Source organism: Phocoena sinus, chromosome 19 (assembly GCF_008692025.1).
Source record: "Phocoena sinus isolate mPhoSin1 chromosome 19, mPhoSin1.pri, whole genome shotgun sequence".
Taxonomy (NCBI): Eukaryota; Metazoa; Chordata; class Mammalia; order Artiodactyla; family Phocoenidae; genus Phocoena; species Phocoena sinus.
Genome location: NC_045781.1, coordinates 59,183,717 through 59,458,314, shown reverse-complemented (window position 1 = coordinate 59,458,314; position 274,598 = coordinate 59,183,717). Strand labels below are relative to the sequence as shown.

The 274,598-nt window shown below is 56.1% G+C and overlaps 14 protein-coding genes and 1 long non-coding RNA gene across 45 annotated transcripts in view; 7 read left to right on the top strand and 8 right to left on the bottom strand.

Moving 5' to 3' along the window:
• Positions 1-918, top strand: part of DBNDD1 (dysbindin domain containing 1) — an 8,918-nt gene extending 8,000 nt beyond the window's left edge. The window contains exon 4 of the mRNA XM_032614337.1: positions 1-918. This exon is cut by the window's left edge and continues 1,008 nt beyond it. The gene's annotated coding sequence lies outside the window, so the exon portion shown is untranslated.
• Positions 919-1,041: 123 nt separating this feature from the next.
• Positions 1,042-26,684, bottom strand: LOC116744507 (AFG3-like protein 1). Its single transcript, XM_032614338.1, is given in 17 exon segments — positions 1,042-2,088; positions 2,091-2,139; positions 2,141-2,248; positions 2,334-2,534; positions 2,616-2,756; positions 2,758-2,814; positions 3,236-3,351; positions 4,280-4,390; positions 13,143-13,268; positions 13,891-13,998; positions 15,310-15,339; positions 15,342-15,486; positions 15,673-15,810; positions 17,780-18,050; positions 18,734-18,858; positions 19,425-19,493; positions 26,458-26,684. Coding segments are annotated over 17 exon segments (2,055 nt in total). The 5' UTR covers positions 26,662-26,684; the 3' UTR covers positions 1,042-2,032.
• Positions 24,439-32,827, top strand: CENPBD1 (CENPB DNA-binding domain containing 1). Its single transcript, XM_032614331.1, has one exon. The coding sequence runs from the start codon at positions 27,290-27,292 to the stop codon at positions 28,919-28,921; it is 1,632 nt and encodes a 543-aa protein (XP_032470222.1). The 5' UTR covers positions 24,439-27,289; the 3' UTR covers positions 28,922-32,827.
• On the bottom strand, positions 29,243-49,017 carry DEF8 (differentially expressed in FDCP 8 homolog). 8 transcript variants are annotated; one of them, XR_004347068.1, is made up of 14 exons: positions 48,876-48,955; positions 43,252-43,385; positions 42,515-42,612; positions 41,001-41,150; positions 39,920-40,061; positions 38,458-38,622; positions 37,762-37,889; positions 37,506-37,619; positions 36,555-36,635; positions 35,860-36,000; positions 35,648-35,757; positions 33,297-34,556; positions 32,878-32,993; positions 29,243-32,434 (listed from the first exon to the last, which is right to left on the bottom strand). XR_004347068.1 is itself a non-coding variant. In XM_032614333.1 (12 exons), the coding sequence occupies exons 2-12, from the start codon at positions 43,373-43,375 to the stop codon at positions 34,454-34,456; spliced, it is 1,305 nt and encodes a 434-aa protein (XP_032470224.1). In that variant the 5' UTR covers positions 43,376-43,385; positions 48,876-49,017; the 3' UTR covers positions 29,243-34,453. The 8 variants fall into 8 exon arrangements, 4 of the variants coding, with proteins under 4 accessions (XP_032470224.1, XP_032470223.1, XP_032470225.1 ...); XR_004347066.1 differs by having other exon boundaries at positions 32,878-34,556; XR_004347067.1 differs by having other exon boundaries at positions 29,243-32,993.
• Positions 49,018-55,261: 6,244 nt separating this feature from the next.
• LOC116744780 lies at positions 55,262-67,744 on the bottom strand. The gene is made up of 7 exons (XM_032614850.1): positions 66,650-67,744; positions 64,079-64,203; positions 63,736-63,984; positions 63,522-63,649; positions 58,022-58,130; positions 57,372-57,482; positions 55,262-56,676 (listed from the first exon to the last, which is right to left on the bottom strand). Exons 1-7 carry the CDS (start codon positions 67,594-67,596, stop codon positions 55,601-55,603), a joined length of 2,745 nt encoding a protein of 914 aa, XP_032470741.1. The 5' UTR covers positions 67,597-67,744; the 3' UTR covers positions 55,262-55,600.
• A 3,649-nt stretch (positions 67,745-71,393) lies between these two features.
• On the bottom strand, positions 71,394-93,198 carry TCF25 (transcription factor 25). The gene is made up of 18 exons (XM_032614386.1): positions 92,858-93,198; positions 85,213-85,377; positions 84,251-84,325; positions 83,695-83,813; positions 83,167-83,232; positions 80,451-80,533; positions 79,363-79,493; positions 79,154-79,253; positions 78,398-78,491; positions 77,122-77,214; positions 76,908-77,013; positions 75,624-75,783; positions 74,470-74,557; positions 73,782-73,940; positions 73,581-73,671; positions 73,006-73,085; positions 71,810-71,882; positions 71,394-71,689 (listed from the first exon to the last, which is right to left on the bottom strand). Exons 1-18 carry the CDS (start codon positions 93,047-93,049, stop codon positions 71,534-71,536), a joined length of 2,031 nt encoding a protein of 676 aa, XP_032470277.1. The 5' UTR covers positions 93,050-93,198; the 3' UTR covers positions 71,394-71,533.
• A 223-nt stretch (positions 93,199-93,421) lies between these two features.
• On the top strand, positions 93,422-101,473 carry LOC116744537. Its single transcript, XR_004347082.1, has 3 exons — positions 93,422-94,596; positions 96,887-97,168; positions 101,413-101,473. It is a non-coding gene; the product is annotated as an uncharacterized LOC116744537 (long non-coding RNA).
• On the bottom strand, positions 95,644-114,100 carry SPIRE2 (spire type actin nucleation factor 2). 2 transcript variants are annotated; one of them, XM_032614387.1, is made up of 14 exons: positions 114,066-114,100; positions 109,424-109,783; positions 106,745-106,825; positions 106,494-106,658; positions 105,760-105,846; positions 105,453-105,629; positions 105,189-105,358; positions 104,397-104,574; positions 103,096-103,190; positions 101,793-101,927; positions 101,634-101,701; positions 97,639-97,666; positions 96,913-97,028; positions 95,644-96,684 (listed from the first exon to the last, which is right to left on the bottom strand). In XM_032614387.1, exons 2-14 carry the CDS (start codon positions 109,677-109,679, stop codon positions 96,462-96,464), a joined length of 1,779 nt encoding a protein of 592 aa, XP_032470278.1. In that variant the 5' UTR covers positions 109,680-109,783; positions 114,066-114,100; the 3' UTR covers positions 95,644-96,461. The 2 variants fall into 2 exon arrangements, with proteins under 2 accessions (XP_032470278.1, XP_032470280.1); XM_032614389.1 differs by having other exon boundaries at positions 105,462-105,629.
• Positions 114,101-135,359: 21,259 nt separating this feature from the next.
• FANCA (FA complementation group A) lies at positions 135,360-186,305 on the top strand. Its single transcript, XM_032611956.1, is given in 46 exon segments — positions 135,360-135,460; positions 136,315-136,424; positions 136,783-136,876; positions 142,778-142,920; positions 143,011-143,106; positions 144,376-144,449; positions 147,601-147,713; positions 149,005-149,087; positions 149,414-149,447; positions 149,890-149,956; positions 151,309-151,421; positions 152,149-152,225; positions 152,492-152,633; positions 152,944-153,077; positions 154,331-154,441; positions 155,189-155,284; positions 155,378-155,437; positions 156,217-156,305; positions 156,921-156,981; positions 157,072-157,121; positions 165,009-165,085; positions 166,620-166,733; positions 168,382-168,518; positions 168,855-168,925; positions 169,275-169,371; positions 169,800-169,987; positions 171,278-171,374; positions 172,297-172,473; positions 173,558-173,631; positions 174,975-175,103; positions 177,299-177,383; positions 178,642-178,805; positions 179,266-179,371; positions 180,256-180,312; positions 180,445-180,549; positions 181,207-181,218; positions 181,220-181,320; positions 182,044-182,092; positions 182,094-182,182; positions 182,760-182,764; positions 183,094-183,155; positions 183,452-183,554; positions 183,940-184,015; positions 184,153-184,306; positions 184,432-184,524; positions 184,708-186,305. Coding segments are annotated over 46 exon segments (4,356 nt in total). The 5' UTR covers positions 135,360-135,381; the 3' UTR covers positions 184,816-186,305.
• Positions 184,225-200,466, bottom strand: ZNF276 (zinc finger protein 276). Its single transcript, XM_032611936.1, is given in 12 exon segments — positions 184,225-185,388; positions 185,464-185,563; positions 186,729-186,846; positions 187,019-187,094; positions 187,175-187,285; positions 191,899-191,982; positions 193,178-193,256; positions 194,198-194,644; positions 194,737-194,783; positions 195,039-195,342; positions 199,862-199,928; positions 199,930-200,466. Coding segments are annotated over 12 exon segments (1,827 nt in total). The 5' UTR covers positions 200,083-200,466; the 3' UTR covers positions 184,225-185,147.
• On the top strand, positions 195,352-213,065 carry VPS9D1 (VPS9 domain containing 1). 8 transcript variants are annotated; one of them, XM_032611935.1, is made up of 17 exons: positions 200,930-200,994; positions 202,274-202,349; positions 203,480-203,621; positions 203,748-203,837; positions 204,290-204,452; positions 205,765-205,876; positions 205,951-206,013; positions 206,393-206,445; positions 206,549-206,637; positions 206,749-206,833; positions 207,262-207,773; positions 208,848-208,977; positions 209,166-209,374; positions 209,646-209,730; positions 211,016-211,120; positions 211,407-211,492; positions 212,653-213,065. In XM_032611935.1, exons 4-17 carry the CDS (start codon positions 203,780-203,782, stop codon positions 212,679-212,681), a joined length of 1,779 nt encoding a protein of 592 aa, XP_032467826.1. In that variant the 5' UTR covers positions 200,930-200,994; positions 202,274-202,349; positions 203,480-203,621; positions 203,748-203,779; the 3' UTR covers positions 212,682-213,065. The 8 variants fall into 8 exon arrangements, 7 of the variants coding, with proteins under 7 accessions (XP_032467825.1, XP_032467823.1, XP_032467822.1 ...); XM_032611933.1 differs by having other exon boundaries at positions 203,745-203,837; XM_032611934.1 differs by lacking the exons at positions 200,930-200,994; positions 203,480-203,621 and adding an exon at positions 195,352-199,647.
• Positions 213,066-213,210: 145 nt separating this feature from the next.
• Positions 213,211-219,489, top strand: SPATA2L (spermatogenesis associated 2 like). Of its 2 annotated transcripts, none has more exons than XM_032611937.1 (3): positions 213,211-215,283; positions 215,507-215,810; positions 217,663-219,489. In XM_032611937.1, exons 1-3 carry the CDS (start codon positions 214,784-214,786, stop codon positions 218,575-218,577), a joined length of 1,719 nt encoding a protein of 572 aa, XP_032467828.1. In that variant the 5' UTR covers positions 213,211-214,783; the 3' UTR covers positions 218,578-219,489. The 2 variants fall into 2 exon arrangements, with proteins under 2 accessions (XP_032467828.1, XP_032467830.1); XM_032611939.1 differs by having other exon boundaries at positions 215,132-215,272.
• Positions 219,490-219,495: 6 nt separating this feature from the next.
• CDK10 (cyclin dependent kinase 10) lies at positions 219,496-241,804 on the bottom strand. 13 transcript variants are annotated; one of them, XM_032611941.1, is made up of 13 exons: positions 227,709-227,870; positions 225,422-225,494; positions 224,732-224,803; positions 223,810-223,912; positions 223,591-223,672; positions 223,423-223,490; positions 222,285-222,337; positions 222,059-222,128; positions 221,414-221,473; positions 220,904-221,027; positions 220,683-220,822; positions 220,392-220,444; positions 219,496-220,191 (listed from the first exon to the last, which is right to left on the bottom strand). In XM_032611941.1, exons 1-13 carry the CDS (start codon positions 227,793-227,795, stop codon positions 220,085-220,087), a joined length of 1,092 nt encoding a protein of 363 aa, XP_032467832.1. In that variant the 5' UTR covers positions 227,796-227,870; the 3' UTR covers positions 219,496-220,084. The 13 variants fall into 13 exon arrangements, with proteins under 13 accessions (XP_032467832.1, XP_032467842.1, XP_032467843.1 ...); XM_032611951.1 differs by lacking the exon at positions 227,709-227,870 and adding an exon at positions 225,624-227,685; XM_032611952.1 differs by lacking the exon at positions 227,709-227,870 and adding an exon at positions 227,221-227,685.
• Positions 241,805-241,940: 136 nt separating this feature from the next.
• Positions 241,941-247,781, top strand: CHMP1A (charged multivesicular body protein 1A). Of its 2 annotated transcripts, XM_032611955.1 has the most exons (7): positions 241,941-242,227; positions 243,949-243,968; positions 244,523-244,600; positions 245,203-245,349; positions 245,606-245,734; positions 245,948-246,135; positions 246,390-247,781. In XM_032611955.1, the coding sequence occupies exons 1-7, from the start codon at positions 242,221-242,223 to the stop codon at positions 246,409-246,411; spliced, it is 591 nt and encodes a 196-aa protein (XP_032467846.1). In that variant the 5' UTR covers positions 241,941-242,220; the 3' UTR covers positions 246,412-247,781. The 2 variants fall into 2 exon arrangements, with proteins under 2 accessions (XP_032467846.1, XP_032467845.1); XM_032611954.1 differs by lacking the exons at positions 241,941-242,227; positions 243,949-243,968; positions 244,523-244,600 and having other exon boundaries at positions 244,620-245,349.
• Positions 247,782-250,307: 2,526 nt separating this feature from the next.
• Positions 250,308-264,029, bottom strand: DPEP1 (dipeptidase 1). Of its 2 annotated transcripts, XM_032613995.1 has the most exons (11): positions 263,897-264,029; positions 256,450-256,612; positions 252,614-252,746; positions 252,265-252,397; positions 251,957-252,107; positions 251,743-251,812; positions 251,247-251,423; positions 251,073-251,157; positions 250,924-250,999; positions 250,686-250,821; positions 250,308-250,608 (listed from the first exon to the last, which is right to left on the bottom strand). In XM_032613995.1, exons 2-11 carry the CDS (start codon positions 256,551-256,553, stop codon positions 250,441-250,443), a joined length of 1,233 nt encoding a protein of 410 aa, XP_032469886.1. In that variant the 5' UTR covers positions 256,554-256,612; positions 263,897-264,029; the 3' UTR covers positions 250,308-250,440. The 2 variants fall into 2 exon arrangements, with proteins under 2 accessions (XP_032469886.1, XP_032469887.1); XM_032613996.1 differs by lacking the exon at positions 251,247-251,423.
• Between the last annotated feature and the right edge of the window lie 10,569 nt (positions 264,030-274,598).

Genomic DNA, 274,598 nt, shown 5'->3' with positions numbered 1-274,598 from the left:
CGGGGCGTGGCTACAGCACATCCCGCCAGGAAAAGGGTCGCCCTATGGCGCCAGGAGGGGCACGTGAGGGGCAGCAACAGGGAGGTGTCTTCCAGACCACAACCAAGAATTTCACTTAAAAGGGATCCCGTGAGGGCAGCCGTGCCCCCCCGCCCCCCAGTCTTCCCCCGGGCCGAGTTCCCATCCTTCTCGCTACGGCTTCTGCAGATCTCATTTCAAACAGCAGGATTAAAACGGCACCCTGTCCTAAGTCTCGCCGACCACTCTCTTCCTTTCCAGCTGACGTGGGAGCTCAGGCGTGCGGGCCGGGGGTGGCTGCTCTAGGGGCCTCCAGGAGCTCCACGCTCTGGCCTTCCCCCAGCTAAAGCCACTGGGGGTTCCACTGTGACACGCCCTGGGTTCTTATTTGGGTCACATTTCAGGGCCAAGCGCCCTGGCTCTCGAGGCGTTAAAGAAGCGAAGACCCTGCCTCCACAAGCCCAGGCTGGAAGAGGCAGAGGTACTCCCCAGGAAGGGGCAGGTTCCTGGGGAGGCAGCCGCCAGGCAGGGTCCGCCTGTGAGCAGAAGACCAAGGATGAAGCCTAAACTCTGACCGTTTTAACCACCATGAGACGCAGGCCGCGTGCCCCGTGCCGGGCGGTTCCTCCTGCGGGGCTGAGCCTCCCTAACCCGAGATCCTTGGCCAAGCCTCAGCCCAGGTGGGGCGATGGCCCAGACAGGGTGCGAGGTGAAGGGGGCGCTGAGGAGACTGGAGGGGGTGCAGGCACGGGGCACGCAGGCAGGGGCGCTGTCCCCAGGGGCGTGCCCTGGACCCGGGGAGGGGCTGCACCCAGTCTCCCAAGGAACAGGCTCAGGACAACGTGGGTCCTTCCTGGGGTCAAGGAGAGCACCCCACCTCCACCAGAAAAAGCCCCAGGACAGGCCCCTGCAGGACGCCAAGCAGCTCAACACACGGAGACTGAGTGTCCAAGGCTGCATCACAGGGCGAACCCCGGAGATGGCAGAAATTCAGCAATACACATTTCACAAGCAACAAAGTTGAAAGTGTTTGTCCCAAGTTGGAAACTCTATTTTTGAGGCAAACATCCCAAACGATTTGGAAAATTTCATCCCTGAGGCCCAGCGTGTGGCCGTGGCTGGGACAGCAGCGGCGGGCACGTGGGGCGGTGCCCCTGCTCTCACAGTCAGCCCGCATCACCCACCGCAAGGCAGCAGCTGCTGCTACTGTCACAATTCTGACGACTCCGATGCCCTGGCCATGTTCTGGGGACCCGCGGGGCCACTTCCACTAACCCCGACTCCCCGGGGGCTGGGCCCTGGTCTCGCTCCAGGACCAACCGGGGAATGGAAGGCTCAGCCCTAGAGCTTAGCTACGGCCCCCGGTGGCTGTCCTACCACGTGGAGCAACCCAGAGCCCCCTGTCCTGGACCCTAACAACACGGGCCACGAGGAACACAGCTTCCCAGAGACGCAGGGTTGGCAAGGCCCCGACCCTGAGAACAGGGGTGGCTCCGCTGGGGCACCCCTCAGGCTCAGACCCCACAGACACCCCGCCTGTGGAAGTGGCGAGGCCCCTCCATAAGGACTAACTGGTCTTCCACCACCCTAACAGCTACGCGCTTGGCGCCTGGCTAGTATTCTCCTTTCCTCAATTCTGAACCTCACCAGACCTTGAGGATTTCTGAACTGGGCCAAAAGCCCCCTCTCCGTCTCTCCCCAGGGCAGGTGAGGTGACCAGCACCGATGTCCCTGCGCTGGGCAGCTGTCCCCGGCAAATGAGCCCACCAGCCACCTCGGGGGAGGCCCGGGGGGTCCTACACGCAGGCCCCCAGGGGGCAGGTGAGTTTCGGCCACTGCCCTCCACTGACTCGGGAACAGGGTCCCAGCCCCCGCCTCGGTGGAAGGGCACGTGCTGGGAGCTGGAATCCCCATGGGCTCAGAGGACCCTGACCTGAAAACACCCATTTGTGATTATCACGCGTTTTTAATTTGCTCTCTGGAGATTCCGGAGGCTGCTCTCCAGGCAGGGGCGCTAGGCTGGGCTCTCCTGCAGGGGGCACTCCGTGCCGCCCTCCTCCAGCCCCAGCACCAGCCCTTCAGCCCCTGGGGAAGGGACGTGTCCTCCAGGCCACCGGTGCCACTCCACGAGCTCCTCGTAGGCGGTCTTCTCCGCAAAGGGTCGGGGCCCAAGCAGCTCCACCATGTCGGCACACTCCAGCACCTCCTTCCCCAGCAGCCGCCTGCCCACCTGCACACCGGACCATGTCAGGCCGTCCGCTCGGCGCCCCGCAGAGCCCCCGCCCCGACCCTGGGGACGGGCCGGCCCCACTCGCCTCGTCCACCCGCTCCCGGGAGCGCGTCAACAGGTCCAGGGTGTGCGCGTGCGCGTGCGCAGAGCTGACCAGCCGCCAAGCCTCCTGGTCGATGAGCTGGGCCGCGGCCTCGCTGTACGGCTTCTCCACCAGCACCTCGCCAGGCCGGGGGAGGTCAAAGGACACCTGGCCCAGCTTCTCGCTCATCTCGAACTGCACAATCTGGGGCAGGCGAGGGGCGGGCGTGAGCCTGGCGGACGGTGCCCTGAGCCCCCTTCCCAGCCCCCGTGGACACCGCCTTACCTGGGCGTAGGCACTCTGGGTGACCTTCCTCAGGTCGTCCTGGGCCCCCGTGGTGATCTGCAAGAACAGCTGCTCGGCCACCCGGCCACCCAGCATGGCGCACATGTGGTCGAAGAGCTGCTCCCGCGTGTACAGGTACTGCCTCCCTGGGCAGGCACTGGGCGTACCCGAGCCCCTTGCCCCGGGGGATGATGGACACCTGCCAGATACGGCAGGCGCGCCCTGTCACCCCCAGGGTCCCCGGGTATCCCGAAGGAGGAGAGGAAGCCCTGGGCCCCAGCGCTGACAGGTCACCCCAAGGATGAACACAGAAACCCCCTCTGTCCCGCCATCCCAGGAAGCTGTGGAGGAGCCGTGCCGTCAGGGGAAAGTTTAGAGTGAGGTGAGTTTAACGTGGAACCTCCAGGTGTCAGATGGCCAGCATCCAGACCCCTCCTGGAACCAGCACCCCCCGCTCTCTGCCCACTCACCCCTCAGGGAATCGTGTAACAAATTCTAGACCATTACAGCCTCAAAGAGTGAGGAGGGCCGCCACCTGGAATGCACCGTGCCCACACAGCACCCCCGGGAGGGGAGTGGGCCCTGAACCACACCACAGATGCGCAGGGGGATGGGCCAACCTTGAGCAGGGCGTCTGCATGCTCCAGGAACCAGCCCACCACCGCGTGGCCAGCCTCACGGTAGGCTACCGTCATCTTCTCGCTGGGCTGTAGGACCTGCATCTTCTTCTCGAGACCTGCAAGTCAAGTTCACGGCAAGAGGCAGAGGACAAACGGACAGCTGAGAGGTGGGTGCCAAGGCCCCATTCTGCACCGCGGGCGTGTTGGGGGCTGCTCAGGGCCTCCGTCCGCCCAGGACAGGCCCGCAGCCTGTCCGCTCCACGCACACCGCTCAGGCCTGCTGGGCGCCTGTCCCTCCACACCAGACGCTACACTGTCTTCTGCCCCACCGTGCAAGCGGCAGGTGCCTTTGGGGGCCCGTTTGTAGCCAAGGGGGTTAGCTACTCTCCGTGACCTGACTGGCAGTGAGGCCGGACGCAGGGAGACCAGGAGCGCTCTCTGTGCCGCCTACACCCAGTTGCAGGCAGGGAACAGGGCACAGAGAAGGCACCACGACTCGCGTGAGCTCAGCTTCAGGGCTGGTCAGCTCAGCGGCGCCGCCAGGACAGCGTCGAGCAGCTGTGGCGACTGCCTTGGGTCACTGACACTTGTCTGTGCACGCCACACTTCAATAAAACGTGAAGCAAAGACAAAGCAGCCCTGCCAACCTGCTGTCGAGACGGGCTGGTTCTCACAGCTGTGGGGCGGGATCATGAAGGACAGCTGCTGACCACACGGACACCTCCCGGACCTCCGTTCCCGGGAGGGCACTCGGGAGACCTCTACCCCACGCTGAAGCTTCCCAGGGGAGCACGCAAAAAACCTGCCTCTCAGCCACGGGCAGCACCCGAACCTGGGTCTGGCGCAGCGCCCTGGAGGTTACATCTCTTTGAAATTATAAATGTTGCTCTAGTAAGAGCACGAAAGCTGCTGGCAGATCCCAAGTCCCAGATTTTGGTCTGGAAAACTGTCCACGACTGCAGCTCACTGAAGCGAAGCTGGGCCCCAGGGTGGGCCCGCTGTGGGTCAGAGCTGGAAACCGCCCCCCAGCACTGCCCGGCTCGCCTCCGACGACCCTCTCAACCGCCTGCTCCAAGCGCTTCTCCTGGACAAAAGGACTCAGGTGGCGGGTGGCGATCAGGGCCGCTTCGTTGCAAACATTAGAAATATCAGCACCTGACCCGGAAAAGGAGAAACAGTCCCATCAGTGCCCCAGGGTGGACTGTTAAGAGGAAAATCTCCAGCAGAGGGACCAGAGCTAAACTAGGTCAAGGACTGGAAGGAAACGGGACCTGCTCTGTCAGTCACCGTTGCTTTCAGCCAGTATTTTGGTTGAACAATTTACTGAGGTATGAGTTATTGAACATAAAATCTATCCGTTTTAAGTGTACCTTTCAAACACTTTTGGTAAGTTTATCAAGATGTGCGACCATTGCGCTGATCTCATTTCAGACGTTTCCGTCACCGATGTGACGTATGTGGCTAGGTCCTGTACACGTGCCCAGCCAACCACTAACCTACTTTCTATCTCTATGGATTTGCCTCTTCTGGACGTTTCACATAAATGGAATCACATGACAGGTGGTCTTCTGTGTGCTTCTTTCACTCGACACAGTGTTTTCACGCTCATCCACTATCGTAGCGTGTACTGGTTATTTCATTCCTTTTCACAGCTGAATGAGGTTCCATCACATGCACAGCCGCCCCGAGGCTTCCACAGGAGATAGCAAACTCCATGGACGCTCAAGCCCCTGATATAACATGGCCAGTACAGCTGGCCCTCTGTACCCACTCTACACACATCTATCCGGTCACGCACCGCTGGACACGGGTGGCCTCTACCTCTCGGCTATTATGAATTATGCTGCTGTGAACATCTGTGTAAAGCCTTTGTGTGAACAAATGTTTTCAATTCTCTTAGATACCGAGGAGTGGAACCGGGGTCATACGGTAACTGTCCTTCACTTCTGGAAGAACTGCCAGGTGGATCCCCGTGGCCACACGATCTTACATCCCCACCAGCACCGTGTGAGCACGGCCGCCTCCCTACAGCCCTGGCGACTCATGCATCTGCCTCTTACGGCCATCCTGGTGGGCGCGAGGCGGCACCACACTGTGGTTTTTTTTTTTTTTTTTTTTTTTTTTTTTTTTTTTTTTTTTGCGGTACGCGGGCCTCTCACTGTTGTGGTCTCTCCCGTTGCGGAGCACAGGCTCGGCGGCCATGGCTCACGGGCCCAGCCGCTCCGCGGCATGTGGGATCTTCCCAGACCGGGGCACGAACCCGTGTCCCCTGCATCGGCAGGCGGATTCTCAACCCCTGCGCCACCAGGGAAGCCCACACACTGTGGTTTTTTTTTTTTTTTTTTTTTAAACATCTTTATTGGGGTATAATTGCTTTACAATGGTGTGTTAGTTTCTGCTTTACAACAAAGTGAATCAGCTATACATATACATATGTTCCCATATGTCTTCCCTCTTGCGTCTCCCTCCCTCCCACTCTCCCCATCCCACCCTTCCAGGCTGTCACAAAGCACCGAGCTAATATCCCTGTGCCTTGCGGCTGCTTCCCCCCAGCTATCTACCTTACTACGTTTGTTAGTGTGTATATGTCCATGACTCTCTCTCGCCCTGTCAAAACTCACCCTTCCCCCTCCCCATATCCTTAAGTCCGTTCTCCAGTAGGTCTGCCTCTTTATTCCTATCTTACCCCTAGGTTCTTCATGACATTTTTTTCCCTTAAATTCCATATATATGTGTTAGCATACGGTATTTGTCTTTTTCTTTCTGACTTACTTCACTCTGTATGACAGATTCTAGGTCTATCCATCTCATTACAAATAGCTCAATTTCATTTCTTTTTAAGGCTGAGTAATATTCCATTGTGTATATGTGCCACATCTTCTTTATCCATTCATCCGATGATGGGCGCTTAGGTTGTTTCCATGTCCTGGCTATTGTAAATAGAGCTGCAATGAACATTTTGGTACATGACTCTCTTTGAATTTTGGTTTTCTCAGGGTATATGCCAAGTAGTGGGATTGCTGGGTCATATGGTAATTCTATTTGTAGTTTTTTAAGGAACCTCCATACTGTCCTCCACAGTGGCTGAACCAATTCACATTCCCACCAGCAGTGCAAGAGTGTCCCCTTTTCTCCACACCCTCTCCAGCATTTATTATTTCTTGATTTTTTGATGATGGCCATTCTGACTGGTGTGAGATGATATCTCATTGTAGTTTTGATTTGCATTTCTCTAATGATTAATGATGTTGAGCATTCTTTCATGTGTTTGTTGGCATTCTGTATATCTTCTTTGGAGAAATGTCTATTTAGGTCTTCTGCCCATTTTTGGATGGGGTTGTTTGTTTTTTTGTTATTGAGCTGCATGAGCTGCTTGTAAATTTTGGAGATTAATCCTTTGTCAGTTGCTTCATTTGCAAATGTTTTCTCCCATTCTGAGGGTTGTCTTTTGGTCTTGGTTATGGTCTCCTTTGCTGTGCAAAAGCTTTGAAGTTTCATTAGGTCCCATTTGTTTATTTTTGTTTTTATTTCCATTACTCTAGGAGGTGGGTCAGAAAGGATCTTGCTGTGATTTATGTCATAGAGTGTTCTTCCTATGTTTTCTTCTAAGAGTTTGATAGTTTCTGGCCTTACATTTAGGTCTTTAATCCATTTTGAGCTTATTTTTGTGTATGGTGTTAGGGAGTGATCTAATCTCATACTTTTACATGTACCTGTCCAGTTTTCCCAGCACCATTTATTGAAGAGGCTGTCCTTTCTCCACTGTACATTCCTGCCTCCTTTATCAAAGATAAGGTGTCCATATGTGCGTGGGTTTATCTCTGGGCTTTCTATCCTGTTCCACTGATCTATCTTTCTGTTTTTGTGCCAGTACCATACTGTCTTGATTACTGTTGCTTTGTAATATAGTCTGAAGTCAGGGAGCCTTATTCCTCCAGCTCCTTTTTTCGTTCTAAAGATTGCTTTGGCTATTCGGGGTCTTTTGTGTTTCCATACAAATTGCGAAATTTTTTGTTCTAATTCTGTGAAAAATGCCAGTGGTAGTTTGATAGGGATTGCATTGAATCTGTAGATTGCTTTGGGTAGTAGAGTCATTTTCACAATGTTGATTCTTCCCATCCAAGAACATGGTATATCTCTCCATCTATTTGTATCATCTTTAATTTCTTTCATCAGTGTCTTATAATTTTCTGCATACAGGTCTTTCGTATCCTTAGGTAGGTTTATTCCTAGATATTTTATTCTTTTTGTTGCAATGGTAAATGGGAGTGTTTTCTTGATTTCACTTTCAGATTTTTCATCATTAGTATATAGGAATGCCATAGATTTCTGTGCATTAATTTTGTATCCTGCTACTTTACCAAATTCATTGATTAGCTCTAGTAGTTTTCTGGTAGCATCTTTAGGATTCTCTATGTATAGTATCATGTCATCTGCAAACAGTGACAGCTTTACTTCTTCTTTTCCGATTTGGATTCCTTTTATTTCCTTTTCTTCTCTGATTGCTGTGGCTAAAACTTCCAAAACTATGTTGAATAAGAGTGGTGAGAGTGGGCAACCTTGTCTTGTTCCTGATCTTAGTGGAAATGCTTTCAGTTTTTCACCATTGAGGATGATGTTTGCTGTGGGCTTGTCATATATGGCTTTTATTATGTTTAGGAAAGTTCCCTCTATGCCTACTTTCTGGAGGGTTTTTATCATAAATGGGTGTTGAATTTTGTCGAAAGCTTTCTCTGCATCTATTGAGATGATCATATGGTTTTTCTCCTTCAATTTGTTAATATAGTTTATCACACTGATAGATTTGCGTATATTGAAGAATCCTTGCATTCCTGGAATAAACCCCACTTGATCATGGTGTATGATCCTTTTAATGTGCTGTTGGATTCTGTTTGCTAGTATTTTGTTGAGGATTTTTGCATCTATGTTCATCAGTGATATTGGCCTGTAGTTTTCTTTCTTTGTGACATCCTTGTCTGGTTTTGGTATCAAGATGATGGTGGCTTCGTAGAAGGAATTTGGGAGTGTTCCTCCCTCTGCTATATTTTGGAAGAGTTTGAGAAGGATAGGTGTTAGCTCTTCTCTAAACGTTTGATAGAATTCACCTGTGAAGCCATCTGGTCCTGGGCTTTTGTTTGTTGGAAGGTTTTTAATCACAGTTTCAATTTCAGTGCTTGTGATTGGTCTGTTCATATTTTCTATTTCTTCCTGATTCAGTCTTGGCAGGTTGTGCATTTCTAAGAATTTGTCCATTTCTTCCAGATTGTCCATTTTATTGGCATAGAGTTGCTTGTAGTAATCTCTCATGATTTTTTTTATTTCTGCAGTGTCAGTTGTTACTTCTCCTTTTTCATTTCTAATTCTATTGATTTGAGTCTTCTCCCTTTTTTTCTTGATGAGTCTGGCTAGTGGTTTATCTATTTTGTTTATCTTCTCAAAGAACCAGCTTTTAGTTTTATTGATCTTTGCTATTGTTTCCTTCATTTCTTTTTCATTTATTTCTGATCTGATTTTTATGATTTCTTTCCTTCTGCTAGCTTTGGGGTTTTTTTGTTCTTCTTTCTCTAATTGCTTGAGGTGCAAGGTTAGGTTGTTTATTCGAGATGTTTCCTGCTTCTTAAGGTGGGCTTGTATTGCTATAAACTTCCCCCTTAGAACTGCTTTTGCTGCATCCCATAGGTTTTGGGTCGTTGTGTCTCCATTGTCATTTGTTTCTAGGTATTTTTTTATTTCCTCTTTGATTTCTTCAGTGATCACTTCATTATTAAGTAGTGTATTGTTTAGCCTCCATGTGTTTGTATTTTTTACAGATATTTTCCTGTAATTGATATCTAGTCTCATGGCGTTGTGGTCGGAAAAGATACTTGATACAATTTCAGTTTTCTTAAATTTACCAAGGCTTGATTTGTGACCCAAGATATGATCTATCCTGGAGAATGTTCCATGAGCACTTGAGAAAAATGTGTATTCTGTTGTTTTTGGATGGAGTGTCCTATAAATATCAATTAAGTCCATCTTGTTTAATGTATCATTTAAAGCTTGTGTTTCCTTATTTATTTTCATTTTGGATGATCTGTCCATGGGTGAAAGTGGGGTGTTAAAGTCCCCTACTATGAATGTGTTACTGTTGATCTCCCCTTTTATGGTTGTTAGTATTTGCCTTATGTATTGAGGTGCTCCTATGTTGGGTGCATAAATATTTACAATTGTTATATCTTCTTCTTGGATCGATCCCTTGATCATTATGTAGTGTCCTTCTTTGTCCCTTTTAATAGTCCTTATTTTAAAGTCTATTTTGTCTGATATGAGAATTGCTACTCCAGCTTTCTTTTGGTTTCCATTTGCATGGAATATCTTTTTCCATCCCCTTACTTTCAGTCTGTATGTGTCTCTAGTTCTGAAGTGGGTCTCTTGTAGACAGCATATATAAGGGTCTTGTTTTTGTATCCATTCAGCCAATCTGTGTCTTTTGGTGGGAGCATTTAGTCCATTTACATTTAAGGTAATTATTGATATGTATGTTCCTATTTCCATTTTATATATTGTTTTGGGTTCGCTACCATAGGTCATTTCCTTCTCCTGTGTTTCGTGTCTAGAGAAGTTCCTTTAGCATTTGTTGTAAAGCTGGTTTGGTGGTGCTGAACTCTCTCAGCTTTTGCTTGTCTGTAAAGGTTTTAATTTCTCCATCAAATGTGAATGAGATCCTTGCTGGGTAGAGTAGTCTTGGTTTCAGGCTATTCTCCTTCATCACTTTCAGTATGTCCTGCCACTCCCTTCTGGCTTGTAGGGTTTCTGCTGAGAGATCCGCTGTTAACCTTATGGGGATTCCCTTGTGTGTTATTTGTTGTTTTTCCCTTGCTGCTTTTAATATGCTTTCTTTGTATTTAATTTTTGACAGTTTGATTAATATGTGTCTTGGCGTGTTTCTCCTTGTATTTATCCTGTATGGGACCCTCTGTGCTTCCTGGACTTGATTAACTATTTCCTTTCCCATATTAGGGAAGTTTTCAACTATAATCTCTTCAAATATTTTCTCAGTCCCTTTCTTTCTTTCTTCTTCTTCTGGAACCCCTATAATTCGAATGTTGGTGCGTTTCATGTTGTCCCAGAGGTCTCTGAGACTGTCCTCAGTTCTTTTCATTCTTTTTTCTTTATTCTGCTCTGCAGTAGTTATTTCCACTACTTTATCTTCCAGGTCACTTATCCGTTCTTCTGCCTCAGTTATTCTGCTATTGATCCTATCTAGAGTGATTTTAATTTCATTTATTGCATTGTTCATCGTTGCTTGTTTCATCTTTAGTTCTTGTAGGTCCTTGTTAACTGTTTCTTGCATTTTGTCCATTCTACTTCCAAGATTTCGGATCATCCTTACTATCATTATTCTGAATTCTTTTTCAGGTAGATTGCCTATTTCCTCTTCATTTGTTAGGTCTGGTGGGTTTTTATCTTGCTCCTTCATCTGCTGTGTGTTTTTCTGTCTTCTCATTTTGCTTATCTTACTGTGTTTGGGGTCTCCTTTTTGCAGGCTGCAGGTTCGTAGTTCCCGTTGTTTTTGATGTCTGTCTCCAGTGGCTAAGGTTTTTTCAGTGGGTTGTGTAGGCTTCCTGGTGGAGGGGACTAGTGCCTGTGTTGTGCTGGATGAGGCTGGATCTTGTCTCTCTAGTGGGCAGGTTCACGTCTGGTGGTGTGTTTTGGGGTGTCTGTGGCCTTATTATGATTTTAGGCAGCCTCTCTGCTAATGGGTGGGGTTGTGTTCCTGTTTTGCTAGTTGTTTGGCATAGGTTGTCCAGCACTGTGGCTTGCTGGTCGTTGAGTGAAGCTGGGTGCTGGTGTTAAGATGGAGGTCTCTGGGAGATTTCCGCTGTTTAATATTATGTGGAGCTGGGAGGTCTCTTGTTGACCAGTGTCCTGAAGTTGGCTCTCCTACCTCAGAGGCAGAGCCCTGACTCCTGGCTGGAGCACCAAGAGCCTTTCATCCACACGCACACTGTGGTTTTGATGTGCGTTTTCCTACCATCACTGAGCACCTGCTCATCTGCTTTCTGGCCACCTGCAGACCTTCTTTGGAAAAATGTTCAAATCCTTTTCCCATATTTAAATCGGGTTCTTTAAATATTTTGGATTATAAACCCCTACCAGATGCATAATCTCCAAATAGTTTCTTCCATTCTGTGGGCTGTCTTCTCACCACCTCAATAATGTCCCTTGACGCACAAAAGATTTTAATTTTGGAAAAGTCTAATTTGTTTTCTCACTTGTTGCTTGTGCTTTAAGAAACCATTGCCAGATCCAAGGTCACGAAGATTTTCTTTTAAGACCTTTATAGTTCTAGCTCCACAGTTTAGGTCTCTTATCCATTTTGACTTGACCGCTGCATGTGGTCTAAGGTCTAGTTTCGTCCTTTTGCTTGTGGACACCGTCGTCCCAGCGCATTTGATTGAACAAACTATTCTTTCCCCATCAAATGGTCTTCACACCCTTGACAGAAACAACTGACCAAGGACTTCCCTGGCGGCGCAGTGGTTGAGAGTCCGCCTGCCGATGCAGGGGACACGGGTTCGTGCCCCAGTCCGGGAAGATCCCACATGCCGCGGAGCGGCTGGGCCCATGAGCCATGGACGCTGAGCCTGCGCGTCCGGAGCCTGTGCTCCGCCACGGGAGAGGCCACAACAGTGAGAGGCCGGCGTATCGCAAAAGAAAAAAAAAAAAAAAATGAGTAGCCCCCGCTCGCCACAACTAGAGAAAGCCCGCACGCAATGAAGACCCAACGCAGCCAAAAATAAATGAATAAAATGAATTTAAAAAAACAACCACTGACCGAGATGCACAAGCGCACATCTAGGCTCCCAGTTCTACTCTACTGGTCGACGCCCACCCTTGCGCCAGCAGCCCCCTTCTGTCTGCTGGAGCTTTGTAGTCAGTTCTGCATTAGGGAAGTGTGTCTTCCATCTCTGCTCTGCACAGACTGTGCTGGCTCTTCAGTCCCCTGGCAGCTCCACAGGGAGGTTAGAATCAGTTTTTCCCTTTCCAGCTTTAACAACGTACAAAGGTTCTGTTCCTACACAGCCCTTCCCCACCTTCACAGGTTACTTTTTTTTTTTTTTACGTCGTGTGCCCAATAACACAGACATGTCTTTATGGGTTTAAGCACCTGCCCTTTAAATCATAAAGGGAAAACAGAGGAGCTGCAAACCGAAAACACACAGGATGCTGGCCTTTACGTTTACCTATGCAGTTGCCTCTCCCAGGGCTATTTCCCCACACAGCTTCGAGTCACTGGCCAGCGCCCTTTCATTTCAGCCCAGAGGACTCCAGCATTTCCTGGAGGGCAGGTTTAAATATAGTAAGTTCCTTCAACTTTAAAAAACAATCTAGGAATGCCTTTATTTCTCCTTCCCTATTGAAGAACAGTCTTGCCAGACCCACAGCCTTCTGGCCTCATGGTCTCCAAGAAGAATCGGTTGTTAACCTTAGTGAAGACCCGTCCCCACTAGGTGTCCCTTCTGTCTGGTTGGCTTCAACAGTCTCTCGTTATCTCTGACCAACATGAATTACACTGTATCTCAGTGTGGACGTCTCTGGGTTTATCCCTACTTGGAGTTTATTCAATTTCTTGGACGTGGACACTCAGGTCTGTCATCCAATTTGGGAAGTGCTGAACCATGACCCCTTCAATGGGCAGCATGCCAAGGGGACAAGACGTCACTGCACTATGTTCCCGGGGTGGCAGGAGTTCAAACAGGCACAAGCCAGCCTTGGGGCTAATCATCTCTGAGGCCTCCGATATGTCCATCAGACTCAAAAGTTCTAAAGACAAGGGTAGCACATGCCAGGACCAAGTGGCACAACCAGATACCACCCACCGACGACACGTCCAGACCCACACGGCCCACCTGGCCACACTCACCTGTGAAGCCTGGAGTGAGGGCCGCAAGCTTCCTCGCCAGGGGGTCCTCACTGAGGCTCTCGTCCAACTTGAGTGGACGCAGGTGGACCCTGAAGATGGACGACCTGCCTTTGATGTCAGGGGGGCCTAACAGAGAGAGAGGCACTGAGGGCCAGGGCGGGGCCACCCACAGCCACTTCACTGCAAGGGCCCTCCCCTGCGTGTCTGTGCTGCACGCTTGGCTGTCCGACCCGGGTCGGGGAGCTTCCCGCAGCAGGAACGACCCACAGGTCACGTACGTTCAACTCTTCAACGCATCAAAGAACTTCCTGACCGTGGAGCCTCTGGCCCACGCAAATCCATCCCAGGACAGGGACCCAACCACAAGCAAAACTCTGGCTGCCCTGGCAGCAGGGTGTCCGTGCAGGACTCAAGTCCTAAATTCCCAGGACCTCCTCACCGGTGGAAAGGGCCAGGGTGAATGCTGCTCTCGCTAACGGCGCACAAAAAGTAAAAGCTGAAGGATCCAAGTCTGTCACCTCGCTCCCACCTGCATGGACTGCAGTGACCTTCCCCCAGCCCCAAGTACACCTGTTCTTCCCAAAGTGGGGGGCACCCACGCACCTCCACCATTTTCACAACACTGTATTAACGGCTTTAGGACCCCGATCAAAATCTCCTCCAAATACACAGCTAAAGATCTAACTCAACTTTTAACCCAAAGGAAGGAAAAGCCAAGCCTCAGCACCCAGGCAACCAGCACACTCACCAATGTAAATCTGACGGTCAAACGGGCCGGGCCGCGTCAGGGCCAGGTCAAGGATGTCGGGGCGGTTGGTGCCCGCCAGCACCATGACGCTCGTGGTAGAGCTGAACCCTGGACATGAGAGAAGCAGGTGAGCCCAAGGAGGGGGCCCAGGCAGCAGGAGTCTCTCCTCTTCCCAGGGCTCCTCCCCTGCGCAGCTGGCCCCGTCTTCCCGGGACCCCTGCCACCCACCCCAGAAGCCCCACGCTGGGCCTGCTTCTCCTGCGGGCCCGCAGCCCACTGCACAGGCCGCTCAGTGTGGGGCGGACACTCACGCCCAGGGCTAGCTCTGACCCGTCTCAGGAAGCAACCAGTGGCTCTGGTCCCCGCGGCCCCCAGTGCTGACTGAGGCGCACGTGCACTGGTGGGTAACCAGACGTTCCTCAGGCCATGAACGCCCATCCTAATTCATTACTGGTCTATCACGGCCAGCCTCTGACACCACGCGGCGAGCTGCAGGGGCCGGGCAGAGCCTCCACCGCCGGGGCCCTGGGCCGCTGCAGAGACCTCCCTCCACCCAGGCCCTGGACGGCTTGCTGGGCTCAGGGAGCCTGACTGGAAGGCAGGCGGGGCGGCGAGGGCCTGAGCTCACCCAGCACTCATCTGCAGAAAGGCCTGCTCACAGGGGCCCTCGGCCACCTCTGGGACCTGGGATTCAGGACCGCTCCCTGATAAGAGGGGCTCCCTGCACCTCAACTGTGCGTGCAGACGTGTGGTTTCTGCGAAGCACCTGCCTTCCTCCTGGGAGGCTGGGATCGTAGCACGTGCTGGGCAGAGGCTGCCACGTGACCAGCCCCCAGGGGAAACCCCACTCCCGAGTGTCACCCAGCCCGCTGCCACGGAAGTAGCTGCATCCTGCGACTCCAGGGCTCCAGAGGCTGTGACCAGCTTCCCTGGCCACCAGGCACCTGCTCCCCACTCAACCGTGGTCCTGAATCCAACTAAACATGGAGTCCTCCCGGCGAATCACCAAACCCGGGGTCATGTCGGGGACCCCAACACAGCTCCAAAGCCAAAGCGAGGACAAGACCTGCCAAAGGTCCAACAAAAGCTTCTCCAAATTTGGAAACTAGTAAGAACGCCTAGACGCTTCCCGCGAAGCTTCGGCAGGGCTGCCGGGCTGTCACGCGGAGCTGGGACCTCCCCGAGCAGTGGTCCCCAGTGGGGAGAGCGGAGAGGGGCTCTGCGCAGGAGGCGGCCCGGGCCAGAGGCCAACGCGGAAGGAGCCTGGGTGTCGGCCCCGTCCTGTGCTGAGCTCTGAGGGCAGCTCCCTCCACTGTGCGTGCCGAAAACAGCCTTCCTCAAAACACAGCAAGCAGGGGTTCTCGCCCGGGGAGGCCCCGCACAGAGGAAGGCCTGGGGGACGGTCGTGCAGCCGCTCACCGTCTAGCTCCACGAGCAGCTGGTTCAGGGGTTCTCCTGCGCACTCTGGCCCCCAAAGTGCCCACGGCCGCAATTCCTGCCCATCGCGTCAATCTCCTCAATGAACAAGACACAGGGAGCATTTCTTCGGGCCATTGCATACACGTCACGGACGTGAAACAGGAGTCCACGCAGGGTCTGCTTTGCCACTGGTACCAACACAGGACTAAAGAGCTCACCAAGCTAAGCCCTCGCCTCTGGCACTCGACTCTCATCTCAGCGGCTCTGCCTGCCCGCCCGGGTCCCCCTGCACATCTGTGCTCTGCGCCTGTTGCCAGGGTCCCACACGAAGCCCAGGGCAAGGACAAGGGCGCATCAACCTACCCGAGCTGGACCGACGCCGACTAACATTTCCAGGAACTCGGACCCGTTCACGGTGATGAAGGGCACACTGGCCTCCCCTGCAGTTGCCTTGGCGAGAAGCGTTTTGCCGGTACCAGGAGGACCGGTGAGCATGGCTCCCTGAAACAGAAAGGCAATGCCTGGTTCTGAAAGGGCACAGACGGAGCCGAGGAGACAGTCACGTTCTACTGAACAGGCGTTTTCTAGGCCTGCTCCACGCAGGTCGGCTAAGGTTTGCTTTCGGTGTGATACTTCCTGCTTGTAAAATGAACGCACGTTCACCATGAAACGTTCAAACGCTGCAGATGTGGGAAAGCCCCCCACACCCCCAGTCCAGCCGAGCAGGTTATCTCTTCAGGCAACGCTCCCAGGGCAGGGCTCGCTGGATCTCGCGGTCTGATGTTTAACGGTCTTTGCCAAACTGCCCTACAAAACACACCAACTCACACCAGGACGAACAAGAGCCCAGACCTGGTCACGTGATTCTGTCCAGCTCGTCCACCGGCAGCTGTGAAGGCAGCACCTGTGTGTGGTCACTGGCACCTGTGCTTCCTGATCGACAACCTGCCTTTTTCTACGCTTACTTAAGGTTGAAATTCATAATTCACGCCCCAGAAACACACCTCAGTGCTCCTTTCGGGGTTCCCATTACACGTGAAAAACGAGGAGAGATTTAAACGGGGCCCTATTGCTCCATTTCTAGTCGAGGGTGTGGGTTAATATCTACTTATTTCAAAGGAAACTCTAAGGTTGTTTTTTTAAGTCTTTAAGGACAAAACTAAAATACATAAAGGGAGGGAGGAGGGAGCCACAAAACTCAAAACCACAAGGTGTCAGGGCCCCACGTCCCCGTGAACGTGGATGCGGATTCGCAGAGGGTCTCCTCAAGGCAGGGCGCCTTCTGTGCCCCGCACACCCGGCTTTCCAGCCAGCTCTCACCAGGTGGTCAGACAGAAGCACAGACCTCCTGCCCACAAAGCCCCAGCGGTCAGTCATGCTCTCCTGTTGTTCAGGGCACGCTGGGGGAAGCACGGGGCCACCAGGAAGGTCAGTGCGGTGAGCACCAGCCACCCGAGAGCTCGGAGCCTGGTCCAGGGCCCAGGGACGCCTCGAGGGGTCTGTGAATCTATTCTGTGTGAGACGCAAACCTTTCTGGGAAAAGGACTCACAGCTTCAGCCGGGCCCTCAAAAGGTCGATGCCCAGAGGCACCCGCAAGTAGACAGAGTGGCCAGAATCACCGTAGCTCCACTTCCTCTGCACAGCACCCCAACCTGCATCCACACCGCACACCTGTCCCACTACTTGCTCGTGGGCTTCCCGAGAGGCAGCTGCATCTGATCCCAGACCCATTTACGAGAGTTGTACTCGATGGTTTTTTTTTTTTTTTTTTTGGCCACACTACACTCCTTGCAGAATCTTAGTTTCCCAACCAGGGATTGAACCCGGGCCATGGCAAGGTAAGCCCCAAATCCTAACCACTAGACCGCCAGGGAATTCCATGTACTTATTTTAATTATATACTTTGATAATGAGTAATGGTAAAGAAAGTTGTTTTTTCAAAAACAAAGTTGAAGGCTTTAGATAATAAAGTAATAACGGCAAACTGTTAAAGAAAAATGCTGTCAAATTGAATGGACAGAAAACTGAAAGAGTAAGAAAAAGTCATAAAAATATAGGATCCTGCACTCAGATTGCTTCTACGTTCTCAGTTCATGTTAAAGAATCAAAACTATAGACGTTAAGTGCTTTGTGCAAGATATTTAACAGAGAATTTGATCACTGGGGCCAAACTCAAAGGAAGGCCTGTGCTCTAAACGAGACACCACACCAACAAAGACGTATGTTTGCACTTGAAGGTGAAATAAACACACTCCAGGTGGGCGTGCACTGTCCCTATGATTCCAGTTTTATAGTTTAAAACAGCTGATCAGATAAGAGGATTTTCACTTTACTACTCTGCAAATGCGGTTTCCACTCCCCACTGTGATTAAAAAGACACAGTGTCATTACCAAAGGCTACGCTGTCCCAGCTCCGTCCACAATGAACCAGGGCGAAGCTCAGAGCATCGTGTTTTCTCAAATCAGTACCTTTGGAATTTTGGCCCCGAGGTCCTGATACTGCTTGGGATTCTTCAGGAAATTCACAAACTCCATGATCTCCAACTTGGCTTCTTCGCAACCAGCCACGTCTGCAAAGCGCACGCCGACGTTGTTCTTCACGATCTTGGCTGTGGTCTCGCCAACGGTAAAGAGGCCCCCTCCTCTCCTGCCACGCCCAGCCCCCATCGGGCCCCTCCTCGCGACATAGAGGAGGCTTCCGATCAGGAGAAAGGTGGGCACCAGCCTTCGCAAGAAAGACCTAGAAAGTCCAAGAAAACCATCTGTCACGTTCCCTTGAGAGACAAGCCAGAAACACTGCCTCCAGGCCATGAACAGTGGACGGCTCCAGAACTTGGTTTTGCTACACAAAAGGGAACAGTTTTTTGTGTGTGTTTTTTGCGGTACGCGGGCCCCTCACTGTTGCGACCTCTCCCGCCGGAGCACAGGCTCCAGACGCGCAGGCTCAGCGGCCATGGCTCACGGGCCCAGCGGCTCCACGGCATGTGGGATCTTCCCGGACCGGGGCACAAACCCGTGTCCCCTGCATCGGCAGGCGGACTCTCAACCACTGCGCCACCAGGGAAGCCCCAACAGTTTGTTTTTTAATGTGCCAACCTGTATTTGCAGCTTCTCCCATCCACGCACACCTACCTGCTCGATTTCACCTGTGGGACAGGCAGGGCAGCTGCGGCCCCTCCCTCAGAACCCCTCCAGGCCCAGCACAGCCTCCCCGCAGCTGAGCCCTTCCCGGCCCACTGCACAGTCCTCAGGCTGCCTAGCTAAACATTTCCCCGATCAATTCTTTCCTCAATAAAAACAGAGCCAACAAATTTATCTTCCACCACAGACACCGTGACTATCGGAGAACGCCTGTAACACGCCTGAGCGGGTACAGCAGGAAGTGCTGCGTGGCCAGTACCGGGCCCAGCTGCACCCACTCACCCATCGCTCTCGGTGGTGTAGACCACGGCCGTCTGCTCCGCGAGCTCGATGCCCAGCTCCCAGTGGGCGGTCTCCAGGTTGCGCTCGAAGGTGTGCACGCTGCCGATGTTGAACCACACAAACTTCTGCAGAGACCAAGGCGCCAGGCACTGTAGGGTGTGCCCCCCACAGCCGCCGCCCCTCCCCAGCGCCTCTCCCAGCAAAGCCCGGAGCAGCTCTGACAGGCCACCTGTCCTGGCCCCAAACCACAGGCTTAGGTCTGAGGTCGAAGTATAAATGCCCATCGACAGCTGACGTCGCCTCCCTCCGTCATGTTATTCTTCCCCCTTCCAGATCTCAGCTGGCAGCTGGCACGTGTTACTCGGCAAAACTGAAGCAGTTATAGCTTTATGAGGGTCCTGCGCTACTTGGAAGACTGTTCCTGTCGTGTCACCAAAACAAACGAGCACAAGTGGGTGCTGGAAAGTGAAACCAGGGAAGGCATTTCTCTAAAAAAAACAGAAAACTATACCTTTTTTTGGCCACGAGGCTTGCGGGATCTTAGTTCCCCAACCAGGGATTGAACCTGCGCCCTTGGCAGTGAGAGCTCAGAGTCCTAACCACTGGACCACGAGGGAATTCCCAGAAAACTACACCTTACACTAAAACCAAAACCTACGTCTAGGACACCGGCCTTGAACCCAGCCCTCACCTCAGACGATGTCCCAGGGGCAGTAATAACACGCACAAACTGTTTGTTCACGACTTCCAGCCGGTCCACCTAGAAAAGAGACGAGCAGTCAGAAGAGCTGAGGTCCCAGGCAGGACATGGCATAGCAACCCTGGGCCTCTTCCTCAGACGAGCCTCACACACACGGGCCGCGCCTCTCTCCGAGGGCAGCTCACACTCCGCAGGACAGGTCTTGGTTTTGTTTCCTACTAACATGGACAATTTTAGCCCGGGATTATTTTAATAAACAGGAACCAATGCAAGAAGAGGGATTAAAATGTGGTACATCTGAGCACTAAGCCCCCAAACTGGCTTTAAAAATCCCAAAGGAGGGCTTCCCTGGTGGCGCAGTGGTTGAGAGTCCGCCTGCCGATGCAGGGGACGCGGGTTCGTGCCCCGGTCCGGGAAGATCCCACATGCCGTGGTGCGGCTGGGCCCGTGAGCCATGGCCGCTGAGCCTGCACGTCCAGAGCCTGTGCTCCACAGCGGGAGAGGCCACAGCAGTGAGAGGCCCGCGTACCGCAAAAAAGAAAAAAAAAAAAAAATCCTAAAGGAGGGAAGTTCCCTGGTGGCCTAATGATTAGGATTCTGGGCTTTCCAGGTTCAATCCCTGGTCGGACAGCAGGCACCACAAGAAAACAGTGCTGACGAGAATGAAAGTGCAGCGCCAAGGCCTGCTAGCTGCTGTCGCCTAAACAGCCCGCTGCCCAGAAGGCACAAGCCGTCTGGGGAGCTGCAGACATGGCCCGCTGTCAACACCACCATAACCACTGGAAACACCACAGCTCCTCCTGGAAACAACGGGAAGACTGAGGATTGCACGGCGAGGACACGACCCTGAGTATGGAACCTCACCACCACCCGACTCCTGCACACGCCTGTAACACAGCTGAAACCACGGCAAACAGGACTCCAGGTGACTGCCCGCCCTGGCTTCTCCGCCAGCACGCGGAGCCCCAGCCAGCCAGGCCCCGCCAGCTCTCAGGTTCATGGAGGCGAAGGCATGGCGCATCCTCCCTGCCCCGCGGGACCCCTGCCCAGCTGACCCCTCACACTTCCCCCAGCGCGGTGCGCCACTGCCGGAGTGTGCAACGGGACAGTCAGACAGAGGGTGTAAAAGAGTGAGCAGCTCCGCTTTCAGACTGGCCAGGAGGATCAAAAAAAAAGGCCAGCCTGAGTTAGCAGATGGTGATTTCTTTCTTTATACTTTTATTTATTTCCCCCAATTTTTTTGCAGCAAGCATGTATTACATCTGTAACCAGGAAAAAAAAACAATGCTGTTTTAAAATGCAGATTGCTGGGACTTCCCTGGTGGTCGAGTGGCTAACACTCCGCACTCCCAATGCAGGGGTCCCGGGTTCGATCCCTGGTCATGGAACTAGATCCCACATGCCACAACTAAGAGCTCGCGTGCCACAACTAAGGAGCCCGAGTGCCATAACTAAGAAAGATCCAGCACACGGCGATGATGATCCCGCGTGCCGCAACTAAGAGCCAAATAAATATTTAAAAAAAAAAAATCATTCTCCTGAGTAAAGAAAAGGTGGGCACACAGAGGCTTGAGACAAAAATCACTTTCTCCCCTAGGCAATCCATCCACAGCCAGCCAACAACAGCAGAGGCAGGGCCTGAGCACAACATTCACACAAGTTCTAGGATAAAAGCCCGAGCTGCCCCACGACGTACACGGCCCCACTGCAGCAAGCCCAACGCAAAGCCACGGAAGCCCGAAGGCCAGAATGATCCCAGGAACAGCCAGACATATTATAGGATAGAGGGAAGATGTGCATAAACATTAAGGACAAAACACGAGCCTTCAAAGAAGTCTGACGTTTGTAGCGAATCATGTAAGCACTCCTCCCAACGAGCTTTCATGGGCCCCGCTCCACTTCTTGCTCCTGGCTACCCGAGCAGGAGACATTTCCCAGGAGAAACACACCCACTGAATATTCACTTCACCCACCCACATCACCAAACTACGCTGTAACTTCACAAGCAGATTTGTCGAGGCTTCAGATCCACACAAGCTATGGAGGTGCTGAGCCCCAAAGACAAAGGGAGGGAGGGAGGCCATGTCAACAAACGAGTGAGGGGAAGGAAATACCAGGCCCACCCACGCACAGGCCACTGGCCGCTCACCTCCCCAGACTAACTCAAAATCAATGAACGCTTTAAAAAAAAAAATCCTGGACTTCCCTGGTGGCGCAGTGGTTGAGGGTCCGCCTGGCGATGCAGGGGACACGGGTTCGTGCCCCGGTCCGGGAAGATCCCACATGCCGCGGAGCGGCTGGGCGCCTGAGCCATGGCCGCTGAGCCTGCGCGTCCGGAGTCTGTGCTCCGCGGCGGGAGAGGCCGCGGCAGTGAGAGGCCCGCGTACCGCAAAAAAAAAAAAAAAAAAAAAAAAATCCTCCAGTGGGGAATTCCCCGGCGGTCCAGTGGTTAGGACGCTGTGCTTCCACTGCAAGGGGCAAGGGTTCAATCCGTGGACGGGGAACTAGGATCCCACATGCTGCACGTGTGTCCAAAAATAAATTAATTACTTAACTTAATTAAAGAATTAGAAAATTCTCAAATGTACAATTTTGACAATCTGATTTGTCAAATGTCCCTTTTACCATTTTGTTTTCGTTTTTCTTTTTGTTTTGGAGCTGTTGGTTTTCTAAGTCTGTGTTTCTTCTACTCCTCTTAAAGAACTTCTCAAACCCACTGGGACAAAATGATGAGGTTCTGGTACTTTAAGAGCACACACCACACTCACAAAAGCAGCCATACTGTCAACCCAGGAGAGGAAGAGTCAGGGAGAAGCGAGTTTTCTTCCTGACTTCAGCTTGGTGAGACCGGCATGCGCCGCCACGGCCTAACTGCCTTCCGCTCTGCACTGCACACAGGGTCTCCCGAGAAGCATTGAGCACAGCCCACAGCCCACCCCCGCGGGCACACGTGCCCCAAACTAACTGCAGTCTACACGAGGTCTCTGTTCTGCTTTCCAAACGTGAGACTCAGCTCGGCCCTCAGATGCGCAGAAAGAAAGGTTTGTTCCCATGCATCGCCAAAGATTCACCCAGCAGCAACTTCCTACTGGAAGAGTTTCTCTTTCACCACCTACACCGATAGATCAAAACTGTAAAGACGTGGGGCAGGTAACCCAGAAATGGGGAGAGCTAAGTGTGACTGAATATGGAAGCCAGAAAACGAGAGGTCCGGGCCTCCTGAGCCATCACGCGCCCTGTCCCCACTCCCAATGATGCAGGACACCAAGGAAGCCACACTCGCCTCGGTTCCTGTGACCTCATACTGCCAACGATGGTAAGAGAAAGACAGGTACCTTCGGGTGGTTTTGAACACAGCCACTGGGAAACTGACGTCTGTCTCTTCCACAGAGCCAACTGCTGAAAGCAGATTCCCAGGAGGCACTGGAACGGGAAAGAGAATTAGCTTCCTCTGCAATCCGATGGGGCATCTTCTCACAGCGGCAGTTACAGGCGCAAAGGGACCAGGATTTGGGCTGGGGTATAAACCTAAGGCCTTTATCTGCTTTATCTCATTAAAAATATGATTCAAACAGGAGAAGAAGAAACTAAATGCAATGCAGAGGTATACGAAGAATTTTTTTTAATTTATTTATTTTTAATTTTTGGCTGCGTTGGGTCTTCGTTGCTGCACTCGGGCTTTCTCTAGTTGCAGCGAGTGGGGCTATTCTTTGTTGCGGTGCACGGGCTCCTCATTGCGGTGGCTTCTCTCGTGTGGAGCACGGGGCTCTAGAGCACAGGCTCAGTAGTTGTGGCGCACAGAGTTACTTCCTCCGCGGCATGTGGGATCTTCCAGGACCAGGGCTCGAACCCGTGTCCCCTGCACTGGCAGGCGGATTCTTAACCACTGCACCACCAGAGAAGCCCCATGAAGAATTTTTATAGCTACAGCTGTCAAAAAACAAAACAAAACTAATCACTTCCTGCCTGAGGCAATTTTAGTCACTGAAATTTTTACAGCCTCAAAAACAAACATTATTCTAACATTAAAATCATATGAACTTTAAAAAGCAAAGAGTATTATGATTTATCTTTGATCAGTCACAGGTCAGTATTTTTGTCAGGAAAGCAAATGTTTTTCCTAGACGTTGTATTTTCTATAGTTCTCAAAGAGGAAAACAACAGTTTTTACCATAAGCTGCTAACAATACTTAACATCAATTAAGGACAGAACTAGAGACAATTTCGGTTTTTCACTATCACAGGTCAAAAGCCATTACAGCAAAAATGAGCACAATAAAAGCCACCATACTAAAAAACAAGCTCTAAGCACACTCACTAACCTACTACTAACTGTATTCAAAAAACCCCAACCTAACCAAAGATTTGGGTTGTTCCCAATATTTTTTTACAATGAAACTGGATCCACAGGTGACGACACTTGCGTTATTTCAGTCGTGCCATCTTTCATGGTGAGGCAGGCTATTCCCCAAAGCAAACTCATTCCCTAGTGATTATTAATTTGCTCGTAAGCCAAATTATTCACACATCCCTATCAAAGGCCACAGAGCACTAAAAAGTAAGGTAAGCTATGAGAAAGATACTAAAATCAGGGAAAACTCCAAACAGGGAGGCTCAGGAAGGAGACATGGCGGTTAACAGTGATGAGGCTCCTGGAGCCTCTGCGCCGTGAATGCCACCTCCCCACCGTCGCAAGTCACCGCGCACAAGGGGACCAGAACCTGATGTCACAAAGGCTGTCACTGTGAGGGGAAGTCTAGGTAAAGGTGCAGAGAAGGTGGTGGTCCTGGGCCCTGGTTGGGTGTCAGGTGCTTCGGTCACCTCCTCCGCTCTTCAGTGCCCACCCTGAGGAAGCAGGTGCTGCCATCCCCCTGCGGGGTGGGAACGCAGAAGTTCAGAGACGCTGGTGAGCGCCTGAGGTAAGGTCACTGGGCGCTGGAGGTGTGTGACAAGGATTCTGGTGCCCAGTCTCACTGTCAGGCGGCCTCCAGCCCTAGAAGGACAAAGTATGATCTTCAGGCCTCCAAAACTTGAGAAAATATCCAATTCCTTTATTTTAATTTATAATTTAGTCTTTTTCTGATTTGGTTAGGGGACCACATTAGGTCAGATGCAGCTCTCAAAGACAGGGGTCTACCATCCATTCTTGGTGTTTGGATATGCAAAGCCAACACGTGAAGCTGTGCATACCACAGTCTCCCTTTAACAAGCAAAATACCACGGTCCTTTCTTTGTAAGATCACAAATCAGGTGACCCTGGCACACAGGTGCAGCCCCACCAGGCGCCTGTGAATCTGCCCGCAGCTCAATCCTCACTTCCTTCAGAAGTCGATTACCCCGCCTAAGATAACGTGACATTTACCCTCCTCCACCCCTTCTCTTCGTTTCCTACTTCCTTTGTTCTGCTTCCTCTTCCTTCATACCTCATATAACCGCCTAACATGCTACCGACACATTTATTGTCTTGTGTGGCAGGAACAATGTAGGAAGCTCAGTGAATGAAAAAATAACTCATAGAAACTTCCAGAACATAAGCTTCCCCTTGAGGAGTGCTGACTATAGTTAAAAGGGCACATCTTTTAACTATAAAGCAGTCTGCTACTTCATCTCCAGCCTTCACATGGCCCCCTCAGCCTACAAGTCACCAAACCCTCAAAGGAGAGCAGCTCATGGGGCAAAGCCCTTGCCTGTCCTGTTCCCTGTGACATGCCCTGGCTAGCAGACTCCACAGATGAACAGAACAGCTCAGCCTGGGAAGGAACCCAAAGATCATGCAACTTCCTCCCTTCATAACTAAAGCCACTGAGGTCCATGGAATTCATGACACACCTGTGCTGCACCCCGTCAATTACTGCCTTCCACCCGGTTAACAACTAGAACAACCCCCTGCAATGCTGAGTGCCACGTGGCCACAGGTGAAAGGCTCTGCTTTCACCGATATTGCGGAAACAACCTGAAATTGACGTGCACCAGCTCCGAAATGAACAGATGAGAGGGAAAAGTTCACTCCTGAAGACAGGACAGAAAATGAACCCATGGAACCCTTCTCTGTCTTTCAATAGTCTGAAAACCAAGATAACTTTCTCCGATCAAAATCCGGAGGCTCCACATTAGTCTCTCAGAAAAGAATTCAATGTGATCACTGCTCCCTGGGATGTACAAAAACAAACCTTAAAATGTGGTGTATTTCAGAGTATCTAACCCACGGGAAGGCGTACAATACAGGAGTATCTAAAAGCGAAGATGCTGACCAGTTGTGGCCTTACGTTTCCTGGCCTATAAAACAGAGTTAGAGCAGCTCCTACCTAAAGGACGGGTATAATAAGACTTAAAGGAGACAGTCCCCGTAAAGCCCTTAGCACGGAAGCCCTCAAAAAATGTTAGTTATGATTAGAGTGGCAGAACTGGACTCGACGAATGCTGTTCGAATAAAAACCACGTAACACTTGACAAAACTCTTTCACGTCCGTCATCATAACGGAGAGCAACCCTGCGAGATAGTGCAGAAGTCATATCACCGCTGAGCCCAGGAGGAAAGCACCTCGCGGTCGGAGCGGGCGCCCGAGGAGACACGGTAGGTTCGCAGCGGAGCGAGGCCTGAACGCAGTTCGCTGCACGCGGCTCTTGGGAGAGCGGAATGAGGACGCGCGGGCAGTGGGCAGGGCGCTGAGAGGCAGCGGGAACTTTCGAAGAAAAGGGCGGGGGCTCGGAGGACAGACGGAGACCGGTTCGGGCGAGCGTCAGCCTGCTCAGCCGCGGGGATGGGCTGGAGCCCCGGGGCCAGCCGGCCGGGGGTGTGGTCGCCGCCGCCGCGCCTCCGCCTCTCGGTGCCCGGGTTCCCGCACCCCGCTCCCCCGCGCTGGCCGGGGGATGTGGTAGCCGCCGCCACGCCCCCGCTACTCGGTGTCCCGGTTCCCACACCCGGTCCCCGCGCAGGCCGGCGCAGCCGGATGGCGTCACCGCGCGTCGAGCGCAGCCACCGCCCCTGCCGCCCAGAACCGGAGGGCAACGCCTCCCCGCTCACCTGCTGGGCGGTTCCGAGGGCCCTCACGCCTGCCCCAGCCGTCCTGCCGCTTCGTGGGCCACCGCCACATCCCTGCAGCACGGTGAGCGGCACGGCCACCGCCCTGCTGCCGGCCGCCGCCACCAGCCACTGCAACATCCAGTTCAGCGGCGAATAGGTCATAGGGCGCCACACCCCCAGCCGACCTCCGGGTGCCTGACGCATGCGCGGTGAGGCCAAGGCGACGACGCGGGGACCTCTCCTTAGGTGTCTACTCTACGGCCTGACGCGGATCTCAACCTGCGCGCCGCCCTGGCCCGCGGTGACCGACGCGGGCGAGGTGCTGAGGGGACATCCAGCGCCTTTAGATTTATTTTAAATCCGGCGTCTCCAAGGACAGGTATTTCCGGGGTCCTCCATGGGAAGCGGCTCACAAGAGCGAACGCCGGCCCGCCAGGCCCAGCCCGGGGGCTCCTGGTGGTCCCGGCGCCGCGCTGGGAACCGGTTCCGGGAGGAAGCACGGCACTGGGGCTGCGTGTGCTGTGCAGCCTACTGCCGCTCACGGAGTTGTTTCTGCGTCACGGAAACCCACGCGTGCTGTCCAGGGAAGTGGACGCTCTGATCGACGCCAGAGGGCCACGCTGGGCACCCTGGAGCCCAGAATGAACCGGCCTGAAACTGGGCAGTGTCGTGGGCCGGCCTGTGCTGACCCTTCCACGTCCCCAGGGACGGCAGCCTGCGCCTCCTCGAAGCCCCACTTTCTTGTCCCCAAGTTCTGCAAGGGGGCATAGAATAACCACAGGCTTTCTCGCACCTGGGACTGCTGTTCTTTTAGTACATTCCGGAGGCAAAGATGCCTGGGAAAAGGCCCCGAAATGCGACGGCCATCCCGAGAGCCAAGAGGGAACGGAAAGCAATTACCCTCGACGTGAAATTAGAAGTGTTAAGACGGTTTGAAGTGGGTGAAAAGCTCAGCCAGGTCGCAAAGGCCTTAGGCCTTGCTGTCTCTACAGTGGCGACAATCCGAGATAACAAAGAAAAAATCAAAGCGAGTTCACAAATAGCTACTCCGTTGAGAGCCTCCCGTTTGACTCGCCACCGAAGTGCAGTCATGGAGACGATGGAGCGGTTGTTGCGTGTGTGGCTTGAAGACCAGAGCCAGCGAAACGTGCCCCTGAGCGTCACCGTTATTCAGGAGAAGGCTAAGAGTTTGTTTGATGACTTACAGCGTGAACGAGGGGAGCGCTCTCAAACAGCAAAGTTCAGTGCAAGTAAAGGGTGGTTTGTGAGATTCAAGGAACGCCACTGTTTGCCCCACTTCAAGATGAGCAGCGCGGCTCCTGGTAAGGAGGATGTATATCCAGAAATCCTGAAAAGCATCATCCAGGAAGGTGAGTACACCCCCCAGCACGTGTTTAATGTAGATGAGACAGGGCTTTATTGGAAAAGAATGCCTGAAAGAACGTTTATTTCGGTAGAAGAGAAAGCTGAGCCCGGGTTTAAATCATCCAAAGACCGCTTGATGCTGCTGCTTGGCGGCAATGCAGCTGGGGACTTTAAGTTGAAGCCCTTATTGGTGTACCACTCAGAAAACCCCAAGGCTCTGGAGGGGTACTCCAAGCCCAATTTGCCTGTGATTTGGCGCTCCAATAAAAAGGCCTGGGCAACCAGGAGCATCTTTCATGAGTGGTTCACATACTTTTTTTGCCCTGCCATTGAAAAATACTGTGCCCAAAATAATCTCACCAACAAAGCACTGCTCATCTTAGACAATGCGCCATGCCACCCAGTAAATTTGAGCGATCTGTCTGATAATGTAAGAGTGGAATATCTTCATGACAATACAGCTGACTCCATCCAGCCCATGGGTCAAGGTGTGGCCTCTACCTTCAAAGCTCATTACCTGAGAAGGACTTTTGAGCACATCCTAGAAGCAACAGATGGGGACGATACAGCTGAGATCAGGGAGTTTTGGAGAAAGTACAGCATCATGGATGCCGTGGACAACATTGCAATAGCTTGGGAGGAGCTCAGGCCAGCAACAATGAACAGTGTGTGGAAGAAGATTTGGCCCGAGTGTGTTCAGTTCCAGAGTGTTTCCCAAACAGACAACATTGCCCAGCTTCAACAAAATATTGTGACCCTTGCCAAGAGTGTGGCCCTTGGAGAGGTGGGAGAAGCTGACGTGGACCAGCTGCTGCAGTCCCACGAGGAGGGTCTCTCAAATGAGGAGCTGGTGCAGCTGGAGCAGGAACCGGCAGGAGAGGAGGAGGAGGGTGAAGAGGCTGCACCTGCCCTGCGCCAACTAACCACACGGGAGCTGTCAGCAGCCTTCTCACATTTCGAGGCCGGCTTGCAGGTCCTTACCAGTAACAGCCCTGATGATGCGTGGAACCTGAAAGTTTCGAGAGCAATCAACGATGCAATAAGCTGCTATAGGGACCTGTACAGTGAGAAGGAGTGGCGCTCAAAGCAGCTCTCCTAGGCGACTCGGTGCGTGACCAGACGTGACAGGGTGACCTGGGTGAGGCCCAGCCAAGCCTCTGCTTTCAGGTGTTTAACATCCCTGGAAACCCTGCTTCTGGTATTTTCATTTTGACACTTAAGAGCATCAATTTTGGCATTAAAATTTTACCTAAATATGTGCTTTAAGAAGATTGAATGAAAGAAAATCCAGGAAAAGTTATTTAAAACAAACTACAAGGAGACTATCTCCAGTAGACATTAAAGCACACTATAAAAGCTCTCTGATTGAATCAGGGAGGTATTCAGACCTGTAGAATACAATAGAAAGTCCAGAAATAGATACAGATAGGCTTTTTTTTTAATAGTGCAGGACAGCTGGTTAAAATTTGGCAAAAGATAGTTAATTCATAACTCACAGCATACACAAGAATAAACAGATGAGGGATCTAAGTGGAAAAATTGAAACCATGCAAGTACTACAAAACACATGGATGAATGTCTTTGACATGGGTGTTGGGAAGATTTTCTAGGACTCAAAATCCAGAGGAAATTTAAGATTAATCAGTTTAACCATATGAAAAGGGAACAAAACAAAACTTTTCTATGAGGATAAAATACAAACAAGGTCAAAGGCAGATGACACACTGGAAGAAAATTTCTCACAGATAATGGGCTAATATCCCTGATCAGTGAAGGACTGTTAAAGATTGAGAATACCAAAAATCCAATAGAAAAGTGGGCAAAACAGAATTCATAAATAAGTAAACTAGATCCTGAAACATAAGCTTGACCTCAAGAGAAATGCAAATGAAAGCTATACAGGTAACCATTTCTCATCATTCAGATCGGCAGTGATCAAAAAGTGTGACTGCACATTCTCTTGGTGTGGCTCTGGCGTTACTGGCACCCTCATTCATTGCTGGTGAGAGTGCAGGTTTGCACATCCCTTACCGAGGGGCATTGAACACTAGTGAAAAATATATTTCTTTTGATTTAGCAATCCCACTTTTAGGATTATACCCTAAAGATACACTGACAACAAAAGAAAATATATGTGCACAGATTATTTGTTGCAGCCTTGTTTGTAACTGCAGGAGCTACGGAACAGCCTGAAGAGTCTCGAGTGAAATAGTCACATATAAAATGGCACTTCTACACGGTGGAATGTAAGACAGTTGTAAATGGTGATAGCTACCATAATAGTAGAATAAGGAAGAACTCAGCTGATGTGGAGTGGTTTCCAGGATACATTATTAATTGAAAAAAAGCAACGTGCAAGAGTAGAGTGTGCTACCTTTTGTGGAAGAAAGAAGGGAAAATAAAATACACACGTATCTTACTCTTGTACGAAAAGAGACACAGGAAGGAGAAACCGGAGACTAAAGAGATTGGTTATGCGGCGGGGGGGGGATGTAACTGTTGTACCTTTTGGGAAGTTCTGATTGGGGAACCACGTTAACATATTGCACAAACAAAAGTAAACAAGGGTAGGGAAATAAAACAGTGGAGTATACGAACGGAACTGTGTTGCACGTGAATTGCGTATCCACAACGAAGGGGGAGAAACACCCAAGTAAATTTTAAACACCTTATTCTGACTATATGCCCTCAGACTAGAGACAAAATAGAACCTAAACAAATATTAAACGCTTGTTAGTAGCCTTGTTTTTCACCAGCATAGGTGAGCAATGCCGAAGGTGCTTTGTGTGTACTCTAGGATTGAGCAAATAAGTATATTATGGATAATGGAGCCGGGTGTCTCACTGTCAAGCAAGGGAATTGCAAATACGAAAAAGGGGAAGAATGACTCTTGTGTTGTTTTGAAATTGGAAGTATCAGTGTAAACTCATGGTTTTTAATATGTTTATAGACCAATAAGGAAATGGACATGCGCTACTATTTCCTACCCCAGCCATGAGTGTAACCAACAACCACATCTTGTTTCCTGAGTGCCATGCTCCACCAGAAGGTTCTGGGGCTCCTCAGAAACATGACTGGTTCCAGGGCTGGGACTGGGGAAATTACAGAATAAGCCTGGAATGCCTTGCTACGCTGGAAAGGAAGCAAATGCCTAAAGAATGCCAGGAACATGTCAAAAGGACACAGGAGACAGGGGGACCAAAGCATCTCCAGGAGTAGGACAGATGACACACTACAGACACAGCATCACTTCTGTGAAAATCCCACCAAAAGTGCAAAGCCCAAATCCAATCAGAAAAACCCACACTGAAGGAAAGTCTTCAGAATAATTAGCCTGTGCTTTTCCTTTTTTTTTTTTTAATTAATTTATTTGGCCGCGTTGGGTCTTCATCGCTGCACGTGGGCTTTCTCTAGTTGTGGTGAGCGGGGGCTCCTCTTCCTTGCGGCGCGCGGGCTTCTCAATGCGGTGGCTTCTCTTGTTGCAGAGCAGGGGCTCTAGGCGCACAGGCTTCAGTTGTTGTGCTGCCACAGTAGCAGCAGTTGTGGCTCGCAGGCTCAGTACTTGTGGCTCGCAGGCTCTAGAGCACAGGCTCAGTAGTTGTGGCGCATGGGCTTCGTTGCTCCGCAGCATGTGGGAGCTTCCCGGACCAGGGCTCAAACCCATGTCCCCTGCATTGGCAGGCAGATTCTTAACCACTGCGCCACCAGGGACGTCCCTAGCCTGTGCTTTTCAATGTCAGTGTCATGAACCCTTCCAGATTAAAAGCTAAAACGACATGGCAACTGAATGGCAAAATCTGAATACGATTTGTTGTAGGTTTTATGGTCCCAAATCAATGTCAACTTCCTGATGTTATGACCACACCGCAGCCGTGGAAGGCAGCGTCCTTGTTTGGGAGTAACACACGAGTTACTTAGAGGCAAAGGGGCACCTTAACTGCCACACGGTTCACAAGAGCGTGGACAAAGGATGAAGCAAATGGGGCAAATGTTAACATTTATGGAATCCAGGAGATGGGTACCTGGGAGTGTTTCTGCAACACTTCTGTAAACCTAAATTTGTCAAAATTAAAAGGTTAAAAGGAAGTACTCTTATACCTGAAGGGGGTGGGTGGAGGCTGTGTCCTGTGATGCCCACGTGCAGCCTTACCTGTTTGAAGCTGGGGGTGCCAGCACCAGGCCCACGGACCCCCTCACACGCCTTTCCCCCACCCTCTGCCTGTGCCATCGAGCTCTCAGGTCTCCTCGGCCATAGGGCTGCTGTGTACCAGCCTGTCTGGATGTAGCTGGATAAAGGCACCTTCTCAAGCCCATTCCTGATGTTTTCTCTGAGATCCTGGTCAAAACCAGGGCTCGTATCTCTAGAGCAATGTACATACACAGAGGTTTGAATGTAATTTGGGAGGGGGTGTAGGGTTCTCCTGAAGTCCAAGGGCCCCGTCAGTGGGTCCAGCTTGTGAAGACGCGAGAGGCTCCCAGGAGCTGGACCTGGGGCCTGCACTACTCACAGTGCGTTAACGAAGACAGTCTTTCCACCGGGAGGGTTATGCAGAGAAGACGTAGCTTCTACCCACTGAGCATTCTCCGTGTGCCAGGCTGTGCCCGGCGCTTCCTGGCACCCAAACAGCCCCACCAGGGATGTGTTTTAGTGCCTCTTAGAGGGGCCAGCACACTGAGGCCTAGGCACGATGCCAAGATTACAGACGACCCCGCTGGATGGGGAGGGCTGTGGGCTGTGGCTAAACCGGTGTTTGATTCATATGTCAAGCAAACCCTGCCCTGTCCCCAGTTCAGCGCACACACCACGGTCTGGAGAACACAGATTTAGTGAGACAGGGGTTGCAGCCCATTACACAGCTCTCCTGGGAGGGCCTGCCCGTGCTCACTGGTTCCTTGGTGGGTTCTTGCTGCCATGAGCTGGACCCAGAAAGACCCACACACGATTCTGCTTAAAGAATCTGTCATCCAGAAGGGGCAGATGGGGCAGAGGTAATGGGGGTAGTTTAAAAAAAAAAAAAAAGAGCCAACTTTGCCCAACAAATGGCAGCTACTAACGTTTCTTGTGGACACAGTGATAGTAGCTGGAATAGCCTGCTGATGACGCGGTAAATTCGGGGACAGCCAACATCCTTATGACAGAAATGCGATGCTGCGGTGAGACGTGTGCAGGTCTGGGGTGTAGGAAGAGGGCACTTAGCCTTTAACCCCCGCTCAACCCCGAGAAGAGAGGGGTCCCGATGGGGGCCAGCCTCCCACTGTGCTCAGCACAGAAGGAGGGGATCGCCTAAAGCCACCGGACAGGGCTTCCCTGGGGTGCAGCGGGGTGAGGAGGGGGTGGCGCTGTCTTGACCCACCGCCCACGTCGGCCCACCAGCTAACTAGGCTGGCCTTTCCTTTCTGCTGGCCGAGCCTCTGCTCGAGCTTCCCAAAGGTGATGGACGCCCCGGTGGCTGTGCCCCCTGCCCACCGCCCACCTGTGCGTCAATAGTCAGCACACTCCAGGGCAGGGAGGAGGGCAGAACTGCGCAGCCGTGTCCTGAGACGTCCTCCTCCCACGGGCCTTCCCCTGGACGGCAGGGTCTCCCAAGGGTCCCAGCAAACGCAGCTCCCCCGCTGGATAGCTGGGGGTCAGTCCTGCATCCCGGGCTCCCTCTGCTGGAGCAAAGACCTCAGGCCCCCAAACAGAAGGCTCCCGGTCGGAGTGTCCGAGGCCTCTGCAGGCAGGCACCGTGGTGGCAGGACGCGGCTCCTCGGCACACTGGGTCCCAGGCCTACTGTCACCAGCCCTCTCACCTAACCCTGACCTCCCCCGGGGGCACGGTCCCTGCTCCACACCTGGAAGCAGGGCAGCCTCTCTGGGTGGGACCCCCAGCCCCCCAGCTTGGAACACCAGGGTAAGCTGGGCTGGGCCAAGGCAGGAGCGGCGGCCAGTCCACCCAGCGGTGACAGCTAGATGGCCCCTTCCTTCCACGTTGTGTAGAAAAAGCCAGTAACCAACCCTTGGACTGGCCCGCCAGAGGAGGACCCAGAGAGAGAACCCTGGTGGGAGGCAGGGGCAGGGCCCTTGGGAGATAGTTATGAACAGCCCCAGCCAGGGACAACCAGAGGTCCCCAGAGAGACAAGGGGCTGGCGGAGGGAGCCTCCACGTAGAACCCAAACCATCCACCGCAGATAAAACTCAGGCCAAGGCTGAGTGTGTGCAGCTGGCATCCTCAGTCTTGTCGGCCACTCCCCGGAAGCCCTCCAGGATTTCCAGGGTGGCCCAGGCCCAGCAGCCTTGGTCCCAAGGGTGTGGGGGGCTCTTGGCCAAGGGGAGATGAGAAGAATCCCTCTCCCACTCCCCTCCTCTTAAAGCTCTGCAGTTCGGGGAGGGGGTGCACATCCTGGCCCACACAGCAGCCGGAAAACAGCCAGGCGTGGCTGCCCCAAGTCCCGGTAAGCGCTAGGGGATGATGGTCCTTGTGATGCCCCACGAGGCGAGTCATCCCCCAGAGCTTACCATCGTCCCCGAGGTGCTGAGGAGAGGTCCAGGGACTGTAGCCTAGGGTCTCCAGAGCACAAGAAACACCTTGACTTCGGCAACGACCGGCAGGGCGGGCCCCAGACAGGCCCACGAGGGGTTCCGTTGCTCTAGGCGTCCACGTCTGGACCAGGCTCCTGGAAGAGTGACTGCTTCCGCAAGGTAAGGCGGGCACACCTAGGGCACGTGGTGGAATTGTCGTAGTAGCAGTCCCTGGGGGCAGGGAGACAGGGTCAGCCCGGGAAGGGGCATGGCTCCCTGCACGTAGACATCTACCACCAAGTCTTCACAAGCTCCTTAAGTCAGGTCCCAGTATCCCCCCAGACGGACGGGGAAACTGAAGCAGAGTTTCTCCCAGAGGGTCAGTGCAGAAGGATGCACCCAGGTGTGCCTGCCAGGCCTGCTGTCCTGTCCCTGTGTGCGGGCCCTTCCTAACGGCTCCTCACCTATTGCCTGTGGCCCTGTGACAGGGAGGGTTCTGCTCAGAGCTCAGTGACCCCCGACCTGTCCCCACTGCCGTGCAGAGCCTCCACTCAGGGCTCTGTGGAGGTGCACACGGTCCCCACGGCAGTTTAAATGTTTGAAGGGGGCGTAGCGGTATTTGACAGGACAGACACCATGCAAACTGCTAGCTCGAGGGAGCTCACGGTTTTAACAACAGCTTCTGCTACAGTCACTGCAACCGCAATCCCAGCTCTGCAGACCTATGAGGTCGGCAGTGGCTCTGAGGAACACCAAGAGCCAGGAAAAACCAGTGTGGACTGAAACGGGTGGCGGGGTCCCATCTGAGCCCAGTGTGAGAAGCTGTGTGGACCCAGCAGGCGCACGCCTATTGGTAACTGTGCTTGACGAATTCAAATATCTTTCTTCCAAACATCCACAAGTCTTTAGGACATAAATGCTTAAGTTGTTTGAACCTAAGTACTTAATACACAAAAATGTTAGGTATTTCTTGTGGTCTAGGGAACGTTTGAAAAAAAATCACACGAGCTAAGAAGTTTAGGAAGCCCTGGCCTCAGCTAAACCTCAGTCCCGGTGGAGGAGGGAAGCCAGCCGGATACGTGCGCACCCGCGGGGTCTGGGCTGCGCACCCCTCCCCAGCCCACGGGGGCTTCTTCCCAGCGGAACTTCAGCTGAGTCTCACCATCAGGGTCTAAGTCCACATCTCAGGATCAAGGGAAAGAGATCTGAAACCCGGTGGCGAAGATCAAGCCCCAGTGTCTCCCTCCCTCCCTCTCCCCGTGTCTATCGGAGAGGGTTGGGGGTCAGCGTAGGGGTTGGGGGTCAGGGTCTCAAGCACCGACCTGTGGAAGACGGCGGAGCAGTCGGCGCACACCGACGTGTGGCTGTCGAAGGGGAAGAGCACGTCACCCTCTCTGCAGAGCTCACACACAAAGCCCTTGGCCTGGCACCGCTGGCGGCGAGGCGGGATGGTCAGTGCCCGCTCCCAGGGTGGGGGGCACGTCCACCAGAGCCCCCCTCCCGCCCTCCCCACCTGGCCCGCGGGGGGGCCCACCTCGCAGTCCAGCTTGATGTGCTTGGCGAACAGCGTGTGGGTGTCCGCCAGCGAGCAGCCCAGGCGGCCCGTGCGCGCGTCCAGCAGGTCCTGCACGGAGTACATCTCGTCGCTCTCCACGAAGTGCTGCCGGTGCTGGAGCTGCGGGCCCAGCCAGCGTGACCCCGGTGGCGGGCCAGCGCCCTCGCGCTGCAGCTGGGCCCCCTTCCCCACTGTATCTCATCCACACACCTCGCCAACCCCCGCCACGCTGCTTCCTACTTTTCTTTTCTGCCCACCCGAAGGGCACTGCTCTGCTCCCTGCCCCCCAGGACCCAGACACTGTCTGCCGGCAGCAGGCACCCAGTGAGTATTTGTAGAACAAATAAACAGGTAAGCCTTGAAAAGTGTTTCGTGGTCAGCCCTTCCTGGGCTGGCCCGTGCCTGGTCCACTCCATGGAGACTCCCATGAAGGCTGCAGGATGAGACCCGCTCCTCTCAGCGCCCCTCACGGGGATGGAATCAGAGCAGGTTTTTGTGGGTACAATGCCTGTTTGTTTACGGCAGACCTAGTGTTCCCGGTGACAGTGTGGAGACCTTCTGCTAACAGCACAACACACGCAAGGCATCAAGCCATCCCCCCACGGCCCTGGTCTGTTCCCCCCAACCCTCCCCGACAGATCCCCTCCCCCCACCCCCGGGGCAGGCGGGCTGACCTGCAGGAGCAGGCGTGCCGCCATGGCCTCCCTGCAGGTGATGAAATACGGCTTCATGAGCAAGATATCCTGGCGCAGCTTCTGTGGACGAGAGGGGCCGGTGGGCATCCCTGGTGGGGGCATGGGCTGTGCCTGGTGTGTCTGTGGGGGAGGGGCTGGCCCTGCTCTGGCTCTGTAGGAACTCATGTCACCTTACGCTCTGGGTCAGTAGGGGACAGGAGGTACCTTCCCGTCCCCCAGCACAGCCCCGGATCTGAGCGCTCCAGCCAAGATCAAGTTTTCAAGCCACAGCTTCTTGGCCAGGCAGGAGGACCCTGAGGTTCCTTCGTCCGCAGTCTCTCCCCCGAGCCCAGCTCCACACGTGCACACATACCTCAGGCGCATCTGAGCTTGCCTCCATCGATGGAGACTGACCAGTCAAACCCCTCCTCAGCCCGGGATCTCGGCAGCTCGGCCTGCCGTGCCTCAGCCCGCTCCCCTTCAAGCCCCACCCCTCTCAGCACCAGCCTGAGGCACCCTCACCTGCCCGTGCCCCACCCCGGCCTCCTGCTGAATGGCAAAGAGAGTGGCCCCACCACTCTCAGGTGCGTCCAGCACCTGAGCACACAGACGTGGTTAAGTGGAGAACACACACTGGGATGCAAAGACTAGTGCAAGAAAGAGAAACAGTGCAGTGTATCTCCATAACGTACACCGATAGGTTGGGTTAGATAAACTACATCACTGAAATGAACTTCACCTGCTTCTTATTTTTTTCTAATGTGGCTACTAGAAAAATTCAGATTGCCTCTGATCCCTGTGTTGTATTTCATATTGTGGCTGGACAGTTGCTTTAGCGACTTTAACTTAAAAGACAGGGGCGGGGCCCAGCTAAGCAGGCGGCATCTCTCCAATCCACCACACCCCAGGGGGAGCAGGGTCGCCCCACGCCCGCCCCCTCCCCAGCCTCACCCGGATCTCCACCAGCTCCTCCACATAGTTGAACAGCAGAGGGTTGATCTCCCGGAGCCGGAGCACGGGCCTCGACACCATCAGCGCCAGGTAGCGCATGCTGCCGCGGGACACCTGCGGGGGGGGGGGGGGGGGGGGGGGGACACTTCCGGCGCCACGCCCCAGGCCACACCCCCTCCCCACCCAATCTCCAGCCAGCGGGGGCTGTACCCCAGGGCCGTGCCCCTCGCTCCACCTCGCTGCGCTCCCCGCCCACCTTGCGCGGCTCGAAGTCCCAGTTGTGCACCACACGCGCTGGGATGACGGCCAGGTCGTTCCAGTGGCAGTGGCTGCAGTAGTACTGGCCGGTGTAGTCGCACTGCCGGGCCTCGCTGGGCACACCCCCTGTGGAGAGGGAAAGCATTACAAAGTCTGGGAGACCTGCGAGGTCCCTCCCCCAGCTGCGCCCACGGCACACAGGACGAGAACCAGAGGGGCCAAGGGTTCCACCTTCCACACCCGACTCATCGTCTTCTAGGCCACCCTGCTTCCCTGTTTCTCACCAGTAAAAAAAATGGGACAATAGTAGGACTCCCGCCAGGCGACTGCCAGAGGCAGTATGTTTCTGGGAAGAAGGCCCGATACACAGCCTGTGAGCGACTGCTGCGGGATTTCCCCATCGAGGTGGGTTTTCTGTGACAATGGGGCCACACATGGGAGGCTGAGTGCAGCCCAGCCCCGCAGGGACTCCTAGGGGACACACGTGGCAACCTCACTCTGCCCGGGTGGGAAGTGAAAAGGCACCCAGAGCAGCCCCTTGTCGCTCCCCCAGGAAAGGAGCAGGACTCGTGCCCCGGAGTCACGCTACCCTTAGCCATCGCACGCACCCAAGTTTCTCATACAGCTGTCGGCAGGGCTCCTGGCCCAGGCAGCTCCCCTCCGCCCTGTGCCCTGCTCTCCCCGGGGCACTCACGCAGAGAGATGGGTGCCCGGCACTCAGCACAGCGGTAATCCTGGCTGTCCAGCCCTGCCTCGGGGCAGATGTTCAGCTCATACTCGGCCTGGTGGCTGACTTTGGACCGCACGCAGGGCTTGGAGATGAGGTTCAAACACTTGCTGTGACAGCGGTAATAACACCCTGGTTGGGGGCCCGACAACGTGCCTCTTAGAAGGGTGGTCACCCTGCGGCCCAGGCTGACCTTCAGCTGCCGGGACCCCCAGGGGCCTGTACTCCGATTCCCAGACCAACGCAAGAGCCTCTCCAGGCACCAAGGCAGGTTCCCAAATGTCAAAGGTCCCTTCAATCCCCACCCAAGTCTTGCCCTGAAGGTACGTGCAGACCTTTCCCCCCAACTCCATACTCAAAGGGCCAGGGGCCTACCTGCCATTCCCATCTGGGTGCGTAAAGGGCTCAAACCCAAGCTGTCTGGGTGGAATCCAGCTCTTCCTTACCAATCCCACCCCAGTCTTCCCAGCTCAGGTTTCAGTGGCTCCATCTTTCCACCTACTGAGACGTCATCCCAGTCCTTCAGCTAGGGCTGCACTTGGCCCCTTCTCATCCGAATGCCCCACCCTGGTCACAGTCCATCACTTTCCCTCCTTCAGGCCACGCTCAGCTCAGCAGCCGGAGTTAAAACCTACGTACGTCCTGCACTCACCCGCGGCCCCAGCGCACTTACGCAAAAGGCTCTAGCCACCTCTGAGCCCACCTCTACCGTGCCTCCTCCCTGACACAGTGCTCCAGCCACACTGCTCTCTGCTCCTCCTCGAAGACACTGGACACACACTGACCACAGGGCCTTTGCACAGACAGCTCCCCTGAAGAAATGTTCCTTCCTAGATATACTCCTGGTTTGCCCCCAACCTCCAAGTCTTTTATTAAGCGTCACATCATGCCTTTTCATTTCACCCTAACGTGGCACCCATCCCCCTCCCCAACACGTACTAGTCCCTTTCCTTATTCTTTTTCGCACACGTGGCAACCTCACTCTGCCCGGGTGGGAAGTGAAAAGGCACCCAGAGCAGCCCCTTGTCGCTGCTTACGTAACACACCATTGTCTAACATACCATTTCATTCATTTATTTGATTTCTCATCCAGGACAACACCTCCAATGGAATTTTCTGCAATGATGGAAACGTCCTGTCTGCACTGTCCAATGGCTGGCCACCAGCCTCATGTGGCTATTGTGTACTTGGAATGTGCGTGGTACCACTGAGCAACTATTTACCTTAATTAATTGAAATTCGAATAGCCACGCATGGCTAGTGGATGTGAGCCTGGTGAAGGCAGGTATTTGGGTCTTTCATCCCTTGCTCTACCTCCCATCCCCCCCACGCCACAGGGCTCAGTAAATACCGAAAACACAGCAGAGAATTCCCCCTCCCCTGGGGCCTGGAGTGCCAGGCCAAAAGGAGCAGTCTGGTCTCGGCCCACCTGTGCAGGTGTACCAGGTCTGAATGAGCCCCCAGATGACGGTGTGACACTTGTCACAGGTTTGCTTCACACTCTTGCTCTTCTCCTTGTAGAATCGGTGCTCGAGAAGGACTCGGATGTTGGGCTCATCCTCACTGGGGTCCTGGGGAGGGGGCCGGGGAGGGGTCACAGGTGAGCCAGGCAGCAGCTCTTTTCCCGTCACACGAGCCCCTTGACTGCGTCTCCCAGGTAACCACGTGTAGCAGAGGTTGTGAAATTTACCCCAGTGCCACAGCCCTTCCCTTACAATAGAACACAGTGATTGGTCAGGCCGGGACCACCCAGATTACAGACTACCTTTGTACCTAGGTGCTGCCCCAGCGGCACGTCAGCAGGGGTGAAAGGGCCTTCACTGCCCTTCCCACACTGTTTTTGCTGGCTGGGTGCAGACCCAGAGGCAGCGGGGGGCTGTCGTGGACTTGCCAGGGACTGGCAGAGCACCGAAAAAGGAGGACCTGAGGTCTCCGATACCAAGAGCTGCCAGATGGGCCCTGGGCCACCTACAACATTTCCACATGAGTAAAACTACACAACCAATTCCTTTAAGCCACTGTATTTGGGGGTGTCTTAGCTCGTGCCATAGCCTTACCTATATTCTAATGAACATTCCACTTTCTATATTTCCAGGGACTCAGGAACCAGTGCAGGGATGCGGTGGGGCCCCAGCCAAACAGGGCACAGACTCGAGGACTACATGATGGACCCCTGTGGTGTTTGGCTTCCAGGATCCATGAGCCCTTCTGTTGTCACCTTCGGCAAACCACCCCCTGCTCTGGGTCACGTGGTTCAAGGTGGGATTAACTGACCCACTCGCTCCAGTGGGTGGACACATGACTCAGGACTGTGATCACCATCAGACTAGTAGAGACACAGGCTGCACCTGGGGTGACGGCCCATCTCTCTCCCGCCTGCCTGGGTAGCTTCGGCCAGTCGGGTGCGGAGGGTGGAACCTCAGCCCCGCTGCCCCAGAGGCGGCCTGGCCCCCGGACGCGCGTGCCCCAGCCCAGCTCCAGCTGCCTGGAGGGGGGCGGCTGGCACCCACCTTCAGCTCCTGGAGCTTCAGCCGGAGGTGGATGAGCCTCACCACGGCGTCCTTCTGCTTCTCCGAGTGCTCCGGCAGCTCCAGGATCACCTGCTTGCACTCCTGGATGGCCTGCCGCAGCTGCTGGATGTCAGAGGCCAGGAACAGGCCCTGCTCGGGTGGAGGCGGGAGGTGGCGGGTTTGGGGACAGTGACGGTCAGATGCCCCCTGCGTGCTCTCCTTTTTGGCCAGGCCCAGCCTCATAGGCAGTTGGGCCCAGAGAAGACCTCCCTGGCCCTGCTCGCCCAGGTGGCCCAGGTGGCCGAGGACCTGCTCAAGGCCCGGGAACCCGGGCAGCAGAGGCAGGAGCCGTACCACACCACCTGCCCCTCTCTGGACCTGTCCACCCACGGGCCTCTGGAGACCTGATTCAGGATGTTTTTCCAAACACAACTTCCCTCTTTTAGAAATCCAATCGCTTTTCTGGCTATGCTATTTCGCTTACTTCTACAGAACTTCCTCTTGGAGGAAAGCCGGGAAATGACACTCGTCTGTCGACAAGGAGAGGAAGTGGCCTCTGGTTCGGTCACCAAGCTCACAGACACCCCGGGCACCCACCCGCCCCTGGCCCCAGCACCTCACAGGTGGACCGGGGGCGGGGCCCAACAAAGCCCCTAGACTCAGGGGCAGGGAGACAGGCCGGGGCTCAGAGCTGGGGCTGATGCTGCCCCAGGAAAGCAGTGTCACTGCCCTCAGGAGCCGTGCTCCTCCCCCCAGTACACTGAGCCTCCGGGCAAAGAGGAGGTGACACCTCTCTTGGAAACCAGTGTGTGGCCCATAGGAGGGGCTCAGAAATGGTATAATAAAGATACAAAGCACATAAATGAAATAGGTACCTGCAGCAGCAAAGCGCAAAGCGCAAAGGCCACATGAACAACAAAAATGAACAGCAGACGAGAACTGGGGTCTCCAGGTGAATTTTTTAAGAATCATATTTGAATGTTACTATAACATTTCTCTCAAAAGTTGGAGATAGTTTGCATAAAACAGGAAGATTTTCAAACTTTAAAAAAAAATTATTAGAGCCCTTTTATTAGAAAACAAACAAACAAACAAACAAAAAAAACAAGAAACAGCAAGATTTCCATGGAACAAAATATAGCACAGACAAGAGTGGCCCTGCCTAGCTGAGTGGGCAGCGGGTGTGGGCAGGGGGCTTCCCCTCTCCCGTCCTCTCCCTTACCCTACAGCATGACTATAGGATTCCCTGGGACCGCAGGTGGAATTAACTCTCACATTTGCTTCACAGGACCCGGGAGGGGAGGGAACAGCGCTCAGAACAGCAGCCCAGGCTCCCAACCCCAGGTCCAGCCCGTCCCCACAGGCCCGCAAACACGTTTTGCGGGTGGGAGCCAGGTGTCACATGGGCCTCAGATTCCAGGCCCAGGAGCCCCTGCTGAGGTGGACATGGCCGGGTCCTCGCGCTCTGGGGGCTCACCTTGTCCCCCTCCCCGCCCGCAGACCCTGAACCTTACCACAGGGCGGGCGAAGTGGTCCTCGGACAGGCCTAGATCCATCACACGCTCAGGACAGCGGAACTCTGGCTCTCCCGGGGGCAGCTCGGGCAGGGCCTCTGGGGAGGGCGGCAGAGAGACGAGTCAGCCTGCAACCCCCAGGAGGAAGTCGTGGAGCCCACGGGAGGCGAGGGAAGCAGGGCCCTGCCCTGGCATCGGCCCTGTTTGCACTTGCAAAGGAACCCGAATCCTTGTGCAGACAGGAGAGTGCCATGCAAAACCAGTAAATACTACAGAAACATGCCGATTTCTAAGGCCCACGCCTCGTGTGTACATCTGCGGGCTCGAGAAGGGCCGCCGGAGCACTACACACCAGAACACGTGAAACCCCGTGTGGACACTGGCCACCTCTGCACACACACACCCCCGGGGCCCCCAGCACCCCGCTGGCTCCATCCGCAGTCTCGGGGCTCACGTCCTGCTGACCTCTCACCCTCCAGATCTTGGCGCTGAGTTCACGCCCCAAGCGTTCTCCAAGTGAGCACCCGCTGTGCGCTGGGCCCTGGGACACAGCAGTGACAAGACAGGCACACATCCCTGCCCTGGGGAGTGTTCATTCCCCAGGGGATGCAACAGATGGAAAGCGGGTTGTGCTGCAGAGAAGAGGGGGGCCCCCGCGTGTCCACGGGAGGAACCCTGTAGAGGGGGGGCCGGTGTGACGGGGTCAGACCACCCGCACAGCAGCCCCCAGCACCCACCTTCAGAAGCGACCTGCAGGGCCTCCTTGCCAGGCCCCTGTTCATGCTGCCAGGGCCCAAGCTGCTTGTTGAAAGGATTGAGGTGGACCTGCCGGAACCGGGCGAGCTTCTCGTCATATTCCATAGCACCCCACCTGTGGGCGGGCGGGCCGGGCGGGACAGAGGTGGGCGTCCGGCTCCCGGGCTCGCTGCGGTCCCCTCCCCTTTCTGGGTGCCTGGAGCTTCGGAGGGGAGGCCTGGCCCCTCTCCCTTCCCCAGCAGGGTCCAGGCCAAACATCCCCACACCACGGCCACCCCCTTCAGACCCTCCCCAAACCAGCCGAGCCCCCTCACCCCGGCGCCCACTGCTGGAGCCCCCTCACAAAGAGCAGTGATGTCCAAGCTGCTGATGGCGCAGGCAGGGCCAGAAGGGCGTGCCCAGTCAGACCTCCAGCACGGGCCCCTGTGATCCCGCCTGCCTCACTTGCCCTGGTACAGCCACGCCCTCCCTGTCCACCGAGGCGCCAAAGCTGTGCGGCTCCCAGGATCACACCTGCCGGGACTCAGTTCCTCCCTTCTGGCCCTGGACCCAAGGTGCTCCTTTCCAGTCAGAGCATGCAGAATCCGCCCTCCCCGCCCCCCCCACCCCCACCCAGCAGAAGGGTCAGTGCCGATGCCAGGGCTCAGGCCTGCTCTGCCACCTGCAGCGTGGCCTTGGCAGGGCCCACCTCCCGGTGCCCCATAGGGAGGGCCCACGAACGCTGTGTAGTCACCGTGTGGCCCAGGCTGGCGCTGCACTGATGCCCCATGTGGCCAGAGCCCATGCCCAGCCCCACACCTCGGGACCCAAGGAAACAGGCAGGAAGTGCCTGGTCCACAGCCTGGCACTGCTTTCCCCTGCGCAGAGCTCAGCAAACCGCGAACACACGGGGCTGATGCTCCTGAGACAGAGGAAGGGACTTTGGTGGGGTTTGCCTCCCAGGTCCCCCCACTTAACTAGCGGGTCCACATCCCTTAGCCTCTCTCCGCTTCAGGGCCAAATGAGTTCACAGAAGGTTGGACAGATGTTTGTTAAAACTTTGTAGTAAGGGCATGGATGTTGGTTATGCTTTCCTTATACCTGGTTACCGTCTGAAATAATTTGTTATTATACAAGGCAATCCTCTGACTCCTATCTGCCCTCTGCCCCATGAAAGGAGAACTGAGCCAGAGTGCATGGCCCAGGGCCACCCCACCCCGCCCCCTGCTGCCCTGCACCTGGGCAGGGACTCTCTCACAGCCCAGGGACCTCGCCTGCCTCTCTGGTCTCTGTGGTGGGATGTGGAGAAGCTCCAGCCTGGTAGAACCTGGCACCCATTGACTAGCTGCCCCTAGGTCGAAACAGGGCAGGACACAGATGCCATGGGCCCAAGTCACAGTCTCCCTTATGACCTGATGTCTCTGGGCAGCTCACACAGGGTGGTCAGGCCCTGATGCCCAGCACCACCCAAGATGGCAAGCTTGGGCCACAGTGCCCTAGGAAGCCCCCAGAGCGCAGGGGAGACCCAGTTGTCACTAACAAGTGAGATCCATATTCACTAACCCCTTCTTCCAGAGTGATGAGGAAGCCCTGAGTTGCTCACTGCCAGGCTTCATTCAGGTGAGACAGAAAGAAACTTCTGTTTAAACTACTGTTACTGGGAGGAGTTCTGTCTTGCAGCCAACACAGATCCTGACTGATCACCCTAACAGCCTTGTGGTCAGCAGACAAATTGGCCCTATTCAAGTCCCAGCTGTCAGCTCCAGCTGTGTGACCTTGGGCAAATGCCTAAGGCTTTCTGTGCTTTTGATTTCTCATGTTTCAAGTGGGGATGATAACAGTACCCACTGGGCGGAGTTCAAGATTAAATTAGTCAATACAAACTTCTGACTACCTTGGCCAGAAATAAACACCAGCTGCAACCTATCGTTATCACTGTTACTATTAAGAATCAGACAGGCCTGATGTAATGCTGCCTTCCCCAGTGAAGAGCATTTTCTTGCCCATAAATAAGGGAGCATGCCTGCCTCCTGGGGCGGGGTGGGAGGGGGGTGAGGATTAAGCACTTGTGCGTGACAGTAAAGCCTGTAACCCACAGTCGCTGCAGAGCAAACTGTCTCTGACATCACTTGATGATCAGCCCACCCCCAAGAGACTGGAGGATCAGGAGCCACCCCTGGGGTCTCACCCCAGAAACCTCCCAGCGTTTTAAAAGATGGCCAGAGGCGGGCTTCCCTGGTGGCACGGTGGTTGGGGCCTGCCGATGCGGGGGGCGCGGGTTCATGCCCCGGTCTGGGGGGATCGCGCGTGCAAAGGAGCGGCTGGGCCCATGAGCCATGGCCTCTGGGCCTGCGCATCCGGAGCCTGTGCTCCGCGGTGGCAGAGGCCACAACAGTGAGAGGCCGGCGTACCGCAAAAAAAAAAAAAAAAAAAGATGGCCAGAGGCACTATGGTGAACAATATGAAGGTTCCTCAAAAAACTAGAAATAGAGTTGCCATATGATCCTGCAATCCCACCCCTGGGCATATATCTGGAGGAAACCATAATTCAAAAAGATACATGCGGGCTTCCCTGGTGACGCAGTGGTTGGGAGTCCGCCTGCCGATGCAGGGGACGCGGGTTCGTGCCCAGGTCTGGGGGGATCCCGCGTGCCGCGGAGCAGCTGGGCCCGTGAGCCATGGCCGCTGGGCCTGCGCGTCCGGAGCCTGTGCTCCGCAAAGGGAGAGGCCACGGCAGTGAGAGGCCCGCGTAGCACACACACACAAAAAAAAGATACATGCATCCCTATGTTCACAGCGGCACTATGCACGGAAGCCAACACACGGAAACAACCTAAATGCCCACTGACAGATGAATGGATAAAGAAGATGTGGTACATATATGTAATGGAATATTAGCCATAAAAAGGAGTGAAATTGGGTCATTTGTAGAGATGTGGATGGACCTAGAGTGTGTCATACAGAGCAAAGTAAGCCAGAAAGAGAAAAACAAATATTGTATATTAACGCATATATGTGGAATCTAGAAAAATGGTACAGATGAACCTATTTGTAGGGCAGGAATAGAGATGCAGACATACAGAATGGATGTGTGGACACGGGGAGGGGAAGGGAATGGTAGGATGAATTGGGAGATTAGGTTTGACATAAACACACTACTGTGTGTAAAACAGATAGCTAGTGGGAACCTGCAGTATAGCACAGGGAGCTCAGTTCAGTGCTCTGTGATGACCTACACGGGTAGGATGCAGGGGGGAGGTGGAAGGGAGGTCCGAGAGGGAGGGGATATAGGTATACATATAGCTCATTCACATCATTGTACAGCAGAAACTAGCACAACATTGTAAAGCAATTTTATGCCAATTAAAAAGTCTGAAAGTGGAGACTCCCTCCCTCAGGAGGTATTTCCTGTAATCCCTTCACCTCACCTCTCTGGTTTCTGGCATCCCACCCAACCCCACCCTTTCTCTCTTTACCTGAGCAGCCTGGATGCTGTGGCTCAACCAGTGTATAACCCTGTCCTGTCCCCAGGGAATTGCAAAAGTATTTTTTTTCACCCATCTATTGGACCACAGGGTGACAGTTTACTGTTTTAGACAAACGGAATTTGTCCAGTGAGGCCTGAGCATGGGAAACATACAGCACTGAACAAGAGGATGTGATGACATGGGTGTGTGTTGTAAACACTGCTGTGTCTTTATTAATGTACTTTAATTTCCTACTTCGTCCTTTATTTCTTAAAGAGTGTATGTGAGAAATGAAATCAGTAGGAACTGGAAATAAAGAAATCACTTTTAAATCTCAAAAAAAAAAGAATGAAATAATGCCATTTGTAGCAACATGGATGGACCTAGAGATTATCACACTAAGTGAAATAAGTCAGAAAGAGAAAGACAAATACCAGATGATATCACTTATATATGGAATCTAAACTATGACACAAATGAACTTATCTATGAAACAGAAACAGACTCACATAGAGAACAGACTTGTGGTTGCCAAGGGGGAAGGAGTGGGGGGTTGGATTGGGCGTTTGGGGTTAGCAGATGCAAACTATTCTATATAGAATGGATAAACAACAAGGTCCTACTGTATAGCACAGGGAACTAGATTCCACATCCTGTAATAAACCATAATGGAAAAGAATATGAAGCAGAATCTATCTATCTATATCTATATATTTAACTGAATCACTTTGCTGTACACCAGAAACTAAAAGAACGTTGTAAATCAACTGTACTTCAATTTAAAAGATAAATAAATAAAAAGCACAGGTTCTCAGGCCCTACCTAGAAAAAGAAATAAATAAATAAAATAAAATATGGCCGGAGGAGCTCAAAGGCAGAAACGCCTCCACTCTTCCCAGCAGCCCTCCTTGGGCTACAGGCTCTCCTGGAAAAAGCATCTCTCATTAACCCCCTTATGGGCAGTGCCAGTCTCAAGCCTGGCAGAGAGGCTGCAGGTGAGTGAATGATGGGGTCACCTGACTTCTCTCAGCCCCAGTTTCTCTCCAGCCAAGTTGGAGAATCGTATTTGGGGGTGTGGGAGGGGAGCTGCCGAGGGCAGACAGATGATGTCCCGACACAGGGGCCTGCCTGGCAGATGTAGTGCGCGGCAGCTGACTTTGAGGAAAGTGACAGCAACCCTCACCGCCCCACCAGGTTCACCTCCCAGAGAGCTCTGCACCCGGAATTCAGGCTTGGCCTCAGAGAGGAGCACGCAGGAAGGTGGGCACTGAGAGGCATGCACGAAACCCGCTACTGCACTGTCTACCCTCCTCCAGAGACCTCCTCTCACGGGGGCTGCGGACTCCACGTCTTTGCAATGAAAGGAAAGCTCAGAACAAAGCCCAAGACGTCTCAGGGCCCCGAGGAACATGGGGCTGAAGCTCAGATGTGCCCGAAACAGCCTCTCCTGTTCTCGGGGAGGCACGGCTACCAAGAGGACCTGTTATCACCCCGGCTGCCACCAGAGGCCCCTGCACTTCTCCCCGGAGGGCGCAGGGCCGAAGGTACATCCTAACTGCTCACACCTGGAAGGAGGCCTGCCAGGACCCCGCAGGGGCACAGTTACTGTCCCTTGAAGGACTGTCTGCGGCTGAAGCTTAGCGGCAGCCACCCCGGCGTCTGGGAGACGCCGCCCCCAAACGGGCCTCCCCCACCTTCACCCACAACAACAACAACATACACTCTGGGGACCCTCGCTAACTGGCTCCGCACAGGGGCAGGTCTCTTCCACCACTTCCGCCCGTTTCATAGATGAGAAAACTGAGGCTCAGAGTGGTCTAGCCGCCACGGCGACCCCTCGGGCCTCACGGATCCTACAGACAGAGAGTGTCGACGGCCGGAAGCAGTGACGGTATCATCTGCCGGGGGACGCCTTCCCCGCCGAACCCTGCTCGGGTGGGTGGCGCGGCTGAGGTCTCCAAATCCCTCTGCCCCCAGGTGAGGACCCGCGGGTCCGAATCCCGCTCTGCGCCCGGGCCGGGGCCTCGGGCGGGTCCCTCGCCCCCTGCGCCGCGGGGTCCGCGTCGGGAGAGGGGGCTCTCCGAGCTCCGGGTCGCGGCGGCCCGAGCGTCCTCGTCTCCTCCACCCGGACCCCTGCCCGCGCCCGCTCCGCCGCTCACCTGACCGCCGCAGCCCTCGCTACATTGTGTGCGGCCGGCCGGCCTCGTTACATCGTATCCACCGCCGCCCTCGATACACTGTATCCGCCCCGCCCGCTGCTGCCTCCTGCGGCCCGGAGGCTCACAGCACAGGCGGAGTCTGCGCGTCCCGCCCCCCGCCCGGAGGCCTCCACCTCCCGCTCCAGGAAATGGGTGACAGACACTTCGTCCCAGCTCTTCAAGGTGGTGTGAAATAAAATTCATGTTTTATGGCAAGACAAGAAATTTTTAAACATAAAAATTTTCTCTGCCCTTTGGCCTGCTCTCGCCCCGCTGTGCATCTGTATCTGCATTTACGCGTCGATCAAACCTCCCCATCGGCAGAAACGCCTGCCTAACCACAAAGAGCAGCATTCTCCTGGCATCCACGACAGCTGCTTAAAAGATAGGGTTCCGGGATTTCCGTGGTGGTCCAGTGGGTAAGACTGCGCTCCCGGTGCAGGGGGCTCCCGCTCCATCCGTGGTCAGGGAACTAGATCCCACATGCCTCAACTAAGAGTCCTCATGCCACAACCAAGACCCGGCACAGCCTAAATAAATAAATAAATATTTTTAAATCTTTTTTTTTAAAGATGTTGGGGGTAGGAGTTTATTAATTAATTAATTAATTTTTGCTGTGTTGGGTCTTCGTTTCTGTGCAAGGGCTCATCTCTAGTTGTGGCAAGCTGGGACCACTCTTCATCGCAGTGCACGGGCCTCTCACTATCGCAGCCTCTCTTGTTGCGGAGCACAGGCTCCAGACGCGCGGGCTCGGTAGTTGTGGCTCACTGGCCTAGTTGCTCGGCGGCATGTGGGATCCTCCCAAACCAGGGATCAAACCCGTGTCCCCTGCATTGGCAGGCAGATTCTCAACCACTGCGCCACCAGGGAAGCCCTAAAATCTATTTTTTAAAAAAGATAAGGTTCCTTCCTGATCTTGTAAGGGGCCAGGATGAGCTTAGATCTAGATTGTTTAAACTGTCAATAATATGTCATTTGATGTCCAGCCCTCTGTCTCAAAAACCCTGTATAACTGTGACTTGACTTCTAATGGCAGAACAGTTCTTGGAGCTTTACTGAGATGGTGTTCCTGGGTTATAATCCTCAAATTTGGCTCGAATAAAATTTTCCATTTCTTCCTTAGATCAACTGATTGATTTTTCGTCGACAATGGTATAGGCAGGGGACGGCATTGCCTAGATTTTCCGTAATCACAAAAGTCCTGGTTTAAGTCGAAACCACTCTCTTTTAAACGTTGGTATTTAATTTTCTTTTTTTTTTTTTTTGTAATTTATTTATTTTTCGCTGTGTTGGGTCTTCGTTGCTGCGCGCAGTCTTTTCTCTAGTTGCAGCGAGCGGGGGCTACTCTTCGTTGCAGTGCGCGGGCTTCTCATTGCAGTGGCTTCTCTTTCTGTGGAGCACGGGCTCTAGGCGTGCGGGCTTCAGTAGTTGTGGCACGTGGGCTCAGTAGTTGTGGCTCGCGGGCTCTAGAGCGCAGGCTCAGTAGTTGTGGCGCATGGGCTTAGTTGCTCCATGGCATGTGGGATCTTCCCAGACCAGGGCTCGATCCCATGTCCCCTGCATTGGCAGATGGATTCCTAACCACTGCACCACCAGGGAAGTCCCCTAATTTTCTTTGAAACCCCAGTGGTTGAGGGGGGAAAAACAGAAGAGGGAATCACTGCAAGCAGCAGATGGTTGTACTTCCTTCCACCCATGTTCACAACCGGTGAGGGAGGGAAGCACTGCAATTCTACCCCATTTCACAGAGGATGAAACTGAGGCACAGTGAGACTAGGGGCTGCTCAGTGGAGATGGAGGCGGGAGCTGGAGAAGTCTGTGTCTGTGGGAACCAGTATAATTGCTGCTCTCCAGGGGCGCCTGCTAGGTTTCTCTCCATGACTCGTGTCACTGCCTGATGTCCTCTGTCTTGTACATTTTCACTTGATTTTTGTCTCCACCCCACCTCCACCCCCTGCCCCGCACCAGACACTAAATAAAGGCTGTAGACAAGGGTTTTTTTTTTTTTGCTTTCTTCACTCTTTGGGGCCTAGAACAGTACCTAGACACGTAGGTACTTACTTACAGGGACTGAGGAAGGGCCAGTCCTGAGTGAGACTGGCCCTGAGAGGAAGAATGTTCCACCTGGCAAGGGGCCCACTCCCCCTGGGACAGAGCGGGGAGAAGACAGACACGGCCCCAGAACTCAAGGAGCCAGACAGACAATAAGCAAAGATGCAAATCAGTAAGAGATATGAAGCACAGGAAGAAAATACACAGGATGACAAGGTGGCAAACAAGGTCTGGGAGGAGGACGTCGTGCTCCAGACCCACGCGGTAAGAAGGAGAGAACCGCAGGACAGCTGGGAAACAGCGCTCAGGAGCTGCACCTGCGAAGGCCCCCAGGCGCCACAAGAGGCTGTGTGCCAGCGCAACGGAGAGTGGGCTCCTGTGGCCAGAGTCTGGTGAACAGCGAAGGGCGAGGAGGGGAACGGGAGAGGCCAGGGGCTGCGGGTCCTTGTAAACACACTGCCTTTGATTTGCGGTGAGATGACAGCTGTTGGAAGTTTCTTTTTTCTTGACAGCTTTATGCAGGTGTGATCGACACACGACAAGCTTCGTGTTCAAGTGCACCATCTGATCAGTTTTGACAGTTGCATACACCTGAGAAACTATGACACTGACTAAGATGGTAACCCTATCCTTCCTCTTCCTGAAAGGCTTCCTCCTGCCCCCTTGCCACCCCCCCACCCTGTCCCCACCTCTGTCCCCAGGCAGCCACTGATCGATTCTAGCGTTAGCACCACCACGTTCATCTTTGTTCTCTGGTTTTCCTCTGACAGTCGTGCCGTTGTGTTCCCCAGGGCTGCTGGAAGGAGTGTTAGCTGTATGACAGGTGCTGGAAAGTGGAGGAGTCCCGGGGAGACTCTCAGCTGGCCTTACAAATGGTTCCTGAGGGATGAGAATACAGTCCTCCTCTGAAACTCTCAGAGAAGAAGATAGAAAAGCATACGGAAGCACCCACACCAATGTCCCACGCGTATTAATACTTGAACTCTGCAGTTCCCCAGGAAACGGGATCCTGCTCAGCTTCGCAGTCCTGGTCTGCGGTGGGTGTCGTCACACCAGCCCACTGTGACTTCATTCCCTCCAGTTCTGCCTTGCTCCATCCTTCCTCCACAGCGCCAGTGCCCTGGCCCATCCTCTCCTGGGGAGGACCCCAAACCCTACACCTGTGCTGGCAGCAGCCCCTGCACGTGGTGGCCTCAACATGCGGAGCTTTATTGCACTCGTATGTGTACCCACTCATTTATTATTATCTAAGCAAGTCGCTTTCAAAGAATTTTAAGAGCCTAAGTCTTTTCTTTCGATTGAATCTATACGGAGTTCCGACTCCTAAAATATGAGTGGACGTGTTCTTCGCAGCTGGGGAAGGTGCCCTAGAGAGGGGAAGTGCCCTGCCACATGGAGAGGGGCAGAGTTGACGGTCATCTCCATTCCACACTCACTGCCTCCCTTCTCAAGCTGTCGTTGTCCCCCAGGGGTGGTGGGATCCATGATGACTCGGCTCCGGCATCCTCCATGCAAATTGTGTCCCTGCCCCTGGAGGCTGGGGTCTTGGGCAACTTTGCCTGTCTCCAGGCCTCGGCCCCTTCCCCTGAAGCATCCGCCTCACAAGTGTGCCGGGACGTGTGACCTAGTGGGTGAAGAGCTCAGGGCTGCCTGGCCCCCAGAACAGGCCCAGCTGTGGGGCTGCCGGGGACCCCAGTCTCAGATTTCCAGATTTTGTAACTGAGGAATAATTGCTTAGTATAAACATGTCCCCAAGTGGAATGTTATTTGTTCTTCATCTGAAATTCCAGTGTAACTGGGCGTCCTGTATTTGCTCTGGCAGCCCTGTCCCTGGGGGTGAGGCCATCTCCTGGCCCCTGAGCAGCCCTGCATGCCAGGCTGAGGGCGCAGGGCAAGGGCCGGGAGTGTGCCCAGGTCTAGATGCCCCTGGCCCATCATCCAGGCTGAAAGGGACAGGCGGACCTGAAGGCAAAACAGCCCGTGAGGTAGGCGGCCCCAAAGGCCATCCAACAGTGGTGTCAATACTGGATGGCACTGGGCCCATCAGAGCCCTTCGGGGAGGTTCAGGTGAGACTGGGTAACCCCTGAGCGGGTTTCTCCTGCCCCCTCCTGTCCAGGCATCCCTGCACATGATCTCGCCTCACCAATAATAACAGGCATGTAAGAGCTAACACTTAGGCCTTTTGTTATGGGCCACATGCTGTTCCAGCCACTTTCCACGTGTGTTCCTGTTTTCAGGTGCACAGCGAACTGCTCTGAAATGCGCTGACATAAAGCACAGCCATTCACCTCGCTCAGGGACGCCGTGGGTCAGGACTTCACGCGGAGCCCAGGGCTGGCTTGTCTCTGCTCCACAATGTCTGCGAGGAGTGAGGCTAGGACTGAGGAAAACAGGAGAGAACTAAACGGCCCCTCATAAGAAAGGGAGCCGGGGCTTCCCTGGTGTCGCAGTGGTTGAGAGTCCACCTGCCGATGCAGGGGACACGGGTTCGTGCCCCGGCCCGGGAAGATCCCACATGCCGCGGAGCGGCTGGGCCCGTGAGCCATGGCCGCTGAGCCTGCGCGTCCGGAGCCTGTGCTCCGCCACGGGAGAGGCCACAACAGTGAGAGGCCCGCAAACCGAAAAAAAAAAAAAAAGAAAGAAAGGGAGCCGGAGGCTCAAGGGACAGGGCGGAGGGACCCAGCAGGAGGAGAGGAGGGAGGGCTGGAGGAAGGAGGTGCCAAGCCCCTCCCGCAAGAGAGGAACCCCGGGGAGCAACAGAGGTGTCCTAGGCCATCGTGAGTGCTAAAGCGGGGCTGCAGTCTAGGCAGAGAAGGCAGGGCGGCCCAAGGAGGCCAGCTTCATCTATGTGACCCGAGCCAGGACGAAGTTCTCACAGGTGCAGGTGCTCCGGAGGGAAGTGGATCTGTGGCCACTTGAAGCAAAGTGGAGAGATACACAGCCTGGGCCGGACCCCTGGCTGTGCCACCTGCCAACGGGCAGACACTCACGTCTTTGAGCCTCGTTTGTTGCCTGGAAACCTGGTGGCCTCACTGTAAAGGTTAAACAAGGCACAGCTTTCCACCCCTCAGGAGAGAGCCCGGGAAGACCACGGACCGGGGGGACCCAGCATGAGCACCTGGCTATCGGGAGCTTTGTCAACACCTGGCGGGGAACTCAAGTCTTTGGGGGTCACTGAGCCCCTTGAGAACCTGAGCTGTGGACACCCCTCCCCTGCCCTGCATGGAGGCCGCAGCCCTGTGAAGCTGCCGTGGATGTGGAGTCGGGGCCTTCACAACCCAGAGAGGAGGGCGCAGCGCAGGGCTCAGACCCTCACACACAAACAGTCACGCTCACTGTAACCTGGCCGCCTTGCCTGTGAGGTGGGCGAACACAGCTCTTCAGGGTCAGCCGCGCGACGGGCTTAGAGCTGGCCTGGCCCGGAGCAGGCGCCTGGAAGCATCCGCTCCTGCCAGAGCCCTGGATGCCGGCCCTCTCGGGGCTTCCATTCCCTGGTCCAGATCAGCCCCTTCGGCCTCTCTCTGCCCGGGTATCCACACAGAAGGATGGGATGCAGGGGTGTCCCGGGGGAGCTGGCCTTGATGAGACCCTGGCTTCGAGGGGTGGGGTGTGGGGAGGCCGAGGGCAGAGGGTCTGGGCCTGTCCAGCTCTGCACGGGCTCACCTGGGCCCCGGGCAGGCAGCGCCTCTGGGATTCCACTTCTCTCCCTATACGAGGAGGGGGCGGCCAGGTTTCCCCTTCCAGCGGGACCCTGGGTGCCCTGCGGCCACAGGAAACGACCGCCAGGGGGCGCGTGGGCCAGAACTTCACTCCCGGTCCGGCTGCGCGGGGTGCTGTGCCCACAACTCGCCGACCAGACCCGCCCTTTCCCAGGGCTCAAGCCCCAGCCGTCCAGCACACCACATTTTCCGGGGGAGTCCTCAAGGTCCCCCCTTCCTGACTCCCCTTTGGGTCTCGGCTGCCTGCCTCTAACGTCTAGCACCCGTATAAGCCAGAGGACAACTCTGCGGCACGAGTCACCCTGGAGGGGACTGGGGCTTGTCCCGGGTCGCCTGAGAGCACGCCTGGGCTTCCTGAAGCCATGGCCACCTTCTCCAGCACCACCGCCAGGAGCTCGCCTGCCAGGGGCTGCACCTTGGGACAGCTGCAGGTTCCAAGCACAGGCCCACGTCAGCCCCCACTGGGAGACGATGATGCTCTGTCCTGCCCCCGCCACCAGGCCTCCCTGTCTGCCCCTCCTAACCCCTCTGGCCCCAACTTTCCAGAATAAGAAGAAATCTCCAGCACCAGGCACGGGTATCTGACAGCAATAAATTTATTAAGTATCCCCCCCAAGATATAAACACAAACCAGTAAAAAAAACAAACCAAACCATAAACCATCAGGCCTGGAGCTGATAATAAAGCAGAGAGACAAACGGGCCACGCAAAATGGATTTGACCTATGGCGGAAGACAGCTGAGAAGACACACAGGGCGGGGATGCTGTAAGTACTAAAGGACACACACTTGGGAGCCCTAGGGTGACATGACCGGGCCTGGTGGGGGAAAGGGCCGGGGTGTGTCAGTGGCTACATGGCTCAGGGGACAGACCTCTCGGTCCTGGCCGCGGCCGCGTCCCACCCCTCAGCCGCTTCACTTGGGGCCCTGCGCCTCGGATTCCTCGTCATCATCTTCATACATCTCCCCCTCCTCCTCGGCCGTGGCGTCCTGGTACTGCTGGTACTCGGACACCAGGTCGTTCATGTTGCTCTCGGCCTCGGTGAACTCCATCTCGTCCATGCCCTCGCCCGTGTACCAGTGCAGGAAGGCCTTGCGGCGGAACATGGCCGTGAACTGCTCCGAGATGCGCTTGAACAGCTCCTGGATGGCCGTGCTGTTGCCGATGAAGGTGGAGGACATCTTGAGCCCGCGCGGCGGGATGTCACACACGGCCACCTTCACGTTGTTGGGGATCCACTCGACGAAGTAGCTGCTGTTCTTGCTCTGGATGGCCAGCATCTGCTCGTCCACCTCCTTCATGGACATGCGGCCCCGGAAGACGGTGGCCACGGTCAGGTAGCGCCCGTGGCGGGGGTCGCAGGCCGCCATCATGTTCTTGGCGTCAAACATCTGCTGCGTGAGCTCGGGCACCGTCAGCGCGCGGTACTGCTGGCTGCCGCGGGCGGTGAGCGGGGCGAAGCCGGGCATGAAGAAGTGCAGGCGTGGGAAGGGCACCATGTTCACGGCCAGCTTGCGCAGGTCGGCGTTGAGCTGGCCCGGGAAGCGCAGGGAGGTGGTGACCCCGCTCATGGTGGCCGACACCAGGTGGTTGAGGTCCCCGTAGGTGGGCGTGGCCAGCTTGAGGGTGCGGAAGCAGATGTCGTACAGCGCCTCGTTGTCGATGCAGTAGGTCTCGTCCGTGTTCTCCACCAGCTGGTGGATGGACAGCGTGGCGTTGTAGGGCTCGACCACCGTGTCCGACACCTTGGGCGAGGGCACCACGCTGAAGGTGTTCATGATGCGGTCGGGGTACTCCTCGCGGACCTTGCTGATGAGCAGGGTGCCCATGCCCGAGCCCGTGCCGCCCCCCAGCGAGTGGGTCAGCTGGAAGCCCTGCAGGCAGTCGCAATTCTCACACTCCTTCCGCACCACGTCCAGGACCGAGTCCACCAGCTCGGCACCCTCCGTGTAGTGGCCCTTGGCCCAGTTGTTGCCGGCCCCACTCTGACCTGGGACGGGGGCAGGGGGACACGGACGGGGTCAGACCTCCAGTGCCTGCCTGATGGCAGCCGCGGACGCAGCCCTGTGCCTGTTTACCCTCCATGAAGCGGGGCTGCCCGCACCTTCTCAACCCCTCCCAGCCACACGGTGTGGGGAGTCGATCAGCCCTCCCCTCCAGGCCATCCACCCTCTGGCCGGCTGTGCTGGAAGGGTAAACTGCAACCCCAGCACCCCTCACAGCCCGGGGTCGGGAGAGGCTCACGCCCACGAGTCGGGGTGCTGAGCGCTAGGGGGTGGAAGTGGGCTGTGGCCTTCCTCCTGTCACTGTGTGAGCACCCAGGGCCCTGCCACCAGACTCAAGGGCGTGAGGACAGCTGACCTGACCACAGCAACGTCACGTACTCGTGAGCCGGTATCCTCTGGAGGCACTGCTTCTGCCCCCCGCCCCCGCCCCCACCCCCATCTCTCTAAGGATCCTGTGAGCTCAAGCCTCTGTCGCACACATCGTTCTGCTTGAAATCACAAGTGGTTTCTGCTCCTTGCACAGAACCCTTTCTCTGGGACTCTGTCCCAGGCTGCAGATTGGGGAGATCAGGTCTGCTCTGCAGGGTCACAGGCAGGGCTGACTCTGCCCTTGTTTCTGTTGATCTGGGTTTGCCGGCAGTGGGGTCCACCAGGAGAGGCTGGGGCAGGGGAAACTTACCGAAGATGAAGTTGTCAGGCCTGAAGAGGTGCCCGAAGGCCCCAGACCGGACGCTGTCCATGGTTCCAGGCTCCAGGTCCACCAGGATGGCCCGAGGCACATACTTGTGAGCTGAGGGCAGAGGGGTGGGTTACATGGGTCACAGAAGCTAGGCGCCCCTCCTGCCCCCTACGTCCTGCCCCGGACTGCCAGCCTCGTGCTCTCACCCTAAGAGCTCAGACTCTGGGGTCAGAGAGGCAGGAGCCACGTGTGAAAAGGGAGTCATGGTTGACATCCGGACAGCCAGGACCAAATCCCATGTCTACGTGGGCAGGTTAATATTTTGCCAGTTCACTAAAGACACCATTTCGCACCAGTTGCTGAGTAGCCCCCTGCCCGACCTCTCCAGCTAACCCCTGCTCTGGACCCTCCCATGGGCCTCCTGAAGGGGCCTTTGGGACCCTGCCCAGCCCTGGCCATTCCACCAGACTGTGCTTGTGTCTCATGGCCATTAAACACATTTGAATCTCGCTAGGGTTATTAGGATGCCCTGTCTTTATTCTGTGAGTCTCTGGTCGCACCTGCCAGCCAACCAAAAGGAAGGCAGAGATGCTGGGACCCAGCAGTCAAGGTCCCCCCACCCCACCCCTCGGTCCAGGATGGGGGCTCACAAGAGGCCTCGTTGTAGTAGACGCTGATGCGCTCCAGCTGCAGGTCCGAGTCCCCTACATAATTGCCACTGGGGTCTATCCCGTGCTCGTCGCTGATGACCTCCCAGAACTGCAGGGGGAACGGAGGGGTCAGTAGGTGGTTGTGACCCCCACCAGGCCCCTTCCCTCCCGTAGCCTTGAAGCCCTGGTACGAAATTCGGGGCTTGGACCCAAAGCCTGCACCAGTCCCTTTGAGTGACTTTGAAAAAGAGCCCCTAGCTCTGTCATCTGTAAGAAAATTATCATAATAAATATGCACGTCCATGGAGACCAGAGCCTTCAGCGTGGTTCAGGGCTCAGCTGACACAGACCCGGATCCCCAGACCCAGCTCTGCCCTTGGTGACCAGGGGCCTTGGACAGTCTACTTCTCCATGAGTAATAAACACCCTCTTGGGGTGTTTCGCTTTTAATTCCCTCCTTTCAGATGAGAAAGCTGAAGCACAGAGAAGGTAAGCGCTGGAGACAGGGTCCAGGATACACGTGCCCCTCAGTGTCGAGGCAAAGATGTCCAGTGACAGGGCCTGGCAGCGTCCAGCACGACAGCGGCCTCAGCCAACAGGAACCACAGGGGCCTGAGTGGGGAATGACTTGCCTGGGGTTACCCAGACTGTCCAAGCTGAGATGGCACAGCCCCGGCTTCAAGGGCTCACTCTCCCCACGGCCTCCTGCCCTGCTCACCCTGGGCAGGAACCTACCGCACTTCTCTCAGGACTGGGGCAGGGCAGGACCACCCCTTCCCAGCTGTGTGACCTTGGGCAGGTCCTGAAGGTTCTCTGTGCCTCAGTGGCCTCACCTGTTCAGTGGGCCTGATGATGAAGCCAGGTTGTTGCGAGAATAAAGCAAGTTACTCTGCACAGAGCCTGTGAATGGTGAGTGCCGTGTGGGATTATTAGCACGCAAAGACACCCGCCCTGGGTGAAGGGAAGGCTGCGCAGTGCTCTGTGCTCGCCCCAGGGGCACTTCCAGGCTGTCTCAGAGCACAGCTGCCCATGCAGGCCGGAGATCGTGGTCACACACCGTGTGACTTACCAGTGCCCCTCCCCTTTGCCCCTCAGGGTTGGGGTGACTCAGAAGAACGGGTGTGAAGGCCCCAAGAAGCAAAGGGCCTCTACACATGGGTCATGTGCTCTGGAAAAGACTGCTCAGTGAGAAAAGCAGTTAGAAATCAGTTTTCACGTGCGTATCTATATATAGATGTCTCTGACAGACATTCAAAAATCTGCTCCCGGCAGCCGTGCCTGAGAGTGGTCCGGGACTGGGGGAGGCAGCCGTGCCTGAGAGAGTGGTCCGGGGCTGGGGGAGAGGCTTTGGCACTGCACACCGTTTGGTTCTTTTGGAATTTTTGTCACGGGCACATGTTAACTTCTCAAAAAAAAAAAAGATTAGTTAAAAATAAAAACATTTTTAAACCTGAGAAGTATGAACTGTCATTATTATAAAATGTACAGAAGAATCTTGGCATTTCACCCAGAGAGAGTTATCAGAGGTCAGCTCTCAGCAAGGGCGGGAGCTGGACTTCTTCCTCCTTTGTGTGTTTTTGTCATTGATAAGTTTTCTTCTTTTTTTCTGCATTAAGTGTGCATTACCGCTGGAATTAGAGGTGTCACTGAGGCATTCAGGGCCTGATCAGAGCTTCCTCCCACTGCTGGGTTCTCCATGCCCTCCTCAGGACAGTGTGAGCCGCGGGCCTTGGTTCCCACAGCCCTGGGATACCCCAGACCCCTGGCTTCAGAGATACCCACAGCCCCTGTAGAGAAGGGATGAGCTTGAGATGGCAAGTGTGGGAGGGGGAGAGAGTGACTCAGCCACCGAGCCACCAACACGTCTATGGAAAGTTCTCTGGACCGCTCTATGACATGCATAGGCTTCCAGGAGGCAGCAGACCAGAGTGAGTGCAGACCCCAGCACTGGCCAGTGTGTGCCAGTGACTCCACCTCTCAGGACCTCCGTTTTCTCATCTGTAAAGTGGACATAATACGATACCCACTTCAAGTGGTCAACTCAAGGCCTGACACATAAAAGCAGTCAGCAAATGTTGGCCTCACAAAATTAAAAGGCCTTAGATGTTATTTAAATTTGTAAAGTCATATTCACTGATAAATAAAATAAAAGATACTTGAAAAAAAATCAATATACTTTGGAATATTGTGTTGCAATAAGAGATCACCACTGGTATGAGCAGATCTCCAAGGCACACCCTTAGGGGAAAAGGCACATTGCAATGACATACAGAGTAAAAGCAAGAATCTCACAGCAGATGCTATATTTTTTACACATAGGTGCTTATGCACGGAAGATGGACTAGAATAGTGGAAAATAACTTGTCCTGCCTGAAGAGAGGGACGGAGAGGGGCGAGGTGCTTACATGGGCACTTTAGCCTTATCTGCAATGTTTCAACTTTTTAGAAGGAGAATACGTTAATAATTGCTTTTGTAGTTAAAACAAATACGAATTGTGATTTAAAATAATAAAACTTAGAATATATTATATATACAGATCATATAACATTTAATAAATAACAAAATACTATTTTATAAATTAAAGAATATTATGATCATCACTACAGATAAGAAAACTGCCACGTGGCGCGCGGACCCCAGGGTCCAGGCCAGGGCTCCTATTTCAGACCCCACGGTTTTGTCTCGAGCTGGGGGCGCGCGCCGCGGCGCTGTCCGTGGTACTGACCTTTGCGGCGCCTATGCTCGTGGGCGGGGGAGGTGGCGGGGCGCGCGCAGGAGCCCAGGCAAGAGGGGTGCAGTGGCTCCCGGGAGGGAGGGCTGGCCGACTGGGGGGGCGTTAAGCTGGACCCAACTGGGAGGGGCGGGGGTGGGGGTGGAGTGCGGAAACCAGGAAATTCCTCTTCCCGTTGGTTGTCAGGGCCAAGCCCCGCCCTTCCGAGGCCCCGCCCAGCGGCCGAGAGGCTGGGCGCAGACAAAGGCTCCAGGACGGCCCTGCCCCCTAGGGGCGGAGGGTGGGGTCCTCAGACTCCTCGCCCCACTGTGGGAGCTGGGTTCTCCCTGCCCATCCTGATGTGTCCACACAGGCCTAGATTCAAACTCCTGCTCTGTTCATCCCAGGCGTTTTTTTTATCCTTGGGGAAGGGCGACACCCAATCCCACCGCAGCCTCGAGAGGTGCAGCGCCCAACACGTAGTGGTCATCGTCACGAGTCATAAATGCTGTCATGTCACCTCTCAGGAGAGCCCTGCTCTCTCCTGGCCCCTATCGCCCTGACCTCCCTCCATAACTTCCACTCCCATTCCCACCCGCAGCCAGGCCCTCTCCCGAGCGGGCGGCCCGCCCCCAAGCAGGGGAAGCAGCCCCTCTTGCCCACCCCAGTCAGCTACTGCTTGCTGGTGATGGGCGAGAAAAGTTTGCTCTCCCTCCACCAGGAGGTCACAACCAGTACGGAAGCTGGAAACAAAAATGGCCAAGGAACGCATGCCTGTCCACAGGGCAGGTGCTGGGTGCCGGGGCAGGCAAATCCCCACACACGCTGTGAGCGCGTCCAGTTTGGTTCTGGAGATTTTTCCAGGGCTGGGAGGCCGGAAGGAAACCACTAGACTGCTTCCACTGGTCACTGCAAAGGGCAGCGGTTGAAAAGGAAGAAACGATCCCCCTCCCCCCCAAATCCACCACTCTCTCTTTTGCATTGTTAAAAAGGATCAGATATTAGTTTTAAAAACAAACAAGAGTTAAGGAAATTAAGCCAAAATGAATAAAAAGTAATGAGCAAACCCAAGGGCCACTGCACTTGAAGCAGGAAAAAAATCTCTGCGGAGGCCACTGTCCAGCACTCGGGCCGCTGCCTCTGCCCTGCCCCCCACCCATGGGGGCTGCAGCTGGGCATGAACCTGCGTTTGCCTGATCAGTGCCGGTCCAGCCATAGAAGGAAACCCCGTGACAGGATCACCACTCCCCCAGGCTCATGGTGGGACTCAGGCTGCCCTGCTTCCCTTCAGTGACCCCTGACTCTCGGAGGAGCAGATGCTCAGGGCAGGCCTGGCCCCTGTGACCACATTAATGAGCCCATGGCCCCTTCTGCCCGTCCAGGGCAGCTGTCAGTGACAGCCCCCAGAGCCCTGATTTAATTTGAGGCCTTGGTCCCCCAGGCCTCCCCTCCCCCAGCCCCTTCCTCAGGCAGGCACAGCTGTCTCCTCGGTGATTAGGGTGTCTCCCCACTACGCCCTCCCCCCCATGTGAGGCGCCTCCACCCTACAGCCCAAGTTGCAATTTACATGTCAGCCACGTGGCTGCCCCAGCCCTGTTGTAATTAGCTTTTTGTTCTTGCCCGGTTTCCATGGCAACAGCCTCCAGAGGAAGCCTTTCCTGGCCCCTTCCCCTCCAGGACCTGTCTCCTCCCACTGCCTCCTTGGGGAACCAGCTCGACACCAGCCCTCGCTGGGTCCCTGGCCTTGGTGCTGACAAAGCCACCCGCCCGCCCCCCCCCATACTGTTCTGAGGAGAGCACAGGGGGCAGCAGGCCGCACCCACTCAGCCTGAGCCCTGCGCCGGGCATCTGCAGAGACGGAGAGCCGGAGGGTGGAGAGGCTCTGTCTCCACTTGCTGTGTGACCTTGGGCAAGGGACAGCTTCGCTGGACTTAGGGATGGGACACCTGCCTCCTGGGTTCGGCTGGGGATGACGCCATCCCCTTCCCGCCTCAGTTCCAACATCTGTGAGGTGGGCTAACAATGGAGGGGAGGGGCCTAGTGGTGAAGTAGCTCTCGACCCCACCCGCCCACCCCGGCTTTGTTCCCACGTCCGACCCCGAGACTCGCGGTCCCTACGTGGGTTTGATCCAACCCTGTGGCGAGGGGCCAGGGGTTGCCCAGGCAGGGCTACGCTGAGGGAGAGTCCAGTCCTCAACCAAGGTCATCCCGAGTCCGGGCCCAATTCCTCCCCCAACAAAGGAAAAGGGTGCGGCCAGGAAGCTGAGGGTGGTCACAGCTAGGCGGGGGCATGGGGCGGCTCTGGACTCTTGGAGGGTACCAAGTTACTGGCGTGCCGGGGGGGGGGATCATTATGGCTTTGGGGCGAGCCCCACCCAAACCTGCCCACCCCACCCATCTCGCCTAAGGCTGCATTGTGACCCCAGAGAAGAGGGCCACGCCCAGCCAGCGCCCCCCCGCCTCCCCGCACCTGCAGCGGCGGGTGGATGGAGTTTAGCGGCTGACCTGGGCTGTGCTCCCGCAGGCCCGAGGTGAGCCCGGTAGGGGCAGCGGAAAGGCGGGGGTGGGAATGGCAGAGGGGACGACCCGGCGTCCCGGCAGCCCGCAGCGAGGGCAAGCCCATCCTTTTCTTCTAGGCTTCGCAGTGGCGAGTGAGGCTCGGGGTGCGGCTCTGCGCGTACCGCCTCCCTGCTTCCCTCCCCCCGGGGACCGGCTCGAGGAGGGGGCGGGGGACGCGGGATGCGCGCCGGGTGCGGAGCCCGGCGCAGGGGGGCGGCGCGCGGCCTCACCTTGGCCCCGATCTGGTTGCCGCACTGGCCGGCCTGGATGTGCACGATCTCCCTCATGCTCGGTGCGTGTGGCGGGCGGCTGCGGGACGCAGGCGGACGCGCTGGGGCCGGGGCTGGCTGCGGAGGATCTGCCGCCCCCGCCGCCCGCTCTTATAGGCTGGGCCCCGCCCGCCGCGCCTGGCCTGGCGTCATCGCGCGCGGCCAATCCGGGGACGCCGCCGCAGAATGCGGCAGGGCTGCAGCATCAGCACCGCGCATCCCCGCTCCACCGCGCGCTGCAGCGCCTCCTCCCGCCGCCCCAGGGGTCTGGGGACCGCGCACCCGAAAGGAGGGGCTGGCGAGCTCCAGGGAGGACAATAGAAGCCCCCTTGGCCCTCGGCCCCCGGCCCGGCTGCCGCCTCTATCCCACCCCAGCGGCAGCCTCGCCCCTCGGCTTTGCGAGGAGGGTCTTTCTTGTCCACACCTGTGTAGGGACCAACCCCATTTCCCACCCCGAAAGGCCAACATGGGCGCCTCCCAGCTCCCTGTCTTGTGTCGCGAAGGGGCGGACCAGGTACTCTGAGCTTTGCCGGGTCCCTTAATGGTGGGGTAGCCAGGAAAAGGCCGCAGCAGGCACCGACTTCTCTCCAGAAGAAAGAAATCATGGGGCAGGGCTCCCAAACAAACGTCTGAGTCAGAAGGGCTGTGAGTGCAGGAGGGGGGCGGTGGGTTGCTATGGCAGCTCTGAGTTTCACTGTTCTTCTCTGCACGGGGGGATGCCACCTGCCCCTTCTTCCCCAGGGGGCTGCCATGAGATTCCAAATGGACCTAGCAGGGGGGGCTGCTCTGTACCCCTGCCAGGCACAGCACCTGGCATGTAGCTGCTGCTCAGTGAACATCGGTGTCAGGAATTGTCAGAAGGACACAAACAAGCCAGGCACAGAACTGACTGGGGGTGGGGTGGGGGGAGGTGGTGGTTTCTGTCTGACTCACTCTCCCTGATGTCACCTGTACCCCTGGGGTCTTGGTCCAAGTGAGGCCAAGGAAATTCGGTGGGCTAGGGGAGCTATGTAGGGAGATGGTGTGCGCATAAGAGAGAGAAGGGAGGTGGTGAAGTGGACGCGCAGTTCAGAGGCTGGACGACCCACTGGCCTAGCAGTCTGCTGGGGTCAGACGTTAGAGTGAAACCGCCTATCATCAAGTCCTCCTGATATTTCAGTAACAAAATCCTCAGGAAGGGTCTCAGCCACACCGTGCGGACCTGTTCCTGTGTGTGCGCTCACACGGCTTGTGTGGTGTAGCTGTGTGCGCGCCCCTCTCTTTCTCCTCTTGCAGCTTCCCCAGTTTGGCAAGTCTAGAAATGGGCCTTTTGTTCTCGAGAGACGCCCTCCCTCACAACACGTCCATGATGTGGCTTTCTGTGGTTGGCTTCCAGCCGCCTGGGGCCCCTCCCTGTCCCCATTCAGGGGGTCCTGGGGAGCATTTGGCTCTTCCCTGGAGCTGGCCGCGCCTCCCTGATGAGCAAAGGAAGAAGCTTTGCATCCAGTTGACCAGGACCCATCACCAGCCCTGCCGCCCCGCAGGGTGGCATCGGGCCAGGCCAGCTCCCCGTCCATCCCCAGAGGGCTCTGGTGCCCGGCTCGAGGCTGACTCATCATCCCGTCTCCCAGCAAAAGCCGGCCCTGCTGGGAACCAGCTCCCAGCCCCGAGGTCAGCAGTCAGGGCTGGAGCTGCCAGTGGTGGGCGGGCAGGAACTGGCCGGGACAGGGCTCGGGTGGCTGGCCAGGGGGCGGCAGGGGCTGCAGGCATTACTAGACCTGCCTTGGAGTTGGCTGATACCGTTACTGTTCCTCCACTGAGCCTGTACCAGGAAGGGGGTCGAATGTATGCTGTGTCTGCGGAGGAAGCAGGTGGGAACTCAGCCCAGGGCTGCAGCAGAGGACCCAAGGGCTCCCAGCATCAGTCAGCACGGTCCGCCGCAGAGACCCACTCCCCTGGGGCTTGGACACCCCTGTAGCCCCTGGACAGCCTCACAGCCTTCTGGGCGGCCTTGCCTCACACCCCCCAGGGCTGGTGGAGCCCTGACCCTCCTCCCAGAAGGGCAGCACTTGGACGAGAGCAGACCCCAGCCTCCAGGCCACCCTGCCGCTGGACGAGGCAGGGATACGGACGAGGGGCTGCAGGACTGGGCCGAGAGAGGGCCGTGTTCTGGCCAGGGTCACACATGGGTCACTGTGGTCCTGCTTCTGCTGCATTTGGACAGCGCTGGGGTCTTGTCACCATGGTGGTGGCTGGGGGCAGGGGAGCTGCTGCCCTTACTCCAGTTGCTCTGGGCGGGGGTTTGCACCCCAGAGAAAGCAAAGGCACAGGATCGGGTGGGTGTGGTCAGGTTCCCGCGCTCTCCCCGCCCACAGGCGGGGCTGTGGTTTCCTCACCTGGGCAGCCCAGCCACGGTTGCTGGCTGGTTCCTGGGACTTCCTTCCTTCCTTCCCCCCTCAGCCCCGCCCCCACTCCTCCACCTCAAGCTTCAAGCAGCTTCTGGAAGGAGGCAAGACAGATGGCAAGGAGGCTGCACCAAGCATAGAATTTATTACCAGACTGCTTCCTGGCCCCAGGAGCCTGGGTACTGGTCCCCAGTTCAGGCCGATGGCCCCTGCTTCACCCAGAGCAGGTGTTGGCCGGCACTGTCTGCCGGGGGGCGTGCGGTGTCGACAGATGGGCTGAGCCCTGGCCCTCGGTCACCACCGAGCCTTAGAAGAGAGAAGCCCCACCCTCCCACTGTGGTTCCACGCCTTCCTCCTTGCTGGTCACAAAGTCCTTGGAGCAGCACTGCCGACAGCTTTTGCCACCACACTGCACATCCCAGTGGACGGGGGTGGGGGGGGGGGCGGTCCCAGAGTGGGTGCGGCGGGTCTCTGCACGAGGGGGGGACTCGAGAGACGTGGGCCGTGCCCTGCAGTCTCCCCAGCCTCATCCATCCCCCACAGCTCCTCCTGGAGCTTCGTGCCATTCCCCTCCCGGGCCCCAGAGGGTCTGTGCATCCACACCTTCAGAGATGGCCTAGCCCGTCCTCTCTGCCAAGGGACCGCCCCAGCCACCCAGGGCTTGGGCCGCACGACAGCACCTCCTCCCTCTGCCCAGCAGCTCACCAGGAGCCCTGCAGCACCTCTTGAAGCGTCTTCCGGAGCTCCTGGCTGCGGAAGGCGTAGATGAGAGGGTCCACGATGGCGTTGCAGATGATGAGGGTGAGGAAGAGTTTGAAGTTCTTGAAGATGCAGCCACAGGTGGGGTGTTGAGGGCAGAGGACGATGAGCGAGAGGTGGAGGAAGAAGGGGCCCCAGCAGAGGAAGAAGGGGCCCAGCAGGATGGTGAGGGTGGCTGCGCCCTTGAGGCCGAAGCCCTGCTGGGTGGAGCGCTGCCTCTTGTGGAGCCGGGCAATGCCCCGGGCGTGCTGACACGCCCGGGCCAGCATGTGGACATACAGCACCGCCATGAGCACCAGCATGGCTACGAAGAAGCTCACGAGACAGAGCAGGACGGCCGTGTGGTTGTAGTAGGCGATGAAGAGGGTGCTGGCGAGGATGCTGGCCACCCAGATGGCCGCGATGGCCCGCCACGCCCTGGGCAATGTCACGAGGCTGTGGTACCGCAGGGCGTAGAAGATGGAGATGTAGCGGTCCACGGCGATGGCGCCCAGGAAGCAGAGGCTGGACACCATGGAGCTGCAGATAAGCACATCAATGACGTCCAGCTGCTGCACCACGGCGGCCCGAGGGGCCAGGGCGCCGGCCTCCAGCAGCAGCATGACGGCCGTCTCCAGCACGTTGCTGACGCTCACAAGCAGGTCGGACACGGCCAGGCAGCAGATGAAGTAGTACATGGGCGAGTGCAGGTTGCGGTTCTTGATGATGGCGGCCACCACCAGCACGTTCTCCACGAGACTCACCAGCCCCAAGCTGAGGAACAGCCCTTCGGGAACGGACACCTCCAGGCACTGGGGCCCCGTCTGGTTGGTGGCCAGCCCGAGGCGGGGGGTGGCTGGGGACGTGGAGTTCAGGGGACTCAGCAGCTGCCTCTGGGGGCCGAGCACAGGCATCGTCCTGCCAGGGAGCAGGAAGGGGTCCTTGCTCTCAGGGTCCCGCCCAGCTCATGGCTCCACCGGGAGGCCCCTCACACTCCGTCCTCCGGGGCTGGACAAATGTCGGCCCAGGCACGGCCCCGGGCCTCTCCACCAGTCGTCACTTCCCAGCCAGGACCCCAAGCTCCCAGTTGCCAGCCCTAAGGGCTCAGTGTCTCTGTCCTGGTCCTCAGTCCACCTCCCCTCTTCCCTGGAGGCGCGGTCGCCCAGATCCGGACATTTCTAGGCCTCTTGCTACCTTCGGTCCTATGAGACCGCCTGCCTTCCTCAGGACCTTAAAAGTCTTCCGCAGAGCTCCTCCCCCTGAGGGCGGCACCGTGACGGGCGTGTGCCCGGGCTGCAGCGCGAGGGCTGCCGCTAGATGGCGCAGCTCCACCCGGGCCTGTCCCGGCAGCTTGGCGCTCAGACCACTGCAGTCTGGCCAGCCGCGCCGTGCTCAGCCCGCCTCCCCTCCAGGTGTCGCGGGCGCGGAGGTCCCGCTCCGGACCTGCCACTGAGACTTCCAGCCCTCTTCCAGGCCCTATGCAAGACCACCACCTCCTCCCTGAAGCCGTCGGATTCTGCCTCAGAAACACACGCGCGCACATGCGCGCGCACACACACACACACACACACACACACACACGCATGCACACACACCAGCCTGCCCCACGTTAAACGCGGACTGAAGGCGGTCCTGCCCTAAGGACCCCCAGCTGCTTCCTGCGCTCCGGCTCCTCCCGGGGCAGGGGCGGGGACAGAGCTGCCAGACCTCCCCCGACGGCCCCCACTGCCTCTGCAAAAGGTCACCGCAGCCGAGCCAGCACTCTGTCACTAAAGAGTGCCCGGTGCTGACGACAAAGCCTCCTCTGAGGGCGGGGTGGGCATGGACCGCAGGGCCGGCCCCTCACGGGTGGGGGAAGTCAGAGGCCGGCCGAGGGTCTGGTGCTTTGAAGGCGCTGAGCTGTGATGTTCCTGTTTGGGTCCGTCCTGTGCCCCTCAGCAGACGGGGGAGGGCGCACCTGCTCACCAGCGTCAGCTCCCTTCCCTGCCCTTGACGACTCACACGGCCCTTTCCCCCTTTGCCTCTGTTGGTGCTATTTATTGAAGCGCGTCGTACATGAGAGTACACGAATCATAAACATGCAGGTTGGTGCACACCTCATCCAAATACAGCCGGGAATGCAGCACCCAATCAATCAAACACCGACTGCACCAGACCCTCCGGGGTGTCCTCCCGGCCCCGATCATCGGTTAACTTTGCCTGTTTTGGAACCTGATACGCGTGGACTCCGGACCCTTCCTCACTCAGCACTGAGACACCCTCGCGGACGCACGCAGCGGTCGTTAACGCGCAGGTCGCGTGGGCGTTTGGGTGGTCCCCGTCTATCACAGACACTGCTGCTGGGTAACACACGGGTGGGACTGCATGGTCAGAGGCACACCTTCAGCTTTGGTGGATTCCGCCAAACCGTTTTACACCCTGGTGGACCCGTTTGCCTGTTTCTGGCCGTGCACGAGTCCCCCACCCGCCACGTAGAGGAGGGTGGAAGGAAGGGCCTCGCCTGGGCTCCACAGGAACCAGGGCGCCCCACCTCCTGGTGGAGAACCCCAAAGGGAGCAAAGGGTCCCAGGGCAGGACCACGAGGCAGAGCCACGGTGGGGGCAGTGCTGGCATCGCTGCCCTGAACCCTGGTGTCTCTGCCACGTGAGTCCCAGGACTCCCTGGCCGCCGGGCGAGCAGTGGCCTGCCTCTAGCTTACATGTCATCACGGCTCCATAAATGAGGCCTTTGAGATTGCCGGGCCTCCCCAGACCCAGCGCCCCAGCCTGAGACTTCAAAGGCCAGGAGAACTGGGCGGCCTTTGCCATGAGACCACAGCCCTCTTCCTGGGGAGGCCTCGAGACTCCCTGTCTGGTTCTCACCCCGAGGGAGGGGGACAGCAGGTACAGCTGAGCTGCGATTGGTCACAGTCCTGGGAAACGGCCACGTGAAACCACAGCTAACCCTGCGGCCAGTCCTACCCGCTCGACCTCCAGTGCCCCCGGAAGAAAGCAAGTGAGGACTGGCCAGAGACAGGTGGCGGGGGGGGGGACGGCCACCCCCTCAAAGGACATAGCACATGAGACCACGTGCCGACCACTCATGAGGCTGTGAGAGCAGGAACTGTCTCAGTGCTGGGTCCCCAGCACCAGAACAGGGTCAGGCCCACAGCACACGAAGGCTCACCACGTGAGGGAGCTCGTGGGAGCGGCAGCCTGAGGAGCTTCTGCCTGCAGAGCTGAGGGGTGCCCCTGTCTAGCCACGGCCACGCCGGGGAGGCCTGACTTCATGGGGGTCCCCCGACAGCAGCCGCAGGGAGTGCAGCCAGCGCCCCTGCCCCCTCCCCTCACCACGGGGAGATCTCAGGAAGACCTGGCCCAGAGCTGGGTCACAGGGTCTGGGTTCCAGGGTTGTCTCGTTTCCTTTAACGCAGGGAAAGGAGGGGCTTTTGCGCCTACCCTTTGGTGCCCATGCTGAAGACCTAAGGCGGGGTGTGACTTGATGGGAAAGAGCACAATCCATCAGCAATGCACGAGCAGCACAAGGCCTGAGTGGTCAGCTGAGCCTTTACAGCAGGTGCCTAGATGTGAGGGCCTTGGCTGTCTTCTCACCCCCATTAGACGGAGCAGCACGACAGAGCACTGGGTGGGCACCAGGCCTGGGGGGTGAGCAGTTTCATCACCTCCTGGGCCCAGCCTCTGCTTCACTATCCCCAGGACACTGGCTCTTCATTTTAAAGTTGGATTCCTGGTTGCAAGATGGCTGCCGTAGCGCCACACATCACACCCTCACCTAAATGTATTTAAGGTTGGAAGAGGTAGGGCGCCAAGCTCTCCTTGCTTGCCTGTCATTTTCAAAGATCAATCCCCTTCCCAGAAGACCCCCAGCAGACTGTCTTACTTGCTGAAGTTCATCACAGGCCACCCTGGTGGGGACCATGTGGTTCTAGGGCAGGCTCGGTCTCCGAGCTGGCTGTGGATGGTGGGAGGGGTAACCACGTCTGCAGGGCCCTGTCCTTGCCACGGGTGTGCAAGGCACAGAGGCGCCCCTGACTCGGGAACAGCTGGAAGGATGACCTCACAGGCCTCTGCAGTAGGTGACCCCACGTCACGATCAGGATGCCACAGACTTCCTGGAAGATGGGCCGACGGACCAGGACTTGGGTGCATGCTGGAGATGGCTGGGTCACACTTCCTGCCACACTGACTGGCCTGGGGCCCCAACCGCACCCTGGAGCACACGGGCCGCCTCTGTGGGTGGAGGTCAGGGCTGGGAGGGTGCCCAGTGTACAGGGTAGCACGTGGGGCTCACAACCTTGGTGGCCTGGGTCGTTCCAGAACCAAACAGGATCCTTAGTCACAGGCAGCCCGTGTGGTTCTGAGCTGTCACTCAAGAGCACCAGGTCCCACCCCTTCACCCTCCCCAGCCTGCGGTCCATTCACCCCTGGATCAAGTGCCCCCCAGTCTCTGCCACGTACACCCCCCAGAGCTGCCAAGACGAGCGTTCCTTCCAAAACACACCTCTCGGCCTCCCCTCCGACGGCGCTCACTGAAGCGAGCATGGATTCTGGCTCTGCGATGACCCGGGCCGGCAGCGCAGCGGCGGGGAGGTCCTGCCCAGGGTTGGGGCTCTGCCGTGAGTGGCCGCGGGGCACGCCCCGGGGGAGCCTTGGGGGGTGTGAGGATCTGGGGGCGCCGACCGCAGCGCCGGGAAGGAAGAGCTCACGCCGGGCAGAGCGCAACCCGTTCACGTTTATAGAACAGCAGAGGCAAGTGGACAACACAGCAGCACTTCTAGGTCGGGGACCTGGCCGATCCGACCAGCACACAATCAGGAACATAACTGCACAGCGCTGGGGCCCCGCCCGTGCCTCAGTCCCACTCGTCGCCCTCGAGGTGGTCCTCGTGTGGCACCTCCAGGTCGTGGAAGTGGAAGTTGGCCATCATGTCCCGCAAGGCCAGCATCAGCCTGTTCAAGCCCTGGTCAAGGTGTGGACCCCCGGCCCCGCCGTCCTCTGGCCGCTCCCCCTGCGGCAAAGAGACTCGTCTGAGCCGCACCTGCCGGGACGAGCCCCCGCCCAGCCTCCCGCCCCGGGACCCGACACCCGGTCTCAGGCTGGCGGCCCCCACGTGCTGGGCTCCACGTACCTCCACGGTGTAGTTCGGCAACAAGGAGCGGAAGAAGAGGGCGATGGTGTTTCCGTGGCTGACGGGGCTGAGCCTGGAAGGGGAGTCAGGACGGTCAGAAAGGCCCTGGCGGGGCCATGAGGGCAGCCCCCGCGGCGGCTGGGGAGAGAGGGGGCGGGGGGCGGCAGGGGGATGGCTCAGGCCCGTGGTGCAGGGGGTCCAGCATGGGGCTGGCCTTCGGAACGTGGCCAGTGGAGTGGAGTGGAGAGTGGACAGTGGGGCCGCTGCAGCCAAGCCCCACTCGCTCTTGAGAAAAGCTCTTTCAAAGTGTCCTTCGCTCAGAGTTGAGGAGTGGAGAGAAGATTCTAGGGCATGTGTCGGGGGGGGGGCCCTCCTGGACTTTCCGGGCGCCTGAAGCCAGCACAGCACCCAGCCATCCTCAGTGTGACCACGCCCAGCACGTCAGCTTGGTGTTGAAGCCACAGACACTCACCATTGATAATTTTCACCTTAACCTGTTGAGAGTTTAACTGGGGACTATATTTCCCTGTGAATGCGCACTCTTAACTTTTATAATTCAGCAGAGAACAAAAAGGACTTCATTCTACAAAGTACGTCCGCCTGAAGCCTGGAAACGAGAAAGTCTGTCTGTGACTCTCCCAGGTCGGTGACTCTGTGACCACAGGCTCTACGTGAGGTAAAGCAATTACTTAACGTAAAGCTTTAAAGGCCGGAAGGAAAGGGGGAAGGCAGCATTTGTATGAGCCAATTCTGAAGGCAGCTGCAGACTCGGCACCGCGGTGCCTGCCCCTGCTCTCCGGGCTGGGCCTCGGGGCCTTCTGCATCCCGGCCTGACTGCCAGACACTCGTCCCTGGCGGGGCCTCCGCACCGGCTGAGGCTCCTGCTGGACACCAGCCGCCTTTCACGTGTCAGGCTCACCCGCTGTTTCCTCGCAGGTCCTTACTGCAGTTCTGATTTTACATTTGTTCCTGGATTCTACAACTGCTTCCTACCCTATCTCCACCACTTGCTCCAGAACCTGACAGAGAAATGGCCTTAGATGGACAAACAAGTGAAAACACATGGCCTGCAACAGCTGATCCGTGACCCCAGATCACCATATTCTCTGAGGGCTGGACTCTGAGGTAGCAAGACCCCCCCGAGCCCCAGCACTGACCTCGGAGCCGTGTGGGCAAAGGAGCAGGGCAGGAAGTACCTCTCCGGTCTGACGTAGGAGTAGATGGTGTCCAAGGGAGGCAAAGGGTCATAGCCCAGCACAGACTGCGTGCTCACATCCTTCAGAAAGGCAGAGAGCAGAGGGGCGACTTTCAGCTGATTCCACTCTGCACCAGGCCTTTCCGCTGGGAGTGGGAACGGTCTGACGGAACGGCCCTTGTTTGCGAGGCTGTGTTCCCCGTACTGAAAGCCTGGGCGAGGGGGCAGAAGGGCCCTTCTTCCAGCAGGACGCTCATCCGGCCCGCTCAGGGGACTGGGATGAACCCAGGGACCGGCGCGGGTGGGGGAACCACAGGACCTCCGCTCACACGTGCTGTGTGAGATGTCAGGGCCTGCAAAATGTCAGGGCCTCACTCCCAGGCTGCCGGCTACTGGCCTCGGGGCTCCGAGCCACCAGGTCACCGCTCTGAGCCCCATAAGGTCACGGAAAGCTGCAGGCTCAGCTCTGCCTCTCAGAACGCAAGTGTCTGTGAGGGGAGGGGCCTCTGCCCGTGACCCCAACCCGGGGGCAGAGCTGCCGGCAGGAAGGAGCCCGAGTCCGGCCCGCTCCCTTACCGGAGGTAGGGCAGCAATGGCTTCCTTGATCTCCGACAGGACCACGTGGCGGTGGATGTTTCTGGGTGCGCGCTGGTACAGCACCTTGCGCCTAGGGCCCAGGGAGACGAGGGGCAGTGATGGAGGCGGCCGCGGCCCTGCGCCGCCCGCAAGATGGGCCTGGTCCTGAGAGCAGTGCCCACACCCCGGCCCCAGGTTTACCTGTTCTCACACGCCTCCACGGCAGGGTCCCCGGCGTCCACCGCCTGCAGAACCTCGTGCACGTTCTCCTCCAGCCAGCTCATGGTGGCCGGCTCCTTCCAGAGGAAGTGGGACCTCCCGAGGTACAGGCTTACCAGCTGGCTCAGGGCGGGGGGCTGGCTGTGGGCAGTGGGGCCTGTGAGACCCCCACGGGCCCAGGCTCCACGCGCCCGCCGGTGCCTGTGGGCATCCAGGGCGTGCTGGCGACCTGGAGGGGCAAGAGGCTGCCCAGAGGGGGCTGCCGACAAGGGAAAGGGACCCCGAGGCAGGGCACACAGGCATTTGCTTCTGTGCAGCGTCCTTACTAAGAACAAGTTCCTCGATCAAAATCTAAATACAAGGAGAACGCAAACACCCGTGCGCACAGACACCGGAGAGCCCGCCCCAGTTTCCTGACCGGGCTTGAGGTGGCTGGCTCCCAAGTCCCACGTTTTTCTTCACGTTTTACGAGAAATTTTAAAAGGCAGCAGGGGCCAATACAGGCGTCTGAACCACACTCACGGCTGCAAGGATGTTACAGCCCCAGTGCCCCCGCTGTGTCCAACAGGCCAGGCTGATGCCCACATGGCCAGGGCCCCAGAGCCCCTGCAGGGAGGACAGTCCCGCCACCCAGGCCCGCACCCTGCCCAGGGCGCCCAGCAGTCTGTACCTTATCTCGGCGTCAGGTCCGAAGAAGCGGTGCGCGGCCACGGTGGCGTCGGGGCGCACGCTGCAGTACTCGAGCAGAGGCATGAGCACTGCGGGGGAAGCAGGACCGTCACGCCTGCAAGGCCAGGGCTGAGGGGCAGGGGAGGCCGCTCTCCCACCGCCCCAGGGGCCCCCGCCGCCACGGAGGGCTGTCCGTCCAGCTGCCCTGCGGCCCCACCTGCACCCGAGGGGACTCACGCAGGAGCCCTGAGCAGGTGCACCGGATGCTCTCATCATAGAGAACCCCTGCCCCAACGCTCTCCCAGCGACGGGCTCCACTAAAAGCCATGGGCCTGACAAGGAGCTTTCTGGATGATGGAGGTAGACTCTGGGTTGGCGAGCAGGCCCTGCTGGCGGCCACAGCCCCCCATGCAGGGCCTTAACACCCCGTCAGGGGCCTCGTCGGGAAGGGCCAGCATGGCTCAGAGCCGGCCAGGCAGCCCCTGTGTGGATGGAGCCCAGCTGAGATGAGAGGGAGGGGCCGGCTGAGGACGCTGTCTGCCGGGAGCCCGAGCGACCAGGTGTCACCCCGGCCGCCCACAGGGAGGCTCACCGCCAGGGATGGAGCCCGAGGGCCCAAGGTGCACGGCCCAGCCCCTGCGGAGCTGCATGCGGTCCTGACCCCAGCCCCACCAGGGCCTGAGAGGGCAGTGGGCTCCTCTCTCAGGTCACAGACCCTTTGAGAATGTCGCCCAGCAGAGGGGCCGTGGGCCCTCTTCCCGTCCACACACCCACAACTTTAGGGGCCCATATTAACCAGCAGGTCACCCGAGAGGACCCAGGACAAACCTAACTCTGAGCTCCTCACCCCAGTGAGAACTGGGACTTGAGGACGAGGACAGACACCCACTTTGCTGACTTGGCCCCTCCTGGCCCCGTTTTCTCTCACACCCAGCCCACCGCCGGAGAAAATGCGTCTACTTCAGGTGGTAAGTTTTGCTTGTACTGTTAATATCTAAGGACACCCTAAAACCTCCAGGTGCTCTGACAGCAAAGTTAGCTTTCAAACTGCAGCCCCGGTGCCTGAAGGCCCCGCTGGAAAATGCATCTTCCCGAGAGCTTGGGACAAGCACTGGGACCTATCCGTGCCGCGGGGGGCTGCGGGGACACACCCACCTCCAGGGAACATGATAAGCGCCTGCTGGATCAAGAGAGAGGCCTTCTCCCTCGCAGAGCTCAGCTCCTGGTCGGGGAGGTCTGCCTGCTGACTCAGCAGGAAATACGCCAACGGCACAGAGAAGGCAAAATTTGGGAGCTGGGACAGGTTCCGATGAGCCTACAAGGGGTTTGGGCGTTTCAAGGTGGTGCAGACGAAAAAGGCAGAGCTCACGGGCGCCTGGATGCCCCTGGGTGAGCTGTCCCCCTTCTCCGTGAAGAGAAGGCAAATAAAAGGACCTGGGGGTGTGCGGTCAGACCCAGGCCAGGTGGGCGGGAAGGGTGGACGCCCACCTTCCAAGGGCTCAGCGTCAGGCAGGGGCCGGGGTCCTCTGCGGGGTGGGGCCGGCCCACCTCCACGTCTGCTCTCGCCTCCCTCCCCACGCCTATGTCACAGATGCACACGATGCTCTCTGTCACGTGACAGCTCTGTCACGTGACAACACGGTCTCTGGAGACTTCTGTAACCTCCGCCCCACCCCCACCCCCACCCCCCAGACGTCCTGCTGCAGCCCCACCGTGGGCGGCGCCCAGCAGCTGCATTTCTGTGAACTCCAGGAACCTGTGTGAACTAGACCCCTCACTGGGGAATCCTCGCCCAACCAGGCCACATGATCCAGAATTCAAAATAATTTACGTAGCTGTCTTTCAACTACACACCAACACGTGCTGTGAAGAAATTCAAGCACAGAATAAATAAAAGGCTGTCACCTCCTTGCCCCGCCCCCCCTCCCGGCTAGACGTGTCCCCCAGACGGTGCCACCCAACGGGAGCACAGCGCCAGCCTACATCTTACAGCAGCCAGATTAAGAAGAAAACCGGTGAAATGTACGTTACTACATCATCTATAACCCAGCGTATCTAAAACAGCACCACCAGGATGCGAAATGCAGGCTATTAACGAGACAGCCGATGGCCTGCCTCCGGCCCGTCTCAGACCTCACGGGGTCGAGCCGCGGTGGCCTCCCCCACCTCATGGCTCCCTCTGCACGCTTGCGCTCACGTGCAAGCAGGCAGCGAGGCAGGCCCCCTGGGGTCTGCCCAGGACCCTCCCCTGGCGTCCCAGCCCCGCCTGGAGCCCTGGACCCTCCCCTGGCGTCCCAGCCCCGCCTGGAGCCCCGGCCCCGCCCCTGGCGTCCCTGCTCCAGCTGGAGCCCCGGCCCCTCCCCTGGCGTCCCAGCCCCGCCTGGAGCCCCGGCCCCTCCCCTGGCGTCCCTGCCCGGCCTGGTGTGCGCTCACACCCACCTCCCACTCCTGGAAGAGGCGGGTCAGGTACTCGTAGCTCCGTGCCCTTAAGGCCAGGTGGTCGAGCAGCAGCAGCATGCACAGGGGGTCCTCGTCTGGCTCGAGGCTTCCGGAGGCAGCGCGGCGAGCAGAGGGAGACAAAACCCACAGTGGGCCAGCGCGGATGCCCACGGGCCGCGGCCCCGGGAGGGAGGGGGGCGGGCGGCAGCCCTACCTGAGGATGAGCTTGCAGTACTCCAGCGCCGTGCGTGGGCAGCCCCGCTTCTCCAGGAAGCTCATCTGCTTGTAGAGGGCCAGGTAGAAGCTCCTAGACCCAAGACAGTTCCTCGTGAATGAGAGCACGGCAGGCAGCAGAGCACGTCGCCTGGCGCCTCGTCCGGCACTGCGTCCACCCTCTGCCCGCGGGCTTCGCCGGCATTTCCCGTGGGGCCTAATCGGCGTGAGCGTTCGCCAGGGTCCTGTCTGCAGAGAAGGTGACTCTGCTTGTTGTCTGCGGTCACACGTGTGTGCACGGACAAAAAACCAAGCCTATTTGTTAGTGGAGATCTGCATCTTCTCGGGCATTTTTAAAAAAACTATCCTTTCAGGGAAGAGAGTTAGAATCTGCTGCTGTATCTACCATCTAGATTTATCCTGGTGGACTGCCGTTTCGATCAACAGCTCCCTGCCCTGTTAATGCCTGGGAACGTTAGTATTTTATAGCATCGCAAAGAACTAAGAATTTCATTGAAGAGACAAAGCTCACACAACTAGAAGCAAGAGAGAAAATTCAGACCCCACACACCCTGCAGACAATCTGTGCAGTGGGGGTCACTGTGCCCTGGGGCCCACGACAGCCCCCAAGCCGAAGAACACATCCTACAAGGGACATGACCCAGGACGGCCGGAGACCACGGTGGGGTGGGTGGGGCGCCCGGAGCGGAGAGCGTGCCCACGCCCGTAGGGCCCTGAGGAGCAGGCGGTGGGTGAGAGGCTAGAGGCTGAGGTCAGGAGCGAGGCCGCGGTATCCGCTCAGGCCTGCGCTGCTGAGAGCGGGGGGGGGGGGGGGGGGGCTTCGGGGCAAGAGAGTCTGCAGGAAGAGGGTCCCACGGGCGTGCGTGACAGGAACACGGTGGGGCTGCATTCACGCTGCTGCCCGCAAGGCGTTCCCGAGGATCCCAAACGCATGGGCTGCGGACTGAGTCCAAACACGCAAGGAAACACGACTACAGGTCCCATGGCGGTGAGGTGGCTGGCGAGGCTCCCTCCTAACGTGGACAAGTTTAAACCCCAGGCCAGCCTGATCCGTCCACCCTCAGGTCCAGCCCTCCTGCATTTAAGCTTTAAACACGGCGCGAAGCCCTGGGACCCCAGCGGAACCCCTCGTGGACAGTCCCGTGGCACCTGCCCCCCCCCGCGCCCACCCTAGCACCCACGTCACCTGTGACGCCTACGACACACTCGCGAGGGAAGATGGTGTGTGCCTATGAACGCCTGGGTGGCCGGCTCACCTGTTCTCGGGCCTGCGGTAGTCCAGCCGGCAGGTCCCGCTGGTGAGGCTGAACAAGGGGTGGAAGGCACACTCCATGCTGTACAGCGCGCGCTCTGCAGGCGACAGACACGGGGCGGCTGTCAGCCTCTGCGCGGTGGCTGCAAATCCGTCCTCTGTGGCTCCTGAGGAAAGCTCCAGAAGGGAGGTGGCCACGAGACTAGGAGTTGGAAAGTGACGGGCCAGGACGTGCCCACGGGGATCACGTCAACCAGAGGTGTGACCTGGCCACGCCCGCTCCGGCCGCAGGAACCACACGCCTCTCCTGAAGCCCATGCACCCCCAGGGGCTGATTCTCAGGAGCCGAGGGTGGAAACAGGCCACGAAACGTGGACCATACATCATCACAAAAGGAATGACGTCCTGACACACGGCTCACACAGGTGAACACTGAGGACATCACGGTAAATGACAGAAGCCAGATGGAGACGTGTGTCATGATTCCATTTACAGGAAAGTCCAGAGACAGAGGGCGGACCGGTAGTTGCCAGGGGCTAGGGGAGGCGGGTTTCTTTCGCACATGGTGGAAGTGACCCAGAATCAACACGGATGAGGCTGTACAAGTCTGCATATACTAAAAACCAAGGAACCGTAGGCTCTAAAGGGGCGAATTTCACGGTAGATGAATTTTATCTCAATAAAGCTGTTACTTAAAGAACATCCTGGCAAACCCACCACATCCCCAACAGCTGAGGTGGGGCCGCCCGCTAGGCCTTACCCACGAGGTCCCGCGCCATCTCCTGGTCCTCCTGGAAGCGGCAGGCGTCACTGAGTTGCAGCAGCGAGTCCACGTGATAGGGGCTGGTCTGCAGCAGGACCTGTGAGGCAGGAGGAAGCTGATGGGACGAGGCCCAGGAAGGCCCCAGGCCCACCTCCGGCAGCTCGGCTCGCGCCGCGCCTCCACGACCCCACAGGGTGCCCGCGCACCACCATGTTGTTGGGCTCCATGGACTCCACAGCGGCCAGGAACCTGTGCTGCGTCTGCTGGTACTCCTCACTGTGCTCAAAGGCGAAGGCTGAGCGGCCTTTCCTAGACTCGAGCAGCCGCATCGACAGACCTGGGGTGGGGGGGGGTGCCTGCGTCAGGATGCGCAGGGCGGACCGCCCGCGGCTTGGGCCACACCAGCGACATCCCAGGACAACAGGGAGGGGACACGCACAGCCCGCCTCCCCCACCCCATCCGGTCAGCCCCAGACAGTCTGCTTAGAGCCATGATGCAGGCGGGAGTGGGACAGGGCGCAGGGGCCACTGCCAGGCCTCGAGGCGACAGGGACTGCTAAGCCACGACGTCCTCTCTCTGCTTCTCACGCTGACTCTGGGTGGACGGGGTCCAGGGTCTTCTCAGGAGCCTGACAACTTCATCTCCCTTCGTCACCTTCAGGAGACCGGTCAGGGTCCCGGACACCCCTGGCGACACCCTCCTAAAGGCCCCATCGAGGGCAGCCCTACAGGACCCCGTGGCAATGAGCCCCTCTCTCTGCCTGTGCTCAGGGGCCACTGCTGGGAACATGGGAGTGAAGGAAAAGGGGGGTGAGATGCCCACTAGGGCCATGGCTTCCCGTGTCCTCGCTGAGCACAGGGGGTCTCGCAGGGCATCCCAGGCCACGGGGCCCCATGATCCTTGATGCCACACAGCCAAGCCCCCCCGGCAGGGCACGACCCTGCACCCAAACCTTTCTGCACTGCTGCTGTTTTTCTTTAAATTACTAATTTAAATTATTAAATGAATGTTAATTTTCTTTAAATTATTATTAAATTACTCTCCAGTTTGCAACAAAATATAAAATATCACCGTTTAAAAATGAACTCGATTGCTTCCTATGGCGTAGGATCCACAGCACAAAGGAAGAAGGTGGAGAAACGCTGATTTCACATGGTCAAGAAAACACACGGCGGGTGGGGGTCTGTGCCCAGACAGGGGGCTCCCCCCAGCCCCACGCAGGGCCCTCGGCCGCACACACGCACGCTGGCTCTGCACACGCAGAGGCGTGGCCCTGCAGCCCCGCGCCCTCACCTGGTTTGGTGTACCGGGGCCAGGCGCTCTTAGGGGTGGTCAGCCATGTACACTTGGGGTACACGCGCTGTCTCTGCCGCGGCCTGAGGAGAAACAGACAGGGTACGGCTTTACCTCCGTGCTGCCGGACCCCTGCGGGCAAGGGCAGGACAAGGACAGAACGCAAACCGCCTTGACAACGGCCGTCACCCTGCCGGACGAGACGGCAGACTGCAATCCGAGCAACCAAACCACCACGGAAGAGGGAAGAAAAACAGGAAACCCGTAGTCCAGCAAAACGTTAGGAAAGGGAGAAAAGAAACAGAAGGTGAGAACCTAATGTGAAGACGAAGAGGTGAGAGCGAGCCGGCAGTGACCCGCGGACACAAATGAGCTGCCTTCCCATGGACAACGCGGCTGCGCGGGGCAGAGGGCCCTTCTCATCTGCCCTCTCGGGAGGCCCCACCCCGACAAGCAATGGAGATGGGGCATCAGCAGCAAACACCCACACACTTCTGGAAGAAAGCCAGCCAGACACAGGGGCACGAGCGGGCAGCGGGGCCGGCCCAGCTCCCCGCCCCGGGCTCAGTGCCGCGGCTCTCTCATCCGGGGGTCTCTGCTGCAGGTGCGAGCCCCTCCCCACAGCCGGGGTCACACCGAGGGCTTTCTGCTCTATCACCGATGCTTTATTTCTTGAGCTGAGTAGTGGCCAAGTGGACCCATGTATATTACTCTGTATACCTTTTCTGATAATATGAACTATTTCATTAAGAAAAAAATTGAGTAAAAATCTGGATTGTGTTAGGAATGGGATGAAATAAAAGTAAAAAACTGCAGGAGAAAAAAACAACTCTTCAAGAAAACCATGGTCAAAATCTGAAGGAAACTAAAATGTGGGATGATTCTGGGTAATTGGTAATTGTGAAAAACAGGAGAATTAACTGGATGCTCAGAACTGTCCTGTCTATGGAATCCCAGGGATGGTCCAGCCCTGCAGTGAGCCGTCCATGAGGCTGCCACTGGGAGGTGGGGCACCAACGGGGGAGCAGACAGCAGCGGCAGAGGAGGTCCAGATGGGAGGACCCGGCAGAGAGCAGCACACACGGCACCTGGAGGTCCCGAGGGGATGAGGAGGGACCACGGCTTCTCAAGGTAGCCCATGCACAGGACTTCATTGTTTAAGGAAGGAAACGTGATAAATAACGACTATAGTAACACTGTGAAAAACAGTAAGTGCAGTTACGATGAACAAACCACTAATAATAAGTGTAATATGCACAGAAATAAGACCAGGCGAACATGTATAGACAGACCAGGCAGACGCAAAGGAAGCGAGGGCGGGTTGGGGTGGAAGGTCCAGCCCAGGGCAATACAGGTAAAAAAGGGGAACATTTTGAGTTAAAATGTTTTTCATTAATATTCCAAAAAAGAAGACAAAGTCAGAGACCCTTCTGTCCTGAGTAACTTTACACCAAAAATAAAAGCAAATTGTACAGCAAATGCAATGAATAATACAAGGAAAGTGTGAGCAAATGACATGAAAAAATTCCTCAACCTCACTCAAAATCAAACAAATAGAAGTCAGGGGCTTCCCTGGCGACCCAGCGGTTAAGACGCTGCACTTCCACTGCAGGGGGCACGGGTTCAACCCCTGGCTGGGGAACCAAGATCCCTCATGCCACGCGGCACGGCCAAAACAAAACAAAACAACAGAAGTCAAAAACATGGAGACTATACAACAATGTAAAACAACTACACCCCAATTCAAAAAAGACCAAAAACGTGGAGACTATACAACAGTGTAGAACAACTACACCCCAATTCAAAAAAGACCAAAAACACAAACACATGGAGACTATTCTTCATCTTCACATTATGACAGACTTGAAAGCCTCCTACACCTGCCATGGATCCGAGGAGGAAGCAGCACGTAGACGGGGGGCGTAGGGGTTCAACTCTCGGGGGGCAACGGATGACACCCCTCCCGGGCACCCTCACGCCAAGTGCTAGCAGGCACTGCAGCCAAGTGCACCCCGACACCTGTGCCCTGGGAGCCTGCTCCCCCCATGCTGCTGGCGCAGTAGTGCAGGGTAAATGGTGCTCAGGACCCAGCCTGCAAACCAGGCGTGTGAGAGATAGAAGAACCCTACGGCCCCAGGAAACAAGACGTGCATGGGGCCCAGGACGCACAGCAAACAGCCTTGAAGGGTTATCTGTGGGAGGCAAGGGTGACGGCTCGGAACTGCTTGAATAAGCAGCTCTTTTTTATAAGCAGCATTTATAAGCCTCTGCCGAGGGAAAGCTCCCGCAGTCGGGGCTGGGCCCTGCGAGGGAGCAGCCCAGGCAGAAGAGCCCCCTTCCCACGGGAGGTCTGGGATCCCCATGCTCCGGACGCCCCCGCGGCGCTGACTGCACGGCACCAGCCACCAGAACTCACGTTCACGAAGGTCAAACTTATCGCAAAACCCAAACCCCACATCGGTATTGCTCTCGACCAAAAAGCAAAAATGAATCTGGCTAAGATTTCAAGGCCAGAAGCGCAAACTTCAGAATCTTTGTAAAACTAGGACTCGCGGGGGAGAGCAGGCGGTGCGTGATGGAGCCCGACACCCACAGACAAGGCCACGCGACTTCTCCTCGACTCCCCTTTGGGTCCCACGGGCTTCCTTTCTCACTGTGGCTGTAAACACCCTCCCTTCCCTTCCCTCAGCTGAGAACACAGCAGTGTTGGTCTTACCTCTGCTCCCCCAGGACGGCTCGGGCACCAAAATACCTTTTCAGTTCCGTGTCTGGATTCAAGTGTCTAGAGAATTGAAAATTTTACAGAGAAAAATGAAATTGAGTGTGTTAACAGCGATCCTGAGAATGTCAGGAAGTCACATAAGGACCCAGCATGGAGAGCGGCTCTCCAGCAGGCCTGATTTCTCTGCAACCACAAGGCCCGTGGCCGAGACCAGCCACCACTCGCCAGGCCGAGTCAGAGCAGCGTGAGCCCGGGCACGAGATCGAGGGGTCTTCACTGCCTTAGGAAGGAAGGTGGCTGATTTTGAATGCTGGCAACAGTCTGCGGCAGGGACAGGGCTTCATTAAGCACCTACAGGAACAGGGGGTGGAAAATTCACCCCCGAATGGCAGCTTTAATGCAGCTCAAGAAAGAACGCTCCCAGACACGCAGAGCTAGAGAAAGGTCCTGGAAGGTCAGGGCTGCCCCGTCCCCTCCCCTCTGTCCCCGAAGACGAGCGCTCCTCACTCGGCGAAGCCACACCTGTGCTCCACGTACAGGACATGCTTCTTGGCACTCAGTGGGGGCGGGCCTGGGCGGCTGGAGCCGCTGGCATCCTCAATCCTCTCCAGGATGCGGTCGATGTCCTCCAGCCCATTCTCCTGCAAGTCCCCAAATGACATGTTCACTACCACACTGACTTGCTGACTTTTATAAGTAACCATCAATAGCAAGATTTACTCTTACAAAGAACAAGTATTATATTGTGTTTCCTTCCTGAAAGACAATACAATCTGAACACCCTGTACTGCACGTACATTTAGAAAAAAGAAGAGATGCTTCGTAAGAGGAACAGTCAGAATCACAGACCAGGAAGGGACTCTGCCAACGGAAGAGCATCATTTCGGACGTTTGCTAGAAAATGGAAAGCACGGAGATGGGCTCTAACCCTCAAGGATCAAAGGGAACAAATTTGGTAATTTCCCCTGACCTCTGAATTAGTCAAATAAAATATCAAGAAAAAACGAAATGTTTTCAACACCACCTCAAGAAACATTCCGGAAAGAACACAGAGAGCAAATCCACCAGCCACACATACCGAGCTTTCGCCTGCAGCGTTTTTCTTATTTTTCTGTTTCCTTTTCTTCTTGCGGAGTTTGCCACTTGTATTAGACTGACAAAAGAAGCTCATTTCGGTCAATGGAAAGACACAATGACATCTTAAATCCGAGTACTAGAGCAGCCAGCTGCAGGGGGACAGCCAGCTGCAGGAAGACAGAGCAGCAGGCCCACCGCCCGGCCCTCCACCTTCTGAATGTCCTATGACACTGACACCTCCCACTGGTCTCCCTGACGCTGGCTGGCCCCCACCTTTCTGAGATCTCCCTGACCACTCACGGGGTCTGGACCCTCCGCCCACCTGCCCTCCGCTCTTACCCGTCACCGTGTCAACCACTGTCTGCCACACTCAGCCGGCCTGGAGCCCAGGGCTCCGCACTGCAGGCCGCCACACCTGCAGTCCCCCCACCTCAAGACCGCTCGTGCCTTCCCCCGGCCACCACCTTCCATCAGTGTGAAGGTCCTCGAGGAAGACCCCCGGCACCCCAAGACCAGTCGAGGGCCCAGCTGCACCAGAGGTCCCTGGGGGGCACAGACTGGCTCGCAGTGAGCACTTGCTGGGTGAGGGACGAAGAGCCTCCTACAGGGACCCCCTTCCTCACCGTGCTGCTCAGGTACCACACCCAACCCTGACCTGGACTATGTGTCTCTTCAAGGGCACCCACCGAGGGCCCTGGTCCACCCGGCCCGAGCTGCAGACACACAGTCGCAAAGAACACACCCGACCTGGGCAGAAGGGCGCTCTCCCAAAACAGAGGGGGCAGGCCTCGTGCCAGGGAGACGTGTCTAGGGGACCCGGACTGTGGCCCCTCGCCAGCCGCCACCAGCCTTGAGGACTCCAAGCCAATCTGATAAGGGCTCCCAAGGAAGTCTGGGGGCAGCCGGGCAATTCACAAGATGGCCCTCAGACACTGCCAGCGGGGTGTGTAGGGGGAGCTGCACCTGCTCTGGGGGAACCGCCGCGTCCGTCACGTCGCCATCCTTCTTGGACTCTGAGTGTCCACGCTGGGCCCTCCTCTTGTTCCCTGATGCTGCGGCGTCGATGAGCAGACAGTCGGTCCTGTCCCCGTTCACCCCGGGCGCCTCCTCGAGGTCCTCGATGTTTATCTGGAAACACAGATTGGGGAGCAAGGGCGTTACGGGTGCGTCCTAGTCACAAATGAAAAGGTGGCTCTCAGATGCACGCGTGTTGCGGGGGAAGGTGGGCGGGCACCTCCCAGGTCGCTGAGGTTGTAGAGGGAGGACCACAGATGTCCAGTAGCCCAGTGGCCACGATGCTCCCCTCTCAGCAGCGCGGGGCCAGGGCCACTTCAGTCATGGTCCCAGAGAATGCTGGGGCGCTGTGTGGCTACGGGATCTGTCCTCAGGGTGACATGATGAGGAATCCCACACGGGACAACTTCTCCCCCTACCAAGCACCACCCCAGGGTGAACACACACGCTCAGCTAATGCCTCACTCTTCCCTCCTCCCACCTGGACTCCGGCCAGCTGTTCTACACCAGCAGACAGGACCAGGAGATACTCAGTAACAAGAATGGTAACGCATCCGTCAGGGGAGCCTTAGACAGTGGTGAACAGGGATGAACCACGCTCGTGTGCACACGCAGGCCTCAGGAACACGATGCAGAAAGGAAGGTCCCAGGAGACTCACACCCTCGCTCTGGAGGAGACGGGGCAGGGACAAGTCACGGGACAAGTTCTGGCCCTTCTGCTAGTAAATGAATCAGCAAACAAAGGAGGCGACACGCAGTACCAACACCACGCTTCACGAGCCAGATCAGAGGGATGCAACCTGGTTCACCGAGGTCCAAAAATAAATTTTAAAAACTACATAAAAGATTCAGAACATCTGAAAAATATAAAGCTAAAAAAATAAAAATAAAATCCACTCTAAACCCCAGAACCCTGAGATGATTTCCAAACAAAACTGGGGGGCTTCCTTAGTGGCGCAGTGGTTGCGAGTCCGCCTGCCGATGCAGGGGACACGGGTCCGTGCCCCGGTCCAGGAAGATCCCACATGCCGCGGAGCGGCTGGGCCCGTGAGCCATGGCCGCTGAGCCTGTGCGTCCGGAGCCTGTGCTCCGCAACGGGAGAGGCCACAACAGTGAGAGGCCCGCGTACCGCAAAACAAACAAACAAACAAAAACTGGGGCGAAGTCCTCAGCGACTGGCCACTGCCTGTCCCCGCGGGGCCCGGGGCTCTGACGTTAGTCTCAAGGGAAGGGACGCATGCACGTCTGTGCTCCCTGGTTTCGCACCTTCACCAGCGGAGGTTCCCACGCGGCAAGGACGAAGCTCAGGGCTGTGTGACGCCTGCTTGTCTAGCAAATTCACAGATCTTTTTTGTAACGAAAGCACCACGCAGACCGCGGTGGGGACAGCACCGTGAGGCCAGGACCCGCCGTGGACCTCGGTGCGAAGGGAGGAGCTGCAGTGAGGGCCCGGCGGACGGTTCTTCTCCACAGCAGGGGTCCCGGAGGAACAGCCCCACGCTTTGTCCAGCATTCAGGACTGGTGACGCCTCCCAGGGAAGCCCGGGACTGCTTTACTTTTATTAAGTCATGCTCACATCCTTAAAAAAAAAAAATTCTCATTTTTGAGCCCCCTGTGGAAGCTTGAGGTGTTTCCAGAAATTCCAGTTTATAAGGAGCTCCATGCCAAGGTCAACTTCAACGGACAGCAAAACTCTGACTCTTGCACGCAGGACCCTGCGGAGCTTTGGTAAGAGCTCTGGGAAGGAGCACAATTCGCTGCCACCCACGCTGCTACCCACGCTGTCCAGCGTCCTGACGTCGATCTGACTTGCAATCCAGGAGCTGCCATGGTCATCAGTTTTGAGGTCCCAAACGGGTCCCTATTTCCAGAGGGTCTTGTCTGCTGCCTGTGTGCTCTCTGGAATCTCCAGGACAAGGCACCATGAACACTTCGGTGAGGACGGGGGAGGGGCTGGATCTCTGTTGGGGGGTAGGAAGCTTTTTCTTTAAAAAACAAAACAAAACCGTGGTACAATTTACATCTCTTGAAATGAATGTACAGGGCAAGTTTTGGCAGAGCTGTGTAACCTATACTCTTATCAAGAGACAAAACTCTCCTGTTATGCCAGAAATACAGGCCTCATTCCACCCCCAGCTAAGCCTCCTGCCGATGCTGGCGAACCCTAGGGTTTTCACCACTGTGACTTTGCCTGTCCCAGGACGCCGTGCCCGCACGGTCAGTGTCTTCTGGAGTGTACAGCTTCTGAGGCTTGTCCCGCTCTTGTATTAGGCGTTAGCTCCTGGTCCCTGGTGACTAGTATTCCTTTGCATGGATTATACCACATAAAGTTTATCCACTGGGAGTCTTTTGTTTCCGTTTTGGGGTTACTGTGGATTAAGCTGCTGTGAAGATTTGTGAAGTCTTCTGGGTAAGTGTTCACAAGTGGCTGCTGGGGTGTGAGGCGTCAGGTTTGTGCTGAATTGCCAGGCCTGTTTCCAATGGTCGGACAATTTCATCCCGCCAAGGCTGCTGCCCCAGCAGCCTCGAGCTGCTCTCATTTTGGCCATACTGGTGGGTGCACAGGGGTATTGTATTACGATTTTTTTATAATTTTTTAAAATAAATTTATTTATTTATCATTTTGGGCCAGTACACCTTAGTATCGAGCCCAAGACTCCGAGCAGGTTTCCGGAACTCCTTCTCTCCAGCACCCCTCCCCCTTAACTCCAGCCACTTCTACAGACCCCACATCTGACCTGCTCCCTGGCTCAGCAGGAGCTCCACGATCTGCTGGGCCAGCCTCCCTGTGCTCATCTCTGGAGAGTGTCTCCAGTCAGAAAGCCGGCACAGGGGGCCAGGGGACCTCGGACCTGCAGTGCTTGTGGTCTAATGTCTGCAAACAGTTCACTCATGCATTTTGCTAGTTTGATAGTTATTCAGGGCAAGAAGGCGGCTCGAGTACCAGTTATTCTGCCACGGCTAGAAGCTGAAATCTTACTTTTGTTTCCATTCATCCACTGCTTGGTTTACTGAGACTGTTTTTGGCTCTGTAAAAATAAGCCTTTCGGGGACTTCCCTGGCGGTCCAGTGGTTATGACGCGGCACTTTCACTGCTGGGCGCGGGTTTGATCCCTGGTCGGGGAACTAAGATCCCACAAGTCACACGGTGCGGCCGAAAAGACAAAACAAAACAAAAAACATCTTTCGTTTTCGGGCCCCTAAGGCTACTGGAAAAAAAAAGTTATTTTTACTATTAAAAGAGTGAAAACATTAAAACTTTACATTACTGAGGAAGTTCTTCTCTGGCATGCAGTCGGGGATGACAAAGCCTCATCTTTCTACCATCTTTCAGTAGGTAGAAACTGGCATGGGTGAGGCCACCTCTGCTAAAGGTTTTCTCACAGACTTGAGGACAAAAGAAGTGATGTGACGTGAAGCTAACCTGAAGAATCTTAGAAAATTATTGTAATCCACGACCAAATGTGCCCTCGAGCAGTGAAAAAATCTACAGGGGTTCCAATACCACCTGTTACCAAATGCGTTTGTGAATGTGAATCCAGGGTCTGGCTCCTGCTGCCAGCAGAACTGGGCATCAAACATGAAGATGACCCATGTCCGCGAGTCGACGGTCACCAAACAACGTCCAGTTCTTATTCCAGTCAAACAAGAGCAACCTCATCAATGACGCTTTTACTTTGGAACAAGTTTGCTTTTATTTAATTACACAATTTAGATTTCTTCCAATCTAGATTTATTTCAGAGACTGGCCACTATATTGTACATGAAAACAGAGAGACATAAACATGTGATTCTTCAGAAAAGAATAATCTTCCTCGCTAAAACTTTTCAATGATATAGAATAAATCCTGATAGTTTTTAAAAGCTTATGTGGTTTTCTATCAGATTGTCAAAGTGGTCCCTGACCCCAAGACACTAATAAATTCTATTTTACAACACAGTTGCACAGTACGTTATGCTGCGAAACTCAAACTATACCCTTAAAACAGGCGCATTTATTACGTATAAATTACATTTCAATAAAACCGATTTTCAAAAACCCGTCTGAATGAGGTAGGAAAGATGATTTCTAATCTAAGGCCAAGGAAACTCACCCAAGAGCCAGCAAAGAGGACAGTCCCAGCCATTAAGTCACAGAAGGGTGTCTTCCCACTCCCCAGGGGGAGAGAGGTGTACCAGCCCCTAGAAACGCCTCTCATCCACTTAGGGTCACACGTTTCTATTGAAGTTCTTGGCTGTCAACACGATGTAGTATCAACATTTGCTGAGTACCGTACGCCTGGCATGGGCTAAGGGCTGTACACGTTAGTCCACTGACTCTTCGTGACAACCCCATGAGGTAAGTAACATCATCCCCAGGAAACAGGGGAGCCGACGTGTATGCTAGGAAACCTGTCCAAGTTCTCACAGGTAAGAAGAGGCGGAGCCGGGATGCAAAGCCCGTGTGCAGACGCTCACACTCTGTCGTCAGAGGAAACACTGACTCATGCCGCGACCTCTCCGCACACCTACGAGAACAGACACTGTTCCGGGGGTGGGGATACGCGAGGGAACAACTAAGTCTCTGTTCTCACACAGCGGACACTCTCCGGCAGTGAGGGCCAAGCAGCACGAGATCAAAAGAACACGTCGGTAACCTGTAGGGTTTGTTCTGTGATAACTTCCAGGGGAAAAGGAGAAAGATCAGAAGAACGGGGGGGAGGGGCTGTAACTTTAAATCAGTGGGGAGGGTAAGCAAGGCTCAGAAGGTGACATCTGAGCGAAGCCTGAGCGGGGGAAGCAACACAGGAATACGGGGTGTTCCGGGTAGAGGGGACAGCGGGGAGACCTGCGTTCCAGGCCTGTGGCTGGAGCAGAGCGGACAAGATCAGGGAGACATGAGGCGGGCGATCCGGGCCCTGGGGGGGCTGTGAGAAAGGAGGGCTGAGAGCAGATGTGGGCCTAACAGGATCCTTGTGGCTGCTGCACCCAGACAGGCTGCAGAGGCCAAGAGGACGAGCGGGACCGGGTCAGAAGTATCCAGGCAGAGGCCACGGCCACACCGCAGGTGCTACACCTGCAGCCGCCCAGGACTTCACCAGGGTTTGCATGTGGTGTGTGAGAGAAAAAGGTCAGGGGTATATTCCAGGCTGCTGGCCTTGGCAAGAGGAAGAGTGGAGCTGCCCTCAACAGACAGGGAAGGCCGGAGGAGGCAGAGAGGGCAGTTAAAGTCTGGACACACTGAGCCTGAGGCGTCTGCGAGACACCTAAAGGAGATGATGTAAAGGTGGCGTTTGAATGCACAGACTACGATGGAGGTCTGTGCAACACCAGGGTCCTGCCGGAGAGCAGAAGAGCATGCGCACGGCACAGCACTCGGCAGGGGCAGCTGCTGGGTCCCTCTGACCTGACCAATACACAGGGAGTCCAGAAAAGCCCTTTTCTATTCACACACAGGAGCTTTTTTTTTTTTTTTTTTTCATCTATCCCCACACCCTGGCCCACTGTCCATCTATCCTCCTTTCTTCTTCAGAAGGAACGCTAACTTTGCTTCAGAGACAAACACCTGGGCACGGTTAAGAGTACAATTTTAGGGACTTCCTCAGTGGTGCAGTGGTTAAGAACCCGCCTGCCAATGCAGGGGACACGGGTTTGAGCTCTGGTCTGGGAAGATCCCACGTGCCGCAGAGCAACTAAGCCCGTGCGCCACAACTACTGAGCCTGTGCTCTAGAGCCCCTGAGCCACAACTACTGAGCCTGTGTGCCACAACTACTGAAGCCCGCATGCCTAGAGCCCATGCTCCACAATGAGAGAAGCCACCACGATGAGAAGCCCATGCACTGCAATGAAGAGTAGCCCCGGCTCACTGCAACTAGAGAAAGCCCGCACACAGCTACAAAGACCCAATGCAGCCAAAAATAAATACGTAAATAAATTTATTAAAAAAAAAAAAAAAAGAGCCCAGAACCTGGATTTCACTGTGGGTGTCACTTACTACCTCATTTGTACAATGGGGACAACATGACCTTCCCAGACCATAAGACACATGACATCGCAGCAGGGCCTGGAACATGTGAACGTTTTCCAAATGAGTTACCATTGTTTAAGACTGAGAAAAAAAGAAGACTAAACCTGGAGGATGTCAGAATAAGGAGAAAGTACATTTGACACACGGTCAGGGAAAACAGCCAACTTCGGCACAAACCCATTTCAGCCTGTTAACAAGTGGGATGGAAAGAAGCCTTGAGGGTTTTGAGAGAAGTCAAAAAATGACTGGAGGGCTTCCCTGGTGGCGCAGTGGTTGAGAGTCGGCCTGCCGATGTGGGGGACGCGGGTTCGTGCCCCGGTCCGGGAAGATCCCACGTGCCGCGGTGCGGCTGGGCCCGTGAGCCATGGCAGCTGAGCCTGCGCATCCAGAGCCTGTGCTCCGCAACGGGAGAGGCCACAACAGTGAGAGGCCTGCGTACCGGGAAAAAAAAAAAAAAAAGACTAGAAAACCTAGGGATAAATGATGTGATGGGAGCACTGGGGAAAAACCGCCCATGTGTGGAGAGCCGTGGAAGCTGGGTGGGGGCCCGTGAAGGTTACTTGTACTGCTCTATTTTTGCATGTGTTTAAAATTTTCCATAATAAAAAATTAAAAACAAAGAAATGGCAAGAAACAAGGGAGCGGGGAGGCTCTGAAGAGGTGGCGGGATAGTCTGGAGAATTTGAAGACGGACTTGGTCCCGCTTCCAGCAGAAACTGCAGGGTGAGGCTGCCTCTTACCTTGGAGGAACGTGGACAATCTCTAAACCAAACTACCAGACTGGCAGCCCACACGCCCCAGTCTTAGGATGGGCCCCTAACCTGCCAACTTCCTGTGAAGTTGGGAGCGGTTGCCAGACTAACAGACCTTACAGACGGCAGCTGGTGTTCTCCACGATCTTCACACCTACTGGTACTCCTCCAATCACTCGGCAACCGCGGTCGCGCCCTAGTGTGCGCCGCGCGCACGGTGCTGGGGACACACGGTGCGCAAAGCAGACACGCTACCTGCCGCTCGGGGCGGTCAAGGGAGCGAGAACGAGCACGTGCAAAATTACAGACTGAGGCCAGCGCTACGGAGACGGGGGAGTAGGGGCGGGTGGGGGGGTGGCGTTATTTCTCTGTGCCAGACACCTGCTACGGGGACGCAGCGATGGGCAAGAGTGAGGCACCGAGTCCTGGGTTGTGAGGAGCAACCGAGATCGTTTGCGAAGGCCCTGCGACGGCACCGCGAGGGAGACACTTAACCCTGAAATCAGGGTTGGCGACCCCAGACCCTGGGAGCGAAGCCTCGCCCACTGAGCTGCGGCCCCGCCCACAGACGGCAGGCCCCGCCCACCCAGCTGCAGCCAAGACCCCACTTACCCCGCCCCCGGACGCATGGCCCCGCCCCTCACCGCAGCCCAAAGCCAACGTAGCCACGCCCCCGGCCTCAGGCCACCGCCCACTCCTTTCGCCCCGCCCCCCACCGCAGCCCAGACCCCAGTCGCCCCGCCCCGTGACGTCACGCACCCTCCTCGCATGCCGCCCCCACCCCGGGCCCCCACCCCGGGCCCCCACCCACCCCGGGCAGCCCGACGCCTCACCAACTCGAACCGGTTGTTGACTCGGACGCCCTCCTTCCCTGGGCCCCGGGGGTGCCGGCCACCGGGTCCCCGCTTTGGGCCTTCTTCTTCCACATCATCGTCATCGTGGAGGACAAACTGCAGGGCGCCGGGCCCGAGGGGCTCCTGGCCGCGCTGTTCCCCCCTCAGCCTCCGGAGGGCCCGGCGCGACATAGGACCCAACAGCCGCTGACGTCTAGAGACTGGCAGAAGGAAGAGCGGAAAAGAGAGCGGACAGCGCGCCTGCGCACTTAAGGCGCGGTGGCGCGAGTCTGGCGTGTCGCGTCTCCGCGCTGCGGCCTTCCGGAACTTCCTCTGTGTCTGCGGTGGCATCAAAGAAGGTGCAGGCACTTCCGGGCGAGTTCTCGCGCGATTTGGGCGCTTCCGCGGGCGGGTGTCTTCGGGTTTTCTGGAGGCGCGCCAGCGAGACACGTTTGGACGGCGCGGGGCTCCGAGCGTCCAGTAGCGAGTGCGGGCCGGCGGGCCGGCGGGGCGGGGTGGGGGTGGGGGGCGGGGTCGGGGCCAGGCGGCAGCTGGGGGCGGGTCGCGGAGGGGTGCGCCCAGCCGCTGCAGGCCGCCTCCAGCGGCTGCCGGCGAGGCAGTTCTGTCCTCTTTGTAGGCGCGTCCAAGCCGAGGAGCTTCCCAAAGCTGCGGATCTCGACCTCCCTCCCACGGCAGCCTGAAACCGACCCTTAGGGTACGCCCTGGGCGTTTGCTTTTTGTCGTCATTAGTGCGTCCCAGGTGATTTTCCTGTACATCTGGGTGTGGGAATCCGTGGTCTAAGGTGGAGGCTCGCCACACTTACCGTGTGTCGTCATCTCCTGGGGGGACTTTTACAGTGAAGGTCGAGGACTCATCCCTAGAAATTCCAATGTGGGGTCTGGCATTGACATTTTTTAAAATAGGTCTTCAGGGGTTTAGAGTGTACAGGCAGATTGAGAACCCCTGCTAGGGCAGGATGGTCTGGTGTGGGGAAGGGGCCCTCCCACCCTGACGGAGGAGGGTCGCGGACGACCCTCACAGTGGCGCCAAGCCCTGTCCTGAGTTCTTACCTGGCCGTGGAAGGTAGACGTCCTCACCTTTATAGGTAAAGGAACTGGGACTCAGAGAGTAAGGAAATGGCCCAGGTAGAATGTGGGTCTGCCTTCGTGTCTGTGGTTCCAGAGCTGAGATGAGGAAGGCTGCTGGCACAGCCCCAGAAGGGAAGCAGGTGTGTGTGCCAGTGCTCGCACCGCTGGCCTGGCAGCCATACTGGTCACCGGGATCTTGAACTGCTTCACGCTGGCTGGCACGTGGCTGCTGCCTCACACACACACACACACACACACACACACACACACACACACAATCCAGCCACTAAGCCTCACGCTCAGCACATACAGGATCTCCAGGGCACCATCCTCCTAAAAACTCTGATTGTTCAGGGATCAGGCTAGTTGTTAAATAGATTCTGTGTCACTGCTGTTCCAAGGTGTGACCAGCTTATGCAGGCTTATCGCCTCACCTGTGGATGGAAACGAGGGGAGTGTCACCAGGAGCTGCTTCCTGCCCTGCCGTCTGTTAAGTTGGCAGCCGGGGGGTTGTGAGGGGTGCCTTCCTTGAACAGGCAACTCTGAACATGAGCCTTTCCCTGTGCTCCCGAAGGCCTGTTCCTCAGCGAGAAGCTTGGTTGTAAACAGTTCTAGAGCGGGCGACCTCCATCTGTCAGGATCTAAATTAGGTGAGTGGAGGCAGGACTGGGTTCCCTGGGCCAGCACTACAGCTTTCTGCACCTGGGGTCGGCGGGAGGTGAGCCCCAGCAGCCAGGACAGCAGGACCCTCCCTCCTGACCTCACCCTGGAGCCATGTGGGCCCTCCTGGCTTAGCCCAGCTGCCCCAGAATGGGGTTTATTCTGTTTTCCAATGGGCTTTCATTTCAAGGTGTTCCTGTGAGGATTAGAACCTGGGTCTCCCCCTATTGGGAGCATGGCCCTGCTCGTGTCACCTGCCCTGTTTCCGCACCTGCAGGGTAATCTGCCCTTGTAAGTGCTTTCTCCTTGCTGGTTGTGTGACCGGGGACAATTCTTTACCCTCTCTGTGCCAGTTTTCTCATTTTAAAATGGGGATAATACTGCCTGCCCATGAAGTACTCAGAACAAGTGCTGGGAACGGGCTGTTTCTCCTGGCTGCTCTAATTGTTACTGAGGGTCCTGGACCCTAGCTGAAGAAAGCATCTCACCCGTAGGCCCATCTGTTACAAGTTCTGTCCCTTGGGGCCTCCTCCGGGCCCATATCTGTGTGCCAGGCCTTAGAGCCTGGCATCCGATAGGCCTGGCTGAAGATCCTGGGCCAGCTGTGCATCTGTGGCCAAATTCCCTCACCTCTTTGAGCCTCAGTTTCCTCATCTGTAAGATGGGGGTGACAACAGAAGCCCCCGTCCTTGTGGGCGGGCAGAGCACCCGGGTGCTCACCCACACGTTTCCCCCAAACCTGCCGGCCCTGAGGGAACCCTTCGCCTGGAGAACAGGAGCAGAGATGTGGCGGACGAGGCCAAAGGGTCCCCAGGCTGGGAGGTGACAGGCAGCAGCAGACTGTGCGGCTGTCACACACACACACCTACGGCCCTTGTCGGCTGCAGGACCAAGACGGCCAGATCACAGAGTGGGCCTGCGCACGCTCGTGTCATGACAGCACCGGGCGGCAGGTGGCCCCTCAGAGCCCAGTGTCGGCCCTTGGAGCACAGGCCCATCCCTGCAACTGCAGAGCTCAGTGCACACCCCGGCCAGGAGACTGTGAGACCACATTTATTCGGCCAGGAGTGGCCTTGTGTACAATTTACAGAGCTCCTTCCCGTACCAGGACCGCCAGCATCGCCAGGGCCCCCGGGCCAGCACCACCCCCGCACCTCTGAGCGTGGGAGGCCAGCGATACTGGCTGCGTGGCAGATGGCCGGGGTACGGATGTCAGGTGGGGGCCGGGAGTGAGCTTGGCCTTAGACCTTCCACATGGAGGGCTGGGATGCCCAACAGGGGAATCCTAGCCCACTTAGAGGTTTCCCAGGTGCCTCCGCAGCCCACGGCCCTGCTAGGAGAGCACAGGTGCGAGGGGGGTGCTCCAAGCCCCCTGGGGACCAAGGACCCCTGTCCCGGCCTGGACGTCCACCCAGGGAGGGGAAGCTGCCGGAAAAGAAAACGTGCGGGTAGGCCCTTCTTCCCCAGAGCCCCTCTGCTGTATGCCCACGTGCCCCCTCTGCATCTGAGTGAGACCACCTGTTCCCATCCGCCCCACCCCCACCCCACCCCCGCTCTGCTCAAGGAATCCTGAGAGGAAACAGCCTCCCCCAGGGAGGGTCCTGGAGTGAGTCTGACCCCAAATGAACTCTGGGGCCAGGAAGCATGAATATAAATATATATGCTGTGTGTATATATTATATAAACGTATCTGTATATGTATATATGTACATGCACATCACGAGGGCCGGGGGCCGCCGTGCCCCAGGACGGGGGCTTCTCCGCCTGGTCCAGGACTAGCTGGCTCCTCCCCAGAAGCATGGCCACCCGGGTACCCCGAAAAGCCTCGGACCGGGCGGCCAGGGGGCCGCGACCATCACTTGAGGTCGAGTGTCCAGGTGTTCGGGACATAGAGGGACTGGGTCTGGCGGGCGCGGCGGGGCGTGGTGTTGAGGGCGTCCACACTCCTGCGGCTGGAGCGCACCACGTCCGCTACGAAGCCGGTGCAGTCGCTGCAGACGTCCTTCAGGATGCAGCCGTGGGTGTAGATGTGCGGGAACTCCTCCTCCACGCTCCGCCAGTGGGGGCCCTGCAGGGGTCTGGGACAGGACGGGGCCGTCAGGGGTCCTCCCGAGTCTCCACATCCCCCCGTGCCCACATCAGGCAGAGCAAAGTCCATCCCGCAGCAGCTCTTCCCTGGGAGGAATTTGGGTCCTGGGCTCTGACCTCTCAGCCCCACCCCACCCCAGCACATAGGCCCCCGCCCAGCCTCCAGGTGACTGTGATGCCTGCCCACCACAGGGACGTCACCAAGGGCAGGCACGCACTGGAAGGCGTCTCTTCTCTGTGCCAGCGTGACTTTGGCGGTTGGCACCCTCGGAGGACTCTCGAAGCCCAGCGTGTACACGGGAATGTGTGCAAACTTCTTAGACGGCATCTTCACCTGCAACACAGAGAGACACTCCAGGCCCCCGGGTCCCCCGGACAGCTGCCAACACGCAAGGTGGAGCATTGCGGACAGTATGCAATCAGCACTCAGCATTGACGAGGTGGCCTCTCTATAGCCAAGTGGCAGCATAAAAAGTAAGGCTTTGAAAATAGTGGTGGTAAAAATCCCTCAGACAGATGATTGTTTCTGGGACGAGGTGTAAAGGGGTGACATCCTTCCAAATATTATCCTTTACCTCTGTGCACACCTGCGTGTATGCAGACACCCCAAGCTGCTATAAAATGAGGCTTTCCAAAGACACTCAAGGAATTTGGGGTGTCAGAAGGAGGACTTTTAGAGAAAGAGACGGGTCTCCTGGCACTGGCCTACTAACACAGAATATTTAATTTTTAAAAAAAGGGACCATTTACAAGGGTCTTTAAAAACTGCAGTTTTGGGAAGTGTAGAAGCGGATCGCTCTGGAGGAAGGAGCTGAAGTGGTGAGTAGTGAGCAGGGATCACCCGACAGGAGACAGCAGAGCCTCTGCCCACCCCCGGACAGGCCCGGTCGGGCCACAGGACACCTGAGATGTGGGCCCTCGCTCTGACCCCAGGTGGTCCTCACCTTTATGCTGCAGGAACTGCAGACAGCTCTGGAGAGAAAAGAAGAGGGTTTGCAGTGTCAGCTGTGAGGGATCCAGCACCCGCCCGGCACACAGGCGAGGCTAGGCTGTCACTGCCTCCCGCTTGACCCCTGGCCACGTCAGTGCTTTACTTTCATTTTACTCCCAAATCTTGCTTTTCTTTTTACTCAGCTCTGCACCCAAAATACTTCTGCCCCTCCTCGCTCTTGCTGGGGAGCATCTGGTCTGGAGTGGAGGGTACCTGACCCCTCTCTCCACAAGCACTGTCAGAGCCAGAGGGCCCTCAAGTGAGATGCCCATCTTTAAGCAGTGATTAACAGTGTTTATTTCCCATACGTGATTTCAAAAGTAAATGCCTTCTTGTTGTAAAAATTCAAACACTAGAGAGAATTTTAATTTAGACACGAGTCCTCTCCGGTAAAGCCCATCCTAGAGATGATCCCTCCTATCAGCAGTTTCCATTCTCCATATCTAAGCATAAATTAACAAAAACATACATTTAAAGTAAAAATACAGTAAATGAAATGGGGTATCATGTGTACTATCCTATAAAGATACACCAGGGCTCTTCTCAACATCAGTACAAATTGTCCAAATTCATTTTTTAAAACAAGGGACCATGCACTCTTGCATGGATGTCCCATAATTAATTCGCCGTCAACAAACCTCTGTATTAGTTTGATTTTATTTTACTGTGGTCAGGAAACATACTTTGTATGATATGAATCCTTCCGCATTTTTGAGACTTGTTTTTTGACCCAGAATAGTCAATTTTGGTGCACGTTCCGTGTGCACTTGATAAGAACATACATTGCACTGTTCGGTCTAGTTTCTCTAGATGTCGCTTAGATCAAGTTGGTGGTAGTGTCATGCAAACCTCCTAGACCCTTAGGGTTTCGTATCTCTAACTATAAGCATGGATTTAGCTATTTTTCCTTGCAGTCTGTCAATGTTTTGTTCCATGTATATTGAATCTCTTGCTAGGTGTGGAAAATGTTCAGGATTATTTCCTCCTTTTATTGTTATGAAATGAATTCCTTTAACTCTGATAATACTCTTTACTCCATAGTCTACTTTGTATCGTATTAATATAGCAACTCAAGCTTTCTTTAGACTAATGTTGGTGTGGTGTATCTTTCTCCACCCACCTCCCTCCAACCAGTTTGTGTCTTTTATTTAATGTACATGTCTTGGGAATTCCATGGCGGTCCAGTGGTTAGGACTCCATGCTTGGGTTTGCAGGGGGCTTGGGTTTGATCCCTGGTCGGGGAACTAAGATCCTGCAAGCCGTGCAGCGTAGCCAAAAAATAAAATTAAATTAAAAATAAATTACATGTCTTGTAGACAGCAGATTGTCTCGCTTTCTTTATTCAATCCGAGAAACTCTGCCTTTTAATTGGATTGTTTACACCATTTATGTTTAATATAATTGTTGATATAATTGGGTTTAAGTCTATCATCTTGTGATTTGTTTTCTTTTTGTCCTATTTGTTCTTTGTTCCCTTTTCCTGTTTATGCTTTCTGTATTGAGTCTTTTTTATGATTCCATTTTATCTTCTTTGTTGACATACAAGCCATTCCAGTGGTTGCTTTTGGGCTCATAGGATAGTCTTTAACTTACCACAGTCTTCCTTCAAGTAATATTTTACCATCTCATATAAAAACTTATAACAGCATACTTACAGTCCTCCACCTCTGGTCTTAATGCTATTGTTATATTTTTTTACTTACAGATATGTGATAACCCCCAAGATACATTTTTATTAATTATTTGCATGCCTGGTAATCTTTGACTGGATGATGGACACTGAATTTTACCTTGTTGGGTGCTGGGTATTGGTTTACCTTTTAAAGAGGTATAAGAAGATAATCTTATATGTTAGGAGTTGCTGTTCCTAGTGCTCTTATTGCTTTGTGTACATTCAGGTCTCCATCTGGTGTCACTTTCCATCTACGTGGCAGACCTCATTTAACATTTGTTCCAGTGTGGGTCTGCTGGTGAAGAATTTTTTCGGCTTCTGTATTTCTGGAAATCTTTACTTTTGCCTCTTGCTGGGTACAGAATTCTAGATTGACCGTTTTTTTTCTTCTTCTTCTTTCAGTACCTTAAAGATGTTGTTCCACTGACATCTTGCCTGCAATGTTTTGATGAGGAACCTGCAGTCATCTTTCTCTTTCTCTGTACATAACATGTCTTTATTTGCTGACTGACTTTAGGAATTTCTCTTTATCACTGGTTTTGATCAATTTAATTATTATGTGTCTTGGTGTGATTTTATTCATATTTCTTGTGCTTGGGGTTCACTGAGTTTCTTGTAGGTTTATATTTTTCATCAAATTTGGAACACCTTTTTAGCTGTTATTTCTTCAAATACTTTTTCTGCCCCCACATCTTTGGGAACTTTAATTACACCTATATTAGGCTTCTTAATGTTATCCCACAGCTTGCCAACACATTTTTCGTTTTCAAATTATTTTTTCTCTCAGTGTTTTTGTTTTGGATAATTTTGTTTTGGATAGTTTCTATTGCTAGGTCTTCAAGTTAACTAATCTTTTCTTCTGCACATTCCTCTGAATGTCTAACCTGCTATAAATCATCCAGTGTAATTTTCATCCCAAACATTCCAGTTTTCATGTCTAGAGGTTCAATTTGTCTCTCCTTTACCTCTTCCATGTCTTTAACTTTGGCAGCATATGAAATGCAGTTCAAAACTTTTAATGTCCACAGGACGTCCCTGGTGGTCCAGTGGTTAAGACTCCGCACTTCCACTGCAGGGGGCGTGGGGTTCAATCTCTGGTTGGGGAACCCAGATCCCGCATGCTGTGCGGTGTGGCCAAAAAAACAAAAACAAAAAACCTTCCAATGTCCTTATCTGCTAACCCTAAAATGTGTGTCAGTTCTGGGTGATGTGGGTCATGGGTCACGTTCCCCTGCTTCTTGACATGCCTGGTAATATCTGATTGGACGCCAGGCGTTTTATCTTGCTGGCTGCTGGATATATTTTTATTCCTATTCTTGAGCTTTGCTCTGGGAAGCCGTCAGGATACTTGGGAATAGTTTGGTCCTTTCTGGTCTTGCTTTTGTGATTTGTTAGTTCTGGAGCAGTGCTCAGTCTAGGGGCACTTATTCTCGCTAGTGAGGCAAGACCTTCCTGTGTATTCCACTCAGCAGCCATGAATCACAACTTTCCACCATGGCTGGTGGGAATAGACACTATTCCTGGTACTGTTCCTTTAAACCCTTAGGACAGGGTCAGTCAACTTTTCCTGTAAAAGCTCAGATAGTCAACATTTTAGGTGTGACTAAATGAATAATAAACAGATGGGTGTGGCTATGTTCCAATAAAATTTTATTTATAAAATAGGCAGTGGGCCAGATTTAGCCCATGGGCTGGAGTTTGCCAATCTGTGCTTCAAGATGATTCCTTCCAAACCCGCAGAAATTTCCTTGCGTGTATGTGCTGATCAGAACTCTGAACACTCAAGGGGGACCTTCTGCAGGTCTCTTGAGACCTGCTTCCTGGAGGACTCTCTCCAGAGGGGAGAACTCTAGCTGCACGGGTGCCCTCGTTCTCACCTTTAGCTCCTCCACTCCAGGAGCTGAATAGGCTCCGAGTCCAGAGTTGAGGCAGTCCTAGGATAGAGCTCACCCTGTCTGCTTCCCGTTGGTTGCTTGATACCTGATGTCTTGAGAACCAGTGTTTCACGTGTTTGACGTTTTTTTTTTCTTTCTTTTTGGCTATTTCATGCGGAAGATGCCTGTCCTGCTTCCTGTTACCCCACCTTGGCTGAAAGTGGGGGCTGCTCAGCTGTTACGATTAAATAAAAAATTCTGTCCCTTCCTTGCACAACTCACAGTGCCTGATAGATCATCCTCAGAATTGCAGGAAGCTCTACTAGACAGAAGCCTAGAGGCTTCTTACCCCTCCCTCCCATGTTAATTCACAGCCAAGGTGCATTCAGAAGGCTCACTCACCTCTTGCAAAAGAGACAGGTGGACGGCCAGGAGAACAGTGGGAACTTGGTCCGGCAGCAGCAGCAAATCTGTACGGAAAGGCCTGGTTAGAGCCCAGTTTTGTCCAGAACTCGCCAGGCCCGGTCCTGCCCTCGCCTGCCCCAACCCCGGGCCCCTCACCTTTCCCTTCTTCAGACTGCTGAAGAGCTCCTTATTCTGCAGGAACTTCTCCATCTCGGCCTTCACCAGCACACGGCGCACGTCCATCACCTCCTCCACCGTCAGAGCCAGGCTCTCCACGGGGTGGCTGAACTCCTGTGGCAGGAGGCCCGAGGGGCCGGTCTCAGGCTCTCAGGGCATCTCCATAAGTTCCCCTCTTCCCGGAGGACCCTGGCACCTCCCTGGCCTCGGTCCACCAAGCCCAGCAGCTCCATAAAACGCCCCGCTTCTCAGCTCGGCCACGCCAGGGAGCCGCACCGCTCCCCGGGACTTCTCTGTGCATGGCTACAGGCAAGGCTTCTCTGACCTGGCCCCACCCACCCCACCGGCCGGCCCCCAGCCCGTGGATGGCCTCGTTGCACATGTAACCCTTCAGCCCATCCCACCTTCATCCGCAGTGCTCCCAGACCTGAAGCATCTGCCTCCAGCCTTGCTCCCCACCTGCCAACACCAGGCCAGTGAGAGCCAGCCAGAGTCCCCAGGCCCACTGCCCTTCCTCCTGGAACCCTCCCCCGCTCCCACCTCCCTCCCAGCGCCAACCATCCACTGCAACTCCGGGTCTGCCAGTCAGGTGGTTGCACCTGTCCACCTCGTCATAACCGCCCGGCCCTTTGGGCCGCCATGGCGAGTACACCCTGTCCTAGCCCCCAGGGGAACAGTCCTGTGTTCTTAGCACAGAACTCCGTCTCTCAAAGCATCAGCACGGTGCCCTGTGGCCCCCCAGGCACTTCACTGCTCTCATCGCATTTGATAAAATCATCCACCAAGGTTCAGGTCCAAGTGGGGACCTCAAAACGTCAGCAACTGTTAGCTCCTCACAATGAAAAGTCAGACAAAATTCACAGCCAATGAAACGGAGGCGCCGAGAGGGAGCGGCACAGAGTCGAGACCTGAGAAAGTGCTCTCCAGTGTCACCAGGCTGCCTTCCAGGCACAGGGCGATGGGCTTCTCACCTGTCCTGAGCCCCCAGAGGTGGAACTGGGCTGTCCCCTTAGCAAGGCCCCTCTCCGGCCCAGGGGGCCGCAGTACCCAGAAGGTCCAGGGGACGGCAGCAAAGCCCAACCTGCCCAGGTTGAGTGGCTGGAGCGCGGACCCCGCACACCACTGAGGGGAGCCCTCACCCCTCCTGAGCCCAACCTGCCCAGATGGGGTGGCTGGAGCATAGACCCCGCACACCACTGAGGGGAGCCCTCACCCCTCCTGAGCCCAGCTGGCACACCAGCCCATCACAGCCACCTTGGACCACCGCGCCTCCGTCACTCACCAGCCACTCGGAGGCCCCAGGCCTGTCCTCGACTGAGCCCAGGTCACTGCGTGGCGGGGAGCTGGGGTCATGCCGGGACTGGATGCTGACAGAACCTGGTAGAAGACCCGGGGGCTGTCAGGACAACCTGCAGGTGTTCTGGCGTTGGACAGCTGTGCCCAGGGAAGGGGGAGATGGCCCTCCAGGCAGCAGGAGGTGATGGTGCGGTGGTTTCCTGGGGGTGAGGGGTCTAGTAGAGGACACATCTCCCACATCCAGGGCCTGTGCAGTGCGGCAGGCCAGAGGGGCCCGTATCTGCACCCCATCATGGGGCCGTGGCAGCCTTGGTCAGCGCCCCTCACCACCCTTTGCCTGAAGACCCAGAGGGGCAGAGAGGGTCGGAGGGGGAAGAGGGGGTCCACCTCCACCATAGGGGGACAGTGAGGTACGGAATGCCTGGCCTGGACCTCTTCACACCAGGAGTGAGTCATAGCCACCAAATGAGACCATCCCGAGAGGGGCCAGAAAGCAACACAGGGGCTCAAGGTGACCCTGAGGGGAGAGAAGGGGGCCTGGCCATGCCTGGTGGGAGGCACTGGGCAGGGTGGCAACCCTGTGACCCGGGGCACTTGGTGGGGCCCAGCCTTCACCACGGAGGGGACCAACTAATCCTGTGTGGCCAGCAGAACCGTACCGTCCTGCGTGCTGACCGACGGGGAAAGGGCGGGGCTCGTGACAAAACCCAGGGCACTGGTCAGGCTCCAGAGTGGTGTGTGCTACTCTGTGGGCACGTCTCCATTGACAGAAACACTAGAAGGATCTGTCAATCATCCATCCATCCAGCTTTCTTTCTATACACCAATATGTCAACAGCAATTATCCCTAGGTAATAGAATCATGGGAACTTTTTTTTTTTTTTTTTTTTTTTGGTTTACGCGGGCCTCTCGCTGTTGTGGCCTCTCCCGTTGCGGAGCACAGGCTCCGGACGCGCAGGCTCAGCAGCCATGGCTCACGGGCCCAGCCGCTCCGCGGCATGTGGGATCTTCCCGGCCCGGGGCACGAACCCGTGTCCCCTGCATCGGCAGGCAGACTCTCAACCACTACGCCACCAGGGAAGCCCCATGGGAACTTTTTTTTTTAGTTTTACAATGAGTATGTATTACTAATTTAATAAAGTTTCAAAAGGTGGGGGATGGCTGCCTGGGGCGATAAATACCCTTCCCGCAGGTGTGAGCTCCCTGTACCCTCTGAAGCCGCTGGGACCGGGCAGGGGCAAAGGGCGCCTGCAGGAGGGTGCCCAGGGAAGGGAGGGCAGCACCCACCTGGCTCCTGGGCGCTGGGCGTCCAGGACTGCACGCTGTCCGCACGCGGCCGAGCCCGTTCCAGGCCTCCAGGGGGCTGTAGGCCAGAGGTCACCTCGCTCCGGAGCTGGGCCAGGTCGTGCTCCGAGAAAGAGCGGTCTCGCCTCAGTGTCACCTCCCCACACGGCGACTCTTCCTCCTGCGAACACGCCAGCCGGCACCTCCCTGACCTCTCTGCCCGCCAGCGCCTCCTGCCGGTCCTTGGACCAAGGTGTCGGGCACAGGGGCCTCCGCTACACACTGCCCAGGCCAGGGGGAGGCGGGTGCCTCGAAAACCACACCCTGGTCTGCGGCTCCTGGAAAGTCCTGGGAGGGCAGGTCTGGGGGGCAGGTGGGGCCTGTGGACATGGCCACCACCCTGGTCTCTGGGCTCAGAGGGTAGCAGCCAGGATGCAGAGCCCCGCTGGGACATGCTGGCTTTTCACCTCTGAGGGGGGCTGCCCAGCTTCCCAGCCCCAGGAGGACGGAGCACTCTGCTTTAGACCTTTTTGTGCAGAGGCCACAGTGGTTCAAGGCCACCGTCCCAGTGACCCTTCTGAGCCGCCAAGATGGGAAAGGGTCCTGAGCCCAGCCATGCTTGCCCCTAGGGCAGACCCAGCCCCACAGCAGGACACCAGCTTCAAAGCAGGGCGCACCTCACAGAGCTGGACGCCGGATGGACGCTGGCTGTGTCCTTGCCCCCTCCCTCCTCCCCTCCCCCCTCCCCTCCCCCACTCCTCCTCAGCGTCTCTTCAGGAACCCGTGGGCTCTGACCTCAGATACGTTCATCTCCTCCATCTCAGCCAACGTGGGCGCCTTGAGCAGGACCCGGGGCCGCGGGCGCTGGGCACTGCTCCCGGCATCCGTGATGGACAGGTTGATGCAGGAAGTGGACTTGACGTCCCCAGAGCAGGCGTTGAGGATGCAGGGCAGAGAGCCGAACCCTGGGGCAGGCAGCAGGTAAGGCAGGACAGGACAGGACGGGTTGGGGGGTGGAGGGGAGGCAAGGGGCAGAGGAAGGGGTGGTCCCGTGCTCACCCCGCTCACCCCGCCCCGTCCCAGTGCCTGTCCTCCACGGGGCGCAGCCTGCGTTCCTGCTTGATCTCCTCCAGGATCTTCTCATGCAGCGTTCTCTGTTTCTGGGGTAAGGGGCGAAGCCTTCTCTCTGAGACCTGCAGGGGGTGTGGCAGCGCCAGGTGGGGGCCGACTCCCAAGCTGGGGAGGAACCCTGCATGAGGAATCCGGAGCCCACGGCATCACAAGGCCTGACGTGGAGGCCCTGTGTGCTCCTGGGGCAGTGAGCGCCCCAGAACCAACCTTCCAAACGCCCCAAGGGAGCCGGTACCTGCTTCAGCGGAGGCCGGGAGCGGATGAAGTCCAGGATAAGTTCGTGGGCATCCTTCTTCACCCTGGGAGGGATGTCCCCGTTGACCTGTGTGTGGGGTGAGGGCAGCAAGGCTAAGGGCCCACCTGCCAGGGCTGTGGCCTTGAGAGGGGCTCATGCAGCCATGGGCAGCGCCTGGGCCTCACTCCAGCCTCCCTCTCAGTGGCTGTGCGGCCGTGGCCTTCAAGGCCTGACCACAGGCTTTCCCTGAATCTCAGATTCTTCATGTGGAAATGGGGGTCAACGGCACCACCTCAAAGGGTTGTCATAATGATGAAATTAACTCGCACGCTTAAGATTCTCAGCGATGCTGGCACACAGCAGGGGCTATGTGAGCGTTAAATGCGACAATCCTGCAGCCTCAGCTCCTGCCCCTGGTCCCCTTCTCCCTGCCCTTGTCACACTGTGTCCCTGAAAGGACCATGCACCATGTGACTCCGGGCCACGTCTGCCCCAGTTCAGTGGCCAGCACACCAAGGAGGGGCTCCAGCGAGCAGAGGGGGGCTGAACATGGACCCCCTTCAAGACGGCCTACCATGACCTTGAAAGGCCCACCATGACCTAGAGAGGCCCACCATGACCTTGAGGGGCCCACCATGACCTTGAGGGGCGCACCATGACCTAGAGAGGCCCACCATGACCTTGAGGGGCCCACTATGACCCTGAGGGGCCCACCATGACCTTGAGGGGCGCACCATGACCTTGCGCAGCTTGTAGTTCCTGGCGCGGATGTCCTGCATCAGCATCTCGAAGGGGGTGAGCTGGAACTCTGTGGGCAGGGAGTTGAACTCCTGCTCCTGCACCTTCTTCAGCTTCACTCCGTGGCGCAGCTCCCGCATGAGCTGGACCCAGAGTCGGGCCTGGGCCCCCGAGAAGATGAAAATGGCCCTTAGCCCCGGGCAGGGCTCCCGGGCTGTGCCCCGGGCCAGCGGGGGCCACGTCTTACCCAGTCCGTGCGCCCCAGGCTGTCGAGCTCCATCAGGGGCTTTTCTGACTGCGGCTCGTCCTCCCGAAGCTTCTGCAGCATCTGTAAGTCCAGGAGAAATGGGAGAAGAGCAGCTGTGGGGATGTGGGCCCTGCTGGCCTGTCTCCCTGGGGATGCTTGTGCACCACAGGGGCTACTGGTCCACCAGCTACAAAAGGGACAAGTGAGCACTTTGGACAAGGCTTTGGGGCTCAGAAAGATATCTGGGGGAACCAGGCCATCAGCCTTGGAGCCCCACGGGAACACTGGAGTCCCACTGGCTATCTGTGGCTGCATCTCCCAGGCAAGGGCAGGGGAGAAAGCACAACCTCCACGTAGCACCCACACAGTACCTCCTGGCTGCAGTAGAATCTGTCCCCTTCCCTCACTGATCCCCCTCACTGAGGGCTTCAGACCTCAGCTCACAGGGCCCCCGGGCCCCACGCACACCCACCGTCACGGGACACCCTCGGCCGCTTCTCTGCACACGATCCCATCTGCAGTTGTACATTTATCTGCTGCTTTGACTGTTGTCTGAATGGTTGGCTCCATGAGGCCAGAACCACAGTTTCTGTTTTTGCTTTTATTTTTTTATCTTCGTGTTTCTGGCTCCTAGCACTGTGTGAGACACGTGCTAGGTCTTAAACATTGGCTGAACGAATAAATGAATCAATAACGGGTAGTTGGATGGGTGGGTGGACAGCCGAGAGGGTGAGTTACTCAGCAGGCCAAGGCAAACAGTCACAGGGATGGATTTCACAGCCTGGGGAAAATGCTGCCATCACGGTGAGGGCCCAAGAAGGATGTCTGGGATCGTGAGGTAGCTGTTCTATGCTGAGCATTTGGGAAGAGGCTGCTAGGTTCATTGCCCTGCATCTTGGCAGCAGCTGCCTTTCTTCCTCCAATCTTCCTCCCTGGAGAAGCAGCTGCCTTTGGCGCACAGCCTCGCCCTCCCCATCCCCCAAATCAGACAGAACCGGTTACCCTGGCTTTCACCCCAAGCCACTTGCCAAACTGCTTTGGGACGCTCTAGAAAACTCTGCCAAGTCTCTGAGAAGCACAAGGTGTGTGATTCTAAAAATAGACCTGCGTGTGATCTGGCGGTCTCCCCAAAGGGCAGGAAGGTGGGTCTCCTGTCGTTCCTGGAGTATCTCTACCTGCCCCCTGAGTAGGCTGTTTCTGCCCAAATGCCAGCCCAGCTGCGCCCCACCAACAGCCTCCCTCTCACCACCTCCTCCAATTTCCCAGACTTCTCTCGGGTCAACTGCTTGAAGTCTAGAGCTGTTTGCTCCTAAAACAAAGAGCTTTTATTGCCTGGGTAAGGAATTGACCTCAGCAACAGGACAGGTGACAGAAAAGCATTAGGACCATCCACAATGAGAGCACTGGAAGGACATCTCTGAGATGCCGAAGAAGCGTGGGGAGGGAAGAAGGGGGATGGGGCTTCGGAGGCACAGGCCTTGCCGAGGGGCCACCCCCCCCCTTGGGCTAGGATTGGGCTGTAGATGAGGGCCAAGTGGCTCAAGGAGCATCTGAATTGTCCTGCGCTGGGTCCCAGGCCCATCGATCAAAACAACCCTGAGAGCCTGCTCAAGCTCAGAGCCAGAGAAGCTGTGCAGGAACGCTTCCTGGTCAGAGGAAACGAGAGACACGTGCCCACGAAGGGCCAGGGTGGAATCAGGGACCAGCAGCAGTTAATTCCAAAAATACCTCCCGACCTCTCCAAAAATCTCTGCTTTTTCTCATCTGTGAAATGCTGGCGGAAGGCAGGGGTCCCTGTGGGCTGTGACCCCCGTTTCAAGGAAACACCTCAGTTCCCGCCAAGGGAGAGGCTGGGAGAGCTGGGGCGGAGACTGTCACCTCCTGTGACTCTGAGACCACGAAGAAGCGGAGCAGCCCCGGGAGAAGGCCAGCTGGGAGCCGGGTCAGGCCCCCTCTGCTCTGTACTAGCTGTGGCGTGGGGCAAGGACACAGCCTCTCAGAGGCTTTCCAACTGCTCATCCGGAAAAAGGGTGATAACCGCGGAGGGAGGCGGAGGGGAACAGCAGACTGTCACCAGCGGGGCAAACACCTGGGCGAGCGTCCTCTCACTGAACTGCCCACCTCCCCAAAGCTCCAGCATGCTGGCACCTCTGCATGGGTCCTGGGCCGCCCTCTGCACCCTATTTTCGGAAGGAACCATCACCTGGGCAGGTGAGCCGGAGGCAGGAGGCACAGCCCTTTTGCAGATGCAAACATGGGGATCAGAGAAGTTAATAACTAACTTAGAGGCAACAGGAGTGAGGTCACGGGGTAAAGGTGCCACTTATATAAGTTTCTGAGCCTCAGTTCCCTCCTGTGCAAAACCGGGTAAGCAGGAGGTGTGCGGGTTAAGCTAAAACCTACAAAGCGTTCAGGGCACTCCCACACAGAGTGAGCTGCGAGCTGAGGATTTCCACCCCCTGTGGACGGACAGAGGGAGACAGGGAAGGAGGCAGGGACTGGGGAGGGACAGCCTGGCCCGCCCTCCTGGCCCCCGCCTCTGCGGGTGGAGGCGCCTTCACGGCCCCACCCCTTGCTCCACCCGCCCCCACGTGTCCCGTCTGCCTCGCCCTCAGCCCCTGCCAGGCGCCCCCATGTCCTTGGTCCCTACGGCCTGGGCGTCCCCCCGTCTCCACTCACCTCCTTGGCCTCCCGGACCCTGGCGAGGAAGGCGCGCAGCTCCAGCGTCTCCACGAAGAGTGCGCGGCACACGGCCTGGTAGTGGGTCCTGAGCGCCCCGGGGCTCGGTCAGGCGCGCGGCGCACAGGCGCATGGCCTGTGTGAAGGTGCGCACGGCGCGGGGGCCGCCCTCGGCCTCCTCCTCCTCCTCGGGGGCCCCGTAGCCCTCGTCGGCTGCGCCGCCACCGCCATCGTCGTCGCAGTCGCTGTTGGCCATGAGGTCGATGAGCCGTTCCAGCTGCGGGCTGAGCTCGCCGCTCCACGTGCTCCGCCAGCCCCCAGTCCAGCGCGCGGTAGATGGCGAAGCCAGCGACGAACCACCTGCGGGACAGGGGCCCGCGGTCACAAACAGGCAGGGATGGGCACACACGAACTGGAGGGGTGTCGGGAGGGGGCCGGCGGCGGCCGGGGTCCCAGCTGCCGCAGGATGGAAGGTCACCACCGCGTGGCTTCTAATGGTGAATGGAACAGCAGCTGTCCTCCCTGGGGATGCGCCCAGGGTCACCCAAACGGGCAACAGGGTGCTCACCGTGCAGCACAGCCACTGTGGAAAACTGTGTGCAAGTTCTTGTAATCCAACACGCTTTTGCCACGGGACTGCAGCTCCTCTCTGGGGGAACTGAACCAAGAGAGAGGAAAAACATATCCACGCTAGTCGTGAGCTGGGCAGCCGTGTGGAGCCCTGACCCTCGTGACACAGCCCAGAGCCAGAACTCCAGGCTGCTGGGCTCCGCGTACAAATCTACAGTCCCCAAGGGCCGGCCCACGGCTCCCAGCCGCATGGGGGGTGGAGGCTGTGCAGCCTATGGAAACGTTGGAAAAGTCTGTGTTCTCGAGTACAGTGTCGCTTACATGGTATACACGTGGTCAGGACTCACCAAAATGTCTGTTACCCCAACGGCTTTGTTAAAAAAGACAGAGAGGCAACCTAGTGAAACATTAGCTTTTCATATGCTGTAACAGTATATTTTAAATCAGAAAAGAAAGACTAGCTTATTCGATAAAGTTTGACACTGGAACTCACAAAAAGCAAGATCCCCTCCCTTCAGTATTTTAAGCTGCTTGTAAATTTCAGTGTATGTAAATTTAACCTGAAAAAGAAAAACCTAAAAAGTAAGTGTACCTGAGGACGGGGAGGCAGGGTGGGGTCACCAGGGGGCAGGTGGGGAGGGAAGGGGCGGCGCCCGCAGGGAACAGGTGTGTCCTTAGCTGCGGGGCCCACCATGCTATTCTGCTGGCTTTGTATATGCTTTGAAATTCTTTCTCCATAGTAAGTTTTTTTTTTTTAATTTATTTATTTATTTATTTATTTTTGGCTGCATTGGGTCCTCGTTGCTAAGCGCGGGCTTTCTCTAGTTGCGGCGAGTGGGGGCTACTCTAGTCACGTTGCGCGGGCTTCTCACTGTGCAGGCTTCTCTTGTTGCGGAGCACGGGCTCTAGGCACGCGGGCTTCAGTAGTTGTGGCACGTGGGACTCAGTAGTTGTGGCACGTGGGGCTCAGAAGTTGTGGCTCGTGAGCTTTAGCTGCTCCACGGCATGTGGGATCTTCCCAGACCAGTGCATGAACCTGTGTCCCTGCATTGGCAGGCGGACTCTTAACCACTGTGCCAGCAGGGAAGCCCCATAGTAAGGTTTTTAAAAAGTGGATTAGCATATTAGAAACATGAGTCCTGCAGTAGAGAGACCTCTCCACTCTGCTTTCAATTTTACTTGGTGGGGAACCCTGTTTTCACAGACTGCCATTAACATCTAGGAAGCCAGGTTCTGTGGAAGACAGTCATCTGTCCCCGTGCCGTGTGCACCCCAACAGCCCCTGCTCACACAGTGGCCCTGGGACGCGGGTCTGCTTGACAGGGAGGCACCAAGGGGAAAGCCAGTTCCATGCCAGCAGTGGCTCAGCTGAGCATAAGAAATAAGAATGAGGAAGCTGGACTTCCCTGGTGGCGCAGTGGTTAAGAATCCGCCTGCCAATGCAGGGGACACGGGTTCGAGCCCTGGTCCGGGAAGATCCCACATGCCGCGGAGCAGCTAAGCCCACGAGCCGTAACTACTGAAGTCTGTGCGCCTAGAGCCCGTGCTCCACAAGGAGAAGCCACCCACGTGAGAATCATGTGCACTGCAACGAAGAGTAGCCCCCGCTCGCCGCAACTAGAGAAAGCCCTGCGCGCAGCAACGAAGACCCAACGCAGCCAAAAATAAATAAATAAATCCTTAAAAAAAAAAAAAAAAAAGACCTAAGGAAGCTGCATCCAGTATGCACAGCACTTTGTTTTTGTGTTTTGAAACTGCTTTCGTGGTTTCCCTTGAGGACAATGATGCAGAAGACACACACATGCCAAGATGACAACAGCCTCTTTGCCACTCAACCTTGCCACAAGCCTTGAGGTAACCTCTGGTTTCACAGGTGGGGCAGAGACACAGAATGGCACAGGATGGCTGCGCTGGCCTGGGGGTCGGGTTGGCCTGCAGCCGGTGCCCAGACCTTGTGCCACGGACAGAGCTGTACCCTCACCAGGTACGTGCGGGCCACCTGGCCTCCGGGGCCCTTCTGGCCTCTCCTCTCCTTTCCTGTGATCTACCCCCCTGGGCCCCAAGGGAGTGGGCTGGAGCAGAGCTGAAGGACAGGCGCGAGTGTCAGTGCTGTGCAGGGGACAGGGCACGAGAACAGGCCTTCCCTGTCCTGCAGAAACGCCTCCGAAGACACCCTGAGCCTGGAGGGGGCCTAGGGGCGTAAGCCTGGCTCGGGACACTGGACGTGTGGGAAGAGCAAGGGCCCAGTGGGAGAAAAGTTCCAGCAAAAGTCAACAACACTCCCAGCCTGGAGATGTCTTATCTCTGCCTCAGAGGTGAGGGTCAGACCTGGCTCCAAGTCGCACCCTAGAACCATGAGTCAGAGGCCCAAAGGCCGAAGGCCGGCCACATCTGACAGATGACTGAAGGGCCAGGCCGTGGCTGGTGGAGTCCCTGCGGCAGTGGGATCTCCAGAAAGCGCCTGGATGCCCCTCAGGACTGCTGGGTGGGCGAGGGCCCTACTTTACACAAATTTCCAGTGGTCCTTTCTTGGCTCAGAGGTGGGGGCCAGGAAGGAGATGGTAGGGGGGAGTGAACTCCACTCCCACCCCCGCAGGGGGACCTCACAGCCCCTGCCAACCACAGGGGTGGCCCTGACTCAGTCTCTCCGAAGGAGGCCACTGTGCCCCATGGGGTGGGGCAGGCAGCAAAGCTCCCCTGCTCCAGCACAGCCTGCCGCCCACCCAGCCTCCCCCGGTGGTCCTGGTCGCAGGCCCGTGCGGGCATCACATCAGTGAAAGGGTTAACTCCACTGCAGTCTCTTATCTGATAGCTGCTCCTTAAAAGCTTCTCAGAGGCAAAGACCACCGGCTTCCCCATAAGGAAAAATCTGGGCAGCCAGCCAAGAGCCTCAGAACCCTGAACCCCGCCTGCCCGGGCAGCGTGGGAACCAGGCACCCGCAGGCCCAGTGGGCCAGCCCCAGGGACCGGCCCGAGTAACCGAAGGGCCAGTGTGAGAATCTAGGCAAACCGCACAGGAGACTGCCCTGCCCCACTTCCTCGGGTGGGGCTCTCAGGTTGATTGATGAGGCTCCAGGCAGAACGGTGCAGACTGGACCCCTACATACAGAGTTCCTTGTAAATAGTTTCAAAACTGCTAACAAGAGGCCTCCTTTGGAGCGGGAGGTCGTGAACACAAGTCTACTTGAGGCCTGCGGGCAGCAGGGCAGCCCCGGCAGCAGGAGCCGGCAAGCAGTGAAATCAGTTCTTGGAAACGCGTAGCTGGGTTTTTCCCCCTCAAGTTCCAGAAAACTGTATAGCACAGAGTTCACGGCAATCCTATGGGAAATTCATGCTGTGTAACCAGCAGGGCATCCACCCCAGCCAGAGGGGTATCTTATCACTGACATTATTAAGAATGGCCAGCATGGGGCGATGAGAAAAAGTCAGAAAACTTGGGGATGGTTTTATTATTGTTTCTGAATTCTACACAGCAAACCACACAGCCTCGTTTGGCCTGTGCCCACACCCTTGCTCTAACACTGTGTTTAATATATAAATACGTATTTGCACAAAACTGGTTTTCGTAAGGCAGGAGAATGATAAACATCGAATTCAATTACCTGCGGGCGGGCGGATGGGACGGGAGACACAGGAAGAGGTCCTGCCGGTGAGGTTTGCCTTCTGGGTTGGATGGGGGCTCCGGGACATTGGTTGTGGGCTGCTTTTCCTGTTTGTCCCCCAGACCCAATTCCTGTCCAACACTCTGTGACCAGGGAGCCCCGGAGACCACATCACCTTTGCCCCCCCTCCTCCCTCGGGTCAGTGGGAGGCCCCTCCAGGAGCCCGGGGGTCGCAGGGGAGAGGGAGGGAGGTACATCACTCCCCCTGAACCTCAGGCCCACCGCATCCACACCACCCTGGCGGGCTCCCCCATCACCGCCTGCCCTCTGGGCTCAATCTCCCTATCAAGCCCTTCCACTAAGCCACTGAGCATTTATCTGCATCCTGCCTCACGGGAGCAACTGTATAACTTTAAGTGCGTTATACAAGACACCTAACTTTTAACGTGTAGAGTTTGTTTTTAAAGTACCTGGGCTTCCGAGCTGGCCGGTGACACCATCGCTGTGGACTCTGCAAAGGGAGAGAAGAGGCAGTCGGGACCAGCTTCAGCGGCCCTGGGACCCGACACACGGGGCCGGCCCCCGCCCCCCACTGTCCCCCCACCAGGAGCACACAGTGCATCGCCCAAGGTCTCCATCAGAAACCAGAAAGCTGAGCCATCAGTCCCTGGACGGACACCAACAAGGCCCAGCTCCCGGCTGGACACCAGGCGAGTCGTGCAGCCCTGCCCCAGGGGCGGAGGGTAGGCTGGCAAAGACAGCCCCTGCTCGCCCTGCACAGCGACCACTCAGAGGGGGCAGCCAACAGGGCCACGGAGTCCATCCCGCCCCCTCGGGAAGCAAGGCTGAGGGCACAAGTGAAAGGGGAGAGAGGAAGTAAACAGGGGCTAACTCGGGTCAGCCAGGCCCAGGGAAAGCCCTCACGGTCGGAAGCCGCACACCCCCAAATCAGAGCTAGATGAGAAACCCAGACGCAGTGGAAAGGGCAGGCCTTGCTCCAGAGTTCCCGACAGCTGCGCTGGGTCAGCTGGCGTCTGGCCACCACCTCTGGGGATTTCTCCCCAGTCTGTCTCTGCCAGAGACTCAGAGTCCCTGGGACGAAACCCAGGTGCTGAATTGGGCTCTAGGTATTTTATTAGGTTTATCGTTAAACATGGCACTGAGTTGGCATGTTTACAAGTACTCAGTCGTGTAACCGGTGTACAGCCCAGGAGATAGATGGTTCTCGTACCCATTTCACAGATGAGGAAACAGAGGCCCAAGGGAGTGAGCTCGTTTGCCCCAAGTTGTCACAGCTAGTAAGTGGTGGTGCTGGCTGTGGCCAGGCTGGGGGACCCCAGAATCTATGCTCCAGTCCCTCCCTGAGCCACCCCCGGGCCTCCCAAGAGGCCAGGCTGGACGAGACACAGAAAACCCACCTCCTTCCACCACCTTCCTTGAATAAGGCACGCAGAACTGTGTTAGGGTATGAAGTTTAGCTGCCTTAAATTGAGGTGGAAAAAAAACACAAACCGTTGGGCTTCCCTGGTGGCGCAGTGGTTGAGAGTCCGCCTGCCGATGCAGGGGACACGGGTTCGTGCCCCGGTCCGGGAAGATCCCACATGCCGCGGAGTGGCTGGGCCCATGTGAGCCCAGTGAGCCATGGCCGCTGAGCCTGCGCGTCTGGAGCCTGTGCTCCGCAACGGGAGAGGCCACAACAGAGAGGCCCGCATACCGCAAAAAAAAAAAAAAAAAAAAAAAAACCCAAACCGTGAAATTCTCTGCTAAGTGAACCTGCTAACTCTGCAAATATTTTCAAAACGCCATCAAGAGACAGGAAGATTGCCAAAGATAAAGGGCGTTTGTGTCGGGCTGATCCATTAAATAACGGAAGACACTGCACCCCCAGCATCAGTGGAGCATTAACTCCCAGCGAGCAGCTGGGCGTATACAGGTGTTGGATGGGCAGTAAAAGCCTGTAGCTGTGAACGGGGGCCATGCAAGGTGCAAGGGACCACACTTGACAAAGGTGCTTCCCGGAGGTGCCAGGGCCCCGAGTTTCCCTGATTTCAAGGGGGCAGGGGGCAGCCAGCCCTCAGCGCCCATCACAACCCAGCACGGTCTGGAAGGTGAGTGTTCACCAACCCAGTTGCATTTTAAGTCGCAAGGACTGGGGGGCCCCACGGTGGTTCCGTGCCCAGCGCTTTGCTGCAGAGCTAGCAGATGACTTACCGTGGCTTCAGCTGGCACAGACTCCTCGTGGAGGCTGGCGCCACGTCTCCCTCTTTACAGAGGAGGAAACTGAAGCTCAGAGAGATACAGAGATTTACCAAGACCACACAGCGAACAGAAGGTGGAGCTGGGGCTTCCGGGCGGAGCTGACACAGTGGTGGGCACCCTGTGCTTAGGCGCCCTGGGCTCAGGACAGGCTCATCTGCCCAGTTACAGGGGTGCCAACTCCAAGCCACCTCCTCCTTGACTGGGCCGTACCCGGAGGCCAAACTCCCTCCCAGGAGTCTAACAGGATCACAGCGAAACCCTAGCATCTGACACTCACTGGCGTATCTGCTTAGACGGCCACGTCCTGGGACCAGAGTAACCAGTGCCCAGTGCTCCGTTTGTGGGAGCCACACAAATACCTCGGCCCCCAGAGCGTGGCCCTGGCACTGAACCGTTGATGCTGTCCCGGGGACCAAGGACCCCTTCTGCGTGAAGACCTGGGTAGCAGGAGTGGGGCCCTACAGTGGCAGAGAGGCTGGGCTGCATACCCCATGAGCGAAGCCTCCAGGGCACACGGGTCCCCCAGGGACCCCAAAGACCTGAAGCCTCTCCTAGAAGCATGGGGCAGAACTGGCAAAGGGCCGGGTGGGCTGAGCGTACCGTGGGCTCATTTGTCAAGTGACCCCAGGCGTAGGCATCTCACAGGTGTCCCAACAGGGAACACAGCTTGTCGAGGGACTGCCTTCCTGTGAGGTAATCCTTGCTCAGAGGTGAGACTAAATCTCAATGCTATCTACAAGCACACCAGCTCACACAGTCGCACCCTTCCGGCGCAGGCGCGCACGCCCACCTGCCCCATGCAGTGCCTTCAGCCCTCGCCCCCATTTCCTGCAGGGGGCGCTTGGGGTTCTCTGCAGCGGAGGGTGTTTCCCACCAAGAACGGTGCAGTGGAGCAGCGCCCAGGCCCCTGACTCCCGCAGTCCTGCTCTGGGCCCAGCACGTGAACCTGCAGGAGCTGCTTCCCCAGCTGTGTCTGGGGAGGTGCACAGGGGACCGGGATCACAGCCCACAAGCCAGTGCCTCCGGCGCCAGGTATGCCCCAAGGCTCCCCAAACATCCACATGGCCTCTGGGGCAGTTGCTATCAAACCCCCACTGCACAGAGAATGAAACTGAGGCACCCAGAGGCCTAAGTAACCTCCCAAGGTCAGGCAGGGGTGGGCGCAAGCTAAGGCTGAGTCTACTTGCCAGCGCTGTCCCCACCTCTCCCCGAGGGTGACTGCATGGCTTCTTTGCTTCCTGAACCTCGGTTTTCTCGTCTGTAGGATGGGCTCACAGCAGTGCTTCCCTCGCTCCCCGTCTCCCAGGATGGCAAGGTGGAGCCGCTGCATCCCCGGACCATATCTTGACTGTGTGACCCCACAGGAGCAAAGGGCCCAGGAGGACCCCTGCGTGACAGCAAGGGTGCATGGTAGCTTTGGTGGGGGGGGTCAAGAAGCAGGAGACAAAAGCCATACGGGAAGGACCTGGTTCAAAGAAAATGTTTCAACCGGAAACACTCTGGCTGCCAGGAGGAGATTCAGGGAAGTATGCTCTCCTCGGAAGCAGGATTTCATCTTTCCAGCCAGGCCCTACTCTCCTCTCACCGCTGGACACTCAGCTCCGCAACAAGAGGAGCTACCGCAATGAGAAGCCCGCGCGCCACAACGAAGAGTAGCCCCCGCTCGCCGCAACTAGAGAAAGCCCGCGCGCAGCAACGAAGACCCAACGCTGCCAAAAATAAATACAATTTTTAAAAAAGATATAGGCAAGCTATAAAGACAATCCCTGGTCACTCAGGAGGCGATCTCCCAGTGAGGCCCAGCAAGTCCACCTTGAGGGCCTGGAGCCCACAGGACACGCAGGGTTGCCTGGAACACCAGGGGTCCCCCTTCAGCTCCTGGGAAGGGACGTGCTGGGCCAGGAGGCGTGGGAAGGGGCATCTCCAGTGAGCACAGACGGCCCCACGTACACACACAGTGACAGCAGCGCAGAAACAGCAGCAGCAGGGGCGGCAACAGCAACACATGTGTCTCTGGGTCTGTGTGCACAGATCCCTGGGCCCAGGGTGATGTGGGCTCCATACTTGTTCCCTCATGAGTCCTCCCCACTCCCTGGGCATGTGCCACTCTCAGCCCAGTTTATGCAGAAGTGGGGGCCCCAGCACTGCTACTTCTCCACCTACTGGGCTGGAGGTAAAGAGGTAGATAGAGAACCGGGCCCCACGAAGCTCATGACACATGGATGCCAAGGTCCAACACAGGACAAACTAAATGGTCTCTGTGTTTGGCACTCAGGGCTGCAAGCGAGGTGAACTAGGAAGGCCTTGCCTCTAGGCAGCGGTGGGCTGCAAGGGGGAAGCTTCACCCTGGAGACAGGGCCCGGTGCTTGGTGGGGGGGCTGGGCCTGGAAGGGCCAGTGGCCTCAGAACTACAGGCAGAAAAGGGCAGAGTGGGAAGAGGGGTGCAGGGGCAGGTGTGACCTGGCGGACAGGTCACATGAGCACCCAAGCGTGAAGAGAGGGGCCTGTGCAAAATTCCAGCATCGAAACTGACAAGAGAAACCCCAGAAAAGCAGGGCAACGTGTAAATTAGCGTAAGCAGAATGGAGAAGGTCGGAGGTGAAAGGAGCCCCATCGACACCCTGCACCCACCCTCCACCTGCCCAAGGGGGTTTTCATGGTGGAGAGCCTGGTGCCTGGAGAAAAGTATGCTATGTTTCCCCGCAAATGTCGGCTGGGAGGTCTCAGGCAAGGTGACAGCCGAGAGCTGCTCTGGAGCAGGCAGTGTCCTGGCGGGCCTGCCCTGGAGGCATCAGGCGGACAAATGCCACTGAAAGTGTCCCAGGACCACTGACCACTGGCCACGCTGCATGAATGGGCTTTGCCTCAGAGGACGGTCAGCACACGCACTGCAGAGATGCCTGATGGACTTTCTTGCCTCAGTTTAAAAACAAAACAAAACACCCTTCCCCATCAGGAGGTTTTAATAATGGCTTCTTAAAAATAACTTCACTGTTAGGGCTTCCCTGGTGGCGCAGTCGTTAAGGATCCACCTGCTAATGCAGGGGATACGGGTTCGAGCCCTGGTCTGGGAAGATCCCACATGCCGCGGAACGGCTAAGGCCGTGTGCCATAACTATGGAGCCTGCGCTCTAGAGCCCGCGAGCCACAACTACTGAAACCCGCGCACCTGGAGCCCGTGCTCCGCGAAGAAAGAAGCCACCGCAATGAAAGCCCGCGTGCAGCAACGAAGACCCAATGCAGCCGTAAATTAATTAATTTAAAAAATATTAAAAAAAAATAACTTCACTGTTAACATGTTTTTCCATTTTCCCACTTGAAAAAGGGGGCTTCCAAGCAGTTACGAAGAAGTCTTCAGACTTGCCGACTAGGAAGTTTACTCGAGTAAGCTTCCCCTGCTTAGCTGGAAGTGGGAAGTATTCCCACTCCTATGCTAAAGTAATAGTACTCCTCCACACCTCCGGCCCCCCGCAAGTCAGGTTTAGTTTGGTTGTTGATGTCTTTCCTTTTTTCTTCTTTTTGGCCACGCAGCATGTGCGATCTTAGCTCCCTGACCAGGGGTCAAACCTGCTCCCCCTGCAGTGGAAGCACAGAGTCTCAACCTCTGGACCGCCAGGGAAGTCCCTGGTTGTTGCTTTCTTTAAAGTTATTTTAAACGCTGACTTAATGCCTACATTTACCAGAACTTCCTGAGGGAGGATGGGAACCTTCTTCTCAACTGCGATTACAGCACGAGATAAACACGCATCTTTCAGTGAATCCAGTAATCACTCAAGTCCCAGAGAAACGCTGGGTTAGCTACCTTAGGGAGACAGCTGGTCTAAAGTTTCAGCTGATTCACAAAAGCTCAACAGGGACAGAAGAGAAAGTTCAGGGTAATCTATTTTTCTTAACCTTTAAAGAGGCAGCAAGTCACAAACCTCATCCACCTTTACAAGACGTGTTTATGGACAGAAACCAAAGATCATGTCTAAGGGAAAATGAAATTGGGCCCCTCTGTGTCATGGGCTGGGACGTCCCCATACAGGTCAGTGGAGAGTGGCCACACGTGAGCTTTGAAGCGCAGCCTTGGATTTTCAGTCAACCTGTATGAAGGCAGCACAAGCGCCGCTGGGCCTGCAGGGACCAGGAAGAAGGGGCTGACACATCGCCGGGGCTGGAGAAGTGGACAGAACCAGATGACCGCTGCACCCGAAGATGGCCCTTGTGGTCCACTGTGGAGAGTACTGACCCCACAGTCAGAGATGCAGGGACCCCTCAGCTCTGCACCTGACTGGTGGCAAACCACTTACCACTCTGTGCCTCAGCTTCCCCATCTTTAAAATCAGAGGGTCAGACCAGGCAGGCCCATTATAGTCCTGTACTGCTCTGCGGTGCCAGAAGCCACCCCCTGGGTTACACTGTGTGCCTTCAGGGATGAGGAGGGCCACAGGGAAGGTCTTTTAAGGAGGACATACAGCTTTACGAGAAAAGCTCTTGGTGAATATGCAGACTCCAGGGCCCCCCCCGATGACGAGAGGCCATCCTGTATCGTGCTCTCAGCCCAGCCTTTGAAGACAGTGGACACAAGCATTGAGAGCATCAGGGCTGAATCCAAATCCTGCCGCTTCCTGTGTGACTATGGGTAAGCCTGAGCCTCAGCTTACCCGACTGTAAAATGGGAACAGTACTGTTTGGGTCCAGCTCTTATTATTTTCTCCTGTCAAGTAAGTGTTTTTGTGCAAAATAGAGCAACTCTCAAGTGTCACACAGCTGAGGTGTTAAGGGAGGTGGGAGCAGGGTTCAGAGATGAGAAGGAGCTTGTGGAGAAATAGTGTCGGTCATAGTGGGTGGGAGAGGTTCCGCGGACCCCTCCCTGTTACCAAAGGAGCTGTAGCTTCTGGCTAGCTTTGCCCTGGTCCTTCCCAGACCTCCATGAGTTTGCCCATGGATTTCTGCAAACCCACCCCCTCCAGCACACACAGCTGGCCTGTGTGCTTCCCCAAGGGTATCACTTTTGGGGGTAATATCGTCATATGCTCCATCCCAGCACTCTGCTTCTCCAGGAAGAAAACTTTTTTCTTAAAGAGGCTACAAATCACTTAAACTCAGCATTCTCCATAGACTTCAAGTACCTTTCAAGGGCTTCATTGTTGGTTCCCGTTCATGGTTCAGAGCAGAACACTAAGCAAGTTGTTCCCCAAATTTTACACATTCTCTGTTAAATCCTCATACCCACGGAAAACGAGCCCGAGGAAAACGTGTTTCCTTTCGTGCCTAAGCGCCTGTCCTGTACCTACCAGTCCAACAAGGATCCACACCACCAGTCACTGGGTGGGAAGGTCTGAGGGTTGCAGACCCCCAGAGGAAAAAGGAAGCAGCCCAGGTGGGGAGAACCGCGGTAGGAGGGGCAGAGTCCAGTCTCCCTGCTGAAGGGCCTCAGGCAAGGAGCCAAAGCCCCCTCCCTCCTCTCCAGCCAGCAGCGGGCCCTGATGTTAAGATGGGTTTCAGGTGGGCGGAATCCAGGAAAGGGGGGGTGAGGTTCCCAGGTCGAGAGAGTGACTTTCATGTCTAGCAGAGGGAAACAGGAAAACCAGGGGCAAAGGGCGGAGGTCCGCGTCCCAGCGGAGAGTTGCTGGGGGCTCCCAATCCAGAAAGGGGAGAGGAGGAAGGAGGGCCTTCCAGTCTCGTAGAGAGAGAAGGCGGAGGAGGGGCCCCCAGTGCGGCAGAGGGAGGGCGCGGAAATGGGAGAGGTCGGCGGGTCCAGAGAGGGAAGGCGCCAGAAGCGGGGCGCCGGGTCCGGGTCCAGGTCCAGCAAAGGGAGGGAGGGTCTCAGCCCCTCCCCGCGAGCGGACACCGCCCCCCGCCACCGGCCTCACCAGCCGCGCCGGGCTCCCGCTGCGCGCTGACCGAGCCGTCCCTGCGCAGGAGGATGTCCGCTGTGTCCCGGATGCGCCGCCGGCCGCCCGGCGCGCCCCGCAGCCCGCGGCAGCACTGGAAGCACACGGCCCACGCCTGCTCCTCGTTGATGGGCTGCTCGTACGCCTTCAGCACCTCCTCCAGGGACAGCTCCCACGGTTCTGGCCGCCCAGCGCCCCCGGCCCGCTCGCCCACTGCCGCGTTGCCGCTGGAGCTGCCGGCCCGGGCCATGGCCGCCCCATCATCGCCGCCTGCGCGCCCAGCCCGTTTCCATAACAGCCGCGCCAGGGCCGACGCGCCCGAGAAGCGCGGGGGGCGGATCCCGCCCCGCCAGCCGCTGCTTTGTCATCGTCGGGCCCCGCCCAGCGCGAGCGGCCGCAGGTGAGGCCTGGGAGAGGAGGGGGAGGGGAGGGAAGGGGAAGGGAGGAGGGGAGGGGAGGGGGAAGGGGGGAGGGGGAAAGGGGGGAGGGGAGGGAAGGGGGAAGGGGGAGGGGAGGGAAGGGGGAAGGGGAGGGGAGGGAAGGGGGAAGGGGAGGGGAGGGGGAGGGGAGGAGGGAGAGGGGAGGGGGAGGGGCGGGAGGGGCGGGGGGAGGCCCGTGGAGGGGGTGAGGCAGGTGGGAGTGGGTGGAGAAGCCTGGATCCGGTTGCTGGGGGGAGGGTCCGGGGGAGGGGGCGCGGTGAGGAAGGTGGAAGGGACGGGGCGGGGCGGTGTGCAGAGCCGGGACCCGCAGAGGGACGCTTGGAGGGAGGCGCGTACTGAGACACGGTTCTCGTCGCCCTGCCCGCACACCCACGCCAGGCTCTCACACGCGTGCCAGGCCAGCATCCAGCCCAAGACCCACCGCGGTAATAGTGGGGCCCCGGCACGTTGGACTCTGGGCTGCGGCAGAGCCGGGAGGCCCGTGACTGCAGGAGGAGCAGACGGTGCCGCAGAGCCGGCTGGCAGAGTGACCTCGGGAGCCACCACTCAGGGTGATGAGAGGCAGAAGGACCCGAGTAGGAAGCACTTAATAGGCGTCCCTTTCCAGCGGGGACACGCGGCAGCGTTAAGAGCCCCGGTGTCTCCGTGGAACATGCGCAGAGGCGCAGTTCACCGGCGGTGGAGCAGCGCTTCGTCCCCGGCTGGCCTCTCGCCGTGCGCGGGAGGCGGCGCCGGCTCACAGCCTCAGCCGAGGCCTATTCAGCCCTGGCTGTACCGGGTCAGAGTAACACGGCCAAACGGCCCTGGGAAATAAGAGGCAAAAAGGCAAGGGTCCGACCCTGGATCCCCTGGGGAGCTGATGTCGTGCAGATTCCTGGAAATTTCTCCATGCTGGCGATATTTTCAGGTCTGAGGTGGAACTTTGAACTTGAAAGTTCCCTGGGAATTCCTTACTGTCAGATAACCGCATCTGGAATTTTCATCTTCCAACAAAAAGGAGTTCGGTAAAGATGAATTGTATCAAAAGTTTTGGTGTTCAGCAGCCGGACACTTTCAGGGCCTTCCTGGCTCTCGGCGTTTATGCAGCCAAAAATCGCAGCAGCGCCCTCACTTTGCAGATGGCAAGTTGGAGCCTGGGGCTTGCAGTCTCCCGAGTGAACCCCAGGCACCTGGGACTCAGGTCAATCTTCCCGCCTAATCTTTACCCACTCTAAACCCCCATCCATGGTTGTCAGTAGACGGAAGGGAGAATCTCCGGGTCTGTCTTAGATCAGCGACAGCGAGAAACCCACAGTGGGGAGTTCCCACACAGTGGTTAGGAAAGGCCCTAACTCACAACACACAGTGCCAGGGATGTGCGATCCGCAGAGCTGTCCTCCCCCACGTGGTGGTTCCTGATGAGCCCACGCAAGGGGTGCTTTTTGCTTTCAGATTCCGTGGGGATAAAGACTTCCACTTGAAACATTACCAGCTCACCGAAGTTAGGGTCACTGCTCCTACCGTAGGCCGAGCTACCCCTCTGACTCCTGGTGGTGGGAGCATCTCAGGAGGGGCACCCTGGCCCCAGAGCAGAGGGTGGTAATTACTCTAATTGGAAGCGGGTTGGGTTGTAGCCAGAAGTACCTTCCTTGTTCTTCAAAGGGCCTCAGGTTTCCCTTACTGACCAGACGGTTTTAGGATCTCAGTTGATGACCACGGGCCTTGGTAAGGACCTAGTTCTTGACTAAAAAATGCACAACGTGAGAGTTGTGAGTTAAGTTTTATTTGGGGTAAAATGAGGACTATAGCCCGGGAGGCAGCATTTCAGAGAGCTCTGAGCAACTGCTCCAAAGGGGTAGCGGGGGAGGTCAGTATATACATGATTTTGGTGAACAGGGGTATGTACAGTCAAGCTCCTTTTTTTTTTTTTTTTTTTTTTTTTGCGGTACGCGGGCCTCTCACTGTTGTGGCCTCTCCCGTTGCGGAGCACAGGCTCCGGACGCGCAGGCTCAGCGGCCACGGCTCACGGGTCCAGCCGCTCCGCGGCACGTGGGATCTTCCCGGACCGGGGCACGAACCCGCGTCCCCCGCATCGGCAGGCGGACTCCCAACCACTGCGCCACCAGGGAAGCCCCAAGTCCATTTTTTTGCAGAGAGTTGCTGCAGGTCACGAGGAGCAGATGTCACCGTTAGTGATTTTACTGCTTTTCTAGATACGAGGAGATGCAAGAATTGGGCTCCTAAAATCTTCTTCTGAAAATATCTGGCTATCTGAAGGACTGTCGTGCCAGTCTTTCCCAGTGCCCAGAGGGCCTCTTTCCTGATGTCCAGCCCGAACTCCTTTCAGGGGGTGTTGAAGTTCAGCAGCTGAAGCACCTCGTGATCTAATCCTCGGAGAGGTGGATGGCAAGTGTCCATTTGTAGACGGCCTAGTGATGACTCACACCTGCCCGATGCAGGGGCCCTGAGGTCACCTGTGTAACGTATGATACCCTTTCTGATCTGGCATTCATTGTTTTCTCAGGGATCCCTGTGCACTTCAGCCGGCAAGATTTAGAACACTGGGGTTTTACTAAAAAAAAATTTTAAGTTAGGTAGGTTCTACTTCCATATCTCTTGGTATCTGAAGGTTTGTCCCTCTAGCCACAAGCAAATAATGGAGCAGAAGCATCCGTCGGCCCCCTAGATGCTCCTAGAAACCATCTCGTTTTTCCCTGCCAGGTCATTTATTCATACATCTCCCCAAAATGTCCTAGATGAGATCTAGCAGTGGACGTAAGGTGAGAAGTAACAGCCTGCAGGTGGTGGTGGCAGTGAGAGAGGTTTCAGGCTCTTAGATTGGAAGCCCGAGAGTGGCATCTAAGTCAATAAAGGGAAAGGAAGTGAATTCACCAAACCAAAACTGATCAGAGGGGCCCATGACTCGAGTGACCAGACGCAGCAGGCTCTGATCTGGTTGCTAGAAGCTCTGGGTATAGTGACAAGTTCCACCCATTGGTCACAAGTCAGAGTCAAGGTAATCACTTCCTTCCTGGGGTGGAGTACAGCCCAGGCACAGCCATACTTTAAAAAGCCAAGTCAATATTTTAAATCAGACCGAGGGCTCTGCCATAAGGAACTGGTGTGGGTAAATTGATAGCTGTCTGGGCTCCACACACTGAGGGAGAGCAGACGATGCCTGGTTAAAATGGGAACGGGGGGACTTCCCTGGCCGTCCAGTGGTTAAGACTCTGCACTCCCAATGCAGGGGGCACGGGTTCAATCCCTGGTCAGGAAACTAAGGTCCTGCATGCCGTGGGCGGGGCCACACACACACACACAAAAAACTAGGCATGGGGTTTATCCCAGTAGGAAGTGGCTCTCGGGTTAATATATGGAGGTCTTTGTCTGCCAAGTACGCAACACAGAACATCAGCGTCAGAGAGATGTTAGTTCTTCCATGACTTGAAGTTGCCCCTTGGAGTTTAGAAAAGAAACAGGCTATTTCCAGCTGTTCAGAGTCTCAACAGAGAAACATGATAGAAACTGATTGTCAGTCATGGACCCAACCTGGAAAGCGTTGGATCCAGGGCATTTCTACATGACGGGATCATCAACAGACCACTCCTGAAGCCACGTCCTTTAGCCTTCATTTCCAGTACATGAGGAAGGCCCGGGGAAGGGAGGCTGTGCTTGGAAGCAGAATCGAAACATTTAGTGATGTGACTAATCCACCAGTGCTTGGAGTTGGAGAATCACTCTCAAGTCATCACATTAGCAAACACACTCCCCAAAGATTCATCTTACAGTGTAGGCTGTTCATTCACACGTATTTGCTGAGCACTGGGCGTTAATGTCTTATGCCTGGGAAAGACCAGTGAAAAACCTGCCCAGGTCCTCCCAAGGATCCACCAGTCTCTCAGGGGGAAACAGCCACGAGGAAACACAGTCTCTGCAGTCAGGGAAGGGCTACAGGTGGCTACATAACCCCACTGGTTATGTTGGTGTTTTCCCATGCTCTGTGTTTGATGCTTTGAGGAATTAGAGATCATGTCCATGCCAGGGCAGTGCAATCAGAGGGGTGGTTGGCTCATGACTGCCTTTGGCCAGAGATTCAGATCTCCAGGAATTATACCTCTGAGCATCTTTGCGGACACCGAAACTAAAGGATCCTAATTTTTGGCCCCTGGAAGCCAAAAAGATAATTTAGGACTGGAAGCCCAGGTGCCCTGTGGAATATAGTTACCTGATTGCAGGAGGGGAGGGTGTAGGGCTCCAGGGTCCAAGATACCACACTGAGAGCACGCTGAGGGTTTTGAGACAAAGGTCAGAGTGAGTCAGGTGTATGAGTGATTGGGTTAAACATCAAAGACAATTTGAGATGAAAGGCCCTTGGACTCCCCTAGACACAGGTAGAACCACTTCACCTGCTGTGAGGGGAAGGCAGAGGCTCTCAGCCTGCACTGAATTCCACTTCAGCTTGAAAAACAGGTCGGCTTCTCCCAAGGGACCTGCACACTGAACGCTGTGAGCAACGAGGCCCTTGTGTCCACGACTCAGAGGTCCCTGAATGCTGTCTTTGTCACGATCCTTGCAGCGAGGTAGGGCTCAGGGGTCCGGGAGGAAAAGCTGAAACTCGAGAGGCTGTGGTTTTGTGCTTTAGGATTATTTTGGGATAATGATAAAGCCCATGAATCCCCAGGGATGCCAGATAGGCCCAGGCTGTGCTTGATCTCTAAAAGGGAGCCCAGTACAGCTCTGGGGAAAGGGCTCTGGGACTGGCATGGCCGCAGGATTTCTAGGCTGGTATTAGGAAGAGGTGGAGACAGGAGAAGAGGCGGGGACCCAGAGCTAAGCTAAGCCCAGGTGATGAGAGGAAATCCCACAAGATGATGGGAAGAGGAGGGGAGGCCGACAGGGCTGTCCTGTGAAGGAGGGAACGAGAAGTACTTACATGCTTACCCCGGATTCCTGATCAGGAGCCGAGAAAATACTCGAGAACACTGTTTGCTCCCCATTGATGACACTGGCAGTCATCTGCAGTTGTATTTATGTTGTGAAAATTAACAGAAGCCTCATTTAAAATGGAGTCGGGAGGCCAGAAGGGGGAACACTCACGCCCTACGACCCCACCTCAACTACAGACCCAAGAGGAAGAAGCTTACTACTTTCCTACCCATCAGGGGAGGGAAGAATTTCTCCCTGCCCGCAACAGCCCAGCCAATGAGAGACCACCACAGCTCAGCCAATGAAAAGCCACTACACTTCCAAGTCCCAGTTTCCTCCAATGGACCCTTTGTTTACAACATCCCCTCCCCAAACGCCTTTCTCTCCTCTATAAAAGAAGTTCCTCTCCTTTGTCCTCTGGACTTGCCTGGGGTTCGCCATAGGTTGCGTGTCCTGAATTGCAATTCTTTGCTATTCCTGAGTAAACCCATTTTGCTGGTAAAATAACTGGCCGTTTCATTGTTTTAGGTCAACAATGTTTTGAACAGGTAATGCAGGGAAGTTAAAAAGGAATCAAACGTTTTCCAGATGTACACACAGACTAGCTGCTGTATCAACTTCTCTGTTGTACCATGTCTTCCGCTGCACAGACTGGAGTGAAGCAAGCTTTACCTCAGAGCTGACATGTGATCTTGGATGGGGGGGTGAGCCTCAAATGCCTGCTGGGGCCTGAACTTGGTAAGATTGTAGAAATAACTGTGTAAATCGCTGTTGGCTAATTTGACATGGATCGATGTTCAAAAGTACAAAAAGGTATAAACTGCAAAATCTTCCACCAGACACTGGCCCCAGGGGTAGTCACTGTGTCTGGCTTTTTGTTTATCCTTCTAGAACTGTCATATGCCTGTTTCAAACACACATGTCCCCGAGGTCAGCACATCATACACCCTGTCCTGTGCTCTGCGTATTTACTCATCAGTGGGGGTGGGGGGTGGGGAATGGTTCGTATCGGCATGTGAAGAGCTTCTGCGTTCTCTGTACAGCTGCATATCCCCGCCGGGGGAGGGGGGGCAGGGGGAATAGGTTTTTTCCAGTCTTGAATGGATAACTTTGTACGCAGTGCTTTGTGAGGGCATAGATTTTTTTGGCTTAATTACTGCTGCCCCAAGTATCTTGGACAGTGTAAGAGCACAGCTGATACTTGTGCAGTATACATTCTAAGAAATGGACTTGCTGGGGCAAAGGATATGCCAATCTGTCATTTTAATAAATATTATCAAACCGCCCTTCACAGAGGCTGCACACTATACACTCCCACTAATGTGTGAGGGTCTTTATTTCCCTAAGCTCCCTTGACGCAGGGTGTGATCAAACTTTTGTATCTTTGATGCGTGAAAAAATGGCTTAATTTGCATTTCTCTTATTGGAGTGAAGTTGAACAACAGATTCTTTTAAAAAATTATTTAACTCAAGTAGTATTTATCAATGCATTTCTAAATGCTGGACGGTGTTCTAACTGATAGGGGTATAGCAGTGAATGAAATAAACCTGACCTTTCCTCATTCACAAAGCAACAGCACGTTTTTAGTGATGACCCTGACCATTCGGGTAAAATTTATTTTATGTTAACCATTGCACTTGAGGTTTGCAGATCATCACAATTATTTTATATTCCTAGAGCAATGGCTCTGACACTTTAGCATGCATCGGAATCCACAGGAAGTCTTGTTAAGACCTAGGTGTCTGGAACCCTTCCCGGGTTATTTTCTGTCTCATTTGGTCTGAGGTGTGGCCCGAAAATTTGCATGTCTAACAAAACCTGGGTGATGCTGAGGCTCCTGCTGGTCTGGACACATTGAGAACACTGCCTAAAATCACCTTGTTCTGTGACGTAAACATCTCCCTACTCTTGTCTGATCAGTGTTATAAATTGTCAAATACAAACTACCCGCATGGAATAGCTTACTAGAAAAGAACTATCAATTCGCATAAAGACCATTTTATGTTTGGAAATCTCACCAATGAGTGTTTGGCGGGGCTGGGTCATGAGGTGGCTGGGTGCAGAACCTGGGTCTAGTGCTGGCTCACTGGTGGGCAGGGGCAGGGTCCAGGAGATCCCAGGGCTTCACCCACTGATGGGTGAAGCCAGGTCCTGGGGCTAGTACAGGCGCACTGGCGGACAGAGCCAGGCTCTGAGGTCTGGCTGCAGGGCCCAGGGGTCCCAGAGGTGGTGTCGGGCTGCTGATAGATGGGGCCAGTTCCTGACACAGCTGGCTGCGGGGTCCGGGGATGTCCCAAAGCTTGTGCCTGCTGGAGAGTGGGGCTGGGTCCTAGGTGGCTAGTTGAGGGGCCTAAGGTGTCTCAGAGCTGGGCTCGATCCTACCGAGGCCGGCTGTGGGGCCGCAGTTGTCCTGGGGCCGCTGTCTGCCTATTGATGGGTGAGGCTGGTCCAGAGTCTAGAGCAGGCTCACTGGTGGGCGGGGCCTGGGCCCAGGGGATTCCGGAGCTGGTGCCCGCCCACTGGTGGGTGGAGCTGGGTCCCAGGCTCTCCAGCTGCAGGGCTTTGGGGTATAAGGTCTAGTGCTCGTGCACTGGTATGCAGGGCCAGGTCCTGGGCTTTCTGGTGGGCAGGGATGTGTCCAGGGGCGGCTGTGGGTTCGGGGTCATAAGGCAGCCTGTCTGCTGGTGGATGGAGCCGCGTCCCTGCCTAGATAGCTGCTTGGCCAGTATTGGTTCCTACAGGCTGGTGGGCCCAGGTGGGGCTGGGTCCTGAGGCTGATAAGCTAGAGGAGGATTCCACAATGGCGTCTACCAGCACCAGAGCCTACATGGTAGAACGAGCTCCCACAGTGACCGCAGCCAGCGTCTGTGTCCCCTGGGTGAGCTGTAGGTGCCTCCCGCCTCTGCGAGAGGCTCTCCAAGATCAGCCAGTGGGTCTGACCCAGGCTCCTTTCAAATTACAGCTTCTGCCCTGGATCCTGGAGCGTGCGAGGTTTTGTGTGAGCTCTTTAAGAGTGGAGCCTCTCTTTCCCACTGCCCTCTGGCTCTCCCAAAATAAGCCCTGCTGGCCTTTAAAGCCAAATGCTCTGGGGTTTTGTCTTCCCGGTATAGACCCTTGGACTGGGGAGCCCGATGTGGGGCTCCCTCGCTCCTTAGGGAGAACCTCTGCGGTTGTAATTATCCTCCCATTTGTGGGTTGCCCACCTGGGGATATGGGTCTTGGCTAACCCACAACCCCGCGTGACTACCCATCTCGTAGAAGTTCCTTCTTTATGTCTTAGTCGTGGAAGATGTTTTCTAGTGGCTCAGTCTTTTTCATCAATAGCTGCTCTGTAAATAGTTGTAATTTTGGAGTGCCTTTGGGAGGAGGTGAGTTCAGGGTCTTCCTGCTCTGCCACCTTCAGTGATTCCCCCATGAGAGTTAAATTTTTAATTGAAGTATAACGTACAGACAGTAAAATTCACCCCTTTTAATGTATATGTTAATGATTTTTGACAAACACAGTCATATAACCACTGCCACAATTGATACGTTTCATGACCCTTAAAACTGTTCACTTCCAGTTCTTGTGTCCAATCCTCTGGGCTAGCACTGGCATACATTTTATTTTTACATATGCAAGAAACCTGCAATTCAGTGCTACTGTTTTTGCTTGAAACAGACAATTACCTTTTAGAGTGATTTATATTTACCTTCAATTTATGCGTTTGTGTGTAGATCCAAGCGTCTGATACATTCCTTCTGACTGGAGAGCTTTCTTGAATATTTATTCTAATGCAGGTCTGGTGATAAACTTGTTCACGTCTGAAAAAGTCTTTATTTTGCTTTTTATTTTTAAAAAGATGTCTTTGCTAGGTATAGAAATGTGGGTTGATTTCCCCCCCCAACCCTTTAAATATGTCACTTTGTTGTCTTCTGTTTGCATAGTTTCTCAAGAGGAATCTGCTGTAATTCTTATCTTTGTTATTCTGCATTTAAGGCACCTTTGTTTTCTAGCTGCCTTCAGGACTCTATTTCTTTGGTTTCAGCAGTTTGAATATGGGGTGCGTGTGTCTGTGTGTGTGTGTGTGTGTGTGTGTGTGTGTGTGTGTGTTTCATCCCGTGTTTACCCTATTTTGTGTCTTCTGAACTTCTTAGATCTGGTGTTTGCTGTCTCATTATTTTGGGAACATTCTTGGCCATTACCTCGCAAATATTTTTTCTGCATTGTTTTCTCTTTCTTCTTTTTTCGGGAGTCCTATGACATGTATGTTATACCATTTGGTAGTATCCCACAGCTCTTAGGTGCTTTTTCTTTTTCTTTTTTTTTTTTTTTTTTGGCGGTACGTGGGCCTCTCACTGTTGTGGCCTCTCCCACTGCGGAGCGCAGGCTCCGGACGCGCAGGCTCAGTGGTCATGGCTCATGGGCCCAGCCGCTCCGCGGCATGTGGCATCCTCCCGGGCCGGGGCACGAACCCGTGTCCCCTGCATCGGCAGGCGGACTCTCAACCACTGTGCCACCAGGGAAGCCCGGTGCTCTTTTTTTTTTCTTAAGTTCCTCTTTGTTTTCCGGTTAGAGTAATTTTTATTTCTCCTCACCTGTGTTGAGCCCACTGATGAGCCATTGAAGGCACTCTATCTCTGTGACCATGTTTTTCTCTCTCATACTTTTCACGTGTCTGCTGAATCTCCTCATTCCTTCATGCACGTTACCCACCTTTTCCACCAGAGACTTTAGCATATGAACCATAGTTACTTAAAATTCCCTGTGTGACTGTTCCAACATCTGGGCCACATCTGGGTTTGGTTCTGTTACCTACCTTGCCTTTTAGGGATGGGTTGAATTTTTTCTCTTGCTTCTTCTGTCTGTCTCGTAATTTTTGATTGCATGCCCAACATTGTGTGTGGGCCAGGAGAGTCTGAGGTAGTGTTCATGCCTCCTTCTCTGCTCGGTCATTAGTGGGGTGGGGGGGTGAGCCAGTTTGGTCTGGAGTTGAGCTGGATTTGTGTTTCAGTGTGCTGTGGGCACCTTCCACACAAGACTCCTCCAGCACTGCCCTGTGCGTATGGTGGGGATGGGCTGCTGAGGGATTTTCTCAGTGCAGCTGCCCACTCCCCGCTTACAGCCTTCCTTGTCTGTGCACACTTTGGCCTCACCCGGAGTGGTGGCTGCTGTTACTATCACTCAGCACTTGTTAGCTTGGTGGTGATGGGAGCGGTGTTTTCTGTTGTCCCAATCCAGCCTCAACGATGGTCTTTGAAGCTTTCCACATCCTAGATGCAAGTTAAATTCACGAGGTGATTTCAGGTGAAACAAAGGCAAATTTTAAACAGATTTCTTTAAGTTGTTTCATATTTAGTTTATGATACAGGAGAATAATGGATTTCCATTTATATTGGCACGTACAGTTTTCTTTTAAATTAGATTTTGGTTTTTAAGAAGTGATTAAATTTAACGGAAAATAGTCCCTAAATAATGCTGATTATCAGTGGACGTTGGGAAGGCACACGCACGAGCGATGTTTTGGAAACACTGAGCTATGGCCCATTTCTGATAGAAGTGCCTCCTCTCCTCCCGGCACAGGAGGCACGCAGGTCATGACAATGGCATGTTCGATGTGCTTCAAATAGCTGCTTTTCATCGTTCTTTGAAGCAGAAGGATGAGGACTGCGATGATGGGCAGGGAGGGATAGCTCTGGTGTGCCTGGGGCATGTGTACGCGTGTGTGGGTGTATGTACGTACGTGTGTGTTGAAGCTTCTACGACCTACTTCCCCTGGCAGCCCCATCCAGGGGTCTGGCATCTTGAATCTGACACACTCACGTTTGAACTCTGAGCCCCTCCTGTTATTGCCTCTCAAACCGTCCTCCCAGTGTCTCCACCTCTCAGGTGAGGCGTGTGTGTATGTATATGATGCACGTGTATATATGATGTATGCATAGGTATATATGGATGTATGTATATGATGTGTGTGTACAGTGTATGTATGCATATGATATATGTTTGTATGATGCACGTGGGTGCAGTGTATGTGTGCATATGACGTATGTGTGAATGATATGTGCATGTGTATGCATGATGTGCGTATATGATGTACGTGTATGTGTATGACGTGTGTGCGATGCATGTGTATGATGCATGTATGGTGTGTGTATGCATGATATATGTGTGTACATGATGTATGTCTGTATGATGCGTGTACGGTGTGTGTATGCACGATATATGTGTGTGTATGATGTATGTCTGTATGATGCGTGTATGGTGTGTGTATGCACGATATATGTGTGTATATGATGTATGTCTGTATGATGTGTGTATGGTGTGTGTATGCACGATATATGTGTGTGTATGATGTATGTCTGTATGATGCGTGTACGGTGTGTGTATGCACGATATGTGTGTGTGATGTATGTCTGTATGATGCGTGTATGGCGTGTGTATGCACGATATATGTGTGTGTATGATGTATGTCTGTATGATGCGTGTATGGTGTGTGTATGTATGATATATGTGTGTGTGATGTGTGTGTATGTGTATATGATGTATGTTTGTATGATGTGTATCTCGGCCCTCCCAATGGCTTGGGTTAGAAAACTCTGCACTTCTTCCTCACCTGGCAGATCAACCTTCGAAGTAGGAACCGAGCTCATCACTTCTCTCCATCTCATGACCCCCGCGCTGGTCACGCCCCCTGTCCGTTGCCCAATAATGGCCTGAGGCCATCTCCCTGGCCTCTGCCCTGCCTTTCCCTCCCTACAGTCTCTTTTCAACCAGCTGCACAGCTCATGATGTGCACCCGCCGGGGCCCTGCTCCCTTGGCGCGGAGGCCGAGGGCTTCACAGCGCTTACAAGGCCACGTGGTTACTCCCCTCCCCTCCTAAACTGTTGCTTAGTGCACAGTCGTGTGGGTCTCTGGCAGTTCTGGTCTCAGCCAGCCTCTCCCCCTTGTTTACCTCACTGCTGGGTAGTCAGCAGCTGGACGGCCTGTGATGGCCTAATTTCCAGGTCTGGCAGCAGGCAGGCTGCTGGCCAGGGCATGGGACTGCTGGCTGGGCGGCCACCTCTCCTCCACGTGGGTGGTCCTCAGCAGGCTCGCTCACGTGTGTTCCTTGGAGGTACCTGGCTCTCAGCACCAGCTCTTTTCAAACTCCTGTTTGTGTCACGTCACTCCTGTGTCATTACCAGCCCAAACGGAAGGGACGGAGATGGGGGGAGGACTCGTGGCCGCTTTTTGCAATCCCCAAGGGCCACGTGCTGTCTAGCAGGGCCACCTCCAGTGGACCCTTGTTTACGCAAGTTTAGCAGCCCCCAACCTGGGTTGGGCAGCAGCAGTTATGCAGGGTGGTCATGGCGTGCATGCAAATGTGAAAACTTGGAGTTTCCAGCCACGTGGAAGCAGTTCAGGAGGTGGCAGTGGTGCTCTTTGAGGGCATCCTGCACCCGCAAGGTCTTCACGGCCGATGGGACCATGTTGTGTGAAAACCCGGACACTGAGACACGGGGCTGCACAGTGATTGTGAGATAACAGAAATGCATGTCGGTCTCTGTGCCTATCGTGGCACAGACCCCGTGAAACCCCTGTAAATTCCTAAGTGGGAAGAATGCTAGGAGCATCTTTTTCTCTAACAGGTGGACACTGGGTGGGCTCCTGGTTGGCTCCAGCACAGGGGCTGAAGGCCAGAAAGGCCAAGCCATGCTTACAAGCCTGGGATTTTCAGCCCTCCTTCCCCCTCATCCTCCAGAGAGGGGAGAGGGGCTGGAAATGGACTTCCTGTGTGTGACCCCTGTGGGTGCGACCCCTGGCTGTGCTCGGCCGGGGTGAGCGGCGCTGTCCACCAGGCGGCCTCTCGTTTACACTTAATTGAAGTCAAGGCAGAGCAAGCCTCAGCTCCGCAGTAACACCGCCGCCCCGGGTTCCACGGGCGCAGACTCGTCCTACAGGGTTTCCAACTGGCAGCGCGGTTTTAGCGTCTCCCTGGATTTGGGTTTGTTGGATTGCTTCTTCATGCCCAGCTCTGGGTCATCTCGACAGGACTAACGCACAAGGGATGGCACAGTTTTCTCGCCCGTGACGCCGTTTGAATCAGCACCGCAAACCTCCAACGTCAGTGCTACCTACCTGGCCCAGGAGTCAGTCATACCGCGCTCCCGCCACCACCAAGATGGCCGCCGTGCGGCGTCACCAAGATGGCTACCGAGGCTCCGCCCCGAAGGGTGCGGCCGGGCAGCTGGCAGCCAATGGGCGCGCGCGCCTGTCCGCGGCCAATGGGAAGGAAACGCGGGCCAGAAGCCGAGAGACGTCGCCCGTGGCTCGTTCGCGACATGTCGGCCTCCCAGGCGCGGGGTGCTGCCTCGGACCTGGGGCACGGGGGCTGCAGGCGGGCCTGGGTCGAGCTGCTGGGTAGGTGGGCGCGGGGCCCCAAGACCCCTTCCTGCCCCAGCCTCCTTCGGCCCGTCCCCGTCCCCCCCTCACTGCGCCCCGATCGCGGCCCGTCCCCCCTCACCTCGACCCCCGCCCGTCCCCCCCTCACCTCGACCCCCGCCCGTCCCCCCCACCCTGACCCCCGGCCCGTCCCCCGCTCACCCCCGACTCCCGGCCTGTCCCCGCCTCACGCCGACCCCCGCCCGTCTCCCCCCCATCCCGGCGCCCGGCCTGTCCCCACCTCATCCCCGCCCGTCCCGCCTCAACCCCCCCGCCCTCCTCCTCCCCCACGCCCACCCCGAGCTGTCCCCTCCTGGCAGCCCTCTGTCCACTCTGTCCAACGAGTGGCCAAGAGGGGTGTTTCCAGGAGGTAGGGAGTTAAGATTCACTGCCCCCCGCCCCCAGTAGCCTGGATGACCGTAACTGTTGAGCTCCGCTTAGCCCCAGAGTCGCGTAACCTCTTTGAAAGGATCAATCCCAGGAAACTAGCGTTGGTACCATCCTGCCCGCGATACTACACTTTACTCAGGTTTCACCAGTTTCCCCCATAATGCCCTTTTTCTGACCAGTCTCCCGCGTGGCAGTTACTCCTGTCAACTTGGTCTCCTCCAGAGGGTGACAGTTCCTGGGTCTTCCCGACCTGGAAGTTTGGAGGAGTGTCCCTCAGTTGGATGTGTCTCAGGATTAGATTAAGCTTGTGTGGTTTTGACAGGAATCCCATGGAAGTGACATTCCCGGGTGCGTCACCTCCAGGGGTACAGGGTGTCACCGTGTCTCCTGGCTTGAGTTTTTAAAGAGTGCTGTAATTTTTTGAAACTGATTTTCTCCCCTAGCGGGAAGGGTCAAGAGGCAGAAATTGGGTCCTGAAGGTGAGCAGAAGGTCAGGGAGTCGGCTGTGCGCCTCCTGAGGAGCCACCTAAACCTGGGTGACCTTGTGCTGGAGGTGAGTGGAAGTTGGTTTTGCCTTTGCCAGCACATTTGGGTTTGGGGATTTTGAGCCCAGCCAAGCATCATATTCATGAAAGACGCCTGGCAAACCTCGTGAGTATCTGGGAGAAGCACGCATTAAGTTTGCTGTCCAGGTGAGAAAAGTAACCGGGAGCACGTATCTATTTGGAGGTAAAACAGTCCGGAGAGGAATCTGGTAGTTCTCAAAGGCTTCAGTAAGTTTCACCTTTTAAAATGCTTCTTTACCTCGGAATATTTGGGAATAGCGCAGTGGGCAAGCACTGTGGACACTCTGGGTGTTTTCAGGACATGGCTTGAATTTTAAAACGGAGTGCTTGGTGTTTGGTTTCTAGGTAGAAGGTCCTCCAGGTAAACAGCTGTGTCTCAGCCGCTTGATTGATTATGATGGCCCTGGGGCCCACATTGACCTTTCCAGTTCATTGATAGGTAAGTTAGAGCTTCATTTTCTCAACAGATTGAGTTACGGAAGAGCTTTATGTAAAGTGACTTTTTAAAAACAATTTTATTGCAGTATAGTTTCTTTACAATGTTGTGTTAGTTTTTGCTGTACGTAAAGTGACTTTGATTTGCTTATAACAAGCAGATGTGTAAATTCCCCCAGGTAATGGTTTTCTGCTTATATGTGTGGTCACCAGCCACAAGTTTTTGTGACTTGCTTGAGGCTTGTTATGAGGTTCTTGTTTAAAAACAGTGACTCAGCATCGGACTCAGAAGCAGTAGGAACTAAAGTTACCCTTGGAAAAACGGGACAGAAACATGCCCCTCGTTTCTGGAAGTGGTGAGAACAGGCTCTGCTGGGTAGGGAAGTGCAGCAGGCAGCCAGAGATACAGGCTGACCTGGGGAGACTGTGGTTTGGGTTCATACCACTGCTAGAAAGCGGATATTGCAGGAAAGCGAGTCCCACGAATGTTTCGGTTTCCTGATGCATATAAACTTCGTGTTTACACAATAAATACTGTAGTCTACTAAGTGTACAACAGCATTGTCTAAAAAAGTGTACATACCTTAATTTAAAAATGCTCTATTATTAAAATTCGAAAAACTGCTTTATTGGGGCTTCCCTGGTGGCGCAGTGGTTGGGAATCCGCCTGCCAATGCAGGGGACGTGGGTTCGAGCCCTGGTCCGGGAAGATCCCACATGCCGTGGAGCATCTAGGCCCGTGCGCCATGACTGCTGAGCCTGCGCTCTAGAGCCCGTGCTCCGCAACGGGAGAGGCCACCGCAATGAGAGGCCCGTGCACCGCAATGAAGAGTAACCCCTGCTTTCTGCAACTAGAGGAAGCCTGCGCACAGCGGCGAAGACCCAATGCAGCCAAAAATAAATAAATAAAATAAAAAACAAAAAAACCCCACTACTTTATGGCTAAAAATGCTAACCATCATCTAAGCCTTCAGAGATTCGTAATCGTTTTGCTGGTGGAGGGTCTTCCCTCAGTGTTGATGGCTGCTGACTGATTGGAGTGGAGGTTGCTGAAGGCTGGGGGGCTGTGGCCTTCTCTTAGAACAAGACAGCGATGAAGTCTGCTGTGTCTTCCTTTCACAAATCCTCTCTCTGTAGCCTGCAATGCCGGCTGATAGCATTTTACCCACAGTAGAACTTTCAAAACTGGAGTCAGTCTCTTCAAACCCTGCTGCTGCTTTATCAATTAAGTTTATGTCATAGTCTAAATCCTTTGTTGTCATTTCAACAGTCTTCCTGGCATCTTCATAAAGAGTATGTTCAATCTCAAGAAACCACATCCTTTGCTCAGACACGAGACGCAACTCCTCATCCTTCAAATTTTATCATGAGGTTGCAGCAATTCAGTCACTTCTTCAGGCTCTACTTTTTTTTTCAATTTTTGTAATTTTTTAAATTGAAGTATAGTTGACAACAATGTTTCAGGTGTATAATAAAGTGATTCAGTTATACATATATGGATAGCGCGCACTCTCTCTCCCTCTCTCTCGATACACTTTTTCAGATTCTTTTCCATTATAGGGTATTACAAGACATCCAGTATAGTTCCCTGTGCTATACAGTAGGTCCTTGTTGTTTATCTGTGTTTTTTTGGTTTTTGTTTAAGATTTTTTGATGTGGACCATTTTTTAAAATTAAATTTATTTTTATGTATTTATTTTTGGTTGCATTGGGTCTTCGTTGCAGCACGTGGGCTTTCTCTAGTTGCAGTGAGCCGGGGCTACTCTTTGTTGCGGTGTGCGGGCTTCTCATTGCGGTGGCTTCTCTTGTTGCAGAACATGGGCTCTAGGCGCATGGGCTTCAGTAGTTGTGGCACGCGGGCTCAGTAGCTGTGGCTCACAGGCTCTACAGTGCAGGCTCAGTAGTTGTGGTGCACGGGCTTAGTTGCTCCGTGGCATGTGGGATCTTCCTGGACCAGGGCTCGAACCCATGTCCCCTGCATTGGCAGGTGGATTCTTAACCATTGTGCCACCAGGGAAGTCCCTGACGTGGATGATTTTTAAAGTCTTTCTTGAATTTGTTACAGTATTTTTTCTGTATTATGTTTTGGTTTTTTGGCCCCAAGGCATGTGGAATCTTAGCTCCCCAACCAGTGATTGAACCCGCATCCCCTGCATTGGAAGGCAAAATCTTAACCACCGGCCTGCCAGAGAAGTCCCTGTTTATCTGTTTTATATATAGTAGCGTGTGTATTTTAATCCCAAACTCCTAATTTATCCCACCCTGCCCCCCTTTCCCCTTTGGTAACCGTAAGTTTTCTATGTCTGTGAGTCTGTTTCTGTTTTGTAAATGGTTCATTTGTATCATTTTTTTAGATTCCACACGTAAGTGGTATCATACCACATTTGTCTGACTTACTTCACTTACTTTGATAATCTTTAGGTGCATCCATGTTGCTGCAAATGGCATTATTTCATTCTTTTTTATGACTGAGTCATATTCCATTGAGTATATGTACCACATCTTCTTTACCCATTCACCTGTTGATGGGCACTTACATTGCTTAGGTTATTGTAAATGGTGTTCAGGCTCCACTTTTAATTCTAGTTCTCTTACTATGTCCTCTACATCTGTAGTTACTTCCTTCACTGAATTTTTGAACCCCTCAAAGTCATCCATGATGGCTGGAATCAGCTTCTTCCAAATTCCTGTTAATGTCAACATTTTGATTTTGATACATCCTTCCCATGAATCACAAATGTTCTTAAGTTCTTAATGGCATCTAGAATGGTGAATCCTTTCCAGAAGGCCATCAATTCACTTTGCCCAGATTCACCAGAGCAGTCCCCGTCTACGGTAGCTATAGCCTTACGAAGTGTATTATTTAAATGATAAGAGTAGAAAGTTGAAATTCTTCCTTGATCCATGGGCTGCAGGATGGGTGTTATGTCAGCAGCCATGAAAACAGCACGAATCTCATTGCCCATCTCCAGCAGAGCTCTCGGGTGACCAGGTGCATTGTCAACGCACAGTTGAAAGGACTCTTCTTTTTCTGAGAAGTAGGTCTCAACGGTGGACTTAAAATAGTCACTAAACCATGTTGTCAACGGATGTACTGTCATACCGGTTTGTTTTTCCATTTTTTTAGAGCACAGGCACAGTTGATTTACCATAATTCTTAAGCGCCCAAGGATTTTCAGATGGTAAATGAGAATTGGCTTCAACTTAGTCACCAGCTGCATTAGCCCCTAACAGGAGAGTCAGCCTCTTCCTTGAAGCCAGGCACTGACTTCTCCTCTCTGGCTATGAAAGTCCTGGACGGCGTCTTCTTCCAGTAGAAGGCTGTTTCCTCTACATTGAAAATCTGTGATTCAGTGTAGTCACCTTCATGGATGATCTGAGCTAGAGCTTCTGGAGGACTTGCTGCAGCTTCTCCATCAGCACCTGCTGCTTCACCTGGCACTTTCGTGCTGTGGAGATGGCTTCTGTCCTTCAACCTCATGAACCAACTCCTCCTGGCTTCAGACTTTGCTTCTGCGGCTTCCTCCCCTCTCTCATCCCTCATAGAATTGAAGAGAGTTAGGGCCTGGCCCTGAATCAGGCTCTGGCTGAAGGGAATGTTCTGGCTGGTGTGGTCTTCTGTCCAGACCACTCAGACTTTTTCCATATCAGCAATAAGCCTGTTTGGCTTCCTTATCATTCACGTGTTCACTGAAGTAGTGCTTTTAATTTCCTTAAGAACTTCTCCTTTGGCTTCGCAGCTTGGCTAACTGTTTGGTGCGAGGGGCTTCAGGTCTGTCTCAGCTTTTGACATGCCTTCCTCGCTAAGTCATTTCTAGCTTTTGAGTTAAAGTGAGAGATGTGCAACTCTTCTTTTCACTGGAACACTTAGAGGCCACTGTAGGGTTATTAATTGGCCTAATTTCAGTATTGTGTCTCAGGGAAGAGGGAGGCCCGAGAGACGGAGCGAGACAGGGGAGCGGCCGAGAGGTGGAGCAGTCAGCGCACACAGGATGTTTGTGGGTTAAGTTCACCATCATCTGTGGGTGTAGTTAGTGATGCCCCAAAACAGTTACAGTGGTAACATCGGAGATCACGCATCACAGATAACATGACAAATGTGATAATAATGAGAAAGCTTGAGATATTGTGAGAATTACCAAAATGTGACACAGAGACACCGAGTGCGCAAGTGCTGTTGGAAAAATGGTGCTGATAGACTTGCTGGGTGCTTACAGACCTTCAGTTTGTAAAAAGAGGCAATCTCTACAAAGTGCAATAAATCGAGGTCTGCTTGTCTGTTTCTAGGTCCCCCACCCCACTTTGAGAATACGAGACAGGGAGAGTTCTGTGGGAATAACAAAAATAAGTTATTTTCTGGTCTTTCACATTTTTATTATGTAATGACTGTCATTTCAGAAAGATGCAGTCGGCCCTCTGTATCCATGGGTCCCACATCTGTGGATTAAACCAACCTTGGATGGAAATACTCGGGGGAAAAGAATTCCACAAAGTTCCAAAAAGCAAAACTTGAATTTGCTGTGTGCCAGCAACTATTTCCACAGCATTTACATTGCTTTAGGTATTATAAGTAATCTAGAGATGATTTAAAGTGTCCTTGAGGATGTGTGTAGGTTATATACAAACAGTACGCCATCTTGTGTAAGGAACTTGAGCACCTGCGGATTTTGGTATCCACGGGCGGCCCTGGAAGCAGTCCCCCTGGAATACTGAGGGACGACTGTATTAACTAATTCACTAATTTGTTTTAAATTGCTACTCTGAGAACCCTACACCCCAGGCTTACGTCGGCAGCTGATCCCTGAAGGCCACAGTGCTGCTTCTCTCGGCCGGAATTGTACGTGGATTTCACAGACTGTGCACGGTGCAGGGAGCCAGCTCATCCACACACTCTCTTGTGTGGACTTTTGGATCAGAGCATAAGAACTTAGATAAGAAGCTCTTCACCTTGACCACAGAAATATAAGTAGACTTGCAACTCGTGAATTTTTCAGTTTCTCCTGCTGAAGGTGGTGGCTACCATACGTATTGGTATTTGTATAAAAATAAAAGCCTTGTAAATAAAAACAGGGATAAGCTTTCCCATGGGCACAAATTGGAAATGAATGGCTAGAAATGAGCATTTTCTACATTTCTGCCGTGAGTTATTTCTTGACCACAGTGGTGGATAGTATCTAGTACTGTCACTTGGAACCTTTAAAACTGTTGCACGTGTTTTCACTTCTGTAGTGGTCTGTCTTTCAAAGCCTTGAAGGTAATGGGCATGTGATACAGTTTCCTGTTTTTTTTTTTAAATTAGTTTTGGAAGTCAAATAAGCTAGGAAACAGTTTTCTGGTGGCATCATCTATTTCCAGGCTGCACAGCATTTCTCTTTATTGAGTGCAGACCAGGGGCTGGTCCTCAGGGGGCAGGTGGCTGCCTGTGGGCCCAGCTTCCACCTGGCAGCCCAGGGACCGGCACATCTGTGGCATACGATGCCTGCCATGTGTGTGGCTGGCATCAGGAAGCCAGACCCGTGTCCAGTCAAACATCATCGTACGGTTGTGGGAGTGGTAACTATAAAAAACTGGAATTTGTTAAAAGTTCCCAATTTATTGTGCTCCTTTGGAAAGAGTTGCTAAAGTTCTTGGTCAGAATGTATCTGCCAAGCTCCCTTGTTTTTGTCATACAAAACGCACAGATGTGTATCTGCAACCATGGGCTTCAGGTGCTGCCCTGATTCTCGTGAGCTTCTTCAATCAGACTGAAGTTGTCTTACTTTCATACCTCATGTTTCCCCCCAGATCTCTTCTCCCCTTCAAAAGGCAATTTTCTGTGGTGCTAGAGCTTCGGAGAAGGCATTTAACCAATCTGCTTCAGTTGTACATTTTGTTGTGTGTGTCTGTGTTTTGTCTCATCTTTAAGGCTCTGCTTTGCGCGACCAAGCCGCGCAGCTGGGTGTTCCAGTGCCTGTCCTGTGCAGCCAGGTGGTGGCCTCTGGCCTCGTGCGGGTCTGTGAGGCAGATGCGGTGCCCCCTCCCAAGGTGCTGCTGACACCGGACCAGAGGGTAAGACACAGCACGAGTTGCTATTCAGCTGTTTGGGAAAGTTGGACATTTAATACTGTTTCTTAGAAAAGATTTAATCTCTCTTTTCAGAAGAAACTGTCTTCCTTGTTTGAGATCGCGCAGAATTTATTAGCACAAAGCATGTTCTCCCGTCTTTCCTTCTGTCAAGAATTATGGAAAGTACAGGTAAAGTTGAGATTGTAACTCTGACTCTAGGGTTTTCAAGCAGTGTTCTTTTGATTTTGCTGGAGCCAGTAAAATCCCCAGGTTTTGTTAGGAATTCCAGCAAGCATTGTATTAATTACAGACTGGGGTGCCTCTGTGGATGGGAAAGAAGGCCCATCAATCACCATGTTTGTCAATATTCACCCCTCATTAGTAATATTTATTAGAACAGACTATGCACAGAAACATCATGCTTTGCTTTCTTAGGTATATTATGATGAACGATTCCCCAGGGTAGCATAGTAAACTAGAAAGATGTGATTTAAAGTGATTTAAAATCCTTCTCTTTTTTTTGGCCGTGCTGCGTGGCTTTGGGGATCTTATTTCCCCTATCATGGATTGAACCCGGGCCCCCTGCATTGGGAGCAAGTGGAGTCTTAACTGCTGAACTGCCAGGGAATTCCCTCATCTGTTCTGATTTGAAACATTTTGAATTCAGTAGGCCTATAGATTTTTTTTTAATTTTAATTTTATGTTGGAGTGTAGTTGATTTACTGATTTTTGAACACTTCAAAGCTATTGCTTAGTTACTAAATGAGATCAGTTAAGTATATAGGAGAAGGAAAGAAGAAAACCAAGATGATGGTGCATTCATGGTTTTTTTCCCCCCTTTTATCCAGCATACAGTGTAGAGCTCAGTTGACTATCAGGCGTTGGTATGGCCCCTGCACCCGTTGGTAACTAGCTAAATGGCCCTGGTGTTTGCAGGTAGCAGAGAAGAGTGGGCAGCCATGGCTGATTGGGTGGTTAGGAAGGGCTTCCTGGAAGGAAGTTCCTGGGTGAGTTCCTGGGTGAAGAGGAGGGCACTGTGGGCGTTGGGGCCGAGTCCGACGGGGGCTCCTTGTTCGAGGGGGTGGGCACATCAGTGCTATAGCCTGGAGGGCCTCCCTGGGAGGACAGACGAGAGTCTGAACTTTGTCCTGAAAGCTGTGAGGAGCCACAGAAAGGGTTCTAAAGAAGAGGAGAGATTGGCCTGGCCAGTTACATTTTGGAATCTTGTGTTGGCCATAGTGGAGAAAGGCCTGGAAGTGGACTAAGCTAGAGGCTGGGCAGAGAGCAAGCCTGAGCCTGAACCTGGTTGCAGTGGCGGGGAGGCGGGGTGAAGGTGGTGATGTGAGTGTTGAGAGGCTTGGTTTTCAGGAGAGCACGTGCTTAAGCACACAGGCTGAACGTCTTGTAGGAAAATGTGTGCGTGAAGGACTGACTCATAGTTCCTGTCATTTTCTGCAGAATTCTTTGCTGCTTGAAGCTGTGTGGCGCCTTCATGTTCAAAACATTGTAAGCCTCCAAGAGCTGCTGGAAAGGTATACCGGTGATTATTTACCATTAAACTAAATCGAACATTTAAGTTAAAAATTAAAATTTTATGTAACATGAAATTTAATTAATATTACGTGATTTATTTTTTTCTAATCTAGTATGATTTATTTATATGTAAAGCCAAAAATCACCTAGAGAAGCAGTTGCTTTATTATTTAAAGAGAACATGTGTTATAATTGAAGTCTTCATCATGCACAGACTTGGTAATGTTTTCTTTGTATAAGATGTACAGTGCGATAAAATATTTTTAAAAGCTAAAAAAGAGGGCTTCCCTGGTGGTGTAGTGGTTGAGAGTCCGCCTGCCGATGCAGGGGACGCGGGTTCGTGCCCCGGTCCGGGAAGATCCCACATGCCATGGAGCGGCTGGGCCCGTGAGGCATGGCCGCTGAGCCTGCACGTCCGGAGCCTGTGCTCCGCAACGGGAGAGGCCACAGCAGTGAGAGGCCCGTGTACCGAAAAAAAAAAAAAAAAAAAAAAGCTAAAAAAGAGACATTCAGGTAAATATGGCTGATAGAATGTGTGCAACTCTTACCTCCTGAAATCCCACCAGCAGTCAGAAAGGGGGTTTTATAAAAGGAATAACCCCACAAGGTTGGGAGAGTCTAGGGGAGGAGAAGCAGGAGGCGGAGGGACGGGTGGTGAATGACTTAGCAAGTGAGCAGGCGGTGCAGTGGCGCCCGGTGCCTCTGGGTGAGGGGGTGAAGGGGAGGGGGCTCAGGACGAGCTGACTGAGCACACACGTGAGGAGCATATGGAGCTGTGGGTGGATTGTCTTCTCTGCTCTAGGCAGCCAGGCAGTCAGTCCTCCCCTGGTCGACAGAAGGCTGGAGGTTTACGTGTTTATTCTCTGGTCAGGGAAAACAGACGGTGTCTAGTTTGGGGAACTGTCAAGCACAGTTGAAAATGTTGTATTGAAACCGGTGGCAGCATGACACGTGGGTCACATCCAGAAGTCGTGGAAGATTGATCAGTTTGACTGCGTGAAAACCATATCTCCCAGCATACATGCCTGATGTCAGGGCTCCAGATACATGAAGCAAAACCTGACAACTGGAGGGAGAGATGGACTTTCAACTGTGGTCATTGGAGCCTTCAGTCCCCCACTTTCAGTAACGGGTGGATCACCTGCTCAGACCAGCAACGACCGGAGACGAGAGAGAGCAGCATTCGCAGCTGGTGCCCGCGGAGCGCCCCACCCGGCGGTGCCCAGCGCCAGGGGAGGCCACCCGCTTCAGGCCATAAGCCAGGCTGGAGTAAGTTTACAAGGGTTGAAACCATACACAGCGTGTTCTCAAGTCACAAAAGAACTGCATAGAATCAACAAGAAGATTTGGGAAATCCATAATATTGGGAATTAAGCAATAGACTTTTTTTTTGTTTTTAATAAATTTATTTATTTTCATCTTTGGCTGCATTGGGTCTTCGTTGCTGCACGAGGCCTTTCTTTAGTTGCGGTGAGCGGGGCTACTCTTCGTTGCTGTGTGCGTGCTTCTCATTGTGGTGGCTTTTCGTTGCAGAGCATGGGCTCTAGGCGTGCGGGCTGCAGTAGTTATGGCACTTGGGCTCAGTAGTTGTGGCTCGCGGGCTCTAGAGCGCAGGCTCAGTAGTAGTGGCGCACGGGCTTAGTTGCTCTGTGGCATGTGGGATCTTCCCGGACCGGGGCTCGAACCCGTGTCCCGTGCATCGGCAGGCGGACTCTCAACCACTGCGCCACCACGGAAGCCCCACACATCCTGTTTTTATTTTAATTAATTAGTTAATTATTTTTGGCCATGCCGTGAGGCATGCAGGATCTTAGTTCCCCGACCAGGGATCAAACCTGTGCTCCCTGCAGTAGAAGTGTGGAGTCCTAACCACTGGGATGCTGGGGAATTCCCCACACATCCGGTTTTTAGAGCTTACTACAAGACTGTAATTATCAAGAAAGTGCAGTCCTGGCATAAGGATTGACATATAGATAAACAGTAGGATTGAGGATCCAGATGTAAACTCACACATTTATGGTCAGTTGATTTTTGACAACGGTGCTAAGACCATTTAATGGGGAAAAACGGTCTTTTCAACAATGGTGCTGGAACCACTGGACATCTACATGCAAAAGAGTGGTGTTGGACTCTACCTCACACTACAGATGGCAACTAACTCAGTGCATCAGAGACCTAAACCTGAGGGCTAAAACCATAAACCTCCTAGAAGAAGATCTGAGGGTAAATCTACATGACCTTGGATCAGGCAGGGGTTTCTTGGATATGACACCGAAAACTCATGCAACAAAAGAAAAAATGGGTCATTTAGGCTTCATCAAGTTTTAAAACTTTAGTGTGTCGGCCCTATCGAAACAACGAAAAGACAATGCATAGAAATTGTTTGCAAATCACATATCTGATAAGAACCCTAGTATCTAGAATAAAAGAATTCTTAAACTTCAACAAGAAGAAAAATAATCCAATTAAAAAATGGACAAAGGATTGCAGTAGACATTTCTCTAAAGAAGATTTACAAATAGCCAAGCACATGAAAAGATGCTCATCATCCTTATTCTCCAGGGAAATACAAATGTGACAGGTGCGGGCTCCCCCACCCCGCTCTGTGCCCAGACAAGGACTGTCCTGCAGGGCTGCTGCCTTGCTGACGTCTAGAGCCCATTATCGCTGCTCTCGCTATTTATTATTACTGAAATTTCTTTTTTCCCCCAAGAATAGTAAGCTACTCCAAATAAATAAACTATTTGAAAAAAGTGATTTTTTTTTTTTTTTTTTTTTTTTGCGGTACGCGGACCTCTCACCGCCGTGGCCTCTCCCGTTGTAGAGCACAGGCTCCGGACGCGCAGGCTCAGCGGCCATGGCTCAGGCGCCCAGCTGCTCCGCGGCATGTGGGATCTTCCCGGACCGGGGCACTAACACACGTCCCCCGCATCGGCAGGCGGACTCCCAACCACTGTGCCACCAGGGAAGCCCAAAAGGGATGATTTTTAACATCAGTGGCAGCCATTCCTGATGCCCCTTGTACATCTGCTGGCCCTGTTGTGGCTTGGGATGGGAAGGCTGAGGTAGTCGCTAGGTCGCTGTCAGTGGAGTGAGTGTGAAAGAAAGTGGAATAAGGGGGTCAGGTGAACTGTGTGCTTGTGCCCCCAGCCATGCCGACTCTCAGGCCGTGGTGGCCTGGCTCTCCAGGGACCTGCGCCTGCTGTGTGAGCAGACAGAGGCACCCTGTCAGCACGCAGACGTCGCCAGGGCTATGCTTGCTGGTAAGTTCACGGCAGAGGTGGGTTCCTGGGTACAATTGCTTTAGACCAGTGGGAATGCTTTCTGCTGTGACGATCTGTGGGAAGCAGAGCGGCCCACACACTCCAACAGGAAGGCATTGCAGTCCGTACCTGTCGTGGGTTTGCATGGAACTTGAGTTGTGGAAATGTCAGCTTGTTGACCCGATGGGTTGGGCCGGAGCTGGTGTGTTAAGGATGTGCACCTTGTGACCTGCTAGCAGAGGCAGGTGGCTCCCCCGGCATCCCAGCTCCCACTTTGGGGAAGCGAGAGTCCAGGGCTGATTTGACTGAAGACGCAGTTCCTAGACAATGCGCAAAGGACGTAGGGTCACAGATTGGTTATTTACATATCCCAGGGAGCTGGGGATGGGCCATCCTCCGTCCAGGTCACAAGCGAGCAGGAGAGAGCACAGCAGAAGGCACCAGTGCTTGTATGGTGGCCACTGGCTTTCCACGGCTCAATTCTAGGCGGTGGTTTTACAAGGTGCCCGGGAGAAGCAAAGTGGGAGCTTGGGCAGGAATCCTTATTTGTATGTGGGGACTGTGGGTGAGCAGGGCTGCCCTGCTGTGGACACCTGGGCAGCGCCACACCCTGTTCTTCTGTCACCTTCCCTTTCTCTCCGAGTCAGCAGGCTCGCTGTCACACATACCGAAGGAATGCAGTCCACAAGTAAACGGAAACCTAGATGGGAGGGGTTCCCTACCGTTAGTTGGCTTGTGGACTGTTTTTCTTTGCAAAAGGTGCATTCCTTTTTCCTAAAACTTTCTTGGTGATGTGCATTATTTCCAATTCCTGAATCCTGTAATCTGGTCCCAGATTAAGTTTAAATTGAAATTTGACAAAATCTTTTTAATTTCAGTCCCATTGGTCGTAACCTTTTCAGAAGTCATGAGTCCATTTCCTGCCTCATTTCCCACAGTGTAATGCTTCCGAGCCCTAGAACCGTCCTTGTATGGTTGGTGTAGGAGATTGGCTGAGAGGAAGGCCACGTAAAACCCTTAGTAGATACTTTTTTGTTTTCAGTGAGAAAATCCTTCCTATAAACTTGATGGATTGTGTTTCCTTTTCGCATAGAGTGTGGCTCGGGGAAGAGGCTGTCCTTGGCTGGGTTCAGTGGTGTGGTCGGTGGGCTCCCTGGGGCCAGGAGCCGGTGTCCTCTCAGCTCCATGCAGGTCCTCACTCTGCCGGCCCCTCTGAAGCTGGTGGTCTGTGTGATTCACAGCTGTTCAGAGACCACAGTGTATGTAAATGCTTTGGTTTTGTGGGTTTCAGATTTTGTGCAAATGCTTGTTTCGAGGGGATTCCAGAAGAACGCGGATGTGAGAGGAACCGTGGACCCAGAGTGGATGTCCCAGGTAGGAGGACACCGGGCCTCGTGGGGCAGCGGCTGCAGCACGAGAGGCCCACGCTGTAGTTGTCAGCTCTATACGGGGAAGTCCGCTTTGCTGTCACCACAGGGCGCTCCCTGAGTGCAGATGTGAGGGCACGGGCACGGGCCTGGACGGTGTGGTCTCTCCCCCACAGCTCTTGAGGGTAAAGGCCTCCCCATGGCCCAGATCCTGGGCCATGCCTGAGGGGGAGTCTGGAGATGAGCTCTTTGTAAAGTCGAGTCTTGGTTTACTTTGGGGTGACGGCTTGCTCGCTTGTGCTGCTGTGTAACTGCAGCGTTCTGTCCCCGCAGGTGGCCGTCGCTGTTCTCGAGAGGATGCTGGCTTGTGAGTGGCTCTGTGGCCGGGTGGCCAATGGCCTCCCTTGCTGCTTAGGACTTCCTGTGCTTCGCCGCCTTTGCAGCTCAGTGCTGCTCCGGGGAGGCCTCTCTCACGGTCGTGATTGGGTCTAACCTCACCAACTTGCTTGTTTCTCTCCTGCTGTCAGTTTTGGTGGCTTCACACTTGATCTCCAGAGCAGCAGAGGTGACCAGTTGAATGGTTCATTAGGGAAGCATTTTCTTGCCTACATATTGTGCTTGATTTTCAAGGCTTAAGTCTGGTACCACTGAGACACTTGGGATCTTGCAGGGCTTGTGCGTCGGGGGGTTCGGGGGCCTAGGAGGCCTGTGATGGCAAGGTGTCCGTTACCTGACTTGCCCAGAAGCAGTTGGTCGGGGCTGTTTATGATGGACGGTGATGCTGTGCTGATGTCTCTTTTCTGCCTCAGCCGCGCTCGAAGCTTTGGCGGCCGGGATACAGGAGGGGTCCGCAGCACACAAGGCAGTGAGCTGCTGGTAAGTTCTGGGGGTGGGCCTGCCGGCTGAGTGGTGCCAGGAATGCTGGTCGCCCCCGAAGGCCCAGTGATCCTTTGCCATTGTGGTGACATCAGGAGCTGGAAAGCACTAGAAGTCCTCTGAAGATGAGGCCCTTCCTGTGGGAACCATGCCACCTCCGGGTCTGAGGGGAGGGGGTCTGAGGGGTCCCAGCCAGGGAGACCTTGCCTGTCATGCCTGCCCCCGCAGGACCCTCCGCTTGCTCTCCTTGGTTCTGTGGAGGCGCATCCAGGTACTTGGGGACCGAACGTTGGGGTGTCGGGTTTGGGGTGAGGCCACCTGGACCTTGGCTCTGTCCTGGGAAGCCAGGAGATTTCCCAGCATTTCCAGGCTTTGCCACTCTTTCCATTTTTCCATTATTTTGCTGATTACCTCTTCTCCACGATTACTTTAATCGTCCTCAAACCTGCTGGGTGAGGACTTTACTCATCAGCATGTAAAACACTGCTCTGTTCTATGTTTTATGCACGTTCACGATGTGCTGAGTCCGTGCTCAGACTTGTCCCGAGAGTCAGATCACGACTTTTCACGATTTTTATTTAGTTGCCAGCACTTAGAGTCAGACGTCCCCTCCCAATCTGGGTGGCCATCCTGCCTGGAGCCTCCGCACTGCACGTGTGACATGGGCGGTTCACGTGGCTGCTAGGGCCCCGGATTCTCTCCCCTGAGGGGTCGGGTGGGGCTGATCATGACACCCCGCTGTCGGCCCCGGTCTCCCCCTTTGTCCCTCCTGACCTGTCAGTGACATCCTGCTCCCTCTCCTTTTCTTGCTTCTCCTGTCGGGAGAAGGACGTCCTTGGCTCCGGGTGGGGTTGAGAGCCTCCACGTGCCGGGGCAGGATCAGGTGCTCAGTGGGAACCATGGCCCTGCCACCTCTGGTTCCCATTTCACAGATGGGGAGACTGAGGCTTTGCGGCTGTGCTGGGCCTGGGTCCAGCCACTGGCTGTCGTCACCGTGGCCTCCGTCACCTCCTGCGAGGCCCAGCCTCCTGTGACCTCACTCTGACCTTCTAGCTTGTCCGTGTGACAGCGACTCCATTGCCTTTGATTCTGTCCTGTTGAAGCGACGCTCCCCTGGATTCCATTTCCATCTGCGGCACGGCCGCCTGGCTGCAGGCCTGGCTGGGGAAGCGTGGGCAGGGCCAGCCTGTGAGCCTGAGCTGGGGGTCTGGAGTCGGGGGCCTGCAGGTCCCTGGCTGCTCTGCCAGCGAGCCGCTCCTCGTGCGTGAGGTGCCGCTGTCGGGTGCGGACACTGTTGAGTGGCGGAAGCCTGCAGGGGTCTGCTCCCCTGAGACCCTCTGCTGCGTCTGCAGGTTCGGAGTGTTCAGCGGACACATGTACGGAAGTGTGATTTCAACCGAGTCTCCAAAGAGGTTCTTCTGTCACACTCTGACCCAGATCCTCACCCACAAGCCTGTGCTGAAAGGTGGGTCCTGGTGCCCTGGGTGCCTCCCTTGACAGAAGCTCGGGCCACGGATGTTAATGCTGGGAGGACGGTCCGTTTGTCATTAAATATCTTCTCGTTTGAAAGCAACACTTTCCCGTAAAGAAAATTTAGAATTAAAGAAGCGTCATCCATTATTGCCAAAGTAGAATATCTTTAATATGAAGCCCTTCCTGTCTTTCTAGATAGGTTTTTAAAACAGTGCTCGTACTGTGAATTCCAAGGTTCTGTTTCTGCGGCTCACGTCAGCATTTTCTGTGTGGGTGCATGGCTTTCTGAAGGGTGTCCGCCACCCGAGTCATCTTCTGCCTGATGCACTGTCCTGTGAGGGCTGGGCGGTCCGCGAGGCTCCTCATGGTGCCTTCTCTGTGGTGCTGTGTCCAGGGGCGCACGGAAGCCCCGGCCTGGCTGATGAATGCTTTCCAACTGTGTCCTTTCAACACGTCCTCACTGACTGCTTATTCTTAGTGAAAGTTTAAAAGCAGCAAAATTAAAGTGTAACTGATGGGTTGGAGGATATTTATAGCAGATATGATCAAGGATTACCAAAGACAGACAGTTCATGACGTAAAAAAATGGCTGGAAAATGGGGAAATGGTGAAGTTCACATACATTTGGAAAAGTGCAAATTAAAACAAGGTACTTTGTTGATACCGAACTTTTTGATGATTACTGATGTGACATTATGTGTATTTCCTCCTGAATGAAGTTTCCGACGCTGTTCAGATGCAGAGAGAGTGGAGCTTTGCAAGGACCTCGCCTCTGCTCAGTGGCCTGTACCGTAGGGTAAGTGCACAGGGTGGGGTCCAAGACCTGCTGCACGGGCTCTGTGGGTCCCAGGAGATGCCACAGCCACGGCCGTCCACGGCTGGACCACCGTCCGGGTCCAGAGACTGAACTTTTCACTTGGGCAAAGCACCTTGTCCTCAGATGAGGACTCCCTGCAGCCACTGCTGGCCGTGGGGGTCAGGAGGGCAGGCGTCTCGAGTCTAGGCTGGGTCCGATGCGGAGTGGGAGGGAGTGGGGGTCCAGCTTTGACGCTTCGGTTTCAGCTCTTCGTGATCCTGAGCCCAGAGGAGCTGGTGGGCCACTTGCAAGAGGTTCTGGAGACACAGGAGGTGAACTGGCAGCACGTGCTGTCCTGCGTGTCCACACTGGTGATCTGCTTGCCAGACGCACAGCAGCTCGTTAATGGTGCGCGGGGATGGGAGCCCCGTTGTGTTCCGTGCGTGCGTGTGCGTGTGATCCGTGGACCGGCGTTGGCGCGAGCCTGCGAGCGGAATCGCTGTGTCTGGCTCAGTGAGGATGGAAGCCCTTCCTGCCTACCCAGCCGGTGCCCTCTGGACCGCCCTCTGCTGTCGGCCTGCCTGTGTACCCGCTGCTCGGCTGCGTGTGGGCCGCCACCCAGGGCCTGGGGGTCGGTGTTGGGTGAGCAGACTGTCCTGCCTGCCCCCGCACCCCCGCCCCAGTCCCCGTCCCCAGCCGTGCCACTGTTCTCACCTAGGTTGGGTGTCGCGTTTGCTGACTCATGCATTCGAGAGCTGTGACCTGGACAGCATGGTCTTGGCGTTCCTGGTTGCACGGCAGGCCGCGCTGGAGGGCCCAGCTGCCTTCCCGTCCTATGCCGCCTGGTTCCAGGTGAGCCGCCTGCGCTCCCGCTGGGGTCGGCTCTGCCGAGGCTGCTCAGATTCCCATCTGCCTCATTGAGCCTCCTGCCGTCTCTCTCGAGAAAATGAGTGAAATCCAGCAGGAAAGGGTGAAAGCGAACACAGCTGCCTTTTTTTGCACAGTGTGCTGCGCTGTGATTGGTTTCACGTCTGTCGGGGAGCGCCCTCCTCTCTTCCCTGTTTCCCTCCACCTGCGCCTGTTTGCCCCTCTTCCCAGGCTGCTGAACCTGGCCGAGCCTGGGGGGCATCTTTGGGACATCAGCTTTGACGGTTGGGCGTGTGTGGATTTGGGTTTACGAGCCCTGTTCTTTGCAGAAGCTTTGGGTGGTGTAGCTGTGGCCTCTTTGGAGAGCCCGCCTCTCTCTGCATCCACTGGGCTCTGTGCCTGGTGTGCCGTAGAGATGGTGGGCGTGGTTCTTTCTTTCACGGAATGAAGCTCCCTCCTGGCCCCGTGCTTCCCCCAGCTCCACACAGCGGGCCAGGGGCTCCTGCTGGACGCACGTGGACTCGGTGGCTGCGTCCACAGTCCTGACACTGAGGGACTTACCAGGGTCCACTCGGTGCTCCGAGTGTAGGTCCAGTGCTGTTGGCCTTGTGTGCTCGTTCCGATGACTCTGTGCCTGTCGTCTGACGGCACGATTGTTAAGAAGAGCCACAGGGTATGCTTTGGACGAGGAGCTTCCGTGGGCCTCGCGGTGTTGCAGGTGGGCCTCTTGTGGCTGTCGTGAGGCGAGTGCTGGTCTCTGCAGGCTCACGGGGACATATTCAGGGCCGACACCTCGTCAGAACCTCCCTGCCCTGGGCACCCCCAGGCACCCCTGGGTGCCCTGGGTTCTGTAAGAGTCCACTGTCCCGCCGTGGCCTGGGCACTTTGCCCGAGGGCCCACCCCTGCAGGGATCTCATCCGCTCACACGGGCTTGGAGCTGGAGAGGAATGAATTCACCTGTGAGGAGGGACTCTCGCAGGGTGGTTAACAAATCCTGTCCCTAATGTTCATAGAAAGGCACCATATTTACCATTTTCTGCAGCAATATATTTGTAATTTTTAAAATAAATTTTCAGTCCATCTGTTTAGCTAGGCCACAGCCATGCCGTCCTAAAAACAAATGAACTGAAATGGCTTTGCTTCCCTTTTTCTGCTGTTTTTGAGGCCGGGGTGTAGCCACGGCCACCACACGGCAGGTCCTCCCGTCGCCCCCACCTCATGCCCATTCTCCCCACAGGCCGCCTTCGGGAGCGCAAGGGGCTTCCACGGCTCCAGCAAGAAGGCGCTGGTCTTCCTCTTCAAGTTCCTGTCTGACCTCGTGCCCTTCGAGGCCCCGCGGTACCTGCAGGTGAGAGGCCGGCAGCACGTTCGGCTCAGGGAAGCCCCACAAGTGACAGTCACAGAATGCAGACGCCATCCTGGGGTGTTGGTGCACTTCTGGGGAGGCATGTTTCTTATAGTAAATGCCCAGAAACCGGCCACATGTGGTCCTAGAAGCTGGTGAGTGAGCAAAGGGGGCCTGGTGCCTGCATGGAAAGGGGCCCCTACCACGGACACCGAAGCCAGCGAGTGCCCTGGGTCCCATGGTTGGTTTTTAAAAATGATATACTTTTATATACCTGGAAGCATCTGCCCCTAGAGGCTGTGGACGTTCCTTCCGGGAGTGGAAGACTTCACGCTCCAGTTTACGTTCTCTGTCACCACGTGCATTAGTCTCAGGATTAGAAGGTGCCTTGCAGGGAGCTTTCTTCTGTAATCAGATGACCGTAACCAGCATCCGCTTTGAGGGGTAGGGCACTTGGAAGGTGAATCTCACCTTCTTTCTTGAATTAAGAAATGCGTATTTCATTTCAAAGAATACACGTGACGTAACTCACGCAGCCTGGAGTCTGGTCTCCCCGTGCATCTCAGTCCCTGCTGCCCCTCCCGGCCCCGTGCCGAGACCCTCACCCAGGACTCCGTCTGTCCCACCTCCAGCTGTGGCCCTGGGGTCTTTGGCTAATTCTTCAACTTTGTTGCCGTCAGTCCGAGTGTCTCCCCCAGAAAGTCAGGACAGCTGACGGGCTGATGGACCTGCTCCGCCCTCTGCCCGCAGGTGCACATCCTCCACCCGCCACTGGTTCCCAGCAAGTACCGCACCCTCCTCACCGACTACGTGGCGCTGGCCAGGACGCGCCTGGCCGACCTCAAGGCGAGTCCCAGCCTCCCCTGCTGCCTGCCCCTCCTCTGTCTCCACGGAGGCCAGTGCCTATCTGGGTGCTCACATGCGCCCGTGTCTTTGCAGGTTTCTGTAGAAAACATGGGGCTCTATGAGGATTTGTCTTCAGCTGGGGACGTCACGGAGGTAATGTCCCGGGCTTGTCGCTGAGCGTCTCTGCGTGTCCGAGCCTTTTCTGTCTGGGCCCCGGTCCGTGTGCGGCAGCCGGGGTGAGCTATGCTCCAGGGCTTGTCCGTTCGTATCCACACTCTTCAGAGCAGCAGCGAGGGTCACCTTTTACAGGGATGCTTCTTCCAGGAGGTCCCCCTTCCCGTGGTTTCACGGACAAAGTGGTCTGTAAAACAGTTGGGGAAGGGCGGTGTCATGTTCTTCTAGGAATTACAGAAAAAAGTGTGAACTATATTTATGTAGACCGAATGTCGGATGGCCATATGCGGTGTGTGTGTGCTTTCCTAAGACACTCTTCAAAGTTGCGAGTCTCTGGAGAGCCCTGGCTGTTGGACTGTTAGGCGAATACTTTAAGTTTTCTATTTAAGGTTTATCGCTGTTCACAAGTTGCCATTTCATAATTTTTTTAAATCTCAAAAATTAGGTCTTGGCACCTTCCCACCTGAAAATCTTGCATTGGGATCCTTGTCTCTCCCAGAAGGGCAGTAGGGAGCGGGGTGGAGTGCACAGACAGATGGAACCTGGGGGTGGCTGTGGCTCCCCAGAGGTGCTGAGCTCTCTGGGGCCAGGGCAGCAAGCTGATCCCTCCTTGTGGTTTTGCTGGTATCAGGGCGTTTGTCTGCATGTCCGCTTGCTCTGTCATGCCTCTCGCCCGACCACAGAACCGTGGCCCCGCTGTGCTCCTGCCTTTGCTTTCAAATCTTCTGTTTTTTTCCATCCTCCCCACTTGGAGCCAGCCCCGCTGCCAAGCGGCCCAGGATGTTGAGAAAGCCATCATGGTGTTTGAACACACGGGGAAGATTCCCGCCGCCGTCCTGGAGGCCAGGTGGGGTTACGCTGCCGGAAGGGCTGGTGGGCAGGTGCTGCCGAGCCCCTGCTGTGACATGAGCTCCCTTGAGGAAAGCCCAGGTGCCCCGCAGCACAGACTGTTCAGAGGGACCAGACAGGCCCTCCCTGTGGCCACGATGACTTTTCTTGTTCATGCTTCAACGGTGACCGTGTGAAGCCAGCACAGGGAGTTGAATAGCAAAATTTTGTTGAATTTGGTGTGACGCCAAAACACGTTGAATTCTGGTTGCTACCAGTACGGGATAGCTGTGGGGTAGCTTTCTTAAGGCTTTGCCTCTGAGAAACGCTCACAGCTTCCAGCTCCCACGGTCGACCTCGTGGCCGCGGACGAACCCAGGCTCCAGGGCCGTGCATCTGGAATCCTCCGGACTCTCAGGGTGCAGGTGGTCACCAGCAGAGTTCCCTTTGTGTGAAATGTCCCAAAACAGTGGGAAAGAAAACTTGAAAACGTGATATAATGTCATAGCCTTGAAACGTGACACCACGTGGCCCACGCTCTGGCCTGCAGGGACGGCCCTGGACGGTCATTGCCCTCACTGAGGGTCCTCCGGTCGAGGTGGGGCACCCCTGAGCCTGGCCTTTTCTGTTGCAGCATATTCCGGAGGTCCTACTACCTGTCCCACTTTCTCCCCGCCCTGCTCACACCGCGAGTGGTCAGTACACGTCGCCGTGAACGTGGGGCTGGGTCGGCAGAGAGCGGGGTCCCTGTCGGCGTCTCACCCAAGTCCTGTCTTCCCTCTCAGCTCCCGAGGGTCCCTGATTCCCGGGCCGCTCTCATAGAGTCCCTGAGGAGGTATGCATGGCAGCGCGGCTCGTCTGGGGGCTGACAGCGCAAGGAGCTGTGGCTCTTCTGTAGAGAAATGTGTTTTGTCACATGTATGCTTTACTTATAAAAAGTTGGCTCAAAATTAGTCGGTTAAAATGTTAAAAAGAAAATTTCCTTGATTCTGAATATCACAACTTAGCATTTTTCGATGAACTTTTAGGATGATTAGGCTGGGAATTAAAGAAAATAGTGTTTTTGCTACATAATCATTGGGAAAGGAGGAGAATTTAAGGAAAGAAGGAAAAGGGAGAGGTGAAAGCCTTCCACTGTGATGATTTGGGGAGAGTGGAGACCACGTGTAGAACGGGGGTCCCATCCCCCGGCTCACACTGAGGACCTCCAGGAGCAGAGAGGTGGTAGAAACAGAAAACGATAAACCCTGTTTTCCAGTGTCTTATGGGAAGTAATGGGTCCTGTGAGAAGATTGAAAAGATAAAGGGCCTAGAAAGTAAAAATAAGCTTTTTCATCTTATGATTAGGCCATTCTCTGGGATCCTTACTTCTATTTATTTTTGGCATAAGATATTCCAAAAGTAAAGAGACCAGTAAAAAAAACACCCCTATGCCCCATTCGCATTAATATTTTTGCTATCTTTCCTTTTTTTTCTTGAAATAGTCCAGATACATCTTACCCCAGGTCTCCGATCCCCTCCCCTTTTCCTCCAAGAAAGTCATTATCCTGAAGTTGGTGCATAAATTTTTCCTCTATTTTTTATCCTTTTGTTTTATATGTTTATAACTGTAAATCATGTCCACACACAAACACGCCACACAGTGTGCTCTTGTGTGTTTTCAAAGTGGATTTGATAGCAGTGTGTGTTGTTCTGTGACTTGCATTTTCACTCCCCCCGCTGGTCGTGTGCTCTGGTTTGTTTAATGCTGTGTGGAATTCTGTTGTGTCTGCAGACTGCCACGTCGCACCCCCCTGGGTGCAGGCCACATGCCTGCGGAATAAATAGATGCACTCACCACCCTGGAGCTGGACCCTTGGGTTACTTCACGTTTATGTTCTGCTAGCGGTGCTTCAGTGAACACCCTTGGCTGTATCTCCGTGAAAGCTTGAAAATTTTGCGTGCAATTTCATTGATTCTATAGGTTAACTTGAGGGTATTTGGATTTATTATGGTACTGAGTTTTTCCTTCCAGGAACACAGTACATCTTTGTTTATTCAAGTCTTTTACTAGTGTTTTGTGTTTTTTCTTTATAAAACTCTTGTAAATTGTTGTCAGCCTTGCTACTCGGTACCTAGCTTTTGTTGTGAACTGCATGTTCTTTTCTGGCTTCTTCCTCAGCTGTTGCTGAGGTGTAGGTGCCCTTGTCTCCGTTAACTGTTGAACTTACTCCCGGTGGGTGGTGAGATTTTCTATGCAGTCACGCTGTCCACAAGATCATGTCTGATTATTATGCCTCTCGGTGTTTGTCACTCTGTATCGGGTAGGATTTTAGTATAATGAGCACTCGTAGGAGTGAGAGCTGGCCTCGCGTCTTGTCCCTGGCTGAAACAGGACTGCTTCTAGAGTGTTTCCATCTATCTATATATATATATATATCCTCCTTACCATATTAAAAGAGTGCCCTCTGTGAATTCGCGAAGGACTTTTAGCAGGAATTCGTGCTTTTTTTTTTTGGCAACCCTTAAGATGATTGTGCTGTTCTCCTGTCATCGGCTATGTGATAATTACATTGATAGGTTTTTCCACTGTCTTTGCGTTCCTGGAATACCCCCTAATTGGTAACAGTTTTTTGTTTTATGAACGGCTGAATTTGGTTTACTGATACTTTATTTAGGGTTCAGGCATCTGTGTCTCATTCTGTTACACTCCCCTTGGCTGCTTTGTCATTAAGGTATTTGGTTCCTCATGGAACGAACCAGGTAGCCTTCCCTCTTTCCTGTCCCCTGAAATAGTTTGTCACACAGGGATCATGTGTCCCTTAAGGTTGGGTAAAATCTGGCTGCAAAATCATCTGTTCCTGGTGTCTTTTGTGGAGGCAAAACTTTGGCTGCAGACTCAGTTTCTTGAATGGTTATTGGTTTAGTCAGGTTTTTTATTCTCGAGTTAGCTTTTATATATATTTCTAGAAAATTGTCCGTTTCATCTAAGTTTGCAAATCTATCGATGTATCATTTTTCATGATATTCTATTGTGATTTAAAAAATTTGTCTACCTCATCTGTACTTTTCATACCTTAAAATTTTTTTCATGCTAGTGTTAATTTTTCCTTTTGTTATGACTCATTCATTACCTAAAGACTTGTCTGTTTTATTAATTTTATCACATAACCAGCTTTTAATATTGTGTCCTTCCTGCTGTTTTGGGTTTTTTTAATAAATTTATTTTATTATTTTTATCTTTGGCTGCATTGGGTCTTTGCTGCCGTGCATGGGCTTTTCTCTAGTTGTGGCGAGTTGGGGCTTCTCATTGAGGTGGCCTCTCCTGCTGCGGAGCACGGGCTCTAGGCACGCGGGCTGCAGTAGTTGTGGCACGTGGGCTCAGTAGTTGTGGCTCGCAGGCTCTAGACTTCAGGCTCATTAGTTGTGGTGAATGGGTTTAGCTGCTCTGTGGCATGTGAGATCCTCCCAGACCAGGGCTTGAACCCATGTCTCCTGCATTGGCAGGCGGATTCTTAACCACTGCGCCACCAGAGAAGCCCCCTCCCTGCTCTTTTGTGTTTTTTTTTTAATAAATTTATTTATTTTTGGCTGCGTTGGGTCTTCGTTGCTGCACGTGGGTTTTTCTCTGGTTGTGGCGAGCCAGGGCTACTCTTCGTTGCGGTGCGCAGGCTTCTCATTGCAGTGGCTTCTCCTGTTGTGGAGCGTGGGCTCTAGGTGCGCGGGCTTCAGTAGTTGTGGCATACGGGCTCAGTAGTTGTGGCTTGCGGGCTCTAGAGCGCAGGCTCATTAGTTGTGGTGCATGGGTTTAGCTGCTCTGCGGCATGTGGGATCCTCCTGGACCAGGGCTCGAACCCATGTCCCCTGCATTGGCAGGCGGATTCTCAACCGCTGTGCCACCAGGGAAGCCCCTCCCTGCTGTTTTAAAAAATATCTTCTATTTGTTTTTAGATTTTAACTTTATTATTTACCTTTTGTTTTCTTTGGTTTTACTATGTTGTTCTTTTTATAACTTCTTAAAGTGGTGGTTTAATTTATTGTTTTATAACTTTCCTTGTGTTTTAAAACAGGCATATTTTAATAAATTTTACCTCCAGATATCACTTTAGCCGCCTTCCAAAAGTTTCAATGTGTAGTTCTTACACTGTCGGTCAGTTCTAAGTAAATACGCAACCATTGTGCTATCATTTTCTCATAATTTGTAAGTTAGTTTTAAGTAAATTTTAAAAAATTTTAAACATTTAGGTGTTTGCCCATGAGTTTTTATTGTTGAATTCCAGTGTTAATTGCATGTTTCACAAAGAATATGATTCACTTTATATGGAGTTTTTTCTACTTGTCAAGACTTCCTTTCAGAATTTGCTTGGAATTTGCAGACATTCCACGCATCCTTGAAAACAACACATGTCCTTCAGTTTGGGACTGTAGGGTCTGTCTGTTAAATTGTGCTTATTCTCAAGTTTTCTGTATCCTGAATAGTTTTCTGTGTCTTTGGTTTATCAGTTTATTGTGGAGGTGGTTGTGATTTTGTCAGTTTCTCCTTATAATTCTGTCAGATTTGTCTTGTTGCAAGAAAGTTTGTAATTGTTAAAATACAGGCTTCTCTTGCTGGGTGTTTTTCCCTTTGTTATTATGTAATGTCTCTGTTAGGCTTTTTACCTTAATTTCTGTTTTGTCTGCTATTAAAACCAGCTTTTTTTTTTTGGTATTTGTATGGTATACCTTCTTAATTTTTTTTTTTATTGGCTGCGTTGGATCTTTGTTGCTGCACGCAGGCTATCTGTAGTTGTGGAGAGCAGGGGCTACTCTTCGTTGCAGTGCGTGGGCTTCTTATTGCGGTGGCTTCTCTTGTTGAGGAGCATGGGCTCTAGGCGCGCGGGCTTCTGTAGTTTTGGTACATGGGCTCAGTAGTTGTGGCTCACGGGCTTAGTTGATCTACGGCATGTGGGATCACATGTCCTGTGCATTGGTAGGTGGATTCCCAAGTACTGCGCCACCAGGGAAGTCCCTAATTTTTTGACATATTTATTTCTAATCTTTAAAAAAGAGTTTTGTCAGAGTTAAATATAGATATAGATTAAAGAGTCCTGGCAGCAACATGGATGGACCTGGAGATAATCATACTAAGCGAAGTAAGTCAGACAGAGAAAGACAAACACCATATGACGTCACTTATGTGTGGAATCTAAACTATGACACAAATGAAACAGTGATAGACTCACAGACATAGAGAACAGACTTGTTGCTGGGGAGTGCAGGGGTGTGGACGGGGAGGAATGGAGTGGGGGTTTGGGATTAGCAGATGCAAACCATTATATATGGAATTGATAAACAACAAGGTCCCACTTATAGCACAGGGAACTATATTCAGTATCCTGTGATAAACCATATTGGAAAAGCATATGAAAAAGAATATATATATATGTATTACTGGGTCACTTTGCTGTACAGCAGAAATTAACACACATCGTAATTCAACTATACTTGAATAAATTTTTTTTTTAAAGTTAGATTAAAGAGTCAGATACTTCTATGAAGTTTATTAAGAGAAATAGCCAGGGGCTTCCCTGGTGGCACAGTGGTTAAGAATCTGCCTGCCAGTGCAGGAGACACGGGTTCTAGCCCTGATCTGGGACGATCCCACATGCCGCGGAGCAACTAAGCCCGTGCGCCACAACTACTGAGCCTGCGCTCTAGAGCCCACGAGCCACAACTACTGAAGCCCGTGTGCCACAACTACTGAGCCTGAGCACCTAGAGCCTGTGCTCCCAACAAGAGAAGCCACTGCAATGAGAAGCCTGCTCACCACAACGAAGAGTGGCCCCCACTCGCCACAACTAGAGAAGGCCCGTGCGCAGCAACAAAGACCCAGTGCAGCCAAAAATAAGATAAAATTTAAAAATTTATTTTTTAAAAAAAGAGAGAGAGAAATAGCCACTCCTCACCCATCCCTGCTACTTCACTTTCTTTCTGGAAACAAGCATTTTCAACTCAACTGATTTTTCGATATTTCGCCCCGAATCTCCATATAACATTATTATTTTGGTATTAATTTTTCTGTTTTAGTTTTCTTTCCTTTACCAATACACATAGCTGCCCTTCCTGTGTTGGTTTTGAAAAATTGCTTTTTAGGGCTTCCCTGGTGGCGCAGTGGTTGAGAGTCCGCCTGCCGATGCAGGGGACACGGGTTCGTGCCCCGGTCCGGGAGGATCCCACATGCCGCGGAGCGGCCGGGCCCATGAGCCGTGGCCGCTGAGCCCGCGCGTCCAGGGCCTGTGCTCCGCGGCGGGAGGGGCCACAACAGTGAGAGGCCTGCATACCGCAAAAAAAAAAAAAAAAAACCACAAAAAACCCTGTTTTTTAAGGCTATCTAAACAGTATTCAGAGTTGATCATTAGGAATCGTTACTGTCTGTTTTCTCTGGAGTTTATAATTATCTTTGTTTTATCTTAGTTTTCCTTGTATATATCATGATTCACTGGAAACTCTGCCAGTTTTCTAAATGTTCTCTTGTTCAGAATCATCAAGTATCCCAACGGTTGTATCTTTGGGAAATCTCTTCTAGAGCCTTCTGACCTGCTTCACTCTGACCCACTAGCTTGTTATGCCTCTAAGACTGCTGTCACCCTTGTATCTTCCTTCAGCATCACCTGGGGACTGACGTCCTTTGCTCTGGCTTGTGCTGGCTTCCCCTTTCTGTGCCCGAGATCATCCTCTTTCTTGGTTTACTCCTTTGTCTTGGTGGAAAACATCCTATTGAAGCTTCTTACAAAAGGATGGGTGTGAGGTAGATTTTTCGACACCTTATTTAGCCCTCACATTTGATAGGTAGTTTGGGTATAGAAATCTAAGTTGGAAATTATTTTCCCTCAAATTGTTAAGAGTTACTCCTTTGACTTCTAGCTTCCATTGTTGCGACTGAGATGTTAGAAACTTACAGTTTCTGACTCTTTGCATGGGAATCTGTGTTTTTCTTTCTGGAGGCCTGTAGTGCCTTTTCTTTGTTCCCTGTGTTCTGAAATTTTATAGCAGTGTATTTCATTGTGGGTCTAATTTTATTTCTGGGCTGGGCACATGGTGGGCCTTTTACTCTGGAAATTCATATCCTTCAGTACTAAGGGATTTTCTTGGATACTTAAAACCTTTTTTTTATGAAAAATTTAAGACAGAAAAGCAGAATAGAATCTATCACCCAGATTTGTTATCAATAAATGGGCAATCTTGTTTCATCTATAGCCTTCAAACTCACTTACCCACCCAGCATTCTGGATTATTTTGAAGCAAATCCCAGACGCTGATTATTTCTACTTGGTTTATTTCACTGCAGATGTGTCCTCTTTATGTCCTTTTTCTTCTTAGAACTGCTATGTTTTAGGTATTAGATCTCCTGTATTGTCTTCTGATTTTTTTCTCTTTTGTCCTATTTTGCGTATCTGTTTTGTTTTGTTTTTTCCTCTCCTTTCTGAGAGATTTCTTCAAGTTTATCTGCAAGTTCTTTTACTGAGTGTTTCATTTCTGCCATCAGATATTCCTTTGTACAGCAGTCCATTCTTCCTTTAAAATTTTAATTTAATTAATTTATCTATTTAGGCTGTGTTGGGTCTTTGTTGTTGCACGCAGGCTTTCTCTGCTGGTGAGCGGGGGCTACTCTTCGTTGTGGTGTGCGGGCTTCTCACTGTGGTGGCTTCTCTTGTTGCAGAGCATGGGCTCTAGGCGTGCGGGCTGCAGTAGTTATGGCAGTTGGGCTCAGTAGTTGTGGCTTGTGGGCTCTAGAGTGCAGGCTCAGTAGTTGTGGTGCACGGGCTTAGTTGCTCCACGGCACGTGGGATCTTCCCAGACCAGGGCTCGAACCCATGTCCACTGCATTGGCAGGCAGATTCTTAACCACTGCGCCACCAGGGAAGCCCCCAGCAGTCCATTCTTGTTTCACAGCTGCAGTGTTTTGTCTTACCTCTCTGAAGATACTAATAAAAGTGATGACTGACAGTTTCTTTTCTGTGAATTTCTCCGTTTCCTTGAATTTGTTCTTTCTTTTTATTTGCATTGGTTTCTGTTTTTTCTTTTCTTCTTTTTGCTTTCTGTTTTTTAAACTGAAGGCTTTCCAGTCCCCAGGGCAGTGGGTGGTACCCTCAGTTCCTAGTCTCCAGCCAGATTCCCTGCCTCCCTCCAGTCCCGGTGTGGAGGTGTGGATTCTCACTCTGGACCACAGCTATGTCTCTGTTCTTCTGCTTGAATCTCGCTGTCACGGTTTGCAGCACTGATGGGGGGGGGGGGATGCTCTGTGGCTCTCGTCCTTGAACTTGCTGCTGTGCCATGACAGTGTGCCAGCCGTGTCCGTGCCCTGCAGATGCCCCGTGTCCTCATCACAGGACTTGTATTTTTAATGACATTAATTGGATGTTTTCCTTAGTTAGCATTTTTCATTAAAAGTAATATAAGTTCACCTTTAAAATTGGGGAATTACCAAAACTTGAATGAGAGAAGTGAAAATCATTTATAATCTCACTACACAACAAAACCCACTGTTGGGAGATGTTTATATAGGACGTATGGAGTAGTCAGGACCGTTTAAGTCCATATGGACAATGTTTTTCCTAAACATAGGGTCATGCTGTGGGGTGTTGTATAATTTATTTAGATTTACTCTGTTGCATATTTCTGTTTTATGATAGTCTTTGGGATTGTAAACTTGAGAATTAATTTGAGTCATAGTTGACTATTTTAATGTTTTCTTCTGATCCAGAGCAGACAAAATTCCCCCCTCCTTATACTCCACCTACCGCCAAGCCTGCTCCACTGTCGGAGAGAAGAAGCCAGAAGGTAAGGTCAGTGGGTCGCTTGGTCCCCAGACGTGCCCACATCTCACCTCCACTTCCCTGACCACGAGACGTGTCGGTGGCACCTTGGTCCATCTGGTCTGCTTCTGTCGTGCTGGGTCTGGTCACAGCTGTGGCTTCAGAGACTGCCCAGCACCAGCCCTGGGACAGCTGTGACACCAGGAGGGCTGCCTGTGGTGTCATTCCCAGAACACACATGCAGTACAAAATCTACTTGACCATTTCTCATCTTTGTGTGCCCCGCTGAGGCTGTCATGTGGCTTCTGTTTGCCTGTCTGAATTCGAGCTTTTTTTTTTTTTTTGCGTTACGCGGGCCTCTCACTGTTGTGGCCTCTCCCGTTGCGGAGCACAGGCTCCGGACGCGCAGGCTCAGCGGCCATGGCTCACAGGCCCAGCCGCTCTGCGGCATGTGGGATCTTCCCAGACTGGGGCACAAACCCGCGTCCCCTGCATCGGCAGGCAGACTCTCAACCACTGCGCCACCAGGGAAGCCCTGAATTCGAGCTTTAAAGTCAGGTGACCAGCCAGGCCCGAGGCCCGTGGTGCTTGTTCTGCACCGTGTCCTAGTAGGGGGTCTGCCATGGCTCTTTGGCCGTTTGGACGGTTGGGGATCTTTCTGCTTCTAGGGGACAGTGATGTAGACCTGGGCCAGTGTGGGAAAGCGTGCATCACTGCTTGGAGCAGCTGGGCAGGCTGTCTGCACCCCATTGCCGCAGGAGCGAGGCGCCATCCGGACAGGGCCTGTCTGTCGGTGTTGAAATGGTGCAGCTGTTTGCTGGTCAATCCCTCTGACGCCTGCAGGGCCAGTTGGGCTGCATGAGCAACTGCAGCTCTGCTTTCTAATTCTATCTGCCAGGACCCTCCTTGCACAACCTTCCACGGTTTCTGACAGCCAGGGAGACCCACACCTGTTTGGACCAGTATCGAGACATCTTGCAGACAGGATGCCAAGGGGGCCGTAGGGCTGTGTCCACTGTTGAGTGAGGCCTTGCCCTCCTTTCCTAACCCAATGGTCCTGCTTTTGGGGGCTTCTAGAATGTTTTCTAATGCTGTATCTCATAGGGCTAATATTTTTTAGTAAACCTATTAAATGTGTGTTGAGGACTGGTAATCACCTCTAATATACTGATTTTAACATCCTGTTGTAAAAAACAATATCACAATGTTACTTAAAAGTTTGAGAAACAGGGACTAAACCATCATCTGTTCCTCATTCTGCTCTCCCCGCCCAGCCTCCCTCCACATGCATTTGGTCTTTATTCATTACATACCTGCTTTTTACACTTGTGGCGATAGTGTGTATAGAACCGTGGTTTTTCTTAAACTTCCTTATGAATGTTTTAACTTTGATAGGACATTAACATCCGCCGTCCAGGGAGAGCGTTTCACTTCCCTCCTCATAGGGCCTCAGTCCTCTGTGTGCCCTCTGCAGGGAGAAGCCAGGGACAGCGTCAGTTCCGTGTGCTTCCTATCTGATCTAACCCGTTTAATTGTTAAAATTACCTCCTGTCTCTCAGATGCAGCCTCGCAAAGGGAGGTGGAGCCCAGCTGTAAGGAGGAGCCGCTGGGCCTGCTCACGACTGCCCTGCGAGAGCTCAGGGCCTCAGTGACAGATCCCACCCAGCGTGACGGTGAGGACAGGGCTGTGGGTTGGGCCGTCCGCAGTGGGTGCCCGTGGGTGCACAGGCCAGTCCTGACGTGCTCAGAGCTTGAGGCTGCTCTGTTGCCCATAGTGGCAGTGGTCAGTGCATTTTCCCTGCAGTTCAGCATCTGGTAGTGAACCCGACCACGGCCTGGTGGGTGTGGAGTGTGCCTCCTTTCTGACACTCAGGCTGTCGCAAAGTCTGGGTAGAATATGGTTATTCTGCTACTTGGCATCCCGGTGGGACAGGAGACATAGAGGAGGAAAGCTACGTTGTCTCCTTCCTTTACTGCCTGGGTGGCTGTGCTCTTCAGCACTGGGCCTCTGCTTCTGGGACTGTTTCCTGTGAGGGGACTGGAGGACAGGCGTGAGCAGTTCAAAGCGCTCAGTGGCCATAGCGGTCCACAAGTAAAATGTTAGGTTCCGGTGTTTTTAGAGTTTTGCTATGCTAAATGCAGAAACTAAAATACATAAGGCATGTTTTTGCCTAGTAACTTCAGTAGATGTTTATTTATTATGAATTCATTTAATTCCTATGAGAGTCTCACGGAGGAAATACAGTTGACCCTTGAACAACACAGTTCGGTTTTTTTAAATTAATTTTGGCTGCGCTGGGTCTTCGTTGCTGCCCGTGGGCTTTCTCTAGTTGTGGCGAGTGGGGGCTGCTCTTCGTTGCGGTGCACGGGCTTCTCGTTGCGGTGACTTTGCTTGTGGCGGAGCACGGGCTCTAGGCACACGGGCTTCAGTAGTTGTGGCTCACGGGCTCTAGAGCGCAGGCTCAGTAGTTGTGGCGCACGGGGGCTTAGTTGCTCCGCGGCATGTGGGATCTTCCTGGACAGGGCTCGAACCCGTGTCCCCTGCATTGGCAGGCGGATTCTTAACCACTGCGCCACCAGGGAAGTCCACAACACAGTTTTTAACTGTGTGGGTCCACTCAGTATATGCAGATTATTTTCAGTAAATATACTGGAAAAACTTTTGAGATAAATGACAATTGCAAAAATTTCAGATAAACCACATTGCCTAGAAATATTGAGAAAATTAGGTATGTCGTGAATGCATAAGATACACGTAGATGCACATGACATGCAAAATACACAGAAGGCTGTGAGGAGTTAAGCTTCGGGTCAGAAGTTACGCACAGATTTTCACCTGTGGTGGAGGGTCGGCAGCCCCAGCTCTGCACTGTTAGCTCTGCCTCCACCGTGGTCGTCCTGAGGGCCCAGGATGTCCCCTCATGGTCAGCGTGACCCTTCCAAACTCTGCTCCTGCAGTACGTGGTTCTTGGGGAGGTCGAGGCCCGTGTGGGGCCCCAGCGCTGCCGCAAGATGGTCAGCCAGCCAGGCCTGTGAGTCCCTGTGCTGGCAGAGCTGCTGAGGCCGGGCCAGGCGGCCGCAGCGGGTGTCAGTGTGTGCAGAGGTGGCGGGCGGACGAGGGGCGCGGGGTACAGACACAGGGGCTGTGGTGACGTGAAGAGCTATGCCAGCACCTCGGAGAAGCCTGGCCACCTGGACTGCAGAAAAGTGGTTCCGCTGCTGGCCGGGCGGGGACGAGAGCGGGCCCAGGGTCAGTTGAGAGTGTGGCCCCTGAGGTGGCGGGTGGCGCCCCTGCTCACAGCGCCGGTCCCTGCCTTGCAGCGTTGTTGGCTCAGATGGCAGTGATCTCTGAACAGCTCCGCTCCGCCCTGGGCCTCGGCGAGGATGACAGCGACTTCGAGGGGGCCCCGGTTCAGCTCAGCGTCAGGGCCCCCAAGCTGCAGCCGTGGGAGCAGAGGGTGAGTGTGGGGCACCAGGGAGACCACACGTGAGTTGAGGGTTTCGGGCCGGGGCTGCCGCTTGCGCACAGACTCTGTGTTTGAGAGGAAGTTGTGGCAGAGGCTGCTCGTGGCCCTTTGTGGGCAGGTTTGCTGACCCTGCTCTCTGCTGAGAAGCTCCGTGACGACCCCTGGGGGCCCCTCCCAGGGTTTGGGGATTCCTGTGCTGAGGCGTTGCGGCCTCTTCTCCGGATGGGGGCTCGTTTTCCAGTCTCGTCAGCTCCACTGTGGCCCTGTACGTCCAGGGTGGAAACACTGTGATGTGGCTTTGCGGCCCTGAGACCTCTCCTCTCTCAGGTCGTGGACCTCCTACTGACGTCTTTCTGTCAGAACCTCATGGCGGCCTCCAGCGTTGCCCCACCAGACAGGTAGAGGCTAGGCGGTCTCACCGGGTGGTTTGGAGCTGTCCTGGGGTAGCCTGGGTGCTCGTGATGAGAGTGGCCGTCGTCCCTGGTCCAGCTCTGAGCCTTGGGCCCTGGTCCTGCCCCCCGACTTCGTGCTGCGCTGGGGAAGGACCTGGCTGCGGGGCGGTGGCGCTGACTTATCCAGCAGGGACGTGGCGACGGTCAGCGTCGCAACAGGAGACCCTCCTGGTTGGGGAACAGCCTGGTTCTTTCTTCAGTCTCTGGCGCCTGACTGCTTGTCCACCAGGCTCCAGGCGGGCAGTGCAGGGCCAGGCCTGGCTGCTGCCACTGTTCTCTGTGGCTCTCCCCACAGGCAGGGCCCCTGGGCCGCCCACTTCGTGAGGACCCTGTGCAGACGCAGGCTCCTGCCGGCTCTGCTCAGCAGGCTCTGCCAACTGCTCCATCACCAGGTAGGGCTGCTACCTCCTCCAGCCCCCACAGTGCTGAACCTCTCTTCTTTTTAAATATTTCTGTATTTATCTACGTACGTACGTATGTATGCATGTGGCTGCGCCCGGTCTTCATTGCGGCATGTGGGCTCTTAGTTGCGGCACGTAGGCTCTTAGTTGCGGCACGTAGGCTCTTTAGTTGCGGCACACGGGCTCTTAGTTGCAGCACACAGAATCTTTAGTTGCAGCACGCGGGCTCTTGCGGCATGCGGGATCTTTAGTTGAGGCACGCAGGCTCTTAGTTGCGGCATGTGGGCTCTTACTTGCGGCATGTGGGATCTCGTCCCCTGACCAGCGATTGAACCCTGGCCCCCTGCATTGGGAGCGCGGAGTCTTTAGTCACTGGACTACCAGGGAAGTCCCTGAACCACTCTTCTTTCCTATTTTAGGGCCCGAGCCTGAGTGCCTCACATGTGGTGGGGTTGGCTGCCCTGGCCGTCCACCTTGGCGAGTCCAGGTCTGCCCTCCCGGAGGTGCATGTGGGCCCTCCCACCCCTGCCAGGGGCCTGCCCGTCCCCGAGCTCTTCGACATCCTCCTGCCCTGTAGGACCCAGGAGTCCTCAGCCCTGTGTCTGAAGTGAGTGTCCCTCTTGTCAAAAGTAACACACGTTCACCAGACAAAATTAGCACAGACACACATGCTCTACAGATGACCAGTCTTTACCGTGTTGGTCTGTACCCTTCCAGAACCTTGTCTTGGGTGTATTTATGTGTGTGTTGGTATCTTCAGTTATAAAAGTGAGATCACCCTACTTTGCTACCTGCTTTTCAAGATGCTCACAGTGGGCTGCAGGTGCCCTTCTCCAGGTTAGGTGGCCAGCGGCTGGCTGGACCTGTCCCTCAGGTTAGGTTCCGGGGTCTCCCTGTGGTGAGCAGCTTTCTCTGGGGGATGTTTCTACACACACAGCTGTCCCATCCAGAGGGTTTTGAGACCCATCGTCCAGTTACGTGCTCATCCACTCGCTGCACACTGCGTGCTAGGCCCCCTCCCGGCACCTGGTGAGTCGCAGGGAGCCCGTAGCCTGGGGTCGGCGGGTGTGAGAGATGGGCGGGGGTTGGGTGAGAGTGGCCATCCCATGGGCAGAGCTCTGGGGAGTCCACGTGTGACTCGGGCCCGAAGGGCTTCCTGTGGCTGCTGAGGTCAGGACGGAAGCCAGAGGCTCTGGTGGGAGATGTTGGGACCAGGGTCGCGGCTCACGGACTGAGCTGGCATTAGGAGAGACAGGGAGAGCCGAGCACAGGAACGCGGCCTGGGACCAGTGCCCGCCAGCTGTCTGCGCCATCCACAGCAGCACCACTGACAAGTCCGCACTGGGAGTCGGGCCCCTTCCTCGCCACGGTCCTGACTCTCTGGGCCTCATGGTCACCTCTGTTCTTGGCAGCCTCTCCCTCCCACACATCACAGCCCGCCATGGGCAGGCAGAGGCTGAGTTGGAAACCGGACATGCTTCGCTCTGGCTCTGGGGTTCTTTTAGGCGGGAACAGTGAATAATTTGCCATCATGCAGATGAATGAGAGCCTTACGCAATCACACGGGGAACACCCACCTCGCACCTCCTCACTTCATTCCCTTGGTTCTGACCGTGGCTCTTGACACGCTGGGAAAGCAAGCCCTTACGTGCAGAGCCTGCGTGTTCATGTGTTTTCTGAGTCTCTCGTCAACGTGGAAAGAGCTCAGGCCAGACGGCCTGACTGGGGGCTCTTCCCGAGGGCTCGGGGGAGCCGGCCTGGCTGGGCCTGAGGCTGAGCGCCGAGCGGCCGTCGGGCTGGGAGGCCCTCAGTTCACGTTGTGCAGTTCACGCTCTTCTTCCACCTGTTGTTTTGCGTGGATCCCATTTCTGTGTTATAATCTGTTTTCTATTTTCAGATTTTGTACAGCGGCAATTTCCTATTCTCTGTGTAAGTTTTCTTCCCAGTCACGTGACATCTCGTACAGCTGTTTGTCTCCAGGCCTTATAAAAAAGGTGAGTCTTGTGGGTTCCTTTTTCTGCTCTCCTGTAAGTTCCAGTCTTGTATGGGTTTCTGGCCTGAAGCCTGTGTGGCCTCCATCTCGGCACCGGCCTCGTTCGTAGCCGACTTGTCTCCTGGCGCCACCCTGCCGTCTGCTTGGGTTGAACACTGCCTTTTCCTTCCATCTGAGTTAAGAGGAGGGGCTGGCAGGTGACAGCTACAGATGTCCCTCCTTATTTATGAAGTAGGCAAGTTAGAAGATTGACGTTCATAGAAAGTGTGTCAGCATTGAAAGAAGCACCCTGCGCTTCCTCTGAAGACAGCCTGGGAAGCCGCGTGTTAGAATCCTCAGCGTCAAAGGCGGCGGTGCCGTCACAGCGGGAACCGGTGTCGCTGCGCCTGCAGAGCTTTAGGGCACATCTCCCATGAGGTTCGAGCCTGGTTCAGAGTTCCAGGCTCTGCGTCGGACTCCTGGGCGCTGCTGGGAGCTCCACCGCGTCAGGAGCAGCCTGGGGTCCAGGTGCCCCTGTGCTCCCGGTCCCAGGTGCCGACATTTTAAAGTGTGGGATAGAGATCCGGAGGAGCGGCCCAGAAGAGGAAGTCCTCGCCCTGTGTCCCTGTGTCCCCGAGGTCCCCTGGAGCAGCCTGTGGCCCTGTCAGCATGAGGGCGGGGGTGCGACCTCCTAAGGCGAAGATGTGCGGCCCAGTGCATCACTGAGGGAGCATCTCCTGCAGCCAGGGAGCGCACTTCTTAGAATGCCGGTGCCCGCGGCTCACAGGGGACGGCCGTGCGCGGCTGCAGGGCGTGGCAGCTCAGATGTGTGGTAAGGGCTGGCTGCCCACTGAGACCAGGGGCTCCTCGCTGCCAGCCGAGCGCAGCCAGGCCCCTGCGTGTTTCCTCGGTCTCACAGCACACACGCCACTGTCTTTTTTCAGTTCCAGTTCATGGTGTTCAGATGGTTCTCAGAGGCCCGAGACCCTCCCTCTTGGGAAGACCCGGCCAGCTCTCCCTGGCGGCCCCTGTGCCTGCCCTCCGTGGACTGGCAGCGAGCCGCCCTCTGCCTGTGGAAGCAGAGGACCTTGCGGGAACTGCTGAAGCAGGAGGGACTCCATGTAGGTCCCACTGTCCCTTCCCCTGCTTTGCTCCTCCACGCTCTGGGCTCCGTGGGCGCAGGACGTGGGCGGCGGGCCTGACCTGACAGAAATCACTCCTGGGATCGTCAGATTTTAAACACGCCTGCCAGGCTGCGAGCTGGGGCCGGGCGTCTCCAAGCACAGTCACCGGAAGCTTGGCCGCTCAGACAACGTGCCCATGTGACTGTTTCTGCCACCTCTTCATAACTTTCCATTTATCTCTTGGATGTTTGCCTGCCTGTTTTGGTCTTTAGAGAAGAAGTTGTGTCGTTTTATTGTGTGTGTTTTTCAGCTCTTTTATTGTTAATAATCAGTCATACAAGAGTAGGTCCGATCATCTGCCTGATGCCAGGAGCAACGAGGCAGGAGCAGCCGCGCCTCGATCACTGTCTGCACACACGTCCCTGCTGGTGCCGCACAGCCCCGACGTTTACACACACTGCGTGTGCTGCATGCGTGTCCCCGAGACACGTTGTTACACACAGTGTGAGGTTTTTTTTGTTTTTGAATTCTGATGTCATTTATTGGCACAAAAATTATTCAAATACAGCATGGTGTCTAGACATGGCTACGCTTTATATTTTGTGCATTTAGTTTATATTTCTCTTGCTCCTAATTCCCAACATGTACTAGACCTTCCTTCTCTGTGTCAGCGGTGTGAGGTTTTGAGGTTAGTCTGTGTTGACGCGTGGAGCTGTGACTGTTGGAAGCATGTTGTCACGTCAGGTTTATCTCTTGGTTGTTTGCACAACTCGGTGAGCTAGAAAGCGATCGTTGTGCAGAGGTTGCGGGCTGTCCAGGACCAGGCAGCAGTGTTGAGGACTGAGTTTAAAGACCAGTTTGAACAGTTTTGGTTAGCTTCACGTTCAGAGTTAAATGACTGATTCTTCATCTGGGCTTGGTGCCAGCCTCCCAGTCTAACCCTGGGAGATGGCATAGGACGATATTTCTGACAGACACACAGGAGACCTCCAGCTAATATGAGAGGGCAGCGTCACAGCCCCGACCCGTGGCTTCTGTGCTCTGTCCTTGCTGTGGTGGTCACTTGGTCCTTTTCTCTCAGTTGACTTACAGAGACTGGTTACAGCTGGAACTAGAAATTCAGCCTGAAGTTGATTCTCTTTCAGATACAGAAAGGTAAGTGCTTAAAGGATCTACCCTTTAAAATGTTAATACAGTTTTCTACACTGTCTTTAAGTCTAAGTTTTGTCATTATATCCTCAGTTTAATGTTCAGTTTAACGTAAGTGTGTGAGTACAATTTTATTCATTCTTTTATTCGAGAAACACTTATTGACCTACAGTTTGCCAGACACTTCTAGAATGTTCTAGAAGCTGGGGATGCAGTGTGAACAAGACAGATGGGGCACACGAGGCACATACAGGGCTTCCCACTCGCACTCTGCCCCAACGCCCCTAAGCCGTTCTTCACAGGAACTGTGCAGAACCGGGCCCTGTGTGAGCCTGGGGGCGGGCAGGGTGATAAATAAGGTGGATTAGAGGGCACTGAAGACACCAGATGGGGCTTTGGGAGCTGGTGCCGGCGGGCAAGGATCAGAGAAGGCTGCGCCTGGGGAGGGCCACAGTGGGGAAGCCCTGGAGGGTCTCAGCTGGTGTCGGCCAGCCAGGGAAGCAGAGGGGAGGGTGGGCAGCGCCTTGCCGAGTGCTGGCTTTGAGGCGTGTGGCACCAGGGGTGAGCGAATCAGAGTCTGAGCCCCATGTGAGTCCCGGGGCTGGTGACTGAGACCGCCAAGACGTCAGGTGTGCTATCCTAGCCTCGAGCAGGTGCTGAGGGGCCGTGGGTTTGGGGGTGGGTCAGGGGGCACAGAAGCCAGAGGTGGCTTGTCCTCAAGCCACCGTACTTGGAGTGGTCAGAGACGTCCCTGAACACGGGGGTGCTGTGTCGTGGTGTCAGATTCTGACGGAACAAGTAGAATGAGGAAGGACAGTGATGGGCAATGGGAGGGATGACCCGCTTCCTTTCCCAGCTCAGTGGGCGCTTCCACCTTTCAGGTTTGTGCGCGGCCTGCCTCCTGTGCGCTTCCTTCCTTGCCAGGAGGGAAAGAAGGAACTAGTTTTCTGGCCTGCGGATCCATAGGACCCCTTCTTAACTCACCCTCAGGTCACTGTGTGTTGATGGTGTGGGTCCTGTTCAGGGCCTCCTTCCGTCTCTCCTGATTGCAGTTCCAAACAGGCTTTGGCGGCTCGCTCCCTGCCCCTCGTGGTCACATGGGGAGGTCCTGCTTGGGTCCTGTTATTCCTGCAGGAACAGACTGCAGTGTTGGTGGCTGTCTGTGCTGTGGTTTCAGCACCACGGAGCCTGGTCCATATGTGGATGCTTTGCTGGTGGACCTGGGACAGTGCAGGCACCCGCTTCACCCCCAGCTCAGCAGCTGTAGACCTGCAGTCCCCGTCACCCCTGGCTGAAGCAGACCCTGGCCCGTGCCTCCCTCAGCACAGACCCTGGCATTTGCATTGCAGGCAGGACTTCCACCAGTGGGCCATCCACCAGCACTTCCTCCCCGCGCCCTCTGCCACCGGGGGCTGCGATGGAGACCTGGAAGTCGCCTGTGCCACGCTTATCGACGTGCTCATGGACTTCTGCCAAAGGTTAGGAATGTTAGTGCCCAGAAGAGTCTGTCTTTTGATTTTGGTAGCTCTAAGAATGTTTTATTTCTCTCAGTCCAGTTTGTGTTATACAGAGCACAGTTGAACATATCCTGATCGCAAGTTTGGGTTTTCGAGATAAAGGCAAGCTTCCGGAATCAGCTTCCTCTCTGTGCATAGATTTGCCAGTGGCAGTGACCTGGTCTTTCTGCTTTGTCTCCTGGTATCAGGGTTATTAGCAAATGTGATGAGAATAAAAGGTCAAGCAAGTGGTGGGCGCCAGTGTTGTCACCCACAGTGCAGGGAGCACTGGCGTGGACTGCCTGCCATGAAAGGCAGGCGTTCCTGGCACCAAATGGGCTGTGCCAGGTGTGGCCTTCTGACGTGGCCTGTTTTTCTCATCGTCCTCGTGGTTGCTGTGTCGAGGTGGTATGTCGTGTTATCTCATTATGGTTTTGATTTGCTTTTCCCTGATGGCTTATGATGTTGAGCATCTTTTCACGTGCTGGTTGACCATTTATGTTATCTTTTTTGGACAAATGTCTAATCAGATCCTTTGCCTACTTAAAATTGGGTTATTTGCTTATTGAGTCATAAGAGTTCTTTATATACTCTAGATACTTGGTCCTTACCAGATATATGAGTTGCAGATATTTTCTTTCATTCCATGAGTCATCGGTTCACTCCCTAGAAGGGGTACTTTGATGCACAAAAGTTTTAAATTTTGAAGAAGCCTTATTCATCTATTTTTAGATTTATCTCTTATTTTTAGGCCTTTGATCCATTCTGCATTAATTTTTTATATGGTGTGAGGTAGGGATCTGGCCCCATTCTTCTGTATGTGGATATCCAGTTGTCCCCTTTTGTTGAAGAGACTGTCCTTTCCCTGTTGAATGGTCTTGGTACTCCTGTGGAAAGTCCATTAGCCACACATGTGAGAGTTCACTCCTGGACTCCTCATTCTATTCTACTTATCTGTATGTCTATCCTTGTGCCAGGACCACACCATTTTGATTACTATAGCTTTGTAGTAAGTTTTAAAATTGGAAAATGTGGGGATTTCTTGGTGGTCCAGTGGTTAGGACTCTGCACTTTCACTGCTAAGGGCCTGGGTTCAATCCCTGGTCGGGTAACAAGTTCCAACAAGCCATGTGGCATGGCCAAAAATAAATAAATTAAAAAAATTGGAAAATGTGAAATCCTCCAACTTTGTCCTTTTTCAGGATTGTTTTTGGCTATTCTGGGTCCCTTGCACTTCCACCTCAATTTTAGGATCAACTTACCACTTTCTGCAAAATGAGATGAGATTCTGATAATGACTGCATTGTATCTGTAGATCAGTTTGGGTAGCATTGCCATCTTCCTATCCATGAACATGGGGTGGCTTTCCATTTATTAAGGTCATCTTTAATATTTTCAACAATATCTTACACTTTTTAGCACGCAACTCTTGCATCTCCCTGATTAAATTTATTAAGTATTTTATTCTTTTTAGCACCATAGGCTCATTGCTTTAATTTCACTTATTTGCTCTGGTGGTTTTTTATTGTGAATTCTTTAGGATTTTCTATATAAAAGGTCTTGAAATCTGCCAGTAGAGATGGTTTAACTTTTTCTTTTCCAATCTGGATGCCTTATATGTACTGATTTATTTATTTGCTGAATTGTCCCGGCCAGAACTTGACAGGGCAGTGTTGACTGGAAGTGGTATGAGTGGACAGTTGTCCTGGTCCTGATCTTAGGAGGACAGTTTTCATCATTAAGTACGGTGTGAACTGAGGGTTTTTCATAGATGCCCTTTGACAGGTTGAGGAAGGTCCCTTTTACTCCTAGTTTTTTTTGTTTGTTTGTTTGTTTTTAAATCATGAAAGGGTGTAGCATTTAATTTAATGCTTTATCTGTGTGGTTTTCGGTTTTTATTCTACTCATATGTTTATTGCATTAATTGATTCTTGCATGTTGAGCCAACCTTGCATTCTTGGGATAAATCCCACTTGGTCGTGGCATGTAATTGTTTTGATGTGTTGCTTGAGTTGGTTGCTGGCTTTTTGCGGCTGTGGGCACACGGTGAGTGTCCTGCAGTCTCCGGGTACCTCCTGGCCCTGTGACCACAGGCCACTCTGGAGGCAGGAGGAGAAGCAGGCAGCCCAGCACAGTTAGGAGACACTTAGGAGGCTTTCACTGTGTTTTCATTTCAGTTCAAGGAGTTATGATCACTCAGAGAATTCTGATTTGGTTCTTGGTGGCTGCACAGGAAATCGCGATATTTTTTCCAGATTGCAGGTGAGTTAGAAGATGTAAAACTCAAGAGTGTCCACTGCGTTTAAGCCGCGTGCTATTAAGGTATTTATTATGAATATCCAGTGAGTCCTAAGGAACCTGACCAGAACGAAAGCTTGAGTCACACACACAATGGCTGAGACCAGAGAGGCCACGTGCTCTGTGAACTCACCTCGCCGTGAACATCACAGGAACACGGAAGCGAAAACTGTAATACGGGAAGCATCTCCAGGCTTCAGGACGTTTAAAATTTGAGAACAGGAAGTAAAGATACTGACTTCGGCAGCAGCGTGGCTGCTACTCCTGTTCTCTGCTTTGTAGCTCCTGGTGCTGCGTTGGGAGGTCAGGCTCTGAGGATTGACATAAATGACCCTCCACTTGGCCGAGGATCAGGAGTTTGCACGTGTCGGAGGCTGGGAGACTCTCCCGTCTCCCGGCTCACTTGGCAGCAAGGCAGGAGCACTTTTAGGAGAGTGCAGAAACCGTGTTTCTCACGTTGAAGTGAAAGGGGCGTTTCTGTCAGCATGCTGCTCTCCCCAGATCTCTTGAGCGTGAACTCTGGGGTCAGAGTGCAGCGCAAGGCCCCATCCTGCATCCTCGTCCACTGTGTGCACTGGGGGTCTGTAACTTTGGAAGAGTACGTGCGATTTTGTATAATAGGAGTCGGCGTTCCCGCTTTCACTCTTAAAAAAGTGCCTGACTTTAGAACGTGTGGGGAATGAAAGAGAAATCATGGAGGATGTGGTCTGGAGCACTGGGAAAATGTACTTTAAAATGAGTAAAGCATCCCACAGAGAAAGGACCCGAGTCCCCCAAGCCCTCATCTTGACCTTTGTCCTCCACGTCTGTCATAACTGAACGTGGAAGAAAGTGACCTGTGAGGGCAGACACAGCGGGAGACGTGGGGTTGGGGTCACACGTGACGGGGCGATGATGAGACGGGTGCTCGGCATCTGGGGGGAGAACACACGTGTGCCTGCAGGCTGTGTGCGTGCCTCACTTGTGTGTTTCACCCTCGGGCTGTGCGCACACCCCCACCTGCACAGGGGAGCAGGTGACAAACGGGTGAAGCGTTAGCCAGGGGGAGTCTGGGGAAGGGTGTTCTTTGCACTGTTCTTTTTTCATTTTTGCAAAATCCTGCAGTTGTTCAGTCATTTCCAAGTGAAAAGGCTAGTTGCACTCACTCTGCTGGCCCCACCTCAGGGCCCTGCTGGGAGTGAGAGGCCCCAGGATTTCTGCCTCTGGCCGTGCTCTCTTCCAGGAGATGGCTGCTGACCTGGAGCAGGGCCCAGCGCCCCTCGGCCATGCTGCTCCCCGGGGCCACGTCGTCTTTGGGGTTTTCTGCAGACGCCTCCAGGCCCTGGCTCGAGGGTGGGACGTGGCCAGCCGCCTGCGGCGACAGCAGGAGCTGCTCACGTGCAAACGGTAACACGGCTGTGCCCCAGGGTCTGTCTTCACTTTGGCTTCTCTTCCCACTAGTCGCTCGTCTCTGGCCCCCGCCCCAGCCTGGTCGGCATCTTCCCCGGGTCCCCCTGGAGAGCAGGGTCTAGAGGTGTGAAAGCAACTGGGGGTGAAAGTTCTCCTCCTGGGCTTCAGAAACCCCTCAGTTCAAAGACCTCGTGTGGAATGTGCGCTCAGGGTCCTCACTGCATCACGGCCGAGCCGTGCTGTCCTTCCCGGTCTCGTGAACTGGTTGGTTAACACGCTGCTCCCTGCCCTTGGTCATCGTGCAACATCACACCTGGTCTGGGGACACACAGTGAGTGTCCGTCGGCCCAGCAGGGCAACAGGCCGCAGACCAGGGCCAGTTCCGAGCGGGCTGGGAGGGTTGGCTGCGCTCCGAGCGTAGCTCTCGGGGTCACCGTCCATGCCTCCCTCCTCCCAGCATCCTCCTCGGCCTGCCCCCCTCCGTGCTTGTCGGCAGCCCCCGCTTGGAGCAGCTGGCCGCCCCCGACTGCGATGACTTCTTCCACTTGGTCAACTCGGAGCTGGTAGGCGCAGGGCAAGTGAGCTGGGGTGTGGGGTCGAGGGGCTACGTGGGCACCTCAGGCTGGCTCTGGAAAACTCACCAGCACATCCGTGGTCACGTGGAGCCAACGCCTCGGCGCGTGTCCTGCCTGCCCACGCCGGGTCTCTGAGGGTAGGACGTGGCGCTCGGAGCTGCGGGTGAGCCCTTCACCTGGCTCGGCACCGGCCTGCGAGGCTAGCGACTGGGCAGCCTCGTCCTCCGGAGCACGACTCCTTCACGGAACCTTCCCCAGGGTGACCAGCTTGGGCCCTGCATGTGCAGACCATCCGGCCCGCCTTGCCTCCCCTCCGTCGGTTTCTTTTGGGGGCACGGAAGCCAGATGGTGCCCTATCTCTTGTCAGGGGCTCCAAAGGGTGACATCCCTGTGACCTGCATGCGGTCAGGGTCAGGGAGGTGCCGTGCATAAGTGCTCCCCTGCCCACTGCAGGGGAACGGCTTCTACACCAAAGATGGGTTCCCGCTTTCTAGAAATGCACACGTGACTAGAGCTTGACCTGAGGTTCTGTTCATTTGTGTGGAACTTTAAAAGGTAACTGGGGAAGCAGCAGAAATGAGATGAGATTTTCTTTAAGTTCGTTCTAAAGGCTGTTTCCCTTCGAGCCTTGAGAACGCCTGTGAAAGCAGCCAGGGAGGACACGGCAGGGACAGCACCTGGCCCGCCCGCCTGGGCCCATGGGGTTTGCGCCACGGCTGGCGGGCACGGGGGTGGACGCGAAGCCACACGGAGCCAGCCCTCCATGGATCGTGGCGGTGCCATCCTGCCGCGTGTCCTTACGTGCTGGAGCCCCCAGCAGCTGCCCGCCCTGTCCCGTGCGTGCTTCCTCACTGGCCTCTACCGTTGTGCAGAGAAACTTCTCCCACGACGGCGCCCTGACCCATGACATCACGGCCCACTTCTTCAGGGTAATTTCCTTTCCCTCTGCCCCTCCAGCGTCGCTGCTCACTCAGACCCCAGGGCTGGGCCCTTGCGTGTGCGGCAGCTCCCGGGGCCCTGGTCCACGTGCAAACCCTGCGTGCGGGCGTGTCTCCCCGCAGGGGCTCCTCAACGCCTGTTCACGAAGCAGAGACCCCTCCCTGGTAGCCGACCTGACCCTGACTGCCTGCCAGACCCAGTGCCCCTTGCTTCTGACCTCTGCTCTGGTAGGCTCCCCATCTTCTCAGGGGCGTTCCTGGACCTGGCGCAGCCGGGGTCCGCCCAGGGCTTCCTGGCAGCGTGATTCAGGGGAAGCTGCACCAGGAGCAGTTGGGACAGACCACAGGAGTTGGGGTGGGGCTCCTCAGGAGTCTCTGTGCCCGGAGCCGTTCACACTCCTACTTGCTCTGTGCTGACTGGAGCTGAGCGGGGACTGCTGCTCTGCTGGTCCGGCTGCTGGCCCGGCCTTCTCGTGACGTTCCACGAGTGGGGCTCCCACGCGGGCTTTCTCACCCCTTCTCAGTTTTGTCGGGAGGGAGGACGCAGCGCATTCCTTGCTGGCTCCCCGGGCGGCTGTGGCCTCTGCCTCACGGCTCTGCAGCTCAGCAGGGCCGTCCCAGGACCGGGCCATTCTCTGTCCACATCCTGCGGTCCTCCGCGGATTGAGGATGGGCACGCCTCACGGAGCTGCTTTGGGCCTTAAATGAGACGCTGTCCTTGCGGTTATGAAGCACTGATGAGCGGGAGACAGGCTCTGGGGGTGTCGGCCTGCGGGCAGACGTTGCCCGCGGCAGATCGCCAGCGTCACCCGAGGCTTCCGGTCTTCTTGGTGGGGGGGGGGGGGGGCGGGAACTGACCTGTCGGTGCCCGTTCTCTCCCATGAGCTGTGGTGGCCGCACCCTGGAGCCCGAGCTTCACTGCCGCTGGAGGAGATGCTGCCAGAGCCCGCTGCCTGCAGAGCTGCGGAGGCTGCAGGAGGCCCGGCACTTTGCCGGGAGGTGAGTGCGGGCAGCGGGACCCACTCTGGGTTTACGTGCATCGTGTCTCGGGAGCTGGAGGGGGCCCTGGGGAGGCTCTTGTGAGGCCCATGCGTGGAAGGGCGAAGCAGAGCCGAGCGGGACAGGTTACCGTCAGGACTGGCGTCCGGGGTCCACCTGCCCGTCTCCTCGCACATCCGAGTGGTGCTGGTCCTCGGAGGTCACAGCAGGGATTGCTGGCCCCATCCAGCCTCCCTACATCTTCCTTTGTGACCCGTTTTTATCCGAGGCACCTGTGTCCCCCCCACCCAAAGGGTCAGGGATGCTCGAAATCTCAGAAAACGAGGAAACCAAGTCTGCCCACAGAGTCTAATTCTGCAAAGAGCAGAGAACTTTCTTAAATCGCTGCATTATATTCCAGTTTTAGCTTTCGGCCCAGTTCTAACCTTCTGGAGAACCGTGAACACCACAGTGCAGTTGGAGTGGGGGCTGAGTAGAAGGCGGGTGCAGACTCTGGGTGGACGACTCCTTGCAAAGCTGAGGCTGCTGGGACCGGGCGCCCCCTCCAGGCATACCGCTTCCTGTGTCCGGGGCAGAGGGGCATGTTGACAGCCAAGGGCCAGCCTGTGGAGACCGGTTGGGAGGCCGGGGCGGGGGTGGTGGGGGTGGGGCGGGGTGCACTTTGGGTTCTGGCTGTGACGGGCGGGGGGCTCTTGTGGTGACACACACCTCCGTCTGCGGCAGCGTCCCTTCCCCCCTTGCGGCACCCCCCCCACCTGGCCCGGCCTGGCTCATGCGCGGCTGCCCTGCACTTTGTGATTCGACGGGCCGGGAAGGAGAGCATCCGGTGGGAGCTGGGGCAGCTGAAAGCCAAGGAGAGGAGGTAAGAGTGAGATCCTTTTCCCTGCGTGTCCTTTTCCAGCAGCCTCACTGGTTCTCAGGGTTCTGACCACACTGTGCTTTTCAAGGACAGACAAGAGTTTGGGGTGCTTGTAACTTTATTTGGAAGCAAAAACTTACTGGGTTTGTAGGTTTAGTAAGACTTAGGTTCTCAGGTTTGTCGATAAAAGGGTACTTTACATTTCATTCTCAAGTGCTTTTATTCAGCCTGTTTATCAACGCAACCCCGGGGTGGGGGGTCAGGGCTGGCTGTCAGCTGTCCAGCGGGACCTTCCGTCTCATAGCCTCCAGGCACCCGCACCCCAGTTAGCTGCTGGCAGAGACCAAGGGTGGACAGAGGGCTGCTCGGATGGCAGGCTGGTGGCCCCACTGGGAGCTGTGGGACACCCCAGGTGCCCCCTACCCAGAGCTGTGGCGTGCTCCCCTGTGTCTCCCCAGCTGAACCCCTGGTTCTGTGAAAGCCAGGGTCCCGCAGTAGCTCAGGCCGTACACACCTGCCTGAGAACAGTTGCTGAGCTGTGAGTTTTTGGTGATTGTAATTTGAAGTAAGAAACTACCAGGGAGAGTCTATTTTTAAGAGTTTTCAGGTTGTTTTTGCTGGAAGGATTTTAGTGGCTCCAGAGCCTCCAGGCCACTGTCACCCCCGCACACTCTGGCCTGGGGGGTCAGCAGACAGGTCCCCAAGCAGTAATAGTTTATAACCCATTAAATTTTCTCTTTAAGAGTGAATGGAAAATTTTCTTTCTCTGGAGATCCACTTAAGAGAGATTTATAACCTAGGCCTGTAAATCGTTCAGTTAACGAGGAATGTGTTCTTTTCCCCATTTAGAATTACTTTAAGGGAACGGAGCACAGGTAGTTTTATGTTGTCAGTGGACCTGTTTTTATTTGCAGCTGTGGTTTTCCTGTTTTTTTTTTCCTTGATGGGCCTGCTCTCTTCACATCTGACCCCACAGGTAGGTCAGACCCTCTGCCGCCGCGGGCAGGGCGGCAAGCAGCTGGTACGACCCCCAGGGCACTTGAAACCATGGGTCTCCCCGTCTCCCCCGAGACCTCCTGAGTTAGGGTCTCCGTGGTGGGGGTGGGGGTGGCGCACCTGGGACCTTTGTGCGAAGGCTTTCTCAGGAGAGAAACCCCAGGCCGTTGGCCTGCCTCTCGGTGTCTTATGTCCAGAGGCCCCAGGTGGACACCTCTTCCTTGCGCACTTGTCAGCTTAGGGTCCTTCTCCTCCTCCTCCTCCTGTGGGTAACAGGCCGCTGGCTCCCTGAAGCCTCTGGACGTCTGTGCCGAGGTCCTGGGGTGTCTGCAGAGGAAGAGGGTTTCCTGGCTGCCGCTCTTTCAGTTGACGGAGACGGGTGAGAAATCCGGAGACCGACTGGCCGGCCTGTGTCTGTCCTGGTTCCAGCCCTCTGATGGGAGCACAGGGGGGCGGCAGGGTCAGACTGCGGCCCCGCTCTTTAGTCCTTCTCTTCAGAAGCAAATTCAGATGGTTAAACATGAGCCTCTCCTTGGGGCTCACTTTGAAACTCATTTTTGCAAGTTTCTGTTCTTGGTAAGTATGTAGACTCATTTAAGCAAAATAATTTAGTGGAGTATCGAGGATCCCAGGGACGCCGGCCCCCAAGCCCTACTCTGCAGCACGAGGACGTCCACCCCTGCGCACAGGCACACGACGCCCGTGACGACCCTGACCCTGCAGGGAGGCACCTGCGTTGCTGACGGAGCCCCTATGTGTTGCAGATCCCGGCCTGGGGCGCACCCTCCTCCGCCTGGCCCCCGACCACCAGGTCAGGCTGCTGCCACTCGCCTTCTACAGGTAACCCCGGGGCCTGCTGGTCAGGGGAGGGGTGGCGGGGCTCCCTCGAGATGGGAACGGCTGCCCCTCTGCTGCCTGCACCGGCCTCAGTGAGGGCAGTGAGGTCCGGGTCACCTGACATCCCTCTCTGCTTTCAGCCTCCTGTCCTACTTTGACGAGGACGCCCTCCTCCAGGAAGACGCCTTCCTGCACGTTGCTGTTAACATGTACCTGAAGCTCGTGGGCCTCTTCGTGGCTGGGGAGACTGGTGCGGTTTGGACTCTGGCCCACGGTGGGGACCTCCAGGCCCAGGCAGGTGCAGGGCCAGGCCTGTCGCCAGACGGACCCGGGCGGCCAGCTCTTGGGGGCCCGTGCAGCCCCTCCTGGCGCAGCATGCAGCTGTGGGCACCCTGACCGCGGCTCTGTCTTCTCTCCAGGGCGACCCCGTAAGCCTGATTACAAACGCTCGTCTTTTTCTGCTGCAGTCGATACCTCGGTGCCCGAAAAGGAGCTTCTCAGACGTGGCAGAGGTAATGCCCAGATGCTCGCCTTGCTGTCCGTCTTTTTAAGTCCCCATCACTGTTCACTGTGAGGGTGCTGAAGGCCTTCGAGAAAGTGAGCACGCAGCGTCCAGCACTTGGCATCTCCCCGGGCCCTGGGTGTTTGGGGGCCATGGGCAGCAGCACGGGCCCAGCACACGGGCTTTCTTGCAGCTGCTGGGCACGAGTGCGGACTGTGACCCGGAAGTGCGTGCCGCCCTCCTCAGCAGGCAGCAGGCCGTGCTGGACCCTGACCTCTACCAGGAGCCCCGACTCTTCTGACAGGATCTGTGCAGGGCACGGCCCAACTCCTCGGTAAATAATTTATTACAAGCGTTAACGTGGAGCTCTCCGTTGCCCTGCAAAGTGGGTTACAAACCTCGACTGCATTAGTGGGGAAGAGGAATCATTTCTTTGAAGTCTGCCTCTGGCCCCAAGTCACTCTGTTTATAGAAGAAACTGCCAGTCCCGGAGCAGAAGCCACGAGGCCCCGTGAGCTGTGTGCTGAGCCCCTGCCACCCAGCACACGGGGTGGAGGCTCGTCGGGGTGCAGAGCTGTGCCGTCAGGCCTGAACCCCCATCACTGCCCACTGAGCTCGGGGGCGGGCGTGCCCTCAGGTGGGCTCAGCCTTCACGGCCTGCCCCGCTGCGGGCCCAGGCGGGGGCTCCGGGGCCTTGTCCGGGGTCTGCGTCAGGGGGTGCACCATGGACATGTGCACGTTGAGGTTGTGAGCCTTCTCGAACCGCCGGCCACACTGGTCGCAGGCAAAGTCCAGCTCCGTCTCGGCCTTGTGCTTGGTCATGTGGTACTTCAGGGATGCCCGCTGTCGGCACTGGAACCCGCAGACTTCGCACCTGGGGGCCGGGGGCAGGTGAGCCAGGGCACCGCTGGTGGGAGAAACCCCCCCCCCAACCCCCCATCCCACTTACTGCAGGGGCTTGGCTCCTGAGTGGCGCATCTGGTGGACCAGGAGGTGCTTCCGCTGCTTGAAGGTCTGCCCACACTCGTCACAGATATAGTTCCGCACCTCTGGGGACCAGAGAGGCAGTGACCACAGGCCCTGACACCCTCCCCTCGGTGCCCAAGTGCCTTACAGGTGACACAGCTCTGATACAGAGCCCTCCGGGTCGCCTGAAAATTGTCACCTGGCTGCAGCTTCCTCTCCAACTACTGTGTGTACCTTTCACCTGGAGCCTGTTTTCTTGCCCTTTAGGCCGATTTCCTTGAGCACAAATTTTTAGAGGAAGCCAAAGCAGCAAAGTTTCATAGCAGCAAAGTTTCATAGATGACTGACTGATGACAGCTGCTGCTACTCTAAGACCCACCGCCACGCTGGGCCCTCTGCGGGGTACCCACTGCAAAGGCAATCTTAACGCTCTTGAACAGAACTTGAACCGTCACGCCCCACGCCAGTGGTTCCACTGCAGGCCGTGCCAGTGGGACAGCTGCCACACGCTTCCCGCCCCACGTCACTGCACGTCCCACTGCTCATCTACCAGTACCCGAACCAGCCTCCCAGGCAGGCTCCTCCCTCACTAGGGGCAACCGTCCCCATAGCACACGATCTAGCCTCTTTTGTGTTAAAAACAAAAACTGCTTGTGGTCACGACCGCTGGCATCCAGACTGAGAACAGCTTGACCCAAACCAAGAGAATTACTGTGTTTGTTAGAGACACAGACAAGAACACTTGGAGCAAAAAACACAAGGAAAACTGTTTCGCTGTGGAACCAACAAGTAAATGTGCGCCAACAATTAAACGGTCAACTCTGAGTGAAGCAACTCATTTTTACAAAGTTCAAAACGAGAAAAACTCTCTCTTAGGGATAGACACAGATGTAACAAATCTATCTAGAAGGGGGTGTGGTTTGGGAGAGCTGCCTTCTGTGCAGAAGCACTGACGATGCGCACCAGGCACGTAAGAGTCCAAGGTATGAACGCATGTTCAGAGAGAGAAGGGGGCGGTGGGCCTCACGTGCTGTTGGCGGTGATGACTAGGGCACTGTCTTCACTGTGCTTCCTCCCCCAGTTTCTACAACGGATGCGGGTCACTTGTAATCCAAAAAGCACACGTCATCTTCTTAAAGTAGTGATTTAAAAAAACACGACAGTAAACCCACAGAGAGGTACCAGGATTCTTTGGCGCCGGTTTCCCAGGAGGCAGCCCTGTCCACGGGGGTGGGTGGGGGGACGCACCTGTGTGGATGAGCTTGACGTGGCGCTGCAGGTAGCGGTCGATCATGAACACCTTGTTGCAGCCGGGGTGCGGGCAGGGCCTCTCCCGGACCTCCTCGTGGTGCTCCTTGACGTGCTTCTGCGGGAGGGACCGGGGACCTGAGTGCCTCGGCCTGGCCGACACCCCTGGTCACAGCACGTGCCTCCCTCCCACAGGCCCCGCTCGGCACCCTCCTCTCCCCAGAGGAACAGATCCCAGCACTGCAGGCCTGTCCAGCCTCCCCCCAGTCCTCACGGGCCGGGGCCCTCACCTTCATGCCGTCAGCCCCACGGTACACGGCCGTGCAGCCCTGGTGAGGACACTTGTAGATGGTGGGCAGCTCCTCCCTGCAATGCAGAGCACACGTGGAGCTGCGGCCCCGACGGGCTGCGTGGCCCGGACGGGCTGCGCGGCCCCGGCCCCTCACCTCTCACAGCGCGGCTTGCCCTTCCAGCCCGGCTTGGGCCCAGGTTTCTTTCGAATTTTTGGTTCTTCTGACTTCTTGGCTTCTTTGCTTTCACTCTTCTTACCAGAGATCCTGGGGGAAAAAGAGGACACCAGTCAGTGATGTTTCTGATTGTTTGCATATGCACTGCAGGAGGTGGGTCTCCTCGGGCCTCCAGGGCTAACCTGCTTCAGTCCCCGTGCTGACTGGCTGGCCCTCATATTGACCCTTGGCCGCCAAAGCTAGAACAGCTCTTCGGGGAGGTGGAGGCGCTGCACTGCCCCCTCGGGACACAGGAGTGGGCCTTCATGACAACTTTCACTCCCTGTCTGAAACATCAACACCATAATTTTGGAGACAGCATGGAAAAAGGTGGGGCAGGGGAGACTCGGGGGTCAGTCCCTCAACAAAACTATCGTTAAGCTAGAAAAGATCGGGATCCACTCTTCTGGAACCTGCTGGGAGACTCACGGCAGCCAGGAGAGAGCTCTGCGCCCACTGCCGTCCCCCACTCCACAGCCCCTGGGCAGCGGGGACCTTGTCCTCCACACGTGGGGTCATGCATTTCAGCCAGTCTCGCAGGCCCCAGAGGACCAGGCCAGACACAGTAACTTCCCCCCCCGCCCTGTGGTGTCCTTCAAAGACTTAAAGATACATGCACACTTTTCTTTCTAGATCCAGGAGTTTAAGGAAATCTGTCAGGAATAGAAGGAAACTTCTAGGGCCATAGCAACAAGCCCACAGCTGACACCATGCTTGGTGGTCAAAGACTGGAAGCTTTTCCTCTGAGATCAGGAACAGAGAGAGAGGGGGCGGTGGGCCTCACATGCTGTTGGCGGTGATGACCAAGCAAGAACAAGACAAAGATGCTCATTTTCACCACTTCTCAACAGAACACTGGAAGTCCTAGCCACAGCAAGTAGGCAAAAAAAAAGAAAAGAAAAGGCATCTAAATTAGAAAGGAAAGAAAATTACCTCTTCACGATGTCATGATCTTATATGTAGAAAACCCTAAAGAACCCACACAGAAAAATAAATTCAGCAACGTTGCAGGGTAGAAAATCAACACACAAAAACCAGTTCTATCTCTATACACTAAAAATGAACAGTCCAAAAAGGAAATTAAGAAAACAATTCAGTTTTTAATAGCATCAAAAAGAATAAGACACTTAGGAATAAACTTAACCAAGGTGAAAGACTTGTACACTGAAAACTGCAAAATGCTGCTGAAAGAAGTTAAAGACCTAAATAAGTAGATATCTCATACCCATGGATTGTAAAGATGGAAGTAATCCCCCAAAGCAATCTATAGGTTCAATCCCTATCAAAATCCCAATGGTGTTTTTTACAAAAACAACAACAACAAAAAAACAAATTTTCACATAGAATTTCAAGGTACACTGAATAACCACACAATTTTGAAAGACAACAAAGCTGGAGAGTTCAAACTTCCTGATTCCAAAATTTACTACAAAGCTACAATAATCAAAACTGTGTGGTACTGGCAAAAAGACAGACATACAGACCAACTGAATAATTGAGCGACCAGAAATAAACCCTTACAAGTACAATCAACTGATTTGACAAAGGTGCCAAGACCACTCACGGGGGAAAGGACAGTCTTTTCAACAAAAGGTGCTGGGACAACCAAATATCCACATACAAAAGAATGGAGCTGGATCCCTACCTCACACCCTACGTAGAAATTAACTCAAATGGATCAAAGATCTAAAACTAAAATTCTTAGGGGTAAATCCTCTAGGACCTTAGATTTGGGAATGGTTTCTCTTAAATATGACACCAAAAGCACAGCCAACAAAAGTAAAAACAGGTAAACTGGACTTCAAAATAATTTTTTGTGCACCAAAGGGCACTATGAAGAGAGTGAAAAAAGGGAGAATATATACAACTCAATGGCAAAAAAGCAAACAACTCAATTAAAAAGTGGGCAAAGGACTTGAATAGACATTTCTCCAAAGAAGATACAAGCACGTGAAAAGATGCTCTACATCACTCATCACTAAGGAAATGCCAATCAAAATGACGAGGTACCACTTCACACCCATTAGGATGACTATTAAAACACACACACACACCCAGAAAATAACAGATATTGGTGAGGATGTGTAGAAATCAGAACCCCTGTACACTGTTAGTAGGAAATGTAGAATGTGCAGCTGCTGTAGAAAACTGTATGGCAGTTCCCCAAAAAGTTCAAAGTACCATATGACCCAAAGAATTGAAAACAGGGTCTCACACAGATACTTGTTACAACAGCCTTTATACCACGATTCACAATAGCCAAAAAAAGTATAAACAACCAAAACTGACAGATGAATGGATCAACAAAACGTGGTCCATCCATATGATAGAATTTTTTTTTTTTTTTGACCACACCGTGCCACATGCAGGATCTTAGTTCCCCGACCAGGGATCAAACCCATGCCCACTGCAGTGGAAGAGTGCAGTCTTAACCACGAGACTGCCAGGGAAGTCCCTTTACAATAGAATATTACTCAAGTCATAGAAAGGAATCAAACTGACACATCACAACCTGGATGAATTTCAAAAACATTATTCTAAGTGGAAGAAGCCCGTAGCAAAAGGACACATAACATGTTATTGCACTTGTATGAAGTCCCCAGAATGGATACCTAGATTAGGAGTTGCCAGGGCCTGTGGGGAGGAGAGGGGAGGTCGTCGCTTCATGGGGACAGAGTTTCTACTTGGGATAGTAAAAGTCTGGAAATAGTGGTGACAGTCGCACAACACTGTGAAAGCACTTCAATGCCACCGAGTTGTACACTTTTAAAAACGGGGAAACAGTAAATGTTCTTACGTATATTTTACCACAATTGAAAACATAAACAGGGCTTCCCTGGAGGCGCAGTGGTTGAGAGTCTGCCTGCTAATGCAGGGGACACGGGTTCAAGCCCTGGTCCGGGAGGATCCCGCGTGCCACGGAGCGGCTGGGCCCGTAAGCCACAACTACCGAGCCTGCACTCCGCAGCGGGAGAGGCCGCGATAGTGAGAGAGGCCCGCGCACCGCGACAAAGAGTGGTCCCCACTTGCCACAACTAGAGAAAGCCCTCGCACAGAAACGAAGACCCAACACAGCAAAAATAAATAAATAAATTAAAAACATAAACAGCTGTCCTCCTCTTTAAACAGTGCATTAACAAGAACCTTCTCAACAACTGTACAGGCTGCTTCTCCCTTTGTCTAATAACTGCTCTTCCAGCCTGGCCACGGTCCTGGCCTCCACCCTCCTCCTCTGCTGTGTGGCTTGGGCACCCAGTCAGAGCTGAACCGTAACCAGTGCTTGCAGAGGATTACAGGTTTCTTGAGAGCAGGAGGCTTCAGCGAGCCCACAGGTGTCTCAGGTGAGTCCTTGAAGGACAAGGTGTTGAGGTCCCTGCGGACGCAGGAGGACTGTGCTCACAGCGCCCAACTCGGGGCTGCCGGCGCCCTTCCTTCCCATCGCCGCTCAGGCTCCTCCTCTCCCGCTTCCTGCTGGAGCCCTGGCCCCTGCCACCTGGCTGCGGACCCCGACAGGCACGGCTGCTCAGAGGCCCCATCCTAGGACGTCAGCCGGCACTCACATCATGGCACCTGAGGCACCAAGTGGCCGTCAGGGCTGAGCCCAGAGCTTCCGCCAGCCCACTGCTGCCCAGTCCCACCTCCCACAGGCCTCTGAACACATACCTTGTGTGTCCTGTCCTACAGCATGTGTCTGTGTGCCCTCCCAGGGGCCTCCTGGAAACCCAGGGACACGGCAGGTGTCCCCGTCCCCACACCAGTGGCCCCAGGCCTGCTGGGCAGCAGGACGTAAGAGGTGGGTTCGTGGAGTTCAGGGTGGGGAGCGGGGGCTCCTGCCGCAGCCCCGGGCGGCACCATGGAAGCAGATGTGGTCTCCCCAACCTAGCCCGCCTGACGCCCCCCCTTGGCCCCAGGCAGCGTGTGTCCACTCAGGCCTGCTCGAGGGCTCGTGACTCAGCCAGCCCCACACGCTGACTGGGATCTCCTGAGCCGCCTCCTCTCCTGTCTCTCTACCCACACCGCCCACACGGGAGCTTAAAGCAGAAAAGGAAGCCATGCTTTTGCTTCTCTGTTTTGTTTTGTGCTTTCCCGGCTGATGGTGTGGTGCTCCTGAGATTTTGTTCCACATCAGAGGCCCAGGCTGGGCATCTACTAACTGGAGGTGTTTGGGGTGTTCCTGGGCACAGGGTGACACAAGTGAAAATCGGCCTTCTCTGCCATGACCCCATGTTCTAATGGAGAGAGGACACAAAGCCGTGCAGGGGGCAGGCTGCCTCAGCGAGGAAGTGGCGTGGCAATCAGAGCCAGAGGCGGACCTGAGAGCAGATGATGAGCCGGGAAAGTGGGGCCGACAGCAGACGCGGGTGGGTGGCGGGGTCACATCCCCAGGGCTCCTCGCACAGCTGGCTGCTGCCCCCCAGGGTGACGCCAGGCCAGGTCCCTGCGCTGAACTGGGCAGGTCCTCCCGGGTCACCCAGAAGCCACACTGTGCCGAGCTTGGGAGGTCAGGCCATCAGAGAAGCAGAAAGCACGTGCTGAGCGAGGCAGACGGGGTCGGCGAGCTTCCGTCCAGTCCCCGCTGCCCCCCAGGACAGACGCACGTCTCCAGGTCACCCACTGGACACCTCCCACATCCCGCGAGCTTACAGCACCACTGTCCCCCTTACTTCTTTTCTGGGTAGGGCTCAAAGGACTCGTCTGAGGACTGGGTATTCTGCTTCTTATCATTTTCGTCTTCACTCAGGAAGTCTCTAGGAGAGAAGAGAGAACCTTTAGCAAAGCTCTGGGGCCGGTGACGGAGCCAGTGAAACTTCCTGTCTAAAGGCACCCTGTGGATCCCCACACTGCACGTCTTAGCTCTCCTCAAAAGGCCTAAAATTCCCAAGTCTCCAATCCCATCTCCTAACAGCAAGGGCACGCCAGCCAGGGTCACAAGCTGACGATCCCGTGTAAGCCACACTTCTCATCATGCCACCAGGACCCCGATCTCCCAAAGAGCCTCTCTACCGGGGCCCGAGGCAGGGGGAGAAGACCCTCACAAGAGGCGGGCTTCTCAGGAAGTGGGCTTTTAGAATGTCACCTCACCCCCATAACTGTGAGCACCTGCCCAGATGAGAGGTCAGCTGTCAGTCATCTCAAAGGTCACAAAGGCCAAAAAAACATCTGTACGTCTGTAACCTTTACCCTGAAGTGTGAGTCACTACACAGGCTCTGCTGGGCAGCGGACAGAGCCCAGCTGTCACACTCCCCACAGAGAAAGGCCCAAGGCTGGCTGGTGGCTACGGAACAGCCACGGCCTCCTGACCCCGGGGGAGTTTGTGGCACACACGGTGGGGTTCCTCCAGCACCTGGGTCATCCGTCACTGGCACCAAAGTCACGCTGTCCTTCTACTTGTTTGGACAAAAGTGCATCTGCAGTCCAGCCAGAGCTCGCAGGGCAGGGTGGGAAGGCTGGCTGGCGTGCGGCCTCCATCCCGAAAGGTTTGGTCTTGGAGCCCGGGGGGTGGCCCCAGGAGCAAACAGGTGCCCCTTCCAGGAAGGTTTGTTCTCCTGTAGGGAGCCTCCACCCCCACATCACCAACACATCATGATAGAGGGCCAGAGGCTGGTTTCTGTTCTAGCAATGTCTGGGGTTGGCTCAAAACTCAGGCCTTGGAGGGCGAGACAAGCGGCAGCAGCAAAGGACCAAGCCAGAGGACCATCTGAGCAGAGTAACTTCCATACCACCCTGGCCAGGCCCCCTGCAGCTCCATCAGGTCTGCGGTGCCCCGGGGACCCAGGAGCCCCCAATCAGGAACGGAAGCCTAGAAGCACCCCCCGCCGCTCCCCTCCTCCCAACAGAGAAAGCGGGGAGGCCGGCCGAGACCCAGGCTGCCGGCCCCTGGGATGGCGGAGTTTGGTTTCCAAGGAGGAATTTTAGGCTATGTAAACCCACTCTTCTCTCACCCCTCAGAAAGGTCACTGAACTCGTCTTTTACCCGATCATCCGAGGTTGGAGATGGAACCTGCTTCTCACCCAACTGCCCTGAGAAACAAAGAACAAGACTCCAGTCACCCATCACCCCCAGACAGCCAGGGGCGCTCCCCGCAAGGACGATGGGGAGCCTGGGGTCCCCCTGCCTCCAAGTCACTCACCTCCCAACCCATCCCGCACATGGGGGTGGCCCCAGCACCGGGCCACCCCCATGTCCAGCCAACAGTAGCAACACCAGCAAGCCCAGCCCCTCCCCAGGGGTTCGGATCCAGCCGCTTTGGGATGGGATGCCTTGTACTTTGTGGATGTTTTGGGACATTTAAAAAAATCACTGTTATCCAAGTACTGCAGGCACACAGTTTAGAAACGCAAGCAATTCTAAGAACTGTGCAGCACAAGTCTCTCCCCTCCAACACCAGCGTCGCCCTCACTCTGAGCCGTCCGGTGGCTGAGGGTCAGCACACGGGGCAGCCTGGTGCCCACACGGCAACAGGCGCCCACATGGAGGCCGAGGGACGCGGCCGGAAGCCAGCCTGGCCCTCCGAACACGACGTCTGCGAACAGCTGCGCCCAACCCACAGTGCCGTGGGATCGGGCCCCGAAGAAGGGGCCGCCCAGAGCAGCCTGTCCACACTGGTCCCACTGGGCGCTGGTTGAGGCCCAGGGAGAGACCTGCAGCTGGCTCAGGACAGCCTCAGACACCAACCGCCATCGGGCCCCATGAGGCCCCCGTCCTCTTCCACCCTCTGTGCCCTGGGCCCATGCAGGCTTAGAGGAAGCCTGGAGGGCAGACGAGTGTGCCGTCACAGAAAGCGCTGGAACAGGGTCCTCGGCCTCTCTGCTGTCAGATGGCCGTGAGGCGGCCCCCGGCATTACCCTGGCCCCTCCACGCACGACACTGCAGCCACCGCCCCAACACACGCTTCCTGTCGAGGGCTCTGCCTGGCCCAGGACTAGGAATCCTGGTCAGACAGCCCAGAGGCGCCTCCTACCTGGGGCCCCGCTTTGGGGGAGGCTTGGCTGAGGCGGGGGGCCCGGCCCAGGCCCCACCGGGTCGCCATCTGAAGGAGGCCGGGCTGTGTCCGTGCTGGGCAGCGTCTCGGTCTCGGCCCCGGCGGCGGTCGCTCTGCCCTGGGAGCTCTGAGGGGCAGCCCCGCTGGGGCTGGACCCCCGATGCCGGGGGAGCCCTGGGGCCAAATCCTTGTCCCACGTCCGCCTGACGCCCAAGGTGCCGTCCAGCAAGAGGGCCCCGCAGCTGGAGTCGGCGTCCATGGTGTAGTCGTGCCCTCGGTCACAGCCCCACACGGCCCGGACGATGCCACAGTACTCGGAGGACAGGGTCCTCTGGAGGCTGGGCAGGGCCCCGCAGCTGGCCGCGTGTCCGTGCACCCACCCCACCAAGCCACGCAGGCCCTGGGGGCTCGAAGCGATCAGGTCCACTGAGGAGAGGCAGAGACGCCAGCCCATGGCCGGTGAGCACGCGCACCTCCCACCCCGCCCACCCCACGCCCCGCCCTGGGGGTGCACTCACCCACACACGCTCCCTCCTCCGCCCCCGTCCGAGGCTGCACACCGAACCTGCAAAGGAGCAGCGCCGCCCACTGAGAGCAGGAGTGGGCCCGGCCGCTCCGCGTGCAGTCTGAGCCCTCTCCTCCGAGGCCGCCCACCGGGCCCCCCTGCCCACACACCCGTCGCACTGGTGCTCACGAACGTCTCCCTCACCCGCCATGATGGGCTCCCCGTGAGGAGGCTCCCACCCGGGCCGCCCTGTGCCCACGCAGCCCGCTTGTGGGGTCTCCTGCACGCCCCTAGCGAACGAGGGAGGGCGCCTACTTTGCACAAGGCTTCCGGCGGCCCGTGGGGGGGGCGTTGACTCTCTGCAGGAAAGACGTGAGGAGGCCGTGGCACTGGTAGAACTGGGTGTGGCAGTTCTTGCAGACAAACTGGGACAGAGCCGGGTCCTGGTGGACGGCCACCCCCAGGAGGCGCTGGAAGTCCCGGACAAAAACACGGTCCCCAGGGGCCGGTCTTTCTGAGCTCTCCCCAGGCGCCCTGCCAGAGATGCTGCGGAGACTCCGGGAGGAGAACTTCCCGTGACAGAGGCGACAGTGCCCCATGGCCAGGGCCCGGGCCGTTCCTGGGCAAGCACAGGAAACATGAAGTCAGGCATGCAAGATAGCTCCCAGGGGAGGCGAGGCCCACACTCCGCCAGCCTCCCAGCTCCTGGAGCAGGGCCTACCCAGACATGCCCCTTAAACACAGGCGCAGGTCTGGGCCAAAGGCAGGCCTCTGGGTCCAGTCTCCCAGGCGAATACACAGCCTTTGGGGAGAATGGCCAGTGGAGGGCCTTCCGGGCTAGAAAACCTTTCAAAGAATTCTAAATGCCTCCAAAACAAGACTTTTTTTTTTTTTTTTTTTGCTCTGTTGGGTCTTTGTTGCTGTGCGCGGCTTTCTCTAGTTGCAGCGAGCCGGGGGCGGCTCTCCGTTGCGGTGTGCGGGCTCTAGGCACACGGGCTTCGGAAATTGTGACACGTGGCCTTAGTAGTTGTGGCTTGCAGGCTCTAGAGCACAGGCTCAGTAGTTGTGGCACAAGGGCTGAGTTGCTCTGCAGCTTGTGGGATCTTCCCGGACCAGGGCTCAAACCTGTGTCCCCTGCTTTGGCAGGCAGATTCTTAACCGCTGTGCCACCAGGGAAGCCCAACAAGGCCCGTATTACTCTGATACTAAAACCAGACAAGGACACAACAAGAAAAGAAAATTACAGGCCAATATACCTAATGAACGTAGATGTAAAAATCTTCAACAAAACAACAGCAAACTGAATTCAACAATTAATTTAAAAGATCGTGGAAAAAAAAAAAAAAAAAAAGATCGTGGAGACTTCCCTGCTGGTCCAGTGGTTAAGAATCCACCTTCCAATGCAGGGCACACGGGTTCGATCCCTGGTTGGGGAACTAAGATCCCACATGCCACGGGGCAACTAAGCCCGCTTACCACAACTACTGAGCCCGGCGCCACAACTACAGAGCCCACATGCTCTGAAGCCCACGCGCCACAACTACAGAATCCACGCACTCTGGAGCCTGCATGCCACAACTAGAGAGAAGCCCGCGCGTCGCAACGAAAGAGCCCGTGTGCCACAACCAAGACCCGATGCAACCAAAAAATATGTAAGTAAAATAAATAAATAAATAAGTAAATAAAAGACCATGCACAATGATCAGTTTGGGATTTATTCCAGGGATGCAAGGCTGGCTCAACCTCCCCAACCAATCCACGTTGACACACATTAACAAAGTAAAAAATAAAAATCATACAATCATCTCAATAAATGCAGAAGAAATGTTTCACAAAATTCAACATCCATTCACAATAAAAACCTCAATAAATTGTGTACAGACAGAAAATACCACAACATAATAAAAGCCAATATATGCCAAGCCCAGAGCTAACATCACACTCAATGGTGAAGAGCTAAAAGCTTTCCTCTAAGACCAGGAACAAAGCAAGGATTGCCCACTCTCACCATTTTTATTCAACATGGTATTGGAAGTCCTGGCCAGAACAATTAGACAAGAAAAATAAAAACCACACAAATCATAAAGAAAGAACTAAAACAACCTCTATTTGCACATGATATTATATATAGAAAACTCTGTAAGACCCCACCAAGAAAACTGTTAGAATAAACAAAGTCAGTGAAGTTGCAGAATATAAAATCAGTATACAAAAATCGGCTGACTTCTAAATACTCACAAACTATTAAAAATTAAGAAAACAACCAGATTTATAATTGTGTCAAAAAGAATAAAATCCTTAGGAATAAATTTAACCAAGGAGGTGAAAGACCTGTACACTGACAACTATAAGACACTGAAGAAAGAAACTGAAAACACAAATAAAGACAGTCCATGCTCGTGGGTTGGAAGAATTAATATTGCTAAAATGTTTACACTCCCCAAAGCCATCTACTAATTTAAAGCAACCCCTATTCAAAATCCCACTGGTATTTTTCACAAAAATACAACAATCTTAAATTTATACGGAACCCCCCCAAAAAAAAAAACCATGAATAGCCAAAGCAATCCTGAGAAACAAGAACAAAGCTGGAGGCAACATTTCAAACTATATAGAGGCATGATCACGGAGGCATGACTTCAAAGTATACTACAAAGCTAGAGTAATCAAAACAGTACAGTGTTACATAAAAATACACATGTAAGCTAATAAAACAGAACAGACAGCCCAGAAATAAATTCATGTGTACAGAGCCAATTAGTTTACAACAAATGAGCCAAGAACATACAATGGGGAAAGGACAGTCTCTTCAATAAATGGTGCTGGGACTGGGAGATTGGGATTGACATATATACACTAATATGTATAAAATGGATAACTAATAAGAACCTGCTGTATAAAAAATAAAATTAAAAAAAATGGTGTTGGGAAAACTGGACAGCCATATGCAAAAGAATGAAACTAGACCACCACCTTATACCTTTCTCAAGATAAACTCAAATGTATTACAGATTTCAAAGACCTGAAAGCATAAAACTCCTTCATAGAAGAAAACATAAAGGTAAGCTCCTTGACATGGGTCTTGGAGATGACTTTTTGGATTGACACCAAAAGCAAAGGCAACAAAAGCAAAAATAAACAAATGGGCCTATGTCAAACTAAAAAGCTTCTGCACAGCAAAGGAAACCACCAACAGAATGAAAAGGCAACCTACCGAATAGGAAAAAAAGTTTGCCAATCATGTATCTGATAAGGGGTTAATAATCAAAATATGTAAAGAACTCATACAACCACTATAATAAGAGCACAAATAATCTGATTTTAAAAATGAGCAGAGGATCTGAAGAGACCTCTTCCCAAGAAGGCCACAGATAACCAACAGGTGCACGGAAAGGTGCGCAACATCACTAGTCATCAGAGAAATGCAAATTAAAACCACAATGAGATATCACTCCCACCTGTCAGAATGGCTGTCACCAAAAAAGTCAAGTAATAACAAGTGTCGGCGAGGGTAGTGGAGAAAAGTGAACCCTTGCGCACTGCTGATCGGAATGTAAATTGGTGCAGCCACTATGGAAACAGTATAGAGGTTCCTCAAAAAATTAAAAACAGAACTACTACACGGTCCAGCAATTCCAGTTCTGGGTGTTTATCCTAAGGAAATGAAAACACTAACTTGAAAAGATATATGCACCCCTATACTCACATGCAGCATTATTTATAACTGCCAAGGTCTGGGAACAACCAAAGTGTCCACCAATGGGTAAATGTTTTAAAGCAACTGTGGTACATATACACAATGGAATATTTACTCAGCCACGAAAAGGTGAGAAAATTCTGCCATTTCCAACAACATGGATGGACCTTAATGGCATTACACCAAGTAAGTCAGATGGAGAAAGATGAATACCATGTGATCTTACTAATACGTGGAATCTAAAGAAAGAAAAAATCCTGAACTAATAGTTACAGAAAACAGATTAGTGGTTGCCAGAGAAGGGGAGTGGGGTGGTGAGTGAACAGGCATGAAGTGGTCAGAAAGGTACCGACTTCCAGTTATAAGTCCTGGCATGTGCTACACAGTACGGTAACTACAGATACTTCAGCATAATACTGCGTTGTATATTTGAAAATTGCTGAGATCTTAAAAGCAGATCCTAAAAGTTTCTCATCTTAGAGAACTTAGAAGGGAAAACAACTTCTAAGTACAAAGTGGTGATGGTTGTTACCTAGTACACCTGAAACCAACATCATGTTATGTGCCAATTATACCTCAAAAAATACCCCCCCAATAAAAATGATAATAAAAAAGAAAGTTTGACGTAAATAAATAAATGCCTCCACAGCTATGGAACTTCATAAACTAAGCTGGAAACTTCATTCCTCTTCACATCACCCTCCTGCGACCAGAACTGAAAGAGCACGTCCATGCTCTAGCTTCTCCGGGGGTCTCCGGGTCTGCAAGTGTAGATGATGCCACCTCCCACTCTGCCACCGGGGGTAGGACTACACTGAGAGAGCGTGAAGTCCTTCTCGAGGGGGCAAAGGCATACACGAAGGCCAAAGCGCATATTAACGCCCCATACCGCCTGCCAGGAGGGGGGCCCCGGCACTCCTACACTTAACCTCTTAAAACCCTCTTAGTTCTGTTTTAACGAAGATGGAAGCTGAGGCCCAGACCAGATGAAGCCATTATCCGAAGAGCACAGGGCAAAACCACGACTGAAACCCAGGCCTGTCCCGACAGACGGCAGGACTTGAGCGCTAATTACTCAGTGAGCTCAGAGTCTGGCGCCGAAGGGACAGCTGTCTTGCGAAACATCACCCAGCGCAGCCTGCGGCGTCCGCCGCGGAGAACCGCCTCACCCCCTCCAGGCGGGGAGGCCTAGTCCGCTTTCTGAGGAGCCAAGGCACCCTGGGCCAGGTTGTCGCGGGGGCGGGGGCGAGCGGGTGGTTCGGGGGGCCGGGGAGTCACGGCGGGCCGGTGCTCCCCGGGGGCCGGGTGGTCGCGGAGAGGACGGGTGTTCATGGGGGGCTGGGTAGTCACCGGGAGCCGGGGGGGGGGTCGCGGGGGCACTCGGGTCTGTCACGAGGGGCCCCCCGCCCGCCGCCCCTCGAGCCCGGACGGCAGGACCCACCTGCATCGTCGGCGCCGTCCTCGCCCGCGTCCGCGCAGGCCCGCGTCGGGCCCCAGCACCAGCCGCGCAGCCACCAGAGCCGCCGCCTCGGCCACGTCGGGACCGCTGCGGGACGGGCGGCCCCGGGCACCGGCCGCCAGCCACAGCTGCCAGCCACCGGAGCTCCCGCGCTGCCGGGACACCCCCGGCGACAGGAAGCGCCCGAGCCGGTCCCGCTTCATCGCTGTGGCGGCGGCTTGAGCTCGGCCCCGGAGCTCCGCCCCGTCCGATTCCGTTCGGCCCCGCTCGGCTCCGCTCGGCTCCGCCCGGCCCCGCCCGGCCCCGCCCGGCCCTGCTCGGCCCGGCGCTCCGCCCCGTTCCTCCTCTCTCGGCCCCGCTCGGCCCCGCTCGGCCCCGCTCGGTTAGCCGGGCCAAGAGGCAGAGCTAGGTGTTGCTCTGCCCGGAGTCTCTCGTCCGCTAGGTTGGACTGTGCTCGCTCGTTCAGTTCGACTCCGCCGTTCGGCTCCGCTGGACTCACTGGCAGCGGGGCGGGGCGATGAGGGAGAGGCGGGGCGAGTGATGGGGGCGAGGAGGGTGAGGAAACAGGGATTGGACGGATTGACAGCGGGAGGGGAGTGGCGAGGAAAGGGAGGAGGGGATGGGAGAAGCGTAGCGAGGAGGGGCGGGGCGATGAGGGGAGGAGCGGACTGAGGAGGGCAGGGCAGCACTGCACGACGAGGGCAAGGGGCGGGGGCGTACGCGGTTGCCCTGTCACCGACAAGGAGTGATGGCATCGGTAGTTGCACTTACACTGTCGTGGCAACTGCGGGAGGAGGTTATTTGAGAGTTCCGTCCCCCCCACCTCCGCCCCTTCGGCTCCAGGAGCGGAGCGCGCCGCGCGTCGGGAGGCAGGGCTGCCGGAAGTGGCCTCACGTCGGTACCGCCTTTTCCGGCGGTCCGGGGCTCGGGCGGCACCCGCGCCCGCGCACGCCGCGTTCCGGTATCCGGGCCGCCCGCCCCGCCCCTCGGCCGCCACGGCCTACCCCGCCGGCGCCATGGCCGCTGCGGTCGGGGACGGCGCGGTGAAACCGCTTCAGTGCGCCATGAAGCTGGCCAACGGGGCCATCGAGCTGGACACCGGCAACCGGCCCCGGGTGAGGCGGGCGGGGGCGAGGCGGGGGCGGTAGCCGACCCGCGGCAGCCCGGTGGGCGTGGGCGAGGGCGGGGCTGCGGCGTGGGCGCCTTCAGGCCTCTCCGAAGGCTCCGGGGCGCGGGCTCGGGCTTCGGCCGTGACCTTGGACAGCTCCCGTGGGTTCCAGCCCTCAGTTTTCCCGTCTGTTCATTAAGTCGGGAATATGAGAAGAGGTGTTTTCATTTGTGAAGGGGACTCAGGAGGGTCCGTGAAGCAGCCCTCCAAAGTGTATCTGGCAGACAATCCCGTGTGTTTGTATAGTTTGGGGGCGGGCCCTGTAGCTTTAGTCAGATTTCCGAAGGGGACGGTATCCATAAGAGGTTAGCTGCGGCTTTCCAGTCGCCTTCAACGCTTGTTTGGAAGGAAATGCCGGCGGGGGAGGGGTGTGGCTTGTCTCCAAGAACGAGTGTTAATCCTAAGGGTGGCGACCGCCTGGAAAAGCCGGCTGAGTCACACCGGGCCGCCCAAGGAGGGGAGGAGGCCGCGGGTGCCTCCGAAAGGCATTCCGGTCTTCCATCCGCTGCCTTCCCCAAGTCGGGATCCTAGGGCCAGCAAATGCCCCCACAAGTCAGAAATCCTTCCCGGAACCCATTTTATCCTTATCTGAGGTGTAGACTTAAACGTGGGTAATTTGAGAACTGGGATGCAGCAAAACAAACAAAAAGCAAAGCACCATGCTATGGTTCCAAACGCCCTGAGCTCTATCAGGGAGCCCTGAACAGGGCGGCAGGGTCACCCTCTTGAAAATACTGACATTCTAGTGTCAGACTGCTGCGTGCCCAGGGAATACTTACCCTGGGGTTCGGGAAAGGATCTCCCAGAATCCGAGTCAGAAAGGCATTCTGAGATTTACAACACACTCCCTGATTCACCTTCCAAGAAATATTTTTCTAAAGCCACTGAGTGAATGGCCCCTGAGTTACACAGGAAGAGAACTTGTTGCATAGAGTGGAAAATGGCAGCACCTGCCAAGGCTCCTTACCCTGGCCCACTGACAGAACCTCCATTCCTTCCTGTACTGGAGAGAAAGGCAGTGATGCCAGCTTCAAGTCTAGAGAAGAGGGGTACTCTCCATGCCCCAGCAGAGCAGTTACCAGTGAACCGGCTCGGCCACTGCAGGTGTATCTCACAGATAAGCAGGCACCACTCTTGCTGTGTTTCCACAAGGGCACCGAGCAGGCATGATGGAATTATGCGCCTCTACTGGCCTGACCGCTGCCATTTCTCTTCCCTGGGCACAGGAGGCATATACAGAATACCTGAGGAGCGTCCACTACATCTCCCAGGTGCTGCTAGAAGAAGTGGAGACTTCCAAAGGTACAGCTCCTCCCAGGCCGGGCAGACCGTGGACAGCTTAGCCTTTGATGGGTCCCAGGGCCCCAGGCCTGGGGGTGTCCTGTGTCTTGCCTGCCGGGCCGTTAGTGGAAGGTGGACGGCTGAGCGCTCAGTAAGCATGAGCGCAGCGGGGAGCAGGAAGGGCCGGCTGCCGTGACTGAGGGGATGGAGATGGGCTGGGACGTGACCAAAGACTGGACGCTGAACCTCAGTCCAGGGACGAGTGAGCTGCACGATGGTTGAGGGCTGGGGGCAGCATCCCAGCAGAGGGCGCTGCAAAGGCCCTGAGGCGAGAGGGTGCCAGACACAAGAAGGGTAGGCAGGCTGGAGAGGGGAAGGTGCAGTTGGGGCCGGCCGGCCCTTGGGATGGGCCTGGGGTTGTTCTGCCACGAGGCGAAGCTCGTGGAGGCTTTGTGGGGAGAGGCCGGCATGGGAGCAGATCCTCCAGGAGGCTCCCACAGTGAGGACAGCAGTGGTGGGACTGCTTGGAGGTGGAAGGAGTGAAGGGCTTGGGGCATGTTCTCTAAAGATGGGCCTCACCAGACATTCTGAGCGGACAGTGAGCTGCCCGGAGTTGCGGGGGAGGGCCAGGGAGCACAGGAGGCAGTGCGGGAGGTGGCAGGAGCAGACATGAGGGAGGAATTGAGGTCTCTGTCAGGAGCACATTCTGCTCGAGGTGTCCAGCAGCCCGACAGCAGTCAGGGAGAGGTGGGAGTCTCCACCCTGGGGAGCTAGGGAGCTCAGCAGAGCTCTGGGCACTGGGAGGAGGGCACGGTGGGAGCAGCCGCGAGGGGTCGTCCTAGAGGAGAGACCTGTGAGGTCAGGGAGCCCTCAGAGAAGGGCAGGACTGAGTGGGTGAGGGCCACTGCAATGGGAGCAACGTGGCTGAACGAAGGTGTGGTGAGGGTCTGGCCGTCACGGGAGCGGGGGTGGATCAGGTCTGGTGAGGTCCAGGGGAGAGTGTCAAGGTGGCAGCTCCTACACCGTGAGTTTGCTGATAGGAGCGATTCCCAGAGGGAGTGCGGAACAGAAGTCCTCTAGCTGCACCAGGGGTGAGCTTGGACACAGCCAGGGGGCGGGAGATGGGTTTTGAAACTCTTTCTGTGAAACAGCTGTGCTGACTGCAGGGCCCACCTGGAGGAGGGGCTGTGAGTAAAGTGAAGCCGTCAGTGAGGAGAAAAGGCCCAGTTAGTTACAGAGAAGGCTCTGATGGTCCAGGCGAGAGGACAGGACAGCCACACACAGGGCCAGGAGGTAAACCCAGGGCAGATGGTCAGAGATGAGGAGGAAGTGGGCTCTCCTTTGTTTCTATCCCAGCAAGAATCTGACTAGTAATAGAGGTGATGGTGACCACCCTTCTTGTCGCTTGCTCCCCAGAAGCTGGGGAAACTGTGACCCCTGACACCTCGAAGATGCTGAAGCTGGCTGAGCAGTGTCTGGAGAGGGCCCAGTCGACAGCTGCCAAACTTGGTGGGTGTCCGGCAGAAAGCTTTCTTAGGACATCCCCACCCCCCAAGTCTGCATGTCCTTTTTTTTTTTTAATTAATTAATTTTTTGGCCGCGTTGGGTCTTCATTGCTGTGCACACGCTTTCTCTAGTTGCAGTGGGTGGGGGCTACTCTTTGTTGCAGTGCGCGGACTTCTCATTGCAGTGGCTTCTCTTTGTTGCGGAGCACAGACTCTAGGCACACAGGCTCAGTGGTTGTGGCTCGCGGGCCTTAGAGCGCAGGCTCAGTAGTTGTGGCACATGGGTTTAGTTGCTCCACAGCACATGGGATCTTCCCGGACCAGGGCTCAAACCCGTGTCCCCTGCATTGGCAGGCGGATTCTTAACCACTGAGCCACCAGGGAAGTCCCAAGTCTGCATCTCCTTTGTGGAATGTCAGGCCCCTGTGCAGACCCTTGGCTACGTATGTCTTACAGGGAAAACATGCCTGAGGCCAGCCATGCCTGTGGCTGCCCCCGTCCCCTCTCCTACCAGCCGACACCGCCGAGTGTACTCAGATGAGGGAGGGAAGCTCTCTCCATTTCTGCCGCCTGAGATCTTCCAGAAGCTTCAGGCTGTAGAGTCACAAAGCTCTAAGAAGTAAGATGGGTCAGAACAGAAGGTGGGCTAAGCCTGGGTTTACAGGCAAAGTGAGCTAACCATGGTGGATTTAGTCAAAAGGGATCCCAGAATGGAAATACCTGGTGCCTGGCAGAAACAAATGCAAATTGTCTCTGGAGCAAAGCACCTTCAACTTTCATAAAATGAGTGGTACATAGTCAAAGATAACCAAGCACAGAAAGAATCAAGAAACTAAACGAGAGGTAGCAGAAACAGACTTGTAAAGTCTTCAGATAGAGTTATGGGACACGGATTATAATACAATCACGCTTTCTGTATTTAGAGAAATAAAAAACAAGTTTGAAAATACCTGCAGGGAACAAGAAGCTATAAAATCTGACTTATAATAGGGGTCAAATAGAATTTATAATAGGGGTCAAATAAGAACCAAGTAGAAACAAAAATACTGAAATTATTTTTAAACACTAATCAGAAACGACAACAAATTATATCCTCCTGTAAACATACACACATGCACACAAAAAGAAGGGGACAAGTTTAAAACAGCAGAGTAGACCCAGCTGAAGACAGAATTAGAGAATTGGATAAAAGGTTAAAAGATACCCTGAATGGCGCACACACACAAAAAGACATGGAAGGTCTAAGGGGTTATTGGAATTCCAAAGAAAGATGAGAAAGAAAATGCGAGAGGAGCGTTACTTGAGGAGATGAGAAGCAATTTTCTAGAACTGGTGAAAGACACTGAGACACAGATGCCAGAATCCCAGCAGGATAAGCAAGAGGATGGGCTCTTCCTGCTGCTGCTGCTGCCAGGCCTTGAGCCACAGCTACACCCTGTCTCTCCAAGTGCAGTTCTGGGCAGGGCCAGGCACCAGACTTCCATCTCAGTATAGTCTTGTGTCCCCACGACTTACCTCCTCCCACCCATGAAAGCAGGAAGACGTGGGACCATAAGTTTTGATGGTGAGGGGCTGTCGGTGGCTGTTACCAAGTAGCTGCGAAACACCCCCCACCCCTACCCCTCTTTCATGGGTTGCAAACTAATCTAGCTGTTTGGCTCACATGGTGGTGCCTTCACAGAGTTTCATGCTGTTAATAAACACATGTGACTGGTGTGCATAAAGGTCTGGAATCCAGGCAGTAGGGCCATGTTTCAAGGAGGCAGGTGTCTCCCGCCCACCCCAGACCTCCTCCCTCCTTTACATTCCTGCCTGCCCCCATCACCACCTCCTCACCTTCCGGTCTCAGGGCAGGGCCAGGAAGGGACCTCAGGTGACCAGAGCGTTCCTGGGCTTCCTGGAGCCTGGACAGCAGCTTGTCACCATTCCAGGGAGCTGACACCCCTGGAGGAGGCCTCCCTGCAGAATCAGAAGCTGAAGGCTGCCTATGAGGCCAGGATGGCCCGTCTGGACCCCAGCCAGGCCGTGCAGAAGACATCCCTGGTGAGCGGAGTCCAGGAGGGTCTGGACTGAGGGCCGCGGGGGCAGTAGGCCTTACTCCATCCTTCCCGTCCTAGACCCTGTCCCTGCAGCGACACATGATGGAGAACCTGGTGATCGCTAAAGCCCGGGAGAAGACAGTATCCTTTCCGTCCATCCTTAGTGTGCAGAGGCTTCAGCTGAGGGAGGGGACAGGGAAGTAAAGATGCCAGCGTTCAGGTGTGGAAACAGAGTTCCTCCAGTTTCGGAGACACTTGTCCTCAGTGGGTGGTTCCTGCCCAGCCCCGCTTCCTCTTGCCTCCCGGCCTTTGCACAGGCCACCCTGCCCCTCCCAGCACCCACAGACTCCTCTCCACCCCTCAGGTCGACTAGGACTTGCCTTCCCTCCCCGAGCGGGCCTGTCCTCTGGCCCAGCCCCTCCTCCCACCCATCCCAACGGGCCCCGTGTCCGGCAGGGCGCTGGGACGCCGGGGGGTTCGTGCACGCCGCGTCAGAAGGGCCTTGACTCTGCCGCCCCAGCTGCAGAGGAAGATGGAGGAGCGCCGGCTGCGGCTCCAGGAGGCCGCCAACAGGTGCGCCTCCGCCTTCGGTCCCGGGACTACTGGGGGGGCCAGGTGGGGACTCCCGTGCCCGCCTGTCCAGCCCTGAGGCCCTCAGACCTGTCCTTTCTCCCAGGAGGTTCTGCAGCCAGGTTGCCCTGAGCCCCGAGGACCGGGAGCAGCGGGCCCTCTACAGCCGCCATCCTCGAGTACGAGCAGGACCACGTGAGTGCGCGGGGCTGGGAGTCCGCAGGGAGGCCTGGGCCCCTGGGCGCGGCCTTGGCTTGGGAGGAGGGGCTTCCCGCGAGCTCTCCCCCAGGGTCTCCTGTCCTGCAGGACTGGCCAAAGCGCTGGAAAGGCCAAGCTCAAGAGGAGGTCCGGGGGACCTGTCCCTGGTGACCAGCCTGGTCTCCCACCTGCTCAGTAGTACCGGCCGTCGGCCCCTCCCCCGGCTGCAGGCTGACGGCGGAGGGAAAGGGATTAAGAAGGAGAGAGGAGCGAGGCAGTCCTGGGAGTGACCGCACGGGCAGCAGGCCACGCTGGCTCTCTCGGAGGGCCCCCGCCTGTGACCCCGGGGTCTGCTGTCCGCGGATGGCCTTTCACGGGCCTCCTGGCTTCTCAGAAGGGCGGGACAGGCCTTACCAGCAACATTTAGCCGCGAGGACTAGTCCCATGCGTCCTTCTCTGAAATCCTCACGGCGGGGCCACGTGGCCGTTGGGGTGGGGGTTGGGTGAGGGCCCTCGTCAGGGCTGGCGGGCCTTCTCAGCCCCCGGCTGTCACCCCAGCGAGGGACTGCAGCCCCAGCCCGACCGGGGCTGCCTTCACAACACTGCCTCTCCCCCTACTCACAGCGTCCCCGACCACCCCATCTCGCAGCTCCTGAAGAAGCTCCAGTGCGCCGTGTACCGGGCGCTGTACCCCATCGTGAGCAGGGGCGCTGCCTCGGCCCTGGGCTGCCGTTCCCTGCCCCCCGACGCCGACGGGCTGCTGGCTCCTGGAAGCCGGCGGCTCCGGCCCTCTCAGAGCCTCTACTGCATGCCCTCCCCCCCGGAGCCCAGCCCAGCCCAAAGGCCCACAGACGGCGCCTCCCACCAGCACCCCATCCCCCCACCCCACCCCGGCAACCCGGACAGAGGGGCAGATGGCAGCCCCGCGGGGCCTCCCTCACCCCTGGCGGACACTTCATCCGACCTGCCGGGCAACGACAGCTCCTTCGGGGACCTGGAACAGTTCTTGGCTACTCCTGAGAGGAGGGGCCGGGGCCCTGGGGGGCAGCCTGAGCCCCAGCCCCCAGGGGTGAGGAAGGGGCCGTTGCTAGAGCAGCTGAAGGGCACCGTGCAGGACATACACGACGCCATCGGTGAGGTCCGCGCCACAGGCCGGGTGGGTGGTGGGGGAACTGCGCTGTCCGAAGCCCACATCCTCGGAAAGCTTGTCAGAGGCCTGGGATGGGCCCGGTCCGGTGGAGCCTTCCTGTGGGTGGCATCCAGGCCGGCCCTGGTCTGCAGAGCCCTCCCCTGGGGCCACGTGTCCAGTTCAGCAGAGAGGCACACACCCTGCCCAGAGAGCAGCTGGGGCTGGCAGTGGCCAGGGTCTCCCTCCATCCCTGGCTGTCTCCTCACGGGGCCACATAGGGAGGACAGCCGGGTCCATTTCAGTCTTGTGTTTGGGGGAGGGTCTGCTGTCAGGGCCTCTGGCTGCCAGGTGGTCCTAGCTGCCCCATTAGGTCCGACCCCCAACCTTCCAAACCCAGGGTTCTAGGTCTGTGCGGCCTGGTGGCGGCTCATCTTAGGTTTTTCCATTTTGAGAAGCGTGTGTGTGTTCCATAAGGAGCCCAGGGTGGCAGGGGACTTCACATCCCTTCCAAGGAGGAAGGCTGTGAGGGTTTCCTGAGAACCAGCGAGAGGCCCAGCAGTCAGGGGCCTGTGTTGTCTGGGAGACTCTGGGTGAGCACCCCTTCCTCCCCGGTGGGGGGCGGGTTCCTTCATCTCCCTGGGCCTCAGATTTCTTGTCTTCAGATATGCTTCTGACGGTCCTCTGGGTGCCCCAGTTTGGGGTACAGACCCTTTTCAGAAAGAAGCTGTCTATGCCCTCCCTTCCAGGCTTGTCTCCTTGGGCCCCTGGCGGAGCTGCATATGACCCTGTGACCCCCTAGGGATGAGGGCCCTGACTCCCTGCACCGACCTGGGCCGTAGCGTTTAGAAGTGGGGGGAGGCAGGGCCAGGCAGAGCCCCTCCTGCTGAGCCGGGAAGCTACCTGTGGCTCTGCCCATCCCAAGCCTGGCTCTGGGGCAGCGGGGAGGGGCAGGCAGGTGGGGACCCTACCTGGGCACCCCAGGTTGGCTGCGGGTGGGAGAGGCCTCCAGGGGCCGCCAGCGGGGCTAGAGGTCCCAGCTGTCCCCACAGTGCCTCTGTACCGGCTCTGCTCCCGGCAGACAGGCTGCTCTCGCTGACCCTCCTGGCTTTTGAAGGCCTGAACACGGCCGCCTCCAAAGACCGCTGCTTGGCCTGCATCGAGGAGCCCTTCTTCTCCCCGCTGTGGCCCCTGCTGCTGGCTGTGTACAGGTACGGCCCCGCCACGTGTGCGTCCCTGAGCTGCCTTCCTCCCACGCCGCCTCAGGTGTTGCGCGTGTGCAGGCGGTGCCACGCGCACCCTCCCACGGCTCGGGGCGTGGCCAGCTTTCCCCAGCCCCGCCCCTGTCCCCTCCCGGGCGGGGCCCTGGGCCGCTGAGCCTGGCCCCTCTCTGCCCCAGGAGCGTTCACCGCCTGCGGGAGGCCGCCCTGAGCAGGAGCATGGAGCTGTACGGGAACGCGCCCCCGGCGGCCGTCGGCGTCCCCACCAAGCTCCTCCCCCGGGACCCCGAGGCCACAGCGGGCGGCGCCTACCCGTATTGTGCTGCCGCCCAGGAGCTGGGGCTGCTGGTCCTGGAGAGCTGCCCCCAGAAGAAGCTGGAGTGCATTGGTGAGGGGGGACGGTTTGGTTGGGAGGAAAGGGAGAAGGGAGTCAGATGAGACAGAGTCGAGTCCCGTCCCGGAGGGCGACTGGAGTCTGCGCCTTCAGCCCTCGGCGGCAGGCCCTTCTCCAGTCCGGGGGGTGTGTGTCCCGTGAGACATGAGTGGTGGTGGTCCAGGCTCTGCCCAGACCTGCACGCGATGGGGGTGGGGCGGCGCCCGGGGCCGTACCGGGACGAGGTCCCCAGCCCCTCACCCGAAGCCTGGCTTCTGCGACGCAGTGCGGGCCCTGCGGGTCACCTGTGCCTGCGCGGAGGACTACTCCCGGGCTCGCGAGGCTGCGCCCCAGCCGGGCATCGCCGCCATGTGAGTCACCAGGAGGCCGCGGCCTGTGGTGGGGACTGGGCGGGAGGGGCTGCCTTCAGAGGCCAGGGGAGCGGGAACCCTGCCACCCAGGCCCCGGCCCCGGCGCCTCGGGTTCCCGCCCGGCGCCTGGCCCTGCTTCTCCTTGAGGAGAGTGCGGCCCATTTCCACCAAAGACCCCGGGCTCCAGCCCTGCTGACGACGCGGTCCGGCCCCTCGCTAACCCGGTGGCGTGTGCCCCCATCAGGTGCATGCTTGGGGAAGCCGCCCCGGTCCTGTCCTGGGGAAGAGCCCGTCCCCTGTGCCGAGCCCCAGCCTGGGGTTCCTGCACTGCCCCTGCCCCAGCCTCCTGAGGTGGGCAGGGGTCTTCCCCACCTGGGTTTCTGCCTTATTCTCACCTGCACCAGCCTGTAGCCAGCAGCCTGCCCTGGCCCTGGCGCCCACCTGGGGCTGGCGACCCTCACCCTGTGCCAGAGACTGGGGTCACCCTGAAAGCACCTGTCCTTGCAGCCAGCTGGGTGGGCTGCGGGGTCAGGCCGGGGGACCCACCTCGCTCTCACCGGCCACCATCACTATTGTACCATCTGGTCTCCGAAAAAGTTGCAGCAGGTGAAAGGGCCCCAGAACTGAAAGCATTTCCGAGTCCCAGCTGCAACCCCACGCTAGCGCTCTCTCTCTCCTCAGGACATCCAAGGAGCGGGTGGGGGGGGGTCGCTGTGTGTCCCTGCAGGTGTGTGGCACCCAGGGAGGTGGGGGCAGGAGTCCCTGGTTGGTCATCAGGTTCAAACCAGTATGCCTCTGTGCTCCTCGCCAAAAGTACTGGCCCGTGGGCCCTTCGCCAGGGTTTTGAGCATCCCCCAGGGCCTCCCTCCCTCACTTAGGTGCCTCTTGGGGAGGGTCTGGGGTACCTGGAGTGGTACGTGAGTGACCCTGATCCCAGGAGTGAGCAGGCTGCCTGGGACACGAGCTATGCTCTCTGTCCTCCCGTCCCAGGGCTCGGGCCAGCTCACGGGAGAGCTTCATTGTGGGGCCTCCCTGGTCCAGCCCTGGGCTCTGCGGCACAGGGTCCCCGTCAGGGTGGCCTCAGCGATCCCGGCTGGTCTCTTGTCACGCTGACCCAAGCCCACCCCCAGCCCCCTGAGGCCGGTGGGCAGGAGAGGCACGGGGATAGCATCCAGCAAGCCCAAAGCTGCTCCAGGGACCTAGCTGGGAGGCTTCAGGGCTGTGGGGACTGAGCAGCGCCCCCGGTCCCTGGAGCCTCCTGGCCGGCTCTGCGTCTCCCCAACAGTGGCGCCGACGACCTGCTGCCCATCCTGTCCTTTGTGGCGCTGAGGAGTGGCCTCCCCCAGCTGGTGTCGGAGTGTGCAGCCCTGGAGGAGTTCATCCACGAGAGGTGGGAGCCTAGGGCCAGCGTGGGGGCTGAGCTCGTGCTCCCACCCATGCACGGGGCCCACGGCCCCTCTCCCTGCCCCTCACCCAGCACACCGCCCAGAGGAGCCAGGGGGCCATCCCCTGAGCAGCGTCTGCCTGGGGAGTGGGCCGTCCCCCAGCCCAGCGCCCTGACAGCCCGTGGGACCTCAGCATCCAGGTTCTGCCCCGCAAGGGCAGGTGCCCCTTCCAGAATGTCGGGGTCTCCTTGCACCCCTCCAGTGACAGGTGCTTGTGCCACCTCCGTGCAGGTACCTGATCGGAGAGGAGGGTTACTGCCTGACGTCGCTGCAGAGCGCCCTGAGCTACGTGGAGCTGCTGCCCCGGCGGGCCCTGGGCAAGTAGCAGAGGACGGGCTGGCCAAGGACTGGCCCAGAGGCACCTGCATGGGGCAGTGGGCTGGCCGAGGCGGGGCTCTCGCCCCCGCCTGACATCAGCCCCTAGGGCTCAAGGAGGCCCCTCTGCTCCGGATAGGATGGGGCTGACCCGAGTCAGCTCCCAGGAACCAGGCCCTTCTCTTTCCTGTCCCCACCTGTGAGAGGCCCCGTGCAGGGAAAACTGGGCGCCCCTGGGGCCTGCACACTCCAACAGCTCAGTCCGCTGACACCCTGCAGGCCCCCGCACGCCCAAGGACAGAGGGGCCGTGGGCCTGACCGAGGGCAGGTCTGCTTCTCTCCCTTCCCGTCCCCCGTGACACGCGGAGCTCCCTGAGCCAGGTTCTTGTCTGAGTCGAGAAGAGAGCCTGTCACCCCACAAGAGGCCTGGGGCCCAGGTGGGTTTAGACTGTGCTGTTTATTGGTCACTGACCACTCTGTCCTGGAGACCCAGGTGTCCCCAGGGCACCCGCCCATGTGTGGGAGCTCTGAGCCACACTCCCACCCTTGGTAATGGGCACGGACATCCTGAGACCCCTGGCGAATCCCCACCCCCACTCAGCCACTTCAGGGTCGGTGTGAACCCAAGGGTTGGCGCCTGCCAGGAGCCCCACCACCTGCCCACCCTGACTGTTACAGGCCGCTGGGCAACCACTGACCCAGCTGGAAATAAAGAGGTCACTGGTGTCTCCGTCAGCGCGGCTCACCTGCTCCCCGTCCCACTGGCCGGGCGGAGGACTGGGCAGCACAGCCACTCCCAGCCAACCAGCCAGAGCCAGAGGGTCCCAGAGGCCCCTGGGGCCATCGCCAAGCCCAGCCCGCCTCCCAGACCTCTGCCCAGGAGTGGGATCCGTGGGGCTGCTCCTTCTAGCACTGGACACACTCTGGGGGGCCTAGCAGGTTGGCAGGGTCAGAGGTCATCACTGGGCAGGATCTGAGCCCGGACCACTCCTCCCGAAGGGTTCCCAGGAGTCATGTTGCTCTCCAGGTGGGCAACACACGCAGGTGGCCCGGCCCCAGCCCCAGGCAGCATCTGTCACCATGGCAGAAAGTGGTGTGGGAGCAGCGTGTGGGTCCCTGGGGAAGGCCCAGCTGGACCTGACTGTGTGTTCTGTGCACGCAGTGTCCCAAGGCTGTGCGGGAACCTCGTGAGGAAAGTGAGGCACAGAAGGGGAAACGCCTTCTCCAGGCCACAGCTCCCGGTGGCAGAGCTCTCTTCGAGCCCAGCAGGTTGACTCCGGAGGCCAGAGGGGGCCGGGGACGTGACCCCAAGGGAAGGCCAACCCGAGTTCCGGGGGCAGCTGCCTCTTTCGGGAGCCTTTGTGGGCAGGGGTCCCCTGCCCACCAGCACCCCAGGAACGACAGGCAGGCACCCGCCTGCTCACCCTGCCCTCAAAGCTCTCAGTCCTTGAGTCCCTGCCCTCTCCAAAGGAAGCCCTCCAGTCCTGGACACGAGGCCCAGCCAGCCATGAAGCCTGGGGAGGATGACCCCCCTGCTCCAGGCCTTGGCGGTCTCAAGGATAGGATTTTAAGCCCCCTTTTATAGAGCAGGTGGATGATGGAGCGAAGCCTGACTGTGGGTGCTCCTGCTGGCTTTGGGGAGCTCTCTGGAGGCGCTGATCAGACGGCCTTCCTCCTGCTGGCTCTGGGCCAGTCCTTCAGCCTCTCCCAGCCTACAGCCTTTCGTAAGACGGTGAGTGATGGATTCTTCACACAGAAAATCCTCCAGATCAACACGAAAAAGGCAGGAGCCCCAGTCAGGAAAATAGCAAAGGCTGTGAACAGGCTGTCTTCAGAAGAACTTTAAAAAGCTCATCAGCATAAGAAGAGGTGTTTAAAGTCATTTTTAAAATCAAGAAATGCAAATTAAAACACTTACAAGACAGACCTTCCCTTGCGCTGAATTGGTGAAGATGAGAAAGCTGGATGATGGGGAGAGTGGTGTTGCCTGGGAGACTGGACCCAGCCACACAGTGTGCAGCGTGCTGGGCGGTGGTCCGGGGAGCTGCGGTCCTGGCCAAGGTAGGTATTAACTGACCCTGCCACCCATCTGCTCCACCCGGCTATAGCCCAGGGTCACAGGAGGACCCCTACGCAGCTGGCGCTGAGGCAGTGTGGCATCCACCCCCCTGCTGTGTAACAAACCAGCCCACTCACTGGCTTAAACATGCGACAGCGATTTGCTTTGCTTGTGAAACTCCCACCTCGGCAGGGTTCAGTGGGGACATCTTGTCTCTGCCCCACCTGCAGCATCAGCTAGGTCAGCTTCCAAGTTGGGGTGACCCAAGATCAAGGGGTTGGAGTCATCTGGAGATTTGTCTACAAGTCTGCCATCAGCGAGGGCCTCAGGGCTGTGGGAACAGCCGTGGGAGGCCTGCATTCGTTTCTTGTAACTAGCTACTGGGGAGGTTAAAACAACAAAAATTTACTCTCAAAGTCCTGAAGTCTGAAGTCAAGGCGTCCACAGGGCCGCGGCCCAGCAGAGTGCCAGACGAGAACCCTTTCCTGCCTCGTCCAGCTCCGGGGGCTCCTGCAGTCTCTGCCTGTAGCTGCAAGCCTCTGCATCCATCATATGCCTCCTCCCGAAGTATGTAACCTTGCTCCTTACAAAGACATCATTCTGACAGGGTTTAGGGTCCACCCTAATCCAGTCTGACTTCGTCTTAACTTGATTATATCTCCAAAGATCCTATTTCCAAATATGCTCACATTCCCGGGTTCCATGGATTTTGGACATTATTCAGCCTTCATCATTCGGCCCCTTCATGCAGCTGCTTTCCTCCCAGTATGTGGCTAGGTCCCAAAATTGAGCGTCTCAAGACAGCAAGGCAGTTTTATGACTTAACCTGGAAAGCCACGCAACGTCACTTCCATTCAACGGGTCTTCTATGGGACTACTCCTCTAAGGGAGGACGGTGCAAAGACCTGCTCAGGTTCAAGTGGCACACTGAGACAGAGCATGCTCCCTGGAGTAGCACACAACAGTTAACAGCAAACACCTGGGGCCACGCAAGCAGCACTCAGAGCAGGAGCGGAGAAGCAGGGCTGGATACAGAGCAGAACATCGGATCCGGTGCCTGGAAGCGACTCTGACCTAGGCAGAAAGGCGCCTTCACGCCGCCTCAAAGAGGCCCGGGTTGCTGATTTGTTGGGTGTTTTTGGTGGGGCGAGGGGGGTGCGGCGCCCCCAGCAGTGGGAGCGCGGAGTCCTAACGACTGGACCGCCAGGAAAGTCTCCTGAGGCTGCAGTTTTAAATGACGCTGAAACGCCCGGCCGGCTTCCACCTGGAGCGCTGGCCCCGCCAGAGGGCGACTCGACCCCTCCCTCCCTCCCGTATCTGGTCAATCCCGTTAGGCAACGAGAAGGGTCCTGTCACTGTTGGGGTAGCCCCGCCCCCAGGAGATTGCCCCGCCCCGCGTCCGGTCCCCGCTCCCGGCAGGCGCACGAAGAGCCACGGTACCTGCTTCCTCGGCACCCTGGCGCTCCCGAGGGTCCAGCTCGGGAGGTCGGCACCCGCCTCGGTGGGAGCGTCCGCGGTGTGCCCCCTGTCCTTGGCTCGGCAGGCCGTGGAGGTTCGTGTTCCCGGGCCCTCACCAGGCCCCGCCCTGTCCGCGTTGGCGGAGGGGGCGGTGCCCGAAGAGACCCCGCCCCTAACGTCACGGCCGAGGGGTGGAGCCGGCCCGACGGAAGCGTGGTGCTGCTGGAGAGGCCCGAACAGAGCAGCGGGCGTTCGGGGACTGCTGGTGAGAGACAGGTAGGGCTGTCGTCCTCCGGGCCCACAGCACGATCTGCTGGGCAAAGGGGTCTCTGTTCGGGAAGGGAGACTCAGGTGGCGTACGTCTCCAGGGAAGGGGGTGCTGTAGATACCAGGGGCGCACAGTTGGTGGGGGACCTGTGGATGCAGGCGAGGGCTCTGGAGGCGCGCAGCGGGCAGGGAGGGGCCTCTGCGTCCTGATAACCCTATTCCCGCCCGCCAGCATGGGCAGCAGCTCGCTGTCCGAGGACTACCGTCTGTGCCTGGAGCGCGAACTTAGGCACGGCCGCGCGGGCGTGTGCGGGGACCCATCGCTACGCGCCGTGCTCTGGCACATCCTGGTGGAAGACTTCGACCTGCATGGGGCGCTGCAGGATGACGCGCTGGCACTACTCACCGATGGCCTGTGGGGCCGCGCCGACCTGGCCCCTGCGCTACGCGGCCTGGCCCGCGCCTTCGAGCTGCTGGAGTTGGCCGCCGTGCACCTGTATCTGCTGCCTTGGAGGAAAGAGTTCACCACCATCAAGGTAGGGCGCCGAGCCGAGTGGGGGCCCCTGCCCAGGCTACTGGGAGTTGGCTACCATCGGGACGGTGGCTACCGTCGGGCATAAGGGATTTCAGGTGTCCTCAGAGGCTGATAGGTTTGAGAGCTCAGTGTGCTGAGGGGTCCTGGGCGTGTTGGAGCATCTCTTGGCCGAGGTTCCCCTTTGTACTCCTGGGGCTGAGAACATGGGGTGGGTGGAGGTCACCTGTTTGGATACCTGCCTTCTGAGGGGGATCCTGGTCCTTAAAGCTTGCATCACTGCCCTCCCCAAAGTGGCCTTGTGGCCCCAGTTACCATAGAAATCCTAGGACAGGCACACAGGATGGACTGGGCATTCCAGAGTCACCCTAATCTCTCCAGGAGAGATTTGTGGCTCCATTTGTGGAAGAGGACATGGTTATCCCCTATGAAGTAGGCAGGGGCTGGGGGTGCCCCTGCATGTCCTAGTGGAGCCGGGCTAAACAAGTACCTAGCTCACCCCACAGCCTGGGGAGAGCTGAGCCCAGGTCTGGCCGGGCCCCTCCAGGTGAGCTGCAGGCTGGCAGGAGGGGGCAGGCTGCCTTGTGCTCTGAGATAATTCGGAAGAGTGGGAAGGTAATGATGTCACTGGGCACGTGGGCGTCCGCCTCCACTGGTTGCCATGGCAGCAGCAGCCTCTCTCAGCGAGGTGAGCCGTGGAGCCCACTGCTCCACTGGGACACCTGCTGTTCTGAGGCTCTAGGACTTTCATTCATCCGTTCAGACGAGGGCAGGATGCAGCCCCATGGGGGGCCAAGAGCAGAACAGACAGGCCTGATCTTGACACGCTCACGGGCTTCAGCACTGGGCAGACCTGGATGAGGTCTGCTTCTGCCGGCTCTGTGGCTTGGGGCAAGTTACTTAATCTTTTGGAATCCATTCCTTCCTCCATGAAGCAAACACGAGGACAGTCTAGTGCAAGGTCCATTGTGAGGGGTGAGAGCACAGCCCTGAGCACAGTCTTACAGCAGTGCCCCATCCGTGGAGGTCCTCTCATCAGCTGTAAGCAAAGGTACACTCACAGGGTCCCAGGATCAAGGACCTGTAGACACGCGAGAGACACGTTATCACCATCCTAGGGACGCTTCTAGTTCCTTTGCAGCCTGGAGCCTCCAAAAACTACAGACGTTCCATCCGTGTGGTGGAAAGCTGCACAGCTGGAAAAGTGAATGGCCTGGCCTCTGTCGTGTTAGGGAAAGCTCTCAGAAACTGGAAAAGCAGAGTTCAGAATGAGGCGTTTAGGAGGCTACCTGCTCAGAGCAAATAAGCACCTGTATTCTTTGTGTGTTTGCATGACCACTCAGCAGGTACACGGGAAACTAACTAAAGTAGCAAACCCCCACAGGTGAGAGGAGGTGGAGGGGACCCAGAGGGCAGCGAGATTTCTCAACAGGGCCTCTTTATTTAGTTTGTTCTATGACCCAGGTGAAATGTGTTAGATTAAAAAATTGTGATGCCTGGGCCTACGTCAGCCAGTGAGATCAGAGTTTCTGGGGGTGGCCCTGAGCATCTATGGTTTTTTTGTTTTTGGCTGCACAGCTTGCGGGATTTCAGTTCCCCGACCGGGGACTGAACCCAGGCCCCAGCAGTGAAAGCGCCAAATCCTAACCACAAAACCACCAGGGAACTCCCAGCATGTGTGTTTTTAAACAGCTCCTCTGGAGGGAGCATCGGCACATCCCAGACCGCCTTGGGGCCATGCCGCCCCCTGGGGTGAGGATGGTGGCCCCCAAAGCAAGCCACTGCCGGAGTGCAGCTGAGGCGGGGGCAGGTCTGCGGGAGGGTGGGCTGCCGCCGACCGGCCCCCTCCCTTGCAGACTTTCTCAGGGGGCTACGTGCACGTGCTGAAGGGCGCACTCTCGGAGGACCTCCTCATCCAGAGCTTCCAGAAGATGGGCTATGTGCGCAGGGACGACCACCGCCTTATGGTGGCCGCCCTGCCCCCCGCCCGCCAGCTTGTGCAGGTGGCCCTGGGCTGCTTTGCCCTGCGGCTGGAGTGTGAGATCCTGGGCGAGGTGCTGGCGCAGCTGGGCACCAGCATGCTGCCAGCCGAGGAGCTGTTGCAGGCGCGGCGGGCCAGCGCGGATGTGGCCTCCTGCGTGGCCTGGCTGCAGCAGCGACTAGCCCGCGAAGAAGAGCCACCACCTGTTCCCCCCCGTGGCTCCCCGGCCCGGTGCCAGGCCCAGCTGGACCTGTACCGGGACCTGCAGGAGGATGAGGGCTCAGATGAGACCAGCCTATACGGGGGACCCTCGCCAGGCCCCGACTCACCCCCCTCGGAGCTAGCCTGCCAGCCTCTGTTCTGGGAGCAGAGCGCCAGACTGTGGGGCGTGGGGGGCAGGGCCTGGGAGGCTGAGGCCAGCAGCCCAGCCTCGGAGGAGGAGCCCGAGGCCGAGGCCTTCTCCCTCCTCTCACTGCGTCAAGAGCTGCTCAGTCGGCCCGGAGACCTGGCCGCCCCCCAAGCCCCTGGCACCCCTGAGCAGGCCAGCCCCCCACGAGTCCCCGAGCCCCCCGGCTACCAGACACACAGCTGCCTGGGCCCTGGCGCCCTCCCCACCCTCTGCTGTGACACGTGTCGCCAGCTGCACACTTCCCACTGTGCCACCCTGGCCACCTGCCGCCCGGGCCACCCTTTGCGCGCCCTGCACGGAAACCACCAGCGGCGCCTGTGGCTGCAGCGAGCCCAGGTGGACACCTTGCTCTACGATGCCCCTAGGCCCGCCTGGCCCTAGGCCCAGGGCTTTCTGGAGACATGTTCCGTGGTGCTTTTCTGGGCCTCATCCCTCCTCAGACCGGGGCCACTGGCCACCCTGCTCCTCCTGCCCCCCAGGGGTGCTGAGCACAGCGGCAGGTCAGGGGGCATGGAGACTCAACCCCGCTACGTGAGAGGTGGGGGCCGTCTTCCTCGGAAAGCTGCCGGCCCGCCCCCAGGGAGCACCCTCTCCCTCCTCTCCCACCCCTCCCCGGCCCCACCGCCGCAGCTCCTGACCTGCTCCCTGCAAGTGCCCAAAGGGGTGCTCCACAGAGGAGTGTCCTTAGGGGCTCAGGTGACCTCATGAGCCCTGGGGCTTTGCTAAGACCATTCTAGGGGCTCTGCCAGGTGCATGGCTGACCCGGCTGAGGGGACCTGGTCCCCCATGGGTGTCACAGACCAGCACTGAATGAGCTGAGTGCTGGCCTGAGACCAGCCCCATGGGCTCCAGTCAGAGCTGGGCGGGGAAGCTGGACCCAAGGACAGAAGAGAAATCATCTAGTCTCCAGCCAGAGTGAGTGCCCAAGAGTTCCAGAGAACAGCAGGCGGGAGACAGGGAGCCACGGAGCCCGAGAGGCTGTCACCCCACTTCCGGGTGGAGCGTGGGGGCTTCTGAGCAATCAGTACCCCAGCAGCCTCCCTGCTACATCTTCCTGCTGTCCGGCTTTGGAAAGCAGGGTGAGAGATCTCCAAGGCTCCCACCCCAGAGCCCACCTGGGTACCGTGGTAAAGATGCACCAGCTGCCAGCCGCCAGCCCGCTCACAGGGCTGGAGGGGGTGGGTCTGCCCACCTGGGCCTGGGGTGGGGCCAGTCTTGTGTGTGGCCCCTCCCCCCACACCTGTCTGTCACACGAATCACAACTTCAAAGTACATTAAAGGACACTGGATCCAGCTGCGTCTGTGAGGAAAGCGTTTATCTCTCCGAGGCCCAACCATGTCCCTCCCCAGGAGCCTCAGTGGGGAGTGGGGACAGGGCACAGCCCCCAACCCAGGGCTGTCCCTCTGGTGGGCTCAGAGCTGCCCAGACTCCAGTCCACCAAGCTGGCGGCACCCCACACCCCACCCCTCCTTCCCACTCTGAGTCCTGCAGCCCCAGCAGGGGGTCACTGTAGCCTCTCCCTTCCCAGGCCGACCCTGGGGATCAAGTGGGGACAAAAGTGACCACGTGGGGTCTGCTCGTCCCAAGCCAGAGACACCTCCTGAGATGGGCCCAGCCAAATTTCCTCCTGGGAAGTGAAGGTCTGAGGGCTTGGCGACAGGTGGACCCAGCCCAGCCACCACATGGCAGAGCCACGAGATGACAGAGCCACCAGGTGGTGCCCGGCAGGGTGTCTGGGCCTGCAGGACGCACCCACCGGCATCCCCCGTGTCCACACGCTGCCGTTCTGGGGCAGCGGCGGGCAGAGGTGCAGGAAGCGGTGCAGTCAGCTGGAGCAGCTGGTCGGTCCTGGCCGAGGGACAGGCCGGGCCGCAGGGGCCCCCACCCTCAGGGCTTGCAGCGCCGGCTCTGGCTCTCAGCGCCTGAGGATGTGGCCGGGGCAGCACGCTTGTTGCGGTGGTGGGGGAAAGTGGGCATGAGCTCCGGCTCGCAGGCTGCAGGGAGGGGGCTGCTCAGCGCCGGGTGGGGAGGGCCCCCCACGCCTCCCTCTGCTCCCCTCCTGGCCCTGCACGCGGTTTCTGCGGCACGAGCAGCCCGTGCCTGCTCGAGCCCCACTGTCCACCTGCCCAACAGCGGCCCCAGCCCGGACAGGGACCCCCAGCCAAGCGCCGGCCAGGGGGCGGGGGAGACTCACGCAGGGGCTTCTCCTTGAAGTAGGAGCTCTCCAGGCAGTCGCCGGCCGTCGCCCTGGAGAGAAGGCCTTGCCATTCGTGGGGCCCGGGCCTGGCCGAGGCCCATCTCCCTCACACCCGCCCCGCACGGCAGACAGCTGGGTGGCAGGTAGGGACCGGGGGCCCAGAAACCGACAGGAGCCTCAGAAAGGGCTTCATGACCTGGGCGGGCAGAGGCCCGGGCCTCACAGGCACGTCTGGGAGGGGCCCTCTCGGTCACGGCGCCCCTGCCCGCCCGCGGGCCGGGTCAGCACCTTTTCTTGGGGTCATACATGAAGAGCAGGTTCAGCAGGCGCAGGCCGGCCTCCGAGAGCCACGGGAACTTGTGCTTCAGGTTGTTGTAGGGCTGCTTCCTCAGACTGTACTGGCTCACCAGTGGCAGCTGGGAGAAGCCCTGTGTGGGGGAGGGGGAGTGGCAGCTGCAGGCTGGCGGCCGGCAGGGGGCAGGAGAGGGGAGGGCAGGGCCGGCACTCACCGGCCAGATGTTCTCACTGGGTGTCCCCAGCAGCTGTACGATCAGGTCCACCTGGTGGATCTCGGAAGCGCCGGGCAGAAGGGGCTTATGGGCCAGCAGCTCGGCCAGGATGCAGCCCACGGCCCTGCAGAGGAGCACGAGGCCTCGCCTCAGCTCCTCCGGCCCCGCAGAGCACCACTCCACCGGGCCTCGGCCCCCGGGTGCTGGGGTCAGAGGACGGGGGCAGAGCTGGGAGGAGGCCACGACGGGAAGGCAGGTGACCACTGGGTTCTCCCCCCGGGCCACGTGAGCTGGCACCAGCAGGCCTCTCTGAGTGGCCACAAGGGCGGGTCCTCAGTGATGGGGGCCGTGCACGCCGAAGCCGTCTTACACTGCCTCTCGGGACCCCAGGCGCAGGCCCACCTTCCTGGGAGTTGGGAGGCTGGCGAGACCCCAGCCCCACTCCTGCCCCGCCAGCTCCCACAAGACCACCCCGCCCTGCCCAAGGCCCTGGATGCATCCACTCCTCACCACATGTCGATGCTGGTGGTCTGCGTAGTGGTCCCCAGCAGCAGTTCAGGGGCTCGGTACCTGCGAACGGGAGCCCCCACCTTGGGTCTGGCAGTTCCTCTCCTCTGGCCCGGCCTCCACGAGGCACTGTGGCTCTGCACCAGCCTACCCACCGGCCACCACCGTCCCTGAGAGCCAGAGTCAGCCTGGACGATGGAGCATGAAGCCCAGCTCAGCTGTCCCCTCCACTAAACCCGACAAACACGATAGCACACGAGGCAGCAGCAGCTGCTGTCACTGGATGGCTCCCGCGTGCAGCAGTGTCCTGTGCTGGCCCGTTCTATACAGGTCGGGGCTGAGTGACATGGCAGAAAGCATCCTGCCCTAAAGCACAACCCCGTTCTTCAAAATGTCGAGTGAGAAATAGTTACAGAGGACATGCACTGTTCTGTCCTCGCGTCGGTGGAGCCACCGCCCCTTCCAAGCAGCTCAGAGCAGCGCCCCGTCTGGACGGGGCAGGTCCTTCCCAGTGGCAGCCCTGCTCGGCCTCAGGAGCCATCCACACCCAGCCTCTGAGTGTGTGCAGCCCCACAGCTTAAAATCCTCCAAAGTCCTTGAGCAGCTTCAGCGTGACCCCCCCACTTCCCATGGTCCCCAGGGACTCACCAGAGGGTGACCACCTTGGGGGTCATTGGCTTCAGCGGGATGCCATAGGCCCGGGCCAGGCCGAAATCCGCTGGACAGACGGGAGGGAGAGTGTCACCCAGTGAAGACTGTCCACTGACGTTTGCAAGCAGCTTGTAGCATACAGGGTGTTATCGGGACCGGCCTGCCGCCACGTCGAGGTGGCGCTCATGGAGGCCCCCACCAGAAAGCCAGCACCTGCACCCACCTGTCTTCACGCAGCCCTTATCCGTCATGAGCAAGTTGGAGACCTTCAGATCCCTGTGACAGAAAGAGAAGACCAGCGCTTCCCAGGAAACTGCGTGGGGAAAGAGGCTGTCACCGTCGCAGTGACGGTTAGAACGTTTCCCCATACGTTTCCTCCTGTTTGCACTTTTTAATTTTTTTTATGTGGACCATTTTTAAAGTCTTTACTGAATTTGTTACAATATTGCTTCTGGGTATTTTTGGGTTTTTTTGCGGTACGCGGGCCTCTCACTGCTGTGGCCTCTCCCATTGCGGAGCACAGGCTCCGGACGCGCAGGCTCAGCGGTCATGGCTCACGGGCCCAGCCGCTCCGCGGCATGTGGGATCTTCCCGCACCGGGGCACGAACCCACGTCCCCTGCATCGGCAGGCGGACCCCCAACCACTGCGCCACCAGGGAAGCCCTACTGCTTCTTTTTTATGCTTTGGATTTTCTAGCCGCGAGGGATGTGGGATCTTAGCTCCCCGACCAGCGATCGACCCACACCCCCTGCATTGGAAGGCAAAGTCTAAACCACTGGACCGCCACGGAAGTCCCTGCACTTCTTAAAAATAAGGACGGCAGGCAGTGCAAGGCGATTTGGCAGCTAGAAACACCAGAGAGAGCTCTCAGTAACTTTCTGAGAAACTGGCAGAGGCGGCCTTGAGCCCAGCTCTGACTTCCATCCAGGGCTGTGTCTGATCCCCCACCCAGGCCATGCGAGCCACCGAGGGCACACGGAACTGCTGCCTGCAAGGTCCTGCCCAGGCCTGCAAGACCCTCGCCTCTGCCCCTCCAGTCTCTGCCCTTCCTGGCCTGCCTTCCAGTAAGGCAACACTGCCTCTCCAAGGCAGCACTTCTCCGAGCCTGACTCGCTCACACCATCGGCCCCCCCAGAGAAGAAAACAGGTATTATCTGCTCCTGGACCATCCACCAGGAGCAGTCACAGAACCTCTACTGCATCGAGGCTGTGCCTGCTCCTCTCCTGGATACTGGGCAACGTCAACTGGCACTGGGTCAGTACTGGCAGTCACACTCCCCCCATGTCACAAACCAGCACTCCTCTGGAAAAATGTCTCCTGAGGCCCCGCCCCCTTCCAGGCCCGTGGACCCCGCCCACCTGTGGATGATGAAGTTCCGGTGCAGGTACTGGAGGCCCCGGAGCACCTGCAGCACGATGCACTTGACCTGTAGAGGGCCAGGATGCAGGGTCAGGGCAGCCTGCGTCTGCCACAGTGCGCCGAGCAAGGACTTGGGAAGCCCGCCACCAGAGCCCGCAGCCTCAAACCTGCGCCTCAGAGAAGGGTGTCGGCATGTTCTCCAGAAGGCTGGCCAGGTCCTGCTCACAGTAACCCATCACCAGGAAGATGCTGAAAAGAAGAGGGGGAAACGCAGGCCACCTCCCACCTCCTCCCAAGTGGGCCAAGGGACCCTCCTGGGGCAGCAGGAAGGGCAAGAGGGAGGGGCGGGCAGGACCCAATGCGGGGGCAGCAAGCGGCCCACTCACCTCTCCAGGTGGTTCCCCACAACCACCTCCTTCAGCTCCACGATGTTCGGATGGCGGAGGCGAAGGAGAAGCGTGATCTCTCGAAGGCTGCTGATGGGGACCCCTGCAACCCAGCGCGGCCTCAGCGAGCCCACCCCTGCAGTCAGGACCCCCTGACAGCCTCTGGGACCCCCACCCTTGCAGACAGGGACCCCTGACAGCCTCTGTGACCGCCCCCTGCAGACAGGGACCCCTGACAGCCTCTGTGACGCCCAGTCCTGCAGACAGGGACCCCTGACAGCCTCTGTGACCCCCCCTGCAGACAGGGACCCCTGACAGCCTCTGTGACGCTCCCCTGCAGACAGGGACCCCTGACAGCCAGCTACTCGGTGAGCCCCCAACCCCTGTCTACATCCCCTCTCAGGGACCCCCATGCCCGCCGCTGTCAGGGCTCTGCCTGCTACTTCAGGGAGAAGCAAGGCCATCCTAACCAGCACCTTTAACTCTTCCCTCCTTCATCAAATGCAAGCAGCACTCTGTACTGACCCCTGTGCATGGCAGGTGGCCCCCAGTGCGCCCAGCACAGCCCTGCCTGCACAGGCAGCCACGGGGCTGTCGGCAGGGCGGCATGGAGCACACAGGTGCTGCCGGCTCAGTCTTGGGTGGGAAAGCCCTGTGGAGGGGTGACGCTGAGCTGAGACAGAAGATGAGGCAGTCATTCAATGGGAGGGTGAAGGGGATGAACCGCACAGGGCTTGGGGGGGCTGAGGCCTAGACTGTGTGGCAGGGGCCAGGCTGCAGCCCCCAGAGATCAGCCTCCTTTGACCATCATGCAGACACCCTTGGGAAAGCCGGTGCGACTCGGGGGGGGCCTCAGGCAACTCACACCTTCCTCCCCCTCCCACGTGAGCTCAGAGTGGTCCGGCGGCCCCTCCGTGCTCACCATCCTTCTCCTTGTCCATCCGCACTTTCTTCAGGGCGACAATCTCATCCGTTTGGGTATCCCGGGCCCTGTCTGCAATGGAAACTCCTCCAGGATAGGATCCAAGCCCGACCCCACCGTGTGGCCTCCTGCCCCACAGGGGCTCCCTTCTCTTCCCCCTTGACTGCTGGGTACCCCGTGGCAGCCCGTCCACACTCCTCGCAAGCAGCACCCGACCCTGCGAGATGTGCTCCCTGGGGAGTCCTCTGGCTTGAGCTGGTACAGGGCCCCTGGTTGTGAGAAGCTCCCTGCAAGTTTTCCTTCTTAGAGCTGGTATGCAGATCACTGCTTTGTGCTCTGCGGTTACTATGTTCTAACAGCAAATAAGGTAGCTTATCTTGAGAAGGGAACTCTTATTTTGTCAAAGTTGGCTCCCAGAGCACTGTGTGCATCTCCCACACCCGCAGCAGCTTGACGCACACCGATGTCCCAGCTACTGTGGACGCAGCGCTGGCTGCTTCCCGCGGTGTACACTTTATGGCTGTAACAGCTACCTCTACTCACGGGTACACGTCAGCAGCCTGATGCCTGTGTTTATTCAGGAGTGCTGTGAAATCCACGGCAATTACACCTGTCCCCTCCTTCCAGCCCCGCCACAGCTGCTGCTGGGACAGTCCCTGGGCGCCCAGGCCTCCCACCGTGGCCACTCACACACAATGCCGTAGGTGCCTTCCCCAATGCGGTTCAGCTTCTCAAACTCCTTCACGCTCCGGCACCGTCCCAGCTGAAAGAGAGAGGTGCTGGCGGTGAGGGGATCCGGCAGCTAATGGAACCAGAGATGGATATGGACACACAATTGGTACCAAAAAGCCAGCTCGTGTCCTGCTCACCAAACAGAAAGGTCACCACACACCTGGGTTTGCAGGTGAGAAAATGGGGTGATGATGCTGGCCTCTTTGAATGTGATATCAAAGACGCTCTAACCACTCCCTTTCAATTCCATGGTCCAGATGTGTGCTGCCCAAAAGGAGGAACCGCCAGCCACATTTGATTAAAATTAACTAAAATGAAAGTAAAAGTCCATTTCTTCAGCTGCATAAGCCACGTGAAGCGCTCGATGGCCCCACGCAGCTTGTGGTGACCATCCTGGACGATTCAGAAAACAGAACATTTCCACCATCACAGAAAGTCCCCTGAACAGCACCGCTCTAAATTATGCTGTGGGGTTTTCTCCGGCAGTCCACTGGATAGAACTCCGCACTCTCAGTGCCGAGGGCCTGGATTCAATCCCTGACTGGGGGAACTGAAATCCCACAGGCTGCAGGGGGAGGCCATAAATAAAGAAAGAAAGAAGCAAGCAAGCTCTGGACATGGAAAAAGCTTGAAGGACTTCTCAAAGCATCTACCAAGCACAGTGGAAACACTTCTGCGGCAAAAACTGTCTCAATCATCCACACGTTACTTCTTCCTTTGGGTTATGAAACTGCCCAGGGGCACATAGCCACCCAGCTGGGGGCCATAGTTCCCAGCCTCCCTTGCAGCTGGGTGTGACCATGTGACTAAATCCTGGCCAATGGGATGCGGGCAGAAGGGACAAGTGCAACTTTCTGATCAAAGGAGGCTGCTTGCTGCTCACTCCTTCCTGCCCCTTGAGGCAGGCTGGGATTTGGGTGGGGCACAGGTGAAGCAAAGAGACAACCTGAGTGCCTGGCCCACCTGTGAGACGTTAGGGGAGCCAGAAATAAAGTCCTGTACTTACGCCACTGTATTTTGGGGTCTCCATATTCTAGCAGAGAGCCTGTACCCTAATACACCTTCAGTTGTAGCAGAATCAATGAGCACCTCCCCTTGGGTCGGAGAAGCACGTGCGGCAAGGTTCAAGTTCTAAGAGCCCTTCTCTGGACTCGCTGCCTCTATGTATCTTGCCCGCCATCCTGGGGAACGGAGTCAGAGTCACCTGGCCTGTACTGAAGGCCTTCCACGGTTTCAGCTCAACCTAGTTGTCCTCTCTCTCCCGTGAACCCCTGGTGCTTCTTGTGCGCTCTGTGCTTTGCGGGACTTTGCTCCTGCTGCTGCCCAAGTCTGGCAAGAACCCTCCTCGTCTCTGCGTGTCCAAAACGCACTCACACTTACCGGCGCAGCAGAAATGCTACCGCTTAGCAAAACTGCTTCCTGGCCCCCAGCTGAAAGCATTCTTTCTCTGAAAAATCCCGACACTTTCGTCTCACAGCACCTACTATTGTGCACTGTTCTCGTCCGGGTATGTCTTAACTCCCCACTGAGAGCAGCTGCTGCGTGTCTCGGTGATGAACGACGGCGGCGGACGGCTCAAGGCGGGGGTCCTGCGTTCACTCAGCCAGCATGTTAGGATCCTTACTGGTCACTGAGGCGGCCTCTCAGAGCACCAGCAAGTGTTTAAAACAATCCGCCGCCAGGCTTCACACCTGCCCCTGCACGAGCCGTCTACCTTGGAGAAACCACCCAACGCCCCTAAGCTTCACCCTCCTCACCTCTACAAAGGGTCCCCCGAAAGGACTAAGTGACAGTTACACACGCAGAGGCCCCACACGGAGCAAGGCACAAACGAAGCTGCCGGGTCACAGGTGGGGCCCCGCGCCCAGTGCACCCACAGCCCGGTGGGAGACACGCCTACAACTCTTCCCATGGCTACTGTCTCCCGACACAAGGCGCCCGTCCCCGGCACAAAGCTAAGAAACGCCCGCGCTGCAGCGCGCTCTTGCTTAGGCGGCCGGAGACCAGAGAGCCGGCCCTTCCCTCGCGCGGGCGTCACACGCCCCGGGGTCTGCGGACCGGCCGGGACCGGAGTCCCGGGCGGCCGCCGCCGGCTTCCGCGCCTGTCGCGAGGAGCTCTGGGACTGTCGTTCCCGCTCTCGCCGGAAACCTGGCGCTTTAGCGCGACACTGAGGGCCCCAGTGCGTTTCGGCTCCGCCCTGCCGCCGGCGAGGACACAACTACCCCGAGCAGCCCGTCGTCGCACCCTGTGCTCTGGAGGCACCGTGAAGAAGCCTTCCTTACGGATACACTTCAGACGGATCTGTTCCGGCTCCGGCTCCGGCTCCCCCATGCCGAGCTCAGCCCCACCCCACCCCCACCCACCCCACTTCCCATGTGCGCAGGCGCAGATGGGTGTTCCTCGGAGCAAGCACATGGCCTACTTCCGGGGCGTCCCCTCCTCAGCAACGGTTACCAAGGAAACCTCCGGAAGACCCCACCCCACCCACGAGGACCTCAACTCCTACGATGCACTCGGACTACCAAGGTTCTAGCTTTAATTTAGGTTTTTTTTTTTTTTTTTGCCGTACGCGGGCCTCTCACTGCTGTGGCCTCTCCCGTTGCGGAGCACAGGCTCCGGACGCGTAGGCTCAGTAGTTGTGGCTCACGGGTCCAGTTGCCCGGTGGGATCCTCCCAGACCAGGTCTCGAACCCGTGTCCACCCCATCGGCAGGCAGACTCTCAACCACTGCGCCACCAGGGAAGCCCAGGTTTTCCTTTTATTAACAAACTTATCCTTCTTTATCTCTTTACAGTTTTTTTTTTTTGGTTTTGGTTTTTTTTTTGCTGTACGCGGGCCTCTCACTGCTGTGGCCTCTCCCGTTGTGGAGCACAGGCTCCGGACGCACAGGCTCAGCGGCCATGGCTCACGGGCCCAGCCGCTCCGCGGCGTGTGGGATCTTCCCGGACCGGGGCACGAACCCGCGTCCCCTGCATCGGCAGGCAGACTCTCAACCACTGCGCCACCAGGGAAACCCTACTTTAGTTGTTTTTTTTTTTTTTTTTTTTTTTTTTTTTTTTGCGTTACATGGGCCTCTCACTGTTGTGGCCTCTCCCGTCGCGGAGCACAGGCTCCAGACGCACAGGCTCAGCAGCCATGGCTCACGGGCCCAGCCGCTCCGCGGCGCGTGGGATCTTCCCAGACCGGGGCACGAACCCGTGTCCCCTGCATCGGCAGGCAGACTCTCAACCCCTGTGCCACCAGGGAAGCCCCCTACTTTAGTTTTAAGTGCGGGCACGTGACCGCGCTGGGGCGCTGAGTAACGGCCGCCGGAGGAGGAGGCCGAAGTCCGGGGGGCTGCAGTGGGCTGGGGGGTGGCTGCGGGGGCCGTGGCGGCCGCGGGGCCGCGGGAGCTGTGCTGTAGAGCTATCCCTTGGAGCATTGGAGGGCTGACCTGGAGCCAGGGAGGGAGGAGGCTCGGGCAGGGCCAGCGGGGACCGAGAGCAGAGGGCGCGTCCGAGAGCTGTGGAAAGAACTGACAGGACGCGGCGACCGAGGGACTGTGGGACCAAAGGGTCACCTAACACATCCGTGTTGAGCACCCACTACGTGCTCGGCCCTGTCGGGCTCTGCCCTGGCGGACCTTACATTCTAACTGGAGGCGGTAAACAAGGTAAGTAAAGCAGACGGCGTGCTAAGGAGAAAAACGAGGCAGGGCAGTGAGTGGCCCGTGTAGGAGGAGGGGTGCAGCTTCTCCTGTCACGGGGACTATACTGTAAATGGTAAAATGATGCGAATGTAAGTTCAGGGCGTTTGATAATTATGAAATTAAATAATCATGAGTCAAAAGTATTTAATTTAAACTAATTACCACATTCAGTTCATTCTGGTGGGTTTTGAATTCTGATAAGCTAAGCTCACGGCTAATAATGGGATTAGAATGAATGCCATGGTAAGTATAGTTTGGGGATTATTTGTTTGAGATGCTCAGGGCAGGGGTAGGAGGAGGGCAATTTCTAGGTCATATAATAGAAATGCAACAGCTACTAGAAACTTTATAGAGAAGGAGAGGCATGCTGACCCAATGGGTTCAAATTCACCTTTGTATGGGCTTGATTTTTCTGTATAAATATTTAGTCATGGCAGTCAGGATACATAAATAAACATAGTAAATAAATACAAATAAGGATGTTGATAATATGTTAGTAAACAATGTCAGTATGAGATTTCTTTTTTCTTGGGTTATACCAAAACTCATGGATTGAAAGTCACTTGTACTGTTTACTACTAAAGAACATGACCCTCATCAACAGACAGAGACAGACCATGTGTACGGCCTGCTGATCGTTCCAGGAACGAAGGAAGCTGACATACACTGTCATCAGACTAAACGTTTGAGCTCAGACGGGCAGGGCACTCTCTCCAGCCACCCCGGAGGAGAATGGACTCTGACCCAAGGGCTGCTGGTGAGGATGGACAGCTGAGGCTGGGGGTCCCCTGAACAGCCCCTCCCCACCAGGAGCCCTCAAACACAGCCAGAAAGAGGGGAAGTTGTCAGTTCAACTCACCTTCTCCCAGGGCAGCTCTGACAAAGCCACTTCCACAGTTCTAAGTGCCATGGCTGCCACCACTCCTGCATCCACATTCTTCTTCTGGATCCTATAATACCTTGCATCCCTAATACTCAAGCTAGGAGCCCTTGGACCCTCCAAGGTGACTGTGCACTTCCCTGTTCTGGGACCTAACCACCTGAAGGTTTCATCCTCAGAGTCCGACCTTTTGTTCAAGGGTGGGGGACACCTCCTCCACTGTAACTGCTGAGTGCTTACACCCCGCTCCTTCAGAAGCGAACAGGAAGGGTTCTAATGCCCATCCAGAGTCAGCAAGAGATGCTGCCTGCTACCAGTTCATCACTCTGCACAGCCAGACAGCTCCGACAGGGTCATCTCTTCACCGATTACCCCAGAGTCACTCTTGCCCTCTGCCAAGCTGCCTGCAGCTTTGGAGAAGCTGGGGAGAGCCTTGTTTACTGAAGGGGCAACTGCAGCTTTCCACAGGGTAGGGCAGCCCTTTGCCATCACCTCTGAGACTCAGAGCACAGGGAGTGACTGCAGCTACTGGGGTGCCTCTTTATTCTTTGGTCTGTGAATTATAGGCGTCTACCGTACTGGAGTTCCTGTGTCGGTAGAAGGGGCCCGGTTCAGCCCTTTCCCGAATGGTCCTCTGCTCCTCCATTCCTGTGGAACCGTAGCTGATCAGAGTCTCTTTTGAGGCTGTGGTGATGACAATCTGGGGGATGGCAAATTTCTTCTCTTCTGAATTTACATCAGGTTTCTCTAGAAGGAAGGAAACATCCGGGTATTTCATAAGTCTGTGGAAAAACTCTTCTGTAAAACAGACAATGTCTGTGTTAGGGCCAGAGCAAAGGAATTAGGTTCGTGGCTCAGGAAAAGAAATGGGTGAGGTTGAAAGCAGTCAAAACCGTAAGTGAACATTCCAAAGCTTACACCAACCGGCAACGCAGCCACGCAGTGGTGACCCTGGAGGCCTCCTTCCAGGAGGGGAACGGACAGACACCCGCACCGTCCCCGTGGAAAGCCTGAGCTGCCGGGCAGCCGGGGTGACAGACGCAGGAGCGGAACCTGGGAAAGGCAGGGTCTGCCCCAGAGGTGAAAGTTCAGACACACAGTGTGCAAAGGATTCTCTGCACAGAGCTTCATCAGGCAGGGCACTCTAGAAATGGACGCCACAGCGTTTTCTCAAACTTGTCAGGATTACCAGGAACACACGGGACGTGTGAAACGTTACAAAGTACAAAAGCGGAAGCCCCTTCGCTGCCTCCACCGCCTCACTTCCCGGCCTGCTCCCTCCGTTCAGGCCTGTGTGTCCCCGTGTGCACACACGTGTACTGCACAGAATTAGAACACTGAATACCCCAGGAACTCAGCTATACGGGGGATGAACAGGTGCCCGTCCTGTGCTAGACGTTGCTCTGAGCCCTAGAATAACAACCGCACGTTTCTGAGATAGGTCCTCTTAAGACCTACGTTTTACAGACGAAGGAACTGAGGCACAGAGGGTTGGTTCAGTCACATGCCCAGGGCTGGTGGGAGAGGGAGACGCCGGGTCCCAGGCGGTCGGGTCCAGAGCCACCTCAACCTTCAGCGCTGCAAGCATGGCTTCAGTCGTTCTAACCCGCTGTCGATGGCCCACGGCCTGCACTGAGCACTGACAGTATCCTTTCTTTTCATTTTTATCATTAAGCCAAGTGTGCATTTCATCGTATTTTGGATTTAATTTATTTTTAAAATGTTATTTATTTAATTTATTTTTTGCCGCATTGGGTCTTTGTTGCTGCACGTGGTGAGCAGGGGCTACTCTTCGTTGCGGTGCATGGGCTTCCCGTTGCGGTGGCTTCTCTTGTTGCGGAGCACGGGCTCTAGGCATGCAGGCTTCAGTAGTTGTGGCACAGGGGCTCAGTAGTTGTGGCACGCGGGCTCTAGAACACAGGCTCAGTAGTTGTGGCTCGTGGGCTTAGTTGCTTCGTGGCACGTGGGATCTTCCCGGACCAGGATTTGAACCTGCATCCCTTGCGTTGGCAGGCGGATTCTTAACCACTGTGCCACCAGGGAAGTCCCTTTTGAATTTAACTTAAATTGAGATCATTTTTTCATGTTGATTTACACAAGCATTTTTATATGTTAAGACTACTTAAAAGGTTACGAATATTTAATTTAAAAATAATACATGTTGGTTAAAGGGGGGAAAGTGATGGGGGGTGGGATGGATCGGGAGACTGGGATTGACATATATACACTAATATGCATAAAATAGATAACTAATAAGAACCTGCTGTATAAAAAATACAGTTAAAAAGTAATTTAAAAATAAAAATAATACATGTTGGTTAGAGACTGCACATGGAATGACGCTTCTCCTTGCGGACACTTCATACGCACACGCACATTTGCAGCTGGGATCACGCTGTGCAAGGCTGAGTGTTGCAGTGACCACGCAGTAGGCTGAGCCCCACGTCCACACAGGTGCGGCCCCTCCTCCACGGCAGCCTGCAGTTCACTGTCGGGGGCCCATCATGTGCGTAACCAGCTCCCTTTGATGAACATAATTTAGGTTATTTCCAATTTTCTTCTTTGGACAATGCTGCAATGAACATTCCTGCATTTATGTATTTATACACTTGTGGAGGTTTATCTGTCAGGTAAGTTACTAGGAAAATTTTGGCAAATATTGTCAAACTGTTTTCCATAACGATTATATCAATTTTGGGACTTGCCTGGTGGTCCAGTGGCTAAGACTCCACGCTCCCGATGCAGGAGGCCCAGGTTCAATCCCTGGTCGGGGAACTAGATCCCACATGCAGCAACTAAGAGTCCACATGCTGCAACAAAGATCCCATGTGCCTCAACTAAGACCCCGTGCAGGACTTCCCTGGTGGCGCAGTGGTTAAGAATCCACCTGCCAGTGCAGGGGACACGGGTTCGAGTCCTGGTCTGGGAAGATCCCACATGCCGCGGAGCAACTAAGCCCGTGCGCCACAACTACTGAGCCTGTGCTCTAGAGCTTGTGTGCCGCAACTACTGAGCCCCTGTGCCACAAATACTGAAGCCTGCGTGCAGCAACGAGGACCCAACACAGCGAAAAATAAATAAAATAAATACATTTATTTAAAAAAAGACCTTGTGCAGCCAAAAGATTATATAAATTTATCTTTCCTCTAGGGGGCTATCAGCAGAACTTTCCTCCACACTCTCCTGCTTCTCACTTTTCTAAACCTTTTCCCAGGTTACACTGACAGTGGAAGTGCTGACTCCGCCCCCGCTGGTCACCGGTCACCACCAGCTTCCCTGAGCTTTGGGCACCCCCGCCATGGGGAGGCTGAGCGTCTCATCTCGTCACTCGTTCATGGGCCCGTGGCACGTATCCTCCTGTGAATGCATGTCATTCCGCATTTTCTAGATTGACTGTTTTTTTTTCCTTTGGTGAGCTTTTTTATATTTGGGAAATTCACCCTTAGTGACTTATACTACAAGTAGCTCCTGGCTTTTAGCTTCCTTTGTTGCTTTCTGCAACAGATTCATCCATCTATTCCTTAATGGCTTTTAGAGTTTGTCAGACTGGAAAAGGCATCCCCTGCTCCAAACTTATAAAAACATTTACTCATTTCCATTTCATACTTTCATAGTTTTACTTTCCATGTTTAACTGTTTGTTTTCTCAGTTGTCGACTGAGTTGCCCCAGCACTCGGGGAACATCCGTCTTTCCCCCATGTCTGCAACATGGCACTTCTCTGGGACCCCATGCAAGCATGCTGTGCTATGTGTTCACCACAGTGAGACACACTTCCATGTCAGAGGACTCAATCCCTCTGCTTTTCCAGATGTTTCCTGCCATTCTTACATTTTTATCCTCTTAGGTGACCTTTGGGATAATTTGGTCTGGCTCCCAAATCGACCTGTGCTCTTTTGTTTGGGGTCATACTGATTTGTTAGAATCAGGGAGAATTAACAACTTTATGTTACTGAGACTTTGTAATCCAAAACAAGACTCCTTTTATCTTCCTCAGAGGTTTAAAGCTTCTTCATTTAGAAACATGAATCTTTGGGGACTTCCCTGGTGGTCCAGTGGTAAAGAATCTGCCTTCTGGGCTTCCCTGGTGGCGGAGTGGTTGGGGGTCTGCCTGCCAGTGCAAGGGACACGGGTTCGATCTCTGGTCCGGGAAGATCCTACATAACGTGGAGCAACTAAGCCCATGCACCACAACTACTGAGCCTGTGCTCTAGAGCCCGTAAGCCACAACTACTGAGCCTGTGTGCTGCAACTACTGAAGCCCGCACGCCTAGAGCCCATGCTCCGCAACAAGAGAAGCCACCGCAATGAGAAGCCCGCGCACCGCAATGAAGAGTAGCCCCCTCTCGCTGCAACTAGAGGAAGCCCACACGCACCAACAAAGACCCAACACAGCCAAATATAAATAAATAAATTTATTAAAAAAAAGAAACATGAATCTTTTGGCACTTCCCTGGTGGTCCAGTGGTAAAGAATCCGCCTTCTGGGCTTCCCTGGTGGTGCAGTGGTTGGGGGTCTGCCTGCCAGTGCAGGGGACACGGGTTCGAGCCCTGGTCCGGGAAGATCCCACATGCTGCAGAGCGGCTGAGCCCGTGCGCCACAACTACTGAGCCCACGAGCCACAACTACTGAAGCCAGTGCCACTAGAGCCCATGCTCCACAACATGAGAAGCCACCGCAGTGAGAGGCCTGCGCACCTCGGCGAAGAGTAGCCCCCGCTCGCCGCAACTGGAGATGGCCCATGCGCAGCAACGAAGACCCAACACAGCCAAAATTAAATAAATAAATTTTTTAAAAATTAAAAAAAAAAAAGACAAAAAAAAAAAGAATCCGCCTTCCAATGCAGGGGACGCGGGTTCGATCTCTGGTCGGGGAACTAAGATCCCACATGCCGCGGGGCAACTAAGCCCACGTGCTGCAAACTACAGAGCCCATGCACCCTGGAACCCGTGCACCACAACTAGACAGAAGCCCACGTGCCGCAACAAAAGAGCCCACATGCCACCGCGAAGATCCCACGTGTCACAACTAAGACCTGACACAGCCAAAAATAAAAACAAAAAATAAATAAATAAATATAAAAAGTAAAAATAAAATAAGAAACATGAATCCTTTTAGGGTTCTTAATACACAGGACGTGTACTATTTTTCAATTACTGCCTAATAAGTTACCTCATTTTAGTGGCCAACTTAAAACAGCGCACACATCACCTCGGGCTCCACGTGTCTGGAGTCTAAGCTACAATCCAGCTGTCGGCCCGGCCGCGCCCTCATCTGGACCTGGGGACCCTCCACGGCCACTCAGGTTGTAGGCAGAGTTCCTTTCTTTGTGTGCCAAGGACGAAGCCCCTTTCCTTGCTGGCTGGCGGCTCTCACATCATGGGAGCTGACTTCTTCACAGCCACGTCTCTGACACTTTCACCTTTTTCAAAGGCTTCTCTGATGAGGTGAGGCGTGCTCAGGAGAAGCTCCATTTTGATTAAGTCAAAACCAACGGGTTACTACCCTGATCCCAGGAGCCCAGCCCATTCCTCCTCACAGGCTCTGCCCACATGTAAGGGAGAGGCTCCTACAGCCTTGTTCAGAGGGCAGTGATGGGGCTCTGGAATGCTGCCTTCCACGCTACCACACTGCCTTCAGGAAGGAGTCTGACTTCCACCAACAGTGTGTCCAGGCTCTCCGTCTATCGTGTTATTCTCTGGCCTCTCGTTTTTGTTGCAAATACTTTTTGAGCTTACCATTTGTTTTACATTTGTTTATAGAGGGCTTAGGGAGATGTTTTACATTTTAATGTAGTCAAATCCTTCAACATTGCTCTGTAATATCTTTGCTTTGAGGAATCAGAATAAAATTTACGTCTTATTTTTTGCAGCCACCTTTTTTTTCCAGCAAGGAAGTTTTTTTTTAGATGACCACACACTGTCATCTGGAAGATGGTTCTAGCCGTTCTTTCCCTCTACCCTTTGAGTCACCTGTACCAGCTGATAGTAAGTCTACCTTTTTAAAAAATGTAAGTATAGTTGATGTACATGTAATCACTTTTTATATCCACTCTTAAACCATCTGGAATTTATCAGAGCATATAGCAGGAGGTTACAATCCAGCTTACGTTTTCTCTTAAAACGTTATGCCGTTTTTCTAGCACAATTTATTATATAATCCTTCCTTTTCCCACTTACTTTTGGTGCCAGTTGTATTGTACTCTGATTATATATAAACATACATAATGTTCATACACACACACTCTTGTCCATGTTTTCTATTTCATTGACCTGCTATTCTTATATGGGAATCATGTTATTTTAATTATTATAATTTCTGATGTATTTTTATTTATTTATTTATTTTTAAAGAATCATCTTTTTTAAAAAATTTATTTTTGGCTGCATTGGGTCTTCTTTGCTGCACACAGACTTTGTCTAGTTGCGGGGAGTGGGGTCTAGTCTTCGTTGCACTATGTGGGCTTCTCATTGCAGTGGCTTCTCTTGTTGTGGAGCACAGGCTCTAGGAGTGTGGGCTTCAGTAGTTGTGGCACACGGGCTCAGTAGTTGTGGCTCGCAGGCTCAGTAGTTGTGGCTCACGGGCTCTGGAGTGCAGGCTCAGTAGTTGTGGCTCACGGGTTTAGTTGCTCTGCGGCATGTGGGATCCTCCCAGACCGGGGCTCGAACCCGTGTCCCCCGCATTGGCAGGCGGATTCTTAACCACGGTGCCACCAGGGAAGTCCCTGATGTATTTTAAAACATTTTACTTTAATATTATAAATTCAGAGAAAGTTGCAAAAGTAGTCCAGAGAGATCCCTGTACCTCCGTCCCTTCTCCCTCAGTGGTAGCACCATAAGTAACTGCAGTAGAATAAGGCTCAGTGTGGCACAGTGTGTGTTCTGTGCCATGTGATCACATGTCACCAGGACTGCTCCAGCATCACAATGATCACGTTCATGCTAAAAGTCACACCCCCGGCCCCCGCCATCCCTAACCCCTGGCAGTCCCTAGTCTGTTCTTATCTGTATCATTTTGTCATTTGGAGAATGTTACATGAATAAAATCGTACAGCGTGTGACCTTTTGAAATTGGCTTTCTTCAGCATATTTTTTGACAGTTAAAAATGCAGTACTTTGGGCTTCCCTGGTGGCGCAGTGGTTGAGAGTCCGCCTGCCGATGCAGGGGACACGGGTTCGTGCCCCGGTCCGGGAAGATCCCACATGCCGCCGAGCGGCTGGGCCCGTGAGCCATGGCCGCTGAGCCTGCGCGTCCGGAGCCTGTGCTCCGCAACGGGAGAGGCCACAACGGTGAGAGGCCCGCGTACCGCAAAAAAAAAAAAAAAAAATGCAGTACTTCTTCAGAAAGAGAAAAACAAATATCGTATATTAACGCATGTATGTGGAACCTAGAAAAATGGTACAGATGAACCGGTTTGCAGGGCAGAAGTTGAGACACAGATGTAGAGAACAAACGTATGGACACCAAGGGGGGAAAGCCGCGGGGGGGTGGGGATGGTGGTGTGCTGAATTGGGCGATTGGGACTGACATGTATACACTGATGTGTATAAAATTGATGACTAATAAGAACCTGCTGTATAAAAAACCAAACACACAAACAAACAAGAAATGCAGTACTTCTATCAGATGAGGATACTTCTTAGCATAACCACAACAGCACTGTCACATCTCAGGATATTATCGTCGATTCTTTGTTATCACCTAATACCCAATTGGATTCTCTCCAGAATGACTCAGCCCAGACCCACACACTGCTTTTTGCTCATAGGTCTCCCAAGGCTCCTTCTAACAGTCCTCTCTGCTGTGACTGAAAGTCTGTATCCCCCGAATTCATATGTTGAAGGCCTAGTCCCCAGTGTGCTGGTATTTAGAAGTGGGGCCTTTGGGAATTAATCAGGTTTAGATGAGGCCATGGCCACGTGAGGACACAGCAATCGGGCAGCTGTCTGCGGGCCAGGGAGGGGTTCCCACAGGAGTACAGCCAGACTGAGGGCCTCCCCAGCCTCCAGAACGAGGAGAAACAAAGTCTGTTGTTTAAGCCCCGCAGCCCATGGTATTTGTTTTTTTTTTTTTTTCTTTCTTTTGTTTTTTTTTTTGCGGTACGCGGGCCTCTCACCATTGTGGCCTCTCCTGTTGCGGAGCACAGGCTCCAGACGTGCAGGCTCAGTGGCCATGGCTCACGGGCCCAGCCATTCCGTGGCATGTGGGATCTTCCCGGACCGGGGCACGAACCCGTGTCCCCTGCATCGGCAGGCGGACTGTCAACCACTGCGCCACCAGGGAAGCCCAAGCCACCACCTTTTTTGCAAGTCATTTATTTGTAGAAAAGTCAGAGTTCTTTTTTCAGAAGAACCTGCAGCGTTTTGGAATTGGCTGACTGCCAGCTTGTGGTGTTCGGTCTGTATAATGTATGTTTGTGGATTCTGTAATGCGAAATTTGAAGCACAGACAGAAGCAGTGGGACTAGTACAATACAACCCATCGCCCAACTGCCGAAGTCCTCATAAACCCCAGGCAAAGCTGACCTCACTCCAGCTCTTACCCTGTGTGCTGGTTCCTGCTGCTGAGTAGTGACTCACCCCTGACCTCAGCAGCTGAAACCACCATTTTCTTACGGTGTTACGGCTCAGGGATTCAGGAAAGGTTCTGCTGCAGTTATCACCTGTGGTTTCCCAGGGGCTGCAGTCAGATGCTGTCTGAAGGCTCAGCTGGGCTGGACACGTGGATGTCCACTCGCAGGGCTGCTACGTGCTGTGCAGTGGCTCGGCTAGGGAGACTCCAAGCCTGGGGCTGGAGTCACGACAAGCTCGTCACAAGCCCGGCACCTGGGCTGGACGGGCTGCGAGATCAGGACCGCGGGCTGCGGCTCCCCTGTGGCCTGCCCAGCAGCCGAGCCCTTCCCAGCACGGTGGCTCCCAGCACAGCCAGCGTCCCCGTGAGCCCGGCCAGTCACTTCCACCACTCCACTGGTTACAGGAGAGTGTCGGGCCTTCAGAGATTTGGAGATGGGACGTAGACCCCCAGGTCACACCACAGGACCCGTGGGCTGAGAGGGGCTGTAGCACCTGCAGAGACAGGTGCACCCCTTCCCGTGGCAGCAAATCCCCACCCAGCGCGTCCATTTGCCCTTAAAATACTTCGGGTGCGGCTCTAAGAGACAAGGACTCATGCGTATTCCATGTTTTCCACGGCATAACTCACACTAGACAAAACGCAGGGTCCTTACTGTTCAGCGGGAGAGTTTTCCACAACTGTACACACCCGTGTCGTCACGCAAACGAGATGCAGAACTTTCCTCCACCCCACAAAGCTCCCACGGGCCCTGTTCCAGTCCGCTAGCCTGCCCCGGCCCCAGCCCAGCAATCATTTTCTGATTTCTACCCAACAGTAGTAAAACCTACTTTTTAAATTGTATAACACACAGAATTTTTGACTTGTTGACCTTTCTATTTCTCTGACGCTTTTATGGTATTAGGATGACTTAAAGAAACGTGACTTCCGAAAGTTGTCACTTTCCCAAATCTAATAGGGGAATTCCTCAGCCTTAAAACCAGAATGTGGAAGAGAAGATGCTCCTGCCCTACTTGAGGTGTTGCTCCCGGCAGACCGGGTCCTGTCCTCACCCCCGACTCCCAGTGCCTCTCTCTGCAAGGCCAGCAAGACCAGCTGCTGGTCTCATTCGACAGTCTTCTCTGAGTTTACTCCACCTCGCTGCAGCATTCAACACTGCCAACTAGTTCTCCTTTCTGAACAGCTTTCTTCAGTACAATTTAAATACCACAAAATTTACCTGTTTAAAGCATGCAATTAAATGGAATTCAGTAAACTTTCAAAGTTGGGCAACCATTGATTCAGTTTTGAGACTACTTCCATCACCCTCAAAAGGGCCCTTGTGCCCTCTTGTGACCGATCCCTGTGCCTGCCCTTAGCCCAGGCTTCCCTCCATGTGGATTTGCCTTTGCAGGACTTTTCATATAAATGGAATAGGAATCTATATCTGGCTTCTTTCACTCGCATCATGCTTTCGGGCGTCGTACACAGGGCAGCACATTCCTTGTGACTGCAGTCTCCACTCGCTTTCTTGAAACTCCATCCTCACTCCACCCCCGAAGTGAGAGTATGACACACACTGTTGGTGGAGTCCCCTGCCCACACCTTCCCTTGCTGGCAGAGGTCCAGCCCATCCTGGAGACACCGGGCACACAAGGCTTCTGGGGGAAGATTCTCCTTGCTGACACGAAGCAAGAAGTAACGCCTCTCACAAACTAGACGCAGTCCCACGTGTGTGACACCAAGAGCCGTCCAGCCCTCTGCGGACCGTGGACACAGAGGATGGCAGAGTGTAGACACACAGCCCTTGATGCTGCCACGCCGAGGGCCCTACCTCTGACCTCTCCTCTGTTTGGGGGGTACCGGGCCCCTCAGCACTAAAGCTGTGTCTGGATGGCTTTTCTGTGACTGACAGCCAAAAGCCTCCCGACAGACTAGTAGCAGTTTTCCAAACGTCCCCCCTAGGACTCTGGCCCTTCCTGCACCCTTCAGCCCTCAAGTAAGGGCTCTTAAGTTGGGATCTGAAGTCCAGGCCTTGCCCCCAAGGCAAGCGCCCTCATCTCAAACGTGTCCTGCCCTTGATGACCCCCAGGGGGCTCGATCTGAATGAAGCTGTCTGTGCCCAGCTCCTCTCCCCTGCCAGGCGGGCATCCGTCCTGCCCTTCCTTGTCTGACCCACCGGCCATGCGTCTTCACAGTCACCGAAGCCTACGGGCATGGCTCCCTGCTTTGCCCTCACACCCTATCACTCGGCAATTTCCGCTGCCGCAGCCTCACTGGTTCCTACCCAGTTACAGCAATGGGCCTGTGAGAGGCCTCTGTTCTGGAGACACAAACCCCATCGTTCCTCCCTTGGTTTAATTACCTAACAATTCCGTTTCCACGACCCACATGATAAAACTGACGAAAGACTTCACATTCTGCTGCTTCTGTGGCTTCAACCCCGACCCACACCCAAAGGCTGTTACGGTGAGTAACTCTGCCCAGCTGTTTCACCAACATCCTATCCGCTCCGTGATCTCTGTGGCCAGGCAGAGGGCTCCCATGGAACCGTGCTCCGGCAGCTTCCCAGGCTCTGTCCCAGTCTGTGGAATGCCGAAGGAATGACACTGGGGCCAAAGGCGTCCAGCCCGCGGGAGGACAGCAGGCCTGCTTGGGATCTGCGCACTGCTTAGCCCTCTTGACTGTGTGTTCCGCATCTACCACGTGGGAACTCACCTAAACCTTGACTAAACTTATTACATCTTCCAACTAGAACTCTGATACTAAAGGTCCTAAAACTCCCTCCACCGTTAGGGCACGCCCCCTGCTACTAGCATCCCACCACAGGCTCCTGTGCGCCCCATCCCCAAACGCACCTCAGGTTCTGTACCCTCCTGGGTGTGTCCTACCTTCCACTTCAGATGAAGGCCACTGCCGCTTGGCTGCCCCTTTCTTCTCATGGAAGCTCTCTGCAGGCTTGGTGTCTAGAGGCTTCTCAGACTCTTGTGAAGGCCCGTCCACCGGCCTTTCCGTAGCCTCTGGGATTGGACAGGTGCGCCCCGACTTTGGCTCCTCACCTGAAATATATGGGTAATTAATTAGACCTATATTTTACTGAGTCTAGGGCAAAGGATTCCATCCTTCTTCAGTTGCCTGCTTTGGTCCGGAATGAAATAAGATAGCGTGAAAGACTTGGGTCAGTCCATTTCCCTACACGTGGATATTCCCCGGATGAAAAGGTCCCCGAGGCAAGATCATCAGAGAGGACCCGGCGCAGGAGGATTTGTGGGGGCGGGGCCGCGCCGCGGAGACTGCGGGGCGGCGGCCCTTTACCTTTCCGGAGTTTGTGTTTGCTTTTGGAAAGTCCCATAGGTGACTGCCCCGCGACGCAGGCGCGGACCCTGCACCTCAGTGGGAGCCCAGCCCACTGACTCACGAAAGGCCCGGCCGCCGCCTCCCCGGCCGCGCGGTCGCCACGGCAACGCCACCGCCCGCGATACCAACCCGTCCTCTCGCGAGAGCTCCAGGCCGCCGGAAGCAGCGGCGACCCGGCAGTACCTGCTCTCCAGCCCGCCAGCCCGCGCCGGTCGGTTCGGTTGACGCCGCCGGGAGATCCAGTCCGTCCGCCTCTGCCAGGGCTGCCGCTGCCGGACCGGCCATGGACGGTGAGAGGCCGCCGCCCTCCGGGGCCGCGCAGGGCGGGGCCGCCTCTCCCGTGGGCGGGGCTCAGGCGGGTGCCCCTGGCCTCGATCCCGGACCCTGGGCCCCGATCCCCGGTACCGGATCCCGGGGCCTCCACCCGGGACCCCGATCCCCGACACCATACCCCGGGACCCAGGACCCCGACCTCGACCCCGGGGCCTCGACCCAGGACTCCGATCCCCTTCCCTGATCCCCGACCCCCTTCCCCGGCCCTCCTCAGCTACCGTCTGCCCCTGCCCCACCTGCCCCTGCGGTACTGGTGAGGGACATCGGCCTTTGGGGGCCTTGGGATGCCGGGTCAGAGGGCACCCGAAAAGGAGACAGTTGCACCACTGCCCCCAGAACACCGCTAAGAGAAATAAGAAGAGCTCTGGCAGAAAGCCCTCACTATGTACAGGAACAACAGCTCTTGAGATAGGAACCGTATGCGCCCATTCTGCAGATGGGAAAACAGGTTGAGGAGTCCGTGCAGGCACAGGCCCCAGGAGGCCTGGTCCTCCACTGCCTGCAGCACCCCCTCAGGGCCCTCTGCCCTGCTCTCCTCCAGAACAGGAAGCATCAGTGATAAAATGAAGATACCGACATTTGCCAGGATATTTAAGTGCTAGTGTGGTAGAAAGGCTGTGCAATGTTATTGTCATGAAGGAAATCCTATGCAGATTGCCTCAGAGAGAAGATGAACAGCTATACCCCCACCCCACGCGCGCGCGCACGTTGGGTTTTCCCTCACAGCTCACTCGGCTTCAGCTCTCCAGGGAATTCTGTTTTGCCCGTATCCCTTTTCTCCGGGGTTAGGTTTTGCCCTTCAGAGTCTGTCCTTCCCACTCAAGTCTGGGCCACGCCCAGCCCAGCCTTGCTTTCCCGGCAGTGAGCACACTGCCTGCCACCTGTTTCTCCGGAGATGCAGACAGCTCTGGCCTTGACTAGGGCCCGCAGTGACAGGTGAGAGCTGCACGGAGCTCCACTGGGCTCGCAGCTGGGAGCCTTCACATACCTTTGTGGTCCTGGATTCTGGTTGCAGGACTTGGTTTCTTCCTTCCGGGCTAGTGTGGTACACCCTTTCAGAAATCATTCCCCCAATTTAGGAATGGGATATACACTGAGGTAGTTTTAAGATGAAGCAGAATCTACCGAGCTCTTGAGTTTGGGTAAGTGAGCAGCAAGTTCAGAGACCGAGGGACTTAGCCAGTAACACACACAGGTCTCCAGTTCCTCATTGAGGGTAGGGCCTGATTCGATGGCTCAGAAATGGCAGCTCCCATGGAGAGCGGTCTCTGTGGGCCAGCTCATTTATGGCGTAAGAGTCATCGCCCTGCTGTTTTTATCCGTAAAGAATAGACTGTCAAGTACTAAACCTCATTCAATTGGGGAGGACTCCCAAGGGTCCTTTGTAAAGCTGCACTGATTACAGACCATCTCGAGTTTTCACCATGGGCCACACGCTGCACCTATGACATTCCCCCGCACGCTAACCCTTAAGGTCAGCTGGTCAGCTGGTGTTTTCCTGAATTGGAGAGTCAGGGAGGCTAAGGAGGGGCAGAGCTTGTGTGAGTAGGCCTCCCTGAAGGCCCCAGTTCTGTTCCAGCTCTTCACGTCCAGGAGGGTCGTAGTGCCCCCACCAGCTGGTTAGGAGCGTTGCTTCTCACATTTCTTAAAATCCTCAAACCATCTCCTCTCTTTGCAGATACCCTGTTCCAGCTGAAGGTATGTACTGAGTGGCCCTTCACCCCACCCCGGCCTGCTGGTTGTCAGTGGGGACAGATGGCGTGAGTCACACTCAGCATCGTGTACAGCCAGACTGATGACCGAGGGGTCAAGGAGGTGGTGTGCTAGCTTGTCTCGGGCTGAGCGGAAGCAGATCATTTGGCCTCATTCACGAGCGCGCGCGTGTGTCTGCAGCTCCTGACTCTCTGTCAGAGAGGGAGGGGTTTACGGTGGCAGCATCTGTGTGACGCTGGCCAAGGCCTGTGGGCAGTTTCTCAGTGTGCCCCCAGCTGCTGACCCGTGGAACAGGGAGCCGGTGCGCCGTGCTTCAGGCTGGTGGAAGGAGGGGCTGAGGCCGCTGGGAGCTGGGCTGTGTAGAGGGGGCACAAGCGCACGGACGGGCACCGACGTCCTAGTGGGCAGCGGATTGTCCAGCAGAGGCAGCAGTCGTGAGGGATCAGTGATGTCCACCCTCGGAACGAACTTACAGCCCAGGAGGGCGGGGAGCAGGATGGGGGGTAGGCCGGGTGGTGACCCGGCCTCCTGTCCATCAGTTCACTGCAAAGCAGCTGGAGAAGCTGGCCAAGAAGGCGGAGAAGGACTCCAAGGCGGAGCAGGCCAAGGTGAAGAAGGTGAGTGCAGGCGCTGCCGCCGGGCCGGGCCTTTTCTCCTGTGGGTCCTGTGCTCCTCGGGCCTGGGCAGAGGCCGAACCCTTCTGTGGGGCGGGGCAGGGCTGGAGGCTCCTAGGGTTGCTGTGCTCTCCGTGGGGGGCTTTCTTACAGCTGGTTAGCGGCTAGAGTAGCTCCTGGGGTGCTGGGTTTGGATGACTCCTCAGCCAGACTGAGGCTCCCAGGGCAGAAGGGGAACGCAGCCGACATCCCAGTCTGAAGCCAAGTCACCGCTATAGTCGTGATCCTTTGGAAGCAGCATCGCCTGCGCCGGCTTTTCAAGCTCTGCTGCTTCCAGGCGGAGCTATGTCATGTGAGGGCAGCTGAGTGTGTTGGTGGGAGTGGAAAGGCCTGGAAAGGTGGCCGTGTTTTCCTGAGCCCGGCTCTCTTGTCTGACTTTCTCTGAGGGCTGGTTGGGGGCCCTGCCCCTGGACACCCTCACTCCTGAGACACTTCTGATGAGAAACCCTGCGGAGAGGCTGCGAAGGGGCCGCCCCACAGCAGCAGACGGCACCCCAGGACTGGCCGGGGCCGGGCCCCATCTGGCATCTCCCCCTGCATTTCAGGCCCTTCAGCAGAAGAATGTGGAGTGTGCGCGGGTGTACGCCGAGAACGCCATTCGCAAGAAGAACGAAGGTGTGAACTGGCTCCGCATGGCGTCCCGCGTGGATGCCGTGGCCTCCAAGGTGCAGACGGCCGTGACCATGAAGGGGGTGAGTGCTAGGCCGGGCGCCACGTGCCCGGGGCCGGCTCCTGCTGGCAGAGTCGAGGGGGTGGCCTGGCACAAGCGGTCAGGCCGGCATTCCCTCCCTACGGTAAGGGCGGTGCTAGAGCGGAAGACGCACCCTGAAGGCTCTCTCCAGTGTCCGTCCTTCCATTGACGGCGCCATCTGGGGACGTGCCATGCCGGGGGCGGGGGTGCGGGGGCCCTGAGGGCCCTGCCTGCCTCCTCACTCCCGCCTCTGCTAGGTGACCAAGAACATGGCGCAGGTGACCAAAGCCCTGGACCGGGCCCTCAGCACCATGGACCTGCAGAAGGTCTCTGCGGTGATGGACAGATTTGAGCAGCAGGTGCAGAACCTGGACGTGCACACGTCGGTACGTCGGCCCAGGGCCCGGGTGTGCGGGTGACGGCCAGGCGTGTGGCCCCTTCCCCTCCCGGGAACCTGGGGCCGGGATTGGGTGCCCGTGCAGGCAGCTGTGCCTCAGGACCAGCACGCCAGAGGGAGTGCGCTGGAGAGAGCGCCACAAGGGGGCTGGCGGGGGGAGGGAGCCACAGGAAGCCCTGACCGCCCGGCACACGACCCCCAGGTGATGGAGGACTCCATGAGCTCGGCCACCACGCTGACCACACCACAGGAGCAGGTGGACAGCCTCATCATGCAAATCGCCGAGGAGAATGGCCTAGAGGTCCTGGACCAGCTCAGCCAGCTGCCCGAGGGCGCCTCTGCCGTGGGCGAGAGCTCCGTGCGCAGCCAGGAGGACCAGCTGTCTCGGAGGTGGGCCAGGGGCACCTGTGCTGGGCGGGCAGCGTGCTGGGCGGGAGCTTGGGAGGGACGCAGAAACCCCGGCCTCGGTGCCTGCAGGCCCAGGAGCAGCTCAGTCCCCGCCCCTCGTTCAGACCCTGCTCACCGTCTATAGCTCCCCCTAGAAGGCAGGGGACAGGACTACGCCGGCCTGGAAAAGGGTCCGGGAAAGCCGGCGTGGAACCATTGCCGGGGCCTCAGGGAATCCTGTTGTCTGTCGTTTGCAGGTTGGCCGCCCTGAGGAATTAGCGGAGCCCAGCGGCAGCACGCTCCATCCCGGCCTCATAGGGGAAGGGCTGGGAAGCCCGCCTCTGCCCCCTCCCCACTGCTCTCCCCCTCTCACCTGCCAGGCCTGGGACTCTGCCTCTTCTCTGAGCACGGGTGTGGGTCTGTGTCCAGCTGGGCGAATTTGCACAAACTTCTGACTTCTGTGGGTAATTTCTGTGACTCCGGGCCACCAGCTGGGCGATCTGCAGGCTCCCCGCCGTCCACCACCACTGAGAAACCCCCAGGGACTGGCTGGTGGCTGCCACGTCGATATGGGGGCTTTCAGACTCCATGTGACGGCAGATGCACTGGGAATGGTCAGCCAGTGGGGGTCAGGGCTGCAGACTGTTGCTAGGGACCCCTGGAGGCCCCCCCACTCCATTTAGAACCTGGACCTGCCAGCTGCATGGGCCCCGCTCGAGCTCCCCAGTGTAAGGCGCCTAGCTCCCAGTCCAGCGGGCCCCCGGGGGTCTGCATCCTCTCTCCCCTGTGCCTCTGGAGGGCTCGGGCCCTGCGGGGTCTCCTCTAGGAAGCCAGAGTCTACGCTGAGGCCCCTCCCAGCCAAGGAGCAGGCGCCTCCCCCTTCTGGGTGGGATGCTTTGCTCCTGTCACTGTAAATGATGGGGTGCCTCCCCCATCTGGCTCTCGCTGCCTTGTGGGCTCACGCTGTTGACCTTGAAGCTGGAGCGGCTGATGGGAGAGCCGCCCTCAGTGGGGCCAGCAGTGGCAGTGCTTCTGACGCCGTGCTGGGCTGGCCTGAGAGGAGCTTCAGACAGGCTGCACTTTTCTGTTTTCTCCAATGACTGAAGTTTACTTCGTTTTCCTGAAGTTTCCAGGGATTTTTTTTTTTTTGCCAAAAAGAAGGAGCAAGTAGATCGGGAGCATTTGGTATGAACCCCTCCCTAGCGTCAGCTGGAGAGCACTGCTTGTCGGTGCTGACCAGAGGCCTCTGGCTGGCTGTCTGTCCTCACAGCACTGGCTCTCGTGGACAGAAATGTGGGAGAACTTTCCCTGGCTCTCTGCGTTTGATTCTTCCTGGACTTGGAGCCCTTGGGTGCTCTGTACAGTAAGTTGTGCTGTGGGCTGCCTGGGGCTCTGGACTGTGGTGTGAGGCCGGAGAGAATGGGGTTCAAGAGCCACCTGGTTTTTCTTCTGTGATGCCGACCTCGCCTTACTTCCTGGCCATCATCCCTTGGGGCTCCCATGTGCCGGGGGTTCAGAGAAGGTCCCCAGGGGGTGCAGAGCTCCACGGAGACGCCCGCTGGGGGCAGAGGCCACACTGCATCAAAGGGCAGCAGGCGAAGTTTGCCTTTTCCTGAAATGCTGTTGTGAATAAAGAGGTTGATGCCTGAGAACTGTCTCCATCTTTGCTTTAGTGGCCTGGGGTGGGGTGGGGGCCTTAAGGGGACGGTCGGCTTGCGGTCCAGCCCGCCAGTAGGAGGCTGACGGGTTCCTGAAGGAGGGCAGGTGGGGTGCTGTGAGGAGTGGGATTCCCAGGCCCTGCTCGGTGAGGCCGACTCAGATCCACAGTTCCCCTACAATTTTACCTTGAAATACTTTTAAACTTATGTAACAGCTGCAAACCAAGTACACAACTTCTGTATACTTCCGTGTAGGAGCTTCCCTCACATCAGCCTAGTTACCGTAGAACCGACCAAATCAGGAAACCGCCCTCACGTTATTACCCTGTGGTCCCTCCAGCCCCGAATGTGGCACAGGCCCTTCCATTTCTCTACGTGACCGGGACGGTCTCGAGGCCAGTGGGTCCGCACCGGTGTGCTCGTGGGAACTGCGTCCGGGCGCCCCCCACCCCGTGTGCCCCAGAAACCGCTTCCGGGCAACCTATGTGTGCACCAGAAACCAAGTCCCTGTGCCCCGCTGTGTGCACCAGAAACTACATCCGTGCGCACCCCTATGTGCCCCCAGAAACTACCACCGGGCGCCCCTCTGTACTCACGGGAACCACGTCTGGTCACCCCGCTGTGTGCACCGGAAACCACGTCGGCGCGCCCCTCTCTGGACACGTGAGCCACGTCAGCGCGCCCCCTCTGTGCGTGCCGGAACCATGTTGGTGCACCACCCTATGTGCACCAGAAACTACGTCCGGTCACCTTCCCCACAACCCACCGCTCACACGAAGCATGTCTGTGGGTCCCCCTCTGTGCTCACGGGAACTACGTCCGGGCACCCCACTGTGTGCACCAGAAACTACGTCCGGACACACACCAACAGATACACACACACACATACCCCGTGGGCACGGGAACCACAGGTTTGCACTTGTCAGGCCTCCCCCTCTGGGTTACTCCTTGGGCAGGGAAAACCCCGTTTTCAGGTTCTCAGCCCCTGCTCCCCACACAGAGTTCTAGTTTCGGCACTGCTGGCTGCCCCCACCCCCGAGAGACGCCCTTACCCACCAGAGGACTGGGTTTGTTGCAGGCCTTGCCGGGCCCCTCGATGTGTCGTCTCTGTTAGATTATTTGCCTTGTGTTTCACGCTGGTGCTTCGCAGCCTGGATGGTCTTGATCAGTTTTTTGGGGCGTGTGATCCGTGGCCAGGGTTGTAGAGTCGGAACCACAGTGGGGTCCATGCCCCTTGTGCCCGGCCCGCCTGTCAGAGTGACCACCTGTGGCTCTGGGCCCCCCTTGTCCCCTCCGAGCACATCTGGGTTTGAACAGGGCCTGGGGCTGCTTGTTGCCTGGTTGGAGAATCGCTGATGTGGGCCCTGCCTGGGGAGACAGCCCTCCAGGGGCTCCTGAGCAGACTCCACGCTGCTGGGTGGGCCCGGGTGTGGCACCCGCCTCTCTGGAGCCCCTTACCAGGACCCCCAGGAAAGGCCTGCAGGCCTGTGTCTCCCAGGGTGAATGAGGGGTGAGCAGAAGGGTCCCCAGAACCAGATTCTGGGGATGGCACTTGAGGTGTGGCCTCTGGTGTGATTCTAACGTGGTTAAGATTATTTCAGACGAATATTACAGCGTTTCTTATGGGAAAATCCCTCCCAGTTAGCAAACCTAGGCATGCCCGCCTGCAGCCCACCAGGGGGCCCTCCAGCCCTGATAAATCAGCCAGCCATGGCAGGCAGGCGTGCTGGGCAGGATTCAGCCAACTCAGGACAGAAACCCTCTCTTCTCCTTTAACGTTAAACTGATCCTAAGTGATCAGCAGATACCCACAATGTCCCTGCTGGTGGCTTTAGGTATCCCTGGAGAGAGTGCCTGCTGGGAGAGAGAGGCAGGGCCCCAGCCCAGAGGCCCTCGCTGGCTCCCACGGCCCAGGCTGGCAGGCACCGGTGGGTAACGGCACAGAGGGGCATCCTCAGGGGCTCTGGCCTGGAAAGGGGCCAGCAGGGATGCGTTGGGGGGCTTGTCCAGGGTCTGTCACCAAGTTATTCATCTCAAGACACATGCACCGGATGACCGGTGGCAGGGGGAACGCTACTGAGCCCCCCTTGGGCGGAGCCCTGCCCTGCAGGGTCCTTGTTCATGGTGTGTGAGGACACCCTGCAGGGCTGGGATCCTCCCTGCTCCGGACCTTGCTTTCCTGTTTGCCAAGAGAGGCTGGCCCAAGGGGTGGGCCGGGGGCACAAGCGTGTGTGAGTGTGTGTGGGTGTGTATATGTGAGAGCATGGGTGTGCACCGGTATGAGGATATGGGGTGCAGGTGTGCACACGTGTGCATGTCTGTGTGTGTGCACGCACCTGTGTACAGATGTGCGTGGGGAGGTGGCAGCCGGAGCCTGGACTGTGTGTTATTTTAAAGACCCTCCAGCAACGTCCACGCAAAGCCTCTCAGACCCTGACCCTTCAGGACTCAGGCACTCCTGTGTCTGGTGCCCAGCCAGGAGCCCCCTCCAGGGCCAGGGTGCTGATGACACGAGACTCAAAGGATCGGCGACTTTATTGAGGGTCCCGCCGTGCCTGTGTTTTGTGTTGCCCAGGGGAGCGCAGGTGCCTGCCCAGGACAGGCCAGTCTGAGCGCACGGGGAGTCGCTGCCGTTCTAGCACCCAGGGCGTCAGAGGCGACACAGGCAGAGGACGAGGAGTGCAAGGGAGGCCAGCAGGGTCCCCGGCTGGAGGTGGAGGCTGGGGGCCCCTGAGTAGCCATAGCTGGTCCTGCAGGAGGCCTCCAGCTGGCCCAAGGGGATGGGCTCCTCGCCGGGAGCCTGTGTGTGACTGCTCGCCTGGGGAAAGATGCAGGTCAGCTGCCTGCCTGAGGGCAGGAGGTGGTCGGCGGCGCAGGGAGTGCGGGGCCCCTCACCTGCTCCACCGCCTCGAAGACCCTCAGCAGGTTGTCTGCCAGGACGCCCTTGACCTCTGCCTCGGTCCACTGTCTCCTCAGCAGCTCGGCAGCCAGGTCTGGATACTTGGACACGTCCTTAAGCCCCGAGGGAAGCCTGAGATGCGGGTGGAGAAAGCCAGGCTCTGCATCCCAGGGGGCAGGGCCTGGGCGCCCCCACCCCGCCCCTCACAGCACGTGGAGGGGGGTCTCGCCTCACCTGGACACACCATCGTAGTCCCCACCCAAGCCCACGGCTCCGGCCCCTGCCACCTTCTTGATGTGGTCCAGGTGATCTGCGGAGAGGTGGCACGTGAGGGCCCTGTGAGAGGCCCCGGCCCGGAGCCCCGGCCGCTCAGCCCCGCCCACCTGCCACTTGGGACAAGTTGGCCTCCGCTCTGCAGGAAACGTAGTCACTGTAGAAGTTCACCATCACCAGGCTGCCCGTCTGCTTCTGCTCGGGAGAGAGGGCGGCACCGTGGGCAGGGCGGCCAGGCCGCGGGGGCCAGCCCAGGAGCGGACGGCCCCGGCCCAGCCTCTCACCACCAGCTGGAGCACGTCGTTGGGCACGTTGCGCCGGTGCTGGCACACACTGTAGGCCGAGGAGTGGCTGAAGACCACGGGGGCCTTGGACAGCTGCAGCACGGCCTTCATGGTGGCCATGGACGCATGGGCCAAGTCGATGATGATGCCCAGTCGGTTCATCTCCTTCACGACACTCTGAGGGGGGACGGGGCTCAGGGGACCCGCACAGCCTGGAGGGTCTCAGCCAGCACCCTGGGACCAGGCGGGCTGTGCCGTGCACGCTGGGGTTCACACGACCTTCTGGGGTTTCTGGCGGCCGCCTGGGAAGTCCAGGTGTGAGGAAGGGCACTGGCCAGGTGTTAACAAGCCCTTCAGGGGCTGAAAGACTGGAGGCCACTCTAATGACCAGTGGGTTCCAGTGGAAGGCCCGTGCTGCTGGCCCATCTCACAGTTGAGGAAACAGGTGACATGCCGGGTCCTCTGAGGGTGACCGAGGCCCCGCCCCCCCACTCACCTGCCCAAAGAGTGACAGGCCTTGGCTGCGGGCCTCGTCCACTCCCGTGTCCACCAGCCAGTTGTCGGCCCTGGGAGAGCAGAGGGCAGGCACCCGAGGGGCAGAGTGGTTGCCCGGGCCCACCCACCTCAGGACCCTCAGGAGGAGAGACAGGTGCTGGGGCGGTCCCTGCTCTGAGACCCTCCCGCCCGGCCGGCCCCCCGGGGCTGCTCACCAGGGCGTGTTGCAGCTGTGGGTGAGAGTCAGGTACCGCATGCCCAGGTGGTAGAGCGCCCGCAGGACGCCCAGGCTGCTGTCGATGGAGTGGCCGCCCTCCACGCCGACCAGACTGGCCACCTTTCCCTCCCGGAAGGCCTGCCGGATGCCTGCAAGGAGAGCCCAGCCAGGGGCAGTGGGCACCGGGCGACACGTGTGCCTGGGTGTCGGGTGTCGGGTGTGGGGACTGGCTTCCACGTGAAGCAAACCGCAGAGCGGCGCAGCAGCCCCTGCTCAGGACCGGGGCTGGTGGGCGCCGGCACCCACCTGTGCTGTTGGTGACACACAGGAAGGTCTCGGGGTACAACCAGCACATGCGGTGGATGACGTCGATCTGCTCCAGCGTCCTCTTCACGGCATCCTTGTTCTGGGTGTCGCAGGGCGTGTACGCAGACCAGAACTGGGGGGGGGTCACGGGGGGAGGCGCTGGGAGCTCAGGAGCTGGGCCCCAGGCACACGAACTCTGGCTTCCCTCCAGCCACGGAAGCCCTCCCCGCAGCCTGAGTGGCTATCGGAGCCCCCTCTAAGGGCCCAGGGCAGTACACCGCCACCAGGGAGGGGCAGCAGGCGAGGAGGCGTTGGGCTCCAACGCCTCAGGCTCCGGGCCCGACCATACCTGGGCACCCACAAAGCCAGCCCTCAGCTTGGGGATGTTGGTGTGCGTGTGGGCCAGGCTGGTCAGGTTGGCCCTCGGGTCCTGAAGCTGATTGTTGAACAGTTTCAGCAGCTGCCAGGGCAGGTCATTGTGCCTGGAGGGGCCAGGCGGAGGGGTCAGGGGCAGGTCAGGATGGCCCCTTGGACCCGGGCCCCCCGAGCTGCCTCCCGGGCAGGCTGTCCCTTCTCCAGCTCCTCTTCTCATGGGCCGAAGACTAGGGAGGTCGCAGGGTGACTGCTGTCATCTGAGCACACCTGAGCACAGGTGAGCTTCTCAGCTGGCCGCACCCCCAGGCCAGGCCACTGAGCTGAGCCCTAAGTGAACAGGTCTTCCCTCCCGGAGCCTTTCACTGGGGGGAGAGGGAGGGCAGATGCCGGCTTGGCTTCAAAATCGTGGAGGTCGGGGGAGCTTGGAGTTGAAACAATCTCCACGAACAAGGCTGGTTGACATGGGGTTGCTGAGTGCAGGCCTGGGGGAGATTCACAGATTAAAGATGAAATCCTGGGTTTCCCTGGTGGCGCAGTGGTTGAGAGTCCGCCTGCCGATGCAGGGGACGCGGGTTCGTGCCCTGGTCCTGGAAGATCCCACGTGCCGCGGAGCGGCTGGGCCCGTGGGCCGTGGCCGCCGAGCCTGGGCGTCCAGAGCCTGTGCTCCGCAATGGGAGAGGCCACAACAGTGAGAGGCCCGCGTACGGCAAAAAAAAAAAAAAAAAAAAAAAAAAAAAAGATGAAATGCTTCTGCTGCAGGGAGAGGGTGGGGAAGTGTGGGGCGTGGCCTACCCTGGGGGGCAGCCATGGGAGCAGGGCACCAGTGAGGGATTTGGGGGCCCCAGAGGCCCTCTGCTGCCTCTGTCCCCGGGGACAGTCCTGCACCATTTCCAAGAAGATCCCTCTGTGCTTCCAAAGGACAGGCCCTCTGAAGTTCTCCCAGGAGCCGGTAGGCGGTGAGTGCATTAGAGGAGGAGGTGAGGTGCGGGTAGAGGAGAGGAGGTGACTAGACAGGCAGGACGAGGGGCAGGGGACAGGTAGGGCTCTCAACAGCTGCTGGGGGTCTTCCAGGGCAGGACCCATGGGGCACATTCCTCCCTGCATCCAGGAGCAGCCCCAAGGGGAGAGACCACTGGGAGCCATAAGCTCCAGGTGCCGGCAGGGGCCTCGGCCCCTGGGAGCTGATTAGAATTTCAGAGTCTCAGGCCCAGCCCTGGCCCACCAGTCAGCATCTGGCTTTTACCAGCCAACGGGCACACACTCCTGGGACATGCAGGGAGTCGACCAGTGGATCCCTAGCCTGGTGACAAGGGGGCTGTGAGGACAGGCCGGAGGGGGCTTTGCTCCCACTGCGGGCCCTCCCATCCACCCCTCCTCCCCAGCCCAGCAGCCATGCCCACTCTCCCCAGGACCCTCGCCCACACCTAGTTCCCACCCCCAGCCCTGGCTCCCTCCCTGGTGTCTGTTTCCTCATCTGTAACACACACACAAACACACACGGGGCTGCCTTGTGAGGGTCACTGACAATGTTAACACCATGACGGCCTAGGTCGTCCGGGCCCCTGGGGTGGGCTCTTCCACAGCAAGGTGGCCATGGCCCCTGGTGGGAAGTGAGGGCTCCCTGGGCCCCACGCAGGGCTCCAGATCCTGGAGGAAAGTTGCCCCTGGTCTCCTGAAGAGCTCCTGCCCCAGCTGTGAGATTTGACGCCTTTGCTGACTGAGGGGTGGATGAGCTCCAGGGAGGCGAGGTCACTGCCTCACTGCAGAGTTGGCGGGGGGGCTGGCCCTGGTCACTGTCCCCAAGGCAGCGCTGAGCGGGACTTCACTCCTTTGCCCCTCGAGGAAATCCAGCCCCACGTTCCAGCTGCCTCCACTTTGCTCTTCCCTCCTCACCTCAGCCTGTCCTCCCTTTGTAGGTATCCGCGCTAAGGTCAACACCACATCCTGGAGTCTGTTCTGGAGGCTGACGGATCTACCATCCTTATCTGTGTGGCCTGGGTAGCATCCTCAGCTGTGATAGAGGACCTGCCACCCTACCCAAAGAGGAGAGGGGAGGATTCCGAGTGCCGGGAAGTGCTAGAAACGACAGCCAAACACACACTTAGGCCAGCTACGGCTTACAGGTGTGATGGCTGGAGCTGGTGCAGCCATATTAAATCATGAGGTAACTGTGGGAATGGTGGCCACACCATTATGGAATGCCGTGCCAGGACTCCGTCCGGACTTCCCTGTTGTTGAAGCTACTTATTTGGGTCTCTCTTACCCACAGGAGTAGCTAATACTAACTGGTTTTGATTCTGTCAGCCTAGTCTTGGCTTTCTAAGACTTTGGATAATCCCAGCTCCCCAAATCCCAGCTTCCTGAGTACGCCTGGCTGTCTGGGCTCTTTGAGCCATCTTACCCCTCACATGGACATCTGGACAGCTCCCAGCACCTAAACTCGGAGCCCCTCTCCGTGTGCCCGGCCACCCTGAGTCCCCCGGAAGGAAGGAACATTCATTTTGTTGGCATATTCTACCTGCCCTTGCTGGCCTGGGATGGCTGGTCCCTGAGCCCAGACCTGCCAGACAGCAGGGCCTCCCGGATGGGAGCAAAGGACAGCGGCCTCTGCAGCAAACTTCCTATGCCTGTGAGGAGGCCCAGCCACGTGAGGACCCTCAGAGGCAGGCAGGGGGATGGGAGGTCCAGGAAGGAGGGGAGAGGGGAGGGACCAGGGGAGGACTGAGGGAGGGAGGGAAGGGTGCACTCTGACCCCTGATGGCCGCTTCCTTATCTAGGGCTGCCCCTCATTTCCCTGCCAGTCTTATGTGATGAGACACCTGTTTTCTCTGCTTTTCTTGCAGAGCTTTTGTCCCATAAAGCCTGGGCAAGTGGGTACCCCAACTTTCCCAGCACCCGGTGGGAAAGAGCAGGTGGGGCGGAAGTGTGTGTGGACAGGTGGCGTCCTTCCCAGGGCTGGGAGAGCCCCGAGGAGTTGGGGGCGGGAGCGGCAAGGGCAGTGCCAGGCCTGCCTGCAGCGTCGAGGGGCCCTGGGGGCCGCTGGAAGGACTCCGGCTACTACTCTGAGCTCTGTGGGAGTTGGAGCTGGAAGGGCAGGGGTTGGTACTTGTGTCTCCAAGACTTCCTCTGGCTGCAGTGCGGAGACCTGACCTCAGGCCAGGGGCAGGAGGGGGCAGTCAGAGGCACAGGGGCGGGGGTGGAGGGTAAGTGAAGGGGGCAGGCGCGGCCAGGTTGGCTGTGACATCAGGGAGAGAGTGACAAGGTGTCACCAGGGTCTTGGCTGGAAGAGGGGCAGGGGGAGTGGGCACCCAGGAGCTTGGCCTGGGGCACTGAAGCATGAGATGCCTCGGTGAGGTCAAGCCGGGCGCACAGGCCTGATGGGGTCACCCCAGGTGGATGGAGCGAGGGGTGGGCTTGACGAGAGGGTCCCCCAAGGGCCACAGCAGACACCACCCTCACCTGTACTTCCTGTGACACAGGACCCCGGGCCAGGCCCCAACGGCCCCCAGCCCCAGCCCCCAGGGGTCCAGGCTGTGGGGTGTCCCGGGAGCTGCTGAGGCCTTGGGGGCCTCACTATTCACCTCCTTCCTGCCGCGTTCCCCACAGGCCCTCATGTACTGAAGTCTCTGGGGCCCTGAGAGAGCCCACAAAAAAACTGAGTCCAGCAGAGGGCAAAGGCCATAGTGCAGTTGGAGAATCTGAGTCCCACTGGAGACAGGGCAGCTCCTGTCTCAGGTCAAGGGCACATGAGCCTCGACCCTAGCGCCCCACCGCCCGGACCCCCGGCCCGTCGCATGGGTGGCTGCTTACCCGTCAATGACAGGCGTGCTCTGCATTATGCGCTCCGCTGTGTCCCGGAACTGGTCCGCGGTGCAGACGGCCACCAGGGGCCAGAACCACCAGCTGGCCCACATGGCGCGGGCCCCAGGGATGCGCTCCCCCGCTGCTCCTGTGTGTGTCCTGACCCGCCGTCCTGGGCGCCACGAGACAGAGGGCTTTGGTCCAGGTGATTGTTGCCAGGACCTCCCCTGTTTATCAGCAATCAGCACATTCCCCGCGAGGGTGGATCCATGGGAGTTCCTAGCCCCTGAGGCTGGGCGTCGCTGTCTGGGCCAGGCCAAGTGTAGTAAAACCCCAGGGGCGGGACTGGTGCCCAGAAGTGGGGCAGAGGATGGGCTAGCGCAGGGAAAGGGGCCGCCAGTGTTTGTTGTGTCCTGCCCCCAGGACCTGGTGTCTGAGGTCTACAAACGAGATTCAATTTTGTGTACTTGAATGTATCCCTTTGTTTGCCTGCAGTTTTTTTGTTACTTTTCTTGGAAGGTGGAGCACAGCCCGGCAGGGGCACTCCTGCCACACTCCACTGCAGTGCTGGGGGTGTCTGCACACTGACCCACGCTCCGGCTGCAGGCTTCTGACCGAGCATGTTGGATGCTGGGGCTTGGGGTCGGAAGCTTAGAGCGTTTGCATTTCCTTAGAGCTGGGGGCGCACACTCAGGTCTCCCGGGGGAGGCAGGGGGCTGGAGGGTGGGGGGCATGGTTGAGAACCGGATGCCCAGGCAGCGCCGGGCCCAGTGAATCGTGAATCCCGGTCCCAGGGCTGGGCCAGCATCCAGGGTTCTGCTGGGCAGCTGGGTGACCCCACCCCACTCTGGATCCTCAGGGCTGCTGAGCTGTGGAGACCCTACCCCCTCGCTGGGCTCCCTGGCACCTCTGTCCCTGGATGGCTTTGGACCCTCACGCAGACCTGCCCTGTGGAGCCCAGGTCCCAGGCCGGTGGCCTCCCCGAGCCCCGACCCGGCCCCAAGGACAGGATGGGCCCAGCTCCAGGCCCTTTCTCCCACCTGGGAAGGGGGTCACGTCCGAACCCTGGCTCTGCCGTCATTAGCTCTGCATCCCGGGGCCTGGGCCTCCAGCCCCGTTTCCCTCCTGTTGAAACGGCAGCTCGCAGGGGAGACTGCGCAGAGCGGGGAGCTGTCTACCTTCCCTCCCTCCACCCACCATCACTCCGGGGGGAGGGGCTCCGGGGCGTCCTCCACCCAGATGCTAGGGGACGAAGCCGCCGGCCCCAGACCCCATCGAGGACTTGCCCCCGCTCCCCACAGGGACATCCTCGGTGCCAGGCCCTGGGATTCCACCCTCTTCACCACTCTGTGCACAAAAGACCCCCTTGAAGGGTGAGGAATCCAGGACTCTGACCACGCTGCCTGGGAACTGTGGCCCAGCAGGTGCTGGGCCAGGACACGGGCTTTAAAGCCGAGTATGTCCCTCCGCCACCCCGAGCCAGGACCCCGTCTGCCCTTCGCACTGTCCCCACGGCCCCAGCACCTCGACGGTCCTCCGTGCTCTGTGTCCAGCCCCCTCCACCTCCCCGGCCTGTCTCTGTGACCCGACGCTGCTGCTTTGTGGTGGGCGATGCCCGTCTGCAGCTGGGGGGCTTCTCCCCGGAACCCTCCTCTCTGACATGGCTGTGAACACACGTCCCCCCTTGTTCACACCGGCCTGCTCCATTTGACTCTACGTATTTTCAACATTTTCCCCTTATCGTTTTTGTTTCAGAGTTGGCTTTTTTTAAGAGCATTTAATTGTATATTTTTTAATTTTCTTTTTTTTTTCACGTGGACCGTTTTTAAGGCCTTTATGGAATTTGTTACAATGTTGCTTCTGTTTTCCGTTTTGCTTTTTCGGCTGCCAGGCTTGTGGGCTCTTAGCTCCCGGACTGGGGATGGAACCAGCACCCCCTGCCCTGGAAGGCGAAGTCTTAACCCCTTGACCGCCAGGGAAGTTGCAAGAGCATATAACTGTATTTTATTTCTTCACCTCATCTGAGCGCCTCTGTCTGTAAATGTGACCGTTTAAGCCAGTACGACGGTGACAGCACTGCATCCCCCCTTAGCCTCGCTACTTCCCAAGCTACGGCCGGCCGTGCTCCTCCCGTTTCTTGCTTCTGCCGTGCTCTTCGTGTTACTTTGATTCCTTTCCTACGACGGTTAGAAAGTTCCTCTGCGTGTCACTACTTTGCTAGTGTCTTCCCTCATACTTTGTAACACTCGTGTTTAAGTCTGTGTGTCTCTTTCAACATATAAGCTCCTTAATACTGGAGTACAGCCCACGGGGCGTGGCATTCATTTAAATGTAACCACACATTTTCTTAGGTTTGCTGTGTCTTGTATACTTTGTCTCCTCCTCTCCTGAGATAGTCGTTCTGACTTCTTTCTCATTTGTCTGCGGTGCTTCCTCGGCCATTTCCCTGGGTATAGTGGCATCCTGTGTGATCCACGTGTCTGCTTCCGTGGCTGAGGGGTCCCCGCGGCAGACTGACTGCTCCTTTGTGAGCACGTGGGCCCTCCAGGTCTGCCAGGGCAAAGTTCTCCTTTACCCCTTCCACCCTCCCCAGGTGGCTCCATGCGTTTGTCTCTTTAAACCTCCCAGACACTTAATTTTGACCTTCTTTTCATTTTAAATTCAGAATTCATTTAATTGCTTAAAGGATTTTAAATTCTCTGCTCATTCCTCTGTAAAACTTCATTCGTTTAACAGCCCAGTGGAAAGGAAGGAAGTGGAGGGGCCCACGGCCCAGTTGCACTGCGGGAGGGGGACTTTCAGTGTTATTTTCTCGTTGTCGCCGTGTCACAGAGGGACGGGCCCCCCACCATCCACTCTGCACGTCACCTACGGACTCTCTCCTCCCTGGGGTGAGATTTGGCCCCAGCCTCCCACCTCTGCAGCTCAGGTGCCCGGGCCGGGCGAGGGCAGGGAGAGCGAGGCACCGTCCTGGGGGCAAATTTCAAAGCGGGGACACTAGGAACCTCAGTCACGGAGGTAACTAGTATTTTAACGCAATATTTTTAAAAATCAAAAATTCCTGGCCCCCCAAAAAATCCATGATGAACGAAATGTGAAACTTTTAGATAGAGTCAAGGCCACACCTCACCTTTCCTCTGGTCCCAGCTCCCCCCGCGGTTCCGCACAGCTGGTCTCACCGGGCCATTCACATTAGGTTTCGCTCTTGCAAGTTGGTGACAGAGGCCGGCGTTTCTAGGAGCTAAGCTGAGGGCGCGACCACACTTCCCAGGGTGGCCCGAGCATGACAAGACTCAAGGCTGGGTGCACCCTTGTTCAAACAGGAGAGGATGTCCGGGACGACGGTCCCGGAACATGACACCCAGAGGGCCCAAGTCCACGTCCAGGAGGGCTCGTGCTGTACAGCGTCTGTTCCACACCCTCTCTCTGGTGACTCACAGCCTGCGGCCGGCCGGGGCGCGCAGGGTCGGGCTGCTGTGTAAGCGCTGACACGTCTCAACCGCAGCATCTGTCTGGAACACAAGTCACCGTGGGACCTCCCGCTGGGACCACCACGCTATGGACCCGCGGGTCAGGCCCCCGAAATGACCCTTGAACCTGTGTGCTCTGGAGTCTGAGGTCTCTGGCTGCCTTTTTTTCCTTCCACTGGGTGCTGTTACCATGTCCTCACAATCTTCCAAGCTCTGGGCCTCCTACCTCACCGCCCCTGGCTTCGGATCTATGGTTCCCACTTAATTTCTGCCCTGAGCCCTCTGCCTTTCAGTTTATGTCCTTTTTGGTAGAGCTGGTCCCCAAACCACCGCTAGCAGTGGGTGTGCGGGAAGTGGATTTCCAAGTCCTGGAGCGTTTGCACGTGACATTATTATGCCCTCATAACTGAGCAGCAGTTTTACCGGCCATGCAGTTCAGGGTCATAAACCGTTTCCTCTCAGAAAGTGAACGTTCTGGGGCCGTCCGCACCGCACTGCTGTCGGGAACCCAGTTCTTTGTAGGCGGCGTGTTGCTTTCTTGCACAATCTCCTTGAATCCCCTCTTTCTCCGTGGGCTCTGCACTTTCTCAGTGTTGTACCTCACTGGAGACTCTGTTTCATCCGACCGCCCTGCACCCACGTTCACCAGCTCTGCCTCTGGTCCCGGGACATGCCCTGGAATCCCTTCTCTCCTGCATCCTCTTTGCCCACTCTCCTGGGCACGGGGCTCAGTCAGATGCTGGACAACCCGCGTTGATCCTTTTTGTCTCTTGTGTTTTTCTCTCCTGTTTTAGGTTTCCTCGTGCTTTTATTCTATGCGTTTCTGTTCTGTGAATTTATGAATAGAATAGAAATTCTGTTCTTTGAATTTATTCTATGAATTTCCTCGTTCTGAATTTGAGCACTTTTAGCCAAAGTTTTCTTTCAGGAATTATATACTTAATCTCCCAAGAGTGCTTTCTTGTGTTTCTGTTGGTGGTGGGGTTTTTTTTTTCCTTTGCACCTTGTTCTTGTTATGGAAGCCATATTGTCTGATATCCGTGAGAAGTTTTGTTTCCTCCTGTTTACTGGATGATAATGTTTCCTCTGGACCTTTTTCCTTCCCATTGTTTATCTGGACCTTTTGTTGCATGTGCAGGCTGTCCTCAAACAGCTGGAGGTCTTTGTCACTTCAAACGTAATATTTAAGGAGGTAGCAGTAGCGAGGCTGCTGTGCTGTGGATACACGGGCAGCCTCCCAGGTTCAAGAGGGGGGCCGCCGTTACAGTGGGGGCCCTTAATGTCAGCATCTAACACGACCATATCAATAGCAACCCTGATTCTCAAAACAAATGGTTTTTTAGGGAAGGACCCACTGGTGTCTTTTCCCCCAGAGTCAGCCTGGCCGTGGGCCAACCAGGGTTGTGCGCTTGGGTACTTGGGCACTGGGGGTCAGCTGGTCCACGATCCAGCCGTCCACAAGCCCGATTTCCGCCACGTATCTCACTCCCACCCCCTCCCGTGACGTCTGAACCGAGTTCCTCTCCGATTTCTGCTGGGTGGCTGCCCCCTGCCCACCTGCCGCCCCCTCTGTACATGTTCCCGAAGGGGCCACCTCCGTCCAGCTTCTCGTCCCCAGAGACAGGCTGAACCTGCCTGCTGAGGATCCTTCCTTTCTCTGACACAGCAGGTTCTGCTTGAGTCAAGTCCTCCCACCTTGACAGACATGGCGAGGAAATGTCCATCCCAGGCCACCTTCTGACCTAGAGGATGCAGTGGGTGTCGCTATGGAGGATTCTCACAGGGTTTCTGCTTCTAATTCCTGTTTCTTCCTCTTGTGCTGGTAGCTGGCACCCAGGGACGTGAGCCTCAGGGACAGAGCCGCGGCCCGACGGCCTGGCCCAGGTCCTTTGATTTCAGAGACTGGCTCTCGGGAGGTGGGAACAGGCTTTGTTTAGAGCACGAGCTTGGAAACCAGGCCACCCTGGGTTCAAACTCCCGTGTGGCCAACTGCGTTTTCCGGAGCCGGCAGCCCCCGCGTCTCCATCCATGCGCCCTCCTAATTGTCTGCCGAGAGGGGGGACACTTGGCTTGACCCACAGAGAGAAGGTGGCAGGCGTGACTTCCGTGCTGCCGCCTGGCTCCTGTGCTGGACACTCCGTCGGGAAGGCAGCCACCAGCCCAGCTCCCTGCCGGCTGGCTGACCGCCGGCCCCCCTGCCAGCTCCCGGCTGAGGCCGGATCCGCGGGCCAGAGACCAGCTGGCCCCGCCGGGCCCGGAAACGCGAGCGATGGGAGCCCACCGAGGACGTATTGTGTGGCGGCGGGGAGCTGACCCGCTGACCCTTCTCCCACTGCCGGTGACCAGTGTCCTGGTCTGTAAAATGGGGTGAGTAAGCCGAACCGCCTCGGCCTCCTGGAGGTGGCTGCACCCCACAGTCGCCTTAGTAACGAGAAGCCCCACATGGGTGGCGGCCGAGGACACGTGCTCTCCCCGGCGGGTCCCTGGGAGGACGCCCGAGCCTTGCAGCCAGCTCAGCTCTCAGCGGGGCCGCTTAATAGTTTGCTTTAAAGCATTATCACTATTTACTTAAATAAGGAGAATAATATCATTAACTGGAAACATCAACGTCACTTGCCGTAAACAGAAGGAACACAGGAAAATAAACACACAAAAACTAAACGGTGCTGTTCAGTTTCGCCCAGAGCCACAGAGAGGCGGCAGATTCCGCGTCCAGGGAGCAGTCAGGGCCCAGCTGGATCCTCACACACCCGAGGCCCCTGCACGGCAGGGCAGGCGCTCACCCGAGCTCCCAGGACCAAGATTGGGTCCACCGAAACTGCCCCCACCCACGTGGGCCGGGCTGTCAACCAGCCAGGAGGGACCAGAGCCCAGGCCCCGACACAGCCCAGAGCAGCACGGAGGGCCTGAGTCCACAGCCCACATCCCTCAGGAATACACACGCTATGTGCGTGAGCAAACACACAGAGAGATGTGCAAACACAGCCAACCACACAGCCACGCAGGCTACAGAGCACACCCACATCCAATGCACAGTTACACAGGTGTACACGCACAACCACCCGCGTGCAGACGCCTGTGCCCCCAGACACCAACACAGAGAACGTGCAGACACACCTACCCGTGACCCCCATACCTGCACACGTACGCACCTGAACATCGCACACGAGAATGCTCAGACATGTCCCATACCTGTGTGTGCAGACACAGCACAGGCTTACAAGTACACACGTGCAGACTTGTACACGTGATCAGCACATATGCAGAGATGCAGATGTGCACATACAGAAACACGCATACTTAGCACGTAAATATAAGCGCACACACTCAGACGTAAGTACACAGATGTGATCACACAAACACACTCAGATGTAAGTACACAGATGTGATCAAACACACTCAGACCTAAGTACACAGATGTGATCACACGCTCACACACACACTCTTACCAGGCCTGTCCTGTCACATACGCAGCACACAACACACACATGCTTAGCTTTGCAGACGTGTCACTGTGCCCACCCGGTCCCCATGCCCACCTCGGGGCCGGCAGCCATGCCCTCAGCCCATGACCACGCACAGAGCCTGGCACACGACCGCCCCTGGTGGGTTGTGGGGTGTGTCCTAGGAGGCCCTGGGGCACAGACAGCTTCAGACCCGGCTACCTCTGGGTTGGGCTGTCCTCAGGCCCCTCAACCATCCACGCCCAGCCATGAAGCCACCACCTGGACCTCTGCCCCCAGATCCTCACTGCCCAATTTCCTCACAGACGACACCCCGTCCACCCAGCCCCCGGAAGTGGCCTTCAGGCTGGTGGCTTCTCCACCAGCTTCTCCACAGCTCCCTGACCCAGGCGGCCCGCGGTGGCAGGAGGAGACGGCCATCCTGCAGCCCAGACGGCACAGCGCCGGGCTCCCCGCGAGGCCTGGGGCTTTGTTTCTGTTTTTCTCAAGTTCCATCTACCCGAGCTCCGCAGGTGGCCTCACCTCCCTCACACAGAACAGCAGCTCCCCCGGGGGCCTTCTCGACACACCCCAGAGCACGGGACAGAGGGCCGAATGCCGCACACGTGTCAGCTGGTCCGCATTTCCGCAGACACGTGAGCCAGGCGTGCCCGGCACGCACGGCCCACTGGGTCTCAGCGCCCGCTGACCCTCGGGCTGGGCCTCGGGTCTCGGGCCGGGACTGGGCTGGGCGCTGGGCGGTCGGGGGTGGGGGCCGCCTCCGGCAGGCTGCTGGCATCGGTGGGAGGGCTGAGTTAGGAGCTGTGGGGAGGAGGCTCACAGGGGACACCTGGGGCCCGGGCCCCTCCCGCCTGGCGCACAGCATCCCAGGCAGCGGGCAGCCTGTCACCTGAGGGCCTGGGATTCCACCCCTGCCCACCGCCCTCACTGCTGGGGTGGAACACCGCCGTGTCTCAGGGCTGCAAGGCGTCCTCAGCCGGGCCCAGAGGCTGGGGGCCCTGGTTTCTATATATGTAACATCCCCAGCTACAGGAGTGTCAGAGCAGTCAGGGATCGGAATGTCCTCTGGCAGAGACACGGGACTTCCAAACCCAGGGGAAGGTCTGGGTGGTGACCCGGCCCAGCTGGGGGCTGGCTGCGCTAATTGGTTTCAGGGTTCTGCGGTTAGCGTGGGAGGTGGGGAACAGCCCGGTCGGCACTGGCAGGCACCTGGCAGTCCCATCGCCATCCGGGGAGGGCACACACAGCTGGTCACACCCTGGCTCCCCGAAGCCCGGCGGGGGCACAGTGGGGCGTGCACAGCCGCACTCCCGCCTGCCCTCTGCCCTGGCCCCCTCCTGGGCCGCAGACACCGACTCTGAGTGGGGACAGCCCCCTAGTCGGGGCAGTGCTGTGACGAGCTCAGATACCAGAACTGCGAGGAAGGGGATGTGGCTGTGGGGCCCGGGTCGGGGGCTCTCCCGACCTCAAAGTTCACGGAGATCCAGAGTGTGAGGAGGGGGTGGGGATCTAAGCAGAGGCTGCAGAGCTAGGAGGCTCCCTGCTGAGGCTCTGGAGGAAATCCACTCCCTCGACCCTCCCCTTCCCGGGTGCGGGGTGAATGGCACCGGGAGGGGAGGGCCTGGGAGGAGAGCCGGGTCAGGGTGGACAAGGGCTGAGTGTCCCCCCCGGGCACTGCGGACCAGGGCCGGGGGAGGCAGCCAGGTGCAGCCCCTCCCTGGAGGACGACGCCCCAGTTCCACATGTGGGGTGGCACCACTCTGGGGGCACCACGGCTGGAGAGCAGAGCTTCCCCACTGGGTCTGCCCGGGCCCTGGCATAGCGGGACGGCCGGAGGGCCAGAGGCACTGAGGACAGGGTGTGGGAGGGAGGTTTCTGCTTTTGATGTTATTACTCTTTGTACTGTTTGGAAATGTTAGCATGTGCATTAACATGGAAAAATCAAATTAATTAAACCAGAGACAGAGGGCTCAAGCGGGCTCTGCACAGAGATGGGGGTCTGGGCACCTTAGGGCCCCAACCCAGCCCTGAGCCCTCCGTTCACGGGGGTGTCAGGTGAGACCCTACGTGCAGGCTCAGGCTCCCCCCTCCCCCCAGCCCCACCGTGCAGCTGACCGGTCAGGAGTCCCCAAGGGAGGAGGCTCAGGGACTGCCAGCAAGTGTGTGGAGCCAGTCTACTACACCCCGCCCTTCCTGCTTTCACACCTGTGACCCTGGGGGACACATCTGTCCTTCTGAAAGTCCCCAGAGAGAAACCACGCCTAGTCAGGCTGAGCCTGGGGAACATAATGTTCAGATGGGTGAGTCAACAGTAATCTCCAGGGGACGCCCCTCGGAGAGGCTTCCTCAGGAGGCCTGGGGTCAAAGGGCGCACACCGCCACGGCCGGCTGCCCTTCCTTCTGGGGTTGGGGTGCCCTGGGGCCCCAAACATTGTCCAGCATGGTCCAGCTCACAGAGCGGGCACCTGGGCCTGGCAGGGGGACATCTCCATCTGTCCCAGGGTGGCTGCTGGGGCCTGGGAAGGGCTGCCAGGCTCAGACAGAGGCCGCGCGGCTCGCAGTCAGAACCAGGCTGTGTGACGCTCGCTGACATTCTTAGTCTTGCCTTTGCCACCGCCTGGCAGGATGTGTGATGGGCAGGGACTCCCCGTTTGTTGCCCCCGAGGCCCCATCCTCACTAGATTTGGTTTGTCTCACTCCCTGGTGCGTCCTCAGCTTCCAGGACAAGCCAGGACCACAGAGTGTGTGGCAAAGCAAAGGCGGGCACAGGGGTGGGGGCAGCCTCCAGTGGGCTCCCTCCTCCAGGCTGGCCTCCGGGCTCCTCCCCTCCTGCGCCTGTGGCCATTGGATGAGCTCCTGTGAGGGACACCGGGTCTCCTGTTGGCTGGTGGGCTTCTGTATTTGAGCATGAGACATCCCAGGAACATTTAGACAGTGCCCGAGGGCCCTGCCCAGGGCTGCCAGGCCACCCTCCCTGTGGGCCTCGCAGGCAATCCCGAGGCTGGGAGCGCCTTCCGCAAGGGGGGTAGGTCTGGGGGCCCCGCCAGCTGTTACTTCAGCAGATCCCTGTCCCTGCAGAGGCCCCGGTCCTGGGGCGCAGCCCGTTTACACCCCCTGTCCAGCATAGCAATAGGGAAGCCGTGGCCTGGCCGCCCCGCCCCAGGGCAGGGTAGTCACTGGGCGGAACCAGGCCAGGGCAGGCGAGGGCCTCCCGCTGGGGCCGGCCTCCCTCCCTGAACTGTAGGATGGGGACAATGGTGCCCGGCACAGGGACCCTCTAGATTTGAAGGAGACGCTCGTGTGAAAATGCTCAGGGTCTCTTAAGCGCTGTGTGAGGGCCGCCCCGTCCTGTCTGTGAGCCGGGAGCCCCAAGCTCAGCCTGAGGCTGGTGGACACTCAGGGGTGAGGCCAGGGGCTCGGGTCCCCATAGGGCCTCCCATGGTCCTCAGACCCACACTCCGTGACATGGGCCCCAGGTGGCCCTGGCAGCTGTCCCCACCCCCGTCCCTCCACTGCTGCCCTCTGGTGGCCGGTTGGGCCACGCGGTGTTGCCCGGAGGTCATGCCTGTGGAGCAGCCCCCTGCATACTCTGAGGGTCCGGAGGGCAGCACAGGTGTGGCCGCCCTTTCTCAGCCCTGGAAACTGGGGCGTGGGCGGCACGCACCCAGGCCACATGGCTCAGAGCTGCAGGTTCCTGGATGGCAGTGGGCAGGGCAAACAGCAGGGCAGCCAGGCAGAATTGCAGAACAGGAAGGCTTCCTGGAGGAGGAGACAAGCTAGCTGAATCTCGAAGGGCAGGTGGCCAGGGAGGAAGGTTCTAGGCAGAGGACAGCAGAGATGTGGGAGAGAGAAAGCTGCAGAGGCCGGCAGGGGCCTCACCGGCCTCAGTGGGTCTGGACCAAACCCTAAGGACAGCAGAGGGGCTACTGACTCAAGCCCGCTTGGTCAGGGGTGGGGGGACGTGCATGAACATTCAGTGCATAGCAGACAGCATGCGAGCTGTATTGCAACAAAGCGGTCACAGCCGTAGCACAGGGGGTGGCCGTCACCTCCACCCCTAGGCGAACGGACCCACAGATTACGGCGCGTCCACGCGTGGAGCGTGACACAGAATGAACGGGAACTGTGGACACACATCAACATGGCTGAATGCCGTGAAGAAGGACACTCAGCCTTGGTCCCTGGGTGCAGGGTCCTGGGATGGGTAACCCGGGCAGTGGGATGGTCGGAAGGGGCTGTGGGTTGGTGAGGGCGCAAGGGAAGTTTCTGGGGGAGACGTGTCATGTCTCATCTACGTAATGGTCGCGTCATGTGTGAACAAGTGAAAACTCAGAGAACTGGACTTCTGTCCCTGGAGCTTTGAGGGTCACAGGCTGATTTTCTCTAGGAAAATGTGAAGGACAGCATTCAGGAGGTAGCAGCCAGGTCAGGGTGCACTTTGCAGTCTGGCGGACAAGGAAGACAAAGCCTAGAGGCCTGCGCCTGCCCTGCGCCCCGGGAGGCCAAGGGGCCAGCTGCGGGCCACGCCAGCCAGGGGGAGAAAGGGCCCACACGAGGCAGAGCGGCTCTGGACTTGGGCCCCGCCCCAGGGTTGCTTGCAGGTCCAGTCAGAGCCCAAGTCCTCCCCTGCTACCCGCCCCCTGCAGCCCCTCGCAAGGCTGGCCTCCCCCCCACCCCACAAACCCAGTTAGCCGCCCCCTCTCTCCCCACCAGCCAGGCCCCCAGGGATGCCCGTGCCAGCCTGATTACCTGCATTTTCCCAAACACAGTCACATTCACAGGCCTGGAGGTCACACCTCTGGAGGCGACCATCCCACCCACTGCAGGTGGGTCTAATTAGTGCCCCATTTCACAGATGGGCTCATGGGTGCCAAATGCCCTGCAGAGGTCACCCAGCTGGCAGGGGAGCTTCAGACCAGGCGGTGCAGGGACCCCCCTCGCGGGGACGTGTGCCTCATCCAGGCGGGGCACGAGGGGGCTGTGTGCCCTGAGGTCACCCTGGGACACTGCCCTGCCCGCCACGCAGGAGGGCGTCACACAGGCCCTGAAATGCCAGGCCCAGGAGACCCCTGACACGTCCTTCTCATTGGAGGAAGATGTGACAGGAAAAGGGCAAAGCAGCATGACAGAGGGGAGGGGTGAGCATCCCCCGATGGGGGACAGAACTTGCTGAGACCCTGGGAAGGCTCAGAGGCCGGCCTGCACTGGCACCTCCATCGCAGAGCCGGGCTCTCCGGGGCGCCGCATGGACCAGCCCGGGCTGGGTGTCAGGGATCTGGGGGTGGGGGCCGGCAATCGGGGGGCATCTCTCCACGAGCCAAGAGCTGGGCTGCTGCCCACACCTCCCGAGGGAAGCCCTGCAGCCAGGCCAGAGAGCCGGGCAACCCTGTCCCCCTGCTTGCTCTGGGGACTTTCTGTTTCTTTTCCTTTTGTCCTGGGAAGTTGCCATCAGATTCCACCTTTTATCTCAGATAGTTCTTCCGGAGCACTTCGGCTCCCCAGGACACCTGAGGACGGGGGTGCTGGACGCGCCTGTGGCCACTCTGTCTGTGAAGATGAGGGTGGGCGGGGGAGGGCGGCACTGTCCCCGCTGGGGGCCCGGAGGGGACAAACCCCCACCCGCTGCTCGCAGGGCCCAGCTGGTGGGACTGTCCAGGCCCAGGAGTGACTTATCCGAGTCACACCGCGAGCTAGTGATCCAGGCGGGGCCAGGGGCTGCCTTTCTGGGGTCACTACAGGAGGGTCGGTTCAGGAAAAATAAGGCTGGAATGGAATTCGGCCTCCAGGCCCTTTAAATGGAAACAGCTGGACTGAATCCGAGTCAGTGGGGCACCAACCGACTGTGGAAGCCAGATATCAATCAGTGATAACTATCGCGAAACAGCAAGGATACCACGTTGCAGTTACTGCATTTGTGCTGAGCAAGGGGGCTGGGGGGTGAGCTGGGCTCAGCCACTGGGGGCGCAGGAATCTACAGACGTGGGAAGGGGCCCCCAGGCACTGGCCTTGGGAGCGGGCAAGGGGCAGGGTGTTTGGGGTGCAAGAAGGAGGTACTGCTCCCCAGCCGGACCTATCCACATCAAAGAAATTCTTGTTTGCTTTGTTCTCCAGACAGTAACGCATAACAAACGCCACCACTCAACAGGAATCTTGACTCTGACTCCCCAGACCCGAGGTTCCCTCAAACTCCTTGGTGAGCGTCTGCTACTGTGGCCTGACCCCCATTCGCTGGCGAGCCCCCCAAAGTCACGGGCAGTATTTGTCTGGCTCACAACTGTATCTCTAAACCAGGCACACAGTATACATCCCAGAAGCATCAGTGGACAGACTGCCACCAGCTATGGTCACCACTTTATCCCGTGTGTATCTCTAAACCAGGCACAAAGTATACATCCCAGAAGCATCGGTGGACAGACTGCCAACAGCTTTGGTCACCACTTTATCCCGCGTGTATCTCTAAACCAGGCACAAAGTATACATCCCAGAAGCATCAGTGAACAGATTACCACCAGCTATGGTCACCACTTTATCACGTGTGTATCTCTAAACCAGGCACAAAGTATACATCCCAGAAGCATCAGTGGACAGACTGCCAACAGCTTTGGTCACCACTTTATCACGTGTGTATCTCTAAACCAGGCACACAGTACACATCCCAGAAGCATCAGTGGACAGACTGCCACCAGCTTTGGTCACCACTTTATCACGTGTGTATCTCTAAACCAGGCACACAGTATACATCCCAGAAGCATTAGTGGACAGACTGCCACCAGCTATGGTCACCACTTTATCACGTGTGTATCTCTAAACCAGGCACAAAGTACACATCCCAGAAGCATTAGTGGACAGACTGCCAACAGCTTTGGTCACCACTTTATCCCGTGTGTATCTCTAAACCAGGCACACAGTATACATCCCAGAAGCATTAGTGGACAGACTGCCAACAGCTTTGGTCACCACTTCATCACGTGGAAGAATAGCGGTGGGAAAATTTGTGCCATTCTTTATCCACCAAACGTCCAACAGTGAGGGAAGGGGTTGGGGGATGGACCCAGCATTTTCTTTTCTTTTTTTTTTTTATAAATTTATTTATTTGTTTTATTTCTGGCTGCATTGGGTCTTCGTTGCTGCGTGTGGGCTTTCTCTAGTTGCGGCGAGCAGGGGCTACTCTTCGTTGCGGTGCGCGGGCTTCTCATTGCGGTGGCTTCTCTTGTTGAGGAGCATGGGCTCTGGGCGCGCGGTCTTCAGTAGTTGTGGCACGTGGGCTCAGTAGTTGTGGCTCGCAGGCTCTAGAGCACAGGCTCAGTAGTTGTGGCGCATGGGTTTAGTTGCCCTGCAGCATGTGGGATCTTCCCGGACCAGGGCTCGAACCCGTGTCCCCTGTATTGGCAGGCAGATTCTCAACCACTGCGCCACCAGGGAACCCCAGACCCAGCGCTTGCCTCTTTAACGAGTGCCGTGCTGCGTGAGAGAGCTGGGTGGGTGCTGGCTAAGCAGCGGCAGCTCACGACTCACTGCCCTGCTTAGAACACGCAAGAAGGGTCAGCCCATGGAGACAGCAGCCCATCAATCCCGTGGGATTTTAGTAAATTGTATTCAGACAAAGATAGAACCATCCGAAAAACAGGTCAGGTTGGACTCCCCGCCTCATATTCTACAAATCAGAAAGCACTGGAAGGGAGCAGATAGATGGCATTAGAGAAAAATACAGACGCACGGCCAGCACACCCCAGGGGAGCATCAAAGACCAGTGACAAACTAGGAAAACACATTTCTAATAATGCTTACAGCACAAAAGGCCGTAATAAGTCATTTTTTAAAAAGAAGCAATCCAACAGAAAAACGGGCAAAGGGCATGAACAAGGAGATGACCAAACAAACAAAAAAAAGCTGAATGAGAAAAAGGCAGCTTCAACTATGGCAAGACTCTTGTACCAATCTGACTGGCAAACTCCAAACGTTAGCTAAAATCAAACTGCATTTGCCCTGTGAACGAGGAGCCCCACTTTGGGAAACTGACCCCACGGACACACGGCACACACACACACAAGATAGTGTCTCTGCCACACGGTTCATTGCCCCATGTCCGCCTGGACGAGAATAACTGAGGTATTCTCTGCAGCTGCTGGGACTGCAGACTGACGAGCAGAAGTCAGCAGGACGGCCCGGAGGGGGGGGTGGACGCACCTGCAATTAGCTACGGCATGTGACGGTACCTGGCTGGATGCCCACAGTGGCAGGAAGGCCACCAATAGGACGTCCAGACACACCTCGCCAGGACTCGGATTTCTTTGTACCACGTGAGGGTGTTACTGTACTCGCTGCTTACAACAAATATGTCTTTTAATTAGGTGACAGCCATGGTTTTAGTTGGTAAAGACGTGTCTGTCCTCTCCTGTTCTTGAGACCAACAGGGCAGCTGGCTCTGTGCCCATCCCCCCCGCACAGCACTTCGTGATGGGAAAGCGAAGCCATGGTTCCCTTCTCAATCATCCTCAAGAAGGGCTGCAGGCTCTTTTGGTCCTGGTGGGGTCGGGGTTGGCCCTTTCCCACCTCCCCTGCAGAGCAGAGTCCACACCCAGGGGGCCGGAGGGGGGCTGTTGGGTGACCCGCCTCTGTCATCTGACCCCAAATACAGCTCAGTCCCAGGCCCCTGGCTGCAAGCCCAGAATTTTCCAGTTTGGTGCCTTTCTGGGCCAACCTGAGTGGGTAAGCCATCCTCCAAGGCTGGCAGACAGGCAGAGCCAGGAGAGTTGCCTGGTGGGTGGGGTCTCGGACAGTTTGGGGGGTGCCCGGGGCTTCTGTTTTCCCCCTGGAGCTACAGAGGGTGTGCGGGCCTCTCAGGGACCCCAGACCCAGGGAGCGCCATTCATGCTCCCAGACTTCTGTCTTTATGGTGGGCTATTCATGCTGGGGGTCGTCAGACAGGACAAAAAAGACTCATCTTAGCCCTTTCAGCGGGATCTCAGGACCCATCGTTCCCCTGCTGAGCCGTGTACAGAAGCTCTTGTTATAAATGTTCCTTAAAGACTTCTGACGGGCACAATTATATTGTCCTGTGTTTCGAGCGTGGTCAACATTGAGCATAAACATTAAAGCCCCTGCTTCTCCTCCTTGGCCGGCCTGGGAAGTGTAGGCTCTTGCCCTCTGAGGGCACCTCGTGGCTGTTTAACGGGACTGGTCCTGGCCCCGGAACCGCCCCCTCACCAGCCTGTCTCAGGGCCTTGAGCAGACGCCCTGCCCTGCGAGCTCCTCTGCCTGGTACAGAGTTCACTTCCACCCTTCCCTTAGGGCTCCCCAGACCTCACCCTGGGCTGGGAGCTGCCCCTGAGCCACACTCACCCTCCGCAGGTGTAGAAGCTCACGCACACGCACACACACGTGCACAAATACACATGCTTGCAAACAAACGTAGGCGGGTTGGGCCGGGTGGTCAGGCCCCGCGCACTCAAGGGCGACTTGGCTGCTGGAGGAGACCGAGGGGGTGGTACAGGCTGGCTGGAGGGTTCTGCCCGGTCAGTGGGGCCTCTGGGCAAAACGTCCCAGAGCTGCTACCCCCATGCCCACTGCCACCACTGCTTCGGGGTAACCATCGGAGTTCAGTGCCAGCGTGGGTCCTACCAGCGGCCACGGGAGGGAGACTCCAGGAGGACCCTGCCCAGGAGGACCCTGCCCAGGAGGGGCCCATGGCTCAGAGCACCAGCGCCCCCTCCTCGGCAGGGCTTCCCCTTTTAATTTTGGCTTTTGTGTTTGGCTCTTTTGTTTTGAACGGGTAATACATTCACAGGATTCCAAAAAATCAAGATGATTTTAAACGGTACCTGCAGGAGTCTTCTATCGCCGCCGAAAAACTACCACAAACGCTGAGGCTGCCAGAACCTGGTTCTGTGGGTCCGACTCCGGGGGGCACTGGCCGGCTCTCCCGTCCGCCCTGGGTCTCACAGGCCAAACCAAGGCGGCCCGGACCGGGAGGCCCTGGGGAAGAGCAGCGAGTTAGGTCCCGCTCCGCAGCTCGGCGGGAGTCGACTCCCGATTTCCAGCTGGAGGAAGTGCTCGGTTAACGATGTGCGATTCCATCCGGCCCACCTGGGGCTCCTGCGCCAGGTTCTGCGAATCAGGGGTGGCAGCTCTGGGGGCCGTTCTCTCCCCACGGACACCCCGGGAAGTCGCGCCCCCGTCCCTGGTGCCACAGCACCCTCACTCCCCGCCTGGTACGTGCACTTCATCCGTACACGCGCTTTGCGTGTGCTCTCTTGGTGTGTTTCTTCAGCCAGGCGCACGTGCGTGTGTGTGCGCGTGCACGCGCGTGTGTGTGCGCCCTCACGCACCCTGCTGTCAGGACAGTGGGTGCTGGGTGTTTGCAGCATACGGAGTGGCTTGGAGCCCCGAGTCGGGCTCCGTCTCACCGGCGCCCGAGGGCGGCTGACAGCGTTTTCTACGTGTGCCCTAACCTGCCCGGTCAGCTCCCAGGGCTACTCTGTGGGTCACACGTGACTGCCGGGACCCTCCAGAAGGCTGCCCCCGAGCGGCGACATCCACGGAGCGTTTTCCCATAGCTCCTGCGCGTTTGCCAGGCACGCTGAACTTGGACGTCTTCCCCTTCACACGGGGCACCGCCGCCCTGCCCCCATGCACCTGAAGACAGAGGGTCTCCAGGCAGCGTCCACATTTCCTTGGCCTCGATCGAGGCCCCTCAGGGGGTGGGGTGAGGTTTCCGGGAAGCCCGCGAGGTGCGGGCAGGACTCAGGAGTCCGCCAGGAGGGCGGAAGCCGCCGCCAGCCGGCCCGGAGCTGCCCTTGGCCTGTCTCCCAGTCGGTGCCAGCTCCACGGGCGAAGAAGGCCCCAGGCGGAGCAGCGATAGGACCCCGGGGCCTGCCCAGCATGCACGGCCCCAGTCCTCACGTCCACCCCCCCACCCCGCCGCTGCTGGACCCTCCTGACATCGCCTGCTCACTACCCACCTCCAGTAGGGCCCTGGCCCTGCTCTGAAGGAGTCCAAGGCTGGGGAAGGGGCCGGCCTCTGAGCGGCCCAATCAGAGCCGAGTCTGGGGGTTCCGGGGTCTCACTTCATCCACAAGTCCCAGAAGACAGGGGCTTGGGGGGCGAACATGCAGAAACCTGACCTCAGAGGCAGGGTCCATGCAGGAGCCCCTGCATTGGCTGCCAGTTCATTGGGTGGGGGGGTAAAGGCCTGAGTCACTTGTCCTGGGAAAGGGATGGTTCC

Coding starts and splice junctions, on each gene's coding strand:
- CDK10 (XM_032611940.1), bottom strand. CDS start 227,795: ATGGGGGAGCCGGAGCCGGAGCCGGAACAGATCCGTCTGAAGTGTATC. Junction 224,804..225,421: donor AGGCACCTACGGCATTGTGT/GTGAGTGGCCAC, acceptor TTTCCATTGCAG/ACAGGGCCCGGGATACCCAA. Junction 223,673..223,809: donor GTGGGGAACCACCTGGAGAG/GTGAGTGGGCCG, acceptor TCTTCTTTTCAG/CATCTTCCTGGTGATGGGTT.
- CENPBD1 (XM_032614331.1), top strand. CDS start 27,290: ATGCCTGGGAAAAGGCCCCGAAATGCGACGGCCATCCCGAGAGCCAAG.
- VPS9D1 (XM_032611930.1), top strand. CDS start 200,896: ATGGCCGCTGCGGTCGGGGACGGCGCGGTGAAACCGCTTCAGTGCGCC. Junction 203,838..204,289: donor GTCGACAGCTGCCAAACTTG/GTGGGTGTCCGG, acceptor TATGTCTTACAG/GGAAAACATGCCTGAGGCCA. Junction 211,121..211,406: donor GAGGAGTTCATCCACGAGAG/GTGGGAGCCTAG, acceptor ACCTCCGTGCAG/GTACCTGATCGGAGAGGAGG.
- DEF8 (XM_032614332.1), bottom strand. CDS start 43,375: ATGGAATATGACGAGAAGCTCGCCCGGTTCCGGCAGGTCCACCTCAAT. Junction 36,636..37,505: donor AGGAGCTGGTGGAGATCCGG/GTGAGGCTGGGG, acceptor TCTCGTCCACAG/AAGCTGCGCCAGGATATCTT. Junction 36,001..36,554: donor CGGCACGCCTGCTCCTGCAG/GTCAGCCCGCCT, acceptor CTGGGCCCGCAG/CTCCAGCACCGGCAGCACTT.
- TCF25 (XM_032614386.1), bottom strand. CDS start 93,049: ATGTCGCGCCGGGCCCTCCGGAGGCTGAGGGGGGAACAGCGCGGCCAG. Junction 75,784..76,907: donor GCCTCTTCCAGGAGTGGGAG/GTGGGTGTGAGC, acceptor AACCCCTTGTAG/GCTCATCGGAACCTGTCCCA. Junction 73,086..73,580: donor CCATTGCTGCCCTACCTCCG/GTAAGGGAGCGG, acceptor GCCTTTCTGAAG/GATGTGAGCACGCAGTCTGT.
- DPEP1 (XM_032613995.1), bottom strand. CDS start 256,553: ATGTGGGCCAGCTGGTGGTTCTGGCCCCTGGTGGCCGTCTGCACCGCG. Junction 251,424..251,742: donor GCCTGTCACTCTTTGGGCAG/GTGAGTGGGGGG, acceptor GTCCCCCCTCAG/AGTGTCGTGAAGGAGATGAA. Junction 251,158..251,246: donor ACGACGTGCTCCAGCTGGTG/GTGAGAGGCTGG, acceptor TCTCCCGAGCAG/AAGCAGACGGGCAGCCTGGT.
- CHMP1A (XM_032611954.1), top strand. CDS start 245,095: ATGAGAAACCCTGCGGAGAGGCTGCGAAGGGGCCGCCCCACAGCAGCA. Junction 245,350..245,605: donor CGGCCGTGACCATGAAGGGG/GTGAGTGCTAGG, acceptor CGCCTCTGCTAG/GTGACCAAGAACATGGCGCA. Junction 246,136..246,389: donor GAGGACCAGCTGTCTCGGAG/GTGGGCCAGGGG, acceptor TGTCGTTTGCAG/GTTGGCCGCCCTGAGGAATT.
- LOC116744780 (XM_032614850.1), bottom strand. CDS start 67,596: ATGCCTGTGCTCGGCCCCCAGAGGCAGCTGCTGAGTCCCCTGAACTCC. Junction 63,650..63,735: donor CTGCCGCATTCTGCGGCGGC/GTCCCCGGATTG, acceptor CGGGGGCGGCAG/ATCCTCCGCAGCCAGCCCCG. Junction 56,677..57,371: donor GCCTGACAACTTCATCTTCG/GTAAGTTTCCCC, acceptor CCCCCGTCCCAG/GTCAGAGTGGGGCCGGCAAC.
- SPATA2L (XM_032611937.1), top strand. CDS start 214,784: ATGACGCTGAAACGCCCGGCCGGCTTCCACCTGGAGCGCTGGCCCCGC. Junction 215,284..215,506: donor GGACTGCTGGTGAGAGACAG/GTAGGGCTGTCG, acceptor CCCGCCCGCCAG/CATGGGCAGCAGCTCGCTGT. Junction 215,811..217,662: donor AAGAGTTCACCACCATCAAG/GTAGGGCGCCGA, acceptor CCTCCCTTGCAG/ACTTTCTCAGGGGGCTACGT.
- SPIRE2 (XM_032614387.1), bottom strand. CDS start 109,679: ATGGCCAACAGCGACTGCGACGACGATGGCGGTGGCGGCGCAGCCGAC. Junction 104,575..105,188: donor AGGAGATGAACGTATCTGAG/GTCAGAGCCCAC, acceptor GCGTGTTCGCAG/GAGGAAGAGTCGCCGTGTGG. Junction 97,667..101,633: donor ACCTGTCTCTTTTGCAAGAG/GTGAGTGAGCCT, acceptor TTTTCTCTCCAG/AGCTGTCTGCAGTTCCTGCA.